We start from the raw sequence: 288,358 nt of genomic DNA on the forward strand, positions 1-288,358 counted from the left end.
TTTGAAATAGCTGGCAATTAAGGAAAAAAGAAATAACATTTTATTGGAATATATTACGTTTTAGACATATTTTATTGGGGGGTTTTTTCTTAATTAAACTTTCAGTCATTAATTAGTTATTTTATCTTTATCCTGTTATTAGTTTGAAAATACTTTTAAAATTAGGCTTTCGTTTATTCATATGATCCATGAAATAGCAGAAATGGCTCCATAAGAAAACAACAAACTTACATTTTTGTAGTGTTAATATAATTTTATTTATATTAATATTGTAACTCCGTGTAATATCTAAGTTTTTATTTGCTGACTATAAACCATTTACTAAACCCTGGCAATTCCTAACTAACAATAACGTGAAACCTTAGCCAGGGTCCCACAAGGAGCTTTCAGTGTTTTTAGTGTTGGGGCTCTTATTTTGAAATGTCACCGGATATGTAGCGTTTGATTCCGTCAGTCTTCACACTCACAGCGGTCCGGAGCAGCCTGTCAGTCCTCCGGTCTACTTTGCTCGCATCATTCACGGCGGTTAGCTATGTGACTGTGTGGCTGCTTCTTCTGCTTCCCGGACCCCCTCCGCGTCCCGGTCTCTCCAGTCCGGCGTCCGTTCAGGATGGATCCGTGCAGAGCTAAACTGGAGCCCACCAGCCTGGTGAAGCTGTACGGGGAATTTACGGGAACCAGTAACCGAAAAGGCAGGTGTGCCGTCATCCTGACCGAGAAGGACCTCGTCGTCCAGAGGCTCACGTCGGCACCTGTCGGACGGAACAAGGTGGTGCTCAGTCTGAAGGACTGTGTCGGCTGCCGGGCTTACCGGGGAAATGACAGTGCGGATACGGCAGCGTACTTAGTCGCCTACTTTTACCCGCTCAAACGGCGGTGGATGAGTTCCAGGGTATCGCGGCAAAGAGTGGAGCAGGGCTTTCGGCTCGCCTCGCTCCAGGACCCGCAAGCTAACCTGGAGGAGGCAGAGAAGTGGGCTCGCGCTGTCCGAGAGCGCTCTGCCCGGCAACAGTTCCCTAGAAACGGTGAGTGTTGGATAGCAACGACAGCGGAAAGTTTGCAGGTAGTGATAGAATCAGGATCCCACGCTACAGTTACATTCATATCTGTATGAGTATACCACTGTGATACTGATAATGACTGTTAACCCACACTTTTGTTCACTGGTGAAAGAGAAAGGCGGTTTGCGTATAAGCAAAATGCTAACATGTTAAAAGATAGGCTTAATCTAAAATCAGTATGCTCAGTTATCCTCGCCTCGTTTTGCTGACATAGTTTAAAAAAATAACAAGGACTAAAACAAGACACTTTCTTAATATTTTATTCTCTTCGTTTCTTCGTTTTGTAAGTGCAAAGACTTGTGTCAGTCACCTTATACTTCATTTCAGTTAATTAAGCCCCCCCAGCACACACTATTTAACCTACTTCAAAATCTATGTAGGTGTTGACCTACATCTTCTTTTAATCCAGCATATGAAGGCGTTTAGTGGTACACAGTGCATTTTATTTAAAGGTAAGCTCAATCATATTTGTGGTCTGTAAAATGTTAAACAGTCCAAAAGGTTAGAAGTTTGCTGTCATATGAAAAAGAAAAGCGGTGCATCCTCACAAGCTGGAAGCTTTGACCTTAAAATGTTGAACATTTTTGAAAATTAATTTTTAATCAGAGTAGCTTATTATCTTGTTACAGTCATACTGTGTAAGTTATGTTCATGGATTGTAGTGGGAGGAGCTTTAACTGCTTTTACCCTATGATAAAAAAGGTGACGAATCACTAAGTCTGTTTTTTAACACAATTACACAAATACCACAAGCATTAAATATAAGGTGGTTTTCATTTCTGTTCAGTTTCTGTTAGATTGTTAAAGCCTTAAGTGGTTATTAAAAGCAATGTAATGTGCCGTTGATGAGTCATCTCCTTGATAGTTCACCTTTGTCTTCCTTTTTTTAAAATGCGTTTCTCACTTTTCAGGTTCTATGAAATTTCACATAATTTTTACTATGCGGGGCCCACTGGTTGTCTTTCCTGGCTTAGTCTTGTATCAATAAATTTTTCCCCGAAGCACCACTGTTAGTTAGCTGTTAGTTAGCTGTTAGTATCCTTATTCATTTCCTATACCAAACAGGTTTCTCCTGAATACCTTTAAACTTCTCCTTGGATTAATAAAACAAAAGAGCCAGTCTAAACAGAGTTGTGTTTCAAGATCTTTTAAGAAACCTGAAAAAACCACAAGGGATTATTGCTGCTATTGAGTTAAGGTCCAGTCAAGAAGTATGTCTTGTACAGAGTATTTTATACTATCAGTTCTGCTTTATCATATTTAGCCTCCTGCTTACATGGATAAAACAATAGTCCTGGTGTGGTATGGAGAGTCACTTTTCAGTTCAGTATTTTCAGCCTTCTGCAAACAAACCCACTTGACGTAAAAACACACCTGAGAAACATGAGACAATATTGATTGCTTCTTTTGTTAACGTAATGCTGAGACGTATGATCATTCCAGTGGGAACTGTTCTATAACCCGCGATTTCTAAAGATAAGTAAACCCATTATTTGTCCTCCAAAAAACCCCCAAAAAACACTTTTTCCATTTTCTGTCATACATATTATTTCCTTCACACAGCGCACTGTGACCCAGTTAGCATTTTCCACAAAATTTATTTTTAACAAGACAAAATATACTGCAATTCTGCTCTGCCTGTCATTGCCAGAAGAGAAGAGAGTAGACTTTTAGTAGCTCTGGAAAGTATCATTTGGTTTGAAATGTGTTGTAATTTAAGTACACAGGTTGTAATCAGAAACGGTGACTGAATGAGTGTCCCAGTTTGGGACAGCAGCCCAAATAAAAGAGGCTCAATTACTTCACCTGATCTAGCTCTGCCTCTCCTATCACTGGTTTATACAGACCAATGCTTTGTTTTTGGCCTAGTTTTTGCTTCTCACACTGTATACTACTGACTAATTTAGCACATCAAGTGTCATTGTTGGAAAGATGGCTGTTCAGTTTCAAGTGAAAGTAAAGAAAAGGAGATTAGTCATTTCGAAATTACACTGAATGCTATTTTTTTTTAGGTTGTAGTACTTGTAATTTTTTTTTTTTTTTACATGTTTGCATGACATGTTTTGTTAAACTATAGGTTTGATTTATAATAACAACAATAATAATAATAATCATAATAATAACTTAAGTCTGTATTGCGCCTTTCAAGAAACCCAAGGATTTTTTACATAACAATAAAAAAGAGATAGGAAAAACTTTATCTAAAAACTCGTTATCTAACAAAGGTTAAAACAATACTGATAAAATTTATCTCACATGTTTGCAAGAGGTATTGATGTGTAAACCAGATAAAGAGCTGCTGTGTTCTTTCTAATCTCTTACACTTACCTTGACTACCGAATACATTAGTTTTACATATAATTTTTGTAACACAAAACCAAAGTCAAAAACTTTACTATTTTTGGAATTCTTCTTTTTCTTCTATTATTATTATTGTTCAGTAATATTATTGAATTATTATTAACAATTATTCTTTGAATTATTGTGTTTTAGTATCAGTGGATATAGATAAATACTCAGCAGATTCAAAGCACACAAATAATTAAACTCCTGATTGAAAAAAAAAAAAAAATCCACTAGGCTTGCAAGAAACCACTGATTGATCACACAGTACTATCGCCACAGCCTGAGTGAGTGGTGCAGTGGTTAGCACCATCACCTCACAGCTAGTGCCTCTTTGTGTGGATTTTGCATGATCTCCACTTCTCCACATGCATGTTAGGTTAATTATTAGGATAATTGCATGTTTGGTTTACTGTAAATTGGCCATAGGTGTGAGCGTGAATAAATCTGTGTCTGTGTTAGCTCTGTGACAGACTGGTAACCTGTCTCACAGGTGGGATAGACTCCAGCTCCATTGAAGATGGATGAAGTTAAGATAACAAACACTGAATATTGTTCTTGATTCTTATACATTTTCCAGTTGATCTTGATTGCCTCGTTCCTTGGCTGTTTTTGCGTGCAGCTGGGATTTTCAGTCTGCGTCCATGGCCAGCTTTTCTGCTGCATTATGTATGCTTACTAGGGATATACTCCCTGCTGAGGTTAGGTCTGGATGCAATGCTTTGGTTGCTACTGTTGGTTGCAAACTAGTTAGCTGGAGCTGTTACAGACTTACATTATGTCTATCCATTTCTTACTTTCTGTGTGAGTTGGAAACTGTTCAATACACTGAAAAGGACTAAAAATAGTATGTATGAAGTATTGTTTTTACATTCACACCATTTCAAATGTGGAAAAATAAACAGGTTGATTGTGGCAAGCTGTGTTTATGCTATATATGACTTGTTTGGGGTATTTTCTTTTAGCCAGTTATTTCTTGTTGGTTTATTGGTACCTTATATTCTAATAAATTGTTAATATTTTGATTTTAGTTGCTAGTTACTCATACATTGGTTGATTTGGGGGTCTAGAAACATTGGAGTGAGGACGCGTTCCTCTAATATTTGACAGCTGTAGTAATAATAAAAGATTAATGACTCCTCGATGAAATCACCTGAATATTGATTTTTAATTATTGTCACCTGTCTGGGTTTTGTGGGATAAAGAATCAAACAGAAGTGCTGAGAATAAAATACCAGCTGAAAATGAGTCTATTTCAGCGCTACCTGCTGAAGTGTTAGATTTCTGAACATTTTCACGGTCAATGGTGGTAATTTCAAACCTCATTGTAGCTGCAGGGTCTTTGGTATCTTTGGAACAGGCTAATATGATTGCAGCCTGAAAGGATGTCTGCAGTTAGTTACTCATTGTGCCCGAGGCCTCATGAATCATACTAAATCATGTTCAGGAGCTCTGCATCCAAACCATTACTCTAAATGAGGTCAATGCAATCCTTTCTGACCTCTCCATCAGTATTGATGCTTGTGTCATTGGCTTAATGTTAGGTGTGCTCAAAGAGTTATTCAGAAAACATCTATTTTCTATACACTAATTTTCCTTGTGTTTGTTTCCTTGTGAGATAGCTTATATAGGTATATTTCATGTGTGCTCAACTTGTCCAGTATTGCTTCTCTGCTCTAATGGTTGACACTGAGTCAGCTGCACTTTAGATCACCCATACTAGTTTGCATGATAATAATTATTTATCCAAACATCTGTTAGAGGCATGACTCAAAACACAACAAGCTGTCATCTGTTGTAGCCGTTTTGAATAGTTTCTGGTGCTTTTTTGGGGGGGGGGGTGGCTTAGAGAATTGGTTAGGTCACAGGCTGATCATGATACCGCTGTAATTATGCAAGGAAATAGTCTGTCGTACTTATTCTCACTGTTGTATTCCAATTAAAGTATTTTAATTGACAAACACTGAACACAGCGTTGCTTGCTTAGAAAAAGGAAGTGAGCAATATATTGCAGGTCATGACCAGCTGTCGGTTAGCTCTGTGGTGTTCATGTGAAACCTTTGAAAAAATGACACGAGGTGACAGATGAGTCAACAACTCGCCACGATGGCGCCAAAAAAGACTGACACATTCCTTCTTTGAGAATTACAACTGACACCTCAGCTGCATTACCTGTTTTTTTTCTTAATGATATTGTCCTGAGGTTACAAAAATAAAATTTGAATGAAAAGATTGAATTCACCTGTTGACAGCATTATGATCATAAGGAAGGAGATGGTATCAGACAGAGAGGATACTAGTATTGATTAAACCCGTCAGAATAGATTGTCATCTCGCTCGAGCATGTGGTTGCTGATGTCAAATGATAATGAACTGCAGCACTGCAGTACAGTATATAGTGGAAGTGTTAATCAGCTGTTATTGTAAATCCATTTAATCTATGAAGGGAAATGTTACTGGTGGCTACACAAATTTCCAAAAATGGCATAAAAACCCGAAGATTGTGTGACACAACAACACACATCTATGAGAGCTTCAAAATTAGACAAAAATGATGAAACACAAAAAATGACAATGAAAACAGGCTATTTCTCAGAAATAAAATGGGCCTGTGAAAGAGAACAGAACGCTATTCAAAAATGCTGCTTAAGGATACAAAACCTTAGCTCAGCAAGCTGACCTTATCAAATCACAGAGATCTCAACAAGGTGGATAGCTGTAGCTCTCTTGTTGCTCCAGTCTACATGCCCATGTATCTTGCACTATATAAGAACAAGTTCATTTACCATTACCATTTATATTAGCAGAGCAATCATAATAATGGTAAACAGGGAAATTAAAGGGACAATAGCTAAACTCAAAGAAAGAAACTCTATTCCCCTCTGTATTGTCACAGCAGATGGTTCTGTCCATTTGTTTGGCATCTTTAGTGAGATTTGCAGACATAAGTCACTTTGTTCACACAGGTTGAGAGACCTGTACGCAATCATGTAGTAACCACCAGTCGTGAGGGGAAAAATGATCATTTCCCAACCAGCTGTGTGTAATTGGTGGAGGTTAATGGGAGTCTTTGGCAAAAGGATCGCTAAAGTCATGCATGACTGCGACTTGAACCACCAGCTACCACCAGTTGCTAGGAAAAAATATATATTCCAATTGGTTGGGAAAAACTTCTTTGTGTGTTTGGTTCTAAGTATATTGCTGTGGACATAGTTTGAATGGCAGTAACAGTATAATATAGTGTAGTGTGATAAAGGGTTTTGGAACAAATTGACCATATTAGCAAAACCAAACAAGCAAACTGTTTATTCACAGGGATGACTGAGTGGGGCACATTGTAACCTGAATACTGTGTCCTTGAGGAACAAACAAAAAAAATGGAAATGTGATGATACTAGATGGATGATAATATGGGAGCAGCTTGTCTTTCGTGATGTTGCTGGCTTACTGTCGACTGTGGAATGATGTGCTGTTTGTGTAGAAAGAGACACTTTTTGCCTAGCATCATGCAGTCACTAAGATTATCACTAGGATTTTGCACTAATTTGTAGAACAACAACATCAGCCATTGAATTCTTCTAACATTTAGTTTAGAGTTGCAGTCCTACCACTACTACATTTTTTTAATTAATTAATATATATATATATATATCTATATGTATATATATTTTAGTATGGGTAATGTAGTCAGTCGACATCAGTGCAGAGTTCAACTCCAGGGCATAGTGGCCTATTGAGACAATGTCATTGTCACTTGTAGTTCCTCATTGTCTGGATGATTTTGCTTGTCTGTGTTTTTACCATCAGACGTTTTTGACTTTCAACATCTGCTACAGCCATGACCCCAATTTCTAGTTTTCCTGTACGGCCTTCGTTTTTTTGGCCGATAATTAGGTGTGTAATTGTGTGTATAGAACAAACAACACTGCTGTGACTGTTATTATTTATCTCTGTAACTGAAATCATGAGTAAGGCTTTTGTTCAGGTAATACTGTAGTGACACACTGAAGGTAATGTTTTGAGCCACTACAGGGATAATGATTTGTGCTAATGCGGTGTAACTGAATAGGAGTGTGAAACAATGCAAATGGCTCTGAAGGATCTTATCTGATGTTCTCGAGGGGACTGGCATGGCTTCTTTTAGCAGCAAAATCCAGGCCTCTCTCAGCCAGTCAATGCTGTTACTAACACATTACCTCAGGCTGAGAAAGTTGAAGCTGGGACACTGGTTTTTGTCCTGCTGCAAAAGTTTAGAAGTGCAAAGTATAGTTTTATGTTATATGAACAAGTGATCAATCTTTAGAAGCGACCATTTGTTCTTATTATCAAACTCCATATTTTTATTCTTGGGCTGTACCAGAGATTCACATCTCTAAATGCTTATTTGTCTTAAACTGGGTCTTGGTGCTGCCCCTCCGTTCATTCACTGTGTGAAACAAGCAGTATTAACTCCTCTCCATTTAAGCCAGCTTTCTTCTAATTGGATGCCCATTACAAACAGAAGGTTTGAACAGCAGGTGGGTGGAGCTGTGTATTTGAGATGACCGCATTAAGGAGAATAGAAGAGTAGAAACCAAACGTTTAGAGCTATATGACTACCAGGGAGTACTCACAGGATACTTTTCATAGTTAAAATCACATACAGCATTGTGCTACTGTAAAATTTTGAGTCACCTCCCATTTCTTTATGATTTGGTAGGAAAATGGGACAAGGGTAGCAGTTTATTAAAATGTGCAAACATACATGACAGTATATAAGGCAGAAACAGAGTTTGAACAATGCTAAGAATACTATATTTAGTATGATCACCTTTATTCTTCAACATAGTCTGAACTCTCTCAGCCAAGCTTTCTTGTAAATTCTTAGTTTATCGTCATTTTTGGCAAGATCTGCAACACCACTTGCTGAAATGGAGGCTCAAACTCTGACAGAGACTGACTCCATCGTTTTTTACAAATGGCTGTAGACACTGTAAAAAAACTGCTGTACTTCTCCTCCATACATAATGATGACAGCTTGAATCAAAAATTTCAAATTTGGGTTCATTACTTCATAAGACCTATTGCCACTGATATTCAGTCCAAGTTACCTTAGTGTTTTTTTTCTTCCCATTTCTCTTCTTTTTCTGATGAGGCTTCAGTAACCAGTAGATGCATTTCTCGGGTCATGTGTCAGGTTTTTGTCAGATTTTTATGTTGGTTTTTTTTGTTGTTTTTTGGGGGGTTTTGTGCTGTTTGTAAAGTATGTGACTTCCAGATGCTATTCGTCTGCTTTTTCATGCTTGAGTGATTCATAAGCTAAAAAACATTTTTAAAAAATCTTCTGTAAATGGTCAGTTATAAGGCCTGACTTAAAAATGAGTCAAAAGCAGCCAATCTACAAAGAAAAACCTTGAAAAATCTTCAGAAGGCCCAGGGAACTATTGCTTAAAAAATCAAGAAGGTTTGTCTCCTTGGAAGCAAAATATAACAAATTGAGGGTGGCTCAAGATTTTTGCACCGTAATAGGGTTTTTACTATGAAAGGTCTGTATTTGTTACAAATCAAACCCCCCAAAAAATCAATGAAAGGAAACAGGAATGACCTGCCAGTCAACAATGTTTGAACTGCTATGTAACAGATATTCAAATCCTGTAACTGTTGTCATAAACTGGAAGTTCTAACTCGATCCCATTGTCAATGCCATGGAAGATTTGACCCCATCATGCAACAACAAGTAATAACAACAAAGTAATTTCTTTAAAAAATTATGTTGAATTTTTTTTATTTATAATTTAACTTTCTAATTTAATGTTAGATTTAACAAAATAAGTATTTTAAAGCACAGTACAAAAAATGTGGTTGCATATGCAAACACAATAAATACATTTGATAAGTGGAGAAAAAAAAGAACAGGTGCCATTATTTTACAAATATTTCAAGAAATGTATTTGTTCATCTGATTTTTGCCTTTGTCAACATTGGTTTGTTTATTGCAAGTCGTTTGACAAAGTGCACCCATTTCTTTGACATTTTTTTTTTTTTTTTTTGGGATGGTCATATTTGAGCTAAAAGTTATTTACTGTAACCAGTTTCCCCCCTAAATTAACCACTACCTTCTCCACCCTGTTTGTGGAGGGAAAAGCATACCTAGACACACAGGCTAGGCAGGCTTTTTGGTGACACTAATTTAATGCATCATTCTCAAGGATGTCACCCCTAAATATGATGTTCTCAGCATAACCCTAACACCAAGTCTTAACCCTTAAAAAGGCATATTTGCATTACTTTAAAGGAATGTAGTCACACACGTTCTATGTTTGTCTTTGGTTTCCTGTGACAAATGAGTTCAGTCATTCATTCATTTTTAGATGAGCGGTTCTCGTGAAAGCTGCAGACTGCAGTCTGCCCATCCTGCACGTCCACGTTTTGAACAGATGCAGTCACACAACGAACACACACACACATTCAGCAAGTTTATCGTTATAGCTGTCCTGTATTTAGAAAAGCAACTCAGTGTTTTCTTGTATGTTTAGTGGGCATCTGTAAATTGTAGCTACAAAAAATACGATAAGTTACGCTCACTAAATAAGCTCTGCACTATTATTGTCACAGTCACAGTCTCCGCTGTAATTCATCCCAAAGGTTGGATTAGCTGTTCTTTCGGGTCAGGACTCTATGCAGGCCAGTCAAGTTCTTCCACATGAATCTCACCCATTGGTGTCTTTATGGACCTGGTGTGCAGTCATGTTGGAATAAGAAGTGGCCGTCCCCAAATTGTCCAAATTGTCTTGATATGCTTAAGCATTCATGTGCTTGACTTCATAAACCTGTGGCCATGGAAGTGATTGGAGCACCTGATTTAGATGGATGAGTGAGTAGTTTGGGCAGTATAGTGTAGTTTTACTATTCTCCAATCGTGGCATTTGTTTAGTGAGATTGAAGAAGTTCAGAACAACAACCTGGGTGTGGTTTTTTCACATTTAGAAGCATGTTTAACTTGGTTCACACTCTTCTGATGAAACTGTCAGCAGTAATAACGCTTCTCGATTCTTGGAAGTGAAACCACATATTTTATTCATAGCAGGTTGTCTGTGTTGTACAGGATCAAAAGAGCAGTCTACAATAAGCAGAGCTTCATGAGTTCTCGCTGCAGCGTTGGAGGCATTGGTGTGTGCAGTCAGACAGCAGTGGCAGCAGCAGTTTTCTCCCTGTGGACTCTTCCTTACCCAACATACGCAGCGATAGAACTTGATGTGCTGTCTGTAGCTCGAGTTTGGTGTCTCGTTCTCTCACCGGAGCTCACTATAGGTACTGAGGCTCGCTGCAGCTTTGTGTCCGTAATGTCCCTCTCTGTCTAACTATGAAAAAATGCAAACAGTACAATATATTTCAAAGAAACCTGTCAGACTTAGATATAGATGCAGGAGCTGAATACAAAACAAGAAGATGACTCTCTGTACATTATAGCAGTGAGTGTTGTGCAGTTTTCTGTGCTTCGCCAGATTTCTGTTCTCAGAAAAGGCTTCTCAAATCATTCTTTGATACGCCGACAGCAGCAACCACAGTCCATTCAGGCTACATCAGAGCAGCTGCTACACCTAAGAGTAAGTCAGTCTTTCCTGGTTTAAAAAAAATGTGGTTGTGGGGGTTTTTTTTAAAGGTGGAAAACATTTACATTTCTTCCATACAGCAGCAGTGCACAACATTTTCTTGCATATTGCTGCATTTTAGTTTTGTTTTTTGTGCTCCTGTCTTGTGACTTTACATTAAAAAAAGTCATATTTTCTTTTGTTGTCGAACAAACGGCCAGTTTGGATAACGTAAAGTATCTTACTTGTTGGTTGTTTTCTAACCTCCCTTCCCCGATCTCACTTTAGGGCTTAAAATACACAGATGGAATCCAAATCATTCCACACAGACAGACAGTTGTTACATCCTCTTTCTCCTTTCACAACCTTTCCATCTCACACACAGCCCGTTTATCTCTTAGCTCAGGATACAGTATGGGCAGCTGCATAATATACATGCAGGGTGATTTCAATTCAAACCTCAGTGTCGTAAACTCTCTGCCTTACTTAATATAGATTTACAGAAGGCTAACCACTGCCACCTCCTCCTGCTCCTCCGCCTTCCACGCCCTTTGTGGTTCTGGCTCAGCAGAAATTTGCTTGTGAGCTTGAGGAGCTTCCACTCTTTGATTTACAAACCGGTTGAAGAGTTATCACCTCAGTGCAGCTAAGTGCTCCTGCAGTTAGATCCAGTCAGACGAGATGTGGTTTCTTTAAAGGCAGAGCCTATGATTCAGTTTCAAAAGGAAAGTCTTAACCTAAAATATCACTTAAAAATATTCTGTCAGGGCCTTTAATGGACACTTTATTGTTTTCCGAAGCATGGAAGTTTTCATTTAATCAATTTGTAAACACAGACGGTAAAACTGGGTATACACTGTGCTGATGAAAGATGACTAACGTGATAGATACTGTTTGTCGTGGCTTTAAAAACTCACACAGTCTCCTGTATGAGGTTGATCTTTCTACAAAAAGAATTTCAAACAATGGCAGAAATTTGGGATGATCAACTCACAATGTGACTGCTACTACGACCTACAACTGCTAACCAGCCAATAGGAAAGCATCAAGCATGCAATAGTGTGATGAACGTCACAAAGACACAAACAATAACAAACTCAAATGGAATGTATTGTAGTAACATATGCAAAACCAAGTGTTTGGAATTCCAACAAAGAAGAGAATCTAGTTTAGTTTTGGTATTGGAACCTCGTTTGCACGATATGTCATTTAACACTTATCCAAAGTTACCGTGCTAAAGAAGATAAATGATGTCCTAACAGAGTTTATTAGCTTATTATGCTCCACAGTTTGTCTTGTAATGAATTTATAGGATCCTTATAAGTATACTTATAGGATTATAGGATTTTTCACATTGATTTGACTGCAAAAAAATAATTAATGGCAACATAGAAAATATGGGGATTTTTGCGCCCTTTTCATTTCATTTCATTCAGTATTGAGATCACGTTTATTTATCATGATTATTTATTGATTTTAATGACATCTCATGTAAACGGAACACTGCTCTCACGTCTTCACATCTAAATTTTGTATAAAAAAATTGGTCGTTCTTATTCACATAGCTTCTTAGATAGGTAGATGGATAGATATTTTGGCTAAGGTATGTGTTTGTTGGACCCACATCTTTGACCAAATGGGTGCGATTGGTTGGCGGATTCAGTGTGTCTTTGTGAGCTGGATGGATACATGGATGCACTGCTCTGGTTTGCCAGTCAGTTGAGTCTGTTCACACCTGGAGGTAGCGTTTCAGTAGGAGAAACATTTTGTCACTCATCCTTGTGATGACTTCAGTGAACAGAATAAGCTTTCTGGGATTTCCTTACCTGGATGATTGAGCATGTATCAAAAAGCTACACAGGCTTATTTTGATGGATGTCTGAGGTGATGGTAGGCAATTAATGGTAGCAACCACTTCATTGTTTTTCTTGGGCTTCATGCATTAATTACAGTGCAGTTTGTGATATGTTTTCAGGTGGTTCTATCTAATCTGAAGTATTTCCAAACAAGCGTGTCACACCCTGTTATTCTGTTTGTATATCTGTCTTTTAATTTGTTCTTGCTTATCTAGACTAGTCCAGGAACAGCTGTGATTGTCACATGCAGGCTTATGCTGATTTAGAAAACACTTGATTTTCTATTGCTTTCTGTTTTACGTAGAAGTAGGTGCATTTTAAATTTCACTCCATCATCCTCATTTAATTGTGGGAAGCCAAAATCATGAATGAGATTAAAATTCAATTAGTTGTACAGCTCTAGAAACATTTCTCTCAGATGTAATCACTAAAGTGGCTTCCACTATTTATTTAATTTTTGTTGCACCTCATGTTCTGGTAGGCTACATTGAAATAAAAAAACCCCATTAGAGCGACATAAGAGAATTACTGATTTTGAAATAGTTTAACTTATTGCATCTGTCACTTTACGCAGAGCTGGAAGAGCACGTATTGTGTCAAATACAGTACGAAATAGATGTTAATCCAATAATCTCTTAAATGTGGAAACTGGATTCCTTCCTAATGGGTGTTGTCAAGGCTTAGAGTGCAAATCTGCACTGAGCAACAGGCAGAAGTGTAAGCACGGCCTGTGGTGTATCTGTCTTTCCTTCTACATCTTCTTTAGATAAATTTTATTAATATTAGCTACCAAAAAAGTTCATGTAATGTTGTCTGGGATTTCATAGACTCTTCTGTGGGTTAACTTAACACAAATATATGTAGGTATCTATCTCTTAGTTTTGAAATATATATATATATATATATATATGTATATGTATATATATATGTATGTGTATATATATATGTATATGTGTATATATATATGTATATGTGTATATATATATGTGTATATATATATGTATATGTATATATTTATATATGTATATGTATATATGTATATGTATATATGTATATGTATATATGTATATGTATATATGTATATGTATATATATCTATATGTTTTTTTACTTCGTGGCTACTTGTAATCATTGTCTGAATCATGGTCATCTTTTCCTATATATGAAATATAACCAAATATAACCAAAATATAACCTGATGTCTCATCTCTCTCTTTAAATCCCCAGTTTTCACTGAGTTTTGACAGTTTGACTGGTCCCATCTGCAGATTTATGCCGGCTGAGATGTGAGATGTGGGCTCAGCAAAGCGTAATGAAAGCCCGGCACTTTTTTTTGAATTTTTCATCAAAATTGCAACATCATAATTTCTTAATCACAGACGGTTGATGCTTTGTCATACTTCACTGCTGAAGGGGAACTGAGATACTGGAACTACTGACTGATGAGTGCAAGTCATCACTGTTAGTCAGACTGAGTCGTAGAGCAGTGATCACACTTCAAATAGAAACAGTGACCATGTAAGGTCATAGAAATAACGAAGATGCAACTTGATGAGTATCCCCGTGTCCCTTCCTAAATACAAACACTGAATTTATATAACCCAGTTTTTAAACTTGGAACAAAAAAAAAGAGAGACTGGAGAAGTTTTCACAAAAAAATTGGAGTAAGTCGTTTGAAGTTTACCATGAAACATTCATGTCTGTGTCTGGTTTATACAAGCAGATACAGCAGGAAAAAGAAAAAGAAAGCTGTCTGTTCTCACACTCTATATACACCCAGAAAGCTACTATAAGGAACCTTCCCAGAAAATGTGTTTTTTGCTTCTTTTTTTCTTTACTGCTCCTGGGTTTTCCCTTTCATTTAGGTTGTTATTTCCTGTGGCGAATAGCTCAGTAGTGATTATTCCATTAAGTTCTGGGACAGTTCCAATGCTGTTGGTTTGAAAAGAGCAGATGAGACGTCTGTAATCACAGATCAAGTAAACGTAGTTGAGACGCAGAGCATAGCTTTGTTGTTGCAAGTTTCCTGTCATTTTTTTTTTATCTTGATTGTTGTTTGTGTGGTTACTTTTTAATTTACACAATTCCCTTAATCCCCTCATCCAAGATGCTAACTGACTTTCTTCTTTCACCAATTTTTAAAGATTGTGTGAAGATGTTGCAGTTTGACTTCTGCTGTAATTGTTAATTTTTAAAAAAAAAAATTTTTATGATAAATTGATTGGCATTCATCAGGACTATACAGATCAACAGCAAATTAACAAACCCGACGCTTATCTGCTGTCATAAAACTACAACTAGCAGATTGTTTAAAAAAAACAAGAAAAAAAATATATATATTTGCTACAGTCTTTTGCATCTTTTATTAGATGTTTTGGCTCAGTGCCATGTTGCTGCTGCAGCAGAGTTAATGATAGAGGAGGAAACCCGGAGCGTGGACAGACAGACGAGAAGATAGTGTCCTCTGGAATGTTTGTAGAAGGGGAGGGGTGCCACACAGGAAGTGGCATAGGACTCGGTTTAGCCAGCAAGAAGTGCTGTGTGGGTGTTGGGACACACACACACACACACACACACACACACACACACACACACACACACACACACAGACCAAGGTCAGGGCGTTTGGTGCCAGCTGCCGTGCAGCTGATTCATGAGGGCACTTTCTTGTCTTTCCCTCAGGAGTCCAGTCGCTATGATTTTGAGATTACTGCATCTAAATGATACAAGGAAATGTGACATTAACGCTCTGCATTTATAAAAAGACATAACCGGCCTTTCTTGAATGCCAGTTTATAGACTAATCTGATTATGTACCGTTACATACAGGTTTTACCTGCCATTACCGTTACCTGAAGGACCTTCTGCTAACCCGAAAAAGAAAAAAGAAAAGTGTAAATGTATTTTTTTAATTTATATGCTCTCATTTTATATGAGCTCAGAGTGATAGGCTGATACATTTTGCTTTCATTTAGTCACAATAGTTTCCCTCCCTGTATGTGTGTGTCTGCATATGTAAACCCTCTTCTCTTCCCAGATACATGAAGCAGAGCCCAGTGACGTGAAGATACCCTTAATTACTTTAGCTTATGTTACTGTGAAGGTAATAAAAACTCCCCAAGTCTGAATTTGTCTGAAACAACGGAGAGAGTAAGAAAGAAGTATTCCTGTTTCCTGGATCCATCCATCCCACAAAGCATCAGCTCAGGGGAAACCCTGCACTTAATTGTGCAGAGTTCACTTGTGCAGGCTCGGCCTTGGCCACTGGAGCGCCTTGAGGCGATTGTTGTTGTGATTTGGCGCTATATAAATAAAATTGAATTGGAGCTCATTGTAGAAAGGCTTTGGTGGAATTGCAAAATAATGCTTGCAGTTCCACCAAAATGTGGTGTGGCTCATTTCTGAAGTGACACAGAAACTGCTCTCACACCGGTCAGAGTAGTCCTGGGTGTATTTTCAGCAGAAGCCACGTCAGTTTGCACAGAGAGGACGAGAAGTCAGCAGGTCAGAGGAAGGATAGAGAGTTTGGTCGATTAACAAAATAGAGGAACCTGTGCATGTATTCCTGGAATTACTACAAAGACACGGGTATTGAGTAACACTTAACAGTTGTTCTGCTTTACTGAAATAAAAGGAAAAAATAAAATTCTTGGGAAAAATTGAGAAATAATTAAAATGATATTGCATACTTAAAATAAAGTGGAAAACATACAGAAAACCATGTCATATTACTTCCTAAATTAACTCCTCAATCTCTCCTTAGTGTCTAGAGCACTGATGACCTTATTACAGGAAAATAATAGTGGGGATAGTGTGATAAGTTTTATTTGTCAGTAAAATACTTAATATATTTAAAATTACTCACTTTGGGGATTCTGATTCATGTTGATTTATTATACTGTGATTTAAATGTAGCGGAGTGTTGTGACACTTGTATTTTTCCTTTATTTACCATTCCCTTCTGAGTTATTCCATCAAACATTCATAAATAAGATATCAGAGGTAAAAGGAGAATAAATTAAACAAGCAAATATAATCAGGTGTCTATTGGCTCTAAAGCATGAGCAAAGATCGAGCTTTGATCCCACAGCACCACATAGTCCAGATTCCAGAATTACTGGTTTAATCCACAAATGCTGCAATATTACTTAGATATTGCTAATAAAGTGTCAGCAGTGCGTATAAAGTTATGGCAGTGGTTCAGTTCAGGATTACTGAAAAAAGACTTAACGCCTGAAGAGTTCACCTCAGGTCAAACTGTTAAGGTGCCGTAACGTGCGAACATCTTTCCGACCGGTTTCTCTGCATTCCAGCGGTATCACTGTGTAACCTGGTGCCCATTAAAATCCATCCTGTCAATTAGGTTTTTAACCAGTTAGAGACACTCATCACTAAAGCATTTTCAGTTGTTCCGCCCATTGTGTCTCATTTATCAGCTGTCAAACGTGCTAGGAGGAAAATCCAATCAACTGCAATGCAAAATGTGATGATTCTCCATAAGGAATATCACGGTAGGGTTTTTGGATATTGAGCTGAAACAATATAGCATGACACAAAGACTTTTTTTATCGGATCACACTATTTTTAGAAGAGTTTACTTTTTCCCCCTGTACCTGTTTGTAAAATGATCCCTTAGCTGCAGCTTGTCAAATGTAGCGGATAACTTCACCAGAGCTTTTTCTTTTGCCTTTTATTTTAAATATTTCCCATCTGACCTCCAACAAAAACACACTGAAAGGGAGAGGAGGAATGACATGGAAAATTCATGGAGTAGCTTGCTTATGGGTTTTGTGTGGGGAGGCAAGAAATGTTCTTTCTATAACTTTCTAAAACATAACTGAGAGAGAAACGAAAGACGATATCATGATATCGTCTTTCGTTTCTCTCTCAGAACTCATATCGTACTTTGCATATTAAGTAATAATCTTTCAGATAAAGTGAACCTTTTAGGCTAATGTGTAATTTTTATATTAAAATAAGCACTTATTTACCTTATACAGGTAAATACAAAATCCAGCCAGTCAGTTCTTTCCCTTTAAGTCAGCGTTCTTCTAACTGGGCGCCCCTGCATAAGAACTGCAGGTGGATGCTGCTGCTCTGATTAGAGTCAGAGCTCTTCGAAGGACGTCCCCTCTCACTGACATCACGAGGATTTGAGTTTTAAAAACTGACTGAAAGAGCACTCTGAAATGAAAGCTCAGACTTCATTTTGCTGACTTAATTATTTGACATTTTAGCATGTTTAACCTGAGCATCTACCACTGTAATATTATATGAGTGAGAGAAAATAAAAAAGGGCATAATACGTCCACTTTAAATGTACATGCTCTAGATTGCATTCAGGATTGCAGTACCTAATTAGTCCTCAGAGGAACAGAAGGCCAGCAGCAGTTCCTCTCTTTCTTTCTTTTTTAAGCCTCCACACCCAGTCTTCTTCACTGTGTTAAAAAGATTTGAGATCTGCATTTGTGAGATCTGTGTAACCCTCTGATATCTGTTTCAACCCCTAATTTGCATCAACCCCGCAGTTCAAAATTTAGCAAAGCGCTCAGAGCTGTGCACATTCATCTTGAGATGCAAGCTGTGTCATTGGACTAAGTTAGCATCTGCCACTGACCTTTGTTTCTGCTTGCGTCCACAAATGTTTCTGTCAGGTCTGTGCACGAAGTCTCCTATCAGTGGGTTCTTAAATGAGCTGTATTTCATAGCAGCTGCAGGTACATTACAGGTAATATCATCACAAAATTAAATTCAGATTAAATAAAGTACATTTATCACATTAAAAGAATGCACAAAATCTGCAAAAGATCAGCTGATGCAGAAAAAGCAGTGGGTCAACACATGCGTGCATCAGCCAAAAATCAGTTCACATGATGTCTTTAATGTGCAGAACATTCAAGGCTCCAGTTCGTGCTGGAAGTGTTTCTGTGTATGGCCCATGTTTCTGTCGCTGAAGGCATTCATTATCATGACCTTTTATCCCGCTGGGTCTATGCAGGCGATTCAGGCTTGCGCTCCATTGGTTCCTTCCTGTTGCGGTATTAATGAAATATTTTAGCAGTAACAATCATTTTGCACCTCCATCCTCTCCTTTACACGAGACCAAAGCTGGTTAAGAGAGATAAGGCTCGTGTTTGTATGTACGTCTTCAAATATACCAGTGTGCAGATTCCCAGGTGTCCCGGCTTCTGGCTTTTCTTATGTAGGAACATTTAGTGCTGTGTCTTTTGTGTTTAATATTTTATGACATTTCAACAAAAACTACTTCCTTTCTTGGTACAATGTGTGTACCCTTACTGAAATGTCTAAATGCTAGGGGGTGACCTTATTATTAGCCAACTCAATGCAAATTTGCATTTCAGCTTGGCACAGTGGATGTAAACGCATTACCCTGATTAACCTTGCGTCTTGTGTGCATAAAAAAATAAAAAACTATTCATCTCTCCATCTCTGTTTTTTCATTTTATTCACAAGCATTTTTTTACGGCACCACAGAACACAGATACATCATCCTGCCAGGCCGTCCTCCCACTGGTGCTGAAGGGGCACAAAACACTAAAGAAAACAAGGCGAGAATTATGATGGTCTGTCAGAGATAAAGTATAACACAGAGACGTGCGCAGTATGAAAAATATCCAATATAAAGCCATCGCGAATTCAGAAATTTTCTTTAAATCTTTTCTCAAAGCAGCGGTCAAGTTTCATTTTCCCAGTATACAATTTGTGGTGTATCTTCAACCCAGTCGTACTTATTCTGATCATATTTGTGGATTCCTTTAGTTACATTTTCTTTCCTCTGCATTGTAGGGGTGTTGATGAGCCAAATGTCCCGCCCGTGCCAGATGATGCTGCTGGTGAACCCACAGAGTGGGAAAGGACAAGCACTCACGCTGTACAACAACCACATCCAAAGGATGCTGAATGAAGCCGGCATCAAACACACTCTGGTTATCACGGGTGAGTCGCAGGCACATATTCTACACTCAATTTGGTTTGATTTTTAATAGATGTTTATTAAAAAGAACTTCACATGTGCACTTTGAGAGCAGAGCTGCAAACAAACAAAACAAATCAGTCAAGCTTTTTATTCCCAAGGAATTCAATAACTGTAACTAATTCATTCAAGTCTGAAAAAGACTTGAAAATGTAAATTAATATTCACTCTGCTATTTTTGACTGATTTACCCTCATTTGAAAAACGAGACCGACACTTGATTTGTGCCTGATGGATTGGTGAGTATCTGACTTTCAAGATAAGCTAGTAATATTTAATGAATCCATCCGAGGAGGAAAAAGTCCTTGAGTAAGATCTCTATTTGCTCCACAGGACTGAAAGAAATCATCTATTATACATGAATCAAATCAAGTTATCTTTCTGGGATATTTGAATTGCTGGCTCAGTTGACTGAGTGCTTAATAAAATAACGGCATAAAAAGACACTGAATTGGGAACGTTTATGTGGTTAGCTTAAAGATTCATGGTCAGCAGGTGCCTTTCAGCAGAGTTTACATGTTCTTCCTCCCACAGTTAAAGATGTTGTGCATGAGGATTATTGATGAGTCTAAATTGGCTGGTGCTTTTTGTTCTTTTTGGTCAGCCGTGACTTGGATGCCATCTTTGCCCAGATCGTTCTTGCTGTTGAATCGTGAACTCTGACCTTAACCGAGACAAGTGAGGCCTGCAGTTTTTAGATGTTGTCCTGGGTTCTTTTGTAACCTCCTGGATAAGTCATTGATGCAGTGATGCAGTCTTAGAGTAATTTTGGAAGGCCAGCCCCCCCGGGAAGGTTCATCACTGTTCCATTTGTGGATAATGGCTCTCACCATGGTTCGCTGGAGTCCTGAAGCCTTAGAAATTGCTTTGTAGACCTTTCCAGACTGATGCCAGTGACTTTGTTTCTCAGCTGTTTCTTTAGCTTATGGCATGATGTGTTGCTCCTTGAAGTGATTTCCTGATTCTGGCACTAATCAGACCTGAATTTGGCTACTGAAAATGAATCAGCTTTCCCAAAAATTGGGTTAATCAAAGTTAATTCATGATTTAAGAGTGGCGAATACTTTTTCACAGCACTGTACAAGGGGGTTATCAGGTGTGGATTTTGATGTTTATGGGCTGATAATCTTATTGTATATCTTCGGACCACCTTCAGAACTGGTGGGTTTTTCAAAAGGAAGTTCCATTCTCTTCCCTTGACCCTGTGCCTCTTCTCCAGTGTGTCAGAACCGTTATTCTTTAGCTTAATTTTCAGTAAGTGGATAAAGTTACAGGGAGACACAGCTGGTGATTAGGCAGGTAGTGAGCAGCAATGATGTTGGTGTGGCCAGAAAAGTCACAGTGACACGCTAAATGTTCATCCTCAGCACCCTAAAGAAACTGCAGTGAATTGGAGGACTAATTCATGGAGCAAAACATAGTCAGTGTCTTTAAAAAAATGATAAGCAGACTTGTCTTGGCATCTCTTTTTAGCTGAGATGCTGAATTTATGCTTAGGCCTAGACGTGGGTTTGATCATTTTAAAAGAGAAGTGGATGCTTAAAGTTCGTGGTGAAATCACATTTCGAGGGAACATTGCGAGTGGTCATAATAGGATTTCCAGGGAGGAAACTAAAAATAGCAGATGCACTGATATCGGTCCGGAGGAGGGTGAGTCGATGATCTTAAACAGGCCAGGTTTGTAATTTTTATGGATGTATTGCTGTAACTTTTTAATCACACCTCATAATGTAGCAGTGCATACTTCCAAGTCAACCTCCCACAAGCAGGATGAATCAGTGATAACACCAACCAACACACACAGTCATACACACAGCTCAGCAAAGGCCACACCTCCATTCATGGATCTGCTTTTCTTTCTCTGTCTCTATCTACTGCTGCCCAAATCCTCTTGTTTTCATGCTGCTGCCACCATTATGTTGACCAACTGCCTCTGAACCGTAAGCATGCTGTGCTGTTATGTAATAACTCTGTGTACACACACTCAAATACACATATGGATAAAGACAGGTCCATCATAAACACACACACATTCACACAAAATCCCCTTTAGCTGTAATGTGCTTTGATATAATCTCACGGGCCCCAATTCTGACATGTTCACCGTTGACTCTGTAATCTACTCTGGATAGTAATGATCTTATAGTGCGTTATTAGAAACTCATCTAAAACTGTATCATGGCAGACAGATAATTCATCAGCAGATGGGATTCAGATGCTTTCAGCCTGTGAAATTAATCGGTGGAGATTTTTTTTTTCTTTGAGTGTCTGTGTTTGTTGGTGAATCAGTGTCGTGTAGGTTAACAGACAAAAAAAATGTGGTTTTCATCACAGTCGGTGGTGCACCAAGAAAGAAAGGAGCGCAGTCAGGAAGAAAGAAGAAGAAATCCTCTTACGGTGCCGTGCAGAGAATGTCGAAAAGACAAAAGACTTTTTATAATTTCAGAGATGTGCTTTTAGACAAGTTAATCCCGGAGAATGAGTAAGAATAGATTAATCCTCAAATCTGCATCTATGTAACAGCATGGCCACTGACAGGAGAACTTGATTACAACAGCGATGGACAATCTGATCAACTTCTGAAATAAATGTTTCTCTCTAATCTCTCTCAAATAGCCTTGAATTATGTCTCAGTAATAAATATCTCCACCAGGCATGTTCAGAGACCAGAGGTCAGGTGGTTAAAGACAAAACGTCATTAAACAGGGCAAAACAGTGTGTGAGCACGATCCCCAAAGAGCACTGTGGGTAGTTTTACAAGTGATTTACAAAAGTTGTAATGCTTTCCTAACCAAGATGTAGTCAGTCTAATTTAAAGTGCAACACAAGCCTTTTTTTCTGCTTTAAAGATCAGCATAATTATCAGTAAAAATGTTGTAAATGTTAGTACATCAGTTTGCTCACTTGATTTAAATATTCTTTTCCCTATATGTTGCTCCTTCAGAAAGGAGTTTGCAGAAATGCATGTGCAACAGGGTCAGTTGCAAGAATCTCTGCGTTCCTCTCTTACGCACTCTCATTATAATAGATGATAGTACCTTTTTTGTCCTTGCCAAAACCCAGTTTTGTTACTAAATCTGCCCCATAGTGTTTTGGTGAAAATCCATTCCTGTTGTAGTATCTGTACACTGGCATTCACAGTTTTTTGTGTACTTTGTGAACCTTTTATGATTTTTCAGCAGGTGAACATAAAATCAGTGTTTTCAAGCTCTGAACATACCTAATTTTGCACACTCAAGGTGGAACATCGCACGGATGTAGCAGTGACCGAAACTCATTTTTGAGTTACTTTAACTTTATCAAAAAAGTATTAGCAAAAATAAAACTTAACATACAGCTTCTGTGCATCATGAAGTTCACAATGTCACAGTCCTGCTAGAAACAAGTAATCCTACTCAGCAGCCATCCGGGTAACATCTCCAGGCAGTTATTGTGGGCTAACAAGACTAAAACCCTGTCTAAATGAACAGGGAAAGCAATAACTTTGAGTTCAAAGTAAGGGCGGACGATATGGCCTCAATATTAGATCGTGATATCCCTTAAAGCTATCCTTTACGACCATGTAACCATGTCAGTAATCAGGACTTACTGCTTGCTTTTCCTCTCATAGGGAATGCAACTACTGACGCTCGGTTGAGTCATTTATTTACATTCGGTCCACACCTTACCTGTGCCTGACGTGTGATTCTTGCTCATTCCTGGGTGTGTCTGTTTGTTTCTCTGACATTTTTACATTATTCATATATTTATACCTCTTTGCAATATGATATGGCGCAGTCCTAGTTCAAAGATCACTGGAATATAACAACTGCTAATCTGCTGGGGGGGGTTTTAAAAAGAAAGAAAGAAAAAGAGAAAAAACGTGTTAACTAAGGGGCAACCTCCTGAATTGAAAGATAAAAACAAAAGTAAAAGTGTCAAAAACTGCAGCTCCTCTAGTGGCAACTTGAAGCTGGTTTCAAAAGAGAGTCAATCACCACAGATTCCCATGTTAAAATATCCCTCTCTGCTGCATTAAAAAGCATGATGACAGCCTGGTGCAAAATACTGTACTGGCCTCCGGAAGCTTCATCCACTAGTTCCAGTCATTACATTACAGCTCTTCCACTACCTGTGACTATTTTGTATTATTATGTTTTCCTGTCATTTAAGAAGGAAATAAAAAGTGGTCAATTTAAGTTGTTTATACCCATAGATGCAGTGTTAGCTCATTGCCTGTGAAAAATGTGCTTTATAATGTGTTTTTTGGCACCCTCACTTTGTAACAGCATGTTTGTCTGTTCCTGTGTGTTAGTGGCATCTGTATGAAGCATACGGCTGGAAGCGTTTGTGGATGCTCTTGTTAGCGGACATTAACAAAAGTGGACAGAATCATTATTGAATCTTGCTGCGTGGCAGCTGCGGGCACTGCCAGGGGTGGAGGATGGATGAAGGATGGCTGCACTGCTGTGGGGGTCCAGTGTAGAGGAGAGTGTGTTGTTCTGTCTGTGGTTGTGTTCTTGTTAGTGCACATGTGAAGAAGGCCTGCTGATTCCTCACAGGCACTCTGAGATGACTGTCAGACAGTATTAATTAAACAATGTCATGCTTTTCTGCTCCGGCTCATAAACTCAATACAGATTACAAATATTTACCAGAAGAGATGGCTATTCCCCGAAACTGCTCTGTTGCTTTTTCGGTCTTTCTTGTTCAGTCTTTTGTTCTTTCATTTATGACAGCACTTCTCATGCTCTTTTGAAATCTGCTGTACATTTTGGAGCTCTTATTCTCTGTTGTGGCCCATGTGAGGATGTTCAAACATTTATTGCACGAACACTAGAAGAAAGGGCAACGAAAGAGCAGAATTTTCCTAGATCTCACAAAATGTTGAAAGGAAACCGTTTAAAAATCTATCACAGCCTCCTGTTAAGCAGGAATCCAGGAAATCACACTGGAGCTGTGCAATAAAGCTGCACAAAGCGAGTGACATTTTGACAGCTGCTGTAGACAAGTAAAAGGCTCAAAATAGTAAGGAGACATTGATCTCAAATGCCAGAAATCCTGGGAGATAACACAGCATACCCGGGTACAAAATTGGCCGGGCAGCGATGCTTAAAGGGGAACGCTGCCAATTTTACACATGAAGATACATATTACAGTGTCTGACAGTCCATATTTTGTGGCGACTCTCAGAAATGAACCCTTTAAAGCGTGAATGATGAAATAACTGCCAGAAAAGTAGTTTGTCTGACAAATTTTAAAATAAATAGAAAAATATTCATTTGCATTTTTTTTTTTTTTGCTTAGAAATGTCATGTGCAATTTATTTAGGTTTTAACTACTTTACTCGTGTCTCCTAAACCACAACCAATCTAATATTATGAGACTGTTTATCTGGAATACTGAAATACTCTGAAAATCAGTTAAAAAAAACATTTCTCACCGATTCTTATTTTATTGCATTTGTTATTTTGCTGTAAATAAGCAGAAAAGATGAAACTCTACAATTTGTGTCTATAATATAGAGTTCATGGAAGCACTCATTTTTAGGCTTTGAGAGCTGCGTAGCCAGTGTAGATAACAATTGTGGGAATACTTGTTTGATATGGAGGTTTCCACTTAACCACAACATAGTTTGTGTTAAGCTGCAATTAACTTGTAAAGTTGGTTCACGGTTTTACTGTCACTGAGTTGAGGTACGTTTTCCTCGGAAACACCGAAAAGAGGGCGGTGGTGTTTAAACTCCTGTTGGCTGATCTTGCTTGAGGCCGAACTGAGGGCGGGAAATGTCTGTCAGCCCATCTGTGTCTCCATGGATCTGCGATGAGATGTTTTTCTGTTACTGTTACTACAACCTCAGAAGTGCTGGGTCAGTGGAGTGAAAGCCAAGAATTAAACACAGTCTGTGTGTGTGTGTGTGTATGTGTGTGTGAGAGAGAGAGGAGGGGAGGGATGTAGTTTTTACATTTGTGTGTGTACAAAGTTTGGGTGACTTCACCGTCAGGCCGCTCCCGGCAGCTGAGTAAGCTGTCGCACTGTTTAGAGTGTTTCCTGCTCTACACACACACACGCACACTCACACACGTTCGGTATGTTGTGCTGTTTAACTGTCATCACCTGCTGTCATGTTGCTGGAAGAGTGCAGCTGCTTAAAGATTGCTGCAGGCAGGAAACGTAAAAAGCAAGGTGGAGGTTCATTAAGCTGCCTTTAGCTGGAAGATTAAGGTCGACAGGAGGACGAGGCTTTCTGTTACCTTACATGCACTTAAACCATCACAACAGAGGAATTTGATATGTGGAGAACTGTAATGTCATTTGTGAGGCTGTCATCTCAAGAAGAATGGCATTTAAGGAAGTGCACCCAAACAGGATTTGTTTATTTTCAAGTGACACGGTGCTCTTGCAGCTGTTCAAGCCCTTGCAGGAGCTGATGCTTCAGTGCCACAGATGGGCCGGTCAGTCAGCTGGTGGCAGGATTTTACTGTAAGCCAGTAGGCTGAGATTGATGATAAAGTCTTTATAAAAGTAAGTCTTACCACTTCTCAGCCATTATAGTAATGCCTGCAGGCCCATTTCTAAATGAATGTGGAGTCTCTCAACTCTAATTTCAATATTCAAAGGGACCTAAAAACTGCATATATCATATCACTGACCATCTGGTTTGAAAAAACAATTAAAAAGTTTGTGGTTTGGTGACAGCATGCAGTGTAGAAAAGCAAATCACACGGGATGTTGACTTTTACAACAATGTTTTCTGTGAAACAGCATGTATTTGATAATGGGCTGGAATCTGTCTTCATCGTGATCCTCTCGCAGTGGCCTGTAATCTTCTGTTGTAGCCATCTGCTGCCCTCGTTTTCACAGCTCTGCCAATCTGTGCCAATCAGTTCCAGAGTCAGTCAAATGTTGCTCAACATGAAATTGCAGTCGGTACATTGCTGTTAAGTACCTGTTCAAAGCTAGAAACACAAAAGTTCAACAGTACTTGATTTTGTCTCCTCTCCACTGCAGCAACTACTATAAAAACCATAACAAGCAGTTCCACCATCCCCTAATGGTTTGACCGATGTGAGGAGCTATCCTTCAGCCGCACCGCAGTGTTGCTGCTCTGCAGCTTTGTTGCTGATTGGAGGCCTTTTAAACCTTTTCAGTGTTCAGACTCTGCGCAGATAAGTAAATGTGATGTGACTGGACTGATGAGGAGGAATTGATTCCTTCGTTCTGTGGGTTTCAGGGAAGAGGAAGTAGAAAGAGAGGAAGAAAAAAATAGATCCGTCACTAGAGAGAAGTGTATATGTGTCTGTGTGTTGGGTTAATTAATGCATGAAGACAGTGGTCGTGTTCATGTATCATATATCTTTGCATTAAAATCAGAACTTTAGGCATTTTTACAGAAGTAACCCAGTAATGAAATACTTCATATTTCTTCATATTTCACGTTCCGCTATTTATGGTATGTAATGATCGGTTCTCAGAGCTGTGAAAATGTGGTCTGGTCCGAAAAGACACCGAGACCAAACTGGCTCGCACCGGCAGTGGAGGCGTATTAGTGTATTAGCATAACTAACAGGCTGCTGAATGAGAGCAGTGTCTGGTTTCTGTGTTCCTATTTAAAAAACACAAACCCATCTTCAACAAAGCCGTGCATGGTGGTATTGAAAAAAATAAAAGATGTTCTTTATAGCTTCTTAATAGCTTTTGTATGAAATATAAGCACCATGTTGAATATGTAATACTAAATGTCTAAATACTCGATACTTTTAGTGGGGATACAGTGAGAAATCCAGTGATTCCATTATTTTAACAACCTAAAGTCCAACTTTACTGAAATGCTTATCTTCACCTTCATTTTCTTTTTCTTATCTAATCAAATGAGAGACTGATTGCTGCCCTGTAAAGAAAAATAAGAAATATGAAACAGAAACACAAACAAGTGGTGCTGCTGTGTGTCTGCGTGCGTGCGTGCGTGCGTGCGTGTGTGTGTGTGTGTGTGTGTGTGTGTGTGTTACACCTCAGAGCACTTCTTCTGCCCTTTAACCTTGATACTGTTTTTTTCTGAACTTCCGTACACGTGTTACATTTATACCTGCTTTGTACCCATCTGGATTTTTTCTCCCTCATTTTAAAGTCTAAGTTTCATCACGAACACCAAAAAGTAGAAAAGTTTACTCCTGTACCATCGAAGCAGCTGGCCCATTAGCGACAGACGCACATCAGATTATTCATTCTCGGACTAATTTGACAGAGTGCTCCTGAGTAATTTAGCTCTCTCAATCTAATTGCCGGTGTGACAGGCGCTTCATTTAAGACCATATATCAACTTTCCCTCCCACGGTGATACTTTAATTTGGAAACTGAAGGGAAGGGGAGGAAGACTAAAACTACAGGAGGAGCAGGGATCTACTCAGACTGCCTCAGATGTTCGTGTTTGTGTCATGTTGCTGTCTTTTGGCCGTGCTCGCACAGCTATGCTCTCCAGCTGTAACACAAGTAGCTACACCTCATGAGGGCCAACCATGACCTTCCTCTGAGGAGGAATGAAGCTGACATTTTGAGAAAGTGTCCCCCTTTTTAGATTTCTCTTGCAGGAAAGACAAAGCTGCATGAGTCAACATACTTTACATATTTTCTCTGTTTGTCTTGCAGAGCGGCAGAATCACGCTCGGGAGATGCTGAAAGAGGCCGACCTGTCGCAGTGGGACGCTTTAGTCATCATGTCAGGAGACGGACTTCTGTATGAGGTAAAGACACACGCGCGCTATGTTCATAACCAAGAACACGACCGTAATCTCCAAACCAATCCAGCTGAAATATATGAAATGTTTACTGTTTATTTACTCAAATATACTTTTTATAAACTGAATGTATGCCAATCAAGTATGTTTCATTTGGCTAGATTCCATTAAATATAATGTTTTACATCATTTTATATTTACATATAAGCAAATTACGTGAAATCAGCATTTTGGGGCATAAATGTTTTGAGTACATGTTCATTTTTTAAAGACATGGGCAATTTCTGACATTTATTAGACAAATAACTAAAAATGTAGCCTGCCAATCAAAAAAGAGCAGGCAAGTAGAAACAGCAGTCTGCTACTCAACCCACCAAATTCACCTCACAGTCATCCATCACACAGACAGTGTTAGGTTAAATGTACATAGACTCTGCCTGGGTTATTTCAGTCTAAAATGGTTAAAATTGCATTCCTAAAAGGTAAAATGAGTGAGTACAATGGCGTAAACACAATAGTTTTCTATTCTCTCTGTGAGCACATGCATATTAGCACTCCACAGTACTACAAACATTGTGCTACCAGGCTGGATGCCGACTGTTAGAGCCTGACCAATGCCGGACTTTTGGAGCTGATGACAATGACATGTTAGAGCTGAAATGGGAAAATCATGGGTTATTGTTTCTCCCCACCACAGTATTTCATACAATACTTGCTACATAGAATATATACATATGTACAATGCTAGCAATTCAGTGCTCGCAAAATTCGCTAGCCCGACGTCCCGGGGCTAGCGAATTTTCCAGTCGGGCTACCAAAATCTATCTCAGCCCTGCCCGTCGGGCTATCATAGGAAGGAAAAATATATGTCATTGCTTTTGCATTCTTTCGGAAATGTAGCTGGGTAATTATGTCATTGGCATCGGGGAGCCACTGTCAATATGTGACATATTGAAATCGCGTTTGAATTTGCGCTTGTTTTTTGCTTTCACTTTGCGATCGCGCGAACGGTGTGTAGAGAGCGGCAGTTTTGATATCAGTTTCATCACTGATTGGTGAGTGACAGATTAATTGCGCACCAATTCCTCTGACATCGTCTTATCACTCATTAGCTTACTATTCAAACCTGACAAGTGAAATCTCCCACAGCAAGCTTAAACATGTGAGAGGTTGATTGCGCAGAGAATCGCTGAGCGTTATGTAAGTACGTGTGTAAAAGCAGCAGGATATAGATTTTAGCTCTGCTGAGCCAAATAAGACAAGTCAGGGTGAAGAAGTGACAGCCAAAGAAAAGCTTACCACAAAACGGAAAAGTTATGACAAATCAGACTATGAGGGAAAAAGAAAGTGCAGCTTTATAGTTTCATGGACAAAAGAATTTATGTGGCTGGAATATGACAAGCTAAATAACCAGGGGTGCACATAAGTGGTCCGCAGGTGCGCATTCGCTGTCCAAAAAAAAAAAAAATGCGCACCAGATAAGAAGTTGCAACGCGCACCTCCAGATTTTCTGGAGGAGGACAGACATTTGTTTAGAACTCCTAATGATGTCGAAGAAGCAAGCTCCTTTAAGCAATTACTTTGGTGTTCCTCCACCTCCAAAGAAATGTCAGGAGGAGTCCGAACCGCAAAAGAAGCGCGTATTCTCGGAAAAGTGGTTGCAGGAGGTGAGCTGGCTTCAAACAAATGATGAACGCAGAGAGATGTGGTGCAGAATATGCCGTGAAAATCCCACTCTAGCAGACAAAAACAGTGCCTTTTATATGTACGCAAACGCGCGTTGCAACTTCTTATCTGGTGCGCGTCTTTTATTTTGACAACAAATGCGCACCTGCGGACCACTTATGTGCACCCCTGTAAATAACATAATGTTCTGCCGGGTGTGTTGTTGGTTTTCCCTTGATTTCTGAGTCGACAAGCGTCTTTGTTACTGGGACCAGTAATTTTAAGAAAGACCCCCATTAGAACCCATGAGAAATGCAAGAAATGCAATATTGCTCAGTCTGCAATATCTTTCCCAGAACAAACACCAATTGCAAAGAACATACTAAAAATAAACCTGAAAAATCTGTTTAGAACAGCGTACTATGTTGCAAAGAGTGAACTACCATTGGCAAAATTTAGCAGTGTTTGCAAACTTCAAAAAAAATGTCCTAGATCTTGGTTTCACTTATCTCTTACCCGTGACTTCAGTGGAAATTCCAAATTCAGGATCTGACACAGACTGATTCATGGTCTACACAGTTCTTACAAGTGCATAGAAATTTCTGTTCAATTAGAACCAAGTATTTGAGTTGATGATTGTAATTTTTATACAATGTTGTAATTTGTGTTTCAACAATGTTTTGATTAATGTTTTGTTTCCGTTACAATATTATACATTAAAGTATAATATTGTAACGGAAACAAAACAGGAAACAAAACATCAATCAAAAAAATTGCTCTCTTTTTTATTCGGGCTACTTAAATTTATTTTGGGCTACCACAAACTGAAGAGTCCCTGCCCGAAGGGCTACCAGGGATTTTGAAATTTTGCGAGCCCTGCAATTTCAGCGACACAGTGTAGCAGTGGTTAGCATTGTCAGCCCACAACAAGGGGTTTCCTAGTTCGAACATTTCAGCCAGCAGGAGCCTTTCTGTGTGGAGTTTGTTCTCCCCTGCCTGCATGGATTTTCTTCAGGTCTTTGGCTTCTTCCCACAGTCCAAAGACATGTTGGGTTGATTGGTGATTAATTTATGTTAACCCTGTGATAGACTGGCATCATGTCTCAGGTGTACCCTTCCTTTTCTCCTATGACAGCTGGGATAGGCTCTCGGCCCCCACGACCCTGAGTTGGACAAGCAGTTAAAAAAGTGTATGGCTGGATTGGTGGTTGGAAAGTTGCTGTGCAGATGCCATTTCACTCTGCTACTCTGCTGCATGCACTGCAGGTGTTTCTAAGAGTATCATAAACTGTTGATATGATGGCAATATTTACAACCTGCATTACTGTACTTAAAGCAAAAAATAAGTTGTAAATAGAAGTAAACTATGGACAAAATTGGGCCACACTTTCTCTTAATATCTGAATGTAGCTGCTTTCATCAAACACCTTGTGAAAAGAATCATTCTAAGGAGCTCACTGAAGTCAAGCATGTGACTGTAACAGGATACCACCGCTGCAGCAAGTCAGTTTGTGAAATTTCTTCCCTCCTAAATATTCTATGATCAGCTCTAAGTGCTATTATTGCAAAGTGGAAGTGTGTGGGGACCACAGAACCTCAGCCTTAAATTTCCAAACCTCCTCTGGCATTAACATCAGCGCAAAAACTTCATTACATGTCTTTCCACGGTCACCAGCTCCTGCTGGTTTGATGTGCAGGTGGCCCTGTGCTTTGGTCCATACAGTGTATATCTGTCACTGGCTAGCTGACACAGTAAATTTTTCAGGCCACCTTACTGAGGTTGTATTTTCTGTGTGCGTCAGGTGATAAATGGTCTGCTAGAGAGGCCAGATTGGGAGGAGGCCATCCGGACACCGCTGGGTATCCTTCCTGGTGGATCAGGCAACGCCTTGGCTGCATCCATACATCATTACTCTGGGTGAGGCACGCACACACACGCAGAAATCAGTCATCAGCACTCTGTAGAAACCTCAAAACCTTGAACCTTTTTTTCCAGTTTTGGACTGTTGGATAGATAAAATAAAACTTAATAAGACATCATCTTAAAAATAAAGATCTTTTGTTTTTGCCATTTTAAAAATACACTAATAATCAATGAGCAGATTAATCGGTAGTAAAAATGATTAGTTTCTCTTGATGAACCTCTGGTGTAGAGCTGCGCAGAAACCAGTCCAACCAGTCTGTAAACATACCAGCCTGCGCCACAACATTACACGCGCAACCAAACAGCAGCTTTCATTAGTAATTACTTTCTTAGCAAATGATTGTGGCAGGAGGAGGTCTGTCTATTTTTATTCTCGCGTAAGAACAACGATCTGCAGACAAGGACTCTGAATCGTGGCTCTGATCCCTTTAAGTATGGTTCAGTGGGGCCTGTCGAACCTTCTGTTTCTCATCAGTCATGTAACAACAGCTTTTTCTGTAAAATGTTGTGGACATGTTACAGAAATCAATAGGATGTATTTATTTGCAGCATTGCTGTACATACAGCATCTTTTGCACGGCTGAACCTCAGACACACATGGCCCTGACTCCTTCTGGTGCTTTTCGTTGTAAAATGCACTCCTCTCATCTAAATTAATTATTCATGACTCATTCAAATGGGTTATTGTTTGGAGATCATTCAGCCTGAACACAGAACAGAAAGAAGTCAGAGGACAGAAGATAAAGGCACTTGTTTACTCTATACATGCAGTGACATTTATTATAAAACAAATACATACAAGCAGATTACTCACGTATCACACACTATCCCTGCAGTGACACAGTTTGATCTGTAGTTAGTGGGAAACTCAAACACTCAGAACACAGTTGATGGGAGGAGTTTAAAAATCAGTTAACCACATATCACCTAATAATAAATCTGTCCTCAGCCAATATCGGCATATGTATCAGACCACGTTTATCTGTAAATGTTCATGTAGCATAAACTGTTACTAACTACCATTCAGTCTAAAAAGAAAAAGACCAGTGGCGTTGTTCATGAACTAGTGTCATCGGTTTGAGTCTGACACCTGCAGTACATCAGGGGTCAAGGCTACGTCTTGTCACTCAACCATCAACAGTTAAATACAATAAATATAACATCATAACACAGAAAGATCTAGAATAAAATATTAACATTAAAAGCTGTTATTTAAAATGTCAGTGGCAGCAGATGTTATGTTTTCCCTTTTTTATTAAATTAAATTATCTGTGCAATAATAATAATAATGATAATGTTAAGAAGAAGAAGTATACTTTGTTTTTGTTGTGGGTTTTTTTTTTCAGTTTGCAGTTAATCCTGAACCATTTATTGGTTACATGAAATCATTTACCCATTGCCTTCATATGCTGGGCCAGTGACTCCTAAATCATCATCTTGATGTGTCAGGACTCTTTATGCACTCATATTTCCTTGTAATTACCAGAAGCATAAAACAGGACTGTCACTCTCACTTAGCAGGGCACGATGCCAAATCATCACTTTGTGCAGCCGTTTCTGTTGCAGCATCTTAACATGATGCTACAGTCACAGTGGGGCACGTCCAAATTATTGCAGTCGTGTGCAGTGAACTCAACAATCTTGACAACAATCTTTTAAATGGTGAAGTCAAAGAAAGAAGCAGGTAACTCCCAGTCAGTTGCCATCTTTAAAGCAACTGGTGAGTCAAGATGGTGGTAAATCGATGGAGTCAAGTTAACGATTACATACAATCTGTTTGTGATAAATCAGCATTTAACTGTGATGAATAGGCAAGAATTGAAAGTCTGTTCTCATCTACATGCACAGAATTCCACTTAACTACTTATGTTCAGAGTTCAGGCAGAACCTCACAGATTTGAAACAGTGATTAACAAAGACAGCCTTGATTTTATGTAGGAATATAACAAGATTGCAACCAGTTGCAAACCAGTCCAGGCCCCCAAAGTTGCACAAATCAACACAGACTGACTGATTGATTGCAACATGTTGGCCTAAGGGTGTTGCTTGTTCAAGTTGACCAGTTGGTCACTGTAGCTACTTGCAATTGGTCTCCAACAGCCATTGTCTACAATTGGTTCTTGGTTAAGGACTTGCGTCTCTGTTTAAGTGGCTCGTGTCAGGCGTTCTCAGTTCTTCTTACTGGTATTTATTTCCACTAATAGGCAGCTCACACCCCCGGAGAGTGTAATGACTAAATCGTCCCTTCGTTTGGTACCAAGACATGTGACACGCAGTTAATTTTCTTACAGGTGGTTGGTTTGTTTCATAAAGATGTGGCTTCTTGGTTCATTTCCTATACAAATTTGCGTCCTTCTATGTAAACAGCTTTTAAACTGTGGCTTCTATTTGTGTTTTTAGACATGAAAAAAAATGTGTGAAAAATGTGTGAAATGAAAAAAAAAAGCCTGTTTAAGTGCTTTGAGGCGCTTCCTTTTCAAGCTGCTTCTTTTTTTGTAGGTCACATGAGCTTTATCTCAGCGCCTCGCCGTTTTATTTAATTAAATAATTTTTCACTCAAGTGTTGTTTTTTTGGTGGGTGTTTTTTGGTGTCAAGCAGTTTTTTGTCCTGCTGTCTTGGTTTAAAAAAAAAAATGGGGGGGGGGGCAGGGAGATTCCAGACTGAATAAAAGTTAAAGTGAATATAGTCAAATTGAAGAAAACACCTCTCACTGGCGGTTTATTCTTTCATCTGCCAATCAGCTTCTCATCAAACAATAGTCTTCCAGTGAGAGCGGCAGCAACAATGGGAGGAAGGGACCAGATTCTGCATTGTTTACTCTCCTCTCACAGTCCCGGGGCATCCAGAAAATCTCTCTCTCTCTGTCCTGCAGTGGCCCTGGCCAGATTGTATTTGGTATTATTCCCAGCTGAATGTCGGGTTCACCGAGGCTACGTGGATCAAACGAGTGACAGCTAGAATGTATTTGGTATTATGCAAAACACTGGCAGTGTGCAGGTTTGCTGGCTGAGGGTCTAATTTGCTTCTGAGCAGGAGCTACAACGTCATCCAACCATCAATGGCAAGCCATACAGTCCTATATCGATTGTCACAACAGTACCACCCCCACCACATCCATCATCCCATCTGGGGCGCAACAGATTTATTGCCCACTCTGACAGGAATTACAAGGAAATGACATAGAGAGCAAAGCCCACAGCGCCAGGCGCACCACTGATGCTGTGGACACATGACAGAAGACTCCGCGGAAGCAGCAGGCCCTGTCAGGAGTCCTGGATGGGTGCAGCAAGGCTTCACCGCTTAACTAACACCAGCAGCTTCAATATGTGTCTGTCACAGGCTGTAGTCTCCCAATGCTTCAAAGCTACCCCCATTATTCCAGTTTGAAAGAGACCAACCACTTCAGTGAGCTACACTAACATTCAGACCTACTGACTGTAAATAAAAGATGGATAGATATGGAAAACGGCCCACTGGCTCCCTCTATCCATGACTTCATTTCACACTTTCCCGATGAGTTAGTTGTTGAATACAGTGGGATGTTTGTGTTGTAAAATGTGAATAAATATGTAAGTCAAAGTCAAAGAGGATAAAGCACATTCTTTAGTGCAGTTGTACTAAACTTCTTTTGGACTCTAATCTTGTGGACTCTAACCTAATCTATTAGTTGTAATCAATGAGATTTTAAACTAGTGATTGAGAACCTAAAGCAATTAGGAAATGTTTACGGAGGTCAAGTGATCCGGGATCTTATCCATGAGTGAGCCCCACAAATAGACCTTGATGGATCATCAGTGAGCAGAAGTGTGTGTGTGTGTGTGTGTTATAGTTAATGTCACTGCATGTTTAATATAGGAGAGAAATTAGTGCATTGAAATGTGGACAATAAATGCAGTTTAACACAGGTGTTCCTCAAGGCTGCATACTGGGACCCCTTCTGTTTTCATTCCTGTCTACTTCACACACAGTGATTACCGCTGCATACGACGCCACAGAAACAGAATAGTTCTCAGATTAAACTCAAGCGATGACTTATCTGCTAAACACCTGTAAGACACTTTGCTTTGCATCAGTGGACATCAGTCAAAGGAAGATGGCTGCCGTTCTTGAGCCTCCATCTGAAGCTTCTTTCTGTTAACACTGAGCTTCTCCTCCACACTGTTGCTGTGGACTTACTCTATACTTTAAGGTATTGTACAATGAAGAGCTACTTTTGGCTGGTTCCCTATTCACAAGGGGTCACCACAGCAGGTAGCTCCACATGTTCCATTTGTTTTTGTTTTTTGACATCAGATGGCCTTTCTGACACAACCCCAAAGGGATTTGTGTCTCCTCCTGGGATGAAACCGGTGAGCTTTCATTTGTTAGGTAAATCACTAAACTTAAGATCGTGTACCATGATTTGTCCAAATATTTGACTATTCAAGTATTCGTTCTTTGGGTAGGCATTCAGTTTTTCATTTTGGGTATTTGAATCTCTCTTGTTAACATGCTTTATTTCACCTCATTGTTGCTAACTTGTTGCTAAATTTTTGACATTTTTATGCCACAAACAGCATCCTGCTGCTCTGTGATCGCGTCTTGCTCTTTCTTCTGACATTGACAGAACTATCTCTCTGAAAGTAAATGTTGCTGAAATCTGCACACAGCTGCACGCTGCTCACAGAGGTTTAATTCTTTGCTCTTTATTACCCCAAACAATCCAAGAGCATGGCTATAAATCATGTTGCGATTTGGTGCTCTATAAATTGAATTAGTAACTTTAACACATAAAACTGAGAGGCGAAGCAGGACGAGCTGGAAATCGCCTTATAATCAGGTTATTTCTTGACCTTTTTACCAGAGCGTGATTATACAGTAACAGAGCTGTGAAAATGTAGATGAGTTTGTTTGGAAAGCTAGACTGATGAATAAATTCAGATGTTGAATATGGAGATATCTGAGCTCCGCTGAGACGTCCAGTCCTCGCTGTAATTGGCTGTTGGCTGTAACAGCCGGCAAATCTGTGGGTGCGTGTTAACGTGACCTTCCACCTCTGTATCCGTTCTCCCAGATGGGGTTGTCTTTGTTATCTGAAGGCCCACACGCCGATCCTGTCCTTCGCCTACACCCCCCACCCTCTGAGCTTTGTAGGGGCTCCACCTCTTCTCTCCCCCACCTCAGTGATTTCAGATAGCACAACAAGGTCGCTGTTAGCCCTGTATTGTATAATGCCCCTTTTTAAAGTTCACTTACAAAAACACAAGGATGCCTCGACCCACTTCCTAAAAATACAGAAGGAGCCTTTCTGTTTTATTTTGGTATCTTTATCTTGTGTTTGAAACCAGATTTTTAACTGCCTGATGAGGGGAAGCTGTCTGCAGAGTCTCAAATGATTTGTTGTTGATATTTTATGAACTGAAACAAAATCAAAACTGAAAATCATCTTTAGTTGAAGGTCTAGATTTGTTTCCAGTTTGGATCAGACGCTTTTGCTTTACATTACAAAAGCCCGTCGCTCACATTTAAATAGATTTCATTGCAAATAATGACTAAATGGAACCAGAATGGAAGCTGTTCTGTGGTGGATGTTTCTCTGTTTATAAATAAAGCTTGGATTGTGGATCAGGAGGTAGAGCAGGTCATTTCGCAGTAAGTCTGTGGAGGAGATCTCCACCTCCACAGTTTGCATGTTGACGTGTCCTTGGGCAAAATGCTGAACCCTTAAACCTGCTCCCCTCCCATGTGACTGAGTGTGCAGCAGGAAATGCATAAATGTGCTTGTACAGAACACAAAACACAAGGCGAATGTGGCCTGTAGAGGTGATTTCTTGCAATAAAATAAATATAAGAGTGGTCATTGGGTTTTTAAATGTCTAACTATTTACATGTCAACATTTCAAAATCTTGTCTTATATTTACTTTAAGGCTGAATATTCTGATTATTTAATAATATGCACACTGCTTTCTTGATTAACTGATATATTCTTTTGAGTTGTTATTGTTAAAAATCACATTTATCCAACAGCTGAAGATGTCCATTTAACAACGACATTAATTAATCACCACAATACTTCATAAATAATTTAGTTACAAATCACTTATAATTTATTCATGTGGTTGTTTCGGCCTAACTGTGGTCGTGTCTGAAAGCAGGAGCTGCCATGAAGTGTTTAAATGTCCCGTCTCCTCCTGCAGAGCCTCTCCTGTGACCAGCGAGGAGCTCCTGGTCAGCTGTGGCTTCCTGCTCTGCAAAGGTCTGGTGTCCCACATGGATATGGTCTCCGTCCATCTCTCCTCCAGCCCCCGTCTCTTCTCCTTCCTGTCTCTGGCCTGGGGCTTTGTAGCAGACGTCGATATAGAGAGCGAGAAGTACCGTCACTTTGGCGCCGTCCGTTTCACCATTGGCACGCTGGTGCGTCTGGCCTCTCTCCGCGTCTATAAGGGCAGGCTGGCTTACCTGCCGGCCACCAAGGACCACAACAGCGAGGAGGCTTTGAGGAGTAACACAATGCTCTGCAACGATCGCGCCCCCCCGTGACACTAGCTGCTGCCAGAGACTCCTCCTTCCACAACTCCTGCCACTCCAACAACTCCCTCAAAGTGAGGCGGGTGGAGAGCACGCCTTCCCGAAGCGCCACCAAAGCCCTCCCCGGCCCACACGATTCCCTGCTGCCACCTCTGGATCAGCCGCTGCCCGACGACTGGGTGGTGGTGCCGGAGGAAGACTTTGTCCTCATGCTGGCCATGTACCAATCCCACCTGGCAGAGGATCTCCTGGCGGCACCGGAGGCCACCTTGGACGACGGCGTCATTCATCTTTTTTACGTCAGAGCGGGGATATCGCCCACTGCGCTGCTGAGGCTGTTCCTAGCTATGGAGAAGGGTGCACATCTGACTACTAACTGCCAACATCTGGTGTACACTAAGGTGCGGGCGCTCAGGCTGGAGCCGTACTCACCCAAAGGAATAATTACAGTAGACGGAGAGGTGGTAGAGTACGGCCCAGTACAGGCCGAGGTGCACAGAGGCCTGTCGAGGCTAATCACTGGATGAGACTGAACAATCTCGACTGCCCGCTTTCATCTCTGCTCTGTGACGGCGTTTAACAATAAACACGTTTCACCTGTCGCATCAGGAACTGTGCGGCTGCAGGAGCAAAGCAGCGGATTCAAGCCTCCTGATGTTATTACATTAAAATGCCATGAGCGGAGTGTTCAGTATTAGACAAATAATGAAACGAACTCCAAATAATGCCATGAATTACACTAAAAATGACTTTTTTTCAAGCTTAGCTTGATATTTTATTAATAAACATTCTTTTCACAATAAGAGCTTTTAGTACAGATATTTTTACCTTTAAATCAACGCAAACCGAGTCAGTTCAAAGTTGATGTAATTGGCTCATTTCAAGCTCTATATTAGAGTAACATCAGTGGCTCCACAGTGTAGTGGTTTACACGCCCCAGTTCTAATTCCAGGAAGAGATACAAATCTCTAAACATGCGTAAAGCCCTTTGTGAAATTTGGGAACAGCCAAAACTGACCTTTTTATTATTCACAGTTAGCTTCTCTTCCCGTAAAACTGCTCGGCAATATCAGAAAGATTCAAGAGTAGAGAAAAAAATGTCTCAAACTGAGTGTTCAGCTCAGTTTTTCCTCACTTCCTGACGTCTGTGAATATGTTTCTTTAATGGTTTTTGTTTTGTTTTACAACATTTGAAAAAAGAATTAATAAATATTAATTTAGTTGTTTAAAATAACAAAAATGCAGCACAAACAATTCAAAAAGATCTGATGTAACAGGCTGTTATTGTGAAAAGATTTCATTTAAAAGTATTAAGCATCATTAGGTTTTTAATTCTGATTATTTAATGTGACTGTTAATTTAATACTGAACACTCCGAAGCCATGACTGTGTGAACTGATGGTAGTCCTGCCTCACTTGAGCTAAAACACAAACACATAAAAACCCACGTTTCCTCATCCATTCATCAAACGTTCAGCCTCCGGAGAACGAAAATCCATCACCATCTTTTTCCCGGCGTCTCGTTTCATCGCGGCTGCACGAAGAGCGACGTTTGTCTGCGTCGCAGCAAACACATCAGCTAGAATTACAGCATCTTATGCAACGACGGGGGATTAGTTTTCTCTGGCCTTTACGCTCCTCTGCAGTGCAGCGTGTTTGTGTCTGTTTGTGTGAGAGAGGCTGAAACTCGTAAATGAAAGCCTTTATGGACGTGACCTTCAGGAGGGAAGGCGCTCGTCTGTGTCATGGGCGACGCCAAGGCAGGAAAACGTCTGTTTCTTCATGTTATCTTAAAGTGAACCCAAGCTAAGCACATTGTATAAATAATCATTAGATATAAGTATTTTTATTTAATTTATTTATATTTATTTTATCATGTATCAGAGCTTCGTGGGGCGCTCCTGCACCAGCGTTCCTGGTTTCTGATCAGAAGCCATCACGTTGCTTCGCTCTCCGAAGAGTTTCTCGTTGTTGCCTTAAACTTGTCAACTTGATCCTGTTTCTTGAAAGCAGTAAAGGGTAATTTCACACATTCACTAGCGCCTCCCCAATTCAAGATTTTTAAACCAGCCACGTTAACTTGTCCAAGCAGAATTGCGTCCAACATATCTTCATCCAGCCTAGAGGCTGTGTGTGGGCCTCAGCAAGTGAATTGCACCAAAATTTAAGTAGAAGTCCTACTGGAACCTTGGGAAAGGGATAAATTGACTTTCAGCTGTGGAAGTTGCTGCCTGGCATCAGTGGATCCAGATTCGTCTGTGGTCTTAACCCTCTGAGTCGTCATAGGCGACGGTGGAAAGGTGAAAAGGACTTTTTTGGGGGAAGAAATGAAAATACTTTTATATTTAGAATGAATATTTTAGTTGTTCCCTGATTGCCAAGTTTAATAGAATAAAAATACAAATATGTATTCCATCATTTAAGTGAATCACGGGTTAGAGTTGGGTCACTGATGACGATGGGCAAGAGTGAATGTAAAGAAACAATCCACCTTAAAACAGTAAACAAGCGGTCACACCCACAGAAATCTCACACAGCTTTGGCACCGTTTTCACGTTCATATTTCCCTCGTGACTCAGACTTTCTTTTGGCACGAGATTTTCATAAAGCGGCAGGAAAACGTAAGAGGAGGAAAATTCGCTAGAGGTTTTGTTGACATAAACGGGTTTTGAAATCTGTGAGGCGTTCAGATTGCTGCGCCTCCATCTTCACGACAGTTTTTAGTTTTTGTGTCTTGAAACAGCTCCAGTGAAAAATGTTCACAGGCACATTTTGTGTGGATGTGAATTCTGATTAAGCCAGATTTGGTTTTTCACTCACAACAAACAAAACTCCCTCAGCTGTGTCATTGTGCTGCAGGCCGGACCTTAAAGCCGCAGAGTTCTTCGCCCGTTTAGAAAAACCACAACACCTCCAGCGAGTGTTTAAGTGCTCGCGGGTGGAGTTTCTCCCTCAAACAGCTGCGGCTCTGCTCCTCCTCACTTAAGTGATGCTTTTGTGTTTGTAGTTTTTTTCCTTGCCTCGCTCTCTGCCATCATCCTCACCATAGCACCCTTCTTCTTCTGCTTTCATCCATCTATTCGTTGCTTTTGGTACCACTGCAGAGCGGTCAGAGCACACACACAGTGGCAGATTTATCATCACCGAGGTGTCCTTAGCACTGAGCTTTAAATCACAGAGAAAACGGCTGCAGATTTCAAAATGTTTGTGAACACTGAGGAGCCTTAAACAGGGGTTTTGGGTGGAGGGTAAAGCTGGTTACACAGAGTGTAAGGGAGTGGACATGGAGGAGGAGAAGGGGGAGATATTGACTTGTTAAATGCTGCATGAGGTGGGCGGTGTTGTGTTCCTTCCCCCTCACCCTGGGAAATCATTGGGGAACATTAGTAGACTGTCCAGATGCAGTGAGTCAGAGGAGGACGTGTTTCACTTTAGCTGAGCAGTAAAATGAGGGAGGGGAGAGGCGATGGTGATCTTTAAGTCCACATAAGAAGAAAAGTTCTGGAGCTTCGATGTGCCTACAGAGTCGCAGTAAACACGCTGATGTTTCCATGTTTTATTCAACACGCCAATGACTGTTTGAAGCTGCAAAGGCTCAATCGTTAGAGACCAAAATTTGTTCCCTCTTCTGTGTTTTTGCACAGCGTACGCTTGTTGCCAACGCCACGTTAAAGCCTTCGTGGGACGTCGAGGTTGTGCTTCCATAGTTTAAGTGAATCACGGGCCCTAATTTAAGTTAATGGAAACCTGCTCGGTCCATCTGGGGGATGAAGCAGGATCAACCTGCTATGATGATGTTCAATTATCTGGAAATTAAAATTTAGCAGAAAAATAAACCTGCTCTTGAGCAGCAGCAGGTTTTCTGCTCTGTCTGTCTGAAAAAGCAAACATTATGTAACATTAAAAAAAAATTTCTAATGCAGAGTCCATTAAACCACTTACATCTTTTATTTTTTAATTTTTTTTTCCAGTGCAGTCAAATGTTTTATGTCCTGTGTTAGTTTCATGTGCCTTGATTGTGCTGCCCCCCGGTGGTTTGAGTGTGGCAGTGCAGTTATCTTGCTGCTCTTGGCTCAACTGAAGAAATGCTCATTTGTTTTTTTGGACACATTTAGAGACACTGATAAAAGTATTTTATTATGAAAATAGAAAATATGCGAGGAATGGAATAGCTCTGACACATGCTGACATCAAGTCTGCTGAATAATCTTATTGACCGAGCTCTGATCTGTGGGGGGGGAGACCATGGGGAGTCAGACCAGTTTTCCTCTGCAGGTCGATGTGACTGAAAATCCAAGTGATAGGGCGATGAAGGGCCTGATGATCTGCTGTTTGTCTTTATCTGCTGCTTCTGAACCGCTGTCATCTTCTGTGTTTCAAAGTTTACGGTGAAGGGAAGATGAGTTGTTTTTATTTTATTTTATTTTTCAGTCATGCTGATTATTGAATGATTGATTCTTTATTCTAAGAGAGATCTATTTTTCCATTTAGACGAATGTAAGTTTTCTAAACTAATCAAATCACTCTACTGACGTGCTTTTGACTGAAACAAATAAATTGAATTATGACAAAAAAGACAAACTGTTGTTTGGTTTGTGAAATGCTGGCTGCGTCCTCCTCTTTCCTGCCATCAGGATGAACTTCTCCAAAAATCAGATTTTAACTGAAAGGTTTGCCTGCACAGCTCGTCTTATATGTAGGTCAGGGACAGTAATTGCCTCCACGTGGCCTGAATACAAAGGAGGACGATATCATCATCACCTGCACGAGGACAGAAAACTCAAAGGAGAAAAGTTTAAATGATGACTGGGTCATGCAGGCCATTTTGCAGGTTTACTCGCAGGTGTTACTGCTTCAAAACTACACCTGAAGACAATCTATCACTGACAGAGGAAAACTGCAATGCAGTTCTTTAAGATTAAATGTTAAAGCTGCTTTACAATTCCTGACATTGGACCAAAATGAGTGGGCAGGTATGCAGCGCTGCAAACCTCTGATCTGGTGTGTCCAACTCAGATCCATTTTAGAGGATTATGGAGGACAAATATTCCACATTCAGGACTTTTGATAAAAGGTCATATTAATCTTGAGTAAATATGATAAGGGATAGCTCAGTAGGTAGAATGGCGGCCCCATGATCGGAAGGTCGGGGGTTCGAATCCACTGAACGGCAAGGTACTATCCCCAGGCGCCCAAAGGCTCCCCACTGCTTCACAGAGTGAATGGGTTAAATGCAGAGAGGAATTTCCCCACAGGGATAAATAAAGTATACATTATTATTATAATTAAATAGCTGTTGAAATTGCAGAGTTCACATGTCTCCACTTTACCAAGATCTGGAAGAATACCTGGACTATCATCCTCCGATGAGAGGAAGCTGGTTAGGTTGTTCAGGAACAACCCAGGAGCCACTGAAGCTCAAGCCTGCCATGAACTGGGAACTCCTGAAACAGTTTTCCAGGAGTTATTAGAGGGTGCCAACCAAGAAAGAAGCCCCTACTCCAAAATCGACATCTTCAAACTCGGCTGCCCTCATGAACGAGCCAAACGCCTTCAGGAGAAAAGACTGAGCGATTTGGTCATAATGACGTTTGTTTAGAGGCGTAAATGTGAGGCTTTCAAGGAACACTGTATCAGCTGTCGAGCATGGTGGTTGCAGCATCATGCTTTGGGGCCGTTTTGCTGCCAGTGGTACTGGTACATGACACAAAGTGGTGGAATAATAAAGGAAGACTACCCCTCCAAATTCTTCAGCTTCTGCTCAAATCAAGGGCTAGACAGTTGAAACATGGACGCAATTAGACCATCCAACAGGATAACGATACCGAACACACAAATTTTTTTTTGAAGTTTTGAAGTAGATAAAGCCGGCTAATTTTTAGCCCTGTGTGGATTAGAGAAAATCCAACATAAATTCAAACTAGCGCACCTAATTGCTTTTGGGTTTTTTTTCAAATGATTAAAGATGCTGTACAATCATCCCAGCCCTAGAAAAAGAAATCATTAAGAGCTCAAAATTACAACATGGGAGCAGCCCATGATGTACATATGAGCTCACTATAGGTGAGTATTTGAGAATCTCAGTTGATGGGCTGCAGCAAAATCAATTTGTTTTATTAAATTTTCTGCCTCTGCTGACTCGAAATCTCAGTTTCACGGATACAGATGTATTTTGGTTTAAACACCAGGAGACGCTGGCGCCTTCGTTTTGACCTTGACTCAGTCTAAGAGCATTTCAGCTTCATCATCTGAGGAAAAAAAAACAAAAACTACAACACAGCATTGCTCAGTGTTTCAAACCATTCATGTATGAGGCAGTGTAGCTGAACTAGCCCTGAGGCTTTCCATATTCATCTCTACAGCAGCCATAACTCTTTAATTCAACCCAATGAAAAGGGACAAATTTAATGAAGACAAGTCAGTCAGACCGGTGCATCCATGGAGCTCATCGCAGTCAACAATGGACAAGAAGCAAAGTTCACTCTGGACAGGTTGATAATCCAGCGTTAAGAAGACGATCATCCGTGCTCATGTGCTGCTCCGTACACCTGCATACTTTATTTTTCTTTCCCATTTACAGCTGCATCAGGGTTTGGATACACAGGTAATACAACCTGTTCATTTACAGCATGGCCTCCACTACAGCAGCTGGCATGATTCACACTGGGCCTTGGTGCAGCTCTTCTGAAACGAGACTTTAGCTCCTCCCCCTTTAAGCCAACTTTTTTCTGATTGACTGCAACTTGCAAACACAAGGTTTGAACAACAGGTGGGTGGAGCTTCTGTGCCTAAGATAATGATATTCAGGACCCCCCTTCTTTCTGACATTACGCAGGTACAAAAAAAAAAAAAAAAAAAAAGTCACTGTAAGAGCATGTATCTGACAGAGAAACCGGTTAAAGGTGGAGCAGGTCGCCTTTAATAACATTCATTCATTACTGAGTTTGGACTTTCCAGGTGATTTCCTTCTTATTATTTTTGTTTCTGGTACAAATAAAGCCACAAAGCTTCTATGGTAATGCTTGCAAAGTTTAATACATCACTGTACAGTCGTCTTAAAGCAACAAGAGTAAACCATTAAAAAGGTGAAACCATAAGTACAATACACACTCAGCATTTTGTACATACTCTATGCCCCGACTCGTCACAACTCAAGTTTGTGTTAAATATATACTGTATGTATTCATATATTTCAATATAGTCATGATGTCTGTACAGAGGGAATCAGGCTACAAATTATAACTTTTAGTTCCTTTTTTTGTTTGTTTTTTTAAATATTATATCAATAACAGGCCACTGTGGAAATGTAGACATCGTACAGTCAAGTCTTGTGTGTAGCCCATTCGAAAGGCTTAAAGCAACAATGTTACATGCTTTGGCTGTAAAACAAACCTCTCGCAATAATAATAATAATAATAATAATAATAATAATGGTTTCAATCTGAAGAATATACACACATACACAGAAAATTATACAAAGCGTCATGGGCTTGATATCCGGACTTTTATTTTGAGATCTAGAGATGGATTCACATTTTCCGTTAATGCTTCTGTTGATAATGAGGAGGAGGGCAAAAGATGAAGGTGGCGGGAGTAATGTCACCTCCTGGTTCTCGGTGAAGCCGGGGAGGGAAACGCGCTCCTCTTGAGATGTGCAACATTTTACGAACAGCAGCATGATGACGGGAGGGAAAAAAAAAAGAAAGAAAGAAAGAAAGAAGGAAACGATGCTAGAGGCAGCATTAAAGGCAGTGAAATCATGAAAAAAGGAAAATCTGAGAAGAGGAAAACAAATCACGGGTGCCTGATTGCCACATCTGATACAGGGGGAAGAAAAAAAAAAAAAAAAAAAAAAAAAAGGAGGGTAAAATATGGAAGACAATACAAAACAAAAAATACCCTCATGTTTATTCATTTATTAATTATTGTAAGTCTCTTTAGAACACAGCGGCTCTTGGCTTGTCGTTTCTATACTTTCATACTCTGTGACTGCTTTCTCATCCACAAACACTTCTCAGCATCAAAGATCAGGACAGCCAGTGCTCTCGTGTCTATTAAAGCATCACGGGGGCATGTCTGACCTGTCCAATAATAATAATTATTAATAATATCAATTCTTTGACAAGTTGTAAACACAGAATGCAGATTTTCCTCAGGAAGCACGATTGGACCCAAAGGTTTGAGTTTCACAGCTTTGTGGAAACTTTGTAGCTAAAACCCTTTTTTTCCCCCCTTCATCCAAATGTAAGATATTTACTGTAGAGGCGTCATCCCATCGGCCACTTAAATCAGAAAACTAACTAAAAATGAACAATTAGGCAGATTAATTATATCATCAACAAACATTCATACTCGACTGCAGTTTACGTTCTGATCTAATTCAACTGGGCACGTGCAGTTTGGAGAGGGAGCGAATCAGAACACGGCAGCGATGGGAAGGGGAATGAGAGGAGAAGGGGGAAAAAAACAAAAAAAACCACTGGAGCAGGATTTTAGTGGTTTTTAATGCGTGTCCAGGCCTGCGTGGGTTAATGAGTAAAGCAAGACACAAGCAGCTCTGTACACAAGAGATCATTAAGAACAATTCAAGTAAGGCAACATGTTGACATGAGATGGCGGAATGGATGCCGTGTGGACTTTTTTTGTTGTCGCTTTTCATTCTTTAAGTTGTGTCATTAGCAGTGATGTGGGGTTGACTACAGTTCAGTGAGTAAAACCACCTGAAATGGATCAAAAGTTCGACGTTGGCGTTCGAACCGCTTCGATAAGTCCTCCGACTAAACGGCGCCACATACACCCGCCCGACTGTCTCCTCTGCACGCACGCCAAACAGCTACAAACCTCCGGAGGTCGATTCGTATGTAAACTTTGCCACTCGATGTTCGCCGCGTGGTCCGGTGATGAGCGAAGGAAGATGCCAGCGAGTGTGTGGTGGTAGAAGTGGTCTGTGGTTGGCAGTTTTACTGACGTTCGGCCTGTTCTTCTGTGAAGATTTGCGCGAGTGTGTGAACAGAGAGAATTTGGCAGAAAGCGTAACAACCGGTGAGAAAAAGTGGTTTTATGAGCATCGCCTCTCCCAAACTTGATTGTCCTTTCGTTCGTTCGCTCGTTGTAGTGCAGGATGGTACAGTGATAACATCAGTAGTGCTACAGATAGCCGCAGTCGACCCGTCGCTGACCGGGAGCTGGGCTGTGCAGTTTTTCAGTGGTACCCAGTTACTTCTTCATCCGGCAAACCCCCCCCATACGGCAGAGGATGCTGGAGGCTAGTGGGATCATGAGAAGTGGTGTAGGAGAGGACATGGCACTGATTTTTCATCTCACTCTTTTTTTTTTTCTTTTTGCATCCACGCCACCACCACAGTTCTTACCAGCGCCACTTTTTTCCCCCCCATTTTCTGTTTTTTTTTTTTCTTTTTTTTTTTTTTTTTCTTTTTTTTTTACCTGCGTCCATGAAAAGATGACAGTGTGTGAATGACGAAGCAGCTTCCTCAGGTGTGTGTGAGTTGCTCTTTATGCTTCGCACTCGTCTGCAGGGACACTGAAGGAAACAAAAACATGATCAAATCGTCGTCTCGAGCAGAGCCCGCTCAAGCTTCCGATCAAAGGTGCGGCTCTCTTGCAATTGTAGTTCGATTATGGGGACAAGAAAAGGCAGAATGTTGAGGAGTTCAGGGCAGCAGGAGCAGTAAAGACTAAGAAATGGAGGTAAAGGTTAAAAATGTGGGCAGTGCTGGGGGCTTAGTGCAGCTCTGGACAGGGGTACAGCAGACAGAAAGCTGTAGCCCCCCTCTCCCAGACAACAAGTAATGGATCCTCCTCGACGGCTTGAGGCGGATGAAAAGGTAGAAGAAGAGGAGGAAAAGGAGCAGGGAACAGTGCAGTGCATACTGGGAAACGATGAGGAGGCACTTACTTGTCCTCTGTGTGCTCGGGGATGCCGGCGGCTGCCAGCGCAGCTCGGTACTGCTGCAGCACGCCTCGGACGCTCTTCACGAATCCCTTTGAAAGCGGGAAGAGCGGGAAGCCGATGTCGGGGTAACCGCTGCCCTCCGGGAGGAAGCTTCGGTAGCTCTTTCTCCTTTTCTTTGGTCTCACCACTGGCTGGCTCCCCGAGGAGCCCGCCCCTCCTGCGCTCGCTCCGGCAGAACCCGACTCTGACGTCCCGGTGCGGCTTACGGAACCGGGCCCCGCAGCGCTGCCCCTGTTTTCACCACACAGAGAGCTGTTCCCCAGGTTGCTGTCGCAGTCTGAGTTGTTGCTCAGCTCCTGCTGAGAGGCTGCTGTGGTGGAGGGACTCAGTCCTGAATCCTCCAGCTCCTCCTCCATAATACTGGTGACGCCTGCTCCTGTGTATCCCTCCTCCCCCGCCTTACCGGGGCTGCTGTGGGCCACCGCCACGGGCCCCGATCCCAGGGCCAGCTGCTCATCCAGAGGCTCCACAGATGAAGGTCGGTCCTTGGAGTGCTGAGCCCTGGAGTACGGGTGTGATGCCTGCCCTCGCTCCGCAGCGTCGTGCAGCTCCAGCCACGACTCCAGCCGGTGGACGAGCCGCCAGCCGTTACAAACAAAGTGCTCCTGGATCTCCTGCTTGAAGACCTCAATGGGATTCTGGAGGAGTTGTGTCATCGACTGCACCATCTTGATCAGAGCCATCTCATTGTAGCAGCGACTGTTCTCGTATCCCTCCTGCAGGCCTCGGTCACTGTCGAAGCCAGCCTCGTTGTAGTAAGGCTCATTGACAAGGATAAGGCCTGCAGGCAGACATCGAATCAGGATTTGTGAAAAACAGAAAAGAGCTCAAGACTGTGAAATCTGCTAATTCAACTGTATCATTTTAAGCTAAAAGATATCCGAGATTTAAAACCTGGATTCTGTTAGTCTGGCAGACTGCAGATGTTGTAAGGATGTGGTGTCACGTCTTTGTGTGAGGCAGATATATTTAGTTGAGCAAATGAAAACATGAATAAAACATTTTCAGCTGCAGAGAAGAGAAGCAGCAGTGTGTGTGTGTGTGTGTGTGTGTGTGTGTGTGTGTGTGTGTGTGTGTGTGTGTGTGTGTGTGTTTGTGTTCTTGGTATTACAGCAATGTGGGGACCTACATCAGTTAACGTGTCTTCCTTGTGAGGACAATGTACTTCGTTAAGTTAGGAAGGCAAGCTTTAGAGGTCAGAGTAAGTAAAGGTTAGACCAGGGTGAGAGAAAATCTGCAGGAAATCAAAGTGAGTCAGTGTGAGGTCCTCTTAAGTGATGGATGCACAATCTGTGTGTGTGGGTGTGTGATTGCACTAACCTTGTATGGAGATGAGGACTTGCAGCAGGCTGGACTTGCTGGTCCATCTCTCAGTGCCCTGCAGATCACATCAGCATTAAAACAGCTCAGCACGGACGTCTCTGACTAGTGAACCATTTACTTAACGCTACAATAAGCTAAAGTAAAGTCGTCCCCAGATTACACTTGTCTCACATTAGATTACAGTAAAACATCCAAAGGTACTGTATGTGTGCAGCCCGGACACTTTAAATGGGAATTTAACACCCCAAAACATTCAGCAGTTATACAATTCGTACTTTAGGTTCATATGTTGAGAGTTTAACTGTAACTATAACCTGGTTGAGTTACAGTTACAGTGTTGTTTCTAAGTAAGTCCTCTATTCTTTTCATTAAAAGTGAAAGAAATGTGTGTTATTCTCCGTGTCTCCAGCTATCTTGTCTCCCTTGCCTCTTCCATGACCCTGGTTCTGCAGGAGGTTTCTTCCTGTAAAAAGGGAGTTTTTCCTTCCCCCTGTTGCCAAGTGTCATAGAGGTGTGGATTTCATCCACCCTGAAATCCACACCTCTAATCATCCAGAGTGGTTGAATCAGCCACACTGAAGCAACAGTGGGAGAAAAAAAAAAAAAAAAAACTACAAACAGGAAAATCTGAAATGTGACACCTCGGACATCAGGTACATCAGAAAGACTCTACTGACTGCCAAGTCCAATTAATTTAAAAGTTTAAACACTAAAAACACTTCAGGGTGATCAACTAACTCTTTCAGGCTGAAGTTTGGAGAAACACACTTCACTGATGTTGTTTATGATTGGGTGATGAAGAAGAGGGACAGGCTGGTGAACACTGTACTGCAGTGACCTGATAAAAGTCCACTGAGAATACTCTGAATCATTTGCTCGGGCTACAAAAACCGAGTTACATCTTGAGGCTGTCCACACCTCCGGCACTCACCTTGCCTATCCAGGTGCCCAGCAGACTGACGCAGACCTTGCCGTTGTCGTAGAGGTTGGGATTGAGGCGGCCGCTGCACTGGGACAGGTATCGAAACAGAGGCGGCACAGCTGGGTAGATGTTAGGCAGCTGGATGTCAAACAGGAACACACCGTCCTCGTAGGGCGTGCGAGTCGGCCCTTTGATCAGAGCCGAGAACAGGTCCTGTGGTGGAGCAACAAAAGGAAAGTACAACATGTTTGATGTTGTAATCTAAAGGAAGCCAATGTTCAGGGTGAGGCGTCTGCAGGAGAATACGTATGAGACAACAGAACAAAGTACAGCGCAGCAGACGTAAGAGTGAAGACTGGCTGCTTCTACCTTTCATCCCCTGTAATTTTTAAAGTATTTATTCTTTTATTAATACTTTTAAACCTCATGATGGCATTTGAGTTTGAAAAAGGCCCATTAGTGATCATGAGGCTTTTAAGAACTAGCAATTTCATTTTATGATGTCAAAACGACTTTTTCCTTACATTACTAAGTACTCTAACTTAAAAATGTAAGTTGTGTAAAAAGAATGAAAATATTTTCTGCACATTTGTGGCCTTGAATCTCTGCTGAAGGCATTTTTTTAATAAAGCAGAGAAAAACGAAGGCTTTCGAATTACTACATACCTACAAATAGTTAATTTCACCTAAATATGAAGGTTGTGGTAAATTTATGTCCTTGTTTAGTGTCTTTTAGCAAATCTACAGATTTTCCAGCATTAAATGAAACCAGCCATCTTTGGAGCATGTTGCTAAAGAAGAATAATCTGTTTAATGATTAGGATCATTTCCTGCTCCATATTTTCACTACACTAGCTTTGCATAACCTACAGTTCAAAATAATCCTCAGCTTTTCCGCAACCTTTCAATTCACCTCTTCAATTAATCTACACAGTAAACAAGACAATTTAGCTCCTCCCCTTTTAAGCCTTCAGACACGCTCACAAACTGTTTCCGAGAAGAAACCAAAGGCGGAAAAGCAGAAAAGTTTAATTCTGAAAAATGACAATAAAAGCATGCACTGCTTTACTTTCCCAGCATTAATGACAGGAAACCCACCATGCGGTCCTCAAAGGTTTTGACCATGATGCCATCAGGCAGCGATGTCGCTAGCAGAGCCATTTCCTTCCTCACCGTGCTGAAGAACTTCTTCGCCTCCGCAGGCTGGAACTCCATTTTCTTAAACGAGTGAGTTTCTGTGAGAGACAAAAAGGAGGACGGCGATGAATGATGACTGAACACGACCACAGTAAGAAAGAAATCTACACAATTAACTGAGCATTCAGTAAATAAAACGATGCGCTCACAGGTACGACTGTGTTAGTGAAAACCATGCAGGAAAAAAAAAAAAAAAAAAAAAAGATATGACATCCTAAAGTAACAGATCAGGCTGATGGTGATCTAAGACCCACTTCTGAGACGACGTGTATATTTATCGTATCTGCCGTTCATCCTCTGTCCTCCTACTCCTGAACGATCTGCAGGTCTCTACTGGACTTACAGGTTCAGCTACACCGATGATGTAAACCACCCGATTGTGCCCATAAACCATATAAAACAAACATGGACTCAACATCTGTGTTTTGGCCGCAGCTGTGTTTGTGTTTTTGGAGCCAAAACTGACCATATTTGGATGAGGGGGGGGGGTGTTTAGTTATCAGCTATAGTGAGTTCGGGAAACTATCCGCAGAGGCCATAAATGTTTTCTAGCAGGCTGTAAATAAACTTCTGTTGTCTCTATGTTTGAAGCAAGCTTAAAGGAAGTGCACTTTTTTAGCATTTCAAGTTTACATCATTTTTCAGCTCTGGAGAAAAACCAACAGCAACATCTCAGCGCATTTATCTGGTTTGTCAGTACTTTTTCTTTGGAAAGTTAACAGACAGAAATTCCTGCCTCAGACAGTCGAGCAAGGTTCAGTAAGGATCAAGACACTGGAGGTGAAAATAAAACCAAGGGAGATCTGGAGGACAGATGGTGTAAAACAAAGACAACAAGCGTGGGGGGAGGAAGAGGAGGGGAAGAGAGTTACAGGTTACACATCTGAATGTCTTACCTGGTGCCCACTCTAGCACTGAGAACACCTCCCCCTTGGCACTGGTAAATGTCACGCCAGGTTTGCCTCCGCTCTGCTGGCACAGTACCGGCGTGTCACTAAGAATCTCACTGGGCCACTCCTGCTGACCTACGGGTGTCTGCGCCTCCTGCTGGGGCTTTTCATCTCCGGCTCTCTCTGCCTGTAACGCAGCGACAGGTAAGACGCGGTCTAATGAGCGGAGATATCTAAACGAGGTAAGAGCAAAATGATTGTACACACTTGTTTAACACCCGCCTCCATCCCTGCTCCCGCACTCCCCACTGCCTCCACCACAGCTTCCATCTTCTCCTCCTCCACGATGGCCACGTTGTCCAGCGTCTTCCTCAGGTTTTCCTGGAGCTTCTTGATATCGTCTAGGAAGCGTTTCTCCTTGGTCGGTTTTTCTTGGGTCGTCGGCGTCACCGAACTCGCCACGTTGGTCGTGGAGGTGGGTTCGATGGAGGTCGGAGAGGTCGGGGAGCCGCCGGTCCAGAGCTGCTCCACAGTCATGTTCTTCAAGCTCTCCAGGATCTTCAGCGCCTCTTTCAACTCCCTGAAGCCCCGAGAGGCTCCATCCTTACCGGGTTTCTCCGCTCCGTTCACAGCTCCTCCTGCCCGGGTTCAGACACAAGCCGACAAAATGACCACAAAGTCAGAAGACAGAAAACTGTTTCTTTGATACGAAAGCACCGTTTGATGTTTGATTCTTGACTGCATCAATTTTATTTTTATTTTTTTTTTTATTGTATTTGCTCCATTTTACTTATTTTTATTTTTTATAAGGGGTTTAAATATATTGTTTTATATACACAAACTAGTCAAAATAAATAAAAATAAATTCATAAAATATTTTGGCTGTTGTCAACAAATTCCACCAAAATACCAGAAACGATGTCACATTATATATATTTTTAATATCTTCACCCTTTGCATGAAAAACATCCATGAATCTTCAGTTTATAGGTTAATTTTTCTTTTTTTCTTTTTTTTAAACAGCTGGGTATCATAGTTTTCAGCATCCAGTATTCAAAAAAGAAGAAAATTCTGTACATGTTGAGGGTTATTTTCAGATTAATAAACACACATGCTGCTCTAACAAGTATTTAAGGCAGCAGGATGGTGGATGAGTCAGAGTGAACTACAACTAGGGGTGAGAAATATAACAAAGGAAAATGCCATCAAGATAAATACTGAGGTGTTTTGCAGAATTTTAGAGGAGCATGTGATTGGAATACATAATATTTGCCTAAAGACGTGAACTGCACTATAAAGTTTGATGGCAGATGTATCTGAGAGCTCATATACCAACATCTGTGGATGCTGTAGTCTGTTTACGTGTTTCCTGTTCCTCTGTGGTTTGTCACATGGTCCATTTAATGGCTGACTGGTTAAAGCTCCATCCAGCTGCAACCAGCAGCTTTTTTCTGCAGCTGTTGATGACAGCTGTCTGAACTAAGACCAGACTAACTTTTTTTTTGTATGGATGAAAATTCTTCCAGTGAGTTCCTACCTCCTCCAGAAGCAGGACTCGCCACAGACGCTTCGCCCTCCTCTCCTGAGACTCCTTTGGTGGGGCTGGTGACCCCGGCTTTGCTGCCCTCCTGCGGTGGGATGATGAACGTCGTGGAGCCAGTGGGCGTGGGGGTCGGCGTCGCAGTATCCGTGGCATCCGCGTTGTTCACGTGGCTGTCGTCCTCTGGGGTCAGACCGTTGTCCGTCTCCCAGCTGTCGCTCTCGTCCTCCCACTCCTCGGTCGACAGAACGCTGCTCGTTTCTTCGACCGAGTCGTAGTCCGTCTCCTCGATCTCCGATTCCACGTTGTAGAGGTGCTGCAAGAGTGATCGGGGGTCAGAAACAAACGTTTAACCTGTGATTACGAAGACTTCACAATGACCTTCAATTGCTTACCTGTGGCAGGACGATGGTCCTCGAGTTGTCTGCCCACACCACCTCTACTTTGCTGCTTACATCCACCCTGTACACCTGACCGACTGATGTCTGAATGGAGGCAAATATAGGGACGATTATCAGCAACAATATAATATGAAGACTAAGAGGGACAAAAGCACAGCAGCTAGTGTGTGAAGTACTGCCTAAAAAGCCTTTTTTAGGATTTGACATTGACTTTTCCCCCGCAGAGAGGTGCAAAAGAAGCAAACTGTTTCTAGGCTGGGAATCAGTAGAGGTTCACTCCATGTAAAAATCACCCAAATCTGAAAAGTTTCCTCCTGACTTCCTCAGAATCAGCGGTTACGATTTTTCTGTATAACAACTTGAGCTTATTTAATGAAGCCCTGAAGGCCCTCAATATGCAAAGAAGTTGGGCTGAACATTTGGACTTGATTTGTCTGGATTTGAGCTCTCATAACCTTTACAGTCCAGGAGAAAGACATGTGTCATTTTCATGACAAACGAAACTGACAAACTGAGTCTATCGTGTGTTGGACGGTCGGTCGCATCATTTCACCTCATTTTCACAGTCGTTTTGTCCGTTCTCCGAGTTCCATATTCTGATGACAATGTCGGTCGTGCGGAAGTGAAAGTCCGGATGATCGGCGATGTCGTAGACACTGACATCCTCCTCCAAACCGATGACCTAAACGACACGGAAACAAACGTTTACAGCGTATTTCTCCTCCCCTCTGCGATGCTCCAGTACCTCTGTCATCCACAAACATTCAAACACTGATCATTTTCACAAGCTTTAAATCACAATCAGGGTTTTTCCTCCTTACTGACCTCCACGTCGTCACTGGTGGAGTTGAGTTTGATCCACTTCACCACACACGTTCTGCCTTTGTGATCGCCAGACTGGATCACGCCGTACACCCCGGGGTCCTGCAGCGCTTGGGCTGAGGTGAGCACACAAGCAGAGTTTAGAGATCAAAGTAAACTCTGTAAAACACAAATATCTGTAGTTTTTTGGATTCACATTTTAAAGAATATTATGATGTGAAGTTAACCTCTACGGATTCTATCCTACATTACATTTTGTCATTTGCAGAATGGCACATGGCACAGCATTACGATACATGGCTGTAACATCACCGCGGTGATGCAAATCCCGGTGTATTCAGGCCATTTTACAGAGACGCTTTGGCACAGTTTCAGAAAATGACCTACATACTGCAGGTACTAAGTGGCAGAGAGGCCCATACACAAAAATACCCACCAATCTGAGATCAAATGTGAGATAAAAGCTTTTCCTTACGTCGTTTGTCTACTACAAAGTCGCCGGGGCAAAACTCATGGCTGTCCAGGTGCTGGATGGGGATGAGGTCGTTCGATCGGATTCCCTTCTTCACCCGGCCGTCCTTCCACATCACATCAGCCGTGGTCTTCGTGGATACGACTTCCACTGCCACTCTGCAAAAAAAGAAAAAGATAGCAGAGACCTCAATCTTCTCTCCGATTTCTCAGTTTTCCTCAGATGATTTTTATCCTGCTTCACTGCCATCCGTCTGGTCCTGCTGCATCCATTGTGATAACACTGTGCAGCACTAAAGTGGAACACTCTTACCCTTAACCTCAAATTGATTATTCTTTAAAATATTTAAAACTAAAGCAAATAAAGTAAATCTGGATGTCTGGATGATGTTTACTTTTGCCCCATTTAGATTTACGTCAGTGTCTTCTACACCAGTTAAAAAACAAACAAAAAAAGCACACAGACAGACACACCGATGACTACAGTAACGATGTGTGCATTTTGGAGTAAAAACAGATGAAGGATGTGCAGCATGTGAGCTGAGTATGAGTGTGTCTGTGTGGTTGAGGAAATGACACCATCACTGAAAGACTTCATGCGTCTGTCAGGTTGACGGATCGAGTCGCAAACCCTTAGACAAATGAGAGCTGGATGGACAGACATGCAGTCAAAGCGAGAGATGGCAGATGTTTCTGTGAAAGCAGCTGCAAATTTAACAGGAACAGATGTCATCACTGGTGTCATTTCCACGTCTCTTACAGACGACTCTAAAAACATAAACAGTGGATGGCTGAGTTCCTAAACAGTCTGAAGAGCTGCTCGTACTCTGGTGACAAACAGAAGAAACTAGATGGACTCAAAGAAATTTAATTGTGTGCCGGCGTGTGTGATTTTAACCCACCGGTCTCCGGGCTTGAATTCGCGGGAGAACTTTGTCCTCTTCTTCTTGTGCTTCCTCTTCAGGTTGCGGATGGACAGCGGGATGCTCTTCTTGCGGTTGGTTCCCAGACCGCCGCTCTGAGAGGAGGCTGTGGAGCTCGCCGATGACGTTAAAGAGCTGCAGCGACGGAAATGCAAACAGAGTTCTTTATGCAAAAGCAATTTTCTGTGTATTAAGCATGCAAAAACTCATTTTTCCCCCTCAGTCAGGCTGTGCATTATTATATTTACTGAGTGATGTCTTTGGTCTGAACTGTAAGAAAATGATGAGAAACAAAGTGGGTCCAGTGTTGAACAATAAATTTTTGCACTCAACACATACAGGAAACATTTTAGACACAACTGTGCAACAGATCTGCAATAAATCCCACATTTATGAAGCTTTTAAGCTCCACATGATGTTGAAGTCACGTTCAGAGCAGTTTTTCCCGCTCAAATTTCCACTTTGGACTGTTTACTCACACGAGCATACAGTACTTTATTTTGTGCACTCTAAGCATTTAGTCTTAATGTCCACGACCAATTTATAGTCACCAATTAACCCAACATGCAAGTCCTGGGACCGTCTTTGGTTTGAGACACGATGATTCAGCTGAACTGTTACTTTCTCTAAACCAGGCTTTAGTCTCTTTTGGTCCCCACAAAGATATGTAAACACACACACACACACACACACACACACACACACACACACACACAGGGAAGACTGATTTTAATTAACAAGCAGCTCAGCTATATTAATGATGTACACTGAACCTAAACATCTGCTGGGCATCTCCGCTGATTAATTACAATAAGCAGAATAATTAGCAACAACTCCAACATAACAGAAAGCTGACTTTTTATTTCCTAATGCAAAAAAAAAAAAAAAAAAAAAAAAAAAAAAATCTGTAACCTGTAATCATCACAAACATATATTAAAAGCGTTTCCTACTGTCAACCTGCTTCTCCTCCATTTAGTTTTAGACCAAAATGGTATGCCCTCACTTATGTTTTCAAACACTATGAAACAGTTATTTTAAAAAAATTAAATATTACACAAATTTACTATGAATTTTGAAATTATTAACATCTACAAAGAAGAGATTTGTATAAATGTTTGTTTTAAAAGCACAGAAATAAAAGATGGGAAAAAAAAGACATCATTGAGATTCTACCACACCGTAACACAGAATTCATTCAAACATGCCTTACATTATAAATGATACTTTTCTTATTATTAAAGGAAACTGACAAGGATTGTCTCAAATTTTTAATTTAAATTTGAATAAAAATGACTCAAAGCTATAATAAATTATATTAGAGCATTTTAGAATTTCTTACAGATAAATTAGACAGCATAAATGTTTTTGTAAAGGGTAATAACTAAGACCCTGACCTGGTGTCATCGGTGTCCTCTGCAGCCTCGTCATCAGCGTCCTGCTCGCCGTGTTCAGCCGAGGCGTCGTTCTGGGAGTCCGGAGCGTTCTGAACGGGAACCGCGGGGCCGTTGTTGTTGTTGGGATGATTCGAGTCGGTCTGTTCAGATCTGTGCTCGCCTACAGGGAGAAACAAAGTTAAAAAAAAAGAAAAAAAAAAAAAAAGAGGGCAGCTCATGATGTATGATGTAACATAAATATCATAAAGAATCTTTATAGATTATTTACATTCATCCAGTCAAAATGAAAAATCATTAAAATTCTATTTGAGAAAGATTTTAAGGAGCAACAAAGAAGTTATTGTTCTGACCAGGTGAGGTGAGGTACAACACCTGGTTATTTATTTAGGGTAGAATAGTATACAATAGTATAGTATATAGAATAGTATATATTGTTTATTGGAAATAAACAATATAAAGGAGGTGGGGAAGTGAGGTAATATTCAGCAGCAGGAAAACAAAAGATAAAAAACACATTTACGAGACGAAATTTGGATATTTTCAAAGATTATAGACTCAAGAATATTCTCCTTAAAAAATGTTGTTTTAAGTAAAACGGACTGAATCATTCCACCTCTTAAAGTCAAAGATTTTCTCTTTTCTCTGAATATCACTCTCCTCCCAGATCTGTTCTCTCCTCCTCTGACAAATGTGTTTATCAGATCAAGTCTGGCCTGCTTCAGCAAAATTTCCAATTAGTCTCCTCCCTCAGTACTGAGCACTTTTAATTTAAATAAATAAATAAATAAATACACACACACACACACACACACTTTAAAAGTACAGCCGTTTGAAATCTGATCTCTTTTTGATACATGCTATATTACTGGGTGTGTTTTATGATCCTCTGGATGTTTTGGCACCTTGTAAGTCGGCGTTCTCCGTCTTCTTCCCAGAATCCTTCTTGAACATCCTTTTCAACTGCACACACACACACACACAAGCAGTGAGATTGATCATCTTCAAGCTTTTGCTCTAAGAGTGTTTTCAGGTGCTATCAGTCCTGAGTGTTAACAAACATTCGAGAGCAACACTCTGAAAATACACCAGCATCAGAGATCTTTCCTGCTCTTGTGTAAAGCAGCTGGTTTAAGGTGCTAATGTGCTCCTCTCTTTACAGAAACAACAACCTAAGAACACATGAAAAGACCCAGTGCAAGTTTATCCACACCTTTCTGGCAACGGGGTCTTCAGGCAGAACAGGGGCACCCTCAGGTCCATCACAGGTGATGCGTGTGGCATCACCTTTGGCTGGGAACACGTAGAGGGCCCTCTCTCCCAGCTGCCTCTGGGTGTGGTCGTAGTAGCCCAAACGCCTCACCCTAAACCCGAACGGGAGAATGACTTTAACTTAAAATCTAAACGATATCAATACCTGATGCAAACTGCACCCAATAAGCAGCGGTAACAAGAGCAGCTTGTGTACAGAGGCAGACGTAGCTGAAGTGGGCACGGGTGGATGAGTCACTGCACTGACCTGCAGAGGTTTTCCTGTGTGATGGTGGAGGCAGGTGGATAAACGCTGTCAGAACCTTTGGGTGAGTAGCTCTTGGTGATCCACGTCACTTTCAGCTCCACCACCTTCACCTGAAGGAAGCAAGATGACATCCAAGTGAGTGTTTACATTCACGAAGAAGCACATTTACACAAAGTCCAATTCATCAAAAACAACTGAATGTGTTAATTAAAAGAATATTGTTCCATCTGCCTGAATTCATCTCTCGAGTAATTGCTAGCTTTCACTATAAAAGTAAATAAACATTTTAATTACAAAAAAATCCCCAAAAGGCTTAAAGATAAATAATTCACTTAATGGTTTTTGCTGTTTCTTCACATTTTTGAGAAAGGCCCCAGGGGGTCCAACATCTGTTGGTGTGATTAAAATCAAAGAGCATTTTCTTATTTTATACAGAAAGGAAGAATCCAAAATGTTCATCGAAAGATTTTAATTTAAATTCTGTCGCTTATTATTCAAACAAGAAGAGTTTCAAGGCATAACAAACTCCTATAATAACCAACGAACCCTGAACGGGTTGCTCTCCATCTCACAAAATGTGGCTGCTGCATAAAAGAAAAGACTGCGTACCTCTTCTACCACCACCCTGAACTTGCACTTCCTGCTGAGCACAGGTTTCACCCCTGACAGCCACTGGACATTGGAGAAAACTTTGGCGGGACCAATCAGGACCTGTCCTGGGTAAAAGCCGTACGCCTCATCAAAGAACAGACCCTGGATCCCAAAAACAACAAGAATGTCACAAAACCAAGAAGTGAGAGCACAACATAACAAAGATACAAGTTTATCTTTAGCAATTTAACTTTTATTAAACATACAATGCCAAGTACATTTTTAATTTGTTTTTCTTGAAGCTGCACAAAACCGTGAGGAAAGAAAAAAAGTCAGCAATGGGATGAATGATCTATACGTCATAATGATGCTCATCAGGGAAAGACTAAAACTTTGGGCCTCTGAAAGTGCAGACCCTCTCATCCTCATCATCTTTCCTGGAAATGCCAGCATTAGTATGTGCTGCTTTTATGTGTGCTTCTTTTATCTCAAATATAACCCTCCACAGAGCAGTCTGGACCTGCGGCAGCTTCGTGTCAGAGTAAGCCCGGGATTAAATCTGCAGTTATCTACTAAGCCTAAAATCCTGCTCCATAGTACAGGCTCCTGGACACCTGAAGCTGAGGACTGACCCTCAAATAACAGCGAGACCCAGAAGAAATAAAATACAAAGACGGGAGCAGCACGAGTGGAGAGGGACAGCATCATCAGAGCATGTGCAAACTTAATTTTAACAATTTCACACACACAAAAAAAAAAAAAAAAAAAAAAAAAAATGGTGAACCCACAGCTGTCACTTAAATTTCAGCCTCTGTAGGGGCTTTGACCTCTGAGCAGCAGCCGGGAGAACACAGGAACAAAGCGAATGTACCTGAAGTGACAGATCAGAGCTGGTGGCTACGTACCGAATCACTGACATGTGGACAGACATCATAAAGCTTGGCACCGTCTTCCACGCTCATGGAGCACCTGGAGGGAGCGAGACGAGACATTCACTGGATGTGGCACCGATCACACGATCCAACAGACCGTCACATGGTCACAGTACACACTGCCTGCACGCGCACGCACACACGCTTTACCTGGCTCCGTTGGACAGCTTGAGGATGATGTGATTGGTCAGGTCGTACACTTTCCCCAGCCAGAAGTCATAGGCGATGTAGTCGCCGTACATGAAAGACTGAAAGCAACAACAGCAGGAGCACATCAGCTTCACACTGTGTCAGAGAATTAACTTATGAAGGGCTTTTTCTTCTCGACTCTGAGTGAAAATTCATTCTACATTGTGCTCCTCGGTGTAACCTGACTGCTTAAGAGAAACTTGAATATAGTAAATGTATCTAAAATCCAACAATACGAGGACAACTTTGGATAACAACATCCAATCGCATCATTTTGTGTCCATCGTTTACTCAAACGTAACAAAGGAGCATTGTAATCATATTAATGACTGATGCCAGAAATGATCTTTAGAGTAGTTTCCATTCACATTTGTTGATATTCATCTGGATTTTCCTGCACATGAAAACATTTGTTTCCCACCAAAGACGTTCCGGCCTTTCATCAAAGAAAAAAATCACTTTTAAAATGTGCTTTAAATCCCTTTAAATTTCCTTAAGATAGGGTTTAATTTACTCAACAATTACTCATAAAAACAAGAAAAACACTTTTTTAAATCAATGAAAACCTCTGGGCAGCTGTGGCATAAACCTTACATTGGTCTTATAAACTTGTTAAACACTGTATATTTGGACCAATCAGAGTTAAATGTATGGTCACCCCCCTCAAAGGCACAGTCTGAGGTAACGAAATCTGATTTAATGTCAAAGTATTAGAATTTATTTCTGCACTTCAGTGTTTAAATTTCGGCAATATGCACAATATTCGTGCGAGGACGGTGACCTTTTAAAGAAGATCGCCTCGTTAGCACTTGTTGTGTGAAGTGAGTGACTCTCTGCTGTCCCTGTGAGGTGCAGCCGACAGGACAGCAGAGATTATGTTACTGAAATCAGCTGTAAGGTTTGTAGACGAATCCAACAGTCGGTAAAACAGCTACACGAGTGCTGTGCACTGCATTTGATCTCAGAGAAAAGGAAATAAAGACTAAATCCATGCAGTGCTGTGAAAGCATCTGTCTGTGAGAGTAAAGGCTAGTTAGCAGCTATGAGCCAGATTCACACTGAGTTCCGTTTCGTTTTAATCCAGTTTCCATTCGGTGTGTGTGTGTGCACGTTTCTTATTAATACGTTACAGGTCGTATTAGGAAGACGCTAAAATGTAAGATGTTTAGAACAGCAGCGATATTGTAGAGATACTCGACTCCAAGAAGGTCAAATGTCAAACTTTTGCACCACTGTTTACATCAGGTCGGATGTGTGGATGAATCTGACTGAAGACTAAAACTAAACACACTTCCTGCATTTTTATTTCATTTTAGAAAGCAGGTGTAGGTGCATAAAACACTGTTAATAACAATAATAAATTGCACACACATACCGGTTAGTGTGAAAAAGAGCTTTTTCCTTACTCCTTAAATGCGGCTGATGTAAAACACATTTAAGGTGGTCGTGCATGCTTTATATCTTTATGTGTTACATAATTCAAAAGGTGCTTAAATGTCAGGCGAGGGTCTCAAACAGGACTTTACAAGATTTCACAGGCCTCAGTGTTTCCACTTTCACTGTGTTGTAAATAAATTCAGTCCGATTTCTACCTTCTGAGACTCGAGCTCTTGTTTGGGATGCATTTTTAATTTCTTCCAGCTAACTGGGATTAGTCAAACCTGGTAAGTATCATGTCTGAAAGTAATTATTTTTAGTTTGTCCTCATATGGGGACAATAGGCTTGCTTAAGAGCCTAACACAGCAGAATTAAGTTAAAGTGCAAAAAAGCCAAAATGCAATGTCCCCATATGAAGCTACAGAGTCTCTAGGGGTCAATTTAGGAAAGTTGTTCTGACCAGGACAACCTTCCCTGTTATTAGAAGCCTTTGCTTGCAGTAAGAAAAGCAGTTAACTTGAGTAAAGTATAGATTATTTATATAGCACTTTTTAAGGCAAGAAAGTGTCCCTGAGTGCTTAACTTTAATTCTCCTCACCTCAAACATCCACAAACATTAAAAGAAAGCAAAGCAGAGAAACTAATGTGGCTTAAAGTAAAGCAGAGCAGAGGCTCTCACACTGAACTGAATCTTGGTAAATTTGGTCTTTCGGCTCATCTTCTTACCCAGATGTGCTGCAGGTCTTTGCTGTTGACTGGATACAGAACGCAGTTGGTTCCTACTAATTTCACTGCACACTCGATGTCGATGTTGGTCACGATGCCACACTGGTTATCCTGAAACACAACAGAGACGCACATCACCCTGTTAGCACCTCAGACCTTTCATGCGTGCACAAGACCCCACACTGTGAATTTTAACCAAAAGAAAACCTCAGAGCTTAATGTTTCATTTGTATTCAGACTGTGTGTTACACGAGGTAAGAGTCTCCTTTCAGTCCTCTACACGAGCAGACCTGCAGTAATATTCAGGTCATGCCTGATGCAGCAAATGAAACAGAGTGATGAACAGTGACGTGACTGTCAGGGGGAAAACGAGAGAGAGGCGCAGACAGAGAGAAGGTGAAAGAGTCCCAAACAGGCGGAGGGCCGCACTCACATTAGAGTTGTTTCTTCGCACGATGTCTCTGATGACGATCGATCGATCTTCAAGTTTTAACTGCAAGAGAAAGAGGAAACAGTTTGAGAAAATGGTGGCTGATGCAGCTGAGTGACTTCATGGTTAAGACATCTCAACGCTCACAGAAGCTGCTGAGTGTGTGACACTGAAATTGGATCATCATCTTCTTATAATAACCCTTACAGCAGAGGAGAACGCTGCACATCAATAACTCTAATGGAGCCTGGACGCGAAGCTGGAAATTAACCAGCGATGTACAAATCTATTCGCACTCGGACCATAAGAGCGCTACTTATGCAATTTGTCACACGGGCATCCCGTCCTCACCCACACGACCGCTCGGCAGAGCTGCAACGCCCTCTGAGAGCAGATAAACGACTCTGCTGTCCAAACAAAGAGACGCATTTCACTGAGCCGGCCAGCAGGAGTGTTTATTCAGCACCGGACGAGTCAGCAAACACAATTTCACTTTCAATTACTAATCAAAACACTGAAATAAAAAAAGAATACAGATCCAGTAAAACTGAAATGGTTTGGAGACAGTCTGAGGGGCGGACAAAGTCACAGCTTGCAGCGATCGGAGAGGGCAGAAAACAGAAGCTGTTGGACTAAACTTGGCAACGGATCAACTCTCAGAGGGAAACCTTGTTCCTGTGAAGTGAATTTTGCTGTGTCACGCCATGCCTGTGCGCAGGCATCCAGACTGAGAACAGGCCTGCAGTAAATTAATTAAAAAAAAACATGCCTGCTGTAATGAACAATGACTGAGCAGCAGCTATACAGAGTTTCAATGCTTTTTGGATGCCAGCACACAGATGGTTTATAATTAATGCTAAGAGAACAACATTAAAAAACGATCAGCAGGTAAACGGCAAAATGCACTCCTCATGTTCTACCAGGAGTGTGAGCTCCCTGTTATCAGACAGCTTTACAGCCTGCGTCCAAATTCAGTTTCCATGATAGATATACACGTTCTCTGTTCACACCTGGGTTTTTCTTTAGAGAGGATACGTTTTAAAACGTTTTTAAAAATCCATTAACTGCTGGCCTGATCTCCAAATATGACTAGATCATGTACACAAACTACATAAGGGGATGTCAAATTAATTTGACATCATGGGCCACATGAGCTGAAGTGGCCTGGACTACTGAAATTCACCTTTCTGCCCATGTAAAGAAGTTTTGCTGTGCATTTAACCCCTGAGATGTCTTAATGAAAGAAAAAGTGCAATTTCAACTGTACATCGCCCTTTACTATGGATTTTATTTTACTTATATGAATATCTTAGTTTCTCAAACAAACAAACACCAAAAACAACTCTGTCTCCTCGCCCCCTTCCCGCACTAAATTACTATTCAGCAGAAGTGGCTGCTGCTCCTTCTATTCACAGCGTAACTGCAGCTTTTCAGCAGTGATTATTTACACCGTTGATTCACGACAAAAACAGGACCAGAGCTAATGTGGCTCACATCCTTGCTGTGCGTTTCCTTCACCTTTAAACCACAGCATGCAGGACTTCATGGGTTCATACATGAAACGGATGAAACACTAGTGAACAGCTAGTTTAGTTCAAGGCCATATTTGTGCTTTTCATATGTATACCACTTCCTTTAAAATACGATTCATTTATCCCAAACTTGGGAAATTCCTTTAATTTCTTATATGACAGATACGGTAAAATCCTCTACTGTACTTAAATATTAAGTTTACTCTACTTTTAATCATTAAAAGTAGAATAAACACAATTAGAAGTATTTTTGTTACCTCCATAGTACCAGGAGTTATGCTTGACTAAATGGTGCTCACTGAGTTGTTATTGGGCTGTTGAGGCCTTTACATGGACCAAACTGTATGCAAGAAAAAGCAAAAATTTAAAAACAAACAAACTTTGAACCCCACGGAGGCAGGTGTTTTTCATGTCACCAGTTTGTGCATAAACACCCTGCACCACAGCTGAGAGGACAAAAACACCACCTGCTGTCACCAAAAATTCATCTACAAAAATACTGGCGGCGACCTGTATTACCCTTTAGCCTCCTAGTAGAGAAACCTACAGCATGAGTTTCAAAATGCTACGTGACTTTGTTCTGAAGTTTTCACATTCACAAGATTTTTAGAAAAACTTGACCTTTGACTTCTAACCTTGAGGTCAAGGTCACTGATTTTTAGTAGAGTTATCGAGGTGTCACATTCACAAACTTGGGTGTCCACGTTGCTCGTGTGCCCAGCAGGGTCAAAACAATACCCCATCAGACTTTTACAGCTAAGGAGTAAAAACCTTGAGGGTCCAAAACAATCAAAATGTACCAGATCTTTTATACTACAAGTGCAGGAGGGAGGTCTTAACTCCTCAGATTGCTACGTTAGGTGTTAAGAGTCCAGTCAGGGCAGAAACACAAGTGCACAAACATGAGACTGTAAGACGTGGACCGTTGCTGAAGACGCAGGACTCTAAATGTGTGTGCAATTTGTTTTAAAGTGACCCAGAAGTAGCTCTTCAGATTCTCTAAATATAAAAAAGGTGTTTCAGTGCTTCTTTCATTCTCTCCTTTAGGACGAGATACACTGAACCACCCTTGAAAGGAACAAGGATAACACAGCCCCCACCAGGGGTTCATTACCTGAGACTTTCCATCAGTTCTAGACCCAAAGAAGCATCTTGAGAGGTGAAACATCTTCAAATAAACCTAAAAAAGCCTATTTGCCTTCTTTTCAAAATCTAAAGATGACACACAATTCACAGAGACACACAAGTAGTACAGCTCATGTAAATGTTAACCGAGCGTTTTGAGAGGTGAACGGTACACTACTGTGATAAAAATCACCTGAGTGAAGAAGCTCTCTAAACAAAAATGATGAACTACGTGAAAATAAAAAAGTGAATTTCAGGCTTAACAAATGCAAAGTGAATTGCTTTAAGTCCTCAGTTTAATCGCTGCCATCTTGTAGCTTCATTTATTAAGGATGAGCAACTAATTTCAATACAACCACCTCCACTGTTCCTAGACAACTAAACCTTGTGTCCAAGAACATACGAGGGAGAAAAGTGCCTGAATGAAATGAAGAAACACCAGCACTAAATACAACCAACCTCTAAACAGAGTTTAACATATGTTTAACATTCCTATGCAGCACTCAGTCAGGTGCTGGCTCCCTAAACTGGCACTCAGTGATGAAAACTTTGTGAACTCCTGCTGTAAAAGGTGACCTGTGGGAGGGCCTATTTTCACTATAGGCGAGTGGAAAAGATGGCTTTGCTGGCAGGAAGAGAAGTGGCAGCGAACCACCAGGCAAAACACCAGAGTTTGGACAGACGCAGATGGAAGTAGAGGAGAGAGTAGAAATCGAATAAAAACAAGGCAGACTGCATATTTAGTACAGAACGGGAGGTGGGGATGGAGAAAAACAGGAATATATACATATATCAGACTCATGTATAGGTAAGCAGGTAATACTGCTATTGTTAGAGCTGAAACAATCAGCTGATGAGCTGACTAATCAGAATACTAATCAACACAATCCATCCATTTAGTTTCTTAACTGCTTATCCACTTCAGGGTCATAGCGAGGCCGGACCCTGGACGGGTCGCCACTGTTGGGCTAACACGGAGAGACCGCCACTCACACCTGCAGCCAGAGTCACTAATTAAGAAAACATCCTGCCTGTCTTTGGACTGTGGGAGGAAGCCGGAGTACCTTGAGAGAACCCACACATCTACAGAGAGAACACAGGGAATACAGCTGGCTGACTAGAACCCAGGACCCCACAGGACCCCACAGGACCCCACAGGACCCCACAGGACCACTGTGCTGCCCAAATAAAATAAAATAAATATCAAGAAATACTAAACGCACCACTTTGGGAAAAAAAAAAAAAAAAAAAAAGTAATACATTCCATAATAAAGCATAGCAGCATGTTTTAATTGGCTGAAATTATCTTTCAGCCAACTCAACTACATTATTATTTAGTATTATGCATCTCTCTTGACCTAAAGGAAAATTCAAGCATTTCAAAAATCATAAAAGTTTCTGATAAGTGTGGACCTTCTGGGTCATTTTATACCCGCACAGCAGAGATTCAGAAAACAGGGCCAAACTCCGCATCAGGACAATCAGCACACAGCTCTTCAATGTTTGGAAATACATTTTCATTTTACTGCAAAGAGTCAGACTAGAAATGAGCACAGCAACGAGAAGCTGCTGGAGATAACATTGCAGACTGTATGGCAGCAGTTTGTATGAGTAAAGACGCCCAAACATCCTGTTGAGGACAGTATGAAAAGCACCTGCAAGCACGAGCACACACACAGCAGCTCTTCAGCTTTATCTTACACTGTAACCCAACTCCTCTGGTTTCTGGGAGAGGAAGAGCCACTGAGTGTGTGTGTGACCGTGTGGAGGGGATATAATCGATGGGTCGCCATGTTCCCTTGTACTCAATTAAACATCAGCTTGTCATCTCCTCATTTCTCTGCAGCTCAGGATTAGAGCACACACACACACCCCAACTTGTCTCCCTACTTATCTGCAGCTTTTAGCCAAGAGAAGAGCTTTTTTTTGGACAGACCCACAAATGCAGCTCTTCTTCATTAATATTCTTTCAGTGCTTTGTGCTGCAGTGCGCTGCTGTAGTCAGAAACCCTGGTTTAAAGCACAGATACAGAAACAAAACCACCGAGTGCGAACGTGCTGGTCAGGCAGCTGTTAAAAGTGTCCTCTCGGTATGAAAGTATAATCCACTTAACATAACTATAATTTCTAATCCACCGTACACCTTGTAACTGGATTATGTCAATTACACTCTGTTCCTTAATTCTGCTAGGGAGCTGCATGCCCCCACCGTGGGACCGACGACTCTCCAGGAAGCGGTGAAGTCGAGGAGGAGGGACGGCGCTGCCATCCCATCGATCAAAGCGTTACAAAAGCGATAAAGCAAAAACATTTTTCCCCTCCTGATACAGTTATCTCTCAACAGAGAGGATCGCCTGGACTTACAGCTCTGTTAGATGCTGCTTTAACCACCAATGAGCTACACGCACCCAGTTTTTTCTTACCCTTGATTTAACCGTGTGTTTGTGTTTGTATTCAGCATCAACACACAGGAAACATTAGAAATATAAATGTTCAAGTTCCTTTTTTTTTTTTTTTTTTTTTAAAATGCATGAGTTGTACTGATGCACAAAAATGCAAATGGTCACTATCTTACCATCTACATCTCTTAATGCCTAAATGAGTGATTTAGGCAGTAATTGAGGAACTAACGGGAGATTTAAAACATTTTTTTTTTTTTTTTAAATACATATATTAAACCTTTTTTTTTGGCTGAATTTAGGTGCTCTTGTTTCATCCAGCGGTGTCTTGGTTGAATTTTGCATTACTTACTCTACTCTTTTACCATGTGTGTAAGAAAGAGAAAGACTTAAAGGGAGGTAGGGGAAGGGGCAAAACAGCGAGCACAGAGAAAGAGAAAAGACGAGGAGAATCATGTACAGTAAACACTGGACAGCCTGGTATCCCCGCTCCAAGTACCTAGATTTTGTATTCACAGTTATTTGAGCCATACTTGGTCTGGCCCCTTACCTTTCCTTGGAAAACCCTACATAGACCAAGCAACCCCTAACAACACAGCTGCTGGGGCCAGTAGATGAGGTGTTTTGGGCATGTCCATCCTGGAGGAGATCTGGAGACAGAGCCAAGACACGATGGAAGGACTTGGTCTGTCAGAGAGCTTGGATCGCATCAGTGTCCCGCAGGAAAGGTCAGGACCTCACTGCTCAGACTAGCAGCAGAAACTGAACTCAGTGGAACCAGAGGAGTTTGTCTCTTATGTGTCTGTGTGATAAACAGTAATGTTACACTTTTTATTACTAAGTACTAATGAAAGGCAGCAGATACTAATGATGCAAAATTAAGATGATTCCAGTGCACAGTATTAGGAAAAACAACATTATTAAACTTGGATGTTGATAGAAAAACGTGATCCTTGCAGAAATACTGATGTTTGCCAAAGAAGATAAAAAGTAGACCAACTGCCTACTTTTAGGTTTTAAGCACAATTTGTTCAGGTTTGTGAATTTACTCTCACATCTGATTTTTCTGCAGAGCAATCTGGCAAGCATTAATTTAGCACAAAAAAAAATATATACTAAAAGAAATCCTCCATATTAGCAGTGAAGCAGTGATATCTCCTTAAGGAGCAGAAAGAGCTTGACAGCTTTAAGGTTTGTTTGGAGGTCAAATTAAAATGAGGCAACGCCGTGACTTTGTGAAATCTGAATCTGAAAGCAGATGAAGGAGGAAGGTTCCTCCTCGTTACACACATGATGCACACAACTCCTCGAGGCACCTTGAAATCAAAGCTGTGTCTCTGCACCACTGCTGCTGCCGTGATTTATGCATTTCTTCCAAAGCTTCAGGTTCACACACACATGTGCACTAATTAAAACTGGACTTTGACACGCTGAGTGAATCGCACGTCTTTTGACATTACCGGTAACACACACATGCACACACATGACTGATTACCCTGCTACACTGATGGGTCACAGCAAAGCAGTTGACTGTTGCTATGGCTCATATAGAGATGAGGAGGAGGGAGGCGGTATGATGAGGTGGTGGGCACAGACTCCGACAACAAAAAGAAAGGGGAAAAAAATGTTTGTGTGTGGCACTTCCCTCGGAAAAAGAAGAGCAGCAACCTTGGTTGTCTCTTCATCCATGCTTTTAGGGTAGAAGTGGCCAGATTGATAACAAGAATCGATGGAGGCTTTGATTTTCCAGCCTGATTTGCACGAGTCATTATTCAGGTGCGGCACAAAGACGGAGAGGAAGATGGACGCTGCAGAGAACTGCAGCTTGGGGGCCACGCCTGCTCTCTGACAGACAGCTTTCTATACCGGGCTCACTTCTCCTTCACTCTGTTGTCCATACAAACAAGACACCCGAGCCACAAACACGGGCGGATTCAGTAGTAACAGGTGCACACGCTGCATTTCTCTCCACACACGGCTAACTTCACTGAATATGAAGCCAGAAGGTGAAATTCCACCCACAGATGCTGCTAAAAATCTGTGATAATGAAGGTGCGACGTAGCGCAGCTACATCCTGCACCTCCGCCTTCAGCCACAGGCAAACTGTGCTTCGGCTCAGTGGCGATTGGCAGAAATGGAAAAATAATTCGCAGTTTTGAAAGAAGAGACAAACAAACTGTAAAAGAGCAAGTGAGGCCTTCTGGGTTAGGTGGATCCTGTGAGAACTGCTCTCTGGGTGGCTGCCGAGTTGTTTTTATGTGAATGACTTCAATGATTTGTAAGTGTACAAAGAGTTTGCTGAAACTGGTTTAGTGTGTTAGCATACTCAGTAACTGAGTAAGCCAAGTTCTGCAATTCAGGTAATCTGTTGCAGAGCTACTATAGGTTCATATTTCATAGTTCCTGCTTGTTCTGAGCTATGTAGGTAAAAGGTACAAGACTGTGTGAAGAACTACTTTTTAACTGTTGACAAAAACTGCTCATCCCAGAATGCATTGCAATTCTAGACATACGCACACACTCACTCACTCTGGACGAACTTCTTGAATTTGAACCTATTAATCCTCCTGTTGTTGTATAATTGTTTTGTATATATTTTATCCTTGTTATCAATATAGCACAGTGCTTCATGCTCTACAGCAATCACCACTCTCGCCATTTCTGAAGTTTACCGTTTACTAAGCTACCTGTCTTTACAGGTTTAAACATTTCCATGGTAACAGAGACTTCCACCAATCACAGATGCGGTTTCAATTTAGGATTGTGGGCACAGTAGTTGATTAAAATATTATGACTCGTAATCAAAATCCCTATGGGGAATCTCAATGGGATTATTACCTCACAGCATGCTGGACTATTTGTCAGCAGCAAGATTTCATTAGTCCAGAAGAGGTATTAACTTTTCTCAATCATGTAGACATCCAAGTATCAAACACAAACCAGATACACCAAAACCTCACCATAAAGGTTGGGATGACAAATTCGACCTAATTGAGAAAGACTAAGCTCGTTCACAGCAAACATGACGTGAACTAAAGAGGTGAACCGATGCAAATCCACATCCACGCAAGTTAAAAACATTTCAACTTGGGAAGAAAAAAATGTGCATCACTTTGTGTCGCGAATGCCAGCGATTATTAGCAATGGGTGATAAGGTCATCATACACAGCTGGAGGTACAAGGGTTAACTTCACTTTTATTTATAGAAACAAAAAGAAGTGAGTGATTTTTGTAGGACTTCCTGTAACTTTTAAAAACATTTTGCTGCAACTTGATTCCAGCTAATCAGTTTGCCGAAAGGGTGCAAAGATTTGTAGGTTTCCAACACAACCATATTCACTTCTTTTTCCATGTCAAGAAACCATAAAACTAAAACTAAAAATTTCCTTTAGACATAATCAGTGTCTGTAAGCTAAGCACAGCTCACAGCACTGATAGCGAGGACTGTTGAGGAGGAGAAAGAAGCTGACGTTTACAGCTCCAAAACTGCAATGGTTTGCTTTCAGCTAAAGCTGTCACACTGAGGGGGGAAAAAAAAAGAAAAAAAAAAAAGCTTGTTGCAGGTTGTAGTGGAGGAACCACTCCTAATATCAACTCGCTAAGCAGTGAGGTAAAGCCAGTACACTCAGAGGTAAATGTACAGTAGGTCCCTCTGGACGATGTAAACTACATGTGCAGGTAATTTAAACATTTATTGAAAGTTTTATTTATTGGTGACTCAAAAATACTTAAATGACTTTGCTAACCAGGTCGCCCTGATAATAACAGACCTGATGCACGGGCAGAGCTTGGCCCCATGCAGTAACCGAGTCAAAAGCTAAATTAGCTCATATATCAAAAGTTTCACAATTCAATCAAAAATTAAATGGATAAAAACACGAGTTGTGTTGTGAGTAGTTTCATGATGTTGAGCTGACTCATCACAGTCAGTCTTCGAGTGGTGCTGCGGTCTTTTCTCATTTGTTGCATTTAACGGTATACCAACAGCATTTGTCCACTCCCAAAAACTGATCTTTAGTTTATATAATTCATTAATTAATTAGTAATTAATTAAGACTTCACAGTCAAATGGAACAATGTCAGACTCTGCACTGTGGGTCTGCTGGAGCTGATTACGGATAAAACTGAAACGTGTCCGAGTTGAGTTAATGTGAATAGCCTCTGGATCAGATATGTGTGGTGTAGAAGCGACTGATGTAACCGCCTCAAAGGAAACAGGGTCATATAAAACGTTTTAGATGTCGTTTGCAGCGTCTTTTCAGAGCCTGATGGTTTATGTTCATAATTAGGGCTGAGCATTTAATCAATTTTCACCTTCAATTACAACTTTGGCTCCCAATGACTTACTGATTATTGTGATCCCAATGATTTACTGATCATCAAACCTGTTGCCATAACAGCAAGCCAATGTTTGTATACGCTACGGTTTTGTGACTGTAACCATTGCGTTACATTGACACAGTTTTCCTACCATTTTTGTGTTTTTTTAAAAGCCAATTTCATTCCGTGCCGTTAACAGTCACCAAATTAAATTTGTTTTTATCTTTCAGCAAAGACAAAGTATCTTCATCTTTGACACGGTTGCCAATTCTTCTGCCAAGCGCGTCTCTATTAAGCATCTAAAGGTAATGACACGGTGAGTTAGCGTGGGATCACTGCTGTCGTTTTCATTAACGCCGCTGATTAAAATCTCACAGGACTCTGAAAAAACAGAGATAAGAAATTATAATAAATTTCCACTCATTTTACATTTATGTAAATGTTTTGTGATATCCTCCTCATAAAGTAGCCGCAGACATAACATTAGCTAATGTCCTGCTCCACCACGTTGTCTACTAATCAAAAGGTTGATGGTTCAATCCCCACGTCGAAGTATCCTTGGGTAAGATGCTGAACCCCGAGTTGCCCCTGATACATCCATCAGAGTGTGGGTATGTGAATCTCAGGCTTGTATCAATGCATGTGATTGTGCGTGATAATTATAGAAAAGCACTATAATTATCCGTTTATTTAGCATTTCCACAGCTGCTGTAGCAGTAATTTCAAATTGTGGGACTCTTCTGCACTGTCACCTGTGACCTAAACAATGATGCTTATAATACCTTTGTGAATGTGTTAAAAGTTAAAACAGCACTGCAGACATTAACTTGACAGCTGGCATGTGTAAAGGGGCTATGAAAATAATTCTAATAATAATTGTGATACACACCAACTAACTGCTAAACACTACACTGCTACTAATTCAGCACTAATTACAATACCGTTAGGAGACCCTTTGAGCTCGTGTGGGTTGGTTTGTGCACATTAAAGCCTCTCGCTCTCACACTAGTCTGAAGAACTGCTGTCACAGCTTTCTGATTGGCTGTCTGATGCTGCACAACGAGGTTCTCACACCAGACACTGATTCTGCAAGGATGGTGATCTTAAAATAAAGTAAATACAGTAATCCTGAGTTTCCTTAAATGTGATGAAGAAAGAAAAAGAAAAAGAAAAAAAAATACAGATCAACGATTAGTCCTTGCAGTTTTGTTTATAAGGCAATAAACTGCATCAGCAATAAATCCTCACACCCTGATAACCCTTCTTGCTGCTGCAGGACAGTCTAGCTGAAGCCTATTGATTTGGACACACAGGAAGGGTGCACGGCTCTATTAAAAACAGAGAAGGCACAAATCCTTTTACAGATGAAGACCACAGGGGATCGACAGAAGGACTAATAGCACAGTATCTATTATAGAGCAATCTCCTTGCTGTGTAATTTGAGAGATGAAACAAAAAAAAGTCAACACGGAGCACTATGAGCCGCAAGACAGAGCGCTGTACTGTATATCAGCAGGGAAACGAGTAGCAAATAGAAAAAGAAGAAAATGCAGTCACAAAAAGGAGGAGAATAGAAGACAGGAAGAAGGTGGTGAAGGATACTTAAGTCAATCATTAAGACAAAGAAATGGATTTGGGGAAAAAGAAAAAAAAAAAACGACAGGAGAGAAGATGCTGGGGGGGGGGGGGCGCAAGGAGCAGGAGACAGGGTGTGACAGGGAGAAAATGAGGATGAGCTGTGAACGAGGTACAGCACAACAAGTGGGAGATCGAGACAGGTCCCAGGAGAGAGAGAGAGCGAGAGAGAGGGGAAACCAGAAAAAGCAGAAGCCAGAAATAGACAAGAGTGCAGCAAAAACAGCAGATAGTAAAATGGAAATAAAAAGGGGACGAGCGAGCGGGAGAGGGAGAGAAAGTAGACTGTCTCCCCACTGGGCAGGACCAACACTGCAGAGGAAAACAGGGAGGATGGGAAGATGAAGGAGGGAGAGAGAGTGAGGAGGAGGAGGAAAGGAGGCTGGCTCCTTAAGCAAGGCAAGTCACCAGCTCTGTGTGTGTGTGTGTGTGTGTGTGTGTGTGTGTGTGTGTGTGTGTGTGTGTGTGTGTGTGTGTGTGTGTGTGTGAGAGAGAGTGAGTGAGAGAGAGAGAGAGATCCATTATCCCATCCAGTCAGCACCACATTACATTAACAGCTCTGTCAGGACACTGGCTACGGCTGTATGAAGGAAAAGAAATATCGATACAGAATTTAAACAAAAATAATAAAGAGTAAACGGGTCCAAAACATATAAAAAATGTAAAGAAAATAGTCTGATAGTCTAAAAACTAGACTAAAAAGAGTCAGATCTTATTACAAACTCTTGAAGTGGACCTCTGGTGTTCATTTCCAGCTCCATAACGGGTTTCTTGGATTCTGTAAGAGTAGCTTTGCATGATTCACAAATCAAAATACTCCTCATTTGTCTCATTTTGAGCCTTTTAGAACAAGCCGTTTTAGCTTCTCTGCCTTTAAAGTCAGTCTCCCTAATCAGCCCTCACATTACTGATTCGCTGCCCCTCATGAAACAGAAGGTTTGGTGGGTATGAGGACATCCACTCTTGACATCATACATATAAAACAATTCAAACATTTAAAAAGTCTGAGCCTTTAGCACACAGTTTAACACGCAGTAATAATTAAACTACTTTGTATCATTTAATATGAGTAACCATACAACTGAGGCTGGAAATCAGAGAAAAGCACATTAGCTCTACCTTAAAAAAAAATGACAGAAATGAGTCACAATAACAAGCGCTGCAGTGAACATGACGTTATTCTGTCCATTTAACTGCGTCAGAGCATGTAAACACCAGATTATATGAAAATCACATCCCACAACAGCTGATTTTATTCAGAATGAAAAGCTGTGAACGCAGCTGCTGTTAATGAGAAGGTGAGGGAGGTGGTGGGAGGTGGGGGAGAGGAGGAGAACGCAGGGGAGCGAGAGAAATGAAGCAGGGTGGGATGGAGATAAAGACACGTTTGAGAAAGGAAAAAAAACCTCTCAGACACAACAGGCACCGTTTATCCTTTAAAAACATCAGAACTGATCATTTAATGTCTAAATGAACACTTTAGTCACTTTTCTGTAAAAGCTTGAATGACAAGTTTGACAAGTCGTGACGAGTAACACGCATGTTTCACTTTCAAGTTTGAACGCGGTGCTGACAATAGTGGAATTAATGCAGGGATTAAGGTTCCTGTCTGCGCTTGTCTCTCGTGCTGCTTTCCAAGCATCTCTGCTCACTGTAGACATGGCAGACAGGAAACAAAATTCATCTCCCCATTACAGTAAGAAAACCGTGACCTCATACATTACACATCAGTTGGTGTTCTATGCATCCGTTAACCAAGCAGGAGAGAAGGCTAGCATTAGCCCCACTTCTCAAACTAATCTGAGACTATAAGCCCGAGAGACTTCAGTTAAAACCGAATGTAACCAACGGCTTAAACGGTTCTTTGATTTACACCATATTAGTACAGACAGTGTTTAACCTCATCCATTAGACTCTACTCAGGTTTGACTGTTTCATGACTTTAGACTAGTGAGCTAGTCTGATTTTACTCCCTGTCCTGGTCATGGGCAGGTCTGAATACCTGCTGGTGATCTAGTTAAACCAGCTCAGTCTGAGTAAGTATATGTAACCAAATTCCCAACAGGCAACATGGACTTTAACCAACAGGAACAGATGGCTGCTGGTGCCACTATTAGCCAAACTCTGCAAATTAACACAGCACCAGTGTTTACCCACATTTTAAAAGGTTGATTAAAAAAAAAAAAAAAAATGCCCAAACCCTCATACAGTCTGTAACAATTTGGATGTAGCTTAAATGGGAGGAGGATAACAGAGCAAGATGATCCGTGAGGCCAGAAGTCTTCAGAGAGCACAGCAGAGTCACAGCTTGTCCCGTCCATTTCACACTTTAACAACAAACTGGTTGCACTCTAAAAGCCATGACCCCCGAGGAGGAGGTCTAAAAGGTGAAAAAGAAAAACATCAGACATATCCTTCCTTTACCTGCTGAGCATCTTCATCACAACCTACCTTTACATCCTCCACGTCTGTCTGAGTTTACATGATTGCTCTGATTTATAAGACAACAAAGAATAAGGCGACAGATGCTCAGCAAAGTCACATTTAGCAGCATCATAGTCGTGTGCTGTCTAGAGCACCATCAAATGCTGTCAAATCAATAAACTATCACACACTCAGTACAGCATGAGCTGCACTCGCTGCTCATGTGTTTATGAGTAATTGATGGTTGAAAACAGCAGCCGAGGATTCCTCAAAGTTATTGGTTCGCGTCTGTTTATTTTTGACGTTTCGATGCAATAGTACACGGACTGATTTGCATTTTATTTGAAACTGGTTAGTTTTTCCCATTTTCTTCCCTATTTTCATACAGTTAAGTTGTCTTTCCTTCAGCATGCACAGCACTTTGTTGTTCATTTTAAAATGTGCTCATGAATAAACTTAAACTTAATAAACGGTAACGCACAAAATGACAGTTTCAATTAAAAACAATGAGAAGTTTCTGCTTTGTTTTTTTTCCTCGCGCAATTCAATCAAGACAGCAAGTCCTCCTTCCATTTAATGTTCACGAGCAACATTTTCAGATTTTCTCCTGATCCAATAAAAATTGGTCTAAACACTTTATAACTGTTCCAGACCTGAAGCTTGTGTTTTACCCGTCAGAAACCATCTCCAAGAAGACAAATAAATAACTTTAACCTGAATATTTTCTTGAGGGATGAACACAAAACAGATGTTTGTATCCACTCTTCAAAGACTTTTACAGCTACCTGCTGCAGCATGTACAGTCAGCATTAAAGAAAAAGAACTTCATGCAATTTTAGGAGGATTTCTTCTGGTGTGATGAGCAGCTGCAGTGCAGCGCTGCAGGTGCGTCACATGTTCTTAGAGGAAGCGTACAGTACGGTGGCTGATGACAAACCCTGGTGCCCTGCCCCTCGTCTGTTTGTTTCCCTGGGCCTGCCTGGCACCTGCACAAACCATAACCAAGGCTCTGGGCTCCAAAGCACCGTTGGGCGGGCCTTGGCAACAGCTTCGTGTCCCAGATTACACCAACGTCTGCCAGCCTACCACGAGCACCTGTGGGTGGCTTCTGAGCAAACTGCACTGACGGATGCATACAGTCATCTGATGGGTATTAGTGCTGGAGCAGTGTGCGACATACGAGTAGCTGTTTTTGACAATCGGCAACACTCAGGTGACCTTTAAAAGACACAAGACCACACCTCTGAAGGACTAAATCAAATTTACTGATTCTACTTTTTTAATTTTTTGTTCCTCCAGATTAAAAACAAAATCCTTTGATTAAATACAACTTGAATTGCGGCAGATTAAATGCAGAGGAACTGGCAGGATAAGTGATTTAGGTGTTAAACAAGCTGAGCAGACTAAACAAGTGGAGATAAGTAATGTGATTAATATCATCCGCTCAGTCCAGACAGTAACTGTGTTTGCTGATTTATCAACTAATCAAGCTTAATCAATAAGGACGACACACGCAGTCTGACACCTCAGCGAAGTAAATGAACACTCAATTCTTCCTTTGTGTGCACTGTGATGTATTGGGCGATCGTCTTGCAGTCAGACTGCACTTAAAATATTTGTATAGTCCAAAAGAGTGTCATTATCGGCCATGTATGAAACAAACACGGAGGCATCCACACAAACCCCTTTCTGCAACCACAGGAGTCGTTCTCTGCTGGCCTGCTTAGGAAAGATGCAAATGTAAGAGACTTTGCATTATCTCCACTTTTCAGACCCTGTAGTTAGAGCCATCCTTTATATACAGTCTATGAATGCGAGCCATGTTATTGTTAGATCACTGAGCTAAAAATGCACCAGAAGTTTGGTAACTTGAATAAGCAGAGGTGAAGCCAAACATACAAAGCCTGTCCATCGACCTGTCAGTCAAAGCAGCCACACCCCAGGAATAACATTTCAAGCCTCTTCGTACAGCCGTGTGGTAGAACTGTGGAAAAGACTAGAACATGGACCCTCTCATTCGGACCTCCACCACTGGCATCATTTTTAGCCACAAACATTACTGCTTGCTTGCCATGTAATGAGTGTTTGTATCATTTGTATCATTACATCGCTCTAATTCCCACCCCTAAAGCTAATCACACCTATTCTACTCGGTCAGATTACTCAGTGCATTTCTTGAAATACTGTCTTCAGTGATCGATTTACAGTCACTTTGTTTAGCCTCCACATGTTTAGCAGAAGAACCAGAAATAAAAAAAATAAAAATACAGTCCGACCTCGTGTCTTAAACGCATTTCAGCAGTAAGATGATCTCTGCAAGTGCTCGGCAGCGCTGCAGCTAAAATGCTTTTGAAGAGGCGAGGGCTCGATGGGACTAAAAGCAATTTATGTGATCATGACCAGAAGATGGATAAGAGGTGAAAGAAAACCGTGTGGTGCAGTGGCCCGAGTGTAAATCAGCAGTCAGCCCACCCGGGAAAGACATGTTTCTATTGTGCAGGTCAGCTGGGGGGGGTTGACCACACTCGTGTAGCTGGACGGATGGGGGCAGGGTGGAGGGCCAGGTTGACAGATGGGAGTCACCCTGCGGTTACAGCATTCAGCTCTTCCTCCCACTTGAAATTTTGATGGATTTTTTCCCCCCCCATCTGCTGCAAACAAGAGCAATAAACCTGTTGTTCACACAAGAATTTGTTAAACTATAAGCCCGAGAGACAAACGGACTGATGGCTGACATCACTGTTTCCATGCTAAGGATAGCATACAGTGAATATAACCCATGCCCTTGTAGGGGTGTTCCTGATTTCCTAATATCAAAAATAGTCATCTTATTTTACAAAACAAAAAACAAATAGCTTATGTAACCATGCTTTCTCTTATACATTTGCATTTTCTTCCTTCCAGCGACTAGTATGACGTAACACAAACCTGCTATAAACTACCAGGAGTCAGATCAGCAGATGTTTTCCAGTGAGATCCAAAATTTTAAATTTTATTAATTACAAACTAAGCCCTACATGATCAGGCTTGAACCCATGCTAAACATGCTTGAATGTACTGTATGTTGGGATATGTACAGTTATTCCTTTATATACTTTGTTAAAAATTGCTATTCACTCAGGACCTGCACGATTTTTCAAAATTCCAGGTTTCACCAGACTGGAATGTTTTAACAGCACCACATGGCCACTGTGGTACAGGAAAATTGGAGTTGTGGTACAACACTGCAGACGTCTGCAATGAGCTTTGAGCCCCGTATTGCAGAACTGTTCCTCCCGTAGACCAAACAGAAGAAACCTGCACAGACAGACTGCTACAGCTGCCATAAGGTTCTGTGTGCAAGTCACAAGTCTACCAAAACTATTCAGTAATTTGAGAGCACTTTGAGTTGAAGGACAATCCAAAGAAAAGGTTTGCACCATCAAGCAGCAGAAAGCTTCCCTAAATAACTTGCTCAGCAGTGCCTTTAAAACAAAAAAAATAAATAAAAACCTTCCAGCACGATGAAAGGCAAAAATAAATGCAGTAAGACCTGGAGTCTCCCTATTCACAGGGATTTATTTATATCTATTGATCCACAACTTCCTGTTTCAATTGCAACATAATGATAATGGTTTAGCATAAGCGACAAAATGTTAATGTTTTATTTCCTCATTTCACTGTGGGGTCAAGCACTGCGAGCAGCCGAGTGGAATTTATTAATCACAAATCAGATCAGTCTGATTTGTATTCAGAGCAGTGAACCTTAATGAATGCATAATGCTGCTAACTCGAGGGCATTGTAACGGGCCAGAGCAGCGAAAGTGGGAGCTCATCATATGACAGCACGCCAAGAAAGCCCTGACAATTTAACTGGCTCTGAGAGCAGAAGGTGGGATGAAACCATTTCCAGGGTACAGAAAAAGCCTGCACATTACCATAGCAGCCACCTGGGACTAAACTCTCAGCATGTCTCATTTCCAGTCAACATTTCTATTTTTTTAAATTCACTTTCTAATAGTGTAATTCACTATTTCAGTGAGGTTGGTCTGAGCATGATGGGCTGATGTTAATTAATGACCCACGACAAAAGTTCAGCACGCTGTCTGGAAGTGGAAGCAGACTCCATCGTATGAAGTTTATCACCACGAAAAGGGAAATGCCATTTCCTTCCTCAGAGGGAACAATTCCACCTACCTGAAGTAAAAGCCACCAAATATCACAAAGCACAAGTTTTGGTTGGTTGGTGCTCTTGAAAAATGGATACATCACATCCATTTCTTACATTTCCCAGAGCTGCTGGACTGCAGTTTGTTGGAATTTCCTGCTGATTTTCAGGTTGACATGACAGATTCAAGCGCGTTCCTGAACATCCCAGCTCTGTTTGCTTGGTCAGGGAGACCAAAAACTGTAATTGCCAGTAGAGTTTGTGTCTTCCGACATGTCCAGAGAGAGGCTCTTGGCGGAAACACTCAAAAAGCACCGCCTGGTGGTGGTGATGTGGTCAGGTATGTAAAGTTGGTATATGGTCTCATAGGCTTGACAACACGGAAGATGAGGTCATCCATTATTTAAGTCAATTATTGCTATTGTTATGTTTTAGGACATACTGTATTTTCCGCATTATGAGGCGCACTTAAAATCCTTTAATTTTCTCAAAAATCAACAGTGTGCCTTATGTATGAATTCTGGTTGTGCTTACTGACCTCAAACCGATTTTATGTGGTACAAAAATCTGTCACCAAATGTTTTAGTACGCTACAAAGCCGCGCAGCTTGATGGATTGTTGGAGCATTATGGCCTCGCTGAGTAATCTGGGTCAAAAAAACTCCGTCCGCTTCAGGTCCCAAAGTCAAACGAACACTGCCGCATCTTTGATAGTTAAAAACTGTCTAAATTCTTTTATCTTTAATAAAATGATCAGCGTTGCTGCTTTACCAGGTGTAACAATTAAGTTTAACATCCAGGTGTTCATGAAAACAGAATTTATTAAATTTAACCGAGTTAGAAGTTAGCAGGAAGCTAGCTCGCTAGTTTCCACCTAAACATGATATACCACGTTCTGACTGAGAGATTTCTGAAAAACTTAAAACGTACTGCTCTGCTATCACTTCCAACATAAATGAAGACAGAAAACTAAACAGCAGTGACGTTTGTAGGGTTACTGAAGTTGGGCTAGCTGGTATATAATGATGTGCTACGTGATTGCCAGCGACACAGCTATGTTAGCATAACAAACACAGTGAAGCTGGAAGATGAACGCTAACTTTTTTCCACTCGATCCACAATGGTTGGGGACAAATGCAATTGCATGGCAGGATGCTGTAAACTTCAGTCAGCAGAACAACTGAGATAATGCATCCACAATACAAGGTTAGTCATTAATATACTGCAACAACATGGGAATAGAGCAGCTGCGAGAGAATTCAACATTATTAATCAATGGTACGGAAGTGGAGGAAGCAAGAAGAATGAGTTTAGTAAAGTTTGACTTATCTGACCGTTTTGTTTCACTTAATGCGCCTTATAATCTGGTGCGCCTTATGGTCCGAAAAATACGGTAATTTAACATCCGTGAGTGACACATAAAATGACAAATCACATAAAAGTCATCATAAATGAAATCATATAACAACAGTCGTTTTTCTTGTGCGATTAAATGGTTTTATTGGCTTGACATAGCACAACAACTCAAAGTTATTGGCGTCGAGAGCTGCTAACGCTCTGACCACGACAAGCTCTTTAACATCAGCAGCATAGCTTCTCATATTGTCCCCACCCTTCACCATATTAGATATTAGGCAGGCTTCAAAGTAAACACGGATGTTCTCAGATGTTTAGCGCAGCTGTCTGCTTTCATTGTTCCGTTATCTTTACTTCCTTTATTCTGCTCGTGACAAATGCAGTGAAACAGAGAGCAGAGGAGAGGAGAGAAACTGCAAATGGCTGCAAAATCCAGTAAAGTCATGCAGTGAGCTGAAATGAAACAGACCATAAATTAAGTAGATAACAAATAAAACACGTCTGTTCTTTTTATTTTGTAGTTTCATGTGTAAATGGGGCCCTATGGTAAATAAAAGGGAAACATCACTTCTTTTATTTTCTTCCCCCCCCTCACTGAATAGCTAATTGATGTGGGTGAAACTGCTAAAGGGGAAATTCAAGCCAGTGAGACAGCAGGGTATTTGAATGTACACTGATGTCGCTGATGCACTTTTAAATAAACAAAGTAACACCAAACATGTCGTACACGTTGCATGTTCACCAAGCTTGCCGTTTCATTTTCATTGTCCCTTCCTCAATGTGCGTTATACTAAAAATCAATAACGTCAGTCAGGAGGGTGTGTGGTGTGGCAGCTGTCCCACAAATGTAGTTTTTAAAAGATTCTGCAACATGCAGATAAGCTCACTTGTCCGTGATATTTTTTTTTTAATATCAAAAGTAATACCAGTATCGTACGAGGCTGCTCGATGGGGCACCACGCCTGCTGACAAATCTTCATTAAACTGACCACTTTGTTTATTCTCATACTGTTTCTGGCAACACTACGTTTGTGTATGTTGTAAATCTTTGCAAGGCTTCCTCGTTGTCCAAGCAGAGAGTTTAGCATTTCAGACATAACTTTGAACGGTTTCACTTTCATGCACTAAAATGAAGCAACAAAGAAACTACATTAGACTAATCGCCTTGTATCATTTAGAATTTGCACATAATGGTCGCAATGTCCAAAATCCTATTTCGCTGTGAAAATGTCTGCTTTATGAAACCCGAGAGTAAGTCTAAGCATCGCTTTTCCCTCCACTGATGGCTCCTGAGAGAAAACGTGAAGTGAGCATGAGGTGCAGCCTGCAGAAAAAAAAAAAAAGTTGGAATTTTGTGCAAACAGCACCTTGAAGATGTGCAACTTTGCATACTGCAGGATGTGATCATGAATTATTGATTAGGATGTAAAACCGTACTCTCGGGATTTATGCAAAATGAGCTTGCTGAGACTGGGCGTGCAGACAAGCACAGGAGAAATCACGAATACGACACACAATGAAACCCATACATGTGCACATCAACACAGAGGAGATGGTGCTGCGTAAACATCGGCGTCATTGTTTAAGGGGCGCGTCGTTCTGCCTTTGTTCTGACTGAGGTCTGAATGACACTCAGACCAGAACTTTTCTCATTTAACTGGAAAGACAAAGCAAGGCAGCGTTGGGCCCTAAAATAGGCTTCTTCTGGTCACATCCTGTCTCTGAAATGAGTCTGTGTGAGCTTGTTCCAGGCCTGTCCTCCTTTAAACTCCGTGACCCTTTTCCACAAAGCCCAGGAGAACCCCAGAGAAGCTTAGAGGATGCACAGAACAACAGGTTTGCAAAGTCTGCACCAGCTAAAATGTCCTCATTATCTGGTGGTAAAATGGTAAAACTGCACAAAGATGTACGCAACAATTTACATGTCTAACTGAACTGAAACTGACAAGAGGTTTTAAAACGCTGAGAGTGTAGTTTACACCGATAGAGGTTAGCGACTTTCTGTGCCAACATCACATATGTACTGTCCAGATTCGGCTGAATTCAAGGTCTGATGCTGAAGCGCTCCACACTGCTTTTCCTCGAGGCTGCTCCAAAATCCAGTCACTACAGACTTCCATGTTAAAATGTTCGAATTTACAGCATTAAAAAGCATGTTAACTGCCCAGAAGAAAAATGGTTTTAACCTCTGAATTTTTTGTAATTCATCCATTTGAATAGCAGAAGTAAGGACAGTGAGGTGAAGAAGAGCATGTAGGCAGGGTGGAGTGGGTGGAGACGAGTGTCACAGGTGATTTGTGACAGAAGAATAGTGGCTAAAGCAAAAGGGAAGGTTTCGAAGATGACTGTGAGACCTGTATGATATATGGTTTGGAGGAGAAAAAAAAGGAAGACAGCCTGGAAGTGGCAGAGTTGAAGATGCTCAGAAGAAATAAGGCTATCAGAGGGACAGCTCTGGTTACGGTTTTGGAGAAAAAGTTAGAGAGGCAGGGCAGAGATGGTTGGACCATGTGCAGAGGAGGGATAGTGAATATATATGACAAAGGATGTTGAGAAGGTTCATGGATGTAGTGAAGGAGGACATGCAGGGGGCTGATGTGACAGAAGAGGATGCGAGGGATAGAGTGAGATGGATGCAGATGTGGTGACCCTTAAAGGGAGCAGCCGAAAGAAGAAGAAGAAGAAGAAGAAAGGATACTGGAGTTCAGGGCGTGGCCACTTAGACAAATACAGGCAGAAGCTGACTGCACCAGACAGTCAAAGTGTTACGGCTCATTTAGATTTCTCTGGTCAATTTTTGTAAAGCTTAAAATCTAAGTGTCTACATACGAGGCTGGCACTGTTACCAGCATTCATGCTTTCGTGTGGTACTCTGTGTTAATTATTATGAGTGAGAAAAAGGAAAAAAGAAAAAACAAAATCAATACAGCATAGTGTCAGTGTATTTTTGCACAGTTATATTGTTTCGATACGGGATGCCAAATATCAATATTTCATTAAATAAATACATTAAATACAAATACTTTGGGAATATTACAAACCGGGGGCTCATCCTACCTGATGGGTGGCAATCTTTCTGCAAGCAGTTGCAGTCTGATTTGGACTGACTGCTACCACTCAGAGAAATCACCAGAGGTTTGCAAATATTTGCTGTCTACTTTAAAAATGCAGACTTTAAACTTCAAAACAAATGAATGGCGTCCAGGTGTCTAAATCTATATTTCATACCTTCTAAGTTCAGACTCAATAGCCTTCAGAATTTTAATCAATCACCTTGATATCTCAGTTAAAAGGTATTGATTCATATTGGTTGCACTCCACATAATCGCCCCAGTGTTGATCATACTGGCAGTATGAACAAACTACTGATCAACAATGTCAGCTGATTTTTTTTTTTTTAACATACAGGTTCATCATGTCCAACCACCACCAACGAAGAAAAAAAAAAAAGTCCTGTATCATCAGGAGTGATGTAATTGATTAAAAATTAAAAAATATAACTTACACTAGGTTTAATGTCCTTAAAGATGATCTGAAACTATGAATTAACCGAATCTCCAGGCACTGATGCCCAGACAGGGTGCTGCACTAAAAAGCTCTTTGTGATTGCTGTGGTCACTCGTCGTTTGCAGAGAAGACACTGACTTCTTTATTAGCCAAGTGGCTGTGAAACTGAAGAGTGCAACACTTGTGTGGAAATAGCTAATGTTTGCCTTCAAAGTAAAGAGTTATGCCTTTTGAAACACGGTGGTTTCAGCAGTAAGGTACAACTCTTACATTAAAGGTGAGCGGCGCAAATTTCACTAGCGCTCAATGGTTTGTTGGCAAATACGGGCATGTTGACACCTTCCATGGAAACTACGGGCGGCTGCAGCAACCACAAGGAGGTTATTGGTGCAGCATACAGTTTGCAACAGACAGCAACCTCCAGCAACCACTCTCCAACCGGTCTTAGGTCTGTGTGACCGAAGCCTAAAAGAGAACTGTTTTAGCAATCAATAAATAGTGAAAGAACTTGTGCAAAAAAAGAATTCAAATCTTCTTTGGTAACGTTCCCGACATTTGAAGCAACAGAGAAAATACAAAGCACAGTAATCAACAAGATTTGGTTTCAAATGACTAAAAGGACACTACAGAACCTCAAGGCATGGAGGTAGATCGAGCAGATAATTGGGTGGAAGTAAGTAGTGTGTTAGATATGTAAAACCCTGCTACAGAGGAGCATTAGAAATGATCAGCCATAGACTATAAACTCTCAGTGCAGCACATCTGCACTATCAAAATTTAATTATATTAAAATATCTGACCAGCAGCCAAGAAAGATGCAAAAATATGCTCACAATGATGCAAAAGAAGCAGCACCATTTTGGTTTCAATGTTCTAAACTAATGAAGTTAGATAATAAACACAATGAAAAGTAAATGAAAAAAAATGCTCTAAAAACATTTAAAAAATTCCAATTAAATCCCTGCTGTTCAACTAATTCATTAATTGTGATTGAGCTGGAAGACATCTGCAGCTGATAGAGAGGACAAGGCAACGATTAGAGCCTCGTTCTCCTGGTCTGACCACGGTGCTTGGGAACAGACTTAACTCAGATGTGTATATTTATATAATAATAAGAGATCTTCTATCACACACAAAGCTTGGTCTCAGGCCAGGTCACACCCAGCTATGGATCTACACTGAGTCAAGGATGAGCTAATCAATAGGTGTAAGGTGTCTAAGCAGGGAGGTGCACCTGACAGGACCTGTGCAAGCCCCTACCTGTCCGGTCAGTGGTGTGTGTGTGTGTGTGTGTGTGTGTGTGTGTGTGTGGTGTACTAGCAGCGAGCTGGCTGCAGTCAGGTGGATCAACCCTGCTCAGCCTGTCGGGACCAGCTGAGATACATGAGGCTACGAGCTAAACTGCTAGCTAGCGTGTGTGCTTGAATGCTAGCCAATTAGCGAGCTAGGCTGCAGGTTTTAGTCGGATGGATCAGGTGAAGCTGATCACTGCTTGGGTAACAAGTCCACCGATCACCCCCTCTCCGAAAAACCACAACAGGCAGGTGAAACAAAGCAGTCCTGACGTCAGGCTGAGATAACCACCGACTGCCGGGGTAAACAGTGAGCACGTTAGCAGCTGTGTGGTACCTTTGTCTCCCTGATGTCCTGCTTTGCACCTTCGGGGTACCACTGGACGCGGACAAATCCCCTCCCGAGAGGCCGACTTGGGGTGTCCACGGCGCTCTCAGTGTCCGAACCGCACGGTACTCGTCCGCCTCCTCCTCCACCGCCGCCGCCGTCTCCGCCTCTCCCTCCGCCATCGTCGAGGTCCGAGTCCGAGTTAAAATCCTCCTCGCCGTGGATCATCCGTACGAGGCCAAACCGGACTGAGCCGCGATATCGTCCGGAGACCAGGTCGTGGGAGAAGAGAAGCCGCTGTGAGCCGTCCGCGGTGGGGGAGAGAGCCATGGAAAGAGGCTCAGAGCCCGGGCTGGCTACGGGAGAGAGGCCCGGTGTGGGTGATGATGCCGCTGCTGCTGCGTCTGTCTTGGTCGCTGCATCCGATGCTACGGGCTCCGCCATCGCCGCTGTTGTCAGGGAGTGATGCTGGAGCGCGAGGATGACGGTGGAATAAAAAAAACTGTAACCTGGAAGCAGCGAAGCGCACGTGTTTACGTAGCTACGCAGGCTACGTAAGAAGCGCAGTGTGGCAGCGTCATCACGCAGTACCCGCTGTCACCACTGAGGGGTGCCGAGAGCCAGAAACAGGAGCCACCGAGAAAGACCGCAGGCTGTACGTAAAGTATGATTTATAATCAGGTGATGGGAGAGACTCTCTAACTTACTCTAACTGCGTACATTTTTATTTTACGCCAATATTTTAATGGTTACATTTCGTTTTCTGATGTAAATTTCTAATATTTATTGTTATAAATTTCATTATATTTAGTTATGTTTCCTTTTTAATTATATTTTTTTAAGTCACGATAGTTAAAAAAAGACATCTCTCTCTCTATGTGTGTGTGTGTGTGTGTGTGTGTGTGTAAATGAGATCCATGATCCTATGTGGATCTTACCTAAATTATTTAATATTGTTGCACAGTGAACACTATACAAATAAACATGCAGCTCAGTTAACAATAAAAGAAAGTTTTCCTTTAATTTATTATTTAACGTCTTTCCACCCCAAATACATCTGAAGTAACCTGAGTTTATTAACTTTCAGTGCCTCATAATTAAACATCAGTTGCTTGCTTTAAGGATAAATCTGTTTTGTTTTTGATTTGTTTTTTTTGGGGGGGGGGGTTATGATAATCTTCTCAGTTTCCAAGTTCTCAAAGACATTTACAAAGTAAAGCCCATTAGTGTTACAGGAGATAGAATACATGACAGTTTAATCTGTTTTTAAAGGAACAGGTCTATAAATTTGCAAAGACTGAAAAGCAGGAAATATTCTGGAGATTAAAAGGTGACACTTTCTTCAACACATCCATCCTCTTCTACTTATCTGATTCAGGGTTACCTATCTCAGACAGAGTGAGAGGCAGGGAATACTTTGAACAGGTCAGTAGTTTATCACAAGATTCACATGTAGAGAAAGACAACCATTCACACCTACAGCCACCGAATAACCCAACCCAGGCATGTCTTTGTGACAAAGACATTGTATCCAAAAAGTTGCTACAAAAACACAGGGGGAAAAAACACCCTGCAGAGTCTGGATTCAACCCAGGACCTTCTTGATGTGAGGCAACAGTGATGACCACCATACCACTGTCCCACAGGTTCTTGTAAGACTTCTATTTAAAACAACTGATGAAACCTTTAGGGAGTGCAGAAAAAAAACACGGCATTAACAATATTTGAAACCGTCTCATATCTAAACACACAGGAGAAAACACAGATAACAGATTCTTTATATTTACTTTGCTGAACAGCACTGTCGCAACTGTCTCAACATCTTCAGCACAGTTGCAGTTTTGCAGACAACAACATGTAAAATTTGTCTTTTAGGAAGAATGTGGGGATAGAGCTGTGTAGTGTCACAAAAGGAGGTGTCCCCATTACGTTTATTACATCACCTGACATATAAACATGAGCACAAAAGTCAACCACTGAAACTAATTTTTCTGTTCAGCACTGTAAATAAATAGGTTTGATTTGTTATCTTAATAAAAAGCTTTTTTTTGTAAATTCAAGGATGACAACAATAATTATGTTTTAGCATTAAATAAGCACACTGATGAATTTACTATTAGACAAACATAAAAGTGATTTTGCTAATCATCAGTATTGTTAATTTAGTGTAACTGTGGCATAAACCTTACATTTAGGTGGTGTTCTAACATATTTGTTAAGCATTGTATGTCCTGCTCTTGGTGTCAGTTTGCATTAATTTGATGGGAAATGCCCTCTAAACGTGAGAAAATGCAGTAAATTATTTTATGATTTCATCTCGTGAGGGTAAAAGTTTGTTTGGAGAGGATAAATTCTTCAGGGAGCTTACTTAAACCCCCACCAGGTGACAAACAACCTCCTACACATCCTGTAGCCTAATCCTCTTACAGAACTGGAAAAATAACCCATGGAAAAATCGTGAACTCTGCTTAAAGGGGCTATGGATAGACAAAAGTCTCCTTCAGAGAAATAACATGAAGAATGGTAAGTCGAGCCGTTAAGATGGCCCAGTTAAGAAACACGCAATCTCCTCAGTGTGACAGCATTAATCATCACTGACGTTCTGATGATTAACCAGCCAGAAAATCATTTTGTTGGTGTTGGGAACTCAGCAAATCCAAATCGGTTGGTCTGATGGAGGCATGACGCTTATCCCGCCTGTAAATATGTTTATGGTTCAGTTTACTCACGGGGAGTAAAGGGTTTATCCATACAGCTCACTTCAGGATTACAAACGGTATAAATACTGGAAGCGCTCCACTCTCCGTTCAGTCTGCGCCAGCTCTCACGGTACCGTTACGCACGGATCACGGACACCCAGACAATTCATCTCGTTGTTAAAAAAGAGACTGACACGAAGTCAGACTAGAAATTGTCAGCGCAGCACTCTTAGCTTTCCTGTGAAACTTTCTGGGAATAATCAAGACTATGTCTGTGGTGAGCGCAGTGCCTTTCCTGAAGCCTCTCCACATGCGCTCTCCGGTGCCTCAGGGCCGCCGCCACACGCTGCCGGCCAGCGAGTTCCGCTCCCTCAGCCCGGAAGATGCCATCAGTGTGTTCGAGATTGAAAGAGAAGGTAAGCAGACTCTTTGAACTTACGTTACAGAGCAATGGCGCTTTTAAATAACTGCCTGAATTTCTTCAGAGGACTCGCGTATTTATGCAGATTTACGCACGCGAAGCGTCTTTTAAGAAAACTGCGGGGAGAGATTCTCAGCTAATAACACAGATTTTATTTATGTTCTCCTACTGAATAGAAAGCTCTCTACAAACCTGAGCCATCACTGATGTTATTCACGGGTAGATTCTCTTCAGTTAACTGTCCTGTACACTTTCCTTGTGCTTGGCAGTCAGTACATTTGGGAACATCACGCTCAGCTTTAACATCCTGCACAACTAGTACAACTGTCTGATTGTGGCAACCGTGACCCTTATCTTCTTCCTCCTCCTCCTCCTCACACAGCTTTCATCTCTGTCTCCGGTGAGTGTCCTCTCCACCTGGACGAGGTGCGTCACTTCCTCACTCTGTGTCCTGAGCTGTCTCTTGGCTGGTTCGAGGAGGGACGGCTGGTGGCTTTTATCATCGGCTCACTGTGGGACCAGGAGAGGCTTACCACGGTAAGACGGAGCGGAAGACACCTGGACAGTGATTTATCTCCGGTTGAGAGTCGAGCAAAGATTCAACACAGATTAAGAGGCGCTTCAAGTGCATAAAATTCAGTGGATGGTGATAAATCTTGCCGACAGATGAGTTTTTTGCCAGCCGAAGAGAGAACAACAATAATCATGGAAGCTGCCTGACAATTTCTTTTAAGGCTACAGCTGTACGAGTTTTAAGTTTCCACAAAGTAGAAACAATTAAAAAAAAAAAAAATCAATCTTAAATTTCTTCTTGATGACACAGTTATGTGAATCCAACCAAGAATGAAAGACTCTGTGTTTGCTATAAACATTTAATATTCGAGGACTGCAGGCTGGAGTCAACATGTAGCTGATATATTTTCAAAATATTTTAGTTTTTGAAATAACAAACTGCAGCTTTTAATCCCAAATACAATCATCATTATCATTCAAGAGTTTATTCACCATCTTTTAATTCTCATATTTACTTTTCATTCTTTTAACTAAAAGTTATGATGATGAATCCTGCTGAAGTCATTTTAACTCCAATATCAAATTATTTTTAATGAAACCACAGTCATTTAAACTTGAGCACTTCATTTAGCTTTAATTATTAAAGATGGCTTTTGGGGGTCTTTTAAGCTTTAAATATTTCTGTGGGTACCCAGCAGGATGTTTTACTTCTTCTGACAGCTCTCCTCTTCCTCTCCAGGACGCCCTTACGCTCCACAAGCCTCACGGGACCACCGTTCACATCCACGTCCTGGCCGTCCACCGGACCTTCCGCCAGCAGGGAAAAGGCTCCATCCTGATGTGGCGTTACCTGCAGTACCTCCGCTGCCTGCCCTACGTCCGCCGCGCCGTGCTCATGTGTGAGGACTTTCTGGTCCCCTTCTACCAGAAGTCAGGCTTTAAAGTGCTGGGCCCCAGCAACATAACAGTGGGGCCCCTTAACTTCACAGAGATGTTCTACCCCGTGAGGGGCCACGCCTTCATGCGGCGCAACAGTGGCTGCTGAAGAGACACAGACTCGATGTGGATTCTCTATAGCTGTGAATGGAGGTGAAGACCCCTGAGAAACGGGGAACAGGTGGCACGTGATGAGCCGTGCAGTGAGTGTCTGTGATCATCGCTGTCTGTGAGTGAAGCCTGTTTGTTAGGCAGGAAGTGAGGCGTGAAATCTGACCCCGAGTCTGCAGAGAGCCAAAAACAGAGAGATGCTAAAAGCAGCCGTTTGCAAAAGTGTCCTGAAAGTAAGCTTTGATTTGCATTTTAGTGAGTTAGTTACACAAAAAACAGAATCCCAAATCTTTATTTTGATAAACGCTGGACATTTATTAATTGTATCCAACAGAGAACTGCTGCCTTCTTTATTTCCTTCTTGTCTTCTTTTTTTAAACAGTGAGGACAAGTTTAAATAATAAAGCTAATTTCTTAAGTAATTCTCCATTAATATGTAACAGCTGTAGAAGATTACTGATTATGTGACACTAAAGTAATTTTATAACTACATGCCAAAGTAAACAAAGTCACCTTCAACAGTTAAAATGACAAAGGAGAGATATCACAGCAAGGCTAAATATTAACATTTAATTTATATTAAGACTTCAGTGATCCTGTGACTGACCGTTTATAAATCGGACGTGTGGCACTTTAAAAGTCTGTCTTCTTTATGGGCTCGTCAACTTTTTCTTGTTGACAGCCACCACTTTTGCCTCGGAGTCTTAAATCAAGACAAACTCATTTTTACACTGTTTTGTTCTAATAAAGGTTTTATTTTCTAACCTCTGTCTTCATATGTTATTTACATTTTTAATAACTGCTGAACATGGAAGGGGGATGTTCATTTTTACATTTTTCTGGGATTGCTGAGGACCAGTGTCTGAAAAACTGACATTTAAAGTTTGTTCTTGACTGAAGAAAACAGCAGCTGAGGAAACATCTCTGCAGCTTTCAGCCTTCAAGAAATGTCAAACTCATTTTACAACAAAGGCCATATACAACCAAGTGACGACTGAAACTCCACTTTCTGTCAATGTAAAGGTACTTAACTACACATTTAATCCCTGTGATATCTTAAACAACAGGAACTTTTTCTTATTTAATTGTTAATTGATTACTTAGTTGTAGTATAAATGGCTTTGGGAGAGGCCTATCAGTAGAAAAAGATGTAAAATGTATAAAAATTACAGTTAAAAAAGGTCCAAAAATGTACACTCTCCTTCACATTTTCCAAAGCTGTCCTGCAGGCCCGATTGGAGTCTTTGCCAGGCCAATACCGTCCCCCTGCACTAATATGTAAATAAATAAAAATCAAGTAATCTCTGTAAGTCTTCCTTTTCTCCACATACATCTACAGCAGTTCATCATATGGTGGGTGTATTGCTGGGGAGTAAGTGCAGTCAGGTTTGGGAAAACAACATGAAATCAAACTACACAAACGTACTGTTGACAGACTGTAATTTATTTTCACATGGTTGCTTCAATACACATAATTTCACATATAACAGTACCGTGAACATCTCCTCTAATTCATTTTAGCATTCCCTTTTTGTTCCAATAAATAGGGAAAAAAAGGGGACATTATTTGGTCCCGATGCACATGCAGCTGGCCGTGCAGCTGCTGCATACAGACATGATGGTGGAAGTGGCTTGTTGTGTTTCATGTTAAACATTCACATGCGCACACGTCAAAAGGCACAGTAAAGGTTTCCTTAAAAAAGAAAAAAAGAAGAAGAAGAAGAAAAAAGAAGGGTGGATGTCTTTGTTCACACTTTACCGGTCGAATGCACGAGGGCACGTCTGTATGAGTCCTGTGGCTCCAGCAATGCAAAAAACAGTGACGCTAAAACTCAAAACATCTGAAGCATCCAACAAGCGACCTACTCTGGATGTTTGTGTTGTCTTAAACACAGGATTATCCGTCAGTCCTATAGACTAACTCACATAATCTCATAATCACTCACTAACTAAACTCACATAATCCTCCACACAACGGTCAATATTGTGGTTCTAACAGTCGGGGTCAACTCAAACAAGAACCCCGAACAACAACGACACCCGTGATGGTGAATCAGTTTCACTTCAGGCTGTCGGGCCTCTGAAATGTGTCGTTTCCAAATCCGCCATCAGCTGCATGTGTGCAGAGAAGTTTGTCCAGGTTTGAAATCATTTCAGAACATTACCGAGTGAAAATGGAGATGGCGACGCATTTCACCAACGTTTCAGTACCTGGGTGAAACATGTAGGAGATCCCGTGAGTCTGACTGTTTCACAGAGTCGGAAATGTAGTACAAATCTTAATTTGATCTGAGAAAAGCAGCCTGTGAGATCATTGCTAAATAAATACTGTTTTCTTGTGTCCATTTTTTTCACAGAGTAAATTAAAAACAAACTAAAATGAAAAAAAAAAAAAAAAACAGTTTAGGCACCACTGTGTTACCAGACAGAAACGATCAAATAGTGATTTTAGTGATTTAAAAGTAGAGCTCAAGTAAAAATTTGTTCGTGGCATTGGCATACGGAGAAGTGGCTGTAAAAAGATCATGCATACACGAGCTCATAAAAGCAGCATGACAACTTGCTTTGGTAGCTGAGGGTCAAAAAAAATGTCTGTCATTATTTACACAGTTGATTACAAGCAGTATTCAAAGGTACAACGAGGCATCTCCGTAAAACGTCAAAGTCTGTTTAAGGCAACTAGGTGCTGTAGACTGAAACGTGCCTTAACTGCTGTTAGTACTTGGATCACATCATTAACTTAAGCATAACATTTCACTGCTCCGGAGACTATCGACATGCCAAGTGCATACGCGCAATGGGCAAATACAAAAAGAAAAAACATACAGCAGCAGACGGCGTCTGTAGTGTTAATCCAGTGTTAGCAAAAACAAGGAAGCATCTGAATTGGGCTACAAGATGCTCGATGACCCGCTGTGGTATCGTCGTCCACAGAGTTAAAGGGAAACGACTGTCAGCCAGAGTCGTCCAAACCTCCTCCTCCTTTGACTCGGCTTCTTTACTTCAACACGACTCTTCATATAAACTGAAGGAGTCGCTCACTCTGTAGATCTTTTGGATCCATCAGCTCTTTGCAGTTTTAATGTCCTGAGTGCCTTTTCCTTTTTTATGTTCATCAGTTGGCAAATTAACACTGCCGGTCGTACCAGACACAGAGGACTGAAAAAGGACTGGATAGGTTTTATGGAAGCAGGAAAGTCAGCTGATGTTTGAGGAGGAAGTGATCCAGTTCTGGTTGCATGGAGTTTGAGTAGAAAAAAAATTTTTTAAAAGAAAAAAAAAAAAAAGATTTAAAAGTAGCCACCCAGATGATTGATCACATCGTTGACTACCAGCTAGTAGGCCGGCAGCACAGGCAGTTTGGTAATTTAGATGTCATCTGTGGCCTCCAGACTAGTTCACCACATGTTCGATGTTGTGGTCTATGTCGTATTTTTCACAAAACTTGTTTGTGAACGGTAAGCAGGTCAGATGCTCCAGCCAGTGGAAGTTAATTGGGTAAATATAAAACCAAACGATGAGGGAAGCGAACAGTCCGACGTATGCCAATAACGAGACGGCGATGAGGATACGTTTCCGGTACTTGTCGAATGTCCCGAAGGTGACGTAGGGCAAGAAGGCAAACGAGAGCAGCAGGCCGCTGAGGAAACCGAAGATGTGAGCGATGTTGTCGATCCACGGCAGAAGGCCGCACAGGAAGAGGAAGAGCACGATGCACGACAGTTTAGAAAAGGCATTCCAGGGCTTCTCCAGCATCTGCCAACCCTGAAACAGCTCAACAAAGAGGCAAGCGAGGAGCCCAAACTGAGACCCCGCTGGACCCACCTGTCAGGAGAGAGACAGGAAAAAAAACAAAACAAGTTACACAGGAACTAAAGAGGATTCCTCCAGCATGCATGCTGCTTCACACAGTGTGCACAGAAAACCTAAACACCTGACTCAGCACTGGACCTACGCATGATAAGCATCAGGTGCTTTTAGTGTGTCGTGGAAATTAAAGGCACACATCCTGTTAGGGGGCAAACAGGATGTCAGGGTGACTCTAACTGCTCCACTTAATTGGCACATTACATAGGCTCACACGTGGTGGTGGTGGGTGGGAGTGGGGGGGACAACTCCTGGAACAATTTTCCAGGAGTTGTCAGAACTGTAACATTTTATTTTATTTTTTTAAATAAAAACACATTTTAATAAGATGATTTGTCGAACTGTGTTATTTGCAGAGGAAACCATTAAAGTGAACTGTGTTTGTTTAAATGTGAAGCAGGTCTCTGAATTAATCAGTGATTTAACAACAGCAAATAAAGTGCAACAACCAGTTAGCTCGCTGACAGACAGACCAGGCAGACGCGCCGTTTAGGCCCAGAGCAGCAGAGATTTAACCTGATTACGAATCCTGGCAGCAAGTACCAGGATAGTATTTTAAGTAACAATTATTTAAATCGACTCATTATGAGTAACACTAAGAGGCTTAATGCAGTGTAAACTGTAGTTACTGTAAGTAAGGTAAGGATAAAAACTCACAAGCACCTCTCATAAATTATTCTTTAAAGCAAAGCAGACAGAGGTTCAGAGAAGTTTCTAAGCGACTCTCAGTGCATCCATACTGAAGCTTTCAAACTGTAATGCAGGTTTAGTTGTGCACAGATCTTATGTTAAAGATCCAGTCCTGGGGAAGATGTGCAGTATGAGCCCAGGGTCACGCAGTAAAGGTGAGCAGATTAAGGTGACGTCAAACCTTGGCCTGGTGAGAGGCAGATGGCTAATCGGCAAAGACATTAAACACCCACAAACATTTTTTAAAAAAAGGAAAAAAAAGTGCACGGCACTCCACCCACACGCTCCTCACACGAGTCGTCGTCACTGGCCATTGGTTAAGACCGACAACACCGGGGCTGAGACAGGAACTGAGAGGACGTCTTAGTTAACCGAAGTGAGGATGTGCCAATCTGAAGTCGGGAATGTGCTCACAGATATCCCACTTCCTTTATTTCAGGTTCAGATTAAAATCCTATTTTTTGCTCCTTTAAGAAAAACGAGCTGCCGTGAATTTTAAACTCGTACTGTTCACGTTTCTACATTAATTTGACACAAACAGAGTCAAAGTGACTGATCCAAACACCTCATTCAGAATTAGCCTGCTCACAGCTCTCAAACTGAATCAGAAGCTTTGTGCGTTCCCATATGACTCTCTCATAATCAGCTAAATGTTTTTGTACAAATAATTTAGTGAATTATATTAAGAAGTGTTCTAACAGACAGACACTCCTCTCTAATTCCTCCTTGAAAGTAACGTATATAATCTCCAGGTATCCCTTCATATTTCTCCAGAAATCACTCTTCAAATTCTTCCACTCAAATACCAAGATAAAGAAGAAAACTCACCGACGTCTCACTGTCAACATGCTTAGCACCTTTGTTTTGTTTTTCCCGTGGTTTAAAGCTTTTAGGTTTCACATGCTCACAGTGTCAGGATTTAATTAATTCTAAAATGTCAAGTCTATTAAAGTCTCTGATCGTGAACAGCTTTAATCTAACTGAAGGCAGGTAAATGTGTTGTAATAACTCCACAGTGAATTACTTCTACACTGTTAAGCAGCAGGACAGGAAGCACCTAAAATGGAGCCAAACAAAAGTTTAAAACTGAAACAAAAACTCAAGATAATATATAAACAGTGGACATAATATTAGTCAAGCTGACTCTATTTGTTACTGTAAAAGCAATAAAAACATAGTTTTAAAAAAGTTATCCGTTTTAAAGACACCAAACCCAAAAGCATGAAAGTCGGGTCAAGAACTGATTTTTTAAAGCATCCAACCTGAGCATATCGAAGCCTTTTAATGTAACTTAAACTGCTTGAAGATGTTTTCTGGCTCCTAAGAAAAAAAAATGTTGTGGTTTTAAATGTGAAAGGAGGAAGGTATGGTCAGCATACTTTATGTTGTAGCGTACCCTGCACTGGTGGTTAGCAAAGAGACGTTTAACTGACATTATCAAATAAATATTCATGTTTGCTCGTCTCTCTGCAGAGCTTAATGAACTGAAACTAAAGTTGTTCCTTCACAAATCCGTAGAGCTCCTTTACTTGTGAAAACTATTATTTCCAGTCGCAGCTGCTGTTTGAGCCATTTTTGCTAAAGCCACAGGGGCTCCTTAATTCAGCAGTAAAGGGATAATCCACTTAAATCGCCTCCTTAAGCGGCCTCACTGCATGTGCTTCCTCTGGTTATTCCTGGTGCGTGAAGACATGTGAGCTGGTCACTGATATTTAGAACTACAGTAATTATCAGGTAAAAACAACTGGAGCTCGCTTATAAAATCAAACCATCGTGTACATAAATGTGTTACATGTTGGTCTCGTTATACATTAAAACTGTCCCCTCTATCAGTGAGGAACTGTTTCGTCTGTGTGTGTGTGTGTGTGTGTGTGTGTGTGTGTGTGTGTGTGTGTGTGTGTGTGTGTGTGTGAGAGAGAGAGTGAGTGAGTGAGTGAGTGAGTGAGTGAGAGGATGGACCTGTTCAGAAACGTGTGGACCAGGTCTGGTCTCTGCAACAATCGTCTTTGTTTAAAAGGAAAAACATGAAATCTCATTCACTAAGTACCACAGCAGTGGCCTTTGTTAACCCGCACAATGGCATTAGGCTAATCTCTTAAAGGGGAAACTGGGCTATATAGATACATACAGAACAAAGCAGGCTTGCTGGTAGAAAGCAGCCCCCCCAACGTTTATTAATTTGTTGTTGGGGTTTTTTTTGCAAAAATGACAATAAATCACTTAAAGTAGTGTTACTCTTTAAAAAAGACAAAGAAAAAAAAAAGACAAAGGCCCCGTTGTTTCAGGCGAGATCTGCTTTCCTCCTTGTAAATATTTATGTGTATGAAATTCAACCACATCGGCTGGTTTAATCTAATATTTTCTGGTCAGTTTTTTTTTTTTTTTTTTCCCCCCACAAAGAATAAGGCAGACAACAAAGGAACAGCGTCAACTATTTAGAGCATTTTGAAACGACATACAGACATCAGTTAAGGTAGCATGTAACTGCAGCTGATTCAGCAACTATTTTCTATCTCACACTTGATCTTGTGTGAGGATTGCCTCAACTTTCCACCAGCACATCCAGCAGTACGCTGTGGATGGCATCCACCACGGTTATATGCAACGTAACTCTGTGAATAATGGGTCACCTTTCTTTCTTTATCCCTGCACAGTCATAACTGACTACCCTGCTGGTTGCTGTGCTGTTACCTGTCACTGAAATGTTGGGAGCACTGTGACACGTCTTTCTTGGATTGTCTGGTTCGTGCTTGATGCTCTGTTTGGTGGCGCTGCTGCTTTCACAGTAAAGTCGTCTCATGTGCTGTTAACCCAAGTTCAGTTTCTCCAGGCACTTCCACAGTTAATACCACAAGTGTTCCCTGCACCCCTCTAAACCTCTAGACTGAGACGGTCAATTCTGCTCCAATAATCCCCAGCAGGAGAAACCCTCGTCCAGTGAGTAAACTCAACTAAGCTGAGCTAAGCCACAGAGTTTAAACAGCAGGCACAGAAACTGCAATTCAAATAAAAAAGTAACACAAAACTAACGACAGCTGGAGCTCACACAGGTGACATTTGGACCTGAACTCACAGATTATAGTGTAGCGAGAAATACATGAAGTGCAACAGCATGACGGTTTCTCCCTTTAGATCATTTGGTGGGTAAATGAGGAAGAAAGCACGTGAGTATATACAATATCTGATTTTACATCGCAGAAATTTGACTGTGTGAAAGTATCTGTGTGTGTCAAGTGTGAGTGCTTAATCAACAGAAGTACATCCAATCCAATCCTGTCAAAAGTCACTGCAACTCAGATATGTTGGTGTTTAGAACAAAGTGTGTGAAAAGCTGTTTTTCTTTCTTCAGCATCGTGTCCAAGGACACACTGGCATGTGGGCTGGAGGAGCCGGGGATCGAACCAGACCTTCTATTTAGTGGGTGATTTGCTCCTGAGCCCCAAGTGCCCCACATATACAGACTTAACAGATTAAACAGAGTTTCCTTATAGTGGATATGACTGGAACATTCACTTACCAAGGACACTTAACTGAAGGTTTAGCATAAACTTTCAGACAAACAAATTTAAAAAGCTTAAGTGCACAAAACTTCACATCCTGTGTGTCTTGGAACTTGCAGAGAAAAAAGTGTATTAATGTGTATTTACATATATGTGATGAACTCACCTCGGCTCTGTAGGGCAGGAAGAGGGCAGAGGCGAGGTTACCAGTGATGCCACTCAACATGTAAATGATGGAGATGCGAAGCCAACCTGCCAGCTTCTCCAGGTCCCTCAGTATGGTCATCTGGAACACTACGGACACCACGCAGTGTAAAAGCCTACACACACACACACACGAACAAAGGTAACTAAAACTCCTTTCCACCACTGCATTATCACAAATATGCATTTAGGATTTTTTTTTTTTTTTTTTTTTTTCTTTTCTCCATTAAGCTCCTTTGGCTTGTTTGCTCGCCTGCTTTTAAAGGGTTACATCTGAGGGAAATCCCTTGTGCCTGCCTGGTATTAGTATTACAGTTCTCATGTGAGCGAACTTCTCACAAGCACTGGGTCCTCATTTAGAAATGTTTCATTAGTTTTGAATCCTCAAGGATGCTGACACAGTGAAACCGCATCAAGTAATCACTCATAGCAAATTAATGAAACAGTTCATTGACTGTGTAAAGGGCTTTGTCATGGCATATTACACAGTCTCATAATATATCATCAATGCTACATTCAGCTGAAATGGCTCATTCATGGATACATGTGTCAGAAATTAAAAGATCTGTGCAACATAGCCATAAAACACGACCAAAGGAAGAATAAATCTTTGTCTTAGGACGATGCTGCAAAGGGAAGTGCGTACCCAGCATGTAGGAAGAGAGAGAGCCAGAGACGGTAGACCTGATCGGGAACGTCAGGATTAAGGAAGGGCAGCAAGCCGCACACTTCATCCAGACAGTGGACCTGTGTAACAACACTGCAGTCAGAAACACACTAAAGAAAAAGACACACACACACACACACACACACAAACAGACACACTCATCATCATGCACACACAATACCTGTGAGCAGAGGGTGGCTTCCTCGTGGAAGTAACCATGCATGAAAGTGCAATACTCTCTGGTTGCGATCTCACATCTACAAAAAAAATACATAAATAAAATCTTTTTTTCTTTTCTTTTTTTTTTAAACAGATGACCTCACAGTAGCACAGTGCTTTAGCAAACACATGTTTCACACCTGCCCTTAGTTCCTATGCAGCAGGGCCGTCCTTTGATATTACAGTCCATGTGTCTGTAGCCTGTGTGACTCCACTTCTTTGGATATGTACAGATCTGACGGCAGCACAGGTAAAACCAAGAAAAAAAGTAAAATTGATATAAAATGTGCTTCAGATGCCCATGAACACAGAGTAGCAACAGAAATATGAAGAATGAACGAGGCAGCGGTGTCTCCTCACCGGCCACGTGGTGATGTCATCCTTCCATAAATGAGGCTCTGCAGAGGCAGGCTCCTCACATATTCTGTTCACAACAAGAAAAAGCATCAAAGTGGTCAAACGCTGCTGAGCGTTTAATGACCCACTTTAATTAAGCTTCATATCCTCACCTGGGGTCCTGGTGACAGACAGAACCGGACGACCTACTGATGTTTTCCATTTGTTCATTGTCCCATTTAATAAAGGTGGCCAGCGTCTCCTGCATGAAGTTATTTACATATTTAAGACACAGTTTTCTTTCTCATTTACCAAACACAGCAAAGAAATGAAAAACAGATTATGTTTCTTTTTTCCTGCACACCTAAAATCTGCATCTAAAGAGGAAAAGTTCAAGAGCACAGCAAAGACGCTGTGAATAATTAGCATGAGTGTTTAAGTGATTATATGCTTAAAGATTATAAACTAATGTGCACAGGTATGTGTACATTATCACGTACAGAGCAGTCGGAGCTGAGGGTCTGCACACATCCAGAGTTGTCATTCTGAACGCAGCAGCCAGAATCTTTCTCAAGCTCTCTGGCCTTCTTGATCAGGCTGACGATTTGTGCATCCCGACGGATGCAGGGGGAGAATTTTGCCCCCAGGTGGATGAGGTCTTCCTAAGAATTGCAGGAAATGATTTTAAAGATTAAAAAAATGTGGTAACACACATGCCAAACACAGATTAAGATGGTAAAGAAATAAATTGGTGCCTGTCTATCTTTTAAATACACTATTTTTCCAAAAGTATTTCCTCCTCTATCCAAATCATTGAATTCAAGCCCCAAAAGTTGATTCTGTTCATCTGGACGTAGCGTTTTTATTGGGGGAGACGTTTCATCACTCATCCAAGTGACTTTTTCAGTCTCAACTGACTGCAGGTTTCCTCAACCTTATAAACAGTAAATTTGCACAATGACTGAAACTAGCACCACTGAGGGAATAATGGGCTGTGATCATTAATATGCAAATTGTCATGACCATTGATCAGTAACCAATGATCAAAATCCTGTTGATCAAAGACTACTGATCATTGATCAAGGACCACTGACCAAAGGCCATGAGTACCATTCACAGAGAGTTGGGAAATGGCTGCAATCACAGCATTATAAGATGGTGAAAGATGTACCCTTAGGCCTCCTCCTCGATTCAGAGATGGTCTTTCCCTTTTTACGTAAATGGCCTCCTTGACTCCCCGCTCAAACCTCCATAATGACATCTCTCACTTTCTCAACAAAATCCAAGGTGTTCTGGATGTGGTGTTCAGAGCTGCCTACCAACGGTTTGAGGATCGAAGCCAGAAACTTTGAGATGTTATAGGTGACCGAGTTGATCATGCAGACAATTAGTCTTGAAGGTAAACCCTGTTTATTTATCTTGGGTAAACTATACAGACTTGGTGTAGATTCGCCTGGGTTAAGCCTGTGGTATGAGGTCCCGTCATACCATTGTCTCGTTCTAACTGCATCAGACAAGCTATCACCCTCTTCCTGTAACCACTTCCTGGGTCTCGTTTCAGGGGCTTCTAAGTATTTTTGTCACTGAGCAGTGACACAATTTTCTCATGATAGTCTTTCTGGTTTAGCAAAACCGTGCACCTATCCTTGTCTGCTGGAAGGATGATAATGTTATTTTCATTACTAAGAAAGGTCCATAAAGGTGTGGATGAGCGGGTGTAGAAGAGACTGACTGTCCTAATCTCAACCCGATAGATTTAGGTAGATTCAACACCTTTGGGATGAATTAGAGTGGAGACTGTGAGCCAGGCCTTCTCCTCCAACATCAGTTTCTGACCTCACAAATGTACTTCTGGAACAATGAGCAAAAATTTTCAGAAAAACACCCCTAATCCTTCTGGAAAACCTTCCCAGAAGAGTTGAAGCTGTTACAGCTGCAAAGGGTGGGCCGACATCACATTAAACTCACATTAAACTAAGAATGGGACGTCACTCAAGTTCATATGCCTGTGAAGGCAGACGAGTGAATACTTTTGGCAACATAGTGTATTGTGCTCATGCATTCAAGCATAGAAGTTCTTTTATTTTTCTTAATAAATTACTAAAACCGGTCAGCTCAGCCTCCATTTAAACAATTTACTCTAACAACTGAAATGATCAATTTTAAATGCAGAAAATAATTTGACATTTTTAGGTATGTAACTTAATAAATGGAGTAAAGTATCACTGATAAAACATGAAGTCAGAAAATAAAGTAAATGCACTAGAGGAGGGCAGAAGTGTCCCACCTGAAAACACAGCAAACCTAAACTTCACACCAAAGTGCGAGTTCCCTTTAGCTGTGTTAGTATCATACATTCTGGCTGTGTTCATTTTACCATATCGACCATTTTTGAGAGCTGTTCCCTTAGGTTTTGCACATCTAGATAAACATCCAAAGCAGTTCTAAGCACATTAATACTACAGCTAAACTTACAGAGCTTGGACCAATCCAGAAGTTCTGTTGTTGGACATACTTAACACTCTCATAAATGCCTTTGTTCTTCAGCACCTACAGAGGGCAGCAGAGCATCACAGTTTACAAATGAGTCTGATCTAAGACTTGTGAGTATTAGCTTGCACAGTAATATACTTTATTTATTAAATACATCTCTTTCTGTGAGTTTTCTGTGGGCACAAATACAGCTACTAAAAAGTTAGCAATATATTTACATTGAGTGTTAAAGAGCAAAAAAAAAAAATTCTAAATTTCAATACTGAGTTACACTACAAAATGTTAACCTTCAATTTTCACACTGATATGAAACCTGTCATGTCAAAAAGTACATTTTCTATTTTTAAATATTGCTCCAAATTAATCTGTGAGATATATACTTACCAGCTCAGTTGTCGAATGCTGTGCAAACCCAACAGGGGCAAACCCATACGTGCAGCAGGCCAGCAATGTGATAACGATATGGACAAATGTAATCCAGTAGGTAAAGTAGGGTCTGAAATCATGCACACCACAAAACAGTGCTGTGAATCGAGTAACAGCTAAAACAAAGACTAACCAATAAATACTTTCAGCGCTTTGTCAGCCTAATTATGTTTCTCTCTGAGTTTATTGTGTTATTTTGATTTAAATCAAGCAAATAATTCACTTGCATATATGCACAGTGCTCATTCCCAACCTGTGGCTGTGGAAGTCGTCCAGCTGCTTCTGGACGTTGCTGCTAATGCTTCGTCGATACTGTCGGTTTAGCCATTTCCCCACAACTCCCAAACCATACTGACGTTTTTGCTTGTCAAACGCAAAGTGCTTCACTTGGGAGGCAATGCGACGTCCGCGCCGAGGTTGAGCCATTTCGTGGAATAGGGTTGGCGTTTTAGGAGCCTGTGATAAATCCTTACTGGGACTGAGAGGAAGACAGGTATGAAAGACAGAGAAAGAATTAGTGTTAAAAAGGAAAAAAACAAAACACAATGTGTGCAATTCAGAGACTTTGGTTGAGTATTTATATTTACTCACAGGCTGGAAGGTTGCTCGCAGGGAGCAAAAGAGGCAGACATGGGGGGCGATTCAAAGACATCATCGGCCATGGAATATAACTCATCACGGACATCACCCTGTACAGAGGTAATTCAGGACACAGAGGACATGCCGAAAGTAAAAAGGGAGGGCAGTAATTAACGTGTAGACACATGTTATGTGTTGCTGTACAGGACACACGAACAGCAAGGAAGAGAGGAGGACAAACAAAGAAGAATACAGTCACAGAAGAAAAATGGAGGCTGAGAGAAGAAGCAGGTAAACAATGACAATCGAATGAAGTTCGCCAAACAGAGTAAAAGCAAGGAAAGAAACTGCTGCAAAGATACGGGTGCCAAACGGACGGTAGCGAGAGCTGCTGCTGACCTTACTGAAGAAGAGCGACTCGGATGCATCTGCAGAATCCACAGTGTCCTCGTCCATCCAGCTGGGCCTGACAAAGCTCCTCCTGGGGAAACTGCGACCAGCCTGTGGGCCTGCCAAGCTGCTGCGACCCTGAACAACAAACACGCCACATGACAAGCGGTTCCTCAAGTGCATAAAAAAGGAGAGATTTTAATGATGGTAATAATGATAAAAACAATAAATGCTGGCATTTACTGTCATTTTATTCAAAGGGATCGCTAAAAAGCATGCAAACACAGAGGAAACATTAAAGGCCGGGATTCGAACCAGTGCTCTTGCCACTCTGCTTTTCATTTCCACCCACCCTCAACAGGTTGGACGCAGCTCTGATGCTCATACGCGCGACGGACTCTCGCTTTCGTTTGGGGAAGCGACTGTACCCGGAGCGCTGGCTGGTGAAGGAGGTAAGTGAGGCGACGCCTGGTGTGACCGGACCCCCTTGAGCTGTTTGAGGTGTTCTTGGAGAGCGGCTTTCCAACTCATCCTGGCAGCGGAAGGCTCGCCCTCGTGCCAGGGGGTCCACAATCTAGCAGAAAGAGAGATTAGGGTCAGCCTGATAAAAATACTTCACTGTGACAGTCACGTGAACTTGAACATCTTTACATCTTCCTACTGTGCAGATGTAGAAGAAGAAGAAGGACTCTGTGGGTGAGCATGAGAGGATCTGACAGATCATATTTATAACTTACAAACTTCACAGTGTTGACACTGTGAGAGAGAGCACTGCTTTATGTGTTTGTGCTGCATGTATGTACGTCTACAAAGAGGGAATGATGGTAGGTGTGTGTATAGATGAGGACAGAGAACAAAAAGATGAACAAAATATTGGATGAGTAGAGCAGAACTGTCTGGCACAGACTGAAAGAGAGACATGATTCGTCTGCAGCACAGATGGTCCACGTCTGTAACTATGCAGCACTTTAATACATTGTCTTCTTGAGAAATCTCTCCATTTCATCTAGTGAAAGAATGCAGGTGGAGAACAAAGAAAAAAGTTGAGCTTCTTGGCAGTTTAGAAATGGAAAGTCTTAGTAGCTACACATCGAGCCTGCTGTGTGTCATTCTGTTTAGTTTTCTTCTGTACAAAAAGTTTTTCTTTTATTACAAAAGTAGCAGAATATTAAACAAAAAGTGCATCATGTTTCCTGGATGATGTTCTGAACTCAATTCAAGTTAAAATTATAGATAAGGTAGAAATTTAAATAAAACTGTGGCATCCTAACAGTAGGTTAACACACTAAGTGACGCTGTGTTTGTATGACGGTATTATACCCTGGGCATCCTGTGGGCAGCTGGTGAATCCAGGCTCTGGTCGATGCTGGTGGCCGTCTCGGGCTCTCTGTACTGGGGCTTCAGCTTGCCATAGCGCTGGCTGCAGTGGCGCAGGCTCTTCCGGTGCCAGACCTGCTGATTAGTCTCACAGTCTTCGCCCACACCGAACCACTGGGCTGTACTCCTGGAGGGACAGAAAGATTGTTCAGCTAAAAGAAGATATTCACAAAAATGACCTGAAATGTTTAACATATACCTATTTTTAAAAGCTACATAAAAACAAATGAAACAAAACATCCGAGTCTTGTTTTCACCTTATGTGAAGAGAGTAGATACTACCACAAAAGAAAAAAAATAAACAGTTACATTTTGACACCAAATTACACAATGCAGCTTTGTTCAAGCTGATGTAGCTTGGGTAACTTTCATATAAGGGAAGTTTAAAAGTCACGTATTGTGCATTCTTAAAGACATTACTGCACTTTATTACCAAACATTAAATGTCTTGATCCTTGCTGCATGCTCAATGACTGGACTCTTAGGACATGTAGTTGATAAATGGGGGTAATTAAATAACTGCAATTTACGAATTAGGATTATGAAGAGGAGATTTTTTTTGATGAATGAATTGTGTGTGCTTGATAGTTTTAGGTGAATGAACTGTAGGGAACAACACCTAGACTTCTTTGAAATGCACTTTAGGGAAGAATGCTTATATACATTCGATTTTTTTTCTCTGTTCTTGAGTTTTCTGTCTCCCAAAGCTACTTATGCATCCACCGTAGGTCTTTAAAGTGTCACACTTGACTCTGAGACAAAAACAACAGCAGAATCCGCAGCAGAGCTTACTTTCGGATGCTTTGTGAGAGCGATGTTTGTCTACTAAACTTCTCCCGTCTTTCTCTTGCTGAAAATTCTCCATCTCTATGTCCATCGACGCTCTCTGACACAGAACTGGTCGCTTGAGCACTTGGGTTTTTTTTCAGAGATTGTCGTGGTGGCTGACCAGAAGAAAGGAAGGGAAAAAATGTTGTCATCACAGTACAGAAATCTTTGCTGCTATAAAATATATAAGCTATAAAGACTAAATAATATTGCCTGTGCAGAGGGAAAGTGTGTCAAACGATCAGGTTGCATGTACCTTCATAATTAGGCCATACACAATCTCCTTCCAGAGGAGTGAGGAGAAATGCCCACTTTTATACCAGTGGCTCTTAAACGTTATTCAGTTCAATGCTCCAAAAATGTTTGTGCCCCATGTGACAATTTTTAACATCAACAATTTAAATTATTCTACTTATGCTTTTCATATGTAGTTTTTGTTTTGGGTTTTAGTTTAGAATAATAACACTGCCTCACACATCCTGCCTCACACATCCTGATTACGTATTAACTACAGCACATGATGCAGCAAATCAGTACCAAATTTAGGATGATCTAAAATTGTCTTTGTAATGGAAAAGCTAGTAGCATAAATACCTGTAGTGCAAAGCCACAGCACAAATTTACATGTTTATTACACTGCTTTCCCTTTAGAACAGTTTAAATGTGACATGCTCAGGTGAACTCTGAGCACCAACTAATTTGTGTGGCTGAAATGCCTTTGTTTGTGTTGTTAGCATGAGGCCCGCCGTTAAAAATATATGGGCTACACAAACTGCCAGATAGTTGTGCCAACAGCCTGCTTGCGAGAGCAAGTGGCAATTACAGAGGCATCGAGGAACACTGTGCTGCTTTAATGTGTTGTAAACTCTTAAAAGTAAAGTACTGCACATCATCGTTTATTTTCTTCTACTGTGCATCCTGAGTCAAATGATTATTACAAACCATTTATGAAGTAGTCCATCAGCCCATTAATCCATCCATTAATTTTCATAATCGCACAGTGAGTGAAACCGAAAATTGATCTGAACCTTCATGTGAGCTACCCACAAAACATCCAGTCGTGATTTTTGGACCATGTTTGTGAAGCAGATTGAGAGGAATGTGCTCTTGACTAACACAAAATGAATAAAAAGCCTTTCTTTGAAGAAATTTGTTCAGTAACAATCACAACACTCGGGCTTTTTTGGCTCGGTTTTAATTCTGTGTTCATTGGGCTGATCTTTGCTTATCTTCGTTTAAATGAAGAACTTTGTGCTATACGCAGGAGTGAGTTATTGACAGTGAGTTATTTTACAGGTCACTTTTTAGATTTCGCTACATTACATGTGATGTGAGAGACTATGGAGCTTGACAGGCCACTAGTAGTAGCAGTAGTAGTAAAAGAAAAAAAAAAGCTAAATAATGGTAGAGAAGACATTTGTAAATATTTTCACACATTTTTCTGGGGAGAAAAAACAAGTTATTTTAAAATTGTATAATTGAGAAAAAAAAACAAACCTTTTAAACCCTTTGACAACATAAAGAGTATGTCAGTATTATGTTTGCCAGTCTGTGCTAATAAGAAAATCACCACACTTTGTGGGTAGTTTGCAGTATTGTAGACCATGTTAACCTAGTGCAGGACAGACTGCAGTGTCCGTGATCAACGTCAGCTCAGATGTAGTAGTCATCAATTTGGATTTCAGCCAGTAACGCTCTTCAGTATCACTTAGCAAATTACACTTTTACTTTGGTTTTTTAGTGGCTAGCCACCGGAAGGCAGCCATGATAGTTCATTTAGCATGTACTAATATCTTGTAGAATTCATTGTGTTAAATCCACAGAGAGCAGCAAACTTCTGAGACAACAGAAGCACAGACCGGCTCATGAGTCAGTCTATATTTTCAGAGTTAGGGTCCACCCACCTTCAAAATCCACCTAAAACGCTTGCCGCACACTATGTGTTATGTGACAACACATTTAAATAACTGTTGCATGATACCAAGCAGTGCAGGACAGGGTCAGGTAAAAAAAACAACCAGCCTACCTGGGACATCACTGCTTCTGGTGGAGGGATGGCTATTACAAGGCTGGGTGGTTTCTTGCTCTTTAAACGACTATCTGTTCGGCCTTGGTACGGAGGAGGCTCCTCCCCCTCCTTTGATGCCATCCTGTCAGAGTACTGGAGCTGACAAAATCATGAGAAAACAAAGTTTGTATTATTATTTGATAAGCTGCATATATGCATGTCTACAGCGAGTCTCCATACATCAAACCTCCAATAGGTGTGATTTACTGGCAGGTTTAAACATAGATGGAAATACAGTGTAAGACAAAAACAGAGACACTGCTTCAATAACGTTGAGGTCCGGACTCTGGGACAGGCTAATCCATGGCTGATACTGTTCCACTGTTTTTTTCCAGGTGTGCTTTTACTGCATTGGTAGTGTGTTTAGGATCATTGTCATGCTGAAAAATGAAGGTGTTCATAATTCCATCAATTTTGACAACATCCACAACACCACTGGCTGAAATGTAGCCCCAAACCATGCCAGAGTATCCACCATGTTTTACAGATAGCTGCAGACAGTAATGGTTAGCCTCTCTCCTTACCTCCTCAGCATATTCATTTTTTATGTTTGAATTATTCATAGGTCAGTATTAAGTAGCGCAATTAAAAAAAAAAAAAACCCCACATTCCTCCAAAAATAGTACAAGACTGGACTGACAATGAACGTAAAAGCAGCCAATGTCCAAAGAAAAACTCAGAAAGACTTCAAGAAAGTCTGGGGAACACTTCAAAAATAAAAATAAAATAAAATAATTAGAAAGTCGGGCTCCTTGGAAGTAAAATATAAAATAATTAGGTGTGGCACAGTACTGTAAGCTTCAGTATTACCGTTACTTGAAAGATGTTCATAAATATAGTGATTAACGCTTACTTACAAAATGTTGTAGTGAAATATATTAAATATTTCTTGAAAGAATAATGAATTCTCTAGCAGTGTCTTTATTTAAACTGGATTTCGGAGCAAATATTTAAAAAAAAAAAAAAATTTCGGTAAGGTCAAGAAGAATGACACATAAAGAAAGAGAATAAAAACGTCATCTTTAGAAAATGAAACGCTTTTGTTTGCATTTATATCAGGTCTCTGCTGTGGCATTGGACCTAATGCCTTCCTTCCTACAGCCAACAATAACCGAAAAAAGGAAACCATTACAGTCTATCCAAACAATCAGCCTCTAACAGCAACTGGCTCCCTTCCAGTTCCATCTGCTACTAAAAGGAAAAAAAAAAAACACTGCCAACTTTCTTTGCTTTTGCTTTCCTTGCTTTTTGATTCAAGGCAATTTCTTAAGTGATTCTTTAAGGCTTTGCATAGAAATTGTGCTGTATTAAGAAGAGAAACCTTCTCTTACATCAAAGTGTTTAGGTCACTGACATATGCTTATGTAATTTTAAAGGATGAGGAAAACAGGGCAGAATGATACATCTTGTGAGTGTTTCAATTACATGTATTTAGCCAAAACATCAAATAAAGCAATACATTTGTTCAGGTTTATAGTTATAAATATTCATTTTATTAGTAAAATCTCTTTGTAAGAAGGTGATACATGTCATACTGTATATTTTCTAGAAATATACAACATCATGAATGAGTTATTTATCAAAAACAATTGAATGCAAAAAAACAAAGAAATGGAAATACAGCACTAGTGTAAAGTTTGGACAATTAAATACCTAAATACTTTAACTGATGCAAAAATAATGTAATTATGAGACCACAGGCAGCCCTGCTCATTGATTTTTAAACCGTGTCCATAGAGAGTTAGAGGGATAGCTCCACCACACAAGAAAATCAGTCATACTGTGACACTTGGCTCAAAAAGGAGACTCTAAAATAATTAAAGATCCTGCAGCAAACGTTGCACTTTGACTTCTAATGAAAAAGCAGCTGATAAACAATGACGTCACATAACGGTGATCAATAGTCCCTGTTAATCATGATACATTCGGGAGGTGGTGAGTAATCCCTATTGTTTTCTCAGCTTATAAGCAGTGTTGAATTAATTTTTATTGATTGAACGTAGTAATGGTGATCTAATAGCTTAAGCTTCTCCTAATGCATGAATTAAAGAATAAAACAAATACATGTATATATATTTTTATAATGCAATTGCAATTTTGTCACAGTAGTCTTGTAACAGCAGCACACAGCTAAATAATTAGAAACTCGATATTTTCAAATCAATGCACTTTAATTAATTTTAAAGTTCTAAAATGTCAATTAGTAAAATCTCAGTTTTATATGTAATAACAATGAATAACAGTGAATCCTTTCTGATTTCTGACTTTACTTCAGACAATAAAACAAACGTGAAAGTCACTTTGAGCTGCTGCTTCAACCATTTAGACTACTTACAGTTTCTGTTGATGTAAGCTGTGGAGATTATGTGCTTATATCAATAAAGCTCCACACTACTCAATACTCAAAGGACCAACAGGATGACTCCTTTTAATATCACTTTGTCTCACTGTCAGTGTTTACTAACAACAAATCATATTTATTGAAATGCATTGCGCGGATGACAGAAATGACATATCCACAACTTCGTTAGCCAAGTCGATGGAACGGAACTGGTGAAATAGGACTCATTATTGTCTACACAGGGACTGAATTATACCGTCAAACTTACTTATCTTTGTCTCCCAGTCTTTACAAATCTCAGTTAATGGTGTAGCAAGCAGCCAGTCTATTCCTAGAGCTCAGAGTGCTTCGCATAGCATTACACAGTGCATTTCCAGAGAAATCCAAGGCATTGCAGACATAAAACACCACACTGAACATAATGTCATTTTGCTTGGCTTGGCCAAAACATCCATTATGTCATTATGGTGTTCAGAGCCCTGAATGCTGTCCTGGAGTTGTGGTTTATAAAATCAATGCGAGTCCCTGAGTGTCTGGGACAGGAACGGCTGCAACACGGAAACCTGACACCAGCTCGGCCTAGTTTCCACTACAGAGCTGAGGAATGGCTGCGCAGGGCTAACCATAGTGTAGGTAACACTTACTCTGTCCACATACAAACAAAAAACACAATTTCTAAAATACCTTTATGTTATCACGAGTGTACATTTCTACACCGATCTCAATTAGGTGTGGTAAATATTTGAAGCTTAGGCAGAATGCCTGGTTCAGCCCTCCAGAGACAGAGGAGGTTACTGGCAATCCAGCCTCTGGTTCAGTAGAGTAGTGGGCAGGGGCTGGAAATCACTCAGATAATGAAATAGCTAGGAATTTAGCTAATGGACGGAGTGCTCGGGTCTAACCAAGTCTATCAATGTATGCAGGCAGTTGTTAGGGTCCATACTAGAAAACGTATGGGTACAGACTGTAGGATAACAGCTAAACATAAAGAATAGAAACATATGAATTGTATTAATTTTTGCAATGTTTCCCCCTGACATACACTTACTTGCTGCTAAGGTAATAATAATTGTTATCCAATTAATGTTTGTGTTTATTTTTACTCTATTTTTTTTTTTTAAATCTGAAACTATCACTCACCCTTCACACTTATTTTGAAAGCTCACTTGACAAAATTTTATGAACCCTGGACCTTTCACACAGAGAGAGCAGATTTACTTGAACTTCCATTATAATGATGTCTCTCTGTGATATAAAAATAGTGATATAAAAACAAACAAACAAACACATAAAAAAAAAAAATGAAAAAACAAAACAGAAACCAAGGATTTGTTTCCTAAGCGTCCAGTGGGACTTTAAGCCACTTCAGCCTTAGACTAGTCTAACTCTAATAGAAATATAATGCATTATCTACCACTTTATGTTGCAGCTCTACATGCATTATTTTTACAATGATGCATCATTTTACATTAATTTAACAAAAATGTATTTTAGCCTCTGTTATGATAACAGTGCAAAACAGACAAATATTTAAAAAAATAAATAAATAAAAATACCACAGCCATGTCAATTCTAATGAAACATTTCTACTGGTGTTAAGAAGTGTTGGTATGACAGCTGAAATCAACAGCAAGAAAAGGATCCTGGCATTCAACTTTTCAAGTTTTTTATTTTTTTTAAAGAAATTTGGAAAACAAAGAAAACAAGACAGCCTACTACTCAACAAAATGTCAAAAGGCATTCTTGTTTGTTCTTCTGCAACTTCATGCAAATGCAAACAGATTGCCAACATGTTCCCATCAGTCTGAATGAGTCTTTGTCAATGAGCACAACTCGAGGGGACTCGACCCAACTGGCTGCCAGCTGGTTCTATTCTGCCTTTATTGCCAGGAAGGTTAATAAGCATGAAAGTAACAGTCAAATGTGAATATCTATGGAGACACCAACCGATATGCTATTTTTGATGATTTATCATAATTTATTTCAACTGGTGTATTACTAGAAACCAGTGTTGGGACTAACGCGTTATTAAGTAACGCGTTACAGTAACTACGTTATTATTGTGGTAACGAGCACGGTAACTAGTTATTATGCCAAAACCAGGAACGCGTTACTCGTTACTGGGATTTAGATAGGCTCGTTACTCGTTACTTCGTGTGGTGGATATCGCGGAGCTTCCACAGATTCAATAACATTAGCAAGTGGTGGAGGCCAGCAGGTGGATGAAGGAAAAGGGAGGCAAGAGGAGAGACCCGAAGCGGCCGCCGGTCCGCGTGTCAGGTGAACTGAACTTCAGGTAAGAAGTTATGACCTGCAGTCTATCAGTCAGATATAAACCAAGTTTAGGTGGAGTTTATTTTCGGTATGCGGACATTTTTGTACTGTGTGCTAGCTAGCATGACGGAGTTTCTATACAGCTGGGTGGGTGCTATGTTACTGATGTTGAACTTTATTTTGTTCATACGGTTAATTATTAGAGTTGCCAACCGTCCTGTAAAAAACAGAATCGTCTGGTATTCAGAGAAAATATTACGCGTTTCGTACTGAGGTGAAAAGGAACACAGTTTGTCCCGGACTTCAGCTACAATGGAAAAGACACAAAGCTGAAGCTGCACAGCTGCCTCTTCCTCTCTCATTGTCTCCTCTCCCTCTCCTGTTTCTACTTCAATCACGAAACTGATCAATGATCAGCTGATCGGCTTTTCTCTCTTGTTTATTTATCGCCCACTTTGCGCCAGAAAGAGGAAACCAGCGGATGTCGCGTTAAACAACAGCAGCACGTTTAAGCTTGATCAGCTGTTGTTAGAATTTATTTAATATTAATTTCTAGTATCAGCTGATGTTTGCTGGAGCCACAGCTGTAAAGCTGCTGGTCATGATATCGGTTTGGTTATCTGGTGAGAGGGAAACATGCAGCTGAAACCAGGAGATGTCCTTACTGAATCATCAGAGCTGAACAGGTGATGGAGAAACAGGTTTACCTTTTAGGTGACATGAATGAGTTGAAGGGAAGTTATAAACTGTTTCTGAGAGACAAATAACACCAGGATCCTTTTCTAAGTAGCTGACAGCTGGTAACTGTGCAGGGGCGGGTCTAGCAAAGTGTTGCCAGGGGGGCAGGTAGGGCATTAACAGGGAAAGGGGGGCACAAGGAAATACTTTTCTTTATTATTCTCATTTAAAATGTCTCGCTTTAAAAAAAAAAATAATTATCTGAGTCTTACAACAAACAATTGATAGATTGATACATATATACCATCAGAACAGTGTACATCACTGTCACAACAGTGTTTATTTTCATTCAAAGGCTTTATGATTTTTCCTATAACGGCGGGCCGGTCTCTAGTCAAAATGCCCGGGACGATTTTTTTGTCCCAGTCCAGCTCTGTATGCAGCTCATCTGCAGTCTGGTGTTACCTACATCTTCCTATTCAGAAGGCAGAATTTCCAAGTTCTGAGTACAATCAAAAGCACCACGACTGCAGTTTTTGTGTTGGATGTAAAAAGCAGGCTAGAATCATGGCGGCGGTCAACGACGGTCCAGGCGTGGGATTTCTCTCGTGGAAATGTGCACATTATTTTTTCCTTTCTATTGGTAGGTGGCGCAGTGCACTTGTGGCATGTAAGCAAGATAGAAGACTGACAATCTTGCTGGGTATCCAGTTACGGAAGCAACACATTAACAAGAGAATTCTGAGTAAAACCAAAGTTACTTTCCCTAGTAACTAGTTACTTTGAAAGTAACGAGTAACTTGAAGTAACTGAGTTACTGTTTTAGAGAAGTAACTAGTAATGTAACTAAGTTACTAATTTAAAGTAACTTACCCAACACTGCTAGAAACAGATTGGTTGACACCATGGTTACTGTGGTCACTGCCTGTCAGAGAGCGCCAGGAACACTAACAAAGTCATATGAATGTGACCATGTGAGAAAAAAAAAAAGATCATATATGAAACTAATTTAGTCACGTTATGAAGCCCTACGATCTTCTCTAGCTGTGTGAAAGCCTTTACCCTCAGCCAGAAGCAGTGACATCACAGCATATTTTCTAAAGCACCAAGAAGCCTCCCTTTCAAATCCATGTGCATTCCTTCCTTCATGTTGCAGATATGTTTCTATAAAAACTGAAACAGTGATACAAATCAAAAGCCAGCTGTTCAGGTTGAAACTGAATAAGAAACAAGTAAGATGTAAGATAAAACTGTTTCCTTCCACAGAACAACAAGAATAAACCACAAGACAGACAGCTGGGGGGGGGGGTAGATTCGCTGAGGAAAGGAAAATGACCACAATGACATAATCAGCAGTTTGTCACATGATATGGAAAGTACTGACACGTCTTAGCCTCTCTAGGGTCTAATAATTCAATGCTTCACCTAACTGCTCCCTACTTGACCATTAACAAGCAGGGATGAATGTGCATGTGAGTCACCCCAGGTGATGTCACATGGTCCTCTGAGGGGGTGTCACCATGGTTCGGTTTCTTCCCCCAGTGGAAGGCCTGTCCTCCGCGTATTCCTGCTACACTGTCTAGTTTTAGCAACATGTATGGGCTGCAGAAGCACACAAGGCACACTCTCTCTACCTGTTAAACCTCATTCACAGCGTCGTGATGCATGTGCAATCATCCAGGTAAGTAAATCCCAAAAGGTTGATTCTCTTCATCTGGACGTTGCGTTTTCAGTGGGAGAAACAATTTGTCACTCATCCAAGTGACTTCTTCAGTCTCAGCTGACTGCAGGTTTCGCCAACCTTACAAACAGTACATTTGCACAATGACTGAATGTAGCCCACTGAATAAACAATGTGCTGTGAGGTCAGTTTCTTCATCATTATTATGCAAATTGTCATGACCATTGATCAACAACCACTGATCAAACCCACTGATCTCATTCATTGTCCACATGAGGAAAGATGATGAGTTTCATTTTATGCCACACTCGCTCTGCACAGCAACTTAGTGATTCCACTGATCTCAAGGATCAACAATGGTCACAAATCAGCAATAGCTGGCAAGTCAAATTGATATTTAACCCAAGTTCCCCACCAATGATCAGAAGAAACAAACAAAATCAAAAAACAAAACAGAAACCAAAGATTTGTTTCCTAAGCGTCCAATGGGACTTTAAGCCACTTCACTCTTAGACCAGTCTAAGACTGATACTTCATACTGGTTATTACTTAAATAAATAAAAATATAATTCATCATCTACCACTTTATGTTGCAACTCTATCAGTACTAGATTTATATTCATTTGAATTAACCTCACTATGGTTTCATGTTGACATCCATGGCACATATGCATGCAAAGACTCCTGCAACACAGAACTGTCTCTGGGCACACATGCAAGTTCATGCCATCACTGCTGCACTGAAAATGAAATTCATGAGTCATCTATTATCATGACCATCATAAGAAAACCGAAAGATCCTGTTTCTGTCTGTTATTCTGTTTTCAAATTAGAGCTTAATATAACTGGTGAAGGTAAAGGTGGGATGGAAGGTGAGCCATTTTTTTAATATAGAAGGGGACTGAAAAATAACTACAGGACAAAAGACAAAAGTTAAGAGTCGGGTTAAATATTATTAATGAATGCCATTTTAGCTGCTCAGGCAATATCTGTCCACTTATAGTTGCTATTACACAAGGCTCCCACACTGGAGTCTACGTCCTCTCTCTGGAGGTGAGAAATAAACTCCCACTGTGTGCTCTCTCACCAGTGTTGATGTGTTTTCTGTATTTGGGCCATGCAGCATGCACCTCAGTCCCATTCCCTGACCTGACAGCAATACTGTAGTATCATTTACTGGAAATTGCGCAGGGGGGTTGACAGGATGATCAGACTATGGAGAAGACCCAAAAAACCTAGACTGCACTACTGGTACAGATAAGAGAGTGAGAGAGAGAGCAAGCTGCTGACCTTCTAGTTAAGGCATTGTCCACGCTGGATCCAGCTTCTCAAATTACTATGCATCACAAAGGCTGTGGCTCCCACCACACTAAAGTCAGCCTCAGGAGATTTTCAGGTACTTCTTCCTGATTTTGAGGTTTGAGGTGAAGTCCTCCACCTCAACCCGAAACCCATGCTTGCAAACCTGTTAGCATTCTCAATGTGCTGTAAGTAGGAGTTAGTTTAACTTCATCTGCTCCTGTGAGTCTATTACTGTAATTTGGGAGCTCATCAGTTAGTCTGCTGACTTCAGATGGGATTATACTTGGTTTTGGATGTGCAAGAAGACAGCTGTGCATAATAGTCCTTCCAATTACACTATTTCAAGTCTGCTCAAGTCTCCCTAAAAGATGCATGTGTATGCATGCGCTTACATCCCCTGATGACTGTGAACATATGGAAACAAGTTTTAACAAGCTAATAAAAACCCAACTTATTGCAAGATGGAAAGTGCAACATTGCTTTTGCTCTCTATAACGATTGTGTACTTACATAAAAATTATGTTTAGTTAACAGCACTTGGACAACAAGAGGACTACAAAAGGGAAACATTAGTCTATGCATAATATAAAATATAAAACCACAAAAACAAAAACAAAATATCTATATCTGTGTTTTTGGCAGCAACTCAGTGTGTATTTTTGGCACATCTGAAGCAGGGGAATGGTTGGAAAAACAAAATCGATTCTGTGTGCCTCCACAGCAGTAAAAACAATGTTCTTGGTGTTTATTGTGTGGAGAAAAAGAAGAAAAAGCAGAAGCTTGTTGAACTGGGCTGACTTCAATGTTGCAAGTACCAAGCCCAGAATTTTTTTCTACATTTCCATTTTAAGCATTCTAACCAGAGGAACTTGTAGTAGTTGCACAAGCCTTACATTTGCTTCATGGATGCACATAGTGAGAACTGACAGCAGCAGGAGTTACCAGAGCGCCATGCCACTACATGCAATCAAGCAGTGGAGCTACGAGCTAAAGACAAATGGGAAATCTGAGTTGACTGCTGGCTCCTGACTGCAGACAGCTTGATAATGTTATCTGCACAATAGGCAGACTGTAATGAATATGTGTCATCACTGCTCAGATCGACTGTGCAAGGCATATATCATTTGACTGAATTGTATTCCACTCAAAGACTCAGCCTTGTGAGTTATTGGCCAATAAATCCTCCAAATGTCTCCAAATGTCTCTGATCATACAGTTCAGTGATATCTACCAGGTGTGCAAAATGGTTTTAAAAGGCGTGTCATAGTCTCCATGTCCACAGGTCTGCTCAAGTCCATTTGGGTCCAAGAAACAGAACAGAACAAAGATCGTAAAGCTTCATCCTGACCTCTATGTGTCTGATTTTTTTTTTTGCAACCATGTGGACTTGTGTGTAGAGACAATTCAATACAGACAATGCACCAGCAATTAAACCTGACTTTACTTGAAAAGAACAGGACTGATTACTCAGCCGCAGTAGCTGACTTTTGTTAAGTAAGGTAACCAAGCATAAGAGCATAGCAATAATCAGAAGATTGCTTTCAATCGCCAATTCCTCCAAGTGTTCTTGGTTGCCCCCAGAATAAGGAATAAAGCACCGTATGAATGTGTGAATGCAGCCTAAACTAAAGAAGGCTCGAAGCACTAACTATACTACTAGTCTTTTTACCATCTCTGCCTTACTATATGTGGACTAATGGTGCTTCCACGCCAAGTTCCAATTTAAGGCAGGAAAAACTCTAAGCACGATAGTGGAGGAGTCATTTTTCTCAGAAAAGTATTATGGTAACTTTTAACTCTTTAAAAAAAAAAAAAATCTTGATAATAGCCTTGAGTGAGCCAGCGATCATGTCACATGGTTGAGCTTCCAACATGAGTCAAGACCTAAGATGCACAATTACGCTTTACTTTTGTCATAAAGGCTTGTGAATGTACTTCTCTGTTACTTCTATTATATAAAGACACTTTTTTTTTTTTTAATTACAAACCCGTCCCCCCAAAACTGCCTTATATGCTTTACATTGACTCATTTTATGATTTGCACTTTAAAGAAATATGTCAAATTAGCATGCAGAAGAAACAGCTGCTGTTCCCAGCACTGACTTAGAGGCTAAATGAGGAACTAACCTACATTACTGCCTCATAACTTCTTCTTTAACACCAAGCCTTACACATGCACGTAAAGCTTGACAGGCACACATGCAAAAAGCAGTTTGACTGTTCTACTTAATTGCATTTGTCTTCAGAATACTTGCAAATAAACAGGAGTGCACTGGTGCAAAGCTGTTCACTGAAATGTGAGCTCTTACAGTTTGCTAATGAACAGTCCTTAACCTCTGCAACTTGCCACACACATCAGAAGAGAACAAATATGCATGGACACAAATCTAAAATCCATAATTTCACACATGCAAGAACTAAGAGGCTTAGAACAAGTGTGAATCATATTATGAGACATCAGTACAATGAGGAGTGAGGAATGAATAATAACGCAAACTGTAATTTATTTCATTATTAAGCTGAGAACAGCTTTGAGGGTTGAACTCAAAGAAAAAAAAGAAAAAGAAAAAAAGTTCACACCCTCACACAGACTACGTCTCACATCATCATTAAGAGCGTGGACAACTCTGCCAAGTGCCAATTTGTATGTGGGACTTGTCTACACCAACACTGCAAGCCTGGACTGTAACATTAACATTGTGTATTTATGCTGGCTGCAGCTCTAAATGAAAACAGGATAAAAAAGACAATTACATGCCAGTAGAAAACGACGCACACTACATCTGAATCTTATGTTATTACATTAGCTGATATGGTGCAATCAGACATCATCCACCATTTCTACATACACACCGACAGTGCAAAGGAACAACTGTACAATTTCATGTTTTTCATTGCTAAAAACCAGCAACTGGGGGTTGTCAAGACTGAGCTGAATAAAGTTAAGGCACAGGGTCTCTGTTGCCTTACTTAACAGAAGTATGAACTTTTCTAGCCTTTTTTATTTATTTTATTTATTTATTTATTTTAGGTTTTAGCAAATTAAACCTCAATTTTAAAGTTTAGACGTCTGGTGAATGTCCTTTGGGGCATGGCCAAAACCTCTTTTGGGTTTAACCTAGGGTTCAGCATCTTGCCTAATGATAATTCAACACATGGACAGGAGGAGCCAGGGATCAATCCATTGATTGGTATATGACCCGCTTGACCACCTGAGCTATATGTGATGGCGCAGACAGAAAAGTGTGTATGAAATCAGTTAACTAGAATATGTGGCTAGATAGTTAGAAAAACATTCATGTGCTGTCCGAGTGTTACCTTAGGCCTGGTGTCTAAACCAGACAATAATCTGACCGTCAAGAAATGGTATGGTGGTATATATATTCATCATCTGTTATTATTAGTATTACATCATCAGGTCAAAACAGTTCTTCACTTCTCAGAAAGAGACTGACTCACTGGCAGACCTTTATCAGTCCAAAACTTTGCCTTCTAATTCTCGCATTTAATGGTTTCCATTCAACTTTTTATGGCGAATACAGGGGTGTTATTACTTCAGCCCTTTAACTTCTGAAAGCTGAGGCAACTGGAAGGAGAAATGGGACAAAGTTTTGTCTGTTAAAGGTGCTGAACATCAACAGCAACAGTCACATTCTTTGCTCCATTCAGTTACACAATCAGCACATCTATACTGCTGGGCAGATGTATGAAACCTTTCATGTGAACATGACTCTAAACAATACGGTATTTGGGATTGGATTCCTAAATTCACAGCCACATATTTATATAGACTTGTTATAGTCTATATAGACTTTTTTTTAAATATTCTTCCAAACAATCAAGAATCCAAAGTAAAGGACTCATAAAAAAAGTACATGCTGCTTATGAAAATTTTTTTCCATCCTATCTAGGCTTGTTAATGGAGCCTTTGTGTCTGGTCAAACAGAGCTGTCAAAGAAACACCGTGCTGTAAATGAATGACTAGACACGATAACGAAAGGACTGTGAAAAAGACTGACAACAACCTGGCAAGCAGCCAGCAGCATACCTTAAATGTTTTATAATATGACAGCGTGAATATTAATATAGAAACAAACAACTACATGCTAGAAGGAATATAGTAGATTACAGCAAAGAATGAAGTCATAATCTTGCAGTGCATGCTGCAATCTGTTCTTCATCTTTATCGGGTTTTGTTTATCTCCTGCGGCATGTACATGTCTGTGGATGGGAGAAGATATAAATGAACTCCACTGTTAAAGCCAGAATCCAGTCCAGAGTATTCAGTCATGTGGAATACAAAAAACATCCCCCCAAAAAAGTACAGAACATCAAAATATAAAGACCGCAAAAAGTGCAGTCTTCGCAAAACCCTTAAAAAAAATAAAATAAAATAAATAATGTGGGTTTACCCCAGCATATCACAGCAATTTAACTGATTTGTCAATATCAGCTAATTAGCTAATGTCTGAGGTTGTTTGGTTTCCTTTTTTGTGGCTCGTGTGTACATAACTGTACTAACTGTAAACAAAACTTAGAGGGATGGCCATTTGTTTTGAGAGATTAGATATAGTTTGTTTATCCCAAAAGCTGAGAATAGACACACAACACGTGAACTTAATTAGCTCAATAACATAAAATACAGCATGACAAAACAAAGTATGGCAATAAATAGAAAGAAAATTAAGTAGAACAAAATAAAAGGGACTTCAGTAAATCATTCAATGGGATGAAGACAAATAAAATCAGCTTACTAAACATAACCAAAAAAAACAAACAAAAAAAACAAAAAACGAAGCACCGAAAGAGTCAGATGGCATTATAGTGGCTCAGCATAGTGGATGGTGCACACCCAGTGCTTGTGAATGTCTAATAAATGCACCTGTCAAAATGAAAAGGAGTACTCTGCTTTAACAAAAACCATCATGTAATGTTAAAGCAGAGGGCTCCTTTGAAATGAGATTCTCTTTGCTTTTTTTATAGAAGAGGTCTGATTGTTACTGTTGCTAGGTGTGTAGGGTTAAAACTCATCATGACTGAGCCGACAGTCATTATGCCAGCAGGCACAACAGTTGAGTGCTACTGAAGGCGTAGGAGAGCGTGCGAGTTTCAGTGGTGTCTGTACGTCTCCAAAGAGTGAGAGCAACAATCAAAACTGCCCCCTCATTCCTCGCTTCCAACCACAATACCTCTTGATGATAACTGGCTCTAAACAAAACCTTAAATCTTTACTAATACCATTACATTTCTTTGGCTGACGATGATAGCACTTTGGTGGCTAAAACAGATCAATCGTTCCATTTCAGATCCATTAGAAGATGATAAGCACGTTTGAGAAGCACCTTGACTGTGACCTAACCCATCTAAAACGCTGCACCTTTTCCAAGAGTCTTCATGCCCAAACTTGCATACCAGCAAGCTTTGCAATGCTGCAGCAACAGCCTTGGCCCACGCCATGAGTTCTTCACAATCCTTAACATGAATAGCTAATCTTACACAAAATAACACATGACACATGTGAATGTTGAAATGCGACACTCAGAAAACTGCTAGCGTAAGGCTTCTGTCAGATAAATTCCTGTCAGCTAGCCCAGCTTGCCTTTTTTTAAAAAAGCAAAACAGATGAAGCAGTCACAAATCTGCTGCTGCAGTGCCAGAGACAGAATATAAGTAAGGACATTTTGTCTCCCCTCCGAAACTGGCATGAAATGTGGAAGGAAATTAGCTTTTTCAATGCCTCAATAAATGTGTAAAGTGGACATGAAGTCCTCTGCACTTTGAAGAGTTCTATAACCTTTTTCTGCAGATTTACGTGTCTTTGGATTTCAAAGCATTCCTAGAGTGTTCCCATATTTTCAGATAATGTGTCATGCACTGTGGAATGATGTTTGGCATGGGGGAAAAAAAAAAAAAATTCCACCACATGAGCCACTAGCTTGATACTGAAACTGAAGTGGGTGGTTGTTATTTATATATATTTTTTTGAGGGGCTTACCATTTTCTGGGTGTGTTCTTAGCTGAAAACAGATAGCATTATGGAAGGAAAGCCCTGAGACAGAAGTAATATGACAGACTGGAAGACCCCAAAAAACAAAAGGACAAGCTGAGGGCTTTCCATACTTCCCACTATAAATACAAGGAAATGAATGGTATCTTTTCTAGCCTTTGTTGTTGAGAGAAAAAGAGGACTGTGTTTTGACAAATGGGGAAGTAACAAAAAATGAAAACTTAAACCTCTAAGCAGATGTATCTGACAATCACAGTTTTATGTGAAAAGAAAACCCTTAAGGTTTAACAGAAGTAGAACCTAACAGCTTGTTGCCATCTAAAGATGATCTCTCATGTTCTAACTGAACTATTTCTAAAAGTTAAAACTTCTGACATTGCTCAGTCAAGCTAAAAGAAAAAGTTACTTTTCATTGCTCTCTTGTCACAAAGAAGTTGATTTGGCAGAGCTGGCAGAGGTTTTGTGTCTCTGGTTGAAACCAAACAGACAAAACTGAACCAAGAAAACTTTTGAGATTAAACCATCCACAACACGAGGACAATTATTAAAATGCCGCTGCGTAGTTTGGATTACTCGCTATGAAAACAGGTTAAGGTTAGTTGGTCTGACAGTGATTCTTGTCTGAAGTGTTAAAACATGTTATTTTGGGGGCTGGAGTATATGCCACCCAACATAGGATCAATACGTCATCAATTAAGAACCTTTAAAATCAGTTTGACAAACAAGTAAAAGCAGAACATGCAGATAATAAACATCCCATAACGTCCAACAAAACGGTGTACTTTTTGAGAAGTAAAGCTAAGCAGATTAATAGCATGACTTCTGAAGGTAAAATAAACGAATTTGCTGACCTTTGACTCGTTAAACTTGAGCTTAGATCCTTTTGTCTCACTGTTGATTGATAAAAACCGTGAGATGTGACATTTTCAGCTTTTTTCTGTGGGAGGCTGTCAAAAAAGTAACATGAACTTTCTGAATGAAACTAGGCTACAGTTTTCTTTTGTAAAGAGGTACAAATGTGAAACTGGTGCAAACATCACATGACTCCAACCACGCAGAAACAGCTGTTTGGTAGCCATTACATGGAAACACCGTGCCTTCTGTGCCCGTTTATACAGTGAATTACCTTCATGATTGCATAAAGTTAGCAGAAAGTTAATGTGATGAGCAAATATAAACTGCAATAATTCTCTTTTTATTTCGTCTTGTACACAGAGATGCAGAGACAATGCAGGTTTCAGTTTCATCCTGTGATGTCAGTGAGGCTGGGGTGTGCAATATAACATAATCTTTTCATTACATGACTTTAAAGACAAACTGTGTGATGATGTGATACTTAGTGCAGTGATCATTTTGATCATATCGCCCACCTCCCTCCCACATATCAGGGGTGGGTGACAATGACGCTACACTAAATTTCAATTTTAAAATTTGCTCCTGAAGTAACCGTGCTGCTTCGAACTACTTGCAAACCATCATTCAACAGTTATGCAGTAAGAGGTGGTGAAAGAGAAGACCTCCACTGAGTATAACTAAAGTATATCTGCAACACTTTTTTTGTTTCAACATTAATCAACATGTGTTTGATATATGTTTGCGTCTACACAGCTTTCTGCCTCCAACCAGTGAATCAGAGAAGGTTCAATGCTCTTTTTAGTAACAAAAACAGAGTAGACAACTCTCTACAAAAGCAATGTCAAACATGTAGCCCTCCAGATGGTAGAGTTCAGCACCATGGATGGCTCTGCATAGTGTTCAGTCATTATGTCATGTTTTTTCAGTAAAACAGATATTTCTGGTGTAGTGGTGGTACCTGGATTATTATAAAGAAGTAAAAAAGTATTTTTAGACACATTATTTGAAACATAAAGACATATAATGCTATTGTTCTATATTTACAAAACCACAATATGTAGGGCTGTGCGATATGACCAAAATCTCATATCCCGATATAAGAATTCTATTGTCCCGATAACGATATAAATCATAAAATGTTAACATTTTCTGTAAATTCTGTGAATCTCGGGCGGCTCAACTTGCGTGAAGTGTTTCCAGCTGGGCGTCGTGTACCTGGAGTCGAGTGTTTTAACAGATGCATGAAACTATACGTTTTTAGTCATAAGTTGTAACGGCCGCCGTTTTCTTTGTGAGTATTTATTACACGGCGTGCTGCAGGGAAAAGCCTGTTCTAACATTTGAGTCTAAGGTTTATTTTTTAGCACCTGATGGCTATTTTTTGCTTCTCATCCGTAAATACTCTGCATACTCTTTCACGTGATTCAGTTTATTTTGAAAAGTCTCAACAGGATCTTGAGCTTTATTGTGAAAGGTTTATGTGGAAAATAAACAAGCGGACACGCAATGGTTTTACCGTCGTTGTTGCTAAAAACAGTCACTTGTCCGTCCGTAGTGTGGTTATTTAAATATAAGAGAAAGAGAGAACTTTAAGAAATTAATATAGCCACTACAGTGACCATCAAAACGATGAAAAAATATTGCCGTAAACAGTTTATTTTGCGACACCACAAAACAAACGATAGCGTAAAATGAAACAATAGATGTTTTTATATCGTCATCCGATATATATCGTTATATCGAACTAACTATATGTGAAGATTTTGTGCCTTTATAGCTCCACTGTGTACATATCATAGTGAAAATGTATTGACAGTAACCAAATGTGTCAAAACCAGAGATCTATTATTTAAAGCTGCCTCTTTTATTTCCCCCATTGATGTTCCTGTACTTCTTTACAATGTTTTCAAAGAGAGAAATTTAGAGGGTTATGTTTTTTACCCATATAGGTTATTAAATTATAGCTTTAGCCCACTTGAGATCACCCTGAGCTTTGTGTGTCCTATGATAACCCAGGACTTAATTCCAGGAAGTAGGTTTAACAAACAACTCTGAATTTGTTAACCATGAGACAATGTAAAACCCGCGTTTTCTGTTCTAGAAAGAGAGTTAACTTAAACTCTGAGTCAGTAACCAGGGTAACAGATTCTGTGAACTAAACCTGCTCGCTGGCAGGTTTAATCTGCCAGCGTTTCTCTCTGACTCCTCCCCTCCTGCTGCACCTGAGTCAGCTGACTGACCCTTCGATTCATTTCTCATTCGTAAAGTTTTTTTTTAATATTTAACTTATCGCTTTTACAATACTTGAGTTGTTAATCTATAAGGACGGCGAAAGCAATTACATAGCAGATTTATGATCAGCTCAGAATAAATTGCCTCCATGTTTCTAAGTTTGTGACTCTGTGGACAGTACTGCAGCTGTCAGTCACTTTCCCTCCACTGTAAATATTTTCGGACTGTAACAATCACTCTTTAAAAACAACCCTATCTGTCAAAGCTTTAGAATAACTTACTGATTAAAGATTATTTATTTGTTGTGCTGCTTTTTGGTCACACTGATGGAAAAAATGTCTGTCATACTCAAAGATGATTGATCTGTGATTAGCCTTTCTGAAAGTTCTCAAAGGTTCACAAGTCTACAAAAGTTTTTTGAACATGCTTCCTGTAATACGACCCTGCTCTACAGTTGATAAGGAGGGAAACAAACAAAACACAGGAAGTCCTAAAAACTGTGGTTCCTTTAATGGGCACATTGGCTGGCTCCAGAAGAGCGTCCCCAAAGACTCCCACATTAACACGTCCAACTGTACAGCATTGAAAACCATGCTTACGGCGAGGTACAAAACCCGTTTTGGCTTCTACTGACAGTTTCCCACCTTAACACAAAACTGCACTGTTTTTTTTTTTTGTTTTGTTTTTTTTTAAACATGTCCAACTGAATGCTGGATTTAAAGGTGTGGCCACTTTAAATGACAGGTGTCCCAACACAGGAAAATGAAGCAGGCTGGTGTGTGCTAGGCTTTGGGTCTACAAACTGAACCTCTGAGTGTTTGTGCAAACTGTCCAGAAAGTTTCTGCTCCTGTGTGCGTGAAATTGTAGAGTTTTGTTAGTCTTGCGGCAGCAGATTTGCATGTCTGTGGTACAGTTAATCGATGCAGATTGCTAACCAAGCCCGCTAGCTAGAGGATACCGCAACATGCCACTACCTCTCCCAAATATGGTCACATGTGGCTTCAAAAAATTAACACAGCTTAATGCTGAGCCTTCAAAAAGACTCCAAACCAGTGTGCGACGTCTTTTATATACAGTCTTTGGTTTTAACTTTAAGTACACTGACACTTGAACGCAACTATTCATACCTGTGTGACTTGGTTAACTTCTAATCAGCATTTCAATAACTCACCGCCCTGCCTCTGTTTTAGTAAAAACTAACAAATGCAAACACACATTTTCAACATCAGCAGTGACACACAAATGGTTTCACGTTAGTTGTGTCATACTTTCATGTGAAACCGTCCGTTCCTGTCATTCCGGGGAAACACGGTGTGTCAAACCCACCTCTTACCTTCCACGAAAAATAAATGGGAGGGGTGTAAGGCTTACGCCAAATTCATTTATCGACTACGATTAACTTGAAGGGAGAACACGAGGAAATTCAAGAGGATTAATTGCATTCATATGCACTTGTCCCGACAGGCAGAGCAACAAAGGGCTTGCCGAGGCGTGCTTTCAGCCGCTACTCTAACATTAGATGTAAACGACCGTTGGAAGCTAACGCCGACACTGGAAATGTCATTATTAGCAGTGCTGTTTGTTCCTGTTTAAACGCTTTGACTTATCTAGGACCGCATACAACAAACCAGTATTTATTACAGCATTAGTATACCTTATACTGAGCCATTAGGTACTTTCATATTAAAAGCGTAATGATAATGACCGTTGACCCCCGACACTAAGTTAACTTTTATCGATTGCAGCGTCACAAAAACAAATAAAAGAGCTGAAGAGTGCTATTCCACTCACCTCCAGGAAGAAATGCCTAGATTATAATTCATTAGCAGAGGGAATATATCCGAAATGCAACGATACTGTAGGTTAGTGTCCACCAGCGTGTCACCACTTCCCTCTTTCTGCTTCCAACATCCTTGAAGAAACCAGGGGCGGAGCTAGGACCCTCCGACATGGGCCTGAAGGAACAGGAGCCCGAGAAGCAGGGGCGGTGTCATGTGTTGTTGTCAAGGTCTCCATATAGACTAAAACTAACCGAAAAATACTGGTTGCTTAAAAATGGAAATAAAAATAAATTAGTTTTACTCCTTGTAACTTTGGTCAATGTGCATGCATGTGTTTCTTGAGGCTGGGATGTTATGAAGTTCTGTTTGTGTCATAGTTTCTTTTCTGAACTTCTTAAATTTTGAAACATGGTCACACAGAGATGGAGAGAACATGCTAACTACACACAGAAAAAGCCCCAGTCAGATGGTGGATTTGAATTCATGACCTTCTTGCTGTGAGGCAACTATCTATATAGCTATCCCTACTGAAATGACAGCTCAAATAAGAGTTTTGATATTTACTGGTATAGAGAAAGGTATTCCCTTATACAAAAAAGAAAAAAAATGCTTCCACTTATACCTATTGTGTTTACTTTGCAAGGAAGTTGGGAAGATGTCATTCAAATAAAATACATTTTTCTTGTCCTTCACATGATTACTGCCAAACCAGTAAATGTCACACTTTGTGTGTGTGCATATGTAATGTTTGTCCCATACAAACTTACCTTTTAGCTTACATTTAGACTAGAGCTTGTTGTAATCAAGTCACCATTTGGTGGCAGAGGGTGACAAAGATCATTTACTTGATCAGAAATAAATATAGTAGTGCTCACATGCAGCCATAAATACCATAGTGTTTTGAAACCTGATGTGAGTAGCAAAGTTTAAATCAACTGAATTCTCAATAATCCTCCCAACTCTTAGACTGACCATTATTTACAAAATGAACTTCAAGGTTAATTTACATACACCGACCCCTACTGGCCACTAAAAGAATACAGGTTTAATGTGTTTCTGAATTAGCTTCACTTTTTAGAACCAGAAAATACATCCATCTCTTACATGTGCATCATAATAATGGATGTTAGAATATAGCTTATTATATAAATAGACATAAATCTATTTATCATAAAGTAAAAAATAATAAATAACTAAAGCTTTGAAATAAATCTTTTGGAGTGCAATAGTACCCTAACCGTAGCCAAAATACCAAATAAGAAATACATAATAGTGGGCTACAAGCAGAAAGTAGAAACACTTATAAAACTTTTAGTACACTAAAACTGTACTTCAGTAAAGTACTCAGAATAGAGTAATTGTAAAATTACATTATTACTGCAGCTGTCCATTGCCCCCCTCACCACACTCATATGCACAGAAGTCATTTACTCCAACTCCTACACAAATATGCAGCATGCTTCATTGCACTGTCTGGCAGCTTATTCATTAGCGAACAAGCTGCTTATTCTACATTACAATCCTGTGATTTTAATAGCAATGTGTGTACATTACTTTGTACCCATTCAAAAATCAGTCTTAAGGAGTAGTGAACTACATTTTGCAGTAGTTACTTGGTATTTTGACTAAAGTCATATTTGCATAGCAATTCAGCAAGTTCAAAGAATCCCCCCCCCCCCCATCTTTAGTATACTACTGAAATATTTGTCATTACTATGTAATTTGTTAACCATTAACAGATACAATTCAAACTGTTGCCAATTTCAAAGCAGTAAGGAGTAATTCTGTTTGATGCAGCAGACGCACCTGCATTTCTGGATGTGTCTGACGGCCAATACCAAACCAAACTGTCATCTCTTGCACTTCACATGAATGGTGGCATAGTTTGAGTTTATTTATTACATTTTCATTAAAGTGAGCATAGTTTTATTTTATTATTGTGCAATTATGTTATAATCTTATATTTTTGTTCATGTAAATTGTGAATGTTTTTCCATGTAGGTTTGCAGTACTTCAGGTACTCGTGTAACATTACCTACTATATAGCTCGAAAAAATTCATTTCAACACTGTTAGGGAAAAATAATATATAGAAACCAAAAGATCAGTGAAGAATACAGAATTTTTTTTGCCTCTAAAGCAAAGCTAAGCTTTTTATTCTCCCAAAATATTTCTGCAAATACTTGTGAATATTAATTTAAAGGAACTCCAGGATTTTAGTGTCCAAACAGTTGGAAGACTTTCAGTAAACAAGTAAAAAATAAAAATAAAAATAATATAAGACACTGTTGGTCAAAGCCAGAAAATCCTGAACTGTATGTGTCACTCATTTGAAGAATTTCTTTGTCCAGTTTTTGGTGGGTTTAAAAACAAAAAACAACAACAACAACAACAACAACAACAAAAAAACCCACACACAATGGTGAAATTTCAGGTCATGTCTTTATTTGCCAACCATTAAAACTGTTATTACTCAATGAAACATGTTTTTTTTTTTTTTTAAAAAAGAAAACAAACTCTCAAACAGCTTACTCTTATATAGTGATAATTGTGACCGTCTAACAAATCAAAATACAGTTTTGTGGAAAAACAAATGAAATGCAATTACTTGTGAGAATATTCTGAATTAGATTCAAGAAGAAAAAAATAAAACCCCTCCCCACCCACAATGACTGCACAAATTAGAAGACCAGTGTTATGAACTACTTGTCATCAGAACTTACAGCAGATCCAAACCATTAAATATAGGATCGAAACAGAAGGAGTCATGTGAGAACATTCTGAATTAATGGTCAGGCACATAATTATTATACAAATCATCATCATTACAGTCTACAGCGAGGTTTTAGATTTAAGCTCACTGCCCAACAAGTCATTTAAAAGAAAAAAAAAAAAAAAGAAAAGAAAGAAAAGAAAAGAAAAGCAACAAAGTAATTTTACTGCTTTGCAGCATCACTTAAACAATTGCACTCTGAGATAAAGGAACATTTTTTAGTAAACAAATTCATTTATATTTCTTAGATTGAAATATGTTAGAATAAATTAAAAATCCATCCAGACCTTAACATAATCATGCTGAGCTTTTACAGATACAGAGTCGATACTGTCAAAAACTGAAGATTTGAGAATCCTAGAGTGCTGAACTTGATCTTCTCTCAGCCCCAAATTTTTCCACCGTCTCAAATGTGCACACTGCGTCTCAGCTGTCCAGTGAGCTCAGCTCCTATTTATGGAGCACCAATAAGGTGGAATTGTCATGCGACACAATGTTGGTCATTGTATGGGAACAGAGGTGGAATATGAAATAAGAGAACAGGCAGACTGAATCACCTTTTTGACTGAAATAAGACAACTGGAGGATTTAGGCAGTTAAAGGCTTATGGGGACTACAGCTGGTGACGTGGGTTTAGAGACGACTGCAGCAGATGCTGTTAAAAACCGTCCACATTTCCAGGGTACAGATGCTGATCATTTGATACTAAAAAAAAAAAATCACAGATTTCAAGTGAGCCATCAGTTAGCAGGGACTTTTAAGATCATTTTATTACAATAAGTGACTGAAGAAGCTCTCTTTATGAAAAGGTTTTTTAAATTGGAATATGTATCTGAAACAAATGAAAGTCTGTCATGTTATGGTACAATTAAGGGCTAGACTCAGACTTGGTTGAATCATTGATGTGAAACTACTCCTTAAGCAGTACCATGATTGATAAATGTTATGGACAAACAAAAGCCTCTTGAAATAATTAAGAACAACAGTTTGCCACCCTGATTTTACCATTAGCCGATTGCCCGCATTATGTAACAATCATCAGACATTCTGTTCTTGCTAGAAGAGAGAGGGAGCAGAAAAAAAAAAAAAAAAAAAAAAAAAAAAAAAAAAAGAAGGAAATTTCAGGCATGCAGCAAAAAAAATTAAGGAAAAAAAACTGACCACAAATAATACTTTGCCGTGGATGTTCTGTTCAAAAGGCAGATCAGTCTAAAACTGTAAATGTGTGATTGTTAGTGTTAAAGCTATTCTTGGAGGTCTCTCAGTGGGCTCACTTTATCAATTTTCAGTCTTGGTTGCATTTCCATTTCCCTTCATAAAACACATCTACTCACTTTAAATTTCCTTCTCTCCCTCTCTACTATCTTATAGGGTTAGTTTGCCATCTACCATGGCCTTAAGAGGGCTAATTTCTGAAATATACCAGCTGGCAGCTAGTAAAAAGCATCATGGGGTAGATTAGTACTGTTGAGCTTGAGCCTGCAGAGTCAAAGGGTCCAGCCAGGAGGTGAGGTTCATGGATCAGTTCACAGTTTGGACCGCAGAGGCTTCAGGTACTTGTGGAAGGATTCGTGTACCTGTAGGGAGAAAAAAAAAAAAGTTGCTGAAATAATGCAACAAATGTACACCACGATCACACAAACAGGTTTAGTGTGAGGTTGGATTTGCCAACATCTTCATTTTCATATAAAACACACTCGAGTTCCACACTGCTGATAAATGCAAAGAGCAGCTTATCATTAACACTGTGACCATACAACCTCGTGGGCTCGACTGACCTCTGTAGCATTGAGGGGGGATTTGCGAGCCCACTCGAACATGTGCTCATAAACATTCCCATCGTATCGTCCCAGGACCGAATTCAGCTTCTTGTCATGGATGTCAAAGGCATCCACCAGGGCCACAGCGTTGGGCCTCAGCTGAGCCAGCAGCTCCTTGATTCGAATAGAAATCTGCATCACCTGGGGCACACTCAGCAGTCCGGCCTAGAAAAGGAATTTAAGAAAAAAAATAAAATAAAAATAACACCAGCAGCTGTAGAGATTGGATCTTAGATCAGACCAAGCTGAGCAATACAAAGCACATTCAGTCAGTACTGTTGTGCTTATCTGCTGACCACACACACACACGATGATTTCTCTTACCTGTAGGAAGTCTCCAGAGTTCTTTGTGATGCCATACAGGGTGTAGAGCAGAGCCAGGGTTGACAGCACTGAGTGTACTGCTGTATCAGCAACCTCCCCAAGTTTGTCAGTAAAGAGTTTCACTACAACATAGTGACAGTGGGCCTGAACACAAGAGAGAGAAAAAAAGAGAGAAGAAAAATATATATCTCATGATCAGGATTTGAATTGGACTTAAAAAAAGCAGTTCGCATATATCGGTGTACTTACTCTACATGAAACAAAAGAACCGAAGATACTGACGCTTGTTTAGTAACAAACAACCTGCAACTTTAGGGCAATATTCAGAGGGTGACAGATGTTTTAGATATTCTTTTCAAGTGTACTTAAACCTTCTCCAAGGTTTGTCATAATTTATTCATAAAAAAGGACAATCAAGCAAAATTGAACTTACATCTGAGGCTCTGACCAGGTCGATGGCGCTGTTGTTCCAGGCATCCTCCTGACTCTTCCTGCGTTGCAGCTCCTGCTGGATGCTCTTCGCTGCCAGCTCCACTAGACTATAAAACACAGAAACATAACCTGCATTAAGCAACAAAGCCAGAATTACCTCCTTGTGGTTGTAGGTAAGCTGCAGTTTTACATCCCCGTCTGTCTAGACTAAAATGTGTACCGAATGCTTTTCAATGGATCAACAATAAAGATTAGCGCTCACCTACGGAGTTGCATACTGAATACAACTAAATGTGAGTGAGATCAGTCTCCCCTTTTTGTTCACAATTATAGATCGAAGAGTGTTTCATGTCACACTAAAGTTGACTTTTGACCTTTTGTGATGGAAAACAAAAAAAAAAATGAGCCCCTCCTATGACAGTAACTAGTGTTTACATAATAGACTTAATAGATAAATGGCAGGTTTACACTAAAGGCTTGGAGGAAGATAGTACACTAGTTAACCTACAACATTCAAGCTTCAATGAATACATCTATGTTTTTGTGGCATTGCTGATGTTGTGACAGATACTGTAAGAGCGGTTTCTTCTTTGGCGGTAAACAAAACAAATGTAGGGGTACGAAGAGAGCATTTTACAACTTAGGGAGGCAGAGCAGCCGCCAACCTTAAACACAAACAAATTAACTGAATTACTTTGAGTCTGAAACGATACAGTATGTGCGCCCTTTGGATGAAACAAGAAAAACGTCCAGGTGCCTCAAATAATCAGAAACACGTGGATTAAGATAAAAAGGGGAGATGAGAGAAGTTGCCTGTGCTCCCTGACAAACACTGCTGAGTACAAGTTAAACCTGCCTCCCTGATGGATTTATTTAATCTTCAATTTAGAGACGCTTTAATCCTCCCTCTTGCAATCGCCTTAGTTTAATTCAGAGCAGGCAGAAATGTACGACTGAGCAAATGTCAGACTGTGCAAGTCAATTTTTAAGACACACCAAACAAGCTTTTTAGTCTGGTTCTTGTCTAAAGCCTCACCCCTCCCAAGCCTTACCTACCTGCCAACACAGTCAGTGTTTGACACCATAACACTCATTTAGTTTTCTCAGATATGTCAAACTCCTCTTATGAAAAACTAGCCTTTTACTACTTTCTTTTCATCTGTTTAGTCCCAATACTTTAAGCATCATTTTCCTAATACTATTCAAAAAAAAAAAAAAAAAAAAAAAAAAAACCCACCCAATTAGAAATGCATATTTGCCTTTTAACCCTCTGATGTTTAAAGTTGGACCACATTTAAAATAAAATAAAAAAAAAAATAAAAAAATAAAAAAGTCCACCACACTTGACACTCCCTGCCAGATGGGTTTAGATAATGACAGCTGCAGTCATGTGATCAGCTCTCCATATCATGTCACATGCAGGAAATGACCAACAACTGCTGGTGTAAGTCAGACTTGCACTAGCAAACTGAACTATTAAAGAGATCAGTAGTGACAACTGCAAAACTTGTTTTTAAAAAGAAAAGACGGTGTATAACATTTAAGGAAGGACAACACCAAGTATTTTACCACCCCCACTGTACTTTACTGTGTAAAAATGTTACTATACACAGTAAAATACACAGATTTCTTCCATGTACACAGTTTTAAGTTTTTTGTACACAACTTATTAGAAAAATGAAAAACCGTAAAATATCTCCGATTGACTTTTTCTTCCTGACCCTTTTGCTGCTGGAGCAAGTGAATTTCCCCAGGGTGCAATCCAATGCTCAAGTTCCAACACCTTTTCTAACGCACAAACCCAGAAAACCTGTACAATTCTACTAGATATATAAATATTAATGGCAAATAAAAGGAAACTGGGAGATATTTCATGTAACAAGGTCATCATCTTTCCCACTGCTCTCTTACATGGCTGCTCGGAGTTTGTAGACCTCTGTCAGGCTAGTCAGGTCATTGATGTCAACCACTGTTGGTCTGGCAGCGACAGGCTGTGGCTGCACCCTCCGCACATCTGCTTCATTCAGGTACGACACAATGCCACTCAGCTGCTGGCCTGCCTTAGCCTGTTTGTAGCTCTTCACCAGGTATCTGCAGACATGAGTGTTCAGTTTAACAGTTAGATGCACGAGATAGCCAGCAGCTGTGTTTCTATTAATTGAAAGCTTTACAGAAATATTTACTGTAGCTATTAGAAATAAAAGTTAACATATCTTCATTTTTCAACTCTTTCTGTGAGTTTTATTCATCGGTGTGAAGGTGAGTTTATGAAGGGAGCTTTTATGTTACACCACCAATACTGACACACAGGACATAATTTAGCTTCAGTAGTTTTCTCTAATTTGTGGTGTTAAATGTCACTTCGCGTTACCTGGCAGTCTGCAGCATCATGACTGTATTCTCTCCCTCGTAGGTGCAGGTAGGTGTAAACTCGACATAAATGTCTGGCAAGGCACTGCTTCGAGAGTAACCGTGGCCACCACATGACATGCGGCACACCTCGATGGCTGAGGTCGCTTCCCATGAGGTGAAGGCCTTCAAACCCGCAGACAAGGCATGGAGCTGTGAATTAGAGGGCAAAGCAAGTGAAATAGCTTAATTCATAGCTATGAATGAATTAAACTTAAGACATGGGAACAAATATATGGTTCTGTGACAGGCTGGACTGAAAGGGAAAAAAAAAAAAAAAAAAAAAAAAGCAGCCTGTCCAAAGAAAGAGGACAGGCCACCATTCCACCAAACACCAGCAACCGTGTGCCATCAAACAAAACCATATACGACACAGATATGCTTCAGAAATGTCTGGTAATTGCTTTTCTAACATTTTGCTCAAAATTCCAAACAGATTTGTTTTTTTTAAAATGTAAAGTGTAAAAATCAATTAAAAAAAAGAAAAAAAAGAAGTGTTTTTAAATGTTATGTGATTAATCTGTCCATTGATCATCAGCACAATTCCTCACTTAATTCTCATTCTAGTACACCCCGCCCTCAACTTAATTTAGACCCTGACCGCAGAAGTGGGATCAACAGAGTGGGTGCACTAGTCCCTGAAAAAAAAAAAAAAATTCCTGCAGTGGGTGAAGGAGGAGGAGGGGGGGAAAAAAAAAAAAAAAAAAAAAAAAAAAAAAAAGGGGGCAATTAAGCTTTGATGCCCCACATGGGGCTAGCTGGTCAGTACCTCAGGCATCTCGCTGAAGTCTCCCTGGTTGATGTCTTCAGTAATGCGGTGGTAGGTCTGCCTCATGTACTGGCCAACAAAAGTGAAGGCATAGGCTGTGGCCAGCAGAGGGAACAGCTTGTACTGCTGTGTCTGATAGTCGAGGATCTGAGGCTCTGGCTCTCTGTGCAATAGAAACACACAAAAATATTTTTAGGTCTCAAAGGGCTTTTAAAAAACAAAAAAAACAAACAAAAAAAAAAACAACACAGAAGAAAAAAAAAAATAAAAAAAAAATCAGTCATTATTGAAACAGTGACATAGACGAGAGAGACCACTGAGTTTTATAGTCACCTATGCAAAAAAGTTGCAGATATATCAAGCCTAGCTGTTTGCACTGCAGTATACTTCAACATCACATACCGCTGGGATTCATTTTTCCTTTATGCTGATATTCGGGCAAACTAGGAACCACTAGTACTGTAAAGTACTAGTGTAACTTTCAGCCTGTTCACTTGGTTTATTTCAGCTCAACTACAAACCTGCATTTGTTTTTACTCACTACTTTTGAGTCATGAGATGTTTGTGTAAGTGTTTGCATTGACAGCACTCAACTGTCCACTGACCCTGGCCGTATTTCAGACTGGTGACGAACAGCACTGTAGCGGATGGCGATGGTGGAGGACTTTGCGAGGGCTCGAGCTGACTCAGCGACAATCATGGAGCGGATGAACACCATGGTGCCGTAGGTCAGCTTAGTACTCGGTGGTTGCACATAGGCTCCATCTGGCTCCACCTGGTGGACAGAGCCATATTGAAGCCCCACTTGAAATTTATTTATTCTGTATCCATATAACCACCAACACCACCAAGTGTCAATGTATATTACCAAACTGAATAAGTATTTTTTTAAAGTAATTCTTGCAAGGCATTTGCAAATGTAATCCCAATGAGGACACAATTTCTGACACTCATCAGTTAAACCACCACTGGTAGCACAGATTGGCGCTTGATTATAAAAGAATCTGCAAGGGGCAAAAGGACAAGCAATGGCTGAAACATGACCAATGACTGTGCCTTACTATAGTAACGGGGTATAATTTCAAGATCAGTAATCCACTTCCCAAACACGGCCAAACATTACAAACAAAGAGCTGAGGTAAATTAATCCATTCACGGTGAATCACTGCTGTTAAAAAGAAACTTTCATTTCACCTTGGCGTATTTCATCAGCATGTTCTCCCGTGGAATTCGTACATTCTCCAATTTCAGGAAGCCATTGTCAACCTCGTTGAAGCCAAACTTGGGGCCAATGTCGCCAACAACAATACCTGAGAGAGAAAGATAAATAAAGCTAGTAAGAGAAAAAGTGAGATGGACAGAAAGGATGATGAGAACTTACTTTATAAACACCACATCCAGAAAGTCATCACAGACTGTGGTTACCTGGCAGGGGTAAATGTGTGTTCATATCTCTGATGGGTACGATGAAAGCATGCAGACCATGGCAGTTTCCAAGAGTGTAAAGCTGTGCTAACACTATGGCATGGTTGGAGGTCTTCCCAACTAGAGAGAGAGAGAAATTATTAACAAAAACAAAACAAGAAAACCCCACAAAGGCTATTCATGATGAAACCCCAGACCTAATGGAGTCAAAACACTTACGTCCTCCGGGCCACCACTTGATGGAGCTCACAGTGGGACTGTTCAAGACAAACTCTTGAGTGGCTGGATCATATGTGGCTGTGGTCTCCAGCCCTCTAAGGTGTGTGCCTGGAGTGATTTAATATGTCAAAAGGCCACCAGACACACATGCAGAGAACAGTTTAAAAAGCAAAACTAGTGCATCACAATGCTGGTTAGACATTAGCAATTGATCTGATGATTTTTATGTAAAACTACTACTACTGTTAACAAACATGCCCAGACTAAAAATTACATTTACAGAATACATTACAACTTTAGCATCAATCAGAGATGGAAAAAAAAAAAACCCCTAAGTTTAAACTTATAGGTAATAGACAGCACATTTGGCCCTTGAGACTTAAAATGGAATATCCAGTATAAATTTACTTAAAATGGCTGAATCCACTTCTCTACGAGAGAAGCTTGTAGGTGTTTGACAGATCTTAATTTTCAGTCACAGTTTTAAGATGATCCAGTTGCATGCCGTTTAAGCTGGATTTTACTGGTCTTTAGTTAAAGACATAACAGCCCATACTGTTAAAGTAAAGTAAAGATTGTTAGTGAAGACAAGAAAAAAACCAAACAAACCAGATAAGAGCTACTGTGGAACAGGAGGGGTGGACAGGGAGTAGAACAGCTAGTGAGAAACTACTCAAAAGGTTTGTGGTATATGTGAGGATATTTTCATAACTGTGGTTACCTTTTTTTAGTTCTGAAATGAAAACTTTACACTTGTCCAGTGGGCCCGTGGACACAGATGTTATGTAAATGAATCATTGGTTTCAAGATTTTTTCTCTCTTTAACAAAGAAGAAAACACTTCCACTCTCAGAGATATACTGGGTGCATTTACCATCATCTAATCTTAAAGTAGCACAGAGGTTTAACTCTTACTTTGTTTGCACTTCTGTAGTTGACTGAATGTATCCAAATTCCTTAAAGTATCCTTAAATAAACCACTTGTGAGCTAGCGCAAATTCTTGAAACAGCTCTTAGTTGAGGGTTGGTGAATATACATATTTGAATAATAAACTAGTGCTGAATGCCATTTGTAAAATAAATAAATAAATAAATAAATAAATAAATAAACAAACAAATAAACAAACAGCACCAAGTTCTTTCTTACTTTAAATCGCAACCAACCTGACTCAATAGTTTGTGGGAATATTGACAATAAAATTAAAAACGGCATCGTGTTCCTAACTGGCCTACTGTTTTGGACTTCATTTTACCGTGGCCCATCTCAGTCTGAGCGTAGGTGCCGATGATCTTTAGGGTCCAGGCGGGCATGAAGAAACGGTCCATTTGCTCTGGGGTGGCCTGGTTGAGTAGTGTGGGCAGGAACATCCCGAGATGAAGATCCAGGGGCTCTGGCCTGTCAGGGTGCACACATCTTGGCCACGCAAGGCAGTGGGAAATGGGAAAAAAAAGCAGGTTGTAATGTAGAAAGGGCAAGGAGAAGGAACGCAGATGGTGGAAGTGATTATGAAGAGTTTAAGACAACGTTAGCAGAGATGAACGAGAAGATAATGATACAGTTTTGTATCCGCAGGAAGAATCATTTACAGGAATCAAAATAGTGATGCAAGAATAAAAGACATGTGCACAAGCAGCAGAGAAAGAGGTGACAAAGACAAATTAAAACAATTTGTCAGCATGACATGTATATTGGAATTACTGATTTGATCATGTGCTGAGAATCTAACTCCATAAATCGGGGCGATCGTGGCTCAAGAGTTGGGAGTTCGCCTTGTAATCGGAAGGTTGCCGGTTCGAGCCCCGGCTCGGACAGTCTCGGTCGTTGTGTCCTTGGGCAAGACAGTTCACCCGTTGCCTACTGGTGGTGGTCAGAGGGCCCGGTGGCGCCAGTGTCCGGCAGCCTCGCCTCTGTCAGGGCGCCCCAGGGTGGCTGTGGCTACAACGTAGCTTGCCATCAACAGTGTGTGAATGGGTGGATGACTGGATATGTAAAGCGCTTTGGGGTCCTTAGGGACTATTAAAGCGCTATATAAATACAGGCCATTTACCATTTAAATGTCATTTTCCAAAAGTTTGTCTTTAGTAGTTGGATCTACACATTTACCCATACCACTGACAGGGATGACCAAGTCTTGAACTTTAGCCTACTCTCAGTTTGGGTGGGAGATTTATTTTGTTGCTCAGGTGGCAACAACTGAAAGCCACCAAAAATGTTTAGGGGAATGGAACAGATACATAGATGAAAACTGGACCTGCTTATTACAAACACTGACAGAAGGTATATTAAGTAAGTCTAAAGAAATAACCAATAGTGGACCCATAGTTACAAAAAAAAAGACACCGCTTTCTTTGGTCCTCAGATCATTTACGATGGACAAAAATTGTTTAATGATTTTTGGAACCCATGGTTAGAGTGTCCTGCAGGCTAAAGAGGAGAAGGAACACTAAATAGTCCAGTCATTGAAAGGATTCAGTGTGTCATGAGGGGGAAAAAAACCAAAAACCAAAAAAAAAACAAACAAACCAAAAACAGACAGTTAAATACAAAAGCAAGCAATCCAATTTTTGTTTTGCATTAACAGGTCTCCCTAGTTCCTAAACAAAGGAGGTAAAATGTGCCACCACCAACTTTAAATAATAAAATAAATAGTGTAACAGGCAGCAAATTCAAAATGAGCAACTGTTTCCAACACACAGTGCCAAGTTTTGATGTTTTTTTTGCATCATTTTCAGTGATTATGGGGTCCAAAATCACAAATTTCAGCAGTCTGACATTAGCAATAGCCTCACAAGAGTGTTAAGGTGCCCTTGACCACAACCAAGTGTTCTCTCTAACTGACCCAGTGTAGGCTCAAACCAAACTGAAATGGTGAGTAAATACAGGGGTAAATATTAAATGCAGCTTTGTGACAGATTTACAAATTCAAAACGACATCCACCCGGCTTTGTAACAGAAAGCCACCAAACAATAGCTGCTTGGCCCACATCCTCTCTCACATAGATTTGCCAATTTCTCAGATTACAAAGAGACATTCAGAGGCCTCATTATGGACTCATGAGCCACAAACTTCTGCAGCTCATAATGCTGCTTTTCTTACTCTTTCAAGACTTCATGAAAAAGACAACTGAACTAGTTTTGTTCATGTTTCTAGTTCCCATCATTTCAAATCCGCAGGCCAAACAAAGACAGGCCATCTCTGATCAGTTATTCAGTCTTGTTAAATCATGCATAGAAAAGATGGACAGCAAATCCAGGGAGCAATCAAAATATACACAAGCTTCATAATTGGGGCATTATCAACACAGAAAGGGGAATGAAAGAGTCAGTGGAAAGGAAGTAGACTTAGAAACTGCTTACGGGAACATGCGTTGATGACATAAAACTAGTTTAATATTTAGGGTCTAAATGGGAACTTCTACTGGAGCTATGCTAATTGTATGGATACATCTACATGTAGCGTGTCTTTTAGAAAACCATGCAACTGCAAACACAATCATCAGGACATGCATGCAACTACTTTGAATTTTCTCAATAATTTGCTTCTGTCAAACACATACAAGAAATTAAAGTTATGGTTTTAAGTGCTTTATTCTTTTGCTCAAAAATGACTGCTGATCATTTATCAGCAGAGGATGATAAAGTTTTGTCCAAGGGCCTTAATCAACATTCAGCAAGTTCAAAGCTAAGTCCAGGACTGACCGTGACCCATCTCAGTTTGGGCATACGTGCCCACCACCCGGTAGGACTCTGCCAAAGGCAACCATTTCTTTTTTTGGTGATGGTCACATTGGCTGTGCAGGAATGGGATGAACATGGCAAAGTGTAGTCCCAAAGACTCCTGATTGTTGCCTTTGACCATACTGGGTAAAGGGAAGTGTACAGAAGTGCGGTTCAGACGATGTTAACTCACATATTAGACACGTGATAATTTGATTACATCCAATTGGAAGTTTACATACATCAAGTTTGGATCTGTCAAACACATACAAGAAATCAGAGGCATTCTTAGTGTTAAATGCTTTTCCCATCCTGCTTAAAATAGCCTTTTGCCTGGTCTTAGAGATCATTTATTAAACTTTGGGGGGGGGGGAAATAAATTGTTGTAAATTTGAAGTGTTTCAACATACAATCATTAAGTTTTGTCCAAGGATCTTCACAAAAATCAAGTTAATGCGTTTCAAAAGCTAAATCCAAGACTGACCGTGACCCATCTCAGTTTGGGCAGATTTACTAAATGAGGCAATCAGTGTGACACAAATTGCAAAAATGTATTGACACGAGTGAAAAGATCTAACAGTATTCATTTTTAAACAACGATGCATTGACTTTAATCTACAAATGGCACCAATTAAGCCAGTCAAAAATAAATATACCCAATGTACCCAGCAAATAACTGAAACAGTTTGTACATGCAAATGATGATTTTAAACATACGCTTCTCTACAAAAGCATTTAACAATTCCGATGAACTGGAGAAAACCAATGTTTTGTTTTTTTTGTTGTTGTCAAATTCTCTTAGAAATTCTTGGGGACTGTGTGCAGAAAAATCCGTATGATCTCAAGATAAATCCGACAGCTGAAGTGGAATACATGACACAGAAACTATTACAGCAATTGTGTAAATAACAGACAAAGAACTTTGCTTAAAATCAGATCCTGACCCATCTGCATTTTTAGTAAGTGTGTAAATGGAAACATTTTTTCCCTGTATGCTATGTAATGTTGCACGTCAAAGCCCCATTAAAAGCTGTATTTTGGCAGACATTTCTGTACGGCATGCACAAGATTATGTGGTAGTGGGAACATTTTAAAGCATTTAAAAAATTAAAATAAACAGATAATGTGTCATGTTGCAGAGCTCTGTGTGTATGCAACCCTGAGAAAAGGCACAGAGTTGCTCTTGTGCTCTTTGCAGTTTTCATTGGCAATCAATCTGTGCAGAAATGTGACTTACAACCTGAAACACTGCAAACCCATCTGCTCACTGTAAAAATTAACCTAGTAGCCTTTAATAAGTAACATGTGATGCATTAGTTCGGTTAAGGCTAGTTCTGCTCTTTCTCATCAAAATATCATGATGGTCCTCAGTAATACACCAATATTACTGGGAACCAGCACAATGTGGGGCTCAGCTCTAAACATGCAGGGTGAGAACTCAGTGAAGAACTACCAGAGAGATCATTTTGGGATTTGTGACTGTTAGTAAATCTGGCCGTGTGTCTTGACAAATCAAAGGATATTTATGAGCATGTGCAGTTTACAGTGGAAGTAAAGCTGCACTGCATTGCAGAGTTTAGAAGGATTGAATTTAAATAAATGCACACAGCTCATGAAGAAAGTGCACAATAAGTGGCAGCTTGTTGCCCTCTAACACAATTTTAATCTTATTTGAACTTTGCACCAGCTGCTTGTTGTTGTTGTTGACTTAGTTGCCAAGAGCGGCAAAAAACAATCCACCAGATTTGGTCCATTTTTGGGGGGGAAAAAGGTGAAAAGACCAAAACTATATTCAGCCCCGTTCATGTAACATCTGTGACACTGTTTGGGATTATTGTTCAAAAACAAACACTGGTTTTTGTTGCTTTGCATATTGCACACGAGAAGGTGGGTGGATAATTTGATTACTGTCAAAGTACAGTCTGGGTGTAGTAACATTAAAGTACACCACATACACAATACTTTACCTTTGAGCCTCACATCATTTGCTTCATAAGAAGCATTTTCATGAGTATACACTGAAATGCACTATGAGTGTGATAAGCCCCCCTCCCCCCTTATACTTCTACAGATGAACAGCACCTACAAACAAACGAGTGGATTTAATCATTTGCAGGCTGTTCTTTAATAACAAACCCATCTACTTGGCTGTTGGCTTCATGAGCTGATTCTTCTACCACATACCTCTTATAGTGGTAGATCTCCTCTGGGTCAGCAATACCATACTCTCTGAGCTTCAGGATCATTTGGGCACTTTTTCTAACAGCTTGGTCATAGCGCTCACTGCGGGACAAGAAGTTTGGGTCTTCCTCCTTAAAGTCTGGGTCGCTGAAAACTAGTGACTCTACAGTGGAAATTCAAACATTCATGTATTAGTGAGGCAGCTACTAATTGAACAGGTATGGCACACTGAAAAGGATGAATCCTACAAATACTTCAAGCCAAAACACATAGTAAGCTTGTTTCACCAGAATTGAGTAGGACACAACCACTCAGCATCCTATAACAAACTGTAGAGAAGTCATTTGCTTAGCAGAATGGTTTTAGTGGAAATTTTGTTAGGTAAAAGAGCAATTAATTTTCTAAAAGAGGTCATATGGGAAGCTGGGATTGGTTCCACTCAATATCAATAATTAATTCTCTCTCTTTATGAACTTATTGGTGTGATCCTCCAGTCCCAGTTTCATATGTGCCCCCTTGGGAAAATTAATTGCTCCCCCCAGTTGTGGGATCCCTGATGACACAAGAAACAGCTTCTGTTAGCTTGGCATTAGCAGTTTATCAGTTTATATGAGAGACACATTAACCTTTACTAAAAAACATAACTGCAAATGCCCGTTTATTGATTTGCACAATGCCATATTTCGGCTTGAATTTGGACACTGGAGACAAAGATCCCACTGCACATAAAAACACCTAAATAGTAATCAATATGCTCTTCAGATTTTACGTGCTGAACTAATATTACACAGGGCGTGTCAGCATTTTGGGTTTATCTACCAGCTGTACACAACCATAAAAAAAAAAACTGGGTTAAAGTGCATAGATTCAGTACAGTGAAACTCAGGAAACTTAATCATAAACATAAATGACACTAAAGCCGAATTTACATTCGGATCACATAAAAATCATTGTGACTCAGTCAACTTCAGAAATGCCACTTTAAACTAATAATTCTGAGACTGATATCTAAAACGTATAAAAGTTTGTTGTACCCCGGACAATGAAAGTCACCTGCGGGTTATGAGAGCTGCTAACAACACCTTAGCTAACAGCCGATGGAAACACGGCTGTGCTAACATTAAACTTCTCTTACCTTCACAGTGTTTTTTACTTAAATGCAAGTACAGGTCCCATTGTCGTATTAAATTAAAACAGTCAGCAGCACCAAACACGTTAAAATAACATGTTTCGATCAAGGAAGACAGTTACAATCTCACCAATTTCTCGCCTTCTTCTGGTCTTTTCTGGACCGCCATCCAAAATAAAGGTCAGTTTTTCGACGTCAAACGTGGCGTTTTTTCTTTCCTTAACAATATCAGGATTCATGGTTCCGTCTCAGACTGGAAACAATACTTACTATTTAAAACTATGAAGCGACCTAGATCCTAAAACTCCTGCAAACTGACGGCTTCTCCTGAATCGGCCTCTTATCCACGCAGGCGCAGAGAGGCGGAGGTAAGCCACGTGACATGTAGCGCGGAAGTACCAAGTAGTCTTCAGTTGCAAAGTAGTCTTCAGTTAAACGACTCTTTTAATCATACAAACTTTTTTTTTTTTTTTTAAGAAATCAGGATGCTGCCCTCAGCTGCAGTTTTTTATTTCCCCTGGGAAATAAACTCTGGAAGCGTGGAGGAAGGACAATCAGTCAGAACATTTGGCAGGTGGGTTTTGTTTCAGACTGGAAAACATCTTCAATGTTTGGTTAACGAGATCATGAACAGCCACTTGTGACAAGCACAATATCTTGTATATACCTGATCTGATGTGGTCAGAGAGGATAGAATCAGACTAATATTAGTAGAGCTACGACTTTTGGTTGTATTTCAGAAAATCTTATATTGTGTTTACATTTTCTAAAGCATCTGTTTGTTGATTTAGCCCACACACCTTTATTCTTCCATAGGCATTAAGAGGGTAAGTAGCAACCAGGTGCTGAGAATCAAATGCATTTGAGCTATTGACCATGGGTAAAATGTGAAGTTTTGACAGTTTTCTGGCCAGGAACATTCAGATGTCTGTTAGCATGGTGCCAACGAGGAAAAATATCAGCAATGATCTTTGATCATTGAAGAAATCTTCACTGCTTATCTGTCTGAGAAGGATTACATGACCAAGCAATCTGAAGTCCATCATTCAATAGTGAATTATTCACAAGTGGAAAAACATTCAAGACAGTTGGCAGTCTTCCTAGAAGTCGATGTCCCATCAAATTCACCTAAAGGTCAGCTGTCTAATGGCCAGAGAAATAGAAAAAATGTTAGTTGTGAAAGTATCTTGGACTCTACAGATTTCAATTAGCCTATTAAATATTGAAGTTCATGACTGTACATTAGAAAACAAGACCAAAGCAGAGATGTTAGACTATAATGAACAGCAAGACATTTGGCAAATCAAATGCAGCATATTAGCACGAACACCTCAAGCCCGCTGTTAAGCACAGTTGTGGAGAAGTGATGATTTGGGCACCTTGCAGTCAAACAGTCGACCATGAACTCCTCTGTATACTATCATCAAACGTGGGGCCTTCTGTCTGACAGCTAAAGCTTGGCCAAAATGGGGTCGTGCAGCTGGACAGTGATGACGATAACATCAGAAAATCTGCAATAGAATGGCTGAAAAACAAAAGAATCAAGGTTGTGCAATGGCCCAGGCAAAGTCCAGACGTGAATAGACATTGCTGAGGTAGGACCTTCAGTGAGCTGTGTTTAAATAAATGCACAACATAATTAACTGAAGCAATGCTCTAAACAAAAGTGGGCCAAAATTCCTCCACACCGATATTAGACACTGATAAAGTCATACAGAAAACGATTACTCCACGTTACTGTCATTAAAGGTCAAACCACATTCAAATTACTGAATCATGAGGTATACTTAGTTTTTCACTGCATGTGTTAGAGTTAGAGACGTATTATACATCTTTCACAAATTAAGAAAAACATGCAATAGGATGCAGTAAAAGTAAAAGGTGTTTATAATCTCTAAAACCACTGTTTGTGAGATAAGGTCTGAAAAACTGTAATTACAGTAAAATCATGGAGTTTCTGAAAGAAGAGTCCTCTTAAAAATGACAATCTTTGAAAATGAACTTTCTGTGCACTCTAGGATTTTTGCTGTCTTCACTGACTGGCAGCACCACTGAGGGTGGTAGATGGTGACTCAGGCAGAAATTACTGTGTTATTACTGTGTCATTACTGAGATTAATGATTTCATAGCGCTCTTCTGCTCAAACTCCTTTTTTTATTGTTATCTCCTATTCTCCTGTTTGTCACCTAAAACTTGAGTAACTTATAAAGTTTACTTTTATAATTATTACTGTCCATTTTTTTTAAAAAATGAGCAGATTAAACATACAGAAGCTACTGTGTTGTTCACCCTTTATGACCCCATTGGCTGTTCATTAAACCACTAAAACATACACAGATCAGCGATTATATCTTCTACGTAGATTTGGACTATACTCACCTCTTTACACACTTTTTTTTTACATTAAAGGATAGCTTTTATGAACTGGTTGTGTAAATGATTATTTAAATTGTAAATCATGCAAAGTTATTCTTGTATAGTTCAATAACTAAAACACGGATATGAAAATGAACCAAATTCACTTTAAAATGTTTTACTCATTTTTTTTCAGACTTGTATGCTATCAGCCCGAGGAGTCCAGGGCTACGCTGTCAACACAGCATGCTTCTAAAGAGCACTGTGTGGTTGTCCACACCTTGTTTGTGGAGCCCTTCAACCCAATAACTGGAGCCCAGTACATTGTGCTGGGTGAGATAGAAAAGGATGAGGGTAAGAGAAGTAATTCACACAGACAGACAGTGTGCAAAAGTGTCGCAGGGGATTGTTCAGATGTTAATTTGCCCTCACTTAAAAATAGGAAACATTAAGCAACTGTCAGTTTGTCCTTCGTGTGGTTGACCTGATGTCATCTTTAAATGCCATGTTTGTGTTTGCCTCTTTTGGGCAAACATAAATGTAAATTGCAGTTCAGTACCAGTGAAATTTCTTTGCCTCTATTTAGCTTTATGTTGCCTTTTGAAAGTTTTAATTCGGGCAGGATGTTGTGGTGCTATCACCTGCCTGTGTTTGTAACTTCTCGTCCTACAGGCGTCGGTGCAATGGTCCGTGCCCGTGTGCTGAACTGTGTTGACGGTGTAAACATTGCCCTTCTGCAGAAAGCCATCACTGAACAAAGAAACTTCTTCACAGAGAGGGAACGCAAACAGGGTGCACAACCTGCAGATGCAACGTGATTGGGGACTTCATTCATCTGGTTTCTCAAGGTGCTCTTTGGTCGTCAGAGCTGCAGTGATGCCCCGTAAGCTGCTGTGCTGTCTGAACAGTGAACGTAATCGCTGTTTAAATTTGCGTAAAAGACACAAGTTCACTTCTGAGAGTTTACGTGACTGTCCTGTGATCTGGGATTTTCCTGCACTTGATCATGGGATTGCTTTTTAACAGCTAAAGCCTCAAATTAGTGAGGCATTATTAGATTTTCTTGTAGGATCATTAAAGAGTTAAAACAGATGGTTTGGGTTTATGGCTCATGAATATGTCACATTTTCAGTTGTGTCTGTCATTCTGAAGACTCCAGATGATCATTCGACATGGACACAGCTTTAAAGATATGACCAAATATGCATGTAATATTATGAAAAATAATGGGCCACCTAGAAACAATACCAGCAGGAGCTGCTTGACCATGGAGACATCAGTGCCAGAAGAGGTTAGGACTCTGCAGTTAAGCCAGCAGAGTTTTGGGGAATTTTACGCACTGCACCTCAACGCTCGGTGCTCCCCTTCTGTAACTTTGTCACTGAATTGTCTCCTAAAAACTTTGCAATTATACCACTTAGAGTTAATCCTGGAATATCTAGGAGGAAAGAAAGTTCCAAAATTTGTTTTGCAATATTGACATCCTGTTCCAGCAGCATGCTCTTTAGAATAACTTGTTCTTTCACAAATATTGATGAAAAAAGGGCAGGTTTACTTTATCATTTGCTAAGATAGCACACCAGTTCATCAATGATTCATCCAGGAGGTCATAAAAGAGCCCAGAACAACATAATAATTCCCTCAGTTAAGGTCAGTGCTCATGATTCAACAATGAACATTTACTCATTGAACATTTACCAAAAACATCTTGTTGATCCCTAAGACTTTTGTGGAACTATTCTGTGCATTGAAAATGTATTTGTTGGAAGGTTTGAGTCCTGTTACATCCAGAATAAAACTAACATAGTATTTCATAAAAAGATCATCAAACCAACTGTCAAACATAGTTCCTCCCCTGTAATTATTATACAAATGATCACAAACAGCTTGATTGGAGTTTTGCTGCCATGGGTGGTCCAGTTATTAGGTTTAGGGGCAATTATGTTTTTTTTTTTACACAGGGCTAGGTAGGTTTGGATAGATTTTTTTCTCTTAATAAATGAAGTCATCGTAACATTAGTCTAATATTTGTATAGTTGTTTGATGATTTGAAAGATCTAAGTGTGACAAATATGCAAAAAAAACCCTAAGAAATCAAGAAGAGGTAAGTACTGTATTTATAACTTTAATGGATAGAGGGGACCTTCAAATAGCATTCAGTGCTTAATACATGCTGAACAACATATTCTTGTTATTCTTGCTACTATTTTGCCCTGATGTGTTTGTGGTCCATAAAACACGAAGCTGTGGGAAAAAGACACTCAAATAGTTTGTTTTAACTGGGATCAAAAGATCTAAACTGGTTTTACTTTCTTGAAGGTAGATCTTGAATCTACTACTGTGTTTTTTATTTTAAAGACTGCACAGCATCAAAAATGAGAGTCCATACACTTTCACCATTACAATTTATTTTATTGATATTTGTTTCTTCATAAGGTATCAAACAAGATAAAATTCAATGAACAGTTTCAAAGAAAACCCATGAGTAATACAGAATCAATCAATCTTGGCAAATAGCATTGCACCATGTCCCAGTATCCCTAACAACACATTAATATCAAAGATAAACTTCATTTATACTGTTTTTAAATTAAACCAAAAAAAAGAAGACAAATCTGCCCACATCAGGCATTTTAGTAAACAAATGCAACTCAGCAGCAGTTATTTTGGCTAGAGAGAAAGCTTTGCAGTAGAAGACTTTTCCTGAGTCAAAATGTCCATTGTAAGTAATGTATGGATTTCATGTAGAATAGATATAGTGAGAAAAGTAAACATATCTAAAATCTTGCATATCTGGTTGAATTGTACACTGGACTATAACCAGACTCTTTGGAGGAGGCAGGCAGCATTGGTAAGCCTGTATTTGGGTCTTTCCTGCAGAGATCCAGAGCTTGCTTGTAGTTGATTTTCTTCTTTGTGATTGGGTCCATAATATCCTTGACGTAGGTGGACTCAGTTTGCAGGTCTCTCATTATTGTGTTGTCGATCATTTTGGACGCAACGGCATCCAAGATGCTAACTCTGTGACCACTGTCTGGATTGACTAGCCCTCCGGTCAGGTGCTGAGCCTCCATGAAGCGAATGGCATTGTCCTTTGGCATCCAGCCTTTCTGAACAGCCTCTCCCAGAGACAAACACTCTTTGGTCACAGGGTCTTCGACTCCAGTGAAAGCCTTCTGTGCATTGAGCAGTCTTTGGATTTGACTATCCTCGATGAGGGCTCTGTTTGCTGCCTTGTGAACCGTGTATCTCCCTTTATTGCTGATGTCAATGATGCCTCCTGTTGATGCCTGAGCCTCCAGAAGTCTTTGGGCAGTTGTGGAATCAATTAGCTTACGCACAGTGGCATTGCGTATTGTATAGCAGGTGTCAGTGTCTGTATCTATTATTCCAGCAATTGGGTAGGTTTCTTTGGCAGAAGATAGGTTAAACGGTGCTGAATTCAGTGATGTGGTGGATTTTGGGGTGATTGAATTGAACTGGGACTGCTTCTTGTTGTCACCAGCGACTAGCAGGGCAAACTCTGAGATGGGAATTTTTCCTTGTTTGTACTGTTGCAGATCATATTCTGTCAATCTTCCTTCCTTCAGCGCATCTTTGATGGAGTACTGCTTTCCACTCTTGCGATCCTGGAGTACAGATATCTCCCCATCAGGTCCCAATGAAGTGATCTCCTCCCAGTCACACTCGAGCTCCTGCAGGTGAATGTACTGCGGACGATCAATCAAGCCCTGAAGGTAGGCATCATAAGGAGACATGTCTTTGCCGGTAACTGGGTCCAAAATCGTGATCTTTGTAGAGACATTGGTCTCTTTGGTTCTTGTTTCTGCACTCTCCTCTCTCTGCAGGTTCTGTATAAGCTCACGGATTATGCTGTCTCGCTGATGGATCTTGTCTTTTTCATCCAAGATGTTCCTCTCCAAACGCATGACATCAGACTCCATCTTAATGCTTCTCTGTCTGCTCATCTGTGTTCTTTCACTCATCAGTCGGCTCTGCTGCTGGAAGGACAGGCTGATATCGTGCCTCTTGCCATCGAGGGTTCTAAGTTCACGAGTGAGGTCTTCCTTCTCTCTCTGTAAGGCATCTCGGTTCATAATCAGGGTTGTCTCCTCTCTTGAAGTAGAAGATTTGCTGTTCATTAGGAATTGGATTTTGTCATTGAGACGTCTAAGTTCATCCTCGAGGTCTTGTCTGGCAAATTTACTCTGAGACACCTGTTCTCTCAGGCGATCCCTCTCAGCCTCAACTGCCTGGTCTTTTTCAACACGGACAACCTCTTTGTAGACTGTCCTCTCACTGGACTTCTCTTTCTGCAAGATTTCAAGCTTTATGTTGATGTTACGGACTTCTCTCTGCAGTCTCAAAATATCACTGGTTTCCTTGTCCATGTCTGAACGCAGACTGCTTGTCAGCCTCTCCAGTTTCGGGTCTCTCTCCACCTTGAGCACCTCCTCGACAACTATGTTTTCCTCAACAGGTGGTGGGGCATTTTCCAGCTGTGAGATGCGCAGTTTAATCTCTCTGACTTCAGACTCCACTTGAATCCTCTTTTGGCGTTCAACACTCTCTCTGAGGATCCTCTCTTTCTCTTCCACCTTTGTTCTTAACTGTTGTAGCTCCAGTTCTAACTGACGCCGGTTCGTTACTTCTTCATCCAGGTTCCTGCTAAGTCTTTCGTGCTCAACCATTTGCCTTGGGTCTTTCTGCAAACGAACAACCTCTTGGACAACCACCTTCTCTTCTGGTTTCTGTCTCTCCAACTGGATGTATTTATTTTTCAGGTCAAACACCATCTCTTCAATGGTGCGCCGAATCTGTGCCTCTTCCCGCACATTCTTTCTCAAGCGGTCAAACTCCTTCTCTTGGAGTGGATCGGGCTCATACTTAACAACTTCTCTGGTGACAAGTTGGGTCTCTACCTTTGACTTTTCAGCCTTCCACTCATCTCTCTCTTTCCGGAGCATTCTCAGCTGGTCCTGGAGGGAGTCGTAATTGCTGTGTAAATTATGCACCTGGTCATTTAGCCTCTGAATTTCTCTCTCATTTTCGGGGCTTCTTTCCTCTTTAACCACCTCTTGGAAAACTTCTTTTGTTTCAATTCTTGGCTTCTCTGACCGAATGATGTTGAGTTCAGTTGTCACCTTGGTGAGCTCTCTTTCAAGGTCAGAGCGCTGCTTGCTGCAGTCTTGTATCTCTTTGCGGAGCCGCATTATCTCCACCTCTGTGTTTGGGTCTATCCTGTAGATCTCGTTAACAATTTCCTTCACCTCAACTCTGGGTTTCCATTCGTGAACTTCTCTGTAACGGTTGTGGAGTACCGTCAATTCCTTGGTCAGAGAGTTGTTTTCAATTCTTTCTTCCTCCAGGTTTGTTCGAATATTCTGGGATTCGTTGATTAGGTCTTTGTCTTGTTCAATCTTTTTGACTTCTTTAGTGATTATCTTAGGCTCAATGTTAGGAATCAGCCTCTCAAGTGCATTTATCTGACTCCTTGTTTGGAAGATTTCATCATGGAGGAGCTTGGTCCTTTTGCTCTCATCAGAAATTTCTGTCTCAAATGTTCGCACTGCTCTCAGCATCTCTGGGTCTTTCTCCACTTTAACCACTTCCTTCTTAACCACCCTCTCTTTGATTGTTGGCCTCTTCTGCTGGAGAATTGTTACTTCTGTCTTCATTTGAATATGCTCCCCATCCCTCACCCGAATTTCTTCTCTCATCCTTGCTATTTGATCTCTCAGCTTAGCAGCCTCTATATCCAGCTGAGGATCTTTCTCAAACTCTGTCACCTCTCTAGTCACCAGTTTTGGTGGAGCGCTCTTTACGGTTTCCGCCAGGGTGGTGACTTTTTTGTTTGTAACCTCAACCTCAGTTTGTATGGTGGTGCGCTTCAAGATTTCCTCATGTAGCCTCTGCTGCAGATCCCTCAGATCACCTTCCACTTTTGGGTCACGGTAGTACTTTAGTACTTCTTTCTCCTCGACACGTTCAACTCCACGGCGACTCTTCAAAGACAAAAACCTGTCTTTGAAAGTTCTCAGGTTTGTCTCAACATGATTCCTCCTCTCCTTCTCCTCCTCCAGCTCTTTTACTAGACCATCTAACTCAAAAGCACTCCTTTCAGACCGCACTTGCTGCTGTGCCACTGCTTGAACTGTCTCTTCATTCTGCAGCAGGAAAAACAAATTTATTCAAAGTAATATTATTTGCAATGTAGCCTTAGTTTTATGGAAAGCATAATCTAAATGCATACAAAAGATGATAAATTCATTCACTGTTTTCTTACTCGTGATATGAGATTCTCAGCCAGGCCCATCTGTTTTTGGCGCTGGGCGTTTTCGGCTTTTGTTTCAGCGTAGCGGTTCACCAGACTCTTTTCCTGTAATAAGCAAACCTCATGTCACCTCGATCTATAAATAAATGTGAAAAGTGTGTTGCATGTTGAAAAACACACAAACATTACCTCTTTCTGAATAGCCTCAGACAGTGCGGGCATACGTGGTTTCTTCGGAACGGTGGCGCCAGCGTCCTCAAGCGTACTGTTGTACTTGTCAACGTTGGTCTCGTACTCCTGCAGAGACGTGAAGATTTAAAATCTTTGAATTGTTTCATGTCATTTGTTGCCTATTTCAAAATCTTTAAGTACGAGCCGTGTCTACTAATGTTAAAGTTAAAATGTATGAATTTACTTTCTGTGTTGCCTTAAATGCATTTATGAATTATATGCTTTTTTTAACTTTCAACACATTTGACTTAACACTGGATGCCCTTCCTGAGGGAAGTCCCATTAGCCCCAGGATTAGCATTTCCTCCCAGGGTTGTACCACTACACCATGGTTCCACAAATTATTGTATTATATTATTTATTATAAGTTAGGAGTCTTACACTGAGGAGATCCTGCAGGTCTTGAGAGAGGCTTGTCACCTTTTCCATGTCACCTTCCTTCCGCTTCAGGTCGTCCATCACCCTCTGCAATGAGAAGGTACAGAAACATTAATCACCTAAAGTTACTGTCCTGTCATAATCATAGTGAATTTCTACAGGTTGATATTGAGAATAATGTTTATACATCCATAAATCAAAAAGACATTATGTGAGGAGTCGGTATCCAGGTTGTTATTTTATTCTTTATGTGATACTTAAAGGTAAATAATGAGAAGACAGTCTCACCTCTTGAGAGCTCTTCTTAGCAGCAATCTGAGACAGATCGTCATTGGGGCTTATCTTGTTTGTTGGCAGGTTGTCCAAGAATGAGTTCAGGGATTTACATGTGCTCTGGAACTCCTGGTTCTTTCCTGCAGTTTCGAGTAAGGTGCTTTCTCTGAGAGAAATATGAGAGGTATTAGGCACATTATGAGGTATTGGTGCATTAGGTACATTATGACAACAGAAACGCATTATGTAATGAAACCTGTTTTACCTTTTAGTAGTGTAGTAGCCCATTTTTATAGATTATGTATAGATGTATATAGATTTATAGATGATGTATAGATTAACCCCATTGCAGGTTGCAAATGCCCGATCTAATCGTAAAGGTACTTCTCACTTCCTTGTTGCTTGATTTAAGTGATTTAAAAGGCTGATGAGGGAAAACCACTGTAGTCTGTCTTTCTAATAAAGCTGAAGGGACTGAGATGATGTGTTCACAGTCTGACTTTCACCTGTCCTTCAGCTGGTTGGCAACGTTGGTGTAACGTGCTTGTAGCTGCTTGACTTCTGTTTTCTGGCGCTGGATGTCCGGGCAGTACTCCTGGTAGCCCTGCTGCAGAGAGCTGCACAGCTGCTCTGTGGTCTCCAGATCCTTGCTGAGCTTCTTCATGTCGCTCTGAGCAGCTGCCACAGACTTTTGCTGGCTCTAAACACCACAAAGATGATGTTCAATTCAAAGTGAACATTAGAGATGTGTAAGAGAATTCAAATTTGTATGGTCAAGACTTCCTTACATGAATTTCCTCAGCACGGGTTTGAATTGCTTTTGGGCCATCAGGGATCGGACCATCTTCACTCAGCCTTTTCTCAAAGCCGGAGACGAGACCATCCACCTTCTTGATCTGTTTCTCCAGGTTAAGTGAGGCATTTGCTCTGCAGAAAAGAAGATAAATAAACTACTAAATATACTAAGGTTATCTGTTATCTAGATCATCTACTCAAGTAACAGAACTTAACAAAGATGGATAGAAGAATATCAAATGAAATATTGATTTAAGTTTTTAAAAATGCTATTCTAAAACCAAACCCCGCCATAAAACAAGCTCTTACTTCTTATTGTAAAGATCAGCAAGTGCAGCAAGGTTGTCAGACTTGTTGCTGGCAGCACTGAGTTTGAGTGGCAGCCCCGAAGAGGTACTGTTGGGATCTTTAGACAGCAGGGGCTGCATGCCAGCCTGTGCAGCCTGTTGCTGCTGCTGTAGAGCCTGAAGTGTCTGAGCAGTTTGCTGTAAAGAGCATCCATACAACCCTCCATTAAACATCAGATATTAGTATAATTCACAGCATAATCATTTCATGCTGACAGTCTGCAGGAGTGAAGAATCCCTTTATGCTGTATAGGGTATGAATGCATACACACACATAGGAGGATAATAACAGCAAAAACAAATTGATAAACTACATTTTGTCATTGCTTCTATATCTTGGTGTCACGTGGTGAATGATATTTAGCCAGTGCTGATGTTAGTTTGTGTTTTTTCTCACCTCCTGCTCCTTCATCCTTTTGGCCAGATCACCCGCGGGATCACTGCGGCTCAGCGGGGCTCGCAGACGGCTCAGCATGCTCTCCTCAGCTTTTGCCAGGTCATTGTCCAGCTTGTCCAGCTGCTGAGAGAGGGCTGTTACTTTGGGGTCCATGGGGGCAGCAGACACTGGGGCTGAAGGAGGAAAAGGAGACTTTTTTTAAATGATTGAGCTGACTTTAGTTGTGGTTTAAAGATGCAGTGATTGCATATTATGAAGACACTTATGCATTTAATTAATTGACAACAACCTAACTGCTGGGCCCTGGAGATTTCTGATTTGTTATTCTTCAGGGAGTCGGCCAGAGCGGCTCTTCTCTTCTTGATGTCTGCAAGCTCCTGGCCCAAACTAATGAACAAAATGAAAGGGAAGGAGTCAAAGAAAGGGCAGACGTCGGATGTGCCATTTGAGCTGTTTAATAATACAGCTTGTCAGCACTTACAGGTCCACTTTATCAATGGCCTCTGAGTCAGGTGGTGGGATCTGGAAGCAAACTCCTGGGAATTTTTTAGTTTTTCCATCAGTGGAAATGACATTCCAGTTCTCAGTGTCTGAGTTTGATTTTAAGGTGAACTTGTCTCCTCTTTGCAGAGAATCCTAGAAAATAATGATTGATTCAGTCAGACAAGTCACTTTTAAAAGTTGTTGTTGTTTTGGTTTTTTTACTGCAGCCACATGCAGTTAGAGTTTTACATTTAGACAGAAATTGTTCCCCACCGTGTCCGTTTCCCAGTCGCACAGGGACTCCACAGTGATGGCTCTGCTGGGGGTCGTACGTCGCAGTTTCAGCGGAGCGATGGTGGTGCTGCGTTTCCTCAGGTCGGCCAGCAGCTGTTCACATTTCTGCACATCTTTCTCCTCCGCCTGGTAGGAAAAAGACACAAAGATTAAAAAAAGATTCCTAACATATCTTTTCACATAATTTTTCTGCTGGGATTAACAAACTTAGTGTAATATCGCACAAAATGAACCTCTGTTTCTTCCTGATTTCATTACCACAGCAATGAAAGACTGCTCTATAACACCTTTAAGGAACATCTCAATCAGTCGGTGGTGGCAAACCAGGTGTGTGAGCACCATCAACTCGTTTTATGTATTTGTTTTTGTTAGTTCTGGTGCATATCGGCAGTTCTTTGTATTGACTGTAAAGTTTCATGTGACCTGCCCAGCAAATTAATAGTTTTCCTTCAGTCTGCTGTGTTTACACCTTATATTTTCTCATATATGTGTCCATTTACATGTGAATAAATAAATAAACTTTGAGAATTATTCACTAAATATAACTCAAAGACTTTATAATTTCCCTTTTTAGGCTTTCACTGAACAGAATCAACTTTTGGAGACTTTCCCTGTTTTATTTTTGGACTTTGGCCTCTCCTTGTCTCCAACTTTGCCCACCCCAGTCCCTCATTTTCTATCCAAATCTCCTTCTCACTCACTTTTTAAAAAAATCCTCACTGCTAGCTTGAAAGAGGGGCACAAGCTGAATTTCCTATGTGTGCTGAGTTGCAGTACGCGTGGCTGGACATACCTCAAGCTGCAGCAGTTTCTCAGTTTTGCTCTTCTTGCTGAGAGTCTTGGGGTCCAGGGTGCCGTTGAGCTTGGTCAGTGACTCTGACAGCTGCTCGCTGTCATATTGGTACTGAAAAACGGAACAAAGCACGCTTTTTGTTTTGTTTCGTTTTGTTTTGAGTTTATGCATAAAATCTGCAAATGATGATGACAGAACAGGCTGCAAACTGAGCACTGCATTGCGATGAACTCTGTCTCACCCTTTTGAAATCCTCCACGCTGTCCAGGTGTGTCTCTTGACAAATGCAGAGATTGAGGAATTTCTGCCACTCATTTCGCACATCATCTCTTTGAGCCTGGAAATATAATGAAGGGAGTTGATATACCTCTAAACAGCATTCAGGATGAAAGGGTGAAGCTGTTGTTGTTAATGGGCTTTTCAAGTACCTGTATTGTGTTGCTGGCAGGGTGCTTCAGTTCAACAAGTCTCTCGCCTTCATCCTGGAGTTTGTTCACCTCGGCCTCGTGGGACAGCAGACTGTTGTTCTTGAAATTCTAAATGAGATCAAATCAAAATTGGCTTATTTATGTGTGATTCATCCAGGTACAGAACAAAAACAACTTCTATCATTCTGGACAGGCTGCACCTTGTGATTGGTGAGCCTTTCAATTCTATTTTTCATCTGACTTAAAAACGTATTAATCCCAACCTCATACTGCCTGCGAACGTCAGGCGGGTCCACCATATGGTCACTCCAGTCTTGCTTTTTGATCTTATTCTGCTCTTCTGCCAGGAAGTTCAGCTCCTTGTTGCAGCCCTGCATGTACTCGTACAGGCTATTGAGATAGTGGCGGCGCCACTTGGAGTTGTCCTTAGGAGAAATAAATTAAAATGGAAAAACACATGAGTACCCCCAAAAGAATTTTTTTATTCATTTATTTATGTATTAATTATTATTTATTTATTTATTTTGATTTTTTTTTTAAATTTCTTTTATATTTTTTACTTTTTTGGGGGGAAATTTAAAGCTGAAATTTACATTTTTCAGTTTTTCTCCAAAGAAGAAAAAAACAAAAACTAGGTAAAAAATTGCCTCACAGCTTTTTATACTGACAAACCCAAAAGTGAAATAAGACTTGTGTTTATCTTTGAACATTAAGTGACTGAAGCAACTCACCGATAAGTTGTTGTACTGTTTTTTCAGAGCGTCGTATTTCTCCTTAGAAAACAAGACAGCATATGTGAGCGGCTGTTTGAAATGCTTTTTTTCTTAATCATAAAGGACAAAAGCTGCAATCAGTTTTAAGTAAAACTCATCATGCAAGCATGTGTTTTTGTGTAATCATGCTTGCATACCTTGCTGCCAGCAGAAGCGAGGCAGAGCTGTGTGTTGTAGGCTTCAATCTCTTTGTGTATGATGTTGTGAGCAGCAATCTGCTTCTCCAGATCAGCCATACTAGGGCCGAACTGCTCCACATCCACCAGTTTCTGAGAACACAGACACCAGAAGAAAACAGTTCATGGAAATGTAGTGATGAAATAACGAAGGACAGGTCTGACAGGATGAGGCTGGTAAATCACTCAGCTCTGCTTGGGAGATTTATTACAGGACTGACAGGTGCAAAACGAAGAAACAAGTGCGTTTAGATTACATTAGGATTAAAGGATACAGTTAATGTTATTTATTATTAAGCAATCCTGTGAAAGGGTTACTGCCATTTTCCCCACCCTGTAGTTCCCAATGGAGACTTAAATCTTTTTAAAAGACCACAAATATTTAGTTTGATTTTTTTCAAAACACTTGATGTCGAGGGGGTTTCCAAAGTGGCTTGCAGGGGGAACAGCAAGGGTGGCCAGGCTAGTGCTAGCTAAAAATGGAACTATAGATAGAATTACATAGAAATTACAGATTGCTGACATCATGTCAAAGGAGTCTGACTTCTCTACGATGCTCAAATAAGCAACAGTGCGACTCAAAGTTTGAATAGTTTTTGTTACAGAGCGTCTGACTACAGAGGAAAATACTTGTTGGTGGCAGCAGTTTTAAAACAGTTTTTTGTCTTTTTTTGTTGACAATAAGAGCATTAATATTCTAAAGCGTTTAAAGACTGACGTGGATGTTCAGACAGTGTAACAATACTTACTTGCTTCTCACTTAAAACAGGCCCCCAGTCAATTAAGGGCATCCGTGACACGTCATCAATCTGCTCGTAGATGTCTCTGTAGACGGTACAGTCCTTCAGCCAGCGCTCATGAAGATGATGGACACTGGAGTCATCAAAGGGCAGAAAAGATACAAAGAAACAAACAACTGTGGTTAATGTGGAGATCCAATGTGTTCAAAGTTAAACTAATGATATCAAACAGCTAAAATGTTTTAAAATCCTCAGTATGTTCTCAGAGGAGGGACCAGCTATACTGCTAATCTCCTGTGTTGTATTTGTTCTGCATGAACTCACTCGCTCTCTATGTCTGTGGCTTGTGGATGTTTTAGCTTCTTGGCTTTGTCAACATCTATGAAGAGCTTCTCCAGCAGGCCCTCAGCTTCACCCAGCTTATCTGAGATCTCGTTCTGATGCTGGTACGGCAGCTCCTTCTTGTCATTTTCAAAATCCTGGCGAAGGCAGACAACAGATAAGGTGACGTTTTTACAAAGGCAATGAAGGTAATCTTTCATAAAATTAGAGGTTTTGTTTTGTTCTTACCACAGCAAGCAGCTCCTCAGCCCTGAGAACGTCTTTCTCCACCTGGTCTGCATCTTTTTGCATCTGGGCGATCAGCAAGGCCAAATCGTTGGCCTGTGACCTGCAGCAGACAACAAAGGTCAGAGGTTGAACAGCAGCACACATCAGTTCAGGAATGATACAGAATTGGTTAGTATACGAGTACTCCCCACGCAGAAGTTTTGAATAATTAATAGCTTGATTACAGTCATACCTTATGGTGTGCATTTTTATGAACACTCTCACTACCAACAAAGACTTATTTATATTTGTGGACAAACTTTACATCCCCAGGTCATCCTTTATATAAAGAAAATCTGCACAGTGAGGGCGTTTTCAGTTTTATGTTTTCCCTTCAGTGTTTTTTTTTTATTTTGCACAGTTTCCAGATCTTTTAGGATGGAGTAGGATTTTTCCACCCTTCGCACCACACCCAAAACGTTCCTTAAATTCTACCCATTCTTGAACTTTAACTGTCACTCCCTCTGTCAGGGTTCGTGTTGATTGTGTCGCTGCTCAAAGTAAAGTAAAGCAATGACTAAGATTGTCAAAATGAGGAGGAGGAAGACATTCCATTGAGAGATTAGCTACACCCATGAAGGTGAAGTCTTTGGGATTGGAGACAAATATTGTATTTGTTTTATTTAAGAGGCTTTGTATCTACTGCCTGAATAAATCATGAGGTAGAGCTCAGTTAAAGTTAAACTAGATTAAATCAAAGTTTTTGCAAACTGCAAACGGGGTTTTGGAGATATGTTTGTTTGTAATTGGTCCAACACACACAGCTCCTCAATGTGTGTGTGCGTGCGTGTTAAAAATATACTTTTTAAAATTCAGGTTTTGCATCATTAACTGACCTTTATGTATTTTACACAGCTGTATAAAACTGTACACCACCTCCACACACACACACACAAATTCTAAATATGGCAGCTTTCAACATATCACACTTTTGCTTTTGTTAGTAATGAAATGTGCGACGCATTGCACAGCAGTCTCTGAAGTTTAAAAAATGTTGCCAAAGTAGAGCTACAGTTCAAAAAATACAGATGAATGATCGTAGCGGCACAGTTTTTGGTGTATCTGTCAGTGTCAACATTAAGAAAAGAGAAATGAAAAGCTGTCAGACTGGGCTGGACTGGGACAAAAAATCGGCCCAGGTATTTTGACTAGAGACCGGCCCACCAGGTATTATAGGAAAAACCATAAAGCCTTTGAATGAAAACAAACGCTGTTGTGACAGTGATGTACACTGTCTTGTTGGTATATATGTATGATTTATATGAGGATGAGGGATGAGAAAAGAAGAGGCAGCTGTGCAGCGTAAAGACACAGAATAACTCCAGCTTTGTGTCTTTTTTTAATTCTAGCTGAACTACGGGACAAATCGCTTCCTTTTCACCTCAGTATGGATGTATTGTAATTGGTCAAGCCCAGAGTCGATCACGACCATTGGCCAATGCACCACCTTTCATTGTTTATACCGTTATAAAAACAAACATAAAAATGAAAAATCACTATCGGCCCACCAGTAATAACCATGTTATTATAAAGAATAACATGCTTATATTAACCAGTGTAAGTAAGTTTACTTATGAAGCCCTTTTAACAGATAAGTAGTCACAAAGTGTTGCACATAAAATAGAGTAAAATAGATTTAAATGTGACAAACGTAATAAAAACAAGCTACAGAACAAGACAAAGAATAAATGAAATGAGGAAAATAAAATGATTTTTAACTGCTTTCTTAAAAGAGAGTCGGCGCGTTTAAAAACTGCTTAGAGGGGAAATGACCAGCGGGCATGTGCCGAAGATTCAGTCTGAGAAAGGTCACATTCATGCTGAAATTACACTTCTGTGCAAAACTAAATCAAAGAATCTGGTTCTGCAGCTGCTGTCACAATGCAGTCCTGTTCCTGCTCACTCAGCAGGAGGGACAGGTATGCATTCCCACCTTTGCAGTCAAAGAAAAACCTGTTTAGTTACCATTGTTTATAGAAACACTGGTGCAGTGGGCTGTGGGAGAGATTTATCCTCTTTGCTCTAAAAAATAAATGAACAACAAAAAAAAAAGAGTCTGTGATCACCAGACAGAGGAGCATGAATTACTGATGCCAAACATACCAAACACACGTTATACTACGCATGGCGCCATGTTTCCAATAATTGTACTCAATTTGGATTTTTAAAGGTAACTTTTAAAAGTGGCTTTAATCTCCAGTTTGTCTTCTGTAATTTCTTTAGATCTTTAGATTTTTTTTTTTTTACTTTCCTACATGTCAGATATTTAGTTCTGAGTTTGTCTTGATAAAGGTGAACTGTGTAGGGACTGAAATGAATAAAGGTCTGATTTCTGATTGATGGATTCTCTTTTATTTAAAGCTGTCACCTTCGGTTTATTCACTTTATTCTTTTATTAATAGCAGATAAGAATTACTGGTCACACCCATACATTGCTGTAGACACATACAGTATCTGCATCAAATGTGTGCTTTTTTTTTCTTTTTTCCTTTTTAATCAAGCAGCAGTGTGATATTCCTGTGCAGGAGTGGCTGTTCAGGGTTTTCCAGGAGTGGCTGTGTAGTTTGCTTGTAAGGTGATCTGAGGTGATACTTTGAGTTTCTCATAAGGTGTTTTGGGGGAACTTTATGCTTTCCTCAGCATGAATCAAGTATTTGTGCGGGCTGCTTGTGTGGTCATGCTGAGCTTTTAGCCAAATTTTAAAAAATGGTTAAAGAAATCTTTAAACTGTGCTCTTCTTCAACAGTTGGTGGTTTTTAGAAAATTATTGAATGAATGACTGCTACAGAAACGTAGTGAAACTGGATTATCGGCATAATTTAGAAGGGCATGCCTGCATTTTTTAGATAGTAGTAAGATCTCACATCTTTTGCACAAACACACCCTCATTTCCCCCTCGAGCTAAACTTATATGGTAAAAAAAAGGTCTGATTTCATAGTAAAATTAGGTTCAAGAATTGTTATTTTACAACATGACCACTGGAGCAAAATAAATGGATGTTGAATGCTGAAATGAATCTGTGTTTTACAGTCATCAGAGTAATTATTAAATCCCTGTGTAACCAGCGCTCTAATCTGTGATGTAACCAAAGGCACCAGCAGAACAAGATGAACGTCTGAGAGCCGCCCAGACACACAAACACACAAATACTAATTTTTCCATGACGTCTTTGGCTTTTTGACTTCTTGGAGACTCAGCCTGACCCGAGCATTAGCTGCCACTTTTACCTTTATTTGTACCTTTATTTTAAAAACATTTTAAAACGTCCCATGTCTAATGCACAAATCCATACATCACAGCTCTCCAGCTGTCCGTGTCATTTCCAACAAACACAATTGTCACCCAGGAATCATTTTTGATTGCGATTCACAAATTTTTCTTAAACTAATAAATAAACAATTATCTGACAATAAATGACTGAATGAAATGAACAGCACTTCCTGTGCGTCACTCTGTAATGTACAGTTAAAAACCAACGCCCACATGAGAGGCAGAAACCAGCTGAGCAGAACAGACAACCCAGCCCTCATCACACCTCAGCAGAGAGAAAACATGTCTGGAGCCGAGCCAAGGTGAAGGCACAAGCCGGACACCACCTGACAGTGAGATCACGTCAGCGGTCTTTTGTTACTCCCAGGAACAAAAAGGTGTAGTGGTCGGCTTTGCAGCTGAATGTGGGGCTCTTTCTATTAATAGAAACTGATCCTGAGGAAACCTGAAGAACACCCATCCTCAATACTATCCATTACTTAAAAAGGTGATCATCACACTTCGCCGCTTTGAATGCAGCGACTTAAATGGCGTTCTGATCTGTGACTTTTAGCAGATTTGCCATGAATTAGATTCAGTGGCTCTTTATCATGAGCCTTCCCTTTATATTTAGCACATGAAAATAACCTCACCCACATTATGCATCAAATGGAATTCATTTTTATTGGCAATCCTCTTAAGCAGGTTGCTGTCAGCTTTATTTTATTAATTTTTGGAACCTGTGCCACCTGACTGTCATATTTCCATATCTGAACAGCTGCCTAGCCTGATAGGACTCCCTCCATCTTTGAGCAACAAAAGCTCTCCGATAATCATTTTGCACTGACAGAAAGTTTCTCTGTGAATGATTTTTTTTTCTCCAGTACAATAAAATTACTAACACAAATGATCTAACAACTGTCAAGGGTCTAACACCAATAAATTAGGTTTAGGGTAAATTTCTGCCTGATAATCAGGATGACAACATCTTTCAATTTCACTTTTAGTCGTAATTCCCTCATTTCACTCGTCCTCTTGCAGGACCCCGTTGCACATCATGTTTACAAAGTAAACTTGACCCCTGGCTTGCATTTAGCTTTCACTTTTTCCAAAAGATTAACTCTCACATAACTCAGCACTTGAAAGCAGTGAAGGAATTCCCTAGGCAAACATGTATTAAAACCTCCTTTAAACTTGTAATATAATAAACCACAACACAGACACACAGAGAAAGAGGGCAGCAAGAACACACAGGAAACATGACACAGTTCTTGGCTCTAGAAGAACAGGAACAGGGGCAACATGACAGAGATACAGTGTCACCACACTCATACACACATTCATAAAATCCACAGTGAATAACTCACTTGCTGATCTTCCCCGAGACCTTGAGTGTACCATTCTTAGTGTCCTTGGAGCTCTCCTTTTTCTTAAACAAAGACATCTTGGCGGATGTCAAGCAGAGATCCCGAGTAAAAAAATCTCACTCTCTCTCTGTCTCACTCCTTCTTCGTCTCTGACTCCCGCACTCTCTGGTTCTTCTCAAACACACTGAAGTATACAAACACACACACACTTGTGTCACCACGGTGTTTAACGCCAGTGGCTCCTCCCAAACAGGTTAACAGGTGTGTCAACGCCCAAACATCCACCTTGCAGAGGACGACTGGACCGACCTGTTCTCTGCACTCTCCCTCTCTTCTTCCCTTCTTCAAGCCAGGCCTTCCTTTCATTGGGCTCCTGACACACTCTCCAAACTCGCACAGGTCTTTTAATTACCAAGAAAGCAGGAATGCATAATTCAGAAAGTCAGAGGGAAACGCTCCATTCCTGCACTGTTCACTCGGCTCTGTGTGTCACACGCATTGTGAAGATTGTATTCCTTGGGATAATTATAGAGCTGAAAAATGATCTAGTGCTACAAACCCGAAATGGTATTGAACTGCAAATCTGAATGCTTAAAGGGATAGGTGAGTTTTGTCACAAGGTTTCTCTCAAGGTTATTCGTATAAGAGGATATATAATATTAGGCAACTAGATTTCACGTTTACCCCCCAAAATAAATAATAATTCTGGCCTTTCAAAACTTCAGTGAATAATACCAATAATATACCAGAATAATACCAGTCTGGTTTTAAAGGTAGCAGCACAGAAATTGGGCCTTACAGTCTTGTTTGCATAAACTGTAGATAAAAGATGGAAGTGACCACTGCGACATCGCCGTAAAGTCCTTGTGTGAAGTCTCAAGTTCAGGATTTGTGCCACTGTCACCTTAGTGTTGTGAAACTGGAGGGTATGATCTGAGTAATCTGAAAAATCAATGATCTGCACACCTCAAAACCCTTGAAAATAGAGACCAAGATACTGAGCCGTTTGTAAGAGAAGCTGAACTGCCCTTTTTAAAGGTTTCTATATAAGTTGATTTCTTTTTTCCACCAGAGGAGTTGCCCCCTGCTGGCCATTCGAAAAAGCACTGATGCATCCATATTTTACAGATGTAATACTTAATGATTGTTAATATTGGATCAAACAGCCCTAAAGTGTCTGATCTGGTCTCTCCTAGGTGATTACATAACTCATGAACACCCATTAGAGGTACGTTTTCTGAGCTGCTCATGTCTTATTTAAAGTTTGCATATCATATGGGGTCCCTCAGGGCTCAGATTTGGATCCACTTCTGTTTCATTTGTGGACTACATCATAAAGTCATACAGTAATTCATATTATATATAAACTGAGGCTAAACAGTTATACGGTTTCTGCCAACAAACTCAACGCAGTGCTGATATCAAATATCTATTTAAAGAATTTTTGTTTTTAAACTGACATATATTCTAATAATAAACCCAAAGGCCTTGAGGCACCAGATTCCCCTTTATTGATACTAGAGATGGACCGATCCGATATTAAGTATCGGTATCGGTCCGATACTGACCTAAATTACTGGATCGGATATCGGCGAGAAATAAAAAATGTAATCGATCCATTAAATATCAAAAAAGCACCTCACAAAACTTGCGACAAGGTGTAACTCGGCTCATAACTGTAGCACGTCGGAGCAGTATGAGTCACGTGATAGAGCGGCTGTGTGTATTTGTAGCCTCGCTACCAAACCAGCATTTCATCTCCAAGGAAGTTATCCCAGAGAGAAGTAAAGCAAGTGTGTAAGTTCATCTCTGAATGTTTGTAAAGCATTCCCATGTTAAGCTTAACAACCGATATATGGAGCGACTGCCTCTTCTCTCTCTCTCCCTCCTCTTCCTGCTGCTACTTCAATCGTGAAACTGATTAATGATCAGCTGATCGGCTTTTCTGTCGCGAGTCCGTCTCTCTTCTTTGTTTTTGGCCCACTTCGCGCCAGAAAGAGGAAACCAGCGGCTGAACAACAGCAGCACGTTTAAGCTTGATAAGCTGTTGTTAGAATTTATTTAATATTACTTTCTACACCAGGATCCTTTTCTACGTAGCTGACGGCTGGTAACTGTGCAGGGGCGGATCTAGCAAAGTTTAGCCAGGGGGGCCGATAGGGCATGAACAGGGAAAAGGGGGGTACAAAGACATACTTTTCTTTCTTATTCTCATTTAAAATGTCTAGCTTTTAATAAATAATTATCTGAATCTTACACCAAAAGTTTTAATCTGATGTAAAATGTATAGAAGTCCATTACTGTATATAGTAACTATTAAGTCTAATATACCCTAGTAAGCTATACTACTTTTTCCTTTGGGAAAGTACCATCTGTGCAGTCTGCAATTCTGTTGAAGAAAGATGTTGAATCTATTTAATTATTCTTGAGAAATAATTTATTTCTGTGCATTTTTTTTCACCCTGAATCAAATTAAAGTTGATGCATCATGAGGTGGAGGGTGGGGGCTGGTTCCCTATTTTCTTTTGCTGGGAGTTTGCAACCCTATTAGTTAGGTTGCTTAATATTTCTGCTAAGTACTCTTTAAAATACCAGAATAGGAAGGATGCAGTAGGTTTAAGTTTATTAGATTGATCAGTGTTGCTGAACTATGAAATATTTTGGGTGCAGTGTATTTTTTACATACAGGTATAACAGAATAGCTTTAGTGTTGTTGTTTATTTAAACTTGAGTATGAACTTATACAAAATGCAGCAAGATATTAAAAAACAGTTTATTGATTAAAAAACACACTATATCGGATTCATATCGGTATCGGCAGATATCCAAATTTATGATATCGGTATCGGTATCGGACATAAAAAAGTGGTATCGTGCCATCTCTAATTGATACCCATGTTGGTGAAACCTTGTGAGCATGGCAAAACACACACACAACCTCACATATATTTTCAAGGTTTTGCCATATGTGTAATCCACATTGTGTAAAGTGACGCATACGGCTAATGAATATCACATTTAATTTAGAATCAATATAGCATTATCCCCTTTTATTTATTTTATCCCATCTTATATATTTTTATTCACTTATCCATATTTTTAAAAAGAATATATTATTTTTGTGTAATCTTTGCAATTTGTTTCCTTTTTTAATCGCATGTAAAATTTGCATTGTAAATACATTTTTACTTATGAAGAAGGACAGTTACAGCTCTGAAATATCTGAAATATGTAGAACAGGAGGAGTTTTGGCACAACAGGTCACTGTTGATCTGTCTGAAAGGCATTTTTATAATTTTTAACATTTTTTTTTCTCCCAGTGTAGTTTAAATCTCTTTTTTGGACTGTCATAAATTGAATTTGGTTTTGTCATAATGACAAGTGGCTCAAGGTGCTTTTATTGTAAGGTAAAAACCTTATAATAATACAGAGAAAACCCCAACAGTCATATGACCCCTCTTTGAGCAAGTGCTTTGGCGACAGTGGCAAGGAAAAACTCCTTTTAAACCTCTGGCAGAATCAGGCTCAGGGAGGCGGCCATGTGCTGTGACTGGTTGGGGTGAGGGGAGGAAGCCAGTATGACAACATGCTGTGTGAAAAAGAAAATGTGCGATAATTATTAAGAGGTCATCCTCATTTCCAGCTCCATGTTTTTATTTTTGGACTGTTTTTTTTTTCTGGCTTTGTATGAGTCACAGTTCTAAACAATCATTATTTGTCTTATCCCTGGACTGGACCTGGACCTCTAAAACAACCTGTTTTAACTCCTAAAGAGGAGTTCACATCAGAGCTGTGTGCCCGAGATGATCCTCTCGGCCTGATATCTGTCTGAAACTGAGCATTTGGTTTACATGCTGACCTCATTACTAATAACCTGCTTCATGTTATATATGAGCATCCAATATTCTAAATATATGTGTAACAGCTAATTACTTTCAACCACACCTTCCTTTATTATAGTTACATTTTACTTAAGTATTAGAACATTAAAAATTTATATGGAAGACGTGTGTAGAAATAATTTGCAGCAGTAAAATAATTAAAGAAAGAAGTGATTCCATGTGTGCCTGATAAGTGGGCGCAGAACAAATGGTCTTTATGTTATCCCATGTTTCTCTACCTCTGTATCCTGCTAAGTCCCTGGGATCAGGGATAAAGGATATATTTATTATCCCAGAAAGAAATGTGCTGGAGAATAATCACACTACAATGAAGGAAACATAAACAGAGACTAAATACCTCATAAAAATCACACTGACTTATTTAAAGGTGACATCTGCTGGGACAATTTCATTTATAGGTTTCTGTCTTGCATGCAGGAAAAATCCATCTACTGCCAGACAATAGCAACTTGATGCATTAGTATATGAAAGAAATTTCTCTGCAACCGTAACTAAAAAAAACAACAACTTCAAATCACAGACTAAAATTACATTGTAAGGCCACTCACAGCATTCCCAATCTGAGAGCTCCAAATTAATGAGAATATTCAGGAGACGATAGTTTACACAGTGAGATCAATTTTTTTCCCCCCTTTCCTGATTTTTCCTTCTTCTTCCTTGAGCCTTTATTCCTGAATTTATAACAAGGAAATTAAGTCATTCTCATTTGGCTATGTCACCCTGACACCTCACTATTAAGCCTGAGTCAAGGCTTGGAGGAGACACTGTGTGTACAGTCAACAGTGGAACATCCAAAGGGTCAGAAAGTAATTTACATAACACTTTCATATAGTGGTACATGCCATAAATCTGCTGATTACAGGTTGCCCCATACACTGGAACATTTAGTGTGCAGCATCTAAAGACGTGGAAGTTATTTCAGATCAGGGCGTCTCTCTGCTGCATAGCAACAATTGGAAATCACGAGAAAGAATGTAGCTAAGCAGCTTTCATTGCAACAGCGAGAGCACGTTGTGCTCATTGGTCCAGTCACACAACGTTTCTCTCTGGGTGGGTCTACGTGTCTGGAGTAACATACTTTTTCACTTGCTCACATATATTGTATATTGTGGTTGCACCTAGGTAACAAACTGTAGCGATACTTTCATCTTAAACCTCAAGTGAGCTACTGAAAATGACACATAGACAGGGGTCATTTTCCTCTATATCAGGGGTGGGGAACTCCAGGCCTCAAGGGCCAGTGTCCTGCAGGTTTTAGATGTGTCCTTGATCCAACGCAGCTGATTTAAATGGCTATATTACCTCTTCAACCTGCCTTGAAGTTGTCTGGCGATGAACCAATCATTTGATTCAGGTGTGTTTACCCAGGGTGATATCTGAAACCTGCAGGACACCGGCCCTTGAGGCCTGGAGTTCCCCACCCCTGCTCTAATTCATCATGAAAACTCCTAAAAGTGTTATAAAAATGCTGATTTTGATTTGTGGCAATCATAACAGGAAGAATAAAAAAAAGTCTGCTTTATCCCAGTGTCCCCCCATGACAACACTCGTGTTTATTTTTTACATTCAAGTTTTTATTGATTTTGTACGTTTTTTGAAAACATATACTTAAACCTGTATAAGAGGGGAAAAAAAACAAACCAAACCAAAATAAAAACAAACAAAAAAACACAAGAAAATTGCTGGTGTGCACCCCTCCCCTTAAAACACTCATGTTTTTTAGTGACAAATGCCCCCTGAGCAGGGAGACAAATGTCTGCACCACAAATGCAAGACCTCGTGGAAAGCAGGACTCGCGGAAAAACAATCACCGCAATCATTAAGATTCCTCGGGATTAAAGGTCAGGCGTTTCTCCGGATGTCAAACCTGCAGTTCACACACATCCTGCAGCTCATTTTGAGCCACATTAATGTAGCAACTATGTATCTGCATACCTGTAAATTCCAAACAGCTGAACAGAGAAGAAACAACAAAGGCAGAGACACTGCAAGGGTGTGCCAGGCTCTTCATTGACCTTACACACAGCACAGCTGTCTGGTTTACAAAGTAAATCTCACATCCTAGCTTTGATGGTTATTCTAAATTCTGGACCTCTCGGAGGAAAATGCGCAAGAAAAAAATCTGTGCTGATAATTCAGTAACACAGAATGTTGTTTAACAGTTTTACCCTTTGGTGTTGTTCTGCAGATAAGCATTCATCTCCACCCCATAAAGGCTTAAATATTTTCAGTCTATTCTAAATAGTACACATTTCTGAAATACTACGGTAACAGTGCACATGTGTGGGGGTGGGGGGACTTTTTACCACGGAATATTCTTGGTTAGAAGATGGGGAGAACCCACCCCCACCCCCAAAACCCCCCCACTGATGTCAGATCGAGGTTAATAAACACACCTATATCATTATTCTCACTTTTCAGTGCACAAACAAAGTAAAGCTAAACATTCACACCCTGCTCAGGCATCCAATGCACTCCCACACCCTAACACAGGAGCAACTGAACACACACACACACACACACACACACACACACACACACCTCCATGCCTACTGTCCTCAGAACACGTCAGAGTTTAACAGCAGTTCTTTAGCAATCAGAAACTATGTCAGATCAAAATAAATACAGCCAAGAGTGCTTTCCATAAAAAAAAAGAGAAAGAAAAATGTGAATGAAGAATGACACAAAAACAGCATTTGGTGCAAATATACTTTAATTACCAGGCTGGAAACTACATGAAATCATAGGATCCCCTCATTTCATTAATCTCGTCACACACACAAACGTTTCCAGCATCTACAGGTCATAGCTATTTTGTTTTCCAGGCTAATCGAGGTAAAGTGCTGGAACTGTTCCAGCCCATCCATCTTACTTAGCGTAAAAACACTTGAATGGGGGGGGATAAAGACAAAATTAAGCAAAAAAAGAAAAGTTAAACATGTTAGTGAGACTGAAACTGTCCTTTCCTAGTGTTTCACCAAGTCTCACAGGCAAACCAGGTCACATAAAGATCAGGGGTTTCAATACATCCTGACAAATAACATGTAAAACAGAAAATCCACAGACATGTCAAAGGTGATGAAAACATTTTTGTAGTCCTTCCCATGACAGAGAGGTGTGGTGTTGGCAATGCGATGAATGAAAGGCTGCTAACAGCTCCTTCAGTGTCCTGATGTCTGCCACTCTCCTTTGTAGATAAATACACAGCGTTAAAAACCTTTACAGTAACAGATTACAGTCTCATGAGCTGCACCTGCCGTCAACAAGCAGGTACCCTTTGAAAATATGAAGCAGAGGGACCTTTAAAGAGCTTTCTACTTCCAGCGAGATGAAGCTATTGAAGCAGTTGGACCTTTGACAGGACGTCAACTTTGCGGGCAAGAAAAATGCAACAGAGTACAAATAAACCAAGTAGCTAAAACTAAAGCAGGATAATACAACTGTCATGGAGGGAATCCCGCCATTATTATGACTGTAAATAAGCAGCCTTTTACTGCAGTGTGTTTTGTATGTGACTGCTTTAGTTCTAGCTGGTTAGTGCATCTAATGAACTGCCTGGTGAGTTTAGGCTCCAACTACCAAAGAAATAAAAACACTGGCCAATCCAGCTTCTTTTATTCAGAAAGGATCATTTCAAACTGTGACTCATAGCTTTGTCATTAGTCATGCTAACCCTGTCTCAGTTTCCTGAATTCAGAGGTTGGGTTTCGAGAGGCTTTGGCGCAATAACATGACCGAACAGAAAAAAAACCCACAGACTGGAAAAATTTCTTCTTGCAATTATTAAAAGTACATCACATCTGCAGATGAGGGACAGCTTAAGGGACAACCCTACACCTTTGACAGTGACAGCTTGGTTTGTTATGATGTGGTGCCCACCCACAGGGCACTTAGGAGGAACTGAAAGTTGTACATGTTTGGATCCTCACCGCTACTAAATCACAACAAAGTGGAACAACTAATGGACTAAAGGTGTACTCACACTTGTCCTCGTGTGCCTGCACTCAAAATGTGCTTCAGGCCCGAGTATGTTTCTGTTCTCTTCTAACAGGTACACACTGGTCAAAACAACTGAACACTGGGAGGAGCAGCTCAGTGCGAGTACACTCTTAGGCGAGCTGACATTTCTTGTCCCAACACAAGGTCTTGTGGCTGTACAGTGTTTATGAGGATTTTTATGCTGTGAAAGCAACAAGGGCAAAGATTAAGAGGAGAAACTTTAGTTGGTGATGACTGATGAAATCATACATATGATTACAGTTTGGTCAGCTATAGCTCTTGTAATTAATGTTGATGCTGATCAAAACATCTTTTTGTTTTTAGAGGGCTAAGAAAAATGCAGAACAATCCGTTTACATAAGGAATAAAAAAAACAACAACCCCCACACACACAATATGAAGGCGCATTTAAAACACAGGAGGGAAAAAATGTAATCTTACTAGACTGTGAGACTGACAGCTTGGCTTCCCTCATCAAAACCACAGCATATTAATGTGTTAAAAGTTGCCAACACCTCCACTGCTCAGTTTAAGGAGGGAGCCTGTATGCTGTGAAGCCATGCAGTGTGATAGGATTACTGAAGCTGGATGTGGACTTGGGTCATGGTGCTACTATTTCATTAATCTTTCCGAGAAGACTATATTCACTCTGTCTTCCTCAGAACTGCCAACTCCAACCCCTCTGCACATAGGCACTAAAAATTAAACATAAAAGACAAACTGAAATGATTCTAACTAACAGCTGACCCAATTCTGGCTGGTTGCAGTAAACTCTGGACCCTGTGGCTCTCACACGGAGGTCGAAGTGTGGGTTTAGGTTTAGCTGCCGAAGCCAAAAATGCCCTTGATGTAGCCAGTCAGACCGCCCTTGCCCTTCTGTTCCACCTTGTCATCCAGCGGTGGGAAGGCCACATGGTTAAGAGCAAGGTCAAAGAACAGAGGCTTGCAGGGGATTGGCTGGAAGTCGGGTGGGAACTGGACCAGACTGGGCTGTTTTCCGACGAGAGTGGGGTCAAAGCGGAAGGTCTCCAGGTGGTCACAGAGGGGCTGCGTGAAAAAGAAGTGAGGAGATGAGAGCATTGGAATCATAGGGAACAGAAAATTCAGCTAAATGAAGAAATTAAAAAAACCCCAGCAGAAAATGGAGTGATGACTGCCCCATCAAACTGCATTTCTTGTCATAAATGTTAAAATGGCAGATCATATCAAGCATGGATAAAAATTAAAATGATGAGATTAGCATATGTGCAAATAATCCCATGCTTCAGGCTGCTCCAAACACTCAATTTCCAAATAGAGGATATCCCTAATCTCAGCTCTGGCTGTTAGAGCACAAGCCCTGCTCTTTGTTCTTCAAATATTGTGTTTGTGATGGGCAACCAATCAGAAGAAAGCTGGCGTGACGTGAGAGGAGTAGAAACAGCTGGCATTAGGCCACGGCCAGCATGACACAGATAAGATTTCGAACTTTGACTCATGCAACTAAAGCTACTGCAGTGCAGACTGTGACAGATCCACTCAAACTTATTCCAGTTATTAAAATTCCTAAAAATCAAGTTTTATCACAAAAATAGATACATGTTTACATGTAGACGTTAAATGACATCATCAAAAACACTTTTCAAGTGTTTATGTTGCAGTTTGTTAGACGCAAATATACAAATTAAGCTTCACCTCGGCTCTTCAGGAGTAATATAATCGATAAGTAATTAATCCACAGAGCTCATTTATTTTATTCGTACAGAAACACATGTGCAAGAACCACGTGTGATTGTAGTGTTGAGCAGCCTGAGGCTTCCTCCTCTTACCGTGTTGTCTTTCACCAGCTGCTGAGGAACTTCGACTATCTCATCGGTGTCTGAAACACAAACACATCTCTTCAGGACTGTACAACAGAGAAGAAGACTGCTGGTTTAACCGTTTAATTACTTAAAGGCTCTCACCTAAAATGGCAGCAGCTTGAAGTGAGTATTTTTCAGCGTTGACCTCAGCAATGAGCTCCTGGACATCGGGGAGATCCTGCAGAAATTCATGATGAATGTAAATTAATGTAGTGCAGTGATATTTTTGTTAAACTTTGATGTACTGTGTGTTTGGGTCTCATTGTATTTTTCTAACAAACAACATGGTTTGCTGCACAGTTACTTATATTAACCAGCAGGTGATTAAAAATCTAGCAATTTATTAGTGTTACTTAGAACAGATTAGCATGCATCTGTAGCTTTGTGATCCATAAAGCTTTTAATAACATTTGTCTATTTGTCTAAATATAATGCGTTGTAAATAACTAAAATGGCAACCTAGATAAAGATGAGGCTTTGAAAAAAGGCCTCCACAATAAGTAACGCCATGATTCATGTTTGAGGTGTGTGTGTGTTTGCTTGCATGCTATACCAACCTTGAGGCTGTTGTTGAGACTCTTGGCCTTAGATTGGACTTCCTTGGCATATTTCAGCACCCTTTCATACAACACCAGCGCCTCACTCCACTTCTTCACTAACACATAAGACTGGGCTATAAAGAAACACCTGCAAGAGGCCAAAGAAAGCAGCTCGTTAACAACGTGTGGATTTATGAACTGCAGAAGCTTTCATGGAAATCTGAAATGGAGCAAAGCTTAGATATACTTTTCACATCAGGATACAGACGTGAGTTCTTACCACTGTGGGGACGTAGGTGTATTTGCAATTTGAATTTCAGCTGCATTCTTTGAAAATGTTGGAAAACCAGCCACAAAAACACTGACCTGTAGGCCTTGTAGACCAGGGTCTTCAGGGACACCTCCTTTTGGAAGGTGTGGTCATCCTCCAGACCCTGCAGGGTGGAGAGCTCTGCCAGACTCTGGATAGTTGGAGGAGGTGGTGGTGGGAAAAAACACAAGATACACATCATGTAACTGTGGTAACACAAACATCCGGCTGTACACCTAAGGCTTTTGCTTTTTCAATAGAACCACACAACTTAGAGACAGAACTTAACAGGACATTCACCTGCAGGATGATGTCATACAGGCGGATGAGATCCTGTGGACGGGGCCCCCTCTTGTTCTCGTCGGCCTCAGGCTCCTTCAGTTTGGCCTGCAGAGTATGAGCCATGCTCTCATTCCTCTTCACCAGTGTACACAGCTTAATGTAGGTCAGGTAGCTGGGAGAGACGAGCAGCAGTGATTATTCACTTACGGCGTGTGATCCCTTTAAACTCATCAGGTCTGTAAACCTCGACTGAATCAAGTGCAGACATCGTCAGGAACCATTAACATGCCTCACAGGCTCTTTACAAGTTGAACCAGACTCGCCCGACACACGTTCAGCTTAATGATGCCCCGACCTGACAGGTTTATACATGTCTGTCTATCAAAAGATGTTAGAAGTTGCTAGTAACGTTTCCAAACAAACAGCCAAATGTTCTCTGATTTCATCCTCCCAAAAGTGAGGACGTGTTTGTAATTTCACAATAAACTGAAGACCTGTGTGTTACAGTGTTGTCTGCATGAAGAGACAAGGAGGGAAGGAAGGAGGGGATTGATCAAAGTCTTATTGACTTACTGAGATAAGTGGTAAAGCATTTAGCTGCAGCTCTAATCCTATGACTGACTAACCTAACAGAACCAGGAGTAAAATTGAAGTACATTTTTCTTCCTTTTTTACCTGTGCAGGTACTGCAGGTTGGACACCTTCCCAGTATCACCATCAGAGCTCCTCTCTCGCTGTTTCTACAGTGATAAAAAATTAATAGATTTACTAAAAGAAAAAAAAGCTCTTTAGTTAAACTTTCTAGTATTCCCAGTTTCAAGTATTTACAAGCTACACCTTCACCACCTCTCATTCTTGTAAACATCACAGCTTTTCATCCTGCTGAATCTTACCGCCTCAGTCTTGAGCTCCTCTTTCACTGCCTGGATGGTGTCTCTGCACTCGGCCAGCAGGGTCTCGTACAGATGCTCTTTGGTTTCCTCATTAGCTGCCTGGATGACACAAACAGATCCAAAGATGAGGATAAAGAAAAAAAATATAATTTAGAACTTACTGAATAGCAGAGAAGGAGGGAGACGGGTGTGTTTCACATTCTAAGCAGAGAAACGTCTCAGATCGCACCGGCACGGTCTTTACATTTTTTAAAAGATTATAGATTAAATGCAACAAAATGTCTAAGTTGGCAACGATGAGGGAAACCCAGGGGGTGAAGCCTATGTGTGAGATGGATGGCACATGCTGAAGATGATATACAATAGATGACTCTGGAAAGTAAAAACAGAGTACCTATCAAAAATGCAGGCCCAGCAGTAACACGACACAAACAGCTGGTTTACGGGTGAGGCACTTTAGCTGTTTTTCAGCCTCCAATTTCGCTTCCATGTATCTCCTTACTTCAATTCAGCTCTCTGTACAGGTCAGCTAAGAACATACTTTAACACTTTCAGTTGCTTTTCTTTTGCTTTCTTGTAGCTACAAAGACTGCTTTCAGCTAAAAGAACACTCAATACTCTGAGGCCATCCTAGGCACACACAGGCAGAGGGGAGAAGGGGAGGAAGCAGTCGCGGCTCTTAACATGCAGACTGAAAGTGGAGATGTACACAAATCCTTCTTATGCTTTTTGTAGAACAACTTACAAGCAGATTTATGCAGCGATATCAGCCATTTAACCAGACTGATCGGATTTGGCTGAAACTTGATCAGATCATAAAAGGTTTCTACCAGATTGTGCAGACGTATCTCATATAAAAACGCAATCAAGCAAACAGTTGATGCATGTAACAGTTTTAGTACTTTTATACAAAGAGCAACAGTTAAAGCAGGAATGTGACTGACAAACTCGGGGAGAGACGCAGGTATGTGGCCCGGCAGGCTGCTGATGCATTCCTGCACATAACTCATCAGCAGTTAAGACACTGTATAGTTTCAGGGTTCAGGTCTTTGAGAACGACACGATTGTTTGTCATCTAAGCAGTCTTTCATCGCCACACTAATACAACAGGCCTGTGTTAAACTGAGATATTCTCAGAAAGATGCAGGATGGGTTTTACTAACACTGGAAAAAAGCGAAATGTGAGCAATAAAACAATTACAGAAGAACTGATCATTCATAAAAATATCTGTTTGAAGTATTTAAAGGATTTTGTGGGTTACATTACTGTGTTTCTGTTGTTGCTAAAAGTTGAGAAAACACAATAGAGGAATGTTACAAGACAATTCCTTGTGGTGGCAAACCTGATAACAGATTGTTCACAAGTCTTCTCTATCCCACCCAGAAAGGTGATGCTGCTACGTGTTTCACACTTGTGTCAACACCCTGGCAAGGCCTAGAACATCCAGTTCAACCTGATGAGCATTCTGTGCTGTTCGGCAGGAGGGCTGGATGGATACACCGATTAGAGGAGGGAACAGGCCTTCAACTAGGGCTGATATTTGGCCCTACAGTGTCTCCTGTTCCCTGAGGCCACAAGCAGAAGAACAGGTGCACATTGTGAAGCTAAAGGTGCTAGAGCTGTGACACAGTATAATGTGCATACTATGCAAAAATCCTTTAATTGTGATCAATAAGAAAAGCCAAATGTGATCAAAACTGCCAGCGTCGCAGTTCTTCTCCACACAGTCAATCACAGCCACCTTTAACCGCCTGTTATGCAGCAGTTAGACCTAAAATGCTCCATCTGAAACTGAAATGAGCTGCTGGGTGTAGCCCTGCATTCATGTGCGAGGTGAAATGCGTAGAATGCAGTTGTGTGATGAAAGTGGCTGCATGCCTGAGACCTGAGTGGCAATGGGTGTGACAGGTGTGTCTGCAGGGTGTGCTGAGTACTCGGGCACAAAACAGGAGGAATGAGCTGTGGCGACAGCGAGGGGACATGTGACACTATCAAGAACAGAGTGCCACCTACTGAAATTTTAAGGAACTGCACCGAGTACTCAGGCTTGTTTTATTTTTATTAAACCATTTTAATGCTCGACGAGTAGCCGACAGCCTCCAGCATGATGAAAGATTATTTAGTGAAGAAGAGACTTTTATGCTTTTACTTACTTCCTCTCATATATTCACTCTTACTGTACCGGACATTCATTGAAAACATGGCAAAGGTTTTGGATATCGAGGTCATCTATATCAGGGATGTCAAACTCATTTTACATTGTGGGTCACATACTTTGATCTTAAGCGGGGCGGACAAGTGAAACTCCCCTTCCTGTCAGTGTAAACAAACAGAACTACACATTTAATCAATGAGACTTCTTAATATAAGAAAAGGTGTTTTCCGTACATGATAAAGAAATGCCGCTGTAGTAGATGAAAAATCTGTGTCTGTTAATTCACAGAAAAATCATTTCTCTTTTACTCTGAAATCACTGAAAAAGAATCAGTTTCTTTTATTTCTCTTACAGATAGTGAAAGTAGTCATTTAATTGTTTTAACTATCACTTAATTGTATTGTTTTAGTATGAATGGTCACGTACGAGGTCTTAAACAGTTGGAAAAGCTGTCAAACTTATGAAAATACAATTAAAACACTTTTAAGACATTTTCCAAAGCAGTCTAACAGGTAAGACTGGAGTGTCTGTACCCAGGCCTCATGTTTGACACTACCTGATCTATATGCAAATAATCCCTGTGAGCTTAAAACTCAATTCAAGACCCAATTTAAGAATGAAAATATAGAAGTGGGCCTGAATTTTGAAGTGGAAACAAAAATAATAGGCTCCCCTTCTAAGGACATAAAATGCATGTGGCAGCGGGGAATAAGAAACAAGGTTGAATTCATGAAATTGAAAAGTTGGCATTTATAAGCAGTCTAAATGGGTCATTTGAGCAGACAGAATCGCACGATCTGATATCCTCGTGTTGGTGTTGTTCCCACATCATCATAATAAATGTTGTTCGAGGTAGGGCTGCTCAATTAATCGAATTTTAATCTAAATTACGATCTGGGCTTTCAACGATCATTAAAAATTATTGCCGATTATTAGCACCTCCCTCGTGCTTTACTCTCGTGCTGCTCCGTGTGGCAAATCGAGCGCACCTCTCTGCGTTTCGAACACGCGTCACAACAATTAAGAGGACCCGAGGGAAGCTCGGAAAGCTAAGCAGAAGTTATTTGGAGAGGAGAGGATAATGGCTGCTGAAGAAAGAATGCAGTTGGTTGAAAAGAGGTGAAACGACTTTAGTGGTGTGGAAACATTATGGGTTCATGGAGTCAGACGTGGATCGAGTAGACAGTGTGTAAACTTTGCTACGGTGTCGTACCTGATCATGTCATTAGGCTGGTGTTTTTGGCTAAAAACCTTTGAGAGGTTGCAGGAACAATGTTTTGTTGAGCCATTTTGAGATTGTATGGGACTTGGGCATTCTAGTTTTTATTTTTCTTATAAAAGTTACTACTTTCAGTGTTTCATTTTATTTTTGTTCAGGCATACCTCAATGTCAGTTTGATGCAATTGTGCATTGTGTGGCTACACAGCTTGCCTTGATGTTTGGTTATTTGTATGCATAAATATTATGCAGTATTTTGAAGTTCACTAAACATAGATGTTTACATTTTTCATTTACTTTTTATATTGCAAACATTTGCACTGTTATCAGTATTTGCACACTATTTTATATTATTTTTTGACAATCTTTAAAGCCATTATTCAATACATTGTTATTGTTAAATAAATATCGTCAAATAATCGAGATCTCAATTTCAGTGAAAATAATCGTGATTATCATTTTTGCAATAATCGAGCAGCCCTAGTTCCAGGTTCAACATTGCAAGTGACCAATCACATTGTTGTGACGTCACACTTTTTAACTTGCGATAAACCGCCTCTGTCTGCCGATTCAGCAATTTGAATACTTTGCATTTCAGGATACTGTTCTTTCATTAACGGTAAGCATTATACATACTGTCCTTGCTACATTGGAATTTCATAAATGAATGAATCGCTTGGCTTGCAAATGTATTACGTCACAACAATGTGATTGGTCACTTGCAATGTTGAACCTGGAACAACATTTATTATGATGATGTGGGAACAACACCGACACAACGATATCAAATCATCCGACAGAATCAGTGTTATGATAAATACTGGGTGGTCTCTGATAGTAGCTCTGCGTGAGGCAGTCAGGAAACATAAGGAGGGGTAATGACCAGTGATGAACAAGATTATATTTGTACTACAGAGGGAATCCATCCACTTATTGTCTTTGAGTCAATGTCTCTGCAGTTGTTTCCATTGTTTGCAGCCCAAGAGATGTAAAAAGGACAACAAACATCTGGCTTTTCCAACATTAGGAGGTGCAACAACATGTGTTTCCCACTGAGTTTGTTTATATGCTTAAAAAAGAAGGAATGTGTGAGAGGCTGACCTGAGCAATGGCGGCCTCGTTGTCTGCCAGACCCAACAGGAAGACACGAGCCTTGTCGATCTTCACGGGCACCGTGCGTCCTCGCCACTCCACTTCACTCATAGTGGCCGCCTGCTTGGTTCGCGCCTGAGTAATCAGGGCCTAGAGGGAAACAAAACAAACACTTCTGGATTTAGTACACGATTACACAGCTGTGTAATATTCTTGTTTGGTATGTGCTCCCCTCTGCAGTTTAATCATGAATTACAGACTGATCAACAAAAGTTTTACCCCTTTGTGTTTACCTCTAGTTTCTCAGCCATCATGCCACCTCCTCCACCGGTCAGTCTCATCTGCATCAGGTCATTAATGGCATTCTGATCACCTAAAATCAAACACAACCAGGGAGTGAGTGTGTGTTTGTCAGTGTGCAGAGGAAGGACTGAACTCAGGAACATGTGTTGTGCATCAACAATGACACTGAGAAGAACCACTACAGCAATGCTGACCAATATTGTAAGCGCAGTAGCGAATGTTGGGCGATATCTCGTCTACACGCTGGCGGTACAGAACTGCCAGGTCCTCAGTGAAGGCACTGGCCAGCTTCTCATAAATGGTCCTGACAAGACAAAAATATTTATCAGTGGTTTAAAAAAAAAAAAAAAAAAAAAAATGAAAGAAAGAAAGAAAAAATACAAGAAAACCCTGGAAGCCCCTGGAAACAGACAAGGATTTTTTTTTTTTATTCTACATTACAATAAATGAAATACAACATAGACAAAAAACGTCACCACAAAACTTTTAATACGCAAGATAAACAAACAAACAGCATATAAATTATCTATCACTATATCTTAAACTCCGCAAATATGAAAATGTGGTGAAGACAAGCAGACATCAAAAGCTTTGAGTTTAACTTTAATTCACACCTGTTCCATTTACCTGCATTAACACATAAATGTGAGCCCAGTAATGTGAACAGATGTCTCATATCAGTGTCTTTTTAGGAGAAGAATAAAAAAAACAAAAAACAGAGCGCAGTAATGTTAAACCTCACTTGCACTTGTTGAACGCCTCCATGGCTTGTTTCCACTCCTGCAGCTCAAACTCCACCATTCCAGTCAGGTATGCAGTGTAGGCCTGAAATAACACCACAAGCCGTGATGAGGAGCTCCTCTATTCATTCCCTCACCACACTTCATCAACAGTAAAGGTGGGAATCACCAAGACACTCCATGATATTATCACAATATTTCACTAGTGATATGATATTATTGTGATTTTTAACATTTTTGTGATATCTGCAGTAGCAAGTACTACAATTTATCATCCTTTTTCAAATCCAAATTATGTATCCAAAGTTACAGTTATCAACTCATTTTTTTTCTTTTGTTGCAAAATAAGTACACAACACTGTCACTAAAATCTGCTGTTGATTCTGTCTTATGGCAGCTTCTGTCTGCTTTGTGCCTAATATCAGTCTGCGATGGAACATTGTCAAGTTGGCAGTTACATACATGGAAATCTTGTCTACGCAGACAGAAATGACCCTCTTTTCTACAAGAATATAGCCAGAATACAATCAGCAGGCAGCCAGTTTAGTTGAGTCCCCTCAAGTTGTGCTCACTGACAAAGATTCATTCAGACCGCTGGCAACATGCTGGCAATCTGTCTGCATTTATAGATTAGAGACAATTTCTCTGAATAACTGCAGTCAGTCCAAAGGCACACTGCAACTGAAAGGTTGCCTCCTATCAGGCAACCTTTCTGCCCTCTTGTTCAAAGTATTCCAAAAGTATTTTATTTATTAAAATACCAATATTTGGTGTCCCTGTGTAGATAAAGGACCATCATGGAAAATTCTGCACTGCAATGCTGTATCAATTTTTCTAATTTGCAGCGTTCTAAAAGTTCTAAAATCTAACAGTTGAAAGACAACAAATTGAAAGGTTAAAGTTACTGATCTCTGAGGCTGGGACCTCGCTGCACATCCACTTGTTATTCCACACACCTACACCGGTTGGTGTAAGGTGAATTTGAACTGTGTACCTGTGCCTCCAATTTAGTTTTGGCGTCCACACGGGGGCTTTCACAGAGCTTCTCCAGCTTCTCACTGTGCTTTGCAGCCTTACGTAGTCGTGCCAGCAGGTGGAAGCGCTTACGTGGCTCCGTGTTGGCCTCCTGCTTCAACTGCATGGCGTAACTCCATGCACGCTCTGCTTCCATCAAAACCAGCAGAAGATACCTGAAAAAAGGTGGCATAGCTGTATAAACAGTTTGTTTTTTATGTAAAAGCCTCAAGCCACTGAACTGTTCCACATCAAACAGAAGTGATCTGTTTAAGTGTTTCAAACTGGAATTTCCTTAATGTAAAGGTTCCCAAAGCAGCAGCCAGTTAACTACATGTGAATGTCCAGTTAAAATGATCTAAGTCTAACCTGTTGTCAGAAAGCATTTCCACAGTGACTTTCTTCCCAACAAACTTGTGTCGGTTTCCCATCTTGAAGCCAAGAGTCTTGCGCAGGCGCCGCAGCCTGCGGGAACAGTAGCCCCTGGAAACAGACAAGGATTTTTTTTTTTTAATTCTACATTACAATAAATGAAATACAACATAGACAAAAAACGTCACCACAAAACTTTTAATATGCAAGATAAACAAACAAACAGCATATAAATTATCACTATATCTTAAACTCCGCAAATATGAAAATGTGGTGAAGACAAGCAGACACAAGCTTTGAGTTTAACTTTAATTCACTTTAATTGTTCCATTTACCTGCATTAACACATAAATGTGAGCCCAGTAATGTGAACAGATGTCTCATATCAGTGTCTTTACATTGGGTGAAAAACTGCTGCACCACACACACACACACACACACACACACACACACACACACCTCCACCCTGTCATGTATGACCTGAGCCAGCTCACCTGTATCTCTGGTAATCTCCATGCCTCAGGCCGTGCTGCTGCTGGGATTCTTTGATGATTTGCAAGACTGAGATTAAACGTTAAGGTACAAACCTTATGTGACCATCACACATGGGACTCTGAGGGACAGTTTACCATTTATTTTCAAGCATGAACGTTTCAGTATTGATAGCAGTTATTGTATGCAGGCACCAAGACAAGCTGTTTTAACTAAAGGAAATGCAACCGCTAATGAAACTCAAAGATGACATCACATAATAGCTAGCAAACCTAAAATATGTCCTCAGACCCCCCCAAATACATTGTGAATACATATAAATACCCATTTACCACTGACAGCCTGCTTCAGTATGACACGTAGCCTAATAACCGCTAGCTTATCCTCCAACTGAGCTAGCTAAAAGCTAACGTTAGCTTCTGAGCGTGAAACATGCTCGCAGAAGGAAAAGGTCAAAGAGCACGTGTCGTGTTCTTAAGGATACTTTCCAGTCCGAGTCCTCCATCCGGTAAGTTTTCTTTATTTTCTTCCATTAGGGAAACTTTAACGTCGTTTTGCTTGTCTGCGGCCATCTCTACACGCTAACAGCTAAGCGGCACACATACACACATGCCCAGTCAGAGGTGCAACCAGCAACCAATGAGTGCGCAGGGAGGGGCAAAGGGGCAAACTTCGCGAGACTTTGCTGATGTGCCTCACGATGCAGTCGATTCAATGAAATACGCCCCACTGCCCCCGAAACAACAAATAAACAAAAACAATCTAAATAAATAATAAAAAAAAACCTTTATTCTTCTTAATATCCTTATCAATACAGCTACTGCTATTATTATAATTAGAATAAATTATATCATCATAAAATTTAACCAGCCCTCTTTGCTTTTGTATCCACCTTTGTATTAATGTTCCTATTTAATATATAGACTGGGCAGTGATAGTGCAGTGGTCAACGCTGTTGTCTCACACAAAGCTTCATCATCCACTTCAAATCCACCTGCTGTTTGAGGCCTTTCAGTGTGCCGTTTGTGTGGGGTCTTCAGCTTCCTCCCACAGAGCAAGTAACATTAATAATATTCGGAGGATATAAAGGGACAGTCACCAATGTACTGACCAATTTACTTGTGTTTTATTATAGCAGTTTCAGTCCTCTATACCTGTGTGGTATCGTGTTGTATTTTAACTTAATATTTGAACTAAACTACAGTTTACTAATACGGTAAGACTGTTTTCTTAACTGCTTGTTCCATTATTGTGAACAGTCTTTGAACCTTCAGGAAACCAGAATCAAAAGTGCCATCAACAACCAGAAAAAAATACAATATAAATATTAGAGAGGGATTCCATATCTTTTAATAGAAATGTAGAGAGAAATCCAAAAGGTTCCTCTGTGACCGCTGTGTAGCCACCAATTACACACAGATAAATAAACCTGATATAGCCATGTCAGCGCCTTGAATGTACTGAGCAGAGACTGTAGGATCAGTAAGGGCTGAGTTAGCAAAGTTAGGAATACGAACTCTTGTGGTACATGTATACACACAGTGGGTTCATGTGCACCTCTATCCCAAAAAGTCTCTTATTTTTGGACCGCTCTGAGAAAATATGTTTCACAAGTACGTTCGTGACTGTCATTGTGTTTTTAAAAGAAATGCAAAATCAGGCAGGTGTTCCAAACAGCAGGGGCATTCAGATGTTGTCAGCTGCAGATATGTATCTGAATAGAAAGTTTTTGATCTCTGAGATGTGCATGGTCTCTTTGATGGTTGTGTCTCTGCTGCGGACCTGAAGGAGGCCACTTTCTAACGTGTTCTCACCGATGATGATGGTGAAAAGAACGCCCATCTCATCGTATCTGCAACGCGTCCACACAGAAATACAGAAACACAAGTTTAAAGAAAGGTAAAGTTACTCAGTTTGCATTATGTGCTGATTTAACGGCATTTACTTGGCATTCAGCTGCTCCATTGATGTTGGCAGAGTTTCAAGATATCCAGGCCACACAGAGATCTTAGCTTCCAGGAACTCCTGCAGAAGGCCTTCACAAATCTGAAGAAATATATTTAAAACACTTTTAATGCAATTTGATGCAACACCACAGAAGAAACACATTCAATCAGATCCTTTTAAGCTGAAAAATGTATATTTGCATGGAAAAACTCCACGAAGAAAAAGCATGTAACATGTACTTCATGTTTTCATTACCTGCCTCAGCTCCACAGTGGCTCCTCTAGCAATATTTAAAGCCACTTTAATGGGAGCCAACACTGGATGCAGCTTCAGGACCTGAAATCAACAGTGCAACAAATCTCAGAGATAGTAGTCACGCCATAAATAGGAAACCCGCGAAAAGGTTTTTCTGCATATGCAGCGAGCTGTTAAGCACAATCACCTTTCTTTGGTGCAGCTTTTGCTTGCTCTCTTCTCTCTTCAGCTGCTGGAGTGAGTTGGACAGAAACGCCATCGCACCACGGTCCATGTTTGCGGTAATGGAGACGACATGAGGAAGAGACTTTCGTCCATCTCGATGCTGAAAGACATCGGGTAAGAGAGATGACACTGCGTGTGATTAAACTGAAGAAAAGCAACAGACGAGCAGCTGCCCATGTTTCTTATGAGACCTGGTGGTTCTTCTTCCTAAAGTCGTTTAGTTCAACTGAGATTTCTGAAAGCCTCTATCAGCTGGGAGCTAAGGGAATTTTTGACATCAATTTGACTTCCTGTTTTAAGACATGTGCCTCATCAGAGAACCAGAGCCTCTGCAATAGCAGCTTAGGAGCACGACCGAACCTCGATCCTGACTTAAAGCACACTCTAAAAGAAGCAGACGGACCTGCAGTTTGGACCGGTCTCCTTTGTGTATGTGCAGCAGCTCGGCATCTCCTCGACTCCACAGTGTCTCCAGGACCTCCTGACCCCACGGGAAGTTGTAGATGATCCTCACACCGCGAGATGCCGCCTGTTCGAGCTCCTCCTGTTGGACTTCATTGCTGCTGAAGTCGGACGGGGAGAGGGCAAACTGGATAAAGAAAATGAAACAAAGAGAAAAGCTGAGTTATTAATGTTTGTAGTTTATAACGCTGGGAAAGTGTTCTTACTGGAAAATACACATTTATGCACTGGTGCATCACACAGTTTTAAATTTGTCTGAGATGTTTCCCTCCTCAAAGACTCACTTTTCTCCACCACTTCAGCCTCTGTCGTGTCCAGTGGTCCAGCCACTGGGACGATGTGCGAGGAGAGCAAAACCACACTAGAGATGTTTGGGTGACCTCAGCTGAGCTGACAGAAAACAGAACATACAGTGTGTTAATATGACATACTTACCTCATAAGGTCTGAAAAAAGGTTAATGTGAACTCATGAAATACTGTATTAACATTAAAAAGCTAGCTCAGATAAACAATATAAAGAAACAAAATCCCAGTGAAGTCTGTTTGAATTTTTATTTTTCATAAGTGTACCCACACAGACACTCACACAGATTAGAAACAACAGAGAAATCCTCACCAACCAGAGCCTTCTGCAGGCTGGAAGCACAGACCCGTTTCAGCCAGACCAAACGGCAGCTTCCTGTACACCAGCTCTAACGAGGGGACAAACTGCTCCAAGGCACCTGGAAAGAAAACACAACACGCGTGAACCATCAAGACTAATTTGAAAAAAATTATTTTAGTTTTTTAGTTTTACAACAATGTAAAAGACAGAGACATGTTAAAGAGAAATGTTACTAGCTGAATTTCAGAAGCTGATGAGCACTTTCACACATCACTGAAGTCCTGACAGTATCCTTGACATGGTATTTCAGCTCTTGCCATCATCTTTCTTACTTACTGAGTTTACTACAGTATGAAAATAATATTCCAAGAACAGCTCTTGTTTCCATTCACCTTACTCAAATAAAAGTACCACAGTGCTGGCATCAAACTGCACTTAAAAGTATCAAAAATATCCATAAACCATTAAAAGAAATACATGGAAGATCATAAATGCAATAACGTGAAGCAGTTGGTACACCGTGTCTTTGCTTGTAGTTTATAAATCATCTGTGGTGTCATTACTTTACTGTGCTGTGTAATGCTAACTCTCAGTATAGAAATAAAAACGTGTATGTTAAGCTCTATTATCATCATTATTTATTACAGGTGTGTGAGGCAGCTTACCTTGCAATAAGTTTGTTCTCATACTTGGCGACATCTGCAGGAGCATGCGCACTTCCTCGGCGAGCCGCTCCTTGCTTAGCTCCTTCTGCCCAAGTCTCTGTTTCAGCAGTTCACATTCAACAATCCTCAGCTGGCCCTGTCCACCTGTAGGTGCTTCCCTGCTGCTGCTGCTCAGGGTGTTAATCCCAAAAATCTGAGCTCCGGACCTAGTCACTGAATGCCACCACTGGTCCAGCAGATTTCTCTTGAGCTCCATGCCCAGAGGTCCATAGCTGCAGCACAGCCCGCGCTGAAACAGCTCCACGTTGGCGTGACCAGGAGAAACAAAGAACCTGTCCACGCAGAGCTGCAATAACGTAGTGACCTGGTCCACAGTCTCAGTCTGGGATGTGCTGCAGCGTCTCCAGCTGTGCTGCTTCAACGTCACAGTGAATGCACTTCTAGACAGGATGTTTCTTACACACCGAGTAAACATGATGAAGAACCCGCTTCAGATAAAGTTTCATTAGGAAACAACAAGCTTTAAACCCTGTAGACTTAAAATATTCGCTAAGCGCACGGTCCTAACTGGCCGCATACTGGAGTGAAAAGAGAAAAGATGAGTGCATACGGTGGTTTGAATAGTACATGTGAACTGGGCTCACTGTGTTAAACTCCCAATGAAAGCTAACTTTAGCGAACCTTGCTAAAAGCAGCGTCTACAAATACAGACGGCTGTCGGTGCATTAAGAGTCGGACAGTTTCCCCGCTGTCACACAACTAATGTCCAATTAGCCGCTGCTCACACTTCACATCTCATAGGAAACACATATAAGTGTTAGCAACGCATCTGTTACATGTGGTGTGTGATCCGGAAATTAAATCCTTATATCCGGGTAGAGGAGACTTTCAAAATAAAACGAAAACGTCTACATCCTTCACCGATTCAGTGTTTTGGGTGCTTTTCTGGCTGACAGATTAAACTTAATTTGGAAGTGAATGGAGGTGGTGAGTGAGTCTGTACCCATTACTGTACAAAAACAAAAACAGCAGTTTAATCTAAATTGATTTTTTTCAGTTCATTTATCCGATTATAGTGTACACTATGATTATAAAACTACAAAAAATTTAAATTAAAAAAGGATACTTGTAAAAATTATAATATAGTTAATAGAAATGACTACACCTCTGATTTACCTTTAACCAATCTTTGACCTTTACCGTGAAAGGTTTAATATGTGTATTTGATTTGATTTGAAAGTGTGTTCCTTAGATGACAAACCTTTATTGAAAAAGCTGTCTAAATTTAGTTCTGCAATATAGTAATTCACCGTCGTCTGTCACTGTGCTCATAATAATGCGATTATTACGCTGTTTTTTTTATTATCCATTATTAGTTTGATAATATAAATTGCTTATTTATAGATAGTGATGCTTGTGCCCAAACTGTCATACAATAGACAGATAAATAGAGCGCCACTTTGCATTTTATTATTAATTTCTGTCCTGTCTTCCTCCCCTTAACCCAAACAAAAAAAACAAAAAACAAAACAGGCAGCCATGGGCCAGAGCCAGAATATTCTGGAAAGACTGCATCGCTCAGCTGGCTCGGGAACTCCTTGGTGTTCCCTAGAAAGAGCTGCAGGTTGGTGAAAGGTTTAAAGCTTTGCATTTAATGTGTTGTCCCAGTGACCCAGAGAATCAACAGAAAAATGGATGGATAAATGGGTGAAATTTAACAAAAAAACCAAAACAACAGCGGAACAGAGCTCTGCCAGTTTCCCTGTAGCACCACTCAGAGGTGTCAAAATCAAAATCTACCCCCCACCACCACCCAAAAATAACAAAAACACCAAAATCCCCAAATAGAGAGAACACAGACACACAAGGTTACCATCTTTTCTTATTTTTATTGAAAAGGGCCACACGCACCCCTTTTATAGATGATCTCCATAACATCACTTTAGGCATACCACAAACTGAAAACACTGTATTACCTAGTAAAAATAAATTACTGAGGAATGTAACAAAAAACAAACAAAACAAAAAACCAAAAATAGTCAAGGAAAAGTGCAGCAATCATGGTTGCACTATAGGAGACGTATTTATGACTCCATGTAATGCTCTGGGTTTATGGAACAATTCCAACCCTGCTGTAAGCAAAACAAAGTTAAACAGTACAAAGGATAATAATATTAATAATAATAATAGTAATAATCATCATACTGTAAGATTTCAGGACTAAACAAAAATCATGTTGGTTCCATTTATTGTGCATATATCATATCTACTGAGGGAAGGGTGGTGGCATGGTGTAGGGCACCATTGGTGGTGGTGGCGGCGCCTGCTGGGCCTGTGGGGGCGGTGGCTGGGAGTTGAATGGGAATGGTGGGTGGTTCATACCATTCTGAGCGGCCCTCTGCATACCCCCAAACTGAGGGGGACCCTGGAAGCTTTGGTTACCAAAGCCACCCACCTGGTTTGTAGGAGCGCCAAAATTACCCTGTCCATTGCTGTTGCTGTAATTGCTGCTACCATAGTTACCACTAGAGTTACCACTATTGCCTCCATAGTTGCCACCATTTTGGGCCTTACTGCCACCAAAGGAGCTCTTTGGCCCATTGCCGAACCCTCTGTCGCTGTCCCTGTAGCTGCTACCACTGAAGTTACTCCTCCCACCCCCAGAATACCTATCCCGACGATCATCCTTGTAGCCACCTCTTCCCCCCCTTCCACGACCTGTGTGAGACAAAGGAGAGAGAAGGAAGGGTGGGTTAAAACACCGTGGCTGTGGCACCAAGACACAGAAACCAGCATCAGGGCTGCTATGAGAAAGTAAAAAAAAAAAAAGAAAAAGTCACAATTAAAAAGTAACACAATTACTTTATTAGATCTAATTACTTTATTAGATATAAGGAAAAACACCTAATAACTGATAGAAGAACAAATTGCAAAGTTCAGTAAGGATAATAACAATCTAGAGCTCTACTTTGAAGTCAGTTTATTTTCCCCATAAAATCAGATTTGAACATTATAATAAGAAACATTTCATGCTTATTTTCCTTTATTAATATCCATTCTTGTACTGTACTGGAGTAGCTACACCTGTATGCTGTGTCAACCTTTAAAGTGGAACTACTATGCTTTTCCTTAACAATAACACCTCTCCCTTATCCCCCCCCCACCACACACACACACAAATTGTAGGTGCAGCCCCGTGATGGGGGTGAGAGAGAGAACGAGAGAAGTAAATTACAATCAATATATTAAAATATGAAAAGAAAAAAACCCCTTTAACCTTCAGTTTTATAACTGAGTTTTAAATGGTCAAATATGAAATAAAAATGATAATAATTACAATAAATATATTTATGATGACCTATGTTTGATGCTGAAATGTCAAAAGAACTAAAATGGAGACGTGCCAACCAGATGCTGGAGATAAAACTTAAGGTGTTGGCGAAGCTGTGCTCAGAGTCCCAGCGTATGCCTGAAATGACCATATTAGGCATATCCGTCTCTTGTATAGGTCCAGGAACAATGAAAACTGAAAATGAGTGTTTACAGCAGTCTAAACCCTTTAGCTTTTATTTAGAGACTAACTCCTGATACTTGGATCTCAGTTTTTGAAAAAGAATAACTGGTTCACTTTAAATCGCCTCTCTAATAACATCATTGATCAATAACAAAAACTGAGTATCTACTCATCAGTAAGTCTAGCTCATGTTTAAATCCTAATGTAAATAAGAATGACATTTTACCTCCTCTGTCCTCTGCCATCTGGATCAGCTTGGGGTTAATGGCCTGGTTGGCCTCGCGGAGCACAGAGATCAGGTCACTGGCCTGTTTCATGTTGTTGGGGGTGAAGAAGGTGTAGGCTGTGCCCGTTTTTTGACTTCGGGCTGTGCGTCCAATGCGGTGGATATAATCCTCGGAAGAGTTAGGGTAGTCATAATTGATGACAAATTTCACATCCTCCACATCTGTGAAAGTGTTGCAGTGTGGCAAAACAAAACAAGGAGGCCACAAAGGATTTTGCACACCACAACAGCCAGATCAAAGGGAAAAGTTAGCAACTGGGAAGGCTGGGGAAGAAAAGTGACTGTTAGCCTGTGGAGGAAACACGTTAAAACATCAGAATTGCGTACAAGTCTACTCCATGGGAATACTACTGTGGGAAGAGAGAAACGATGCACACTCCAGTTGCTTACCATAATCAAAAGACATGATTCTCCCTTTTGTTAAACAAGGGAGAAAAAAAATGGATTTAAGTCTTACCATTAAGGAGTATGCATTCACTAGTCCTTTCCCAATGCAGCGAAATCCCCCACAAATTGTCAAGTGACATCCAGGAGCTTCTACGCAGTTGGGCCACGATATGCACTGGGGCCTCCTCGTGCCAATATAGGACCATTGAGTGGTACATTTTTGCATGTCCAGGCTTTTCCCAGTACACTCTCAAAAGAAGCTTGTTATTAAAGGCCACACTGCACGTCTTGCCAAGACAAAATAGACCGAGTACTAATTTAAACAGGGGCCCGCTTCAAAAACCATAAAAAAGAGCCAAACATTGAACCCTGTGGGACCCCTGAGCGAACACAGAACAATTACCACCACCCCCACCCCCTTCATCAGTATCATCAAGGCAAGATCTTCCAAGAAGCCAGTGTTCACTTGAGAAAATGTCTCTTGTTGGCAGGTCTCGACATGACTATAAAACGCAGGCGAGGGAGGAACTTTGGTTTGAGCTGACTCTCTCTTTTTCGATTCACTAGATGCTCCCACTACCCCCTAAACACATGTGCCAGGTCTCCTCAATTTTCAGAGACATGATTTCAAACTGCTCTCTCCATTTTCAAGGAATCCAGCACTTTGACGGGAAAAGAAAACAACTGAAAGCTTTGACAAGCTCACACCCATGCTATGTGATACAAGCTCCGAAAGGTAACAATTGTTCCAAATCTCAAACAGGTGACTTGCAATACAGCGCTCTCTAACACAACAGCATGCAAGGCAAAAGTCACAGCATCAAGCATATCTTTGTTTTTTTTGTTTTTTTAAACGTTTGAGTTGGAAACAGCTGGATGGCATTTGTCAGGTGAAATCCATGGACAGAGAACAGATGTGTGCGTTTTTCAACAACATATCAGAGACAAAGGCTTAGCCACACAGCCTTTGAAGATCACTGGCACACAAGAGCTTTCACCTCTCTAGGCCCACTGGGTGGCAAGCCAGTTGAGCAATTCCAATATGTCATCCTGCTCCCTCTCGAGGCCTGGGACTGTCATGCCTAGCGCCTGCCACAAAGACTCCACCTTAAGGTGAGGAAAAACTCAGAAAATGCATAGAAAAGTTAAAGAAAGCAAAAGCACTTTCTTTAAAATAAGTGTAACACTGATAATAAAGTAGTACTATTCAATGCCATACTGACCTAAGCCGCGGGAGGCCACATCTGTAGCAATGAGAATCGGGGCTTTGCCATATCTGAATTCTGGAAGCAAAGGGACTTAATTGAGTAAAATATAGAGTAACAATGATTGTTTCCATATTAAAACCCAAATCCACTTTTATTAACATGACACAAAATCATATATCTTACCGTTAAGGACCCAGTCCCTCTCCTGTTGGCTCTTGTCTCCATGGATTCCCATTGCAGGCCACCTGTCACACACACACACACACACACAGTCAGCCCAGATTAGTCCACTGTGGAGCATGTGTTGCAGCAATCTTGAAATGCCTGTAGGCTCTTACTTGCGCAGTTACTGTGAACATTTATCTAAAGTAACTTTAATTTTATGTGTTTCTTGGTCAAAACCTGCATGTATATTTACAGCAAATGTGACACATGTTACTTCAAATATTTGCTGAACTTGACTGTAAATACGATTAAAAAAAATTAAGGATATGGACTCCTTACCCATCTCTCCTCATCCTCCTGGTGAGCTCATCACAACGTCTTTTGGTCTCCACAAAAATAATGGTCTTGTTCTCCTTTTCACTCATGATCTCCTCCAGCAAACGGATCAGTCTTACAGAGAGCAGACAACAGAGAAAGTCTACTCATTATTCATCTACTGGCTGAATAAAGTTCTCTACCAATTTAAAGCACGTAAATTTACGTTTTGTGTTTAAACGGTTAAGCTAAAATATTATGAAGATGGTATGAACACAACAGGATTAGAGCCATTTTAGATTTAATAAGACATTTTTCTTTATCTACAGTACATAATTAAATATAGAACACAACTGGATTTTTCATGTTTAAGCACTCATTAAGGGTGGTATAAAGCATTTACTCACTTGTCCTCCTTCTCAAGGTCATTGCAAACATCAACTATCTGCAGGATGTTATGATTGGCACTGAGCTGCAGTGCTCCAATATTGATCTGGACATAGTCCTTCAGGAAGTCCTCAGCCAGCTGACGAACTTCCTTAGGCCAGGTGGCGCTCCACATCAGGGTCTGACGATCTGGCTGGTGGAGAACAAAAAAATAAATAAAAAATTTTACCAACACAGGTTTACTTGATGTATTCTGGTTCAGTTCTGAGGTCTTCTTTCGTCGAATTTTTGAGGCCCTTGCCCTTAAAAGACTATGCAAATTACATATCATATGAAACCACTAAAATAGTTGCCATCTTTGTGGCATGAAAACCTGTTTTGACACAGATTCTCAGAAATATAATGTTAACTGTCTGCAAAGCAAAAGCAGAAACAACCTACCCGAATTTGGTCCACTATTTTGCGGATCTGAGGTTCAAATCCCATGTCCAGCATGCGGTCAGCTTCGTCCAGCACCAGATAGGTGCAACGACGCAAATTAGTCTTACCGCACTCCAGGAAATCAATGAGACGACCCGGAGTAGCGATGCAAATCTCGACACCTTAAACAAAAAACGACAAAATAGTTTTTTTAAACTTAAAACCAATACAATTAAACTGTAATCCTTAAAGAAAAACTTTAAAGAAAATATACCTCTTTCAAGGTCCCTGATTTGGGGCCCTTTGGGTGCCCCGCCATAGATGCAGGTGCTCTTCAGACGGGAGGCCCTGCCGTATTCAGCCGCCACTTGCTGCACCTGTTGGGCCAGCTCACGGGTTGGTGCCAGCACCAAGCACTAAAAAAACGATTTACATTCTTTTTAAGTCTCAACATTTCAGCTGTTTTTCCACATGACAAAAAATATGGATGACACATGTTTATAGATTATATATCAAAAAGTGTGGGTCTTGAAAGTACTGTAGATGGGTAGCAAAAAGTCATAAATGGAAGAAAATGTATTTTTAATTATTTTTTTGTTTGAATTAAAACGTAAATATTTAATATAAATAATTTTTCATTTTAGAGTCAAACTTGTGTCTTGTCAAGAGATGGAAAAAACTAAAAGACTGCAGTGGCTATGAGGATGTAAAAAGGCATCAAGATATATAAATGAATCAGTGAAAACACAAAGGAGGAAAGATTTTCAGATTTCAAAATGGCAGTCAAAAGGATGGGATTGGCTGTTTTACACAGCAAGACTTTACTTACAATAGGCCCATCTCCATGCTCCAAGAATGGCTGGTGTTGGATGTGCACAATTGCAGGCAGAAGGTACTAAAAAGAGGATGAAAAGGAGTGAATTTGCATGTAATGCAACTATTAATACATAACATTACATCAGTGTTTTGAAACAATAAAGAGTTTTCTGCCATATCTCCTGTAACTCCATAACATCAGTGGTGTGAATTTCTTGCAAAAGACAGCAGTGTTAACATGGTTTTAAGTCAAAACATTTTGTCCTAAATGAATATTTTACAACTCATAGCATCTGGTCAGTCTCAACGGAGTCACTCTTACACTTAATAGAATAAAGAATGTAAAATCAAAGATTGGCTAAATTCACCAAACAGAAAAACACATATAAGACAATCATGCTATAAAAAATCTATACTGTATTATGTTTTAAAATGCTTTGGAAAGCCAAAGTAACCACATAGCACCATTAATTTTATTCACCATCTTGGCTGAAATGGTTAAAAAAATAAAAATAAAAAAATAAAAAATTCTAACTGTATTAAACTTACTGCAAGGGTCTTCCCAGAGCCAGTCTGAGCAATTCCAACCATGTCTTTGCCACTCAGGGCTACGGGCCACCCCTGAGACTGGATTGGAGTTGGTTCAGTCCAGTTTTGTTTGACAATTACATCCATAACGTAGCCTGAGGAAGCAAGACATGCAAGTTTAGTAGCTGGAAGTTGAAATATCAGCATAGGGTAATAGAGCAGACAGGCAGTTCTTAATTATTTAAGCAGCATGAATTTGTACTCACTTGGAAATGCAGCTTCGTGGAACTTTACAATCGGTTTGGGGCAATCTCTGCCTTTAACTGTCACTTCTTTGCTTCTTCGGTACTGTTCAACCTCTTGCTGGAATTCCAAAAAGAAATAAAAAGACACAAGTTCACATTAAAGCAGCAATACCCAGTGAAATCGTGTATAATTTAAGAGCTTTAAGTTTTATGTTTTTTCTTTCCTAGTTAAAAAAATAAAGAAAATAATGCAAAGTCAGGCCTTACAAGTGGTCTGCGGGTGACATCTGGGTGCTCCTGGTAGAAGTTCTTTTGAAACTTGGGAAGCTCATCGAGGTTCCAGTGCTTCTTTCGCAGCCTCTCCCCAGGGTTACCAAACTTTCCAGGAGGAGGTCCGCCCCTATTGCCTCCTCCTCCACCACCAAAACGAGGAGGCCCACCGCTATATCTTCTTGTGGAAAAAAAAAGAAAAAGAAAAGATACAACATTTTTTTTTTTTTTAATAAAAAGTACCCTTTTTAAAAAAAACAAAAAAAAACAACAACAGTTAACTGCTTAGCCATACCTATAGAAATTTTCTTAAGGATGCAAAATGAAACACTGTAATTGTTTAAATAATTGAAGTGGTAGGAATCTGGACTTTTGGCTTATACTATGAATAAAGTTAATCGCAGCATCACTGCTGGGGTTTTGGCCTGTTTTGTCAACTTTCTTTGATCGCAGCGCTAGATGTAATTCCTGTCTCCAGAATTTTAGCGTACCATAAGGAAACAGCCTTTGTAAAATATTTATAAAGGCATTTGTTACACAAAACACAATCTTCCTATTATATCCATCTTCTATGTATTTATTTACTGGAAGAAGAGGTTTGTAAAACCTAAATATTTACTTTACAGAAAATCAACACCTGTGGAATTTTGGGGAAAATGGAAAAGTGATATGATGGAAGATATGCTTTATATTGTTTTTGAAAATAACAGCATTCACCAAAAAAGTACCCATAGATGAAAGAAATGACAGCAAATAAATTCATTAAATGGAATGAACACAAGTCTAGGACCAAAAATTTATAGGTTGAATCTTTTCACTATTTCTTTAGAGGTTTTACCCAGAGCCGAAGAATACAAACTGGCTCTGTGAAATTTTAAGCTCATTTTGGTATTTATGGTGTAATTTACATTATTATAATATACTTTTTTTAAAATCAAATAGTCAGACAGTGTAAAAACAAACCAACAAAGACTTTTGCCAAAGGAGGTCACACACAGTGCTTTGGGAAAACAGACAAACTTTTCCAGATGCCATCTTAACCAATGATTTGCACCTCTATTTAAACAATTTGATTTAGATCCCTTTTTAAAATAGTTAATAATTGATTTAAAAATGTGATATGTGGTGTGTGAACGTTTACAACTTTTTAAGTAGGGCATGGTAGAAAGTTTAAGAACCACACCCTTAATTGTACATGGACTGATCTTTCACACAGACTGGTCAAGACAACCGGAAAACAACAACAAAAAGCTGTTACGTCAAATGCATAGGTATAACAGGTTAATACTTACATATGAAATGTACTTTACAAAATTAGATAAAGCAGTTAAGATTATTTCTCTCTCATAAACAATTCTATAAAAGGGGTAAACTTACTACTAGGTAGTACACTAAGACAATCAATTTTTTTTTTTTTTTTTTTAAAAAGTGGGGCTCAACGTCATTGTGTAGCATGAATTTTTAGGAAACAGTTTTTGGAAAATATTTTAATTTTAAAGTCCTTTGGTAAAATGTGTTATGTAAAGAAAACTTAAAACTGTAATCATCATCTTTATGTAACGATGGCTTTTATGTCCCGTTTATTTATGTATTTTTTATTTAAGAATATTTATTCCTTGTAGCCTTTGTTTTTGATGAAAACTAGTAATGAATAAGCTAAGGCTTCAGCCTGCATCTTTTCAGTATACAATCTATGTTCTTTCCGTTTAATTCAATCCTTTGCCGTTCTGTTTTTATTTTTTATTTTTATGGTCATTTAATTGATTGTCATTCTTGAGAAACTGCCAATAACAGTCTGTTGCAGTAATTTTACAAGTACATTTCACCAAAACAAACGCTAAATAATGACAAAAAATCAAATGAAAAAAGTTTCATAAACAGTCCTACATTATATATATTTAACTTTATATTATTATTGCATATTTATACAACATCATGTTTACTAACATTGAAAGCCCATATATAACTATGAATGCTGTACAGGCTGAACAGGTTCAAACCGCTTATGCGGGGCCATTTTTGAATACCGCTTCCGCATAAACAATAACATGTCACACCACCGAGCCTGACGTGACCCGGTTAACACACGGTTAAACTGGGCTGTTATGAGGTTTCGTTTTGCCTCCAGTGACAGAAAACGACTCGTTAGTAATAATTTGGGCCTCTGCGACATAAATCTTGCACTCTCAAGAGGAGACACTTCTGCGTCACATGCTCCGGTAACGGGAAGGCTGCCGTGCAAACGCCGACACGGAGCCGCCGTTCGCTGCCATTTTATCTCCAAACGGCAAGGAAATGGATTGCATTACACTGACAGGGCGCCGCCCGCATAGACACAAGCGTACATTCTAATAGACGTCTTTACTTACTAACAGAAAGGCGACAATAAACCACGAACCCCTCGCAGTGACATTTGTTTTGAGACGTAAGACAGCGCTGCAGCCAACGGCCGAATGCTACACTTGGCATTTTTTGCTAACATTAAGAAAACCCACACTTACCCTCGGTCTCTGCCACGATCTCTGTCTGAAAAACCTGGCATTGTGTTGTAGACTGCTGTGAAAAAAATGGGATAAGAAGAAATATCTGCTGCCGGCCTATAAAACAGGCGAAAAATCTACGAGCTGAAAGCGCACCGGCGAAATAAAAAGAAAATGCCGGCAGACAAAAGTCTGTCTACCGAGACGGAAACGAGGTCAGACGGGACGGATAACATTTGTATCAATGCGCGTTTTTCGTTCGTATTCACTGTGGTACTATTTTATGTTCGCGTTCGGGGCTGTGACGTTTATTTCTACAGTAGATCCATACCGGTGCTTTCTTTCTTTCTTTCTTTCTTTCATCCATCCACCCCGTTGATATCAGTGACGTAATGCTAAAAACAAAAGCATTTTTTCTGAGAAGTGTATGATAATTGAACAGTAGTGCAACTACCTCCGCCAAAGTGAATAAAGTTTAAAAAAAAAAATCTACAAGCCTTCCAAAAAACATAGACATCCTTTACAATCATTAGACCTAACGAAGATCCTGGCAATTGAGTATTTACAGATGTTTCTAATGCAAACCTTTAAAACGGTCCACATTCAAAAACAAGTCTGTCATCTCTTACTGGCATGATGTTTGGGTAACTGGAAATATGTTGTTTTCTAAAACCCTTTTGTCTGTATTTTTAGATAGTGTGGTTATTTAATAGGATTTACATGGGATTTATAATGTGTATGTGTTTTGTTAGTGTGATGGGGCTCCATGGTGTTTAGGATTTATATATTCCCAACATGGGAGCATTGTGAGAGAAGGTCAGCAGCAAGAGTGAAAGGAAAAGTTTACAAAATGGTTGTGAGACCTACTGTGATGTAGGGTTTGGAGATGGTGCTAACCAAAAGACAGATGACAGAGCTGAAGATGTTAATATTTTTGTTGGGAGAGTGCAGAATAGGCAGGTTTATAAATTAAAAAATGTAAAAGTACATCAGGGGGACAGCTCAGGTTGAGCTGTTTGGAGACAAAGTTAGAGAGGCAAAGTTGAGATGGTTAAGAGGTTGGAGGAGGGATAGTGTATAGTGGAACAAAGGATGTTAATATAGAGCTAAAAGGGAGGAGGAAAAGAGGAAGACTAAAGGGAAGGTTCGTGGATGTAGTGAAGGTGGACATGCAGAGATTTGTTGTAACAGAGGAGGATCCTAGAGATAATGTCAAAGGGAGCAAATGGTCATCTGTGGCGACCCCTAAAGGGAGAAGCTGGAAGAACAAGAAGAAAGTGTGTACATGCCCAGAAACTGCAGATAGAAATTATTAACAAAATGAAAATGCAATTCTCCACACATCTTTTATTTCTACTTCATCTGTTTAATTGTGTCTGTTTCACTGACCAGAATTTCCCAAAAACTACTGAACAGATTTCAGTGCCGTTTTGTCAACAAAAATGACAATATTTTTACAATTTTCTTTTAAGAAATGCAGATGTTTACCAAATGTATGGCAATTTAAAAAACATACCTCAGTAGACACTTTGCTCACTTTAAATTTTGTACACTTCACTGTACTCACTGAAATATCCCTGGGTTATCATGTGGAAATAACCAAACGCTGACTTTCTACGGTCATTATGACAGACACAGAATACTTGACATTACATTTTTAATTATTAAGCTATAGTTTTCCTCCAAATCTTCCTTTAATTGAACACGGCCAGCAGTCTCTAAATGCTAAAGTGAAATAAATTTTGTAACTACCTGACATTAATACTATTATAATATTATCAACATAAATGATGGTTCATACTGTTGAAATATCTTGAACAGCATGACATGCAAGATGCACAACCCAGTAGTTTTCTGTTCCTTCCAGCATTAAGGTCTTTGGTTTTATAACTAACATTCACACTAACAACCACCAAAGACTTCTGTGCTGTGTGAAGAGCATCAAAGATAAAACAAAACAAAACAAAACAAAAAAACCCAGAAGCAAAAAAACCTTTCTGCGTGCTCCAGGGAATTTTAATAAATCAGGTTTGTGGCTAATAAACATATTTTGAGGACAATAGGTTTCAACCCTGATTCACAAAAATTCAGTGCTGAGATAAGGGGACAAAACAATATCACTGCAAAAAAATCCAGTCAGAATAACAGCAAATGAGTGTTTATTTGACAAATAATAATGCTAATTCACACAGTTAATTCACAATTAATTAGAGATATAAAAATCCTATGAAAAATGGTTGCATGCCACCGATTAATGTGCCTGCAGAAACATAAAAATAAAATTATAACCCAGATATTTTTTACCACATGCAGTCATATTTCTGACAATGATGAGTTGTTTATACGTCTTGCTTATTATAAATCTTTTCTTTAACTTGCAAATTGTATATTTCTTGAACAATTACACAAAAATACTATCACTGAAATAATATATGGAAATGATACATATCTTCATGTATATCATTACAATCCTATTTTTTTAAATGATGCGGTTGATACACAACCTGTGATAGCATATAAAAATATGATCTTTTGATATTTTGTGTAATAAGTAGCATAGCAAAGTTCACACTGCACAAGATATAATTTATACTTGATTTTGTTTCCAAATTCACTTTTGCATCAGTGTTAATGTAATTGTAGAATCATGTAAAATGCCATGTTAAAGTCATTCTGTCCATATGTGTTTGAATAACCATTTTAATATATTTTAAATTATTAATATACGTACTTTTGTGTGGTCAGCAGTGCTGTTGCACGCATCCATTCCTAAGTTCTTCTCTGAGCACAGACATTTACACTGAGCACTGTTGGAAGTTTTAATTGTATTTTTTGTCTTTTCTAGAAACGGAGAGAGAAAAACATGAGTAAGGCAATATTTTCACAGTAAACACTGTTTTAAAAGTGCGCTTTATGGTTGCACTGGCTTATGTTTCACTTTAGAGTTTCATCCCACTTTATTAAAATCTAACATTTATATCAATTAAAAACAAAAATATATTACATTTTAACATTACATTGCAATATAGTTTAAGCATATATTAAACGATGATGATGATGATGATGATAATAATAATAATAATAATAATAATAATAATAATAATAATAATAATAATAATAAGTATTTATTCATTCTCTGATTTCTTGGTCCCCCCCGTGAACACTTGTTTGCTTGACTCCTCTTCTCGCTTATAAACAGAGAAGTGATATTTGTGTTGAAAAGCTCTGATGTGGAACTAAAACTGTTTAACAACACAACAAGGAACACACTGCCCTATTTCCTAATTTCTGTTTAGATTAATGGCATCAGACATTCATACCAGATTTTTTTTTTAAAACCTGTCTTCTTTTTTTCTTTTCAAAAATTATATGTGTTGTATTTTACATATTCTGTTACATTGTTCCCCTCTGGCCATCATTTTAGAGTACCTGTGAGGAAGACCAAAAAACTCCAGGTTTCCTTTATCACTACCGCAACCTGTCTCCTTAATGGTGAATAACTGTCTTGTGGCTTTTTAGTATTGTTTTGTTTACTCTTTTTGTTGCCCTTGCTGCTTAACTAATTTCCCCTGGTGGGGCAATAAAGTATTGAATAGAATTGAACTGAATTAAATTGGGATTGTTATATGAACTGTTTTTTTTTTCTGTTATATATATATCTATATCTATATATATCTCTATATATATCTATATGTATATATATATATATATATATATATATATATATATACATAAATATACCCTCAAGCTCCCAGGCCTCTGGTAGAGGACCCGAGCTTGAAGGATAAACCGCCCACAGGGGCGTGCTGGGTGTTTTATATATATATATATATATATATATATATATATATATATATATATATATATCTCTCTCTATATATATATATAACAGTATATATACTGTTATATTTAAATTACCAAATAACAAATCACAGAGGTAAAAGTTTACGTACCACAGAAGCAGAAGAAATTTCCTTCTTTTCCAAGCTTCTTGTTACCATCCGTATTTCCTGTCTTGCAGTTGTTTTTGTTTTTATTCACTGTTGTGCAAATAAAAAAAATGTAAATATTTATTCATAAAAAATGCAGCAAATATCATATTATTTGAAACTCTGTTGTAATTTGTAAATTAAATTTTGAAAACAATACAAACTCACTTTGGACAGCAATACAGATGATCCCAACCAGGAGAAGAACACATAACAAACCCAGAAATGCTGCACAACTTCTGACATGATTTCTCTTTCTAGTTTTCTCAGTGACTAAAGGCATTTAACAATGAAAATATAAAAGAAATAGTTTTTAAAAATAAATATAGCTTCATAAAGTAAATTTAATTCACAGTACAATACTATATAAATACATTTAAACACATTTTCAGAGGTAACAATATTGTATTTGCTCTAGCAAAATAGCCAATCAATTAAATATTAAAATCTCTTGAATACAATATAAATTTGTGTGTTATTGTTATTCATACTTCTAATGAGCATACCTGTGTGCTGAGCTCTTGCCGGTACAGGTGTGTTAGGTGACGTATTCTCCACCCAGGGGTTATCATACACTCTCAGGCTTTCTGCACTTACATAGATGTCGACTATACTTTCCTTCTTCTTGTCAGAGGGAAAGTCTTTGATGCTGTCCGGGTTAGCGTACAATCCTTCCGACATTATTTTTTCAGGCTATCTTACATTAAACACGGACCTATTGCAGTTTTTTCTACTGTACTCTCGGTATTCAGAGTATTTTTTTAAACTTGATATAACAGCAGTTGTGTCTGTTCTTCCAAAAAGAGGTAGGACACAACACAAAAACAGGAAGATCATAAAAATGGGAAGTCATAGATAATTACCGTTTGGGCACCCACTCATTATTTTTGGAAAATGATCGTCGCTAAACTTTGCCATTTGATTTGTGGTTAAAAAATGTAGATAGAAGTAGATATTGTGTTCACAGTTCCTGACCTAGGCATTGTTTAATCAGAGAAGAGAAACAAGAAGTAGGCGAGGCTGAAACAAAGGAAGGAACTCTATAGCAGTGGGTACCATCACTTCTTCAATGTCAAATATACATATAAAACATATGAAAAATATGAAAAAAACTGTCAATAAAATTGTAGACTTTTAAGTCTGGTCACGAATATCAACTTGCAGAAATTGTTTACTGATATCATGCAGCATTCTTCTACAGAAATGTCCTCCAGCTGCATGATGTCAGAAAACAATGGACAACAATGTGGACTAAATCCTAAAATATCAGTGGAAAACATTCTAAAATGCCACGTCTGGGATTTTTAGTTATTAGTCAGTAATTGCCTTTAAAATGTTTTTTTTTTTTTAAATGTTTTTATGAAATAAACACAAAGTCTTATTTTTTTTTAAGTATAGCACCTTTATGTGAGGGGACTGTTTTCAGTGAACATGTATAAACTGTATGTGTGTGTAGTGTCTTTGATTCCCACATAAAAAAAAAAGTGGTTTCTCTTTTAATGTAATGTATGATTCAGTTACTCCTCCAACATTAAGGCTGCCCCAGACAGCAAACAAACTTCGAAACTTTTAGAACACATGGCTCGCTTTTGGTAAATTCTCTGATTGTCTCAAAAATTGTGAGGCGAACCTGTGCCTGAGTTTCTGCAGTCATACTTTGATCTGATTGTAGCTTTAGGACAAATTTGAGCCAAACATTCATTATTATGCGTGTCTGTACATCTGATTCCCCAAAGTCTTTCCACTTACAGAGCCTAATTAGAGTTTCCTTTCCCCACTGCTTTTTCGCACACTCTTTCTGATAACTTGTTCTTCCCAGTCTAACACTTAATTTTCGTCTGACTTCACGATTAATGTGTAGCATAATGAATTCACAGCAGTGACAATAAAAAAGCGCCATGGCTGTTTCCAGCTGAAATAATCATCTCCTTAAACTTCTTAAAATATGCTCTGTGCAAAACATTGTGGAAAAAAAAATAAAACCAAATTCTACTGATAATGACTTACAGACTCAATTTACTTAAGAATTTATGTAGTTTTTAAATGATGTAGCATTTTTTGTATTAATGGTATATATCACCACTGCTGCTGAGGAACACAAAATGGGAACGTAAAACATAAAATTATCGCATTCAAAAACATTTTCACATACAATAATAAAAATGGTTAACTAATGCCTATCAGTTGAATAAACTGAACCTCTTCTAAATGCTACTATAGTAATATAGGATTCAGTAACAGATATAACTATTATTTAGTTATTTTAATTAACATCTTTAGCCATTTTTCTCCATCAGAAAACCATATGACCGTGATAGCTCATAAAATTACTAAGAATTGATAAATTGATTTATCAGTTGGTTTGTTTATTTATTCATTTATTGTTACTTCTTATTGTATCACACAGCTATTTATACATGAAGAATGCAGACTGTAAACCCAAATGCTCAAAGTCATTAAATACATTACAACACAAGTAATTTGAACTTAACTTTAATAAAACACTCCTACAAACTCAATTTCTGAATTGCATATCAATAGTCTGATCCTTTGTTTCTCCAGACTGGATGCTGAAATATCAGTGAGCAGGACACCAAGCACCAGCTTATTTAGTTTTCAATCTCACATATGAAATTTCTTTGAAGATTGCAAGGCAAATCATTCCAGTTTGAGTTTGGCTCTCCTGTAATACTAAGTTCAGCACAGTCTTCGCCTGGTGGCCAATTATCCGGCTGTTTGTCTCTCCAGTATCTACAGATTAACAAACAGTTCAGTCAAAAATAAATTCACTTGATGTCAAGTAATAAACTTTCAGATATAAGTTATGATGGCACAAATGATTATTTTATCGACAGAAAATGACGTTTAAAAACCCAGAAAGGTTTATTTCAATCAGAAATCAGAGCTTAGATTCTTATTATTGCTCAGTTTCTTTTCTGAACTTGCAACAGACCAGTTTTGTTCAGCATACAGCTGCTTTGGAGTGTGTTCACACCCCTTCAGCTTTTAAACACTTTCTGTTTAGATTTCACGTTAAACCGATAAAATTCATTATTCTGATACTGATATAGTTCATTATTGTCTGGTTATTTTTGTTTGGCTGGATGGACAGCACTATGAATACGTCTGGCAGGTTTAAACTTTGTTTACTGAACTGTTATTATTACTATTACTATTATTACAATTACAGATTCAACAATATTCTTGATGCAGTTTTATCCTGAAAGTCTATGTATTTTATGGGTTAATTTCTTATGTGCCATCAAATCAAGAGGTGGACTGCAGTCAAATTTTGGAAAAAATCCCCAACATCAGTGCTGCAGCAAAATCCTAACCTTCTATGGGTGAGAGTATCATATATCTCCTTCATCAGTACAGAAAATTTGGCTCATGATATTAAAAACTTCCCTTTTGTATGGCGTTATTTTTGTGCCTCTATTCTGAGTGCACATAAACAAATTTTTTTTTTTTATTATAACCTTTATTTAACCAGGAAAAATAATCCCATTGAGATTAAGAACCTCTTTTTCAAGGGAGTCCTGGCCAAGAGGCGACAACACGTTAAAAATTACAAAGTTACATACATATTGTAAAATAACAATTACATTTTAAACAACAATATTCTCTGGCTCTCTCAATCTAGACTTAAAAGCATTTAATGAAATAAGATCTGCTATCTTCCAATCTTTTTGCATCTTGTTCCATGTGGATGGGGCAGCATAACTAAAAGCCCTCTTTCCCAGTTCAGTTCTGGCAAATGGAACATTAAGCAACAAAAGATCGCTTGAACGCAAGCTATAGGAAACAGTGCTTTTCCGTGTGAGCAGATCACAAATGTAAGTGGGCATTTGACCAAGCAGGGCCTTATAAATAAAGATGCACCAGTGAGCAAATCTCCTGGAGGACAACGAAGGCCACCCCACACGAACATACAGATCACAACAATGGGTCAAAGCCCTACAGTTTGTAATAAATCGTAAAGAAGCATGATATACTGAATCGATCTTTTGAAGACACTGGGCAGAAGCATTCATATACAGCAGATCACCATAATCTAAAACAGATAAAAATGTAGCATTCACAAGACGCTTTTTTGTCTCAAAGGAAAAACAAAATTTGTTTCGAAAGAAAAATCCCAATTTTAATTTGAGTTTTTTCACAAGATTGTCTATGTGAGGTTTAAAGGTCAAAGAATCATCGATTAGAAAGCCAAGATATTTATACGTATGGACCACTTCTATGAGGTCACCCTCAAGAGTGGACACCACAGGGACAGTTTGAGAAGAATTCTTCATGTTTGAAAACAACATTAGCTTGGTCTTATCAGCATTAAGAACCAATTTCAGCTCCAAAAGTGTGTGCTGAACCACGTCAAAAGCTTTCTGCAAGGATTGTATTGCTTTTTCGAGGTTTGAGCCAAAGGAATAAATAACTGTGTCATCAGCATAAAAATGCATGCTGGCATTGGACACATTTTGTCCCAAGTCATTTATATACATGATGAACATCAGAGGCCCTAAAATTGAACCCTGTGGCACCCCAGTGTGAATATTCAGAAATTCTGAGCACAGATTTTCACATTTAGTGCATTGAGTCCTGTCACTCAAATAATTAGTAAACCAGGAAACAACATGTCTAGACAGCCCTAACGAGAGCAGCCTCTGCTTTAAAATGGCGTGATCCACAGTGTCAAAGGCTTTTGATAGATCAATAAAAAGAGAAGCACAGTGCTGCTTTTTATCGAGAGCAACAAGTATGTCATTTATCACTTTTGTGGCAGCCGTGACAGCACTATGCTGCTTTCTAAACCCAGATTGTAGTTTTGAAAGAATTTCGTTAGAATACAAGAACTCTTTTAATTGCTCACTAACAAGAGATTCAAGGACTTTTGCCAAAACACACAAGTCTGATATTGGCCTGTAGTTAGTCAAAATGGCCGGGTCGCCTCCTTTTAATATTGGCGTAACAAAAGCAGACTTCCAGACAAGTGGGATTTCATTATTCTGAATTGAAAGATTAAAAAGGATCGTAAGAGGTTGTGCAATATAATCAGCTGCTATTTTCAGAAAATAGGGCTCTATTAAGTCAGGGCCTGGGGGTTTCCTTTGATCTAAGGCTTTAAGAGCTTTATGCACTTCCTGGACAGAAAAAGGAGAAAACTCAAAAAACTCACCAGAATAAATGTTGCATTTTGAGGAGAAAATTATTTTGAATGAAGAAAAATTTAATTTGAGCAAACAAAATCAATTTCTGTGTGCAAGAAATATATTTCAGTGTTTGCTATTATTCATATACACATACAATGACAACCCCTCTCGCTCAGTTGTTGGCATTTGCTCTTGCTCAGATCTCTGCTCTGTGTGCTGACAGAGATCTGTGGACCAGCTCTCAGTGTGTCGCTTGCACTCTCAACATCTCTGCTCTGTGCACGCTCATCTCTCTCTGTACCCCATTTTAAATGTGCCACAAAATCAACCGATCACAGACTTGGATGCAAAATTTCTCTTGGCTGTTTTGGTTTCCAATCAGCTCGCTAGCTACTGCATTTTGGAAACACTGTCCAAAGTGTAGCTAAATCCATTTTTGGTTAGTATGTTTAATTATTTTATTTTAAAATATATAATTTTTTAAGACCATTGTTGGTTTTAATCTAGTTTAAACCAAACCACTCCACTGGATTTAGTTACATTCTGGACCGTGTTTCCAACTGAGCAAGAGGGGCTGTAATTGTGTGTGCATATGGATAATAGCAAACACTGAAATACATTTCTTTCACGCAGCAATTAATTTTGTTTGCTCAAATTAAACTTTTCTTTACTAAAAATAATTTTCTCCTCAAAATGCAACATTTGTACTAAGTTGTAAGTTTTTTTTAAGTGCGCTCAGAATAGAGGCACAAAAATAATGCCATACTTTTGTACTAGTCTGCGTCTATGACTGATATGTGCAGAGAGAAGCAGAAGGCCTTTAATATCATGAGGAACTGCACCTACTTAGCTCATGGACTGTCCACCCTTCTCTTATCAGGAAGCATATAAAAAGACTATTATCTCTCTGATCTAACCCCTTCCTCATCTGTGGGTCATTTAAATCTCCATGGACTTTTTTTTTTCCAGAGGTGCAGTAAGATCAGGTCAGGTCCAAACAAGGAAACAAAAAAAAGAGAAAAAAAAAAGAATTTAGTACAGTGACAGTAAGCAAAACCGAAAATGGAAAATATCTTACGTGGTGGTGACGTTTTGTCCATTGACCCATTTCCATTTACCTTCCTTTTTTTGATGCGTCAGACCAATCCAAAAAGGACCCTTTAATCTGCTGGCAAACATCTTGATTTCAAAGAGACATTAGGTGGTTATCATTTATACAGTCACTTATTTATCTTACTGTCTTGGTAAAGAGAGTAAGTGCAAGTATAGAGTCTTCTCTGTACTTCTATTTGGGTAGAAATAAAATATTTTAAGAATAACAACAATTTTATTTGAATAACAGCAGGTCCAAGATAACAAAATTATTTAGCCAGCTCACCTGTTCCTCAATACTAGATATTATCACCAGGTGTGCACCGGTGACAGAATTATTACATATTGTTTCACTTTCCATCCAGTTTTTTTCTAAGGTAAAAAGTAAATAATAACAACTTTTGCCAAACTTTGTCCAGTTGGCAGGACAGGGTGGCTCTGTGAACACAAGTGCAAAAACTCTTTAGTTGCAATACTAAGCTACACATAAGATGACAGAAACCGGTAAACAGTTTTGATTCTGAGAGTACCACTCTTAGTTTTAGTTGTGTTTACTTCTTATTTGTAAAACTTTATCTATAAACCAGTCTGTCTTTTGTCATATTGAACTTCATTTCACCATGAAAGTGTCTGAGTTTATAGTTTTCAGTTGATTAAAACTTAAACAGTAATACTTCCACTCACCAATCTGCTTTTTCAATTGAACTATCTCTTTGGTGAGATTGAGTTTAACAGCATTCAAAATGTCCTTCTCATTCTCTAAGCGGCTTGTGTTTTGGGTCAGATTGGCATTGAGGATTTTCATTTCATCATAACTTGTCTGTAGGTTGTCTCTCTCACTGACCAGCTTTGCATTTTCTTCCTGCAGCTGGTTTCTCTTAGTGTTCCAGTTGCTTTTATCCAGAATCCCTGTAGTCACAACAGTCCAACATGTAAAACAACAAGAAAAACAAGAGTCTGGCACAAGTGACCACTGAAAACATATTCTTACAAAGGACCAACAGGGTGATGACTGCAGTCAGGAGTAAAAGACACAGCAGACCCAAAAACACAGCGGCACCTCTAAGGAGATTTTTCTTTCTTGAACCTTCATTTACTGGAACAGCTGAGGAAACAAAAAAACAGTCTATAGTTATTTTAACTGAAGTAGTTATCCTACTGTGAACCAGGATTGCATTTAAAGCAGCACTGGATTGCATAATCAGATTCCTTTGTAGAGAAAAGGCAATCCAACACGTAACATCAGACTGAAAAATAAGGACGTCTACACTGCACTTAAGATGAAGAAGAATTCCTTTGCAAATTTTGTGCAGTCTTTAGCAGATTGCCACAAAGGCAGGCAGGCATCGGTATTACAATTCATATATAATTTATTATTATTATTATCATTATAGTCATCATATTATAATGTTAAAACATACAGACTCATAAACAGACATATAATCAGCCATAGTGACAGACATTCATTCCAACATACATGCATGCATGGGTTCAAACTATGGCAACAAATGAAACGGAATGGATTAAAGAAACTCGAACCTATAAAAATGAGTTTTAAGCATTTGCCTAATACAAGTAACAGAGTCAGATTGACTGATGAAGGCTGTTCCACAGTTTGGGTGCTACAACCTCAAAAGCATGATCACCTCTGTTTTTAAAAATCAGAGCGAGGGACAGTTAGCCGATTTGGAGAGGCCAGTTAGCCGATTTGGAGAGGCCAGCTGCATTGATAAAGTCTCTGCTAAATTAGCAGGGGCTTATCTAATTATAGACTATTACTTTTTACCACAGACTGTCTCCTGATATTGCATCATTAAATCTAGAGGAAACGGTGAAGGCAAATGGACTTTTACTGTAGTCTTACTTGAGAGTGTGTATCAGAACAAATGCTTTCTCCAATGTTAAAAACAAAATCTATTCTTTGTACGGGTAACAAGTAGTATGAGTAAGGCAGGCAGATAATACAATACCTTGCTGCTGATCCTCACTGGTGTTTTCTTGTAATTTTGGCTGGGTACATTCCTCTGTGCAGTAGTTGTCATAAATTGTCGCATTATCAGTGTTACCACGGGTATTTGTATTTTTGTCCTCTTCATTTGTCTGAAATCGAATCTTCTTGGTGTAGTCAACCTTGGAATACAGATCCTCCACCATGTTTACCGATTCTGAATTTGTGCTCTGTTGTGTGTGAATAAATCCAGCTGTATGTCAGCATGTGTATCATCAATGTTTTCTAAAAATCAGGAAGAAGTATCATGTGGCTACTTAGAGTAAAGGGAAGAAAAAAAGTAGAAGTTTAAAAGTAATAAACCAAGTAAAGCAGGTGCATGCTACCATGCACCTGTAGACACAGTGTTTGTAGTTTGAACTTCAAAAAGTGATAGTTTTAAAAGTGTAAGACCATATAGGTATGGGGTCTAGACCCCCCCCCCCTTCTCTGTTAGCCATCGGGACGGAGGGGCTGGGAGGAGGAGTTGGCCGTCTGGTTGGGGTCTGGGATGTGGGGCCTCCCTGCTACTGTGGAGCTGGGGGTGGTCTGCTTGTCTCCACACCAGGGGAAAGAGTAACATCTCCTGGGTCTAGGTGCGGTTTCCCCCTCTGGGGGCGAGGGTACCTGGACCTGGGGTATAGAGTATGTTTGGGGAGTGTGATTGTGTGTACAGTGTCCATTTGTGTCTGTCTCCGCATTGGGTGAGTGCAGAGTATTTGTATATGTGTGCATGAGGGTGGGAATGCAGATTTGTATCTGTGTGTGCCTGATCGTCTGTGTCTATATGTCAGGTCGGGTCTTAGACTCCACCTCTCTGGGAACATCTCAGGCCCTCCAAGGTATGGAGGCTGATCTCCCCTCACTACACTCACTGCCAGTGGCTGATGCCCTCAGACGTTGGTGCATTGGCGGTTCTTGGTGGCCGGGGCTGGGCACTCAGGTATGTACCGGCTCACTCACGGGGGCTGCTTGGCTAGGCCTGGCGCCCGTTGCTCGGTCATGCCCCTTCCGGGGGTGGGGGCCCTCAGGCCTCTGGCGTCTGGGCCTGGGTCTCAGTCCACTCTGGCGCAGCTGGCTGCCAGCAGAGCCCGCGGGCACGTCACTGCACCCCCTCTGGCTTTTGCTCCGTGGCTGCTGGGTGATCCCTCGTCTGGGGCTCTCCTCAGCTCTTCCCAGGAGGGTGGCACGGTTGCCCCTCCGATGGTTCTCCTCGGGCTCTCACACTCTGGTGGCCTCTGGATGTCTGGGACCTGGATCTCCTCCATGCCTGCTTCATGCCCTGGGGGACGGGGCTATAGCTCCACACCCTCTAGCAGGTCGTTACATGCAGAAACCTTTTGAATATAAGCGCGCTCATCCACACAGGTGTGCACGCAGGTGTAAAACCATTCAACCACCGTTAGATTCCTCTTCTTCTATGTGCTTGTATTTTTCTCATTTTTAACTTTTATATTTTTTAAATTATTCAACTTTATTCAACAAAAAATTACAATGTATTTCAATGGGAGAATCTTCAAATTCTCATTCAACTTAATCCTCTTTAAACTCTAACTACTTCCACATATGTTGACCTACAGCCACCATTCAAACTTTAAATTGAAGCCAAGATATTGACCTATTCAGCTTGTATTTATCTTTTCAATATCTTTTATACTTTTTCTTCAGCTCCAGTTTAAGTTTGATGCTTTTTTCCACCTGTTTCAGAGTTTGTAATGGGTGTGTATGGGACGGAATGTTGGCGGTTAGAGTGAGAGCTCCAACTGACACAGTGGGAGAAGGGAAAAAATGTATTTTAAAGTCTTCTCTTTCAACTGCTGCTGTGTCCACAGTGTTTGGTCTACAGCCACCATTTTACCTTCAAAACGTAGCTATCGTTGTTGTCTTTCCAACAATGCAGCTCTCAAAACTAACACATGTAACCTTTTTGAACTGTGTGGATCCAAGTGAAGGGAGTACCTTCTAACTGACCCATAGACACACTGTATTTTTAGTCAGGAGTTTTTCTCAACAACAGGAAAGACCCAATTTTTTAAATTGCTCCTGTGGCCACATTTCTGACAGCAGGAACATAAAGAACACACTGCTGTGTAGAACAAGTCCTCAGGATCCTCCCAGTTTGAAATGATTTTGATAGGAGTTAGGTTATGGTCTTGGATTTAGAAGCAGTTTTTTAACAGGTGCACCGAGGCAAATTTGACAGGGTTTTGCCACAGAGTAATAGTATGTCAGTAGTTAGTCCGGGCCAACTGGATAGAGCATTCTGATTGGCCCATGAAATTCAGGCTTCTGTTTGATTGGTGGATTTGTCTTCAGCAGAAGTGGTGGTCATTTGATGATGTTTAGAATAATCTTTTCTCACTGGATGAATAGAACTGACACATTTTACCTGCCTGTAGTGGATTCTCCCACATTTCAGCCACTCAGTGATTAAAAGAATATGAACTTTCAATATTCATTCAGATTTTTTTGTGATTCAAAATTTTCTTTTGTTACTAGTCAGCTTTTTCTAATGTACATTTTAAACAAGCTCGGCTTTTTTCTTGAGATTCTTGAGTTCGGAAATTTAAAATACACACTTCCACTCTTTACGTGATTTAAAGAATATGAGCCTTCAATATTCATTTAAATGTTTTCTGACTCTAAATTTTGTTTTGTCATTACTCATCTTTTTCTCATCTACATTTTAAACATGTCCAGCTACTTCCTAACTTCTTCTGTGTGAACTTCAGCTTCCAACAGTTCTGCACTTTGTCTTTCAGGTGTATTTCAGCTCATTCAACATTTTTAACTTATCATTCAGCAGCTATTACATTTCAGCTCAAAACATTCAGCTATTAGCATTCACACTGCAGTTTCTTCAGAAAATGCATTTTCTAGTCCTCCATTACAATTCCATCTACATATAAAAAGACATCTTTGTAGCTAGGTTTAATTGGATCTTTTATATCATATTTTGGCATGTTAATATTATGACCAGTGATAAGCAGTGTGTGTGACTTGGTGGTTGTGTTGTGTTTTAGGGCTACATATAAAATCTCAATTAGGGCCACCACAATCCTAGGGCCAGCCTGAATCATATTATAAGCTTTGATTGTATTCTGAACTCTGACTTTTATCAAAAAAGTTGGGCTGTTGTTGTTGTAATTGATGTATTTTAGTGATACACTTAACAGACATTTGGAGCACCTGCTCCTTTACAGTTTACAAGCTGTTCTTAGTTTGTGATTACACCTACAGCCACCAGGTCAGGAAAGAAAGCAAACATGTGTACAAGTGAACAACCAAAAGTGGTAGGAAATGGCTTAGTTTGGTTTTCTTGTATTTAATTTATTGTCTCAATAAAACGGAATTACTGTTAAATAAATTGAACTTTTGTATGATGATCAAGTGGCCAATCACTGAAGCACCAATTTTTCTTTTGACCAGGGAACATACAACACCCTAAAAAATGCTGGGTTATTTTCTTAAGTCAGCTTCTGGGTAAAAGCTGTAAGTTGACCAAATATTGGTTCAAAAGTCATGACTCAGGAGTTGGGTTGGTGATGTGCCGGGTTCTTCAGTTCACTCCACAGCTTGACTAATTCTGTTGGGTCATAGGTTGGCTAGCTTTGATGAAATACTGGGTCAAAATTTTACCCAATTGTTTGGGTTGAAGATAAGCTTCAGAAGAAGCCACATCAGTCTTCACAAACTGCAATTTTCAGTTAGACTGTGACTTGATCAGATATCACTGGACTTCTCCACTACTATGAAATAAAACATGGTAAGTAAAAAGTGAATTCTAACAGTCTGAAAATCATAGGGTTATTTTTGATAATGCAATTTATTGGTCTATTCTAGAACTTTACCTACTCATTAAAGGTCTTTTAACAGATAACACCAGCTAGCTTTTGATGAAGAAAGGCTGAGGTTGCTGTGTTTGACAAACAAACAAACAAAAAGCTTATCTTGCCTTTGGCTTCACCTGCACAACACTGGTCCTGCCGCAATTTGTTCCCCCGGTTCAAATCATGGACAAACAGTATCCCACAGCTGTGTATGTTTTTAAACTCATTTTGCACAGAGAGATTTTTTGAAAAATGTATTGATAGCACTGTTGAATATTCTTACATAGTTTAAAAAAATGAAAAAACAAAACAAAACAAAACAAAAAACAAAACCAAAAAAAAACAAAGCAACTCTAGGTAAAATAATTACACCATAAAGATGGTTTGTTTTTCTCTTATTTAAAAGAGGTAATGGTTTATTTTATTGTAACCTGTAATTTATTGCAGTTAACTTTTATTTGTTTAATTTTTTACAAAAGGTTTGAAGCATAGAAAAAACTGCAATGGAGTTTGAAAACAAAATATGGGTGTGTGTGGTTTGGGGGGGGGCTTGTAATCGGAAGGTTGCCGGTTCGAGCCCCAGCTTGGACAGTCTCGGTCGTTGTGTCCTTGGGCAAGACACTTCACCCGTTGCCTACTGGTGGTGGTCAGAGGGCCCGGTGGCGCCAGTGTCCGGCAGCCTCGCCTCTGTCAGTGCGCCCCAGGGTGGCTGTGGCTACTATGTAGCTTGCCATCACCAGTGTGTGAATGGGTGGATGTCTGGATATGTAAAGCGCTTTGGGGTCCTTAGGGACTAGTAAAGCGCTATATAAATACAGGCCATTTACCATATCCATACATGAAAGATGGAGGGTCTGGATATGGCTATGGAGAAAAGTGAGTGTTTCTTGTACATAAACTAAATCAGTTATAAGGTTTTCTGTTGTTGATGGTGGTTTTTGTGTGTGTGTGCATGGCATTTTCACTGTGGATACATTTGAGCTTCTTGGTCAGAACGTCAGGGACACTGCCCTGTGCTGGCCCAAGTAAAATGACTCCAGTGGCAGCTCCTAAAGTGTGTGTGCTGGGGTGATGAAAACAAAGATGATCAGTTAAAAATGTTTGGTTTCTTTCTTTTTTTCTTCTTCAAAGCTTCTTCTCTTTGTATTTTTTTTATTTTACAAGAAATCTGCAGAAAAGTAAAGTTTTTGTTTATCCAATTTTATTAAATGCAACTGTTTTTGCTTGCAGCCTAACTTCAGGAATAAAGGCAATTTTGGCATCATCAATAGTAGATCGGTTTTCATGTGTACTTCCAGCTTTATCCTGTGCCATGGCACAGGATATGTAAGTATGTAAGTATCTACACTTCAATGAATACACACAACAACAATTAAAAGACCTGAATACTGGTCAGTTTTTCAATCAGTATACTGAGTACCATTGTGATTCGAAAAATAAATAAACAGTTTGTATGTACTCAATTTCTATATCTTTAAAAAATGTATGCACATTATATGTCACTCATCCAAGTGACTTATTCAGCCATATGCACATTATAGATGCATAAATAATAAAATTTGTTTAAATCTGTTGAGAAGTTGGCAAAAAGGTTTGTACAACCTTGCGACAGTATAAAGTGTGTGAAACATGATACTTGATCTTGGCTTAGTCCATCTCCTAACAATTAATTGCAAGCATTCACAACCACAGACTCGTGAGCTTCATTGTTTTGTCCTCTCTGAGCAAATGTCAAGCATAGTGTTGGAGCTCACCACTCCAGGATTACAGACAACTTGACATTAACCAAACAACTGCAAATAATTTTTAAAGTCTCACTTTATTGACCCTTTTCTTTTGTTTAAAAATTTCAGGATGCGTGGTCCAGCCCTTGCGGAACTCATAGGCTAGCAACTGGATTTCTGGAGGAGTGTCTCAACGTCAGGAAAAGACTTCGTTCTATCCGGAAGAAGAATTCAGCACCAAAGGAAGTCCAAGAAAATGTTCATCTTGCCTGGTAGTAGAAGATAGATTTGTTTCTTCTTTTTGCAGCAATCTAAGGTCTGTTGATGGCTGCTTCAAAGAATTTTTTGTTTTTGATGAAGGTTACCCAAAGTCAAGCGCCCAGGTTAGGGAATTCCTTCTCACTGTCATCAATCCCAGGATCAATTATGATCAAATGAATGAGTGCTCATTTAGCTATGATGGAAACATAAAATGTTGCTCATAAAGGTGCATGAGATGATCTGAGAGGGAGATTCCCTCTTGCCACTTTTCCAAAGTGTTGATGTATGTTAAGTGCTGAAAAAAATCATCAATTCACAAGTTTTTTTAAGTTAAGAGTTTTTACATGTAATTTGTTCTAAATCAGAGCCGGCTTTACATAGCATGTCTTTATGTATATTAACATGTACATGTGCTGTAACCAAAGACTGATTTGAAGTAATGGATATAATATAATGAATTATATACTTTTTTTAAACTTGCATTTTACTTTCATTGTTATATTTTGTATGAATTTTGCTGTCTTTGTTTTATGTATCATATGGCAATAAAAGTATTTTTGAGAAAATCTGTTATGAATCTAGTTTTTATATGCTGAATTTTATAGTAAGTAAAATCAACCCAAATGCTAATGCTAATATAACCCTTGTGATGGGTTTTGAGTTTCGACCCAATTTTTTATAAACATCAGCTTTATTACAATGGCAATAAAGTTGAATTCTATTCTATTCTATTATGCAGTTCTGAACCTGCAATACAGATAAAAATCATGGATGAAGTCTATGCGAATACGGAGGAAGTATTAGGTTGTCACAGAAAGATCAAAAGCGAGCATCAAACTTCAGAAGACATTTACATGAATCAGGAAGTGATCTAAACTATGGAACATGAGACAACTGGACCTGCACCCCCAGTTAAAAAAAACAAACATATCTACAAATATTACAATTACATGTTGGTGAAGGTTTGTGAAAAAACAAAACTAAAAATAAAACTGAGAATTTTATATAAACTGTCTGAAGAAAACAAAAGACTAATTTCAGGAAAACTAATCTGGAGTCTGGCTTACTGTAGAGTTATGGTGGTTGTTGATTTTTTGTAAGCTGTTAATTTTGATTGAAGAATAATTTTTTTTAAAATCTTGGTTTACTCTCAGCTGTTTTCCAGAATGTGTGTGAGGGTTTTCTTAGTTTAGTTTTTATTGTTTAATAATGTTTGTATTTTCTTTAGTTTTGATCAATGTCAGTTTTAACACATTAAGTTTACACCATTGCAGGTGTTTGCCTGTTTGGAAGGAGCTCAGAAGAGAAAATAATACAATACAAATTAGAGATGGACCGATCCGATATTACTTATCGGTCCGATACTGCCGTAAATTACTGGATCGGATATCGGAGAGAAATAAAAAATGTAATCCGATCCATTAAATATCAAAAAAGCACCTCACAAAACTTGCGACACGGCGTAACTCGGCTTATAACCGTAGCACGTAGGAGCAGTGTGCATCACGTGATAGAGCGGCTGTGTGTATTTGTAGCCTCTACCAAACCGGCATTTCATCTCTGAGGAAGTTATCCCAGAGAGAAGTAAAGCAAGTGTGTAAGTTCATCTCTGAATGTTTGTAAAGCATACTCACGTTAAGCTTAACAACCGATATATGGAGCAACTGCCTCTCTCTCCCTTCCTGCTGCTACTTCAATCGGGAAACTGCTTAATGATCAGCTGATCGGCTTTTCTGTCGCGAGTATGTCTCTCTTCTTTGTTTTTGGCCCACTTTGCACCAGAAAGAGGAAACCAGCGGCTGAACAACAGCAGCACGTTTAACCTTGATAAGCTGTCGTTAGAATTTATTTAATATTACTTTCTAGACCAGGATCCTTTTCTAAGTAGCTGACAGCTGGTAACTGTGCAGGGGCGGATCTAGCAAAGTTTAGCCAGGGGGGCCGATAGGGCATTAACAAGGAAAAGGGGGGCACAAAGACATACTTTTCTTTCTTATTTTCATTTAAAATGTCTAGCTTTTAATAAATAATTATCTGAATCTTACACCCAAAGTTTTAATCTGATGTAAAATGTATAGAAGTCCATTACTGTATATAGTAACAGTTAAGTCTAATATACCCTAGTAAGCTATAGTACTTTTTCCTTTGGGAAAGTACCATCTGTGAATTCTGCAATTCTGTTGAAGAAAGATGTTGAATCTATTTAATTATTCTTGAAAAATAATTTATTTCTGTGCATTATTTTTTCACACTGCATCATATTAAAGTTGATTACGTCGATTAAGCATCATGAGGTGGAGGGTGGGGGGTGGTTCCCTATTTTTTTTTGCTGGGAGTTTGCAACCCTATTAGTTAGGTTGCTTAATATTTCTGCTAAGTACTCTTTAAAATACCAGAATAGGGAGGATGGAGTAGGTTTAAGTTTATTAGATTGATCAGTATTGCTGAACTATGAAATATTTTGGGTGCAGTGTATTTTTTGCATAGAGGTATAACAGAATAGTTTTAGTGTTGTTGTTTATTTAAACTTGAGTATGAACTTATACAAAATGCAGCAAGATATTAAAAAAACAGTTTTATTGATTAAAAAACACACTATATCGGAGTCATATCGGTATCGGCAGATATCCAAATTTATGATATCGGTATTGGACATAAAAAAGTGGTATCGTGCCATCTCTAATACAAATACTTCGTGACTAACAGTATTTGTGTAACTGACACCAAGACCCATTCTCAGATGCTGATTTTAGAAGCAAAAAGTCTCACGTACTACTTTGTAGATATAAATAGCAAGTGGTGTTATAATAAAATGTATGAGGATGTAAAAATTATTCATGATTAGACATAAAATAAATATTGACTTCTACTTCAGGAGCTGAATTTGGAATGTAAATGGAAACAAGTTTAAACAAAGTGTTTTTCCAATGCAAAGCACATCAAAGCAGTGTTGTGCTCAAAAATACTTGTCTTCATGTTATACAAAAAGATTATGTTCTCATAAGCTTTGCATCTGTATATAAAATGTAATTAAGTAAAATTTTTAGTCCATGTGAGGAAAAATTGACTCAGTAATAATTAATTATTATTCAATTCATACATCTCTCTCTCTCTCTCTCTCTCTCTCTCTCTCTCAAATAAACACCCAGCACGCCTCTACGGGCGGTTTATCCTTCAAGCTCGGGTCCTCTACCAGAGGCCTGGGAGCTTGAGGGTCCTGCGCAGTATCTTAGCTGTTCCCAGGACTGCGCTCTTCTGGACAGAGATCTCCGATGTTGTTCCCGGGATCTGCTGGAGCCACTCGCCTAGCTTGGGAGTCACCACACCTAGTGCTCCGATTACCACGGGGACCACCGTTACCTTCACCCTCCACATCCTCTCAAGCTCTTCTCTGAGCCCTTGGTATTTCTCCAGCTTCTCGTGTTCCTTCTTCCTGATATTGCTGTCATTCGGAACCGCTACATCGATCACTACAGCCGTCTTCTTCTGTTTGTCTACCACCACTATGTCCGGTTGGTTAGCCACCACCATTTTGTCCGTCTGTATCTGGAAGTCCCACAGGATCTTAGCTCGGTAATTCTCCATCACCCTTGGGGGCATCTCCCATTTTGACCTCTGGACTTCTAGGTTATACTCGGCACAGATGTTCCTGTACACTATGCCGGCCACTTGGTTATGGCGTTCCATGTATGCCTTGCCTGCTAGCATCTTGCACCCTGCTGTTATGTGCTGGATTGTCTCAGGGGTGTTTTTACACAGCCTGCACCTGGGGTCTTGCCTGGTGTGATAGACCCCAGCCTCTATGGATCTTGTACTCAGAGCTTGTTCTTGTGCTGCCATGATTAGTGCCTCTGTGCTGTCTTTCAGTCCAGCTTTGTCCAGCCACTGGTAGGATTTCTGGATATCAGCCACCTCCTCTATCTGCCGGTGGTACATACCGTGCAGGGGCCTGTCCTTCCATGATGGTTCCTCGTCTCCTCTCCCTGATCATTACTGTTTTTTCTTTGAAAGTAAAATCTCAGCCCACACAAATATATCAACAGCAGTGATCACAAAACGGTGTATAACTGAACACAGTAGTGAGATCTTTAACCAGGTCTTCCCATTAACACCTGACCTGTCCAGAGGTTCAGTCAATGAGCTCGTCAATAGCTTCAAGGCTAAAATGTTAAATGTAATGGACACTATTGCTCCCATTAAGGTGAAGGTTATCTCTGGAAGGAAAAAGTCTCCATGGAGAAACTCCACACTGGTGAAAAATGAAAAAAGAGAGTGTAGGAAAGCTGAGCGCAGATGGAGAAAAACAAATCTCCAGGTTCATTATGACATCTATAAAGAGAAACTTCACAATTATAATTTACAACTGAGGAGTGCAAGGAGGTCCTACTTCTCTGACATCATCACCAAAAACAGTCATAACGCTCGGGTCTTATTTTCTACAGTTGACAGGCTAACAAACCCTCCTGTGTCAGTGGCAGCTGAACTTCATTCGACCATGGCCTGCAATGACTGCCAAATTCTTCACAGAAAAAATCCAAAAGATTAGACAAACAATTAATACATCAACAGCAGATCCAGGATATGTACTGTGTCCACCGAAAAACTGTTTAAACACCATCAAACAGTTTCACCCTATTAACAGCAAAGACCTGGAGGACATCTTAGGTCAACTGAACTCCTCCTCTTGCTGTTTAGATGTCCTGCCAACAAGTTTTTTCAAAAAGGTCACAAAGACTTTGGAGTCAGACCTGTTACAGATCGTCAACTTTTCTTTAATATCAGGTGTGTTTCCAGAATCACTAAAAACTGCTGTAATTAAACCTATACTGAAAAAGGACAATCTTGACAAGACACAAATGAATAACTACAGGCCGATCTCAAATCTCCCATTCTTAAGTAAGATTATTGAAAAAGCAGTTTCTCAACAGCTCAATTACTTCTTAAAACAGAATAACTGCTATGATGCCTTCCAGTCAGGTTTTAGACAGAACCACAGCACTGAAACCGCTCTGACCAAAGTGTTTAATGACATATGTCTGAACACAGACAGTGGAACAATGTCAGTCTTAGTTTTACTGGATCTCAGTGCAGCATTTGATACAGTTGACCACAACATATTACTCAAACGACTGGAGAACTGGGCAGGTCTTTCAGGAACTGTACTAAACTGGTTCAAAACATACTTAGAAAACAGGAAATACTTTGTATCAATAGGTAACTTCATATCTGAGCAGATAAGTATCACATGTGGAGTTCCGCAAGGTTCCATCTTGGGACCCCTTCTGTTTAACATTTACATGCTCCCACTGGCACAGATTATAAAGAACAACAAAATAAACTATCATAGCTACGCAGATGACACACAAATATATATCACAATGTCACCAGGAGACCGAGGCCCTGTACAGGCTCTTGGTAAATGCATTGAGGAAATTAATGACTGGTTGTGCCACAATTTTCTCCAGCTAAACAAACATAAAACTGAGGTAATAGTCTTTGGTGCCAAAGAAAAACGATTACAGGTCACCAGAGAACTTCAATCTATACACCTAAAAACCACAAACCAGGCGAGAAATTTGGGTGTAGTGATGGATGCAGACCTAAACTTAGAAAAACACATTAAGACAATAACAAAATCGGCTTACTATCACCTCAAGAATATTTCAAGGATAAAAGATCTGATGTCTCAACAGGACCTGGAAAAACTAGTCCATGCATTCATCTTTAGTAGGCTTGATTACTGTAACAGCATCTTACAGGTCTACCTAAAAAATCAGTCAGACAACTACAGCTCATTCAGAACTCTGCTGCTAGAGTCCTCACTAAGACCAAAAAAGTGGACCACATCAGTCCAGCTCTGAGGTCTTTACACTGGCTGCCTGTCCGTCAGAGGATAGACTTTAAAGTTCTGATGCTGGTCTATAAAGCTCTGAATGGTTTAGGACCAAAATACATCAGTGACCTCCTGACCCAGTATGAACCTTCCAGATCTCTCAGGTCATCTGGATCGGTCTATTATCAGTCCCCGGAGTCAGAACCAGACACGGAGAAGCTGCATTCAGCTTTTATGCTCCTTATATCTGGAACAAACTCCCAGGAAGCCTCAGATCAGCTGAAACACTCAGTTTATTCAAATCCAGGTTGAAGACTCACCTATTCTCAGCTGCATTTGAATAAAGCACCAAATCCACACTTAAGTTTAAATTTCAAAACCTACTTTTTAACTACTGATTTTATCTACTGTTCTGATTTTATCTACAGTTTTGATATTTGATTTTATATACTGTTTTGTTTGTTTGTTTGTTTGCTTGCTTGTTTTAATCAAATTTAAATCATGCTTTTTATTTGTTTTTGTTTTTAATGTCTCTGTAAAGCACTTTGAATCACCTTGTTGTTGAATTGTGCTATATAAATAAACTTGCCTTGCCTTTCTTGGGTTTCTGCTGCCTGAGGTATTCACTGAACACTCGGTCAGTTGGGGCCATCTTCCCAATGTATTCTTGGATGTTCGTTGTCTCATCCTGGACTGTGGTGCTGACACTCACCAGTCCCCGGCCCCCTTCCTTCCGCTTAGCGTACAGCCTCAGGGTGCTGGACTTTGGGTGAAACCCTCCATGCATGGTAAGGAGCTTTCTTGTCTTTATGTCAGTGGCTTCTATCTCCTCCTTTGGCCAGCCTATTACCCCAGCAGGGTACCTGATCACGGGCAGGGCGTAGGTGTTGATAGCCCGGATCTTGTTCTTACCGTTCAGCTGACTCCTCAGGACTTGCCTGACCCTCTGCAGGTACTTGGTGGTTGCAGCTTTCCTAGCGGCCTCTTCATGGTTCCCATTCGCCTGCGGGATCCCCAGGTACTTGTAACTGTCCTCTATGTCTGCAATGTTACCTTCTGGTAGTGCAATCCCCTCAGTTCTGACTACCTTCCCTCTCTTTGTTACCATCCGACTACACTTCTCCAGCCCGAATGACATCCCGATGTCATTGCTGTATAGCCTGGTAGTGTGTATCAGTGAATCGATGTCTCGTTCACTCTTGGCATACAGCTTGATGTCATCCATGTACAGGAGGTGGCTGACAACCACTCCGTTCCGTAGTCGGTATCCGTAGCCAGTCTTGTCAATGATCTCACTGAGGGGGTTAAGGCCTATGCAGAACAGCAGTGGGGACAGAGCATCTCCTTGGTAGATCCCGCACTTGATGGTGACTTGTGCTATGGGCTTGGAGTTGGCCTCTAGTGTTGTACGCCACATCCCCATTGAGTTCCTGATGAAGGCTCTTAGGGTCCTGTTGATCTTGTACAATTCTAGGCATTCCAGTATCCAGCTGTGGGGCATTGAGTCATAGGCCTTCTTGTAATCAATCCAGGCAGTGCACAAGTTTGATTCCCTGGGACAACCTAGACCAGACTGCACAGGTTGGTCAGTCTCGTCTTGCAGTCTCGGCTGACTGTCCTGTCTACCAGTAGCTGGTGTTTTGCGCCTCTGGTATTCTTGCCAATTCCTTTCTGTGCCCCGCTCATGTATTGACCCATGTGCCTGTTCATCTTAGCCGATATGAAGCCTGACAGGAGCTTCCATGTAGTACTGAGGCAGGTTATTGGTCGGTAGTTGGATGGGACCGGTCCCTTCTGGGGGTCCTTGGGGATCAGGACCGTCCGGCCTTCGGTTAGCCATTCCGGGTGTCTCTCGTTAACTAGCAGCTGGTTCATTTGTGCTGCCAGGCGCTCGTGGAGTGCAGTCAGCTTCTTCAGCCAGTAGGCGTGAACCATGTCGGGCCCTGGTGCTGTCCAACTCTTCATACTGGAGACCCTTTCTTGGATATCTGCATTACCTGTTCAGGGAGGTTGCTATGGTCTGCCCTCAGATCCACTAGCCACTGAGCATTGCTATTATGGGTTGCGTCCTTCTCCCATATGCTCTTCCAGTATTGCTCCGTCTCCAGCCTTGGTGGTGCTGTTCTCTTATTGTTCCCTTGCCACAGAGTACAACTTGCTGGTTCTGTGGAGAACAGCTGGTTTATTCTCCTGCCTTCTATCTCTCTGGTGTACCTCCTAAAGCGGCTGGCCAAGGCTGTGAGTCGTTGCTTGGCAGTTTCCAAGGCCTCAGGTATGGACAGCTTGCTGTATTTCTTATGCACCTTCTTTGTCGCACCTTTCTGCAACTCCGTTAGCTGGCTAACCTCCCTCCGTGCTACTTTGATCTTGCCCTCTAGCCTCCTTCTCCATGGAGGGTACTGCCCCTTGTGGCTGTTCAACTTGCAGCCAAGCATCTCACTGATCACTGCTGCGTAGTGTCGGTAATCGTGGTCGTAGGTATCATCCGTAGTGCTGCATTAACGTCATCTAGGGTACTTCACGTAATCTTGGTAACCGGCTACAGGGGATCCAGGTTTCAAGCTTGGCCATGATCCTATCTTTCAGGTCAGTTCCTCAACGATCCTTCTCCTATCGCACTTGGGGCTATGTACCCAATCTCGGGTGGGGGTGATGATATCTCCTACCTTCACTGTTTCATCTGTCTTCCTCTCATTCAAACACGAATTCTGTCTTATTTCTACTGCCTTTCGTTACTCCTCTCTTCAGAGCATGCCTCGGCATACCTCATACCTCCTCTATGAGGAATGCAGACCTCATTGTCATGGGCCGCATTCTGAGTTTACTATGTATTGTTGATTTCTTATATTAGTATTTAAGTTATGTGTAGTCATGGCATTTGTTGGTGAGGAGTTGAGAGGCCCTGTATTTCGTTATTCATTGTATAGGTTTAGTTCATCTAGTTATCCAAGGCTCATTCTAGGTTGCCATGTTAGTTCTTTTGGTTCCCCTTGTGTTTCCACCTCTATGCTTAGTTACGTCCATGTCCGTGTTTCCCTTTTCCTGCTACAGTGTTCGTGTGCCTCGTCAGTCCACCATGTTAAGTCCACGTCATTGTCTATCCTGTGTTTTTTGTTGCCCAGCTCATGTCATGTTTGAGTCTTATTACTGGTCCTGTTTTACTTTGAAGAGGCCTTGTGTTCTCATTTCATTGTTTTAGTTTCACTTTCCCCTGTGGTGTCGTCACGCTAATTGGTATCAGCTGTTTCCCCATGTGTTTCCCTTCCCCTCGTCACCTCCTATGTATTTAGTCTGTCTGTTTCCATTCCTTCCTCGTCACGTCATCTGTGTGTCATCCCTCCACGCCGCCACAGTCATAGTCTTCATAGTTAATTCAAAGCTGTCAAACTTAAGTCACAGTTTATTCTTAGTTTTCTCTGTTTATCATAGTCACCCTCAGTGCAGTTTGGCTCTAGTTTATTCTCGCCTTGGTTTATGTTTACATGTGTGTCAGCCCCAAATAAAGGCTCACTCTTGGTTAAAGTCAGTTTCGTCTTCCTGTCTGGGTCTGCACCTGGGTCCTCCACACAGACACCACGTGGGCTGAACATTATAGTCGATTGAGGTCAGACAGCATGGACTCAGAGCAGATCAATGATCTTATCCTACCTGTCACTCCTACTCCACACCTTAGCACTTTCATGCTTTCCGCGATGGATGTTCTGCACCACCCTCACATACGTCTCTGCCACTTCTGACTTTTTCATGCAGTACCACAATTCCTCTCGCACCCTAAATATACTTATTTAGGGTGCCACAAAGACATTTATTCAGTACTGAACTAATGAGGGCATAGTTCACACTTCATCACTATCCTCATAAATGTTTTTGCATTGCCCTCACATACATCTCTGCCACCCATGAGTTACTTATGTAATACCCGTAATACCCCAGTTCCTCTTTTGCCTCTCAGAACAAGTGAATGTTTTTTCTCTTGTAGCAAAGGTGCATAACAAAAAGTGTGGCTAAAGATGTGCTGTCATTTAACATGAAGTTTTATTTGATCTTATTTTCAGTCATGACCTATGTATTGTTAAATAACTTAAAGCATTTTGTTGTTTAGTATCATGCTAAACGATATTTCAGCTTGCAGTCCGAATGAGCCAGGGATCAGACTATTAATCTGCTGTACTGTAGAATTAAATTCTCTTGATGTCAAGTAATAAACTTTCAGATAAAGATAAAGGCAGCTTTATTGCTGGACACTAGGAGAACCTAAACTTGAATACACAAAATAAACTTGGCAGGCAGAACACACAGACATGTATGAGGGAGATCATGACACTGACAAAGAGAAACATGGGGTTTAAATACACTGAGGGATAACAAAGGTAAAGAGAGACATGAGGGAGACATAGCTGGGAGAAATCAGACTTAACGAGACAGGGGAAGCAAAACTAGACACACTGACATGAGACATGGACTTTCAAAATAAAACAGGAAACACGACAGGCACAGACTTGACCCAGAACCGTGACATTTACACACTTTCTGTTTAACATGTTAAACTGATAAAATTCATTATTCTGATACTAATATAGTTCATTATTTTTTGGTTAGGAGATTAACTATATTTTATGGGTTAATTTCTTATGTGCCTCTGTGGTGGGCCACTAGAGGACTCCACTCACACCCAGTGTTGAGGAAGTGTGTTGCTGTGTTTTGTGGCGCGATGTGTTCAGTTGATGTTGGAGAGGAATAAAGAAGGAGTGAGAACAGAGCTCTGTGTTGTCCATGCTTACCTTCACATTGGGGCTAACGGGATGTGCGAGCGGTTTCACCGGTCACTCAAGGCCGCGCTCCTTCTTCCTTAATAGGTGGCGACTGAGTCGACCGTCTTCCGTGGGTTTTGCTGGGATTGCGTAGCACGGTTAAAGAAGACCTCGGGGTTTTCCCAGCTGAACTGGTGGACCACTAGAGGGCTCCACTCACTCACTTGAGGAAGTGTGTTGCTGTGTTTTGTGGCGCAATGTGTTCAGTTGATGCTGGAGAGGAATAAAGAAGGAGTGAGAACTGAGAGCTCTGTGTCATCCATGCTTACCTCCACACCATCAAATAAACAGGTGGACTGCAGTCAAATTCTGGAAACATTCAAAGCATAAAAAAACATGAGCGCTACAGCTCAATGCCAAACTTCTACAGGTGAGAGAATCATAATATCCTTCATCGGTCCAGAAAATATGGCTGATTCACATATGAAATCCATGCACAAGGCTTTAAAAACTGCCTTTTCGTACTAGTCTGCATCTATGACTGAAACTTTTTTCCAGAGGTGCATTATGGTCAGGTGAGGTCCAAAACCTAAAAATAAATTTAGTACTGTGAGAATAAGAAAAACCAAAATGGAAAATATTAACATGTTGGTGACGTTTTGTCCATTAACCCACGTGCATTCATCTTCCTTCTGTTGATAAGCCAGACTTGTCCGGAAATAATCATTTAATGTGCTGGCAAACATCTAAATTTTAAAGAGACATTAGGTGGTTGTCGTTATTGCAATCACTTATTTATCTTACTGTTTAGTGTTTTTAGCAAATGATTAGTGAGGGAGGTTCTCCTTGGAGAAATGTGACTTTCTATTTTGACTGTATATTTTTAAGACTGTTGAAATTTTGTTGAATGATATATATGATCACTGGCAGCTGACATCTTGAGATGTCTAATGAAGTGAACGCCTTCAAATCATAAACTGGGGAGTGTGCTGCATTATAACATTTGCTCCCACATCATTCAAGCAGGGCACCAATGGATTACTTAATTGTGATATACACTGTGATTGTGAATGTGCAAAAACAGAGAGTAGCTGTTGTAGGTCATTCTACAGAAGTGTTACACTTCGAAAGTGCTTTAAAGTTAAAAATTTCTATTTTAAAGTAAAACCATATGTTATTTAAACAAGTTCACTTTCATCAGTCATCATCCATCCATTTTCTTCCATTTATCTGGGACCGGGTCACGGGGGCAGCCAGATCCCCCTCTCCCTAGCCGCCGCCTCCAGCTTATCAAGGCATTCCCAGGCCAGCCGAGATATATAATCTCTCCAGTGTGTCCTGGGTCTGCCCCGGGGCCTCCTCCCGGTGGGACATGCCGGAAAACCTCGCCCAGGAGGCATCCTTGTCAAATGCCTGAACCACCTCAACTGGCTCCTTTCGATATGGAGGATGTTACGAAATCAGTTTCGCCCCGGTGCTTTGATTCGTCGAGGGATCCAGAAAACGGCACCGGAACTCCGTAGTTATTTTTACAAAATCTTTATTCATCTTTATTCATCTTCATTTAAGCATGCACTTCTAGAAGGGAAGACGAGGCCGGTGTCCCTCTGAAACAATCTTCACCCCTTTGTTAGTTCCACCCAGCTTTATAGGAGCGACCCCATCATAAATCCCTCATGGTGTGCTGGAAACTCCGTATGTGTGTGTGTGTCTGTGCACGAGCACGTGAGTGCCTGTGTGTGCGCGTACCCGCGTGTCTATGTGAGTGCTCGTGAGTGACTGTGTGTGCATACCTGGTATGTGCGTGCACGTGAGTGAGTGTGCATGTGGATGTGTGAGCGTATCAGTTAAAACACTGTGGGTATGTGTCTCTTCCTAGGGGCCATAAATACCATCTCCCCTCCAGACCACAGTTACCAAGTTAAATGTTGAGACCCCCACACAGGTATCCTCTGGGGAATTTCCACTCAGCATTAACTCCTCTTTGTCTTACTTTCACAGTTCAACTGGGGAGGGTCTCCTAAGATCTACTCCTAAGTTCATGACACAGTCAGGCCTTTATTTATATCCAGGGCAGTGTCAGTGTCTCTACCATAATTCTACATTCTATCTTAACACATTTCTAAACTCTAAAGCAAACTAAACATTCCTACATGTCTAAACTCTAAAATAAGCTAAACATTCCTACAAGGAGCAGCGGCTCTACTCTGAGCCCCTCCTGAATGGCCGAACTTCTCACCCTATCTCTAAGGGAGAGGCCAGCCACCCTTCGGAGGAAACCCATTTCCGCCGCTTGTATTCGCGATCTCGTTCTTTAGTCACTACCCACAGCTCGTGACCATAGGTGAGGGTAGGGGTGTAGATCGACCGGTAAATTGAGAACTTCGCTTTTACACTCAGCTCTCTCTTCATCACAACAGACGGGTACAGCATCCGCATCACTGCAGCCGCTGCACCAGTCCGTCTGTCGATCTCCCTCTCCCTTCTGCCATCACTTGTGAACAAGACCCCGAGATACTTAAACTCCTCCACTTGGGGCAGGGTCTCGTCCCTGACCCGGAGTGGGCACTCCACCCTTTTCCGGCTGAGGACCATGGCCTCAGATTTGGAGGTGCTGATCCTCATTCCCGCTGCTTCACACTCGGCTGCAAACTGTTCCAAGGCAAGCTGGAGGCCATCACCTGATGAAGCCAACAGGACCACATCATCTGCGAAAAGCAGAGATGAGATCCTGAGGCCACCGAAGTGAAAGCCTTCCGCCATTTGGCTACACCTAGAAATCCTGTCCATAAAAATTATGAACAGAATCGGTGACAAAGGGCAGCCCTGGCGGAGCCCATCACCCACCAGGAACGAGTCCGACTTATTGCCGACTATGCGGACCGAGCTCTTGCAACAGTCATATAAGGACTGAATGGCTTGTAGCAATGGGCCAGACACCCCATACTCCCAGAGCACCCCACACAGGACCCCCCGAGGGACACGGTCGAATGCCTTCTCCAAGTCCACAAAACACATGTAGACTGGTTGGGCAAATTCCCATGCACCCTCGGGTATCCTCGAGAGGATAAAGAGCTGGTCCAGTGTTCCATGACCAGGACGAAAACCGCATTGTTCCTCCTGTATCCGAGGTTCGACTAACGGATGAACTCTCCTCTCCAGCACCCTGGCATAGACTTTCCCAGGGAGGCTGAGGAGTGTGATTCCCCTGTAGTTGGAACACACCCTCCGGTCCCCTTTCTTAAAGACAGTAGTTAAAGACAGCCCTACAACATCCAGAGCCTTCAGGAACTCGGGGCGAACCTCGTCCACCCCAGGGGCTCTGCCACCAAGGAGTTGTTTAACTGCCTCAGTGACCTCGCCCCCAGAGATTGGCGGGCCATCCCCTTCATCCCCAGACTCTGCTTCCGCCACGGAAGACGTGCCAATGGGATTGAGGAGGTCCTCAAAGTATTCCTTCCACCACCTGACGATTTTCTCAGTTGAAGTCAGCAGCACTCCACCCGCACTATACACAGTTCAGGTAGAACACCACTTTCCCCTCCTGAGTCGCCTGACGGTTTGCCAGAATCTCTTTGAGGCAGTCCGAAAGTCTTTTTCTATGGCCTCTCCGAACTCCTCCCACACCCAAGTTTTTGCTTTCGCCACCGCCGGCGTCGCATTCCGCTTGGCCTGTTGGTACCTATCAGCTGCCTCCGGAGTCCCACAGGTTAACCAAGCCCGGTAGGACTCAGTCTTCAGCTTGGTGGCTCTCCTCACCTCAGGTGTCCACCATTTGGTTCGGGGGTTACCACCAGTCTGACAATATTTTTTTTAATCAAGAGTAGTACAGAAGTGCTTGTCCTTGGAGTGTAGAGGATATGCACTGTATTGTTAGCACTTAAAATACAATAATGTATATACGAATCTTAAAAATATAACAAACATAATAAACAAAATGTAGGACAAATATTATAAAATTAAGTAATGGTCTCCTGGACTTGTATCACTAGCTACAAGGCAAAATCTAGTACCATATTTTTCGCACTATAAGGAACACTTAAAATCCTTTAATTTTCTCAAAAATCGTCATTGTGCCTTATAATCTGGTGCCCCTATGTATGAATTCTGGTTGTGCTTACTGACCTCGAACCGATTTTATGTGGTACACGGCGCTCCAAAATGTGTCAAAAAACATTTTAGTAAGACACTGGTAAGCTACAAAGCCGCACCGCTTGATGGATTGTCAGAGCATTACGGCTACTGTAGTCAGGAGCCTCGCCGTGTAATCTGTGCTATGTGATCGCTAGCGACACAGCTATGTTAGCATAACAAAGACAGTGAAGCTGGAGGATGTCCAAAAAATACAGTATTTTGAAACAAAACATTACAGTGAGGACATCACTTGACATCCTTTTACATATTTCTTGAAGCTCTATGAAGAATTGCTCATTGACTGTTTTCATTTATCAGAAATGTTCTTTTAAATCTCTTAACTTCATACAAAGCCCTCAGGTGAAGTCACTTTATTGTTTGGGAAATTTAAAAAAGGAATACAAATGGATTTAATTACTTAATTTTGTGAGTATGACTGACAACGTGATTTGATGTTCTCTGGCAACAATTAAAAAACAAAAACAGTTTGCATGAAAACCATCACTGGTGTTACCCTCCTTATTGGTGTAACCACAGCGGTACCCATCTCGAGGCTCTAACATTGCAATATAATATATTGTAATAATAATACACATCCAAGAGAACAAAATTATTTAGCTAGGCCACCTTTTCCTCAATACTAGATACCATCATCAGGTGTTCACCCTGATTTTGACATAATGTTTCAATTTCCGTCCAGTTTTTTTTTTTAAGGTGAAAAGAAAATGAGATTTGCCAAACTTTGCCCAGTTGGCAGGACAGGGCGGCTCTGTGAGCACAAGTGCAAAAACTATTTTGTTGCGATACTAAGCTACACTTAAAATGACAGAAACCTGTAAACAGTTTTGATTCTGAGCGTTGGAGGGACAATCAGAGAATACCACTGTCAGTTTTAGTAAAGTTGTGTTTACTTCCTATTTGGAAATTAGTGAACTTTATGTTTAAACCAGTCTGTCTTTTTGCCATGTTGATCTACATACAAAGTTTCAGCATGAACATGACAGAGTTTATATTTTTCCTTTTTAGTTTTTGATTAAAACTAAAACAGCAATATTTCCAATCACCAATCTGCTTTTTCAATTCATCTCTCTATTGGGGGAGGTTGAGCATAACAGTTTTCAAAGTGTTGTTCTCATTCTCTAAGCACCTTGTCTTTTGAGTCAGGGAGGCATTGAGGCTTTTCATTTTAGCATAGCTTGTCTAAAGGGTTGTTTCTATCAGTGATCAGCTTTGCATTTTCTCCCCACAACTTGTTTCTCTAAATGTTCCAGTTGCTTTTTTAAACAAGAAAAACCAGATTCTGGCACAAATGCCCACTGAAAACATTCTTACACGGGAGCAATAATGACTGCAGTAAATGACACAGTAGTCCTAAAAACACAGTGGCACCATTTGTCTTTCTTTCAGTACATAGTTATTTTAATGAAAGCCGTGATCCTACTATTACTGAGGACCAATGTTCCCTCTAATTTTTCACGTGTCTGAGCGAACACAGAAACTCCCTGAGCGGTCCCTCGGACCACTGTGAGCAACAGCACACGTGTGCACTGTGGTCATGCCAGCATCGAATCCATCCAAGTTACATGGTATATTAAAATAATCAAATTACAGCATTTACATTTATGTTAGACTACTTTTAATTACAATGAAAATTTTAAAAATTCTTGTTCATGACCTGTGTAGTATGTTAACACTATTGGAAGTAAAAATAAGTTGAACTCCAATTTTGAAAACACAACTTTCTTCTTTTTTCTTTAAAAAAAAAAAAAATAAAGCTCTGACTTGTATTATGAGTATGAGTCTGTGGTCTGGGAGAGAGTCCTGTAACTCTGTCTGCAAAATACAGTATATAATGACCAATGATGGGCAATTAATTATATAGTTACTTTTTCAAAAAAGTAACTGAGTTTTGTAAACAACAAAGTTTTTTGCAGCTGTTTACCTAAAAATGCAGCCAAGGCATTTTTTTTAAAATAAACATTTCAAACTATTTACAGAACAATCAGCTGTTCTGCATCAAATCTGATGCCACACAAATTATTTGTGCCACTCCAAAAAATAATTTCTGTCCACTATGAGATAAAGGAGAACAACAGCCTGACACCTGCAGGCCTGACAACAGGAGATGTATCACTGCTGTAACACCTGTAACATTCAGCAGCCGCCTCATTGTTCTGACACACACAACAAAACTATTTTGGTATTTTTTTGGTAATTTGGTCATTTATTTCAAACATGTAAACAATATACAGGTACATTTAGAAAAGAAAATAAGAGAGAGAGAAAAAAATACTATACAAAAAAAAATCAATACATTTCAATATTGCTGCCGTTCTGATTAATTTACATGTTGGAAGGGAGTGGGAAGAAGTAAACACTTATTTAATCCCACCCCTTTGCCATAAATTATCAGTTCATATTTAGTCAGCTTCCTTACTGATATAATTTGTAATAAAATATAGTGAACAGATTTCTGATATACTATATACTATAATATAACATCATGAATTTTTTTAAAATTTATTTTTAAATAGAGACATTCACTTAAGTTCAATATTTTCTTTCTCTTTATAGTTCGAGAAAATCATATTTTTATAACTCTTTTTGAACTGTTTTATGTTTGGACATTGCTTTAATTCCATATTCAGACAGTTTCACTCCATGAACAGAAACACAAAAGCTTTTTCTTGTAGTACGGACCTTCCCTGTTTTGAAGTTACAAACCTCCCTTAAATTATAGCTTCCTTCTTTCAAAAAAAACCATACTCTGAATATTACCTGGCAGTTCTTTATTTTTTGCTTTGAATAGAATTTGTGCTACACTACACACTAACTACACAAGATTTACGCTAAAAGTCGCAAATCTCTCACATCTCAAAACACCGCCGTCACTCCTAAAACTTCCCCTTTCCTAAACAACTAAATGCCATGTTGCCATATAGTCAAAGGAGTTTGCAAAGAAAAGCGTCTGGACTTCTTTAAGTTGCTTGAAGACGTTTCACCTCTCATCTGAGAAGCTTCTTCAGTTCTAAGGTCAAATGGCCGAGAATCCCAGATTTAAACCCAGTGGGAGTATCCCCCCAAGGAGGGACAAAGGACCCCCTGGTGATCCTCTAATCACATGCGCCTTGGCGTGTGAAAGCGGGTGTGGGACCTAATCAGCCAGGGTTTCGGGTGAGCTCATTGTGAAACCTGGCACCACCTTGTCATGTGAATTCCTGAGGTCAGATGGCCCAGGATGTGAGTGGGCGTTAAGGCGTCTGGGGAGGGAACTCAAAACTGGATTATAGATGGCAGACAGTTGGTGTTGTAAACCACCGCCGCTGTTCAAAGATGGTCGCTCACAGTGGACATAGATGGCCTCTTTCACTCCTCTTTCAAACCATCTGTCCTCTCTGTCCAAAATGTGAACATTGGCATCCTCGAAAGAGTGACCTTTATCCTTAAGATGCAGATGGACTGCTGAGTCTTGTCCTGTGGAGGTGGCTCTTCTATGTTGTGCCATGTGCTTGTGAAGTGGCTGTTTGGTCTCGCCAATGTAGAGGTCTGGGCATTCCTCGCTGCACTGTACAGCATACACCACGTTGTTAAGTCTGTGTTTTGGAGTTTTGTCTTTCGGGTGAACCAGTTTCTGTCTGAGTGTGTTGCTGGGTCTGAAGTACACTGGGATGTCGTGCTTGGAGAAAACTCATGTTGCCATATAATTTTTTGATTGGTCGACATGGTACATTTTTCCACCAATAGGAAAGGGTAGGGTTTTTGGTTTTGGTTTTGCTCACAGGCGGAGAGCGCTTTCAAGCGCTTTCCTTATAAAACGCCGTTTTTACCGTTTCTTCCCTCAGTAAATATAAACAACGATGGTATTCAGGAAAAAAAACCAAACATTGCATATATTTTTTTTAATCATAACTCTAGTTTTACGTGGCCTATCAACACAATTTAAAAACTGGTATAAAGTCCACACTTTTTCTGTCAATTGTTCCGTCTGTCCTGCTCATATCTCCAATGGTTGTACACGTTGTCATTAACGTGGCTTCACTGCACATCAGCCACGCCGCTTTGCTAGCTAAAACACCGGTGTCGGCACATAAGGACGCTGTCATAGCCTGTCAACGAATGTGAATCTCATTATTGGATGGACTATGGGATAAGGTGGCATTGTTCTAATCCCATACGGGAGCAGCCAGTCGCTTACTAACACTGCAAAACAGAATTGTTAAAGTATTAATTTTAATTTCAATTCAGGTTAGATTTTTTTTGTGCGCAACGCAGATTTTCTGTGCGCAAAGACCGTGCCAGCAGTGCGCTATTGCGCACGTGCGCAGCTTAGAGTGAACATTGCTCAGGACTGCATTGAAAGCAGCATTACTGGAAGTTGTTCCTTTGTAGAGAAAAGGCAATTCAACATGTAAGGAAATGTTAACCTATAAAAAAAGGGTTTTCAGCATTTGCTTAAAACAAATAACAGAGTCAGGCAACCTGACTGACTGACGCAGGCTGTTCCACAGTTTCGGCGCTACAACCTCAGAAGCATCTCTGGTTTTAAAATCACAGAAAATGAGAGTTAGAAGGCCCTGGTTAGCTGATTTGAAGAGGCTGGTTGTACTGATAAGGTGTTAGAAGCTTCACTAAAAAAGCAGGGGCCTTATATGTTAAGAACAAAATTTTAAAGTGGATTTTGAATTTCACTGGAAACCAGAGAAATTATGCACGGATAAGTGTAATATGTGATCGTTCTCCACAGTAACCTTGCTGCTGCATTCTGAACTAATTGGAGACGAGGTATGGAGGACTGAGAGAAAGTGAATTGCAATAATCAAGATGGGAGAAAATGAAAATGTGTATTAAAAGTTCAAAGTGATTATTTTTAATGTATTTAATTTATTCAGTCAATCTAAACTATTTCCTACCATTTCATGGTTGTTCACTGTACACATGTTTGGAAAAAATGTTAGTCTGTCTTCAGTTAATTGACTTTCTTTCCCCAGCTGCTCACTTCAGGTGTAATCACAAGAACTAAGAGCTTCTAAACTGTGACGGAGCAGGTAGTGCAAAGTGCGTCACTAATATGCATATATAACAGCAAAAAAACCCACCACACAACTTTTGTGATAAATGTTGAAGTTAAGTACAGTCAAAGCCTATAATATGATTCAGACCGGTGTTCTGGGAATCCATCCTACCTGAAAAAACATCCTACCCAAAGTTTCTGCGCAGACGCGGCGCATGCGCACAACACCAACGCCTAATTAACTTCTTTTTCTCTCACCCATCCGGAATAGTTCTTAAGGTTATGATTATGGTTAGGGTTACGGTTAGGGGTAGGGTTAGGTTTAGTCGCAAGTCACCGTCAAATTATAATACGGGTAGGACGTTTTGTCAGAGTAGGATGGTTTCTCAGAACACCGGCCCTAGATTTTTGGTGGCCCTAATTGAGATTTTATATGTAGCCCAAAAACACAACACTACAACCAAGTAATGTTACATGCCAAAATGAGATATAAAAAATCAAATTAAAGCTACAAAGTCATGTTGCATTTAGATTTATATCTTCCTCTCATAGTTTTTCAAAGATCACTTTTTGAAGGTCAAACTACAAACACTGTGTCTACAGGTGGGTGTGTTTTGCTTTACTTTGTTTATTATTTTTAAACTTCTTTTTCCTCTTCCCTTTACTCTAAGTAGCCACATGATAATTCTTCCTGATTTTTAGAAAACATTGATAATACACATGCTGACATACAGCTGGATTTATTCACACACAACAGAGCACAAATTCAGAATTGGTAAACATGGTGGAGGATCTGTATTCCAAGGTTGACTACACCAAGAAGATTCGATTTCAGACAAATGAAGAGGACAAAAATACAAATATCAGTGGTAACACTGATAATGTGACAATTTATGATAACTACTGCACAGAGGAATGTACCCAGCCAAAATTACAGGAAATCACCAGCGAGGATCAGCAGCAAGGTATTGTTTTATCTGCCTGCCTTACTCACACTACTTGTTACCTGTACAAAGAATAGATTTTGTTTTTAACATTGGGGAAAACATTTGTTCATATACACACTCTCAAGTAAGACTATAGTAAAAGTCCATTTGCCTTCACCGTTTCCTCTAGATTTAATGATGCGATATCAGGAGACAGTCTGTGGATTTAGCTTTGGCAGTTTCATTCTTTTCTTATTTAAGTGTCTTTACTTCAATCAGCAGCATCGTGATGCAGTATTGCCTTTACAAAGGTTTAGAACTCAAACCTTCTTTTAGGTCTTGGTGACTGATGGCTTGTCTTCAGTCAGGCAAAGTTCATTACTTGCCGTTCTTACGTCAGATGGTAGATGGCTAATCACAACAGGATTATTGCTGGCCCACTGGCGAAGGTCGAAGCCTCCTTCTGATAGATGGTTTCTTAATTTGTCTAGGAGTGTTCGACCTGACTCTGCTGATGGAAAACTCTGCAAGCAGTTATCAACATAGAAACACTGCATTACTGAAGACTGCACATCTTTGTCAGATTGATATTCCGTCACATGTTTCTGCAGTGCATAGATTGCACAACAAGGGCTGCAGGTCGTACCGAAGGGGAGTACCTGCCACTCATACACTGAAGGGGGAGCTGCTTTGTTCATGTCACGCCACAGGAATCGGAAGAGTGGTTTATCAGGAGGCAGGAGACTGACTTGGTGAAACATGCCTTTGATGTCACCACTTATTGCCACTGAATGTTGCCTAAAACGCAACAAAACACCGAGAAGTGTTGGCCCAAGGATTGGTCCTGGCAGTAGGTACTTATTGAGACACTGACCTTGAAATGTGAAAGAGCAGTCAAAGACTATGCGATCTTTATTGTTGTGACTTGTCATATGATGAGGAATATACCAAGCTTCTTTGCTATTGTGCATCTCCTCTGGGCTAAGTTCAACTACATAGCCTGCTTGCTCCAATTTCAAAATCTGATCCTTGTAAGACATGGCTTTGTCAGGATCTTTAGCTAACCGAGCCTCAGTGTTGCGGAGTCTAGACAGTTGGAGGGACATTCAAAGGAGGAAAGCTTGCCATCCGAAGAAGAGGAGTGGCGTAGCGATTAACACCATTGATCTCAACCCTTTTTGTGGCCTGTTCAAGGAGTTCCAGTGCCAGCTGATCTTGCTTTGATCGGATCACAGATTTCTCACTGTATTCAGGTAAAGTGTCTAGTTGCCATACCTTCTCAACATGAACGATGGACTACATTAGTGACGGCATTGTTGTCACTGGAGAAAATGTTGCAATGCAAGTTGTCGTTCAGACTGCTGGTTTTAGCAGTCACATCTCTCAGGTGAACTGAGAGATGTGAACAAACACTGCACATGCTCTGTACTGCTCTGGGGCTGAAAGTCTGTGATCGGACCTTGAAGTGTCCATCCTAATTGGGTTTTAACTGCTGCAGGAGACCCATATGGTCCCTGTCTCAATGGAGCAGTAGGCGTGATGAGGTGAGTATGATCTGAGCCTATGAGCAGGAGTGGCGTTGCTTTATTGATAATGGGTAATGGGATACCTTGAAGATGCTTATATCTCCGTTGGAGAGATGATACAGGGTAGGTGTGGTCTGAAAGTGCTAGGTGACTTGCAGTGAAGGCATTATTAATTGTGTAGGTTTTCTCTGGGTGTGTGATGGGTGAGATTTTGAAACTTACGGAAGAACCTTGAATAGTTTCAACTTCTTGACGGACAGTTCTAAGTGATAATCTCTGCTTCCCCAGTTAGGTTGAGATGCTGCGCAGCTGATGTTAGAAGAATGGTACACTGGGAGCCATCGTCAAGTACTGCATATGTTTCAAGGGTTCTTTTGCCATTTCGCAGGAGCACTTTCACAACCTTTAAAAGTACACTAGGACAGTCACTAGGTCTATCAAAGTACAGTGTCCTCACTACAGGATTAGTTTCAGTTTTAGATCTCTTATTTACATCACACAGGATCTGTAGATGTCGTCCCATGCAGGTGGCACATGCTTTCCTCAGGTCACACTTTGCAGCCTGATGAGTCCTAGCACAATGCCAACACCATTTGTTTCCTTTTATCCAGTTTATTTTCTCATCCTTTGTCTTCTGAATGAACTCAGGACACTTACTAATGTGGTGTTCAGGTGAGCAGCAGTATGCACATGTTGCCTTAGTTGTTATGATCGGTTGTGCTGCCTGTACAGGATCATCAGATGTATTTGCCCCATGTAATATTGTTGTAAGTGGAGAGGTGTACTTACGGGCAGGTCGTGGCTGGTTGAAGGATGAAACAGGACTGTCCTTTCTTGGTTGACACTTGCATTCCATTTGCAACCAGGATGAGAACAAAGGCAAGGTATATGTCATTTCTCCCTGTTCCCTGTAAACGTGCCGTTTAAAGAGACTGAAATGCGCTGCAGGCAGCTTCGCTAACAAGCGATCAACATGGGAGCCACAATCTAGTTCTGCACGTCCTTGATCTCCCATAGTGCTAAGCAAACCAACTAAGGCCTGTACACTAAGAGCAAAGTTATCAAGACTCTGACCATCACCTGCTCTGATAGGAGGCAGTTCCAGTATATTCTTTAGCTCTTTCAATGCTAGCTGTCTGGGTTGCCCATAACGCTCATCAAGGGCTTTGATGGCTTGAGTGTATGGGTCAGGAGCGTAGGAAAAAACAAGAGGTAATCGTTTAGCTTGGTCTACTTTGAGGTGATCAAGAAGGACATGATATTTGAAGTGCTCTGTCTCATGAGGATCAAGAAGGTTTGTAAGGGCCATCCGTAACATCCTGTATTGCATTTCGTCTTCTCTACTAAGGTCTGGAAACGAAGGACCTTCAAGCTTATATACATGTGTTCTCATGCTAGAGGAGTGACCCGAGCTAGCAGTAAACAGGTACCAAAGGTTTCTGTTCATGTAAGGCATTGGATGTAGCTGGTTGGTGCTCTAGAGAAGGGCGATGCTTGTGGTCAGCTATGCAAATGAGAGGTTGAACAGGGTCTTCAGCTAAAGGAACAGCAGGTTGAACACATGAGATCTGGTGGGGATCCTGCCGTGATAAGGCCAGGAAATCAAAAGGAGTCTCATCTTGTGTAGCAAAGACTGGTCTAGGCAAACCACTTGAAGGGACTGCAGCATCTAATATTGTTGAATTAGGTAAAGGAGGGCTGGCAGCCGAAACTAAACCAGACTGACGGCTAATCTGTGGGGGCTGAAAGGGTGATTGACAGGTTGCTGTATCAATCACTGGGAACTGCTCATGTTGTTGATGTGTTTGAGGACTGGCTCGTAAACTGCATACAGAAGATTTGATTCCATCAGATGAGACCGTGCGAATTGAAGATCTGGAGCTACGAGAATAGGCAATTATGATTCAATCATCTCCTTCCCAATCTCCCTCATCGTTGTCAGGAGTTCCCTCATGACCTCATCTTGGTTGGTGGGTAAAGGAGCAGGACGTCTCTCTGGTTGGCTTTTTGACTCTCCGACAAGATCCTGCAGCCCATGTGTGTCTGTGTCACTGTGCTGGCATTCGGTTTAACTCTCTGTATCACATCTAGCTCTTCTACTTCCAGGATACTGAACGTCATACTGCTGCAGGTGGGCAGGAGGTCGACTATCACGACTGGAACGTCTCAAACCTTCAGTCAATGGCTGCTGTGAATCCATGACGCTAACACTACTCCGGCTCGGAGGACCATGTTATGAAGGAAGGACGGCTCAGGGTTTAAGTAATCAGCATCATGGGCTCATCTGATTAGAATGAGAATAAGCAGTCCTCTAATCATTCACAGGGTTCTCCTTTTATTCTTGAATCAATAAAGCAAAGAAGGAAAGACACATTGACTGCCAATCCTGAAAGAAAACAGATTTAAGTTACTTATTACCTTAAACTAGTGATGGGTCCTGCAACACTGACCCACCGACGCATGTATCAAGCTCACCTAGCGATGCCTGTATCGGTGCGTGCGTCGCTTTAAGAAAAAGTCACGTGATCGATACAGCTGCTGTATCGCTCATTGCCAACGCGCCAAACTGTGTTTAAAAGGTACCGCATCTGCCAACGGAATGAGTCACCACCCAAAAAAACAAACAAACAAAAAAAACAAACACAAAATTACTCTTGCAAAGATAAAAAAAACAAAACACATCTCTCTATAACAAAATGGAGCCCGAAAGAAAAAGAATTGTTTCTGCTGTGTGGGATCATTTTGATCTTTTAACTGCAAATAAGGTAATAGTTTGTCTTTGTTTCAGTGTAATCTGTCAGAATAGGAAAAACAGCAATGTGACTTGCAGTGTAAATTATTTATTTCATTTTATGCAGGTTAAATGTCGCATCTGTTCTGCGTTTCTTACACAAACAAAAGCACCTCCTCAATGTTTAGGCATTACAGAGCCAAACATGAAAATGAGGAGACAAACACACCGAGAATGAACACAGGTCGGCCCATATTGACACTGAACAGCTTTATCATCATTTTTTTTTATTAATATGCGTTTTATTATTTTCAAATCAAGCATCTAGGAAGACTGTTCTGGACCAGGCAGTCCTGAATTTTATTATAGAGGACTGCCAACCCCTTAGTATTGTGGAGAGTGTCGGAGAGAAACATTCCAAGATCAGAGGATCCTTTAACGTACTGGGGGAATAGGAAGACATCTTATCAGAACCTTTTCCACCTGGCTTTCCAGCTTTTGTGTACCCCAGCTTCATCTGTGCCTGTGAGTTTTCCAAAGCTGAAGAAATGGTACAACAACAACAACACGCAATAGACTGAATGCAAAAACATTGGATAAACTTATTTTTCTGAATAGAAATTTATAATAAACTCTAAGTCAAATGGGTAATATTACATTCACAATACTCATTTTAATTTTCACTTAATGTCATTCACAATATTTTAAAGATGTCTACAATATTTGCAATATAAAAGATATAAAACGATTCCATGGAAATTACAGTACCTTACAGTGTACAAGTATGACTAGGTCATTGAATCAGTGTCTGTTGTGAGTCTCAAGTAATTTGCCAACAATGATATTTAAGGTCCAGCAGGTGTCAGTATGGAGCAAAACAGCAACACTGTGTCGACACAGTATCGATACAGTTTGGGGAATGTGCTGAAACGCTTCACGAGGCCTCATCGACCCATTACTACCTTAAACAATACATAAAATCAAAAACCCAAACAGAACCTCACCTCTGCTGCCACCCCGTGTGGGAGTGAAGAAAGAGTGAGCCAAAAGTGAATGCAGTCCTTATATAACGTGTGACAGGTGAGTGCAATTAAGGACAAGCACCACACCCAATCAAAGGTGAGAGAACTAAACAAGGTGCATCTGGCAACGAAAACTGTTTTCCAACCATGCTGGGAAAAAGAGAAAAAATTGAAGAGCTTTGGGTGGACAGTGGGACAGAAAGCAGCTGAACTTAATCTGGACAAGATAAACATAAGTCAAACAGCACCGTTGCCTACAATACCACCATGGATGCTCCCTGACGCAGTAGTAGATTTCACATTGTTATAGAAAAAGACCAAGGAGAGGGGTTTTATTTTAAATTCGCATACAGTGCAGGAATATATTAATCAGTATTATAGTTATGTCAAAATCTACACAGATGCATCAAAGAATACAGCCAACCAGAGTGGGATAGCCTTTATAGTTCCTCAATTTAATATCAAGGTGGGGAAAAGGATCAGTGACGATTTGTCAGTATACACAGGGGAAATGGTTTCCATATTGTTAGCAGTCCAGTGGATTGAGGAAACGAAACCACTAAGATCTGTGGTATGCTCAGACTCGAGCTCATCACTGGCCAGCTTGCAAGACAGTCACTCAGACTGCAGACCTGACATTCTGCTAGAGATCCAGCAAACATTGTTCAGACTTGTTATGATGGGGCTTGTGGTCACATTCTTATGGGTACCGGCGCATCATGGAGTTAAAGGAAATGAAATGGCAGATAGGACAGCAAAAGTTGCAACAGGGAGACCGATGGTAGATATGGTTATTAGTGTGAGTAGGACGGAGCTCAAGAGCAGAATACGACACAGTATGAAGGAAAGGTGGCAAAAGCAATGGGAGGAGGAGAGGAAAGGGCGATGGTTGTACAACATCCAAAGGAAAGTGGGGGAAATGAGAAGTACAGGACGAAACAGGAGAGAGGAGACGATTATATCTCGACTGAGATTTGGACACACTGGCTTAAATAGCACATTATTTTTAATAGGTAAACACAGTACAGGGGAGTGTGACTGCGGTAGGGAACAGGAAACAATAGAACATGTTTTATTGCATTGTCAGAAGTATGATGTGGAGAGGAGACAGCTGGTCAAAAAAGCTGGACGATATGAAAGTGAAGTTGGACTTGTTTGATTTATTTCGCGTGAGCTCTATGAGTAAAAGTTATCAAGCTGTATTTTGGTTTTTAAGACAGACCCATTTGTTCGGGAGAATTTGAATATTTTCTTTTCTTTTAATTAATTAATTTATTTGTTTAATTATTTATTCATTTATTTATTTATTTATTTTGTCATTTTGGTCCACACTCCACACCAGTTGGTGGCGGTAATGCACCATTTTGCTGTTTGCCAACCGCCAATAAACCCTATACAGAAGAAGAAGGTGCATCTGGTGAAGTGAGTGGGTGTGCTGGGATGTGCTAAAAGGTGGGTCTTTACAACAGCTGCTATTTTCCCACTTTTAAAAAACCTCAGCTAGACCCTTCTCTTTAGAGCAGCTACAGACCAATCTCCAAAGTACTGTTAATTGCTAAGCTTCTAGAAAAGGTTGTGGCTAAGCAACTTATAGCGGCTTTGGACAAACATAGCATTTTTGATAAGTTTCAGTCTAGCTTTCGTAGAGCTCACTCCACAGAAACAGCCCTTCTTAGGGTCTCAAGTGACATTTTGATGAATAATGATGCAGGAAAATGATCGGTCCTACTTATGTTGGACCTAACATCGGCATTTGACACTGTTGATCACCACATCCTCCGCGAAAGGCTTAAACATTGGGTTGGTGTATCGGGTACTGCCTTGGAGTGGTTTTCCTCATATCTACATGACCAATCTTTTTCTGTGGTAGTCCCCGATTTTAGGTCATCTTCTACCTCCCTTACTTGTGGTGTCACTTAGGGTTCGGTTTTGGGGCCTTTATTGTTCTTAATATATCTTCTCCCCCTCCAGCATACAGGGAGTGCAGAATTATTAGGCAAATGAGTATTTTGTCCACATCATCCTCTTCATGCATGTTGTCTTACCCCAAGCTGTATAGGCTCGAAAGCCTACTACCAATTAAGCATATTAGGTGATGTGCATCTCTGTAATGAGAAGGGGTGTGGTCTAATGACATCAACACCCTATATCAGGTGTGCATAATTATTAGGCAACTTCCTTTCCTTTGGCAAAATGGGTCAAAAGAAGGACTTGACAGGCTCAGAAAAGTCAAAAATAGTGAGATATCTTGCAGAGGGATGCAGCAGTCTTAAAATTGCAAAGCTTCTGAAGCGTGATCATCGAACAATCAAGCGTTTCATTCAAAATAGTCAACAGGGTCGCAAGAAGCGTGTGGAAAAACCAAGGCGCAAAATAACTGCCCATGAACTGAGAAAAGTCAAGCGTGCAGCTGCCAAGATGCCACTTGCCACCAGTTTGGCCATATTTCAGAGCTGCAACATCACTGGAGTGCCCAAAAGCACAAGGTGTGCAATACTCAGAGACATGGCCAAGGTAAGAAAGGCTGAAAGACGACCACCACTGAACAAGACACACAAGCTGAAACGTCAAGACTGGGCCAAGAAATATCTCAAGACTGATTTTTCTAAGGTTTTATGGACTGATGAAATGACAGTGAGTCTTGATGGGCCAGATGGATGGGCCCGTGGCTGGATTGGTAAAGGGCAGAGAGCTCCAGTCCGACTCAGACGCCAGCAAGGTGGAGGTGGAGTACTGGTTTGGGCTGGTATCATCAAAGATGAGCTTGTGGGGCCTTTTCGGGTTGAGGATGGAGTCAAGCTCAACTCCCAGTCCTACTGCCAGTTTCTGGAAGACACCTTCTTCAAGCAGTGGTACAGGAAGAAGTCTGCATCCTTCAAGAAAAACATGATTTTCATGCAGGACAATGCTCCATCACACGCGTCCAAGTACTCCACAGTGTGGCTGGCAAGAAAGGGTATAAAAGAAGAAAAACTAATTCAATTCAATTCAATTCAATTCAATTTTATTTATATAGCGCCAAATCACAACAAAAGTCGCCTCAAGGCGCTTTATATTGTACAGTAGATAGCACAATAATAAATACAGAGAAAAACCCAACAATCATATGACCCCCTATGAGCAAGCACTTTGGCGACAGTGGGAAGGAAAAACTCCCTTTTAACAGGAAGAAACCTCCGGCAGAACCAGGCTCAGGGAGGGGCAGCCATCTGCTGCGACCGGTTGGGGTGAAAGAAGGAAAACAGGATGAAAGACATGCTGTGGAAGAGAGACAGAGATTAATAACAGATATGATTCGATGCAGAGAGGTCTATTAGCACATAGTGAGTGAGAAAGGTGACTGGAAGGGAAAAACTCAATGCATCATGGGAATCCCCGGCAGCCTACGTCTATTGCAGCATAACTAAGGGAGGATTCAGGGTCACCTGGTCCAGCCCTAACTATATGCTTTAGCAAAAAGGAAAGTTTTAAGCCTAATCTTGAAAGTAGAGATAGTGTCTGTCTCCCGAATCCAAACTGGAAGTTGGTTCCACAGAAGAGGGGCCTGAAAACTGAAGGCTCTGCCTCCCATTCTACTTTTAAATACTCTAGGAACAACAAGTAGGCCTGCAGTGCAAGAGCGAAGTGCTCTAATAGGGTGATATGGTACTACAAGGTCATTAAGATAAGATGGGGCCTGATTATTTAAGACCTTGTATGTGAGGAGCAGGATTTTGAATTCAATTCTGGATTTAACAGGAAGCCAATGAAGGGAAGCCAAAACAGGAGAAATATGCTCTCTCTTTCTAGTCCCTGTCAGTACTCTTGCTGCAGCATTTTGGATTAGCTGAAGGCTTTTCAGCGAGTTTTTAGGACATCCTGATAATAGTGAATTACAGTAGTCCAGCCTGGAAGTAATAAATGCATGAACTAGTTTTTCAGCATCACTCTGAGACAGGATATTTCTAATTTTAGAGATGTTGCGCAAATGGAAGAAAGCAGTCTTACATATTTGTTTAATATGTGCGTTGAAGGACATGTCCTGGTCAAAAATGACTCCAAGGTTTCTCACAGTGTTACTGGAGGCCAAGGTAATGCCATCCAGAGTAAGAATCTGCTTAGATACCATATTTCTAAGATTTTCAGGGCCGAGTACAATAACCTCAGTTTTATCTGAATTAAGAAGCAGAAAGTTAGCGGCCATCCAGGTCTTTATGTCTTTAAGACATTCCTGCAGTTTAACTAATTGGTGTGTGTTACCTGGCTTCATGGATAGATAGAGCTGCGTGTCATCTGCATAGCAGTGAAAATTTATGCTATGTCTTCTAATGATGTTGCCTAGGGGAAGCATGTATAATGTAAATAGAATTGGTCCTAGCACTGAACCCTGTGGAACACCATAATTGACCTTAGTGTGTGAAGAGGACTCTCCATTTACATGTACAAATTGGAGTCTATTAGATAGATATGATACAAACCACTGCAGTGCAGTACCTGTAATACCTACAGCATGTTCTAATCGCTCTAATAGGATATTATGGTCAACAGTATCGAATGCAGCACTGAGGTCTAGCAGGACAAGCACAGAGATGAGTCCACTGTCAGAGGCCATAAGAAGATCATTTGTAACCTTCACTAAAGCTGTTTCTGTGCTGTGATGAGCTCTGAAACCTGACTGAAACGCTTCAAATAAGCCATTCCTCTGCAGATGATCAGTTAGCTGTTTGACAACTACTCTTTCAAGGATTTTTGATATGAAAGGAAGGTTGGAGATTGGCCTATAATTAGTTAAGACTGCTGGGTCTAGAGATGGCTTTTTAAGTAAAGGTTTAACTACAGCCACCTTGAAGGCCTGTGGTACATAGCCGATTATTAGAGATAGGTTGATCATATTTAAGATTGAAGCATTAATTAATGGCAGGACTTCTTTGAGCAGTTTTGTAGGAATGGGGTCTAAAAGACACGTTGATGGTTTGGAGGAATTAATTATTGAAGTTAACTCAGAAAGATCAATTGGAGAAAAAGAGTCTAACTTAACATTGATGGTACTAAGAGTAGCTGTAGATAATATTACATCTGTGGGATGATTATTGGTAATTTTTTCTCTAATGATAAAAATTTTATTTGTGAAGAAGTTCATGAAGTCATTACTAGTTAACGTTAAAGGGATGGTTGGCTCAGTAGAGCTCTGACTTTTTGTCAGCCTGGCTACAGTGCTGAAGAGAAACCTGGGGTTGTTCTTATTTTCTTCAATCAGTGACGAATAGTAAGATGTTCTGGCTTTGCGGAGGGCTTTCTTATAAAGCAGCAAACTATTTCTCCAGGCTAAATGATGATCCTCTAAATTTGTGACACGCCATTTCCTCTCCAGCTTACGAGTTATCTGCTTTAGGCTACGTGTTTGAGAATTATACCACGGAGTCAGGGACTTTGGATTTGAGGCCTTAGTTTTCACAGGAGCTACAGTATCCAGAGTCGTACGTAGTGAGGAGGTAAAATTATTAACAAGATAATCGACCTCTGTTGGAGTAGCGTTCAGATAGCTGCTCTGCTCTATGTTGGTACAGGGCATTGAAGATGATAACAGTGGGTGGATTATATTCTTAAACTTAGTTACAGCACTTTCAGAAAGACATCTAATGACATGGCCTCCTTGTTCACCTGATCTGAACCCCATTGAGAACCTGTGGTCCATCATCAAATGTGAGATTTACAAGGAGGGAAAACAGTACACCTCTCTGAACAGTGTCTGGGAGGCTGTGGTTGCTGCTGCACGCAATGTTGATGGTGAACAGATCAAAACACTGACAGAATCCATGGATGGCAGGCTTTTGAGTGTCCTTGCAAAGAAAGGTGGCTATATTGGTCGCTGATTTGTTTTTGTTTTGTTTTTGAATGTCAGAAATGTATATTTGTGAATGTGGAGATGTTATATTGGTTTCACTGGTAAAAATAAATAATTGAAATGGGTATATATTTGTTTTTTGTTAAGCTGCCTAATAATTATGCACAGTAATAGTCACCTGCACACACAGATATTAGGGGTGGGTTATAATAATCGATTCATCGATTAAAATCGATTCTGGCTTGGATAACGTGAAATCGATTCATTAAAATCCTGAATCGATTTTTTTAATATAAATTTATTTTGCCCGAAACGCCAGAATCTCAGGTGAAACCTCACAAAATTTCAACAACCACCAAACAGCTAAGACAGTAAATGAGAGCAGGTACACGGATTCTGCACAAAGACGTAAACACACAGCGCAGACCGCGGATCAGAATCAGTGAGATGTTGCCTTTCTCACCCGACTGGCGCTGCAGCTTTAAGCGGCTGCACGGACACGGTCGGGGCTGAAACTCGACAGCTCGCTGATTCTGATGTTTCGGCGGGTCCGCGCTTTGTGTTCACGCCCTTTTTGCGCTGATTCTAAAGCTGTTAGTTTTATCTCTCTCCAAACAATATTGACAGAACCAGCAGCAAAAGACGATCCAAACTACGCTTCACATAAACATCGTCATGAAATCACTCTGACTTTTACTGTTTTGCTTCACCCACGATAAAATCACACTTCATGCACAGCTCTCTCTCTCTCTCCCTCTCTGTACTGTTTTCTGCATTATTCGCTTGCTTGTTGCGCACAACTCTACTGTTGTTTACAGCGCTGTCGGCCGCTGTTTTTTTTTTTTTTTTTCGTTTTAAATACTTCCGAAAAGAAAACCTAATTTCTGCCGTTCAATACTGAACAAATGTAAACTTTTTAAAATTATGCAAAATGCAAAACGCTTAGCCGCGTCTCTAATAAAACCGCTGTAACGTCAGAGGTAACGTTCATATGTTGATTAATGGTTTTCTTTCGTTTTTGATGTACTGCAGAATATTTTTATAAAATCCCAGGCCAGGAAAATAACCTTCATGTTTTTCTGTGTTTTATCTTCAGCTACTTTGACACAAAGGCATCTGTGTCAGCTTCCTTTTTATAGATACAAAAATATGTCAATGTACTGATCTGAACTATAATATTTCTGACTGTCAAAATTTCCCAGATTCAAATCGAATTTAATCGAATTTAATCGAATTTAATCGAATCGTGGATCGAATCGATTCGGGACCTTGTGAATCGGAAACGAATCGATTCTAGAAATCAGTGACGATACCCAGCCCTAACAGATATCCCCCTAAAATAGCTAAAACTAAAAACAAACTAAAAACTACTTCCAAAAACATTCAGCTTTGATATTAATGAGTTTTTTGGGTTCATTGAGAACATGGTTGTTGTTCAATAATAAAATTATTCCTCAAAAATACAACTTGCCTAATAATTCTGCACTCCCTGTATAATGGGCTCATTTGAGGACATTTCTTATCACTGTTATGCTGATAATATTCAGTTGTACATCTCTTTTAAGCCCCAGGATTTATCTAAGCTTCAGCTTTTAAATGACTGCTTAGATTCTATCAAACGTTGGATGGCTGTAAATTTCTTCCAACTCAACGAGGGGAAAACTGAAGTCCTCATATGTGCTCCGGACAGATTTGTATCCCAGATAGTGAAAGCCCTTGGTCCTCTTTCTGTGTATGTTAAATCCTCTATCAGGAATTTAGGTGTCACTTTTGACTCGACTCTTACATTGGACGGGCATGTGAAATCGCTGGTTCGGTCTTGTTTTTATCATTTAAGAAATGTGGCTAACTTAAGCCCTATTTTATCTCGCCCTGAACTGGAGATTGCTATACATGCATTTATTTCCTCACGCTTGGACTATTGTAACTTTTTGTTTATGTGTCTAAGCAAAGGTTCTCTGGATCGTCTGCAGGTTGTGCAAAACACTGCAGCTAGACTTTTGACAAAATCCTCCAAGTATTCACATGTGACACCATTGCTATTTCAGCTACACTGGCTTCCTGTTGAATTTAGAGTCCATTTTAAGATCCTGGTCTTGACATTTAGAGCCTTGCATGGACTGGCACCTCCCTACATCTCCAATCTGCTACAGCCCTATCTCCCTAGCAGGTCCCTGAGGTCATCTGATCAGGGCTTACTTGCTATAAAACAGACTAAAATGAGAACTAAGGGTGACAGAGCTTTTGCCACCGTGGCCCCGAGACTGTGGAACCCTCTCCCTCATACATTAAGAACTGTGGACTCGATAGTTGTTTTTAAAAAACAACTCAAAACTTACCTTTTTAAAACTGTTTTTGGTTAAATTTCTGCCTGTTTTATATTGTCTGTTTTACCCTTTTATTATTTGTTATCTTATGTGCAGCACTTTGTGATTCTGTCTAGAAAGGTGCTATATATAATTAAAATTTTATTTATTTATTTATAATTTTACCATCTCTGTGCAAGTCTGCAAATTTCTTTATCAAATCATAAGATTCGTAAATTCATCAAGTCTCTCTGTGCCTGGGTCCTCGTCACAAAACATGACATCACTGTTTTGTACATTTTTACACAATTTAATCCCCATATTTGTGAAAGAAAAACACTGTGTCTGTGTGCTTTTGGAAAACAGCTGCTGTACAGAATCTCTGAAACAAGCTAGCTTAAAACATTTTTAGAATATAAACAGAGCACTCTGCTTCTCTTTACAGCTCCTCACTCCACCAGGGCACCGTTTGGCACTTTCTGAGGCACAGACAACTAGATGATCCAAAAGTTGGCCTACCTATTACTGGCTGAGGTTTTAGTAGAGTTGCGGCTGAACAACATAAAAATATATCATTAATTTTAATCTCCCCAATCAATGATAATGTTATGTTGGAATGTTGTTAAAGAGGGTCATAAACGTTTCAACCCAGTTTGATTTGCAGATTCTGTATAGCAGCTTTAATATAGGGAGAACGCAACTTCTAGATTGTGTGAGTAAAATTAGGTTTTTTGTCTTTGTCAGTTTAACAGTTCCTGTTTTGCCTGTCACTGTTCCCTGTCTGTTTTCTTACCTGGTTCTTCCTGACCTTGTACTTTCTCCTCACGTTCCCTCTTTCCTCTCTTCCTCTTTGGACTGAGAATCATACACAAATAGATTGTATTCAATTAGATGAAAAAAATGACATTAATATGAAAAAAAATATTATTAAGATCACTAATAAAAAAGTCCTCTCTCAGTGTACTTTCAACCAAAAGGCAAATAACCAAACCACATGTACATCTAATAAAAGATATAAATATTGAAACACTGATCCAACATTATCCTTTATTGACGGATCATTTGTTCTTACACTTTTACCTGAATGTGGTTCCTTTTTTTGAAAAAACGTCCTTATATCCATTATGAACCTGGCTGTCTCTCTGTACACACACCAGGAGTTATAAGGTTAATGGGCATCCAGTTAGCTAGCTAGTTAGTACCTTGGGCACATGCACATATGACAAAATAAGCAGCTTCTCTCATTCCATTTCAAACAGGACAGTGGCAACAACAGTAGGCTACAGACAATTTTTAAGATTTTGATTTTAAATAGGCTGTATAAATTTCAATGGGAGCAACAGGACGGTCAAATGTCGCTGATCTTACTACAGAGCAGGACAGATTGTAGGGTAGCAAACATCATCGGAAAACATGTTTTCAACACTGCAGATTACCTGCGTGTAATTTTTTTCAGCTAAAAAGAAACATGGTCTGACTCCTAACTATATAAAGAGTAACTGAAGGTTAAATGCAGCTAACATGTCCTGTTAGCTGCCCCGCTCGCTGTGTCTCAGACACCATCGCTCTGTAGTGAGTATCCTGAAATATCGATTCCTCCGATACCAATCATTTATGTTCTAGAATCGATTCTCACATTAAAATGTCTGTGAAGGTTCTCAGTCATCCAGGTCATTGTAGTCTAAGGAGCTTGGAAATAAAAGCGTCTGGATTCTTTAAGTTGCTTGAAGACGTTTCACCTCTCGTCCGAGAAGTTTCTCCAGTTCTAAGGTCAAATGGTGGAGAGTCCCAGATTTAAACCCAGTGGGAGTTTCCCCCCAAAGAGGGACAAAGGACCCCCTGATGATCCTCTACCTAATCACATGAGCCAAGGTGTGAAAGGATGGTAACACCTTGCTACCATCCTTGCACCTCTGGTGGGGAACACCCCACACCACATCAAGAACTCATCCGACTTCACTGACAAGGTCCAGAAACTTACCCTGGAGCCAGATGAAACCATGGTGTCCTTTGATGTAGTCTCCCTCTTTACTTGCATACCCACTACGGAGGCAGTGGAGACTGTCAGAAAACGACTACAAGAAGACAGCGCCTTGGAGGACAGGACCAACTTCACACCTGATCAGATCTGCACACTGTTAGACCTCTGCCTCACCACTACATATTTCAAATACAACGAGGGCTTCTACAGACAAAAACATGGCTGTGCCATGGGCTCCCCTGTGTCACCTATTGTAGCCAACCTTTACATGGAGGAAGTGGAAAGAAAGGCTCTTGGCTCTTTTAAAGGGAGAGTACCCAGCCACTGGTACAGATATGTAGACGACACCTGGGTCAAAATCAAGACACAAGAAGTGGAATCCTTCACTGCGCACATTAACGCCGTGGATAAAAACATCAAGTTCACCAGGGAAGACACAAAGGATAACTGCCTGCCTTTCCTGGACTGCGCGGTGCACATTGAAGAAAATGGCAACCTCAACATTGAAGTTTACCGGAAGCCCACACACACGGACCAGTACCTCCTCTTTGACTCCCATCACCCTCTGGAACACAAACTTGGAGTAATTAGGACCCTACACCACCGGGCAGAACATGTTCCCTCTAAGCCTGAAGGGAAAAAGAAGGAACACACACATGTAAAGGAAGCACTTAAAACATGCGGTTATCTGAACTGGGCGTTCATAAAGTCAGCAAAGAGGCACAGAAAAGAAGATCAGACACCAGAGAGGGAGGATAAGAAAGACAGACGCAACAACATTGTCATCCCCTGTGTAGCCGGTGTATCAGAGAAACTCAGGAGAGTTTTCTCCAAACACGACATCCCAGTGTACTTCAGACCCAGCAACACACTCAGACTCAGACTGGTTCACCCGAAAGACAAAACTCCGAAACACAAACTGAACAACGTGGTGTATGCTGTACAGAGCAGCGAGGAATGCCCAGACCTCTACATCGGAGAGACCAAACAGCCACTTCACAAGCGCATGGCACAACATAGAAGAGCCACCTCCACAGGACAAGACTCAGCAGTCCACCTGCATCTAAAGATCAAAGGTCACTCTTTCGAGGATGCCAACGTTCACATTTTGGACAGAGAGGACAGATGGTTTGAAAGAGGAGTGAAAGAGGCCATTTACGTCCACTGTGAGCGACCATCTTTGAACAGAGGCGGTGGTTTACGACACCAATTGTCTGCCATCTATAATCCAGTTTTGAGATCCCTTCCCAGACGCCTTAACGCCCACTCACATTCTGGGCCATCTGACCTCAGGAAATCACATGATAGGGTGGGGCCAGGTTTAACAATGAGCTCACCCGAAACCCTGGCTGATTGGACCCACACCCGCTTTCACACCTTGGCTCATGTGATTAGGTAGAGGATCACCAGGGGGTCCTTTGTCCCTCTTTGGGGGGAAACTCCCACTGGGTTTAAATCTGGGACTCTCCACCATTTGACCCTTAGAACTGAAGAAGCTTCTCGGATGAGAGGTGAAACGTCTTCAAGCAACTTAAAGAAGTCCAGACGCTTTTTTTTCCAAGCTCCTTAGACCTCACATTAAAATATCGATATTTTAGTAATTTAGGGTAAATTTTTAGTTTATCCTTAACAGGAACACAGTGGAAAGAAACTATAACATTCCGATTGTCTACATTCAAAGGAACTACTTCCTCTTCCGCCTTTCATAGTCATGTGTGAAATACGGCTGTATAAATGTCTCGCAGCCCCTTGGCATGCGCACTCACAACAATGGCTGAGCGTAATTGGAGTCATGTGCGGACGTATTTTACCTCCACAAACAGCTGAGATGTGGTTTGCGATACATGTGGCAAAAAAGTGAGGTGCCTTCGCGGTCTAAAGAAAGCTGGGTAGTACGTCACAAGCTCCCTTGGTGGAGTTACTCACGAACAAATAAAACACTGAAAAAGCCAAACAATAACATTTTTAAGTTATCAAAGTGACTTATATATCATGTTTAACCCGAGTAGCGAAAGACCGCGGGGGTTTGAAAACGATGTGTCGGTCGGCTCAGATATTTGAAGTTTACACAGCTACATTCTCACCTCAAAATATGTTAAAAGTTTTGTTGCGACCCAGAAAGAGAAATAAGAGTTATATTAAAACTAAGTAGCTGCCGCCATTGTTGGAAACTGGAATTGGCTGGGCCGCGCTATGCAGGCAGGCAAGGTGTTCAAATAGTGCACAACTTCAGTTTTTTAAAATTTCTATATGATGAACTCTGCATTATTAAGTGATAAGAACAAGTAATCTGATGTCCTGTAATCATTATGATGCTATAATTTGAGATACAATAAATAAAATACGTTTTTGTACAAAGTATTGGTATTGGATCAGTATCGTCGATACCACCCTGAATAGTACTTGGTATCGGATCGGAAAGGAAACCAGTGGTATCGCACATCACTATCGCTCTGGCAGAAAGGGCGCTAGAGCCAGAGTAGGGGAGAGGCGAGCTGGAACAAACCATTTTGGGGGGGAAGGAGATAACTATACTTTTGTTGTTAAACTACGTCTCAACCAAGTACAGTATGGTTTTTATATTTTTAGTAGTGTGTCACACCAACAGCAAATATTGTCAAAAAGAGTAAGAAATCTTTGGGGGTGCTTTGATTCATTTTTGAAACACCTCCAAAATGGGCTTAAAACACCCCTGGCCTAAACCACAGTCCCCTAGCCTGGCACATTTCCTCCAGAAGGTTATAAACAGGTGATTGAGCTGCTTTTACTCTTTTGCTCCTGCAAAAGAAGGAAAGAAGAAGGTCTCTTCACTTTTCACGAGTAGTCACCGAATAAACCTAATAAAGAATTCCTAATCAAAAATGTGTTTTTCTTTATTATATAGTTTTTAAATACCAATCAGTCAAATAAATAAAAATACATGTGTAATGGAACCCCTGGTCTTCATCACATTTAGATTTATTCATTGAATTCTACCTTCATACCAACTGTATAGGGTACAACATAAAGACAGCATAAACAGTGTACTGTCAGTATAGAGCAGAGGTGTCGAACTCCAGCCCTCAAGGGCCGGTGTCCTGCAGGTTTTAGATAACACCCTGGGTCAACACACCAGAATCAAATGATTAGTTCATTACCAGGCCTCTGGAGAACTTCAAGACATGTTGAGGAGGCAATTTAGCCATTTAAAGCAGCTGTGTTTGATCAAAGACACATCTAAAACCTGCAGTACACCAGCCCTCGGGGCCTGGAGTTTGACACTTGTGGTATAGAGCAGGGCTCTAGACTAACTTTTTGCCATGAAAAAGTTAGGCGCACTCAAATTTTTCAACCGCATCGCTTAACACCGCAGTTTTACATGTGCACTTTTTTGGGGGGGAAATTGCTGTCCATACAGACAATATTCATTTCTAAATTATTAACTAACAAACTTGTGCTTAAAGTGCTTTGTCAATATTGTAGAAAATGTTAAACTTAATCATCATCTTGGCCTGACGACCTGTTTGCTGCTGCCTGCTGCTGAAAGGCAGTGGGGAGAGGGGACACTTGGGCAGTGCATTTATTGCAGCATATAATGTGTTTTCTGTATACACTGTGCTTTTTCAGCATTCAAAGATTGATGGCACCGTGTCAGAGCACTGGCTATGAATTTCAGATGGATCAGTCCTTAACAAAAAAGTTATCAATAGTTCTTTTCATCTTTTCTTATTACCCACATCTACATCCACTTCTGTCAGGCCAGGGCTACTCAGTAGGGCTGGGTATCATCACTGATTTCTATAATCCATTCGATTCCGGTTCTCAAAGTCCTGATTCGATTCAACTTAGCCTCAGACAGTCAGAAATATTATAATTCTGATCATTTATCAGTACTGATACACATGAGACTTCATCAGAATTGTGAACATCACAGCAGATGCCTTTGTGTCAAAGTAACTGAGAATAAAACACAGAAAAACATGAAGGAGATTTTTCTGGCCTGGCTTTTTATAGCAGATAACCTTAAAAATATTCTGCAATATTCTGCATAATTTTAAAAAAGTTTAAATTTCTTCAGTATTGAACAACAGAAAAAAGGGTTTCTTGTCCGAGGTCATTTAAGTGAAAACAAGAAAAAGAAAAGAAAAAGACAGCGGCCGACAGCGCTGTAAACAACAGTAGACTGGTGGGTAAAAAGACGTAAACACAGCGCGGACCCGACGCATCAGAATCGGTGAGCTCCGACAGCGTGTCCGTCTACGGGCCATCAGGTGAGAAAGCCGAGAAAGAGAAAGCTGATTCTGATGTGTCGGGTCCGCTCTGTGTTTACGTCTTTGTGTGGAATCCGTGTACCTGCTCTCATTTGCTGTTTGGTGGTTGTTGAAATAGTTTTGTGAGCTTTAATCTGAGAATCTGGCGTTTCTGGCAAAACACAGTTATATTTGAAAGTCAATTCAGGATTTAATGAATCGATATCGCTTTATTCAAGCTACTCACCTCCCTCTTCCACCTGCACTTTCAACTGGACCACGGCCAATCAGAGAGGTCATGCCCCTGACTATCTCTGATTGGTTTAGTCCACGATAGGGGCATAATGTGTGTCTGTTGTTGACCACACGGAGAGCTGCAGAGATTTTTTTTATTTTTGTTACCCGAACAATATTTTTTTTAGTCGCACCATTGAAAAATTTGGTTGCATTTGCGACCAAATTGGTCCCACTCTAGAGCCCTGAAGAGGATGGAAATCAGCCAGGACAACTCATGAATGAGCTGCTTACATCTGGTTTAATTAAGCTGTGTACATCCACAAAGAGCAGCAGGTCACCTGACCACAGGAAAATCGACTGGAGCTCTGGCCCACATAGCAAGCAGGTCTGGCCCGGACCTGGCAACAAGCCGGCACTGCTGGTTGACTTCTGGCATGATAAGATGTATGTCATCCAAATATGGACCAGGCCTGGCATAAATGGCACTGTCTATGTGATGGCATGCCATATCTGGCCCGATTGTGGTTTGGTGTATGTGGCCCAGGCTCATAGAGAACAGGTCTGGCCTGGATCTGGCATCAAGCTGGCACTTCTGACTGACCGGTGTCATGGCAGAGTGTATGTCAACCAGATATGGGCCAGGTCTGGCAGTGATGGCACTATTTATGTTCTTATTTTACTATTTTAGTTAGAAGACCCAAATGCCATGTCACAATACTATACTACTATGGTAGCCAACGTTTCAAATGCAGATTTGACAGGTTTGTGAGTGGACATACCTAGTGACGGTTTACTCATCTTTGCCAGTGGGTGGCTGTAGCTCAGGTCACCTACTGATCGGAAGGTTAGTGGTTTGATCCCTGGCTCCTCCAGTCTGCAGGTCAAGTGTATGAATGTAGTTAGGAAGCACTCAGTTTAGAGAAAGTGTGTGATTGGGTGAATATGGCATGTTGTATAGAGCACTTTGAGCAATCTGGGAGAGTAGAGAAGTGCTGTAAAAGAATCCGTCCATTCACTGTCTGAAAGGAGTTTCATAATGTTACTTTTGCACTATTATGTTCCGGCACATGTTGTTATTACATGGCTTGATTACAGTACACATTAGGCTGACATCTGGGCCAGCACAGGGCCAGCAGTGTGTCTGCAACTGGCCTTGTGCTGGGCCATGTGTGGGCCATCTCTGGCAAACGAGATCTGGGCCACCAATGGGCCGTCATTCTTTGCGGTATGTGGGCCATGTGTAACCACATTGTGTGGGCCAGATCGGGGCCATACCAATTTTGCTATGTGGGCAATAGAAATTATTGTGAGTTGTGATTATTTTCCATACGCTCAGCCATTACAACTGATTTTAGGGTTCCCCCACCTGGTGAATGTCACTGTAACTCTGACTGTGGTCATTTTCCTGTGTACAGGCAAAGTCACCCTCTACGCTGGGTGATCTGCCATGGTGGTGTGTGTCCTCATGTTCCCTGTTTCCCCATTTGTGTGTGGTGTTCTGGTTTCTCTGCAACTCCGGAGAGTGCAACACGGACCAATGTCACGAGAGGAGGACACACACACTCTCACCTGCAGCACACACCGTAAATATCCTCCACCTTGTTGTCATTTTCACTGTAAATAAACGCACTGTCTTCATCCAGAGAATCCAGTGTTTGGGTCCTATATCAGCGTTACTGCCAGAATTTTTCTTTTTGGCCTCATAACTTCATACAAAGCTCTCAGGTGAAGTCACTTTATTGTTAAGAAATTTAAAAAAAAGGAATAAAAATGGATTTAGTTACTTAATCTTGTGCTTATGACTGACAACATGTGATTTGATGTTCCCTAGCAACAATTTTAAAACAACAACAACAACAACAAAAAACAAACAAACAATTTGCATGAAAACCGTCACTGGTGTTACTGTCTTTATCGGTGTAACTACAGCAGTACACTGTCTCAAGGCACCAATATTTTGTTTTCCAGCAAGCCTTTTTTTTTTTTTAATTTTTAGTTCCTCAGGCTTTCTGAAGTGCTTTCAATAAATGAAGTTTTATATTTTGGTAGAAATAAAACATTTTAATCCAGTTGTTTTGTTTTGTAAAATAAGATACGTGTATTTGAATTACAGCAGGTCCAAGAGAACAAAATTATTTAGCCAGCTCACCTGTTCCTCAACACTAGATATTTTCACCAGGTGCGCAACCTGATTTTGACATAATTTTTCATTGTCCGTCCAGTTTTTTTTTTTAAGGTGAAAAGAAAATAAGTTTTGCCAAACTTTGTCCAGTTGTCCTGTAAGACTGAGAAAAAGATTATATGAGAGGAAAATATAAATCTAATTAAAACATGAAACTATGAAAAGAATAAATAACAGCATAATAAGAAATGATACCACTATTTATGTGATAAGGGAAAGACCATCTTTGAATCGAGGAGGGGGCCTAAGGGTACATCTTTCGCCATTTTCTGATGCTGACATTGCAGCCATTCCCCAACTCTCTGTAAATCTGTAAATCTGTAAAAACTCTCTTTACTCATGGCCATTGATCAGTGGTCTTTGATCAAAGGACATTGATCAGTAGTTGTTGATCAACGGTCACGAGAATTTGCATAATTATGATAAAGGAACTGACCTCCCAGCCCATTGTTCCTTCAGTGGTGCTAGTTCAGTCATTATGCAAATGTACTGTTTATAATATTGAGGAAACCTGCAGTCAGCTGAGACTGAAGAAGTCACTTGGATGAGTGATGAAACGTTTCTCCCACTGAAAACGCTATGTCCAGATGAACAGAATCAACTTTTGCTGATTTGAAGATTTACTTACATGCCTCAAGACGATACCACTATTGATTGTTTTCACATAATCTTCCATTACAATTCTATCTATATATAAAAAAGAGAACTTTCTAGCTATGTTTAATTGGACCTTTTATATCATATTTGGACATGTTATTATTATGACCAGTCATGAGCAGTGTGTGTGATTTGGTGGTTGTGTTTTTGGGTTACATTTTATAGGCTTTGACTGTACTTAACTCTGACTTTTATCAAAAAAGTTGGGCTGTTATTGTAATTTATTTATTTCAGTGATACACTTGACAGACATTTGCATCACCTGCTCCTTCACTGTTCTAAGTTTGATTACACCTACAGCTACCAGGTGGGGAAAGAAAGTGAATTAATCAAATAGAATAGATCTTTATCGTCACTGTTACAAGAAAAATGAAACAGAGTTTGGCAGCTGGCTGGAATAAAAGATCAGGTGCAATGTAAGGAGCAATGTGACTGGTGGTATTGCACGTTGAGTAAGGGGTAGGAATGTTGGTTACATTATACTATAATAAATATGGTTTATAAATACAGTGTAAATGTCCATAAATGTTAAGAGCACAGTAAACCTTCAATCAGGGTGGAGGTAGGGCAGGTAGGGCTATTTGTATTTGACCTGATCGACCTGTAGCATTTACCAGAGGAAATGAGGGAAAAAAGTGAGTGTCCAGGGAGCAAGGTGTCCTTGATAATGATAATTGCTTACCGCTGGAGTCTGCCAGTATAAATGTCTCTGAGGTGAATTGGTGACGTGCCAATTGCCCGCTCTTCCACCCTCACCACCCGCTGCAGTTTTCTCATCCTCCATAGTACAGCAGTTGAACCAGGGTGTACAGCAGTAGTTCAGAAGGCTCTCGATGGTGGAGCGGTACAAGTTGATTTATAATGGTGTTACTAGCGTGAATTGGAGAACAGTCGTGGGTAAAAAGTGAGTATAAGAGGGGACTGAGGACACACACCTGTGGAATGCCTACGTTCAGAATAAGGGTGGCGGTGGTGTGCTCTCCCATCCTGATGTTCTGCGGTCTGTCGCTCAGGAAGTCCAATATTCAGGTGCACAGAGAGCTGCTGAGTCCTAAGTTGCTCTGGTTTTTAACCAGTTTGTGGGGTTGAACTGACACAGGCATTCAATTTTTTTTTTTTTTTTTTTTTTTTTTTTAACCTGTCCCGTTTGGTTCTTTTGCCATCAGAATTATTGTCTAAAGGCGAAGAAAGATGCCCAACGGATTTACTTTACCAAATGGACCATCCCACCCTTGCCGTAATGGTCCATTTGATTCACCTTTTATTGTTTATTTTATTTTCACTTGCTGAATACGGGACAGACTTGACTGGTGGAAAGAAGGGGGAGAAAGAAAGAGGGGGGAAAAAAAAAAAAAAAAAAACCTGAGAAGAGGGACGGGGAAAAAGGGCAAAAAACAAAAACCAACAGAATAAGCAGACAAAAAATACATATATCGATCACCTGGATCACCTGTTGAGAAAGAAAAAAGAAAGCAAGCAGAAGAAAACGAGAGTAATAAACAAGATCACAATGATATATGGGAATATGACAGTAAATACTAAATATTAAACATTATTGTGCAGCACGTGAGATCGACAGCGCAGTGTGTGCTTTGAGGTAGGAGCCAAAAAGGGTGTAGTTTGTGTGTGATCACCTGTGTGTGCACCTGTGAGCATGAACGCGCTTGTTTTTAAAAGGTTCCTTCATGTAATGATCTGCTAGAGGGTGTGGGGGCCACTGCCCCGACCTCCAGGGCATGAAGCAGGTATGGAGGAGATCGAAACTCCAGACATCCAGAGGCCCCCAGAACACAAGAGACCAAGGAAGACCAACAGAGGGGCAGCCGCGCCACTATCCCAGAAGAGCTGAGGAGAGTCCCAGATGAGGGGTCACTCAGCAGCCGCGGAGCAGAAGCCGGGGGGGGCTGCAGTGACGTGCCCGTGAGCTCCGCCGGCAGCCAGCTGTGCCTGAGTGACCGAGCCCCGGGCCGAGAGGCCAAGGGCACCCCATCCCCGAAGTGGCCCGAGCGAGCCCCAGGCTCCAGGCCCCGATAAGCAGCCGCCAAGGAGTGAGCCGGTGGGTACCTGGGCGCCCACCCCCGGACACAAAGAACCACCAACGCACCGATGTCTGAGGGCGTCTGCCACCGGCAGGGGAAGTGGTGGGGGGAGATGGGCCTCCAAACCTTGGAGGGCCTGAGATGTCCCCAGAGAGGTGGCATCTGATACCCAACCTGACATATAGACACAGACAAACAGGCACACACAGATACAAACATCTATTCCCACCCTCATGCTCTCATATACAATTACTCAACACTCACCCAACGTGGAGACAGACATGAAGAGACGCTGTACACACAATCACTCTCCCCAAGCGTACTCTAAGCCCCGGGTCTAGGTACCCTTGCCCCTGGAGGGGGAAACTGCGCCCAGACCCAGGTGGTGTTACCCTTTTCCCTGCGGTGGGGAGAAGCAGACCGCCCCGACTCCGCAGCAGCAGGGAGGCCCCACATTCCAGACCCCAGTCGGACGGCCAACTCCTCCTCCTAGCCCCCCCGCTCCAGCAGGCCGCAGAGAACGGGGGTGTAGGAAGACTCCAAACCTCCCTCCACCCGCTCATATGTAGTGTTGATGCATGTGTGTTCTAAGGTGCATTTAAAACCCAGGAGGGCATGGAGCTACCTGCCAGAGCAGCAGGTAAGCGTATAGCCCCTCCTGCTAGCCCTCAATGTCTACGTGTATTTAAAATTGAGAGGTGGGCAACGACGCCAGGGGTGAAGTGTACACCCTGATGGTAATTTGGCATCCGTGTAGCGTGCCCACCCCCAAGATCCTATATGTATGTGTAATGAAAGTGTGAGTAATGTGAATGTCTAAGCTGTGGGATAAAATTGAGGCAGAGGCAGCCAGAAGGGGACAGAGGGGGGGGATGTCTCCTCTGCACCCTGGTGACACACCCCTACCCCAAGGCCCTGCATGTGTGGGTGATTGTGGTGGAGCGGGAAGAGGGAGGCAGCTGGAGATGGAGAGGGAAGGAAGGGAGGGGCAAGTGACCCCTCCCTGGGGCCAGCTCCCCCGCTGACCCCAGTAGGCACCCCCATACTCTGCAACCCGCCAGGGAAAGGGGGGCCCAGGCCCATCCAGACCGGGGCCCAGTGCAGCAACGCCGCCCGGCCCCACAGAGCCCGGGACAGTCCACCTGACCCCACCACAGAGAAAACTGCACCCACCCCATCATCCACTCATCTTCCAGACTACACAAGACAATAGACGCCCAGGCTGAGATCTTCCTCCACCTCTCCTGTATCTCCCCCTCCTGCAGAGAGAGTTCCTGAAGAGAGGAAATCTCCTGCAGGATTTGACAACCTCCCCCACCAGTTGAAGAGCCCCCCAGGTGGTTCGATGCACAAGCGGCACCCTGCGCCAGGACTGGGCCCCCATACACCCACCCGCCCACAACCCCGGCAACACACCAACCAGGACCCAAGCCCCTGAGGCTTGGCCAGGGCCCCAGCCCAGAGACGGAGTGCCCCCAGAACCTCACGCCCATCCCGGACCCACCCAGGGGCAGCCAGGCTACCAGGTCAGTAACCCACGTCCGTCAGCACAGACCCCCCCTAGCCCTGCTGCACGCAGCCATGAGGAAACCGTCACCTAAGAGCCAACAGAGCCCCTAATTGGCCATGACCGCTACCCCGGGTTGAGCCCCCCAAGGAAGATGCTCCCGGGGAACCCCCCGATGCCCTAAGCCTATCCCTACCCCCACACCAATCACAACAGTGAAGGTGGGACCAAACTAAGAACCCCCACCCCCACTAGGTGATGGAGCTGATCAAAGGAGCCCAGAGCAATTGATCTGATGTGGTGGCAGAGGCTGTATCAAGACTAATGTAATCTAATAGATAATTTCTATATTGGTTAGAATTAAGATTATTTTTATTTTTCCAGTTCATGAGGACTGTTTTCTTGGCTATGCATAGGGCAGTGAAAACCATATGGGCTATATTCTTTTCCGTAGTGACATTATCTAAGCTGCCCAACAAACATACTAAAGGGGAAGTTGGAATGTTACATTTCAGACACTTTGATAAGTCTTCACATATCTCGCGCCAAAACTTCTGAACTGGTGGACAGAACCAAAGTGCGTGGATATAATTGTCCGGTGAATTGGTTTGGCAGTGTGAGCAGTTGTTGGTAGACGTAAAGCCCATCTTGAACATCCGATGACCTGTATAGTGCACTCTATGTAGTATTTTGTATTGAATTAATTGAAGACTGGGATTTCTAATTAGATGAAAGGTTTTTAAGCAAATCTGAGACCAGAAGTTTTGGTCAAAGTTAACTGATAAATCCGCTTCCCATTTTGCAATAGGAAGTGATATTGATTCATCTGTTTTAGAAAGCATTCTGTATATTTTGGATAGTAATTTGGGGGTTTTAAGAGTAAGAAATTGAACCACACTTGGTGTCGTTTGTAGTTCAACTTGACCCGGTTTAAATCTCTTTTTTATTATGGATTTAATTTGCTGATATTCTAAAAATCTTTTCTTGTTGATCCCATATTGTGTAACTAGTCTGTCAAATGAAATAAATTCTGTTCCTTCTAGTATATGTTCTAAATATTTGATTCCTTTACTACTCCAATCTGAAAAGTTTATCATATTATTGTTTTGTAATATGTCAGGGTTGTTCCAGATAGGTGTACGTTTGCATGGGATTAATGAAGACTCTGTCAACTTCAGAAACTCCCACCACGCTGTCAGAGAAGAGCTGATGTTGATGCTTTTGAAGCATTCATGTCGTTGGATGTTTGAGCTGATAAATGGTAGATCTGAAATCTCTAGATTATTGCAAAGTGCTTGTTCTACATCTAGCCAAGGTTCATCTAAGAGGGTATGTTTTTGCCATCCTGAGATAAACTGAAGCCTGTTGGCTAAGAAGTAGTGCTGAAAGTTAGGTAGTTCTAATCCTCCTTTATCCTTGGTCTTTTGTAGTGTTTTTAAGCTTATACGTGGGGGCTTATTTTTCCAAAGGAATTTGGACATATAGGAATCTAGAGATCTGAACCAATCTTGCGGCGGTTTAGTTGGGATCATTGAGAATAAATAATTTATTTTTGGTAATACCATCATTTTTATAGCGGCAACCCTTCCCATGAGTGATATGGGTAGATATTTCCACCTAGCCAGATCACCTTCTACCTTCTTTAAAAGTGGGATATGGTTTAATTTAGTTAGATCTGCAAGCTTGGGAGATACATTAATACCTAAATATTTTATATTTCCCGATTGCAGTGGAGTAGAAGAGGAATTATGGAAGGAGCAATTAATCGGAAGGACTGTAGATTTTGACCAGTTAATTGAGTAATCTGATATTCTTGCAAAAGAGTTTATCAGTTCAATCACCCCAGAGATATTGGTTTGTGAATTTTGGAGAAAGAGTAACACATCATCCGCATAAAGGCTGATTTTATGTTCCACGTTCTTGCATTTTATGCCCTTAATTACTGAATTCTGTCTTATTGCTGCTGCTAGTGGTTCGATAAAAATTGCAAACAGTGAAGGGGAGAGTGGGCATCCCTGCCTGGTGCCCCTCAGGAGACAGAAGCTGGAGGATGTCTGGTCATTTGTTCTGACACAAGCTGTTGGGGAATTATATAATATTTTTAACCAGTTGATGAAAGAGGTTCCAAAACCAAATTTGTGTAAAGTTGCAAATAGAAATTTCCAGTTAACTCTGTCAAACGCTTTTTCTGCATCTAAAGAAAATATTGTAGTTTCAAGATTTTTACTGTATGAGTAGTCTATCAAATTAAGTAATCTACGTGTATTTGTTGATGAGTGCCTACCTTTTATGAAACCAGTTTGGTCAGGATGAATTAAGAGGGGGGTTATTTTCTCTAATCTCTTCGAGAGAGCTTTGCAGATTATTTTGAGGTCTACATTTATAAGGGATATTGGACGATAGCTTGAGGGATATACAGGGTCTTTGCCTGGTTTTAGCAGGAGATTAATGTTTGCAGAATTCATATTTGATGGAAGTCTGCCATTTTCTTTGATTTCCAACAACGTTCTGTAAAAAACTGGTGCTAGAGTCGTCCAGAATTCTTTGTAGAATTCTGCAGGAAAGCCATCTGGGCCTGGAGCCTTATTATTGGGCATACTTATCAGGGCTTCCTGGAGTTCACCTGGTGTCAGTGGCGAATCTAGTGCCATTGCTTGAGTGTCTAATAATTTTGGGAGAGTTATGTTGTCTAAAAACTGATCAATTTCCTTTTTAGATGGGTTTATTTGTGGTGAATACAACGTTTTATAGAAATCCCTGAAAATGTTGTTTATTTGTTTCGGGTCATATATTGTGTTCCCAGATGAATCTTGAACAGCACATATAGTTGTTTTTTCTTTATTTATTTTTAGCTGGTTTGCTAGAAATTGACCGGATTTATTACCATGTTCATAATTTTGTAAGCGTAGTCTTTGTACTAAGAATTTTGTTTTTTTATCAATTATCTCATTTAATTCTAGTTTTGTTTTGCGTATTTTGTTCAGTGTTTCCTGATCTTGGTGGGACGCGTAGGCTTCTTCTAGTGATTTGATGGTTTTTTCTAATTCCTGAATATTTTTGTTTTCTTCTTTCTTTTTATGTGATGAGAAAGAAATTATTTTACCTCTCATCACAGCTTTCCCTGCTTCCCATAGAACAGAAGCTGATGTTCCGGGAGTGTCATTAAAGTCTAAATATGAAGTCCACTCTTTTTTAAAATATTTAATAAAGTCTTCATCTTTAAGCAGTGATGTATTAAATCTCCAGTTTTTACTTGGCGTAGTATTATTCTTGTGCATTAGTGTTAAAGATACAGGAGCATGATCGCTGACAGCTATAGGATGAATCTCAGTGTCTGAAATGTCACTCAGCAGTATTCAAGTAGAATGGGAGGGAGAGCCTTCAGTTTTCAGGCCCCTCTTCGGTGGAACCAGCTTCCAGTTTGGCTTCGGGAGACAGACACTATCTCTGCTTTTAAGATTAGGCTTAAAACTTTCCTTTTTGCTGAAGGATATAGTCAGGGCTGGATCAGGCGACCCAGAATCCTCCTTTAGTTATGCTGCAATAGGTGTAGGCTGCTGGGGGATTCCCATGATGCAGTGAGTATTTCTTCTTCAGTCACCTTTCACATTCAGTATGTGTTAATAGGCCTCTCTCCGCATTGAATTATTAGTTGTTTTTAATCCCTGTCTCTCTTCCACAGCATGTCTTTTGCCCTGTCTTCCTTCTCTCACCCCAACCAGTCACAGCAGATGGCCGCAGCTCTCTGAGCCTGGTTCTGCCAGAGGTTTCTTCCTGTTAAAAGGGAGTTTTTTAATCCCACTGTCACCAGTGTCCTTGCTCATAGGTCATATGTCATATGATTGCTGGGTTTTTCTGTGTATGTATTATTGTATTGTCCACGGTGGCAGGGTGGTTAGCACTGTTGCCGCATAGCAAGAAAGTCCTGAGGTTAATTCCACCATCAGGCCTGGGTCTTTCTGTGTGGAGTTTGCATGTTCTCCCCGTGTTTGCGTGGGAGGCATAGCATACTTTTTTCGGCAGTCCAAAGACATGCAGTTAGTGGGGATAGTTTAATTGATCAATCTAAATTGCCTGTCTCTCTCTGTGTGTTAGCCCTGCGACAGTCTGGCGGCCTGTCCAGGATATACCCCGCCTGAGCCTCTCGCCTTATGACAGCTGGGATAGGCTCCAGTGCCCCCCGTGACCCTGAAAAGGATAAGCGGAAGCAAATGTGTGTATGTATGTATGTATTATTGTCATTGGCGTAACTTTGTGCTGAACATTGGGGGGGTCAAGATCTGTGTCTAAATAAATAAATACATTTTGGGTAAAGTCTCAGATGATTAAACATGCAACTATTTTGCTGGTAATACCTGAAATGAGTAAATAAAATCAACAGCCTATTTATGGAAGATAATTCATAATTTTATTGGGGGGGGGGGGGGGGGGGGGGGGTATTGGTTGGGTCTGATTATTGGGGGGGTGATAACCCCCCTAACCCCTCTGGAAATTACGCCCCTGATTATTATAGGGTCTACCTTACAAGGCGCCTTGAGGAACTCAAATAAAATTGAATTGAATAATTAACCAGGAGACTTTAACAACAACAAGACGCACAATAAGATGGAGATCACAACAGTAGACAAGGGGCCAATTTCTAAATTGATACAAGACATTAAGAAGGTATTTAAGTACAAAAACAAAGCAACAGAACAGGAGTTACAGATTTCATAAAGACTGTATTTCAGTAAAATGATGTCCCTTGGAAAGTATTGACTATTTAAAAACATGTTTTAAGGTTACCATGCAGTGCCCCTTTCTACTGTTTCGATTCAAACTCAATGTATGATGTATATTAAATTCTTTCAAGGGGATAAATTTAGTGTGGTGTGCATATTCAAATGCAAAGACAAATGCACTCATGACCCAAGAATAGTCCTGAGGCATGCCACAAGCCCTCAGTTTCTTGTCAAATAGAAAACCACTTGTGTCAGTGTAGTTTCACACCATTCAGAGCCACTAAACACGAATTCAGAGACTTGCAAAACACTGATCACCTCAGAGACGTAAAGACCCAACTGAATCTGCAATACAGATAAAAATCATGGATGAAGTCTATGAAAATACTGTGGAAATATTAGGTTGTCACAGAAAGTTCCAAAGGGAGCCTCACACTTCAGAGGACATTTATATGAATCAGCAAGTGATCCAAACTGTGCAACATGAACCAACTGGACCTGCACACCCAGGTAAAAAAAACACAAACATATCTATAGACATTACAATTTACATGTTGCTGGAGTTTTGTGCACATACAAAACTAAAAATAGATTTTTTATATAAACTGTTTGAGGAAAACAAAAGACTAATTTCAGGAAAAGTAATCTGGAGTTTGATTGCTGTGGAGCTATGGTTGGTGTGGATATTTTGTTAGCTGTTAACTTTGATTGAGATATACATTTTTGTTTTATCTTGGTTTGTTCTCAGCTGTTTTTCCAGAATGTGTGCATTTTTTTTCTTCACTTTTTATTGTTAGATAATGTTGGTATATATTTTCGTTTTAATTAGTTTCAGTATTAGTTTAGGTTTACGCCATTGCCAGTGTTTACCTGATTGGAAGGAGTTCATAAGAGAAAATAATTCAATCAAATACTTTGTAACTAACAGTATTTGTGTTACTGGCAACAAGATCCATTATTAGATGCTGTTGTTGCATCTTTCCAGCTGTTTTCTGAGTTGTAAGTATCTATCTGTCCAGAGTTTTCCTTTGTTCCACCATTTGGCTCACCATAATTCCAGTAGCTGAAATACAGGTTATATTATAAGAGTTAAACTCAACAGTTTAGTCAGTCTTTATACTTCCATTACCAAGATATTAATCAAATTAAGTTAGTTAATGTACTTCATGACATAAGAAGACTTTATGGACAAGAGAGGATTTTAATTTCTATTTTAACCTTGTGGTCATTCGAATCTCACATACCACTGTCATTTCCTGCTTGAAAATGACATGCCAATAATGAATGGAGTATTTCTCTGCAATTACAAACTCTAAACAACCTTGGTATTAAAATAAAGCTAACACTTGTCAGATCTCATCAGATAAATATTGCAGCAGATGTTACTGTGTCAAAGTTACTTTTTCTGTATTCCAGCCTCGGTAAGTAGATTTTTTTTTTCTCTCCTTTTTAAAGCCAACCAATCAGAAGTTGCAAGGTTAAACCCCACGTGGGCCCAAATTTACGACACGTGGTGCAATTCCCTCACGTGTTTGTAACTGGGCCTAAAATGGCCATTGTTGGCGGAAGTGGCTCTGATGCACAGGGCCATGCAGAGATGTTTGACGGGGTGCATATTCGAAGTTAAAAAAAAGGGGGGCACATAGAACCAGACTGAATACTAACAACCCAGATTCATCAAAAAATCTAATATGGAATCGCATCATACTAGCCTTGAGGCGACTGTTGTTGTGATTTGGCGCTATCTAAATAAAATAAAATAAAATTGAATATCACTGTCATCAGGTGGGGACAATGCAAAGCAAACGTAGCCTGTGTTTTACCCGATGGGGTACAATGTTGCTGTTGAGGGGTTACTGCTGCTCCTGCTGCTGATAGTGCTGGAGGGCAGGGCTGTGATGATCTGAGACTGTAGACATGAAAAAGTCCATAAGAGAGATGGTAGCTGATTAAACAAGTTTTATGAATAATAATAATAAGGCAAGATATATATATATTTTTTAAAAACTGTGGGAAATAAATGAGGCTCTGCCTGTGACTCACTCTTTGCCTCTCTTCCTCCTTCCATCTCCTTATCTGATCTATCACTCTCCACTTGCTGTCCATCTGAGAACAAGGCACAATTTGCTATTGCATTAATCTATTATTTAATTATCCACACTTAATAACTCTTGCACCTAATCCATAATAATGATAGAAAAATGTTAATGAATCAAAACATTGCAGTTGCGTTTATTATTGTTTTTATACTTGAATACCTCTGCAATGCAACAACTGGTAGTACATGTGTTAATGTTACCTGAGCTCTTATTAATCCAGCTGGTGAGGGATCCACAGCCTCACACAGCTCCTTTTGTCACTGTTTCCTCCTCATGTCCTTACAGGGCATGTCTGGACAATGTTATATCATGAGTACTAATTTTTAAAAATCTATGCACATAAAGCACGCACACACACGCACATGCACATACAGTGACATTTTAGGAGGGCTATGGTGATGGAGTCTTCTGTGGATCTGTTTGCGCTGTATACAAACTGATAGGGGTCGAATTCTGGGGGGAGATAGTCCTTGATGTGCTGAAGGACTAGTCTCTCAAAGCATTTCATGATTACCGGTGTGAGAGCCACAGGGTGGTAATCGTTCAGGCTGGTGATGAGAGACTTCTTCGGCACTGGGATGATTGTGGCTGATTTTAGACAGGATGGCTGCTGATTCAGTGAGAGACTGAAGATAAGGGTGAGCTGGTTGGCACATGCTCTTAGCACCTTGCCAGGTACTCTGTCTGGACCGGCAGCCTTCCTGGGGTTAACTGCTAGGAACACACGTCTGACATTGTGCTCTTTGTGGAATATAGCTCAGCTTTCAATACAATAATCCTGGAAATCCTCATTCCCAAACTGGTGACTCTTGGTCTCCCCCCTCACATGTGCCTATAAACCGGCCCAAGACTGTAAGACTCGGCCCTCATCTCTCCTCGACTCGCACACTGACCACTGGCTCCCGACAGGGAACGATCTCATCATCAAGTTTGCTGATGACACCACGGTAGTCAAACTCATCTCAAAGGGAGACGAGGCAGCCTACAGACAGAAAGTCCTGAAGTTGGCAGCTTGGCGTTCAGAAAACAACCTGGGAACACTAAGAAAACCAAAGAGGTGATTGTCAACTTCAGGAGGCACAGCACTGACTTAGCCCCCCGTATACAGCAACGGGGACTGTGTGGAGAGGGTCCACACCTTCCGGATCCTTGGTGTCCTCATCTCCACTGACATCTCCTGGACAGACAACATCTCAGTGGTCGTCAAGAAGGCCCAAAAGCAGCTGCATTTCCTGAGGGTCCTCAGGAAGTATAAACTGAACTCCAACCTGCTTCTGACCTTCTACCGCTTGTCCATTGAGAGCCTGCTAACATACAGCATCACAGTATGGTACGGCAGCTGCACTAAGGCGGAGAGAGCGAGACTTCAGTCAGAGTATAGTCAAGGTAGCACAGAAGCTCATCGGCTGCCCTCTCCCCTCCCTGATTCTTCCCGCTGCCTCAGCCGAGTAGCAAACATTATCAAAGACAGTTCGCACCCTGGTTTTAACTTGTTCAGCCTGCTTCCCTCAGAGTTGGAGATACTCTGTATCTCATTGTACAACTATATGCCTTCTTCAGAATACTGTATATACTATGGCCACAAGTTTTCATCATGGTGCTGATCCAGAATCCTTCCCTTGTTATTTATTCCTAATGCGATAATAATAAGCCCCACTGCTCCCGGTACCCCAGTGGCCACTTACAGCGGGAAAACCCCTAACCCCCAAAGCCCCCAAATTTTTGTTATAATAAAATATATGAGGATAACAAATATTTACTTCTACCTTCAGGAGCTGAATTTGTAAAGAAGAGTTCCTGCAGAGCTGCTGTGATTCTCCTGAGTCTGCTGTGTCTTTTCCTCCTGACTGGACTCATAGCTGTGGTTTTTCTTTGTGAGTACAACATAAATGTAATTAGCATGCTAAAATCCTCACAGGTGATGTATTTATTTTATGATGATGTGTCCAACACAGTCACCCAAAGCAAATCTCAGTGGGAAATGGAGACAGTGATGCTTCACAAGCTTGCTGACAACGTGACCAGTGAGAGAAACCAGTTACTGATCAGTTACAACATCCTGACAACCAAACAAGATCAATTACAGACCAGTTACAACAATCTGGTTAAAGAGAGAGACCAGCTCCAGAAAAGATTGGAAGACATGACTACAAACAGAGATGATCTTCAGAGAAAGCTTCAAGGTAATTATTACTTAATGCTTGATGGCAGGTTTATCTCTAACAGCAATTTTAGTTAGTTTTTCTCATTTAATGTAGTAGTCAAAACCGACTATTAAGGATCTCGGTGCAGTGGTTAGCACAACAATCCTGTGCTCGTGGGGAGTGTGTGGAGTTTACATTTAAAAAGTAAAGTTGCAAATGTAAATGTAAATTGAGGCTAATGTGAGTGAAAATATGAGCATTCCAAATATTCATATAAGCTTATTTAGACAGTTTATAGTGGGGCATTAACCTGCATAGACAAGAAACAAACTTAATATTTAACTTCTCAGCTCCAATCAAATCTGCAAACTTCTTCAGTTCTACATTTGGGAGTAAAAGACACACAGCTGAGTACAGACATATTAATACTGGGGTTTAAGTTCAGGGTGTGTTATGCTAGAAATTGCTGTAACACCATGAAGGCTTCAAAACAAGAAGTGGACAAAAGAGAAAAGCTAATTTCTCTCTAACTTGACTTAATTCATTTTAATTTTCAAGACCTGTGGTTTTCAGTGACAGCTGCTGACATGCACTCCCTCTGAGGTCAGAAAAAATTTAAATATTTCAGCATATACAGATTTTCACTCCATATAGTTTTAGGGAATTTGGATTTTTAAGTAAAAATGGATAAAGTGTGTGCGGTGCTTTTTTTTTTTTCTTTTTTAATGCAAGTGCTGTAAATTTCTACCACCGATTAATTCTCCAAAGCAGTGGTTTTGAAAGGCTCATGATTGGGGTTATATGGATGCTACCTGTCCCCCAGTAAGACCAGATTGGTATTCTATTTTTCTTAAACAGACTATGAACAAAACGGGGTGGCCTTCAATGGTAGTTTGTTTCACATTTCTTCAATGAAGAAATCCTGGGAAGAGAGCAGACAAGACTGTCTTCAAAAAGGTTCAGACCTGATGATTATCAACAGCCGAGAGGAACAGGTGTGTGTGTGTGTCTGCAAACCTAATACAGATGTGTGCAGAACAAAGGCTAAAACAATGGATACACTGTTCATGTTTACATTTAGTGTCTGTCTTTCTGAAAAAGAACTTTGTGAACCAGTTCAAGAAGCGTTTGTGGATTGGACTGACCGACTCAGAGACAGACGGGACATGGAAATGGGTGGATGGGACTCGAATGAACACGAGGTTGAAATAAAAATTAAATTCCTCTCTTGTCCTTAAAGTCTTCTTATGTCATTAAGTACATTAAGTAACTTAATTTGGTTAATATCTTGTTACAGAAAGTAAAGGACTAACTGAAATGTTGAGTTTAACTTTTATAATTGTAAATAATTTCTGCATTTCAGCTACTGGAATAATGGTGAACCAAATGGTGGCAAAAATGAAAATTGTGGACACATAGATACTTACAACTCAGAAAACAGCTGGAATGATGCACGATGTTCCATTTTACACTTCTGGATATGTGAGAAGAGCGTTTCTCCATAAATTAACATCCACGACCAACAAATACTGCAGAACACAGAGCCATGAGATGAACTCCTGAAAAGAAGCTGAACAGAAAGCAGTGGACACTTACAGTAGGGAAAAAAGTATTGAACACGTCATCAGTTTTCTGAGTAAACATATTTCTAAAAGTATTATTAACATGAAATTCTCGCCATATTCTAGTAACAACCCATCCAATCCCCACATGCAAGGAAATCAAATCATAGATGTCCGTAAATTAAGTCATGTCTAATAATGAAAAATTACACAAGTATTGAACACATGAAGAAGGTGCAAAAAGGCATGGAGAGTCGTGACAACAGCTGAACTCTATCAGTAATAAGAAAGCAATCCTGCCACTTAGTACAAATTAATATCAGCTGGTTCAGTCCCAACTGATGGGCTATAAAAAGCTGTGTCATTACCGAGGTTTCACATAAGAAACATCTCATGATGGGTAAAACCCATGAGAGTGTTGCAACACATGTTGATGGTACTGAATGAGTGAAAACAACTATTAAAAGGCCAAGGACCACTTGTAGAGAGCTACAGAAAAACCTGAAATTAACTGATCATTTTAAAGAAAACAATAAGTAATGCACTCAACTGCCACGGCCTGTATGAACGTTCAACATGTAATACTCCATTGCTGAAGAAAAAGCATGTGAGTGCATTTAGAGTTTGCTGAACCACAATTTGACAACCCTGTGAAATACTATGAGAATATAGTCTGGTCAGATGAGGTAAAAACAGAACTCTTTTGCTGCCTTAATACACAGCTTGTTTGGAGGTCAAAAAGCACTGCATATCGACCCAAAAACACCACACCAACGATGACGTTTGGAGATGGGTTCATCGTGGTTTGAGATGATTTTTCAACATTCAGCACTGGCATGCTTCATATAATTGATGAATCTTGCCAATGTGTATATATGTGTATATATATGTAAAGACAAGGACAATGATCCCAAACACAAAGCGAAAGAGATTCTCAGCTGAAAGAAAATAAAGTTCCAGGAACAGCCCAGCCAATCGCCTGATCTGAATTGAGCTGAAAATCTATGGAAAGAACAAAAGCTCAGAGTTCATAGAAGGAGCTACAGAACCTTCAGGATTTGAAGACTGTTTGTCTGAAACACTGGGCCAAACTCACACCTAAGCAATGCAAGTGACTGGTTTTTCGATACAAGGTATCTTAAAGTAATCATCACCAACAAAGGCTTTTGTATGAAGAATTAATACATTAATACAAGTAAGCGTGTTTAACACTTTTCTCTCAGTGATTTCTCATAATTATGCATAACCTATAACTTGTTAATATCTAGGGTTTGATGTCTTTACATACGTGGATTGGAAGGGTTGTTACACATGTCTGGTGAAAATTTCCAGTCAATTGCACCTTTAGAAATATATTTACTTAGAAATGTGTTTAATACTTATTTTATACACTGTACATGGAATCATGTTTAAACAAAGGGTTTTTGTTTTGCTGTCAAAATCAAAGAATGTCGTTTCTCTCTCCTGTGATCAGACTACTGATCTGCTTTGCTGTGTTTTTCTTGTATAAACAACTTCATAATCCAAAAACGTATAATGTTATTTGTTTAGGTAACAATAATTAAATAAATAAACCAACCAATAAATAACTTGTTAGTTGAGAAAAGACTTCTGTGCCACTTTTCTAACCTGGAAGCTGAGTGATGGCCTATTCCTGACAAGGAGACAATCCTCTGCACTTTACATAGATGATACATCCTCCTGGCAGCAATTCCAGAGAGCAATGACCACTGTAATGATCGTCATATTCTTCATATATCCATGTTGGGCAGAGTGTAAATACCGAGGCTGAATGTCCTTTGTGCAAGCAACACACTATGTAGAAAAGTCAGCGTAGAGAAATTCAAGTAGTCAGCCTGTCTCACTCTAATCAGAGAGCTCCTTACATCACACAGTAATTTGCATTGCTTTCCCCCTACGGCAGGGGTCGGCAACCCGCGGCTCCGGAGCCGCATGCGGCTCTTTAGTCCTTATACTGCGGCTCCGCGTGGTTTGGGAAAATAAATTAGAAGTATTTAGCTGAAGTGTATTTTATTTATGTTAGTTCTTTTTAACTCGTAGTTCTAAATTGGAAGATTATTGTGATATTGAAATATAAAAATAAAATTATATTCTATTATTTTTTCATCGCTCAAAATAAGCGTCACACTCGCGGAAGCCGGTATACCCGCCGAAACGCCGTGCATTTATCGAGACTTTCAACCCCAGGTAGGCCAGTTACGGATCTTCGGATCCACATTATGTCAGCAGCTGTTCTCCACCGTGAACTATGTTAAAGACAAACACCGTGAGTAAACTGACTTCGTATATCCCCGATTTGCGGACTCTGTGCACAGAGGTTCAGGAGCAGAAGTCCCATTGTAAACAAATCACGGCAGACCCGACGATGTTTCCATGAGCATGCTTTTGAGCATCTCTTTATTGAGCACTTTTCACACACGGTTGCTGTACGCATACAGCCGGCTGTAGCTTTTCAGCTCACAGCCCGACATACACCACCAACAACACAACAGCATAGATAGCGCAGACGTAAAGGCGGCGAGGCGTGATTGCGGGTGTCGCTCAGGTGCGTCCGCCTCCCCTGCAGCGGCGCTGCAAACCACGCCCCGCCGCACGCATTAACCAGGTAAATTACATATTTAGGCAGAATTTTGTAAATATCTATTTTTCATTTTTCAGCAGCATAGTGCTTTTTTCCAATTATTTTTTAAGAGTCAGGTCAAGGCTCCAACAGCCCAAAGGCGATATAAGGGAGGCGGCTGACAACAGTTTTTGTTTGCTACATGGATCATTTTAGTTCAGCTGGGTGTCTTTCCTTTTGTTATATTTCTTTAAGAGTTCAAAATGTGTTAATTACGTAAATAAAATTTAATTTTCTCTGTAGCACTTCATGGATTTCATAAGCAGCACACCTTAGTTGTTCACACAAAGCATAAAGATAAAAAACAATATATACAGTGTTATCTTCATTTTAGATGTCAAAAAGTATTTGCGGCTCCCAGTGTTTTCTTTTGCGTGGAAACCGGGTCCAAATGGCTCTTTGGGTGTAAAAGGTTGCAGACCCCTGCCCTACGGCTAAAAAGAATCATGCAGATGTTAAATGGGATTGTTAATCTGTGAGGTTTTGTGACATCACGCGCACGTTGCTCAAGGACACGATAAGCGATAGCGATCACATCCAATTACGTACTTCACATAGGAACTATCACAACTCCCCCCCCTCACGATGCTTATATCCTGCTGTGCCGCTGAGGGCAGCAATCATCAAGGACAGAAAGAGAATCTTTTTTTAATTCCTGTAGTGATGTGGAAATGAAGCCATGAACAAGTACTGAACCACTTCATCAATTGTATTGAAAATAGGTTCATTCATTCAAAGCTTTGTTTCAGTGACATCTAGTGGTGAAATAGGAGAGCATAATCATGTCGTCATAATCATGTGCTGAGTGTAATGAAGGTTTGTGTGAATGATACAAATACAACTTTAGAAAGATTTAGGCACTTTTGGGCCGATGGGGCGGCCTGAAGGGCCGCTGTGCACCAGCCATACAAGCACTGACAGCAGCCTATTCGCTCATTTTCATTAGTGACATTGGATTGGAATCTCTTAATGCAACTGGCCCCCTCCCATTAACGTTGCTGTGTGCTCATGCAGCTTGTAGAAAAAGTTTAGTAGGGAACAGAGGTGAGAAGTAACAGAGTAGAAATACTTTGTTACTGTACATACGTAGAATTTTCTGGTATATGTAATTTTGGGTTATGATTTGAGGCAAGTCATTATTTTATGTCACTGAGCCTTTAAACATCAAAATTATTTTGAGCCTCAACAACACATGAAATGCAATCCTGCTTGCATATTAATCACCTGAGGATGTTGCATAAAAAGAGATGAAATAGGCGATAAAAGAAAAGTGGCATAGTCAGGGTTTAAAGTGGGCTCTTATTTTCTTTTTTGTTTTTTGGGATAACATCTGTAAGTTGCGTTTGCAGTACTTCAGCATCTGGCTAGCCCTACTGAAGATGAGCGAGCATAAAGGTAGCAATGATTTTTAAGTGGCAGAAAATTTCAAATGCAATGTTTCTATCAGCTCAGCAAACATCAGCAAACACACAAACTGTTTGTGTGCAGTTTTTGGTAAAGTGTGTTGTTAGCTAAAGGTCCAGCTGCTGCAGTTCAAAGAGAGAACAAAGAAAGAGAGCTAACATCACTGAGAGCTGGAGAAAGATACGAAAGACAGGAGAGGAAAGGAAGAAGAGATTTAAAGGTAAGGATTGCTCAATCCTATTTGATAAAGTGGAAATTTAAAGCTTACATGTAAGTTGACGTAAAGCAGACTGTGTTATTTAAAGGTTGCATTAAAATAGTAATACTAATAGGATAAAGAGGTTAGTTTGCTATAGTGTGATGGATTTAAAATCTTTGTTATTGGTGCACAGTGGCTGTGGTGTTACATGAAGGGTAGCAGAGATTAATATGAATGTTAGCTGATAATGTTTAGTGTCAGTTTTGGCTGGCGGTCAAGGGTCACTTCCAATGAAATGGCACGAGACTGGAGTAAAATACATCCATCAAATGGAAGACTTTATTAAAGAGAATACATGTTGACACACCAACACACAGAAATCCAACCCCCTCAAAAGCAGCTGTCTTCCTTTTATACTCTACTTGATTCAGGTGAGCATATGGAAAACATCAACCTCCCGATGAGAAAACATCAACCACAATATACCACATGATAGACATATTCCAATGTGTTACAAGTCCTATAAATAATTCAATAACATATAAACTTCAATCACTTCTATATAAATTAAAACGCCTTAACTACACTCCCCTAGCCTTGCACATTGGTTTGCTCCAGGACTGAACTGCTTTTACTCTTTTGCTCCACATCCTGCAAAAGAAGCCACCAGGAAAGGCGAGTACTGTTACCACTACAATAATCTATCTAGGATACTGCACGTGAGAAAAAAATGGCATCATTTCCAAATTTTGACATCTGACGGAGTCTGAGGGAAGGACAGATTTGATACTCTGAAACAAATGTAATTCATGGTAAAACGGTATCAAATAAATTTGTGAGTGTCAGGAGAATCTGAAAACATATTGGCGAAGGGCTTATGTCTCTACATTGCATCGTTTGTGATTCGAACACCTGTCCGGGTAGAGACTTCCAGCTCTGATTTTGAGTGAAATTTGTTAGCTAGAGTGGTACACTCTTGATTGCATTGCAACCATAGCAATGCATGTAAGTATAAAAGTTAGAAATAGCAGAATACTGAGCAAGAAAGAGCAGAGTAGCAGAATGGTTAAAATAGCACAAAATTTGTACAAGTAGTAATAGACCAAAACACATACATAAGCAACTTGAAGAAAATAGGAAGAGTGACAAATGGACAGAAACAGAACACAATCGTGTGAATTGTTTACAGAAATCACACAATTAATTATCAGCTGGGAGATACAGCAAGGTAGAGATCACAACATGACACAATGACAAAAAAAAAACAACTATGAGAAATTCTTTTTGTTTTGTCCATGAATAACACCATGTTGTGACAAAATTCACAATTTTTTGAGACAATAAGTAGGCATTTAAGTACAAAGACAAAGCAACAGAACAAGACTGTGATATCTCATAAAGATTGCATTACAGTAATGTCTTAATGCATGCTCAATCATCCAGGTAAGGAAATCCCCAAGAGTTGATTCTGTTCATCTGGACGTAGCTTTTTAAGTGGGAGAAACGTTTCTTCACTCATCCAAGTGACTTCTTTAGTCTCAGCTGACTGCAGCTTTCCCCAATCTTATTAAACGTACATTTGCATAATGACTGAAACTAGCGCCCCTGGTGAACATTGGGCTGTGAAGTCAGTTTATTGATCATTAATATGCAAATTCTCATGACCATTGATCAACAACCACTGATCAAAGACCATTGTGCCAAAAATTGGTCCAGTCCAAGGATCAGGCCATTCTTTCAATGATATGGATGCACACATTCTGGACAGGGAGGAATGCTGGTTAAGCAGGTAATCAAAAGGGAAAGACCATCTCTAAATCTAGGAGGGAGGCTGAGGGTACATCTCTTACCATCTTTTGCCATTTTATGATGCTCTAATTGACTCTTTGCATCCCATGTCCCATGGAAAGTATTCACTTTATAAACATATTGTAATATATAATGTTTTAAGATTAACATGCAGTGGCCTTCTCTCCTGTTTCTATTCATACTCATAATACATGATATATATTAAATTCTTTCAAGTGGAAAAAGTGCTGCAGCTAGTGCTAAGTGTATATTCAGATACAAAGACAAATGCATTCATAACCCCAAACACAGTCCTGAGGAGTGCCATCAGATCTCAGTTTCCTGTTAAAAAGAGAACTGCTTGTGTCAATATATTTTCACACAGGTCAGAGCTGCTACACACAACTTCAGAGACACTCGCAAAATATTGATCACCTCAGAGACTTAAAGACCCAACGAAACCTCCAATACAGATAAAATCATGGATGAAGTCTATGTGAATACGGAGGAAGTATTAGGTTGTCGCAGAAAGTCTAAAAGGGAGCATAAAACCGTGGAAGACATTTATATGAATCAAGAAGGGATTCAAACTGTACAATGTAAAACAACTGGACCTGCACCCCCAGGTAAAAACAACAAACCTATCTATAAATATTACAATGACATGTTGCTAAAGTTTTGTGCACAAGGAAAACTAAAACTAAAACTGAAAATTCTATACAAGCTGTCTGAAGAAAAAAGACTCAATTCTGGAAAAAGAGACCCATTCTCAGATGCAAAAAGTCTCACATACTGCTTTTTAGATAAAAATAGCAATTAGTGTTATAATAAAATGTATGAGGATATAAACATTTTTTATGATTAGACATAACAAATATTTGCTTCTACCTGCAGGTTCTGAAGTTTTAAAGAAGAGTTACTGCAGAGCTGCTGTGATTCTTCTGGGTCTGCTGTGTCTTTTCCTCCTGATTGGACTCATAACTCTGGTGTTTCTTTGTGAGTAAAACATGAATGTGGATTTGCCTTTTGTGGATTGGACTGACTGACTCACAGACAGAGGGGACATGGAAATGGGTGGATGGGACTCGAATGACCACAAGGTTGAAATAAAAATCAAATTCCTCTCCTGTCCATAAAGTCTTCTTATGTCATTAAGTACATTACTAAATTAATTTGGTTAATATCTTGTTACTAAAAACAAAAGACTGACTGAATTGTTGAGTTTAACTCTTACATTTTAATCTGCATTTCAGCTACTGGAATCGTGGTGAACCAAATGGTGGCAGAAATGAAAATTGTGGAGACATATATACAACTCAGAAAACAGCTGGAATGACGCAAGATGTTCCATTTTACACTTCTGGATATGCGAGAAGAGAGATTCTCCATAACTTGAAATCCACGCCTAATAAATAATGCAAAACACAGAGCCATGAGATGAACTCCTGAAATGCAGCTGGAGAGAAAGCAGTGGACACTTACAGCGGGTAAAATAAGTCACCAGTTTTCTGAGTAAACACATTTCTAAAGGTACTATTGACATAAAATTCTCACCATATCTCAGTAAAAACCCACCCAATCCATAACTTAAGTCATGTGTAATAATGAAAAATAACACAGGGAAAAAGTATTGAACAGATGTAGTAAGTAAAAAATTTTTATATATCTATAGCACTTTAAAAAAAAAAATATTTCTGAGTTTTGCAGTTTACAATGCTAGGTACAGGCACTAGTTAATACAATCTGCAGTCTTCGGCTGATATGGTCCACTCCGCACCAAACTGCACCAAAAAACACACCCTACTTCTGGCTGCAATAAAATACTTTTCTGGAGCTGAAATATATGCATCTCACCATTATTTGAGACCCTGAACTTCGTAGATATACATAGGATAATCTGAGATGGACAGAACAAAAACATCCATCCATCCATCCATCTTCATCCGGTTTATCCGAGGCCGGGTCGTGGGGGCAGCAGCCTAAGCAGAGAAGCTCAGACCTCCCTCTCCCCAGCCACCTCCTCCAGCTCATCCGGGGGAACACCAAGGCATTCCCAGGCCAGCCGAGAGATGTAATCTCTCCAGCGTGTCCTGGGTCTGCCCCGGGGCCTCCTCCCGGTGGGACATGCCCGGAACACCTCACCCAGGAGGCGCCCAGGAGGCATCCTTGTCAGATGCCCGAACCACCTCAACTGGCTCCTTTCAATGTGGAGGAGCAGCGGCTCTACTCTGAGCCCCTCCCGGATGGCCGAACTTCTCACCCTATCTCTAAGGGAGAGGCCAGCCACCCTTCGGAGGAAGCTCATTTCTGCCGCTTGTATCCGCGATCTCATTCTTTCGGTCACTACCCACAGCTCGTGGCCATAGGTGAGGGTAGGGACGTAGATCGACCGGTAAATTGAGAGCTTTGCTTTTACACTCAGCTCCCTCTTCACCACGACGGACCGGTGCAGCGTCCGCATCGCTGCAGCCGCAGCACCAATCCGTCTGTCGATCTCTGGCTCCCTTCTCCCATCACTCGCGAACAAGACCCCGAGATACTTGAACTTCTCCACTTGGGGCAGGAACTCATCCCCGACCCGGAGTGGGCACTCCACCCTTTTCCGGCTGAGAACCATGGCCTCAGATTTGGAGGTGCTGATCCTCATTCCCGCTGCTTCACACTCGGCTGCGAACCATTCCAGTGCGAGCTGGAGGCCCCCACCTGATGAAGCCATCAGAACCACATCATCCGCAAAAAGCAGAGATGAGATTCTGAGGCCACCGAAGCGAAAGCCCTCCGCCACTTGGCTGCGCCTAGAAATCCTGTCCATAAAAATTATGAACAGAACCGGTGACAAAGGGCAGCCGGACAGAACAAAAACATTTCAGGAAAAAAGTATATCTTTCCAAAGATGTGCTCAACCTTCAGGACTAAATTGTAACATTCCGGACATGTTATATTTGGAGTGATCTTAAATGGTAGATTCTTCTTACCACAGAAGATGTTTTGGTGTCCACTTTTCACTGTTACGTCTAAAAAGTTGTGCCCTCTCTGCACCTCAATGATCTGTCAAAGTCAGAAAACTCAGTTGATTATCTTTTCATTATTTTTTCCTGATTACCCATGACCATAACTTAATGAGTATGATGAAATTATTTTGATGAACAGCAGTTCAAGAGGTGACTCATTTATAACATAATTGTGCAGTTCAGTGTGGAGTGACCCACACCCCAACACTGAAACCGGATAAGTAAAAAGAAAAACAAACAAAAGAAGAATGAATGATCGGGAGTGACCAGTTACCGAAGTAATGGTTTTAAAATTTGAGAATTAAATTTGGCTTATGTATATTAGTGTATTGGACCCACTTTTCCCAGCATGACAAAAACTAACTTTCTCTGTTATTCACATATGCTGTTAACTCTTCCATCCTATGAATCTCAAGTGTTATTTCCCACCACAATGATAAAGTTGGTACATCTGGTAGTAACCATTTCTTTATTATACATTTTTTACTTGCAACTAGCAAGGCACTTATTAAACATTTACCCTGTGTAGACCATTCCTTTGGCATACATCCAAAATAAATAGTTTTTATTCCAAAAGGGAATGTACAGTTGAAAATTTTCTTGTAATATTTTATGAATGTTCAGAACATACTGGAAAGACAAAGGGCAGTCCCACATATGTGAGCATGGTGTGCTTGTCGGTGTCCACATTGTTGTTCCACCTCTGGCCCTGTGCCGGTGGAATCGAGAGCTTCTGTTAACGTTCCAGATGAGAGGGAAAATGACGAGTCTGTGTATGGTAGTGTTTTGGCGGTGGGTGCCAGTGAGTCTGTCGATGAATCTGTTGTGAAGAAAGTGGAGTCTAGGACCGGGGTTGGAGGTGCAACAGCCGTCAGTGGTGACGCTAACGGCGTGTCAGCTGGCACTTGTAGCTCTGAGTTGGAGGTTTTGCCTCAGCCTAGTTGCAGTTTGGATGCAAAGGCCGGGCTAGTTTCAGTGGCTATAATGGGGTCCCAAATAAGTCAGGAAAACTTACAAGATGAGTGCGAGACTGTGGAAGAAGCTGAACAGGTTGGATTGGGGAGAAAAGGTAGAGGGAGAATCTACGACGCAGGCTGGTTGCCATGGTGACAGTGTGGCAAACATGGAGTGCGATTATGAATCGGATTCCGATTGTTTCTCTGTTGCGGAAAGTGTTTCCCAAACTGAAAATTTGTACTCTTTAGAAGAAATTAACTCATTCTTGGACGATAGTTATGGGAGATCAGCTTTGGTAACGGACTATTTTCCTGACGTTGACAAGTTTATTCAGTCTGTGAAGACAATATAGAAAGTTGTTGGTGTGGATCTCCTGGATGAGAAGGTGCGATGTCGTTTAAGGAAACATGTTACTAATTTAAGACGGGGGAAAAGAGTGGTTAAAACTCATTTGGGGAAAAAGTAAAATCTATTTATTAATCGCAAGATGGTCAGACATCACTTGGTGTTTCTTATATACTTTTTCTTCTTCACTGGTTTTCTTCCTTCTCTCAATATGGCAAATCTAAGGGTGGCCTCTTTGAATATGAATGGAGGGAGGGATGCACAGAAGAGAGCTTTGATTACAGAAATTATTAAACAGAAGAAGCTAGATGTAATTTTTTTTTTTTAACAAGAAACCCATAGTGATAATGTTATTGAAATAGAATGAGGGTTAGGCTGGACGGGGCAATGCATATTTAGTCATGGAACTAATTGCTGTGCAGGGGTCGGTATCTTATTTTCGCCAACTCTGGACATCCAAATTTTGGCAAGTGCTGAATATATTAATGGCAGGATTTTACAAGTAAAGGCAGAAATTCAGGGTGTTGTCATTCATTTTATTAATGTGTATGCATCAAATTATGGTCCAGAATGGAAACATCAATTTAAAATATTGGAAGGCAAGTTAAGTGTTATAGATTCCAGTGAATGTATTATTTTTGGGTGGAGACTGGAATTGCTGTGTTGATTATACGCTGGACAGAACCGGCGAGGAAACACATTTCGAGTCTTCCAACTTCTTGTCTCATGTTTTGACAAAGATGGACCTAATTGTTGTGTGGAGAAGAAATAATCCAATGAGTAGACAGTATACCTGGGTCAGAATAGCTGAAGGTAAATGCCATGCAGCTAGGTTAGACAGGTTTTATCTGTCTGGGTCTTATAGCACTCATGTTGTGAATTGCCACAGTGTTCCTGTTGGGTTTACAGATGACCACATGATTTTAATGTAATTGGTTCTTACTTTTACAGGGACACAGAAACCTTTTTGGCATTTTAACATTAAACTGTTACATGACGTTACTTTCTGTGAAATTTTTAAATTGTTTTGGGCTTTCTGGAAATCAAAGAAACATGAGTTTCAATCTCTGATTGGGTGGTGGGAGGTAGGGAAAGCCCAAATCAGGAATTTCTGCCAGCAATATACTTATAAATCCACTGACAACATTAGGAGGGTGATTCGGCAACTGGAACAGGAAATAACAGACTTGCAGAGTGTTTCTGTTAGTCAGAATAATCAGCAGGATTTATTGTATCATAAAAGGATGGGGTTACGTACTCTTCTTCAGGAA

General features: G+C 40.4%; 10 protein-coding genes across 21 annotated transcripts; 3 read left to right on the forward strand and 7 right to left on the reverse strand.

Annotated features, from left to right (window-relative positions):
* Positions 1-205: 205 nt before the first annotated feature.
* On the forward strand, positions 206-43,299 carry LOC100699392 (sphingosine kinase 1). Its single transcript, XM_019359669.2, has 6 exons — positions 206-1,025; positions 19,638-19,787; positions 28,450-28,544; positions 32,006-32,121; positions 38,306-38,592; positions 38,655-43,299. Exons 1-6 carry the CDS (start codon positions 611-613, stop codon positions 39,161-39,163), a joined length of 1,572 nt encoding a protein of 523 aa, XP_019215214.1. The 5' UTR covers positions 206-610; the 3' UTR covers positions 39,164-43,299.
* Positions 43,300-45,647: 2,348 nt separating this feature from the next.
* On the reverse strand, positions 45,648-88,802 carry ube2o (ubiquitin-conjugating enzyme E2O). 4 transcript variants are annotated; one of them, XR_001223876.3, is made up of 24 exons: positions 88,330-88,802; positions 64,259-64,318; positions 63,826-63,936; positions 61,683-61,780; positions 61,506-61,569; positions 60,619-60,762; positions 60,010-60,119; positions 59,704-59,854; positions 59,396-59,453; positions 58,494-58,653; positions 57,078-57,233; positions 56,180-56,334; positions 55,708-55,820; positions 55,436-55,564; positions 54,877-54,966; positions 54,479-54,797; positions 53,209-53,579; positions 52,948-53,128; positions 51,953-52,089; positions 50,864-51,067; positions 49,930-49,987; positions 48,553-49,390; positions 48,081-48,177; positions 45,648-46,453 (listed from the first exon to the last, which is right to left on the reverse strand). XR_001223876.3 is itself a non-coding variant. In XM_019359671.2 (23 exons), the coding sequence occupies exons 1-23, from the start codon at positions 88,762-88,764 to the stop codon at positions 48,150-48,152; spliced, it is 4,155 nt and encodes a 1,384-aa protein (XP_019215216.1). In that variant the 5' UTR covers positions 88,765-88,802; the 3' UTR covers positions 45,653-48,149. The 4 variants fall into 4 exon arrangements, 3 of the variants coding, with proteins under 3 accessions (XP_013123752.1, XP_019215216.1, XP_019215215.1); XM_019359671.2 differs by having other exon boundaries at positions 45,653-48,177; positions 53,224-53,579; XM_019359670.2 differs by having other exon boundaries at positions 45,653-48,177.
* A 49-nt stretch (positions 88,803-88,851) lies between these two features.
* Positions 88,852-93,034, forward strand: aanat1 (arylalkylamine N-acetyltransferase 1). Of its 2 annotated transcripts, XM_025907814.1 has the most exons (4): positions 88,852-88,975; positions 91,307-91,435; positions 91,823-91,977; positions 92,693-93,034. In XM_025907814.1, exons 2-4 carry the CDS (start codon positions 91,330-91,332, stop codon positions 92,996-92,998), a joined length of 567 nt encoding a protein of 188 aa, XP_025763599.1. In that variant the 5' UTR covers positions 88,852-88,975; positions 91,307-91,329; the 3' UTR covers positions 92,999-93,034. The 2 variants fall into 2 exon arrangements, with proteins under 2 accessions (XP_025763599.1, XP_003447957.1); XM_003447909.5 differs by lacking the exon at positions 88,852-88,975 and having other exon boundaries at positions 89,212-91,435.
* On the reverse strand, positions 92,948-129,995 carry LOC100699930 (inactive rhomboid protein 2). 2 transcript variants are annotated; one of them, XM_005470196.4, is made up of 18 exons: positions 129,807-129,995; positions 110,603-110,743; positions 108,541-108,692; positions 107,692-107,875; positions 106,724-106,945; positions 106,381-106,509; positions 105,994-106,091; positions 105,656-105,880; positions 105,361-105,472; positions 104,959-105,033; positions 102,984-103,145; positions 102,657-102,745; positions 102,508-102,571; positions 102,288-102,382; positions 102,110-102,185; positions 101,908-102,008; positions 101,224-101,377; positions 92,948-93,173 (listed from the first exon to the last, which is right to left on the reverse strand). In XM_005470196.4, exons 2-18 carry the CDS (start codon positions 110,723-110,725, stop codon positions 92,973-92,975), a joined length of 2,262 nt encoding a protein of 753 aa, XP_005470253.1. In that variant the 5' UTR covers positions 110,726-110,743; positions 129,807-129,995; the 3' UTR covers positions 92,948-92,972. The 2 variants fall into 2 exon arrangements, with proteins under 2 accessions (XP_005470253.1, XP_005470252.1); XM_005470195.4 differs by lacking the exon at positions 92,948-93,173 and adding an exon at positions 94,424-96,825 and having other exon boundaries at positions 129,807-129,993.
* A 2,223-nt stretch (positions 129,996-132,218) lies between these two features.
* On the reverse strand, positions 132,219-147,347 carry acox1 (acyl-CoA oxidase 1, palmitoyl). Of its 5 annotated transcripts, none has more exons than XM_003447910.5 (14): positions 147,124-147,347; positions 145,868-146,027; positions 141,219-141,379; positions 139,967-140,074; positions 139,748-139,867; positions 139,517-139,632; positions 138,928-139,097; positions 138,323-138,485; positions 137,516-137,706; positions 137,056-137,235; positions 135,146-135,251; positions 134,713-134,856; positions 134,347-134,553; positions 132,219-134,145 (listed from the first exon to the last, which is right to left on the reverse strand). In XM_003447910.5, the coding sequence occupies exons 1-14, from the start codon at positions 147,230-147,232 to the stop codon at positions 134,095-134,097; spliced, it is 1,986 nt and encodes a 661-aa protein (XP_003447958.1). In that variant the 5' UTR covers positions 147,233-147,347; the 3' UTR covers positions 132,219-134,094.
* On the forward strand, positions 147,274-150,440 carry ten1 (TEN1 subunit of CST complex). The gene is made up of 4 exons (XM_003447912.3): positions 147,274-147,361; positions 147,471-147,567; positions 149,545-149,702; positions 150,021-150,440. The coding sequence occupies exons 2-4, from the start codon at positions 147,479-147,481 to the stop codon at positions 150,164-150,166; spliced, it is 393 nt and encodes a 130-aa protein (XP_003447960.1). The 5' UTR covers positions 147,274-147,361; positions 147,471-147,478; the 3' UTR covers positions 150,167-150,440.
* Positions 150,441-151,736: 1,296 nt separating this feature from the next.
* On the reverse strand, positions 151,737-167,157 carry evpla (envoplakin a). The gene is made up of 22 exons (XM_003447968.5): positions 166,957-167,157; positions 162,301-162,400; positions 162,055-162,209; positions 161,740-161,863; positions 160,952-161,083; positions 160,773-160,814; positions 160,305-160,466; positions 160,042-160,149; positions 159,855-159,950; positions 159,614-159,724; positions 158,800-158,946; positions 158,525-158,679; positions 158,333-158,430; positions 158,044-158,216; positions 157,609-157,784; positions 157,293-157,431; positions 157,011-157,204; positions 156,520-156,670; positions 156,235-156,318; positions 155,812-155,919; positions 155,635-155,727; positions 151,737-155,515 (listed from the first exon to the last, which is right to left on the reverse strand). The coding sequence occupies exons 1-22, from the start codon at positions 167,031-167,033 to the stop codon at positions 152,126-152,128; spliced, it is 6,015 nt and encodes a 2,004-aa protein (XP_003448016.1). The 5' UTR covers positions 167,034-167,157; the 3' UTR covers positions 151,737-152,125.
* Positions 167,158-173,553: 6,396 nt separating this feature from the next.
* Positions 173,554-186,771, reverse strand: srp68 (signal recognition particle 68). The gene is made up of 16 exons (XM_003447913.5): positions 186,595-186,771; positions 186,113-186,179; positions 185,616-185,729; positions 185,227-185,422; positions 184,235-184,317; positions 183,687-183,796; positions 183,483-183,562; positions 183,199-183,339; positions 178,723-178,821; positions 178,505-178,569; positions 177,848-178,001; positions 177,604-177,698; positions 177,256-177,385; positions 176,801-176,876; positions 176,666-176,715; positions 173,554-175,904 (listed from the first exon to the last, which is right to left on the reverse strand). Exons 1-16 carry the CDS (start codon positions 186,680-186,682, stop codon positions 175,677-175,679), a joined length of 1,776 nt encoding a protein of 591 aa, XP_003447961.1. The 5' UTR covers positions 186,683-186,771; the 3' UTR covers positions 173,554-175,676.
* A 666-nt stretch (positions 186,772-187,437) lies between these two features.
* On the reverse strand, positions 187,438-191,137 carry polg2 (polymerase (DNA directed), gamma 2, accessory subunit). Of its 2 annotated transcripts, none has more exons than XM_003447969.5 (8): positions 190,270-191,137; positions 189,617-189,722; positions 189,284-189,389; positions 188,941-189,126; positions 188,500-188,637; positions 188,313-188,393; positions 188,056-188,156; positions 187,438-187,962 (listed from the first exon to the last, which is right to left on the reverse strand). In XM_003447969.5, exons 1-8 carry the CDS (start codon positions 190,742-190,744, stop codon positions 187,797-187,799), a joined length of 1,359 nt encoding a protein of 452 aa, XP_003448017.1. In that variant the 5' UTR covers positions 190,745-191,137; the 3' UTR covers positions 187,438-187,796. The 2 variants fall into 2 exon arrangements, with proteins under 2 accessions (XP_003448017.1, XP_013123753.1); XM_013268299.3 differs by lacking the exon at positions 190,270-191,137 and adding an exon at positions 189,941-190,194.
* Positions 191,138-192,138: 1,001 nt separating this feature from the next.
* On the reverse strand, positions 192,139-201,523 carry LOC100700743 (probable ATP-dependent RNA helicase DDX5). 2 transcript variants are annotated; one of them, XM_003447970.5, is made up of 13 exons: positions 201,312-201,523; positions 198,808-198,988; positions 198,562-198,658; positions 198,317-198,450; positions 197,781-197,846; positions 197,226-197,367; positions 196,973-197,133; positions 196,552-196,724; positions 196,169-196,279; positions 195,848-195,909; positions 195,680-195,739; positions 194,010-194,231; positions 192,139-192,987 (listed from the first exon to the last, which is right to left on the reverse strand). In XM_003447970.5, exons 1-13 carry the CDS (start codon positions 201,350-201,352, stop codon positions 192,536-192,538), a joined length of 1,902 nt encoding a protein of 633 aa, XP_003448018.1. In that variant the 5' UTR covers positions 201,353-201,523; the 3' UTR covers positions 192,139-192,535. The 2 variants fall into 2 exon arrangements, with proteins under 2 accessions (XP_003448018.1, XP_005470257.1); XM_005470200.4 differs by having other exon boundaries at positions 198,808-198,991.
* Positions 201,524-288,358: the final 86,835 nt, after the last annotated feature.

Source organism: Oreochromis niloticus, linkage group LG6, assembly GCF_001858045.2.
Source record: "Oreochromis niloticus isolate F11D_XX linkage group LG6, O_niloticus_UMD_NMBU, whole genome shotgun sequence".
Lineage (NCBI taxonomy): Eukaryota > Metazoa > Chordata > Actinopteri > Cichliformes > Cichlidae > Oreochromis > Oreochromis niloticus.

Excerpts from the sequence above, each read along its gene's own strand:
- LOC100699392 (XM_019359669.2), top strand. The coding sequence starts at position 611 with ATGGATCCGTGCAGAGCTAAACTGGAGCCCACCAGCCTGGTGAAGCTG. Across the intron at positions 1,026-19,637 it reads GCAACAGTTCCCTAGAAACG|GGGTGTTGATGAGCCAAATG; the intron begins GTGAGTGTTGGA and ends TCTGCATTGTAG. Across the intron at positions 32,122-38,305 it reads TCCATACATCATTACTCTGG|AGCCTCTCCTGTGACCAGCG; the intron begins GTGAGGCACGCA and ends CTCCTCCTGCAG.
- ube2o (XM_019359670.2), bottom strand. The coding sequence starts at position 88,764 with ATGGCGGAGCCCGTAGCATCGGATGCAGCGACCAAGACAGACGCAGCA. Across the intron at positions 63,937-64,258 it reads TGCGAAGAAACAACTCTAAT|GATAACCAGTGTGGCATCGT; the intron begins GTGAGTGCGGCC and ends GTTGTGTTTCAG. Across the intron at positions 59,855-60,009 it reads ACACAGGAAAACCTCTGCAG|GGTGAGGCGTTTGGGCTACT; the intron begins GTCAGTGCAGTG and ends GTTCGGGTTTAG.
- aanat1 (XM_003447909.5), top strand. The coding sequence starts at position 91,288 with ATGTCTGTGGTGAGCGCAGTGCCTTTCCTGAAGCCTCTCCACATGCGC. Across the intron at positions 91,436-91,822 it reads GTTCGAGATTGAAAGAGAAG|CTTTCATCTCTGTCTCCGGT; the intron begins GTAAGCAGACTC and ends CTCCTCACACAG. Across the intron at positions 91,978-92,692 it reads ACCAGGAGAGGCTTACCACG|GACGCCCTTACGCTCCACAA; the intron begins GTAAGACGGAGC and ends CTTCCTCTCCAG.
- LOC100699930 (XM_005470195.4), bottom strand. The coding sequence starts at position 110,725 with ATGGCATCAAAGGAGGGGGAGGAGCCTCCTCCGTACCAAGGCCGAACA. Across the intron at positions 106,946-107,691 it reads CTGCCCACAGGATGCCCAGG|ATTGTGGACCCCCTGGCACG; the intron begins GTATAATACCGT and ends TCTTTCTGCTAG. Across the intron at positions 102,009-102,109 it reads AAGCCACCCTCTGCTCACAG|GTCCACTGTCTGGATGAAGT; the intron begins GTATTGTGTGTG and ends GTTGTTACACAG.
- acox1 (XM_003447910.5), bottom strand. The coding sequence starts at position 147,232 with ATGAATCCTGATATTGTTAAGGAAAGAAAAAACGCCACGTTTGACGTC. Across the intron at positions 137,707-138,322 it reads ACTTCAGCGAGATGCCTGAG|CTCCATGCCTTGTCTGCGGG; the intron begins GTACTGACCAGC and ends TCTAATTCACAG. Across the intron at positions 134,857-135,145 it reads ACCTGGTCAGAGCCTCAGAT|GCCCACTGTCACTATGTTGT; the intron begins GTAAGTTCAATT and ends TCTTGTGTTCAG.
- ten1 (XM_003447912.3), top strand. The coding sequence starts at position 147,479 with ATGCTGCCCTCAGCTGCAGTTTTTTATTTCCCCTGGGAAATAAACTCT. Across the intron at positions 147,568-149,544 it reads TCAGTCAGAACATTTGGCAG|ACTTGTATGCTATCAGCCCG; the intron begins GTGGGTTTTGTT and ends ATTTTTTTTCAG. Across the intron at positions 149,703-150,020 it reads TGAGATAGAAAAGGATGAGG|GCGTCGGTGCAATGGTCCGT; the intron begins GTAAGAGAAGTA and ends CTCGTCCTACAG.
- evpla (XM_003447968.5), bottom strand. The coding sequence starts at position 167,033 with ATGTCTTTGTTTAAGAAAAAGGAGAGCTCCAAGGACACTAAGAATGGT. Across the intron at positions 162,401-166,956 it reads GTCTCGGGGAAGATCAGCAA|GTCACAGGCCAACGATTTGG; the intron begins GTGAGTTATTCA and ends TGTCTGCTGCAG. Across the intron at positions 162,210-162,300 it reads CTGAGGAGCTGCTTGCTGTG|GATTTTGAAAATGACAAGAA; the intron begins GTAAGAACAAAA and ends TGCCTTCGCCAG.
- srp68 (XM_003447913.5), bottom strand. The coding sequence starts at position 186,682 with ATGGCCGCAGACAAGCAAAACGACGTTAAAGTTTCCCTAATGGAAGAA. Across the intron at positions 184,318-185,226 it reads AAACTAAATTGGAGGCACAG|GCCTACACTGCATACCTGAC; the intron begins GTACACAGTTCA and ends GTGTTATTTCAG. Across the intron at positions 177,386-177,603 it reads CTGGTCTACAAGGCCTACAG|GTGTTTCTTTATAGCCCAGT; the intron begins GTCAGTGTTTTT and ends GGCCTCTTGCAG.
- polg2 (XM_003447969.5), bottom strand. The coding sequence starts at position 190,744 with ATGTTTACTCGGTGTGTAAGAAACATCCTGTCTAGAAGTGCATTCACT. Across the intron at positions 189,127-189,283 it reads GGCTGAAGTGGTGGAGAAAA|TTTGCCCTCTCCCCGTCCGA; the intron begins GTGAGTCTTTGA and ends TTCTTTATCCAG. Across the intron at positions 188,638-188,940 it reads GAGACCGGTCCAAACTGCAG|CATCGAGATGGACGAAAGTC; the intron begins GTCCGTCTGCTT and ends GATGTCTTTCAG.
- LOC100700743 (XM_005470200.4), bottom strand. The coding sequence starts at position 201,352 with ATGCCAGGTTTTTCAGACAGAGATCGTGGCAGAGACCGAGG. Across the intron at positions 196,725-196,972 it reads AAATAGTGGACCAAATTCGG|CCAGATCGTCAGACCCTGAT; the intron begins GTAGGTTGTTTC and ends GTTCTCCACCAG. Across the intron at positions 195,740-195,847 it reads GAGGGACTGGGTCCTTAACG|AATTCAGATATGGCAAAGCC; the intron begins GTAAGATATATG and ends CTTTGCTTCCAG.